The sequence below is a fragment of the Natrix helvetica genome (genome assembly GCF_964273705.1).
Source record: "Natrix helvetica genome assembly, chromosome: 2".
NCBI lineage: Eukaryota > Metazoa > Chordata > Lepidosauria > Squamata > Natricidae > Natrix > Natrix helvetica.
The window spans coordinates 114,427,696-114,716,053 of NC_138552.1; the positions used below are offsets into that span (position 1 = coordinate 114,427,696).

Genomic DNA, 288,358 nt, shown 5'->3' on the forward strand with positions numbered 1-288,358 from the left:
TCCAATCACTGCCCCTATTATTCAGTTGGCCCCTGGTCAAGGACTGAAACATAGAATGATAGCATTTGTAGTACAGACTGAATTTTCTTAAAAAATGAAGCCTGCTAAAATAAATTATGAACAATTATATATAAGGCTTTTTATGACTAGTGTGCCAAAAACAATTGCCTGGCAAATGAAAGTGTCAAATATACACAGTGTAAATAAACATGGGTAAAATAATCTTCATTTTATTTACTTTAAGATGATGAGGCTCAAATGTCTCAACTGCTCAATTATCGTATCTAGGAAAAAAAGATCAAACGGTGTATACCTACTTCGCTTTTTAATGGGGCTATTTGGAGAAGTAGGAATTAAGGCCAATCCCCACACCACTGTCACACAATTTCTACATGCCATAAAAACTCACAATGGCAACATAATGAATGATCACTTAATTAATCATTCCCAAATATTTTACAATTACAATATCAATTACAATATTGCTAAACTTCTGGAATTTGCCTACAAAGTTCATATCTATAAGAAACAATAAGGCAGCGTCCAAGAGGAAGCTGAGTGCTGGGGTGAAGCCTCTGTCAAAGCTCACCTGGGAGCAGATCCCACTGGATGGATAGATGTGAACCTGGAAGACTCATTGAAACCCAGGTGGTCCATCGGCATAGGAAAGAAGGACGACTGGGAGGGGAGGACCAGAGGAGCTGCCCTCATCCAAGGGAGTCACTGATTTGGATGGCAGGAAGAATTGGAAGCAAAGATGATGAGGAAGAAGGGGACGAGTCCATCTCTGCCGACTTTCTCATAAAGCAAGCCATGCCTTCCATGATGGAGGCATCCCTGAATCCCTGGGAGACCCTGGCCAGAATGTCTGGTGATGATGGCCACCAAACCCAACTTGAAGATGAAGGGAAAGTGTTATCACTTGACACCACGGTGGCAGCATCTTCTACCTCATCAGGAAGTAGAAAAAAGTGAAGAAAAGCAAACAACATCTGGGCCAATGGACTATTTTAAATAGAATTCTATACAAGCGGAAAGAGAAAGAATAGGGATGACATCTATTGGCAGACAAGAAAAAAAAAGGCAGCCATAAGATTTGCTTCCTGACTGTTTGGAAGTAAACGGTGAGCCTTTTGAAGAGTTTCAAAGTAGTGTGGATTGTAAACAATACGGTCCTTTTTGGAACTGCCTTGAATTGTCCTTGAGACTGAACGACTGACGCTGGTTGATTAACAAGATATGAGGGAACTTGATGGACCATCCTGGACTATAAATATTATTTGATAGAATATTTTACGACGCGATAGAAGAAAAGTTAAACAAGAATTACAAACTTGAACAATTTTGAGGAAGTAAATTGGTAAATTCTGAGGACTATAAATCTAGTTGATTTTGAGGAACGGTTCCAGGATTGGGAAAATTCTTTTCTTATTGTCTCTTTGGTGTTTTGGACAACTGGGACATTGGGGTTTTGGTGAATTATTGAGCAATTTCCAGCTCATTAAATCAAATTAAGATGTCACAACAGGGAAAAACAAATATATTTTAAAAAGAAATACAATTGATGTATCAATATATCCAGGAAGCTATGATAAAGAATCATAGAGAGATGAAGAAACAGATGCATGGCATAGATGTGAGATTAGGAAACCCTCAGCAAATGACAACAAAAAATGAACAAAAAATCCAGAAAATAGAGAAGGAATTAAAAGGAGTGGAGGAAAGAATAGAGGAGATAAATCAACAATTGATACAAGTGGATAAAGATTTGGAAAAGAAAGGAATAACTCTTGAAAAGTAAAGGGCAGTTTAATTTTTAAAATGTCAAAACATAGATAAGGACAAAGAGGAAGATCTGCCAGAAGAGATGAAAGACTTATTGGTGGGTGCCCTTGAGACAGTAAAGCGAGAGGTAGACGTGGAGGCAATGAAATACCATATTTTTCGGAGTAAAGAAAAGAGGCTGAAAATCTGGGTGCGTCATATACACTGAATACAGCATTTTTTGCCTCCTGAAGCCCCGCCCTTTCACAAAATGGAGGCTTTTAGAGAGCTTCTGGGGGCTGGGGAGGGCAGAAATGAGCAAAAAACAACCCATTTTTGCCCCCCCAGCCCCCAGCAGCACTTTATAAGTCTGTCTACTTACCTACTGTATTGCTCTCTTTCCCTCTATCTACTTATGTACCTACCTACTCACTCTCCGTATCTTCTGTATTTCTCTCTATCACTCTCCCTACCTACCCGCTCTCTCTCTATACCTACCTACTGTATTTCTCTCTCTCTCCTTTTATTTACCTAACTACTTACTCTCCCTACCTACCTACAGTATTTACCTCTCTCTCTTTATCCCTCTACCTACCTACCTACTTTTTTTAAAAAAATTGCTTTTTCAAAACCTTAGTGTGTCTTATACTTCGAAAAATACGGTACTTAGATTAAATATGAGTGATGTAAGGAGACATAAGGTCCCAGGGAGGGAACATGTAAGGTTAATTAAAAAGTCAAAATACTAAAAAGGGCAAGAAATGATGGATAGATAACAGAATACTTCTTAATATGGGATTTGTTTTATTAATAGTTAGAAAATAGAAGTAGAAATTAGAAATTGGGAAACTACTACTATGTATACTGCTACATGGGACCTAGTTACCTGCGGGATCGCATCTCACCTCATACATCTCTACAACCTATCAGAGACCTATCTCACAGAGAGGGACTCCTCCAGGTGCCATCCGCCAAGCAGTGCCAGCGGGTGACGCCTAGGAGTAGAGCCTTCTCTGTGATGGGCCCAACTCTCTGGAATGACCTCCCTACCGATATTAGAACTACTAATGACCTCCGCTCCTTCCGACAGAAGCTCAAGACTCACCTGTTCCGACTAGCTGGCTTAGCCGATTGATAGTTCCATCTTCCACCTCCTGGCAAACATTTTATTGGGGAATTTTTTAAGGGAATTTTAATTGTATTTGTATTTTAACTAAGAATTGTACAGTATATTTTTTACCTCCTCCGTCTACGTCTATGTCTACGTCTACGTTCATGTCTATGTATTTGTATATGGTTTTAACATGACTGTACACCGCCCCGAGTCCTGCCTAGGAAAGGGTGCGGTCTAGAAATAAAAGTTTTTTTTTATTATTATTATTATTATTATTATTATTATTATTATTATTATTATTATTATTATTATTATTACATAGGTGGCTCAGTGGCTAAGACGCTGAGCTTGTCCATCAGAAAGGTCGGCAGTTTGAATCCCTAGCGCCACTTAACGGAGTGAGCTCCTGTTACTTGTCCCAGCTTCTGCCAACCTAGCAGTTCAAAAGCATGTAAACATGCAAGTAGAAAAATAGGAACCATCTTTGTTGGAAAGGTAAGTGTTCTGTGCACCTTTGGCGTTTAGTCATGCCAGCCACATGACCGCGGAGACGGCTGACTCTTCGGCTTTAAAACAGAGTACTGGCCCCTAGAGTCGGGAATGACTAGCACGCATGTGCGAAGGGAACCTTTACCTTTACACTCCTACTTAATAAAAAAACATTATTATTACTATGTATATGGAAATATTAGAAGTTGAAAGATTATTATTATCATCATCATCATTATTATTAGGCCAGGCCAGCTAAGTGGAACAGGTGGGTCTTAAGTTTCTTGCGGAAGGAGCGGAGATCAGTGGTTGTTCTGATGTCAGGGGGGAGGTCATTCCAGAGGGTCGGGCCCATCACAGAGAAGGCCCTACTCCTGGGCGTCGCCCGCTGGCATTGCCTAGTGGACGGCACCCGGAGGAGTCCCTCCCTGTGAGAGCGGATTGGTCGCAGGGATGTGTGGGGTAGGATGCGATCCTGCAGATATCCCGCAGTATCACTAGTATTATTATTATGTACAAAGTAAATTGACCGGGGCAATACACTCTTCACCAAGCACCTATGGGTGTTAAAGAAAAAAGGATATTTTTTTTTTTAAAAGATGTATTTTCCAAGGTAAAATAAAAAAAATAAACTCATACTTTCTAAATAGATATCTGGATTCATGTGGAATAATTAAATCTTCCCTATCAGTGCTTTCTTCAGTGAATAGATGTTATAGCTACTGCCATACGGCACTATAGCTACTGCCTGGTAATTTTGGATGCAAACAAATTTGATGCATCATTTATTGTTCTTTTGCTGTTGGGTCAAAAAGTCCACACAACTGGCACCATTTAACTGGTAGGTGCTTACAAATATTGAAATAACTGTGAGTCCACAAGATTTTAATTAGCCTTCCGGAAGAATAATGGTTGTAAACTACAACACTGTTCTTCCTAATACACTTGTAATCTATGAGTATGTATATTATTTATTTAAAGTATTTTAAAGTATTTTAATTATATACTCTCCATTTCAAATGAGCTAGAGTTTTAAAAATCCCACACTTGAATAGTAAAACTTAAAACTCCAGTAAATCATCTAAATTCTACATTGGTTTCAGATAATTCTTTTATTGTGCAATCACTCACTTTATCAAATTTCACTTAACACTTCATTTTTTCCGATCTCTGAAGTTTTGGATATTTTTTCTACAGCATAATTTCCCCATTAATATATACAGTACCCAGAACTGTAAAATACAATTCTAATTAAAGCAAAAAACAAAAACTAAATAAAAGTGAATATTTAATTCAGTTTATCCACCGAAAATGCCAATTTCCGCTTAATAGCTGAAAAACTTTAAGATTGTAATATTGCTATTGTGGATTATTTTGAAGACGATGCTTTAATTCTTGGAAAGTAGTATCTGAAGAACATAGTTAAGGAATTGCCACATTTATTATCAGCTTAACTCAATCAGTAAATTGCTCTCTTATGTCCTATGGCTATCTTATTTATTTATTTATTTGTATTTGGTGCTTCTAGACCGCCCCCTCTCCAAGAAGGGACTCATAGAGTTAATTTGAAAATAAGCTTCACTTAATGTTGACATTTTTTGTTACTGTTGCAAATATTAGAACAGATATTAAAAGATCCCCAAATCTTCACTAGAGTTTGTTCTTAGCAAAGGTTGTGGAAAGGCCTTTGATAATTCCCATGTTAAAGTAAAAAAAAAGAAAAAAGAATCAAGTGATTTTGGGAGGCAGAACTTATATGTCATCTTTTTGCATCCAAAAAAAGAAATATCTTTCTTTGCGAATGCCTCAACTATGTAATATCACATAAGGTAGCTGTTCCCAGACTAATGAATACTTCCATGTTCAATGTGTACGGTAACCATCCAGCAGTTTGAGTTTTTAAAGTACATTTTTTGTTATAAGCTCCATTATTTTGCCTCAATGTTTGCTCTCACCAAGAAAACAGGAGAAAAAAATCAAACCAGACAAGCCTTCTGTGAATACATTTGCTCATTTGTAATTAACATTTATAGGATAACTTAAAAAGCCTTTCTTTCATACTAATTAAAAGAATCTGAACACACTGTTCTTCTAGAACTGCAAGCTGAAACACAACACATTATTGCATGAAAAAATGTCTAACCTAAAAGGGGAGTGATTGCCTATATCAGGGGTCTGCAACCTTAAACCCTCAAAGAGCCATTTGGACCTGTTTCCCATAGAAAACACCAGAAGCCACAAAACCTGGGTGGGCGTGGCCAACTCAATGTCACTCACACCCAGTCACATGACCCTTCTCCCAGCCACGCCTACCGAGGTTTTGTGGCTCCCGGTGTTTTCTTTTCTGTGGGAAACGGGTCTCTCTCCCCCCTCTCTCTCATTTCTTTTTCTTTATTCTCGCCCTCTCTCTTTCATTCTCTACCTCCAGTTCTCTCATTTCTCTCCCTCTCCTTCTCTCTCTCATTTGTTTCTCTCTTTTTTCTCACTCCATCATTTTCTCATTTTTCTCCTTTTCTCTCTCATTTCTTTTTCCTCTCATTCTGTGCTTTTTCTCACCTTTTCTCTCATATTTTTCTTTTCCTCTCCCTCTTCTCTTTCTTTTTCCCTCTCATTCTCTCTTTCTTTCTCCTTTTCTCTCCCTCTCATGTTTTTTCCTCCCTTTTTTTTCTCTCCCCTTCTCTCTCTCTCTCTCTCTCTCTCTCTTTGTTTCTCTTTTTCCTCTCTCATTCTCTCCCTCCATCACTTTTTCATTTCTCTCTCTCTCTCATTTTTCTCTCTTCTTTCTTTGCCTGGAGAATGCTTTTCAAGGAACGCTGTCGGCAGCCCTGCTCAGCTGGAGGAGTAAAGCTCAGGCCGTGGGCAAAGGGGTCTGGCCCATGCCCATACCGCAGCACAGGCTTGGAGAAAGCTGGAGCGTCCTTGCTAAAAAAAAGTCAACCCAGCCACTCTGCACACCTTTGCTGTGCTTTGGTTGAGCCCGGCTGCTCGCTTGAGGGTATCCCCGCTCGTGTGCACCCTCCCAGCCCCACAACAGCTGGCCAGGGGGTCACGTGAGGAGGAGGGTGGTCTTTGGGGAAGCCACCCTGGTGGCTTATGCTTGCTCCTCAGTTGCAGGCTATCCCCCTTTCCGTAGTACCCTCCTCCCAGATCCCTTCCCATCCCGCCAGCCCTCATGTTAGCGAGGCTGATGTTGGCCATGGCAAGATTGGGCCGGTGTCTCAGGGCAGAGAGCAGGTCATGCGACCGTGTCAGCAAGGAGCCGCAGGAGACAGGTCAAACAACCACATGCAGTTCTGGAACCACAGGTTACCGACAGCTGGTCTATATCATCAAAATACCAAGTTATTCATGTCTCAACAAGTATCTCATCAGAACTCATCAGTTATATTTTTTCAATAAACATCTTTGTCTGGTTTCCTTAGCTTGTTGAATAAGTAAAAGCAATTCATTGTATTGTGATTCTTGGAAAGTCTTAATTCACTGTGAAATAAAGATAATAGTTATTTTGAGCACTATAAGATATGTAAGGATACACAAATGTGGGAATTCCTCTGGATCCCAAATATTTGCGAATGAGGCGTTCTGTTCCATACCAATTAAAGCCTTTGGTTGAATATCCAATGCGAGGAAGATGAATGCTTGCTGAGGAAAAGAATAAAGAGAGAAAATATTTAATATGCAGCACCAATAATAATAATGTATTGGTGTAGAAGGAACTATCAAGTTATAAACAAAATTATATCTTACATTATTTTCATATAAAGACAACATTTGGAAACTCATTTTGTTGCAATGTAAACTATTAACTGCTCTCACTATCAGGACATTTCTCTTTAGTTCCAGGTAGGCTCTCTCTTTAACCAGCTTCCACCTTTTGCTTCTGCCCTTAGAAGCTTTGGAGACTAAATCAACCTCCTCTTCTCTGTGACTGCCCCTCAAGTACTGGAAAACTATCAAGTCACCCTAATAATTTAGCATTAGTTGATTCATGGAGATATAAAAATGGAGATGCCAGAGAATATACCTTCTTCTCTGAAAGACATACATCTTTTTCAAGGATTGATATGATATGGATATCTAAAAATCTTGCAAATAACCAATTTCATTGTATTCATTTTGTACAATGACAATAAAGGCTATACTAAATAAAATTCTGAAAGTGGACACTGTGCCTAAATCTTTCTCAGACCATAACTCAGTGCTTTTGGTTTTAAGAGGAAAGAGCTCGAGTTTCAGATGAAAACTAAATGAAGCTATTTTGCAAAAGGAAAGGATTGTAAAAGACTAAAAAGAAATTGCAGGAATACGTTGAGAAAAATTTGGGAAAAGAGACAAGCTTAATGACAGTATGGGATACTAATAAAGCAGTCATGAGGGGCTATTTCGTACAGTACAATCGCCTAGAGAAGAAAAAATTCCAGGAAAAGATGCAAAGGATAATGGATGAAATTAGGCAAAAGACACCTACAGATACTAAAATTTTACACCATATTAAACTATTATGGCAACAATTATCTATGTTAACTGTATAGGAAATAGAAACAAAATTGAACTATGCGAAACAAAGACATGTTGAATTTGCTAACAAACCAAGCAGATGGTTAGTATATAAATTAAGAAAAGAAAAAGACAATAATTGGAAAAAATGTGAAGGCAATAATGTACTAAGGCAATGAACTAATTTAAAAAACCCTTTCATTTTTATTCAAATTAGTATAAAGTACAGGAGATTGACATATTAAAAAAAGTGAATACCTTTCAAAACAACAGTTACCTAAATTTTACAAACCCAGAGACAACTTATGAATGATCCGATAATGTTTTTTGAAATATCAGAAGCTATTAAAAAAATGAGGCCAGGAAAGGGACTTCCGGTTTGGCGTTGCTGCAGGACAGTCATAGGGAGTGGGGCTTTGCGAACCTAGGCTGAATTCTCTTTGTTGGGGGGGGCCTTAAAGGGCTAAAGTCCTCTTGAAGGGGTGACAAAGGAAGGACACCTCGCAGATTGCGGAGAGTGGCAATTCTCCTGCTTGATCCAAGGCTTATCTTCCTAGCCAACAATGAAGAAGAGAGGTAGCCATTATGTGCTGGATTGGTATATGAACAGTGGACTGGAGCTGGATGAGATGATTTTCAACATTTACCTGAGACTAAATTGTAATGGCAACAATATTGTACAAGCCTTCATGAACTAGGATTTCAAGTTCTCCCTGCTTGTTCCCCAAACTCTGAGCATTAGAGGCATCTAAGCTCATTATGGTTAACATTATTTTTTAATGTATGCTGTTTTATACCCAAGTTCTCCTTCCTTCTCACCACTGCCTTCCTCGTTATCTGATTTTTTGTGTTGCAGTTTATGTTTGGGGTTTGGTCTTAAAGATTGGTCACTCTCCACTTCCATTTTTAGTTTAAAGCCCTTTTGATGAGGTGTGGCAGTTGTTTTCCACATATCTTTTGCAATGCTTGTGAGGTTCAGCCCGTCTCTTGCCAGAAGCACTTCCTGTAAGTATTGTAAATACTTGGTCTAAAAAAAATCTAAAGTTCACTCAATGGCATCGTCCCTTGAACCAGCAGTTTACTTCTAAAATCCTCCATTGCCGCATTAGGTGTTGAAAGTTGGCAGTATGGAAGAGAAGACTATCATGTCCTGTATTATTTTGCTTTCCTGCCCAGTTGCTTATGGTCTCTAGATATTATTTTCCTGGTTGTATCGTTCATCCCAACATGAAAAAGAAGAAATGGATAATAACCAGAAGGCTTGATTATTTTGGTAAGTTCTCTGTCACATCTTTGATCTTAGCTCCAGGGAGACAACTTACCTCCCTCAACAGATTATCAGGTCTATAGATGCTGATTCTGTTCCTCTAAGAAATGAGTCACCTATCATCAACATAAGTCTTTTTTGCCCTGGGGAAGACTAAGCTACTGGGACATTTAAAAGGGACTCTTCAGTCAATGTTTGCATGTTTTCCTCTGGGGGGAGATTATGAAACGATTGTTTTGCTTCAGCAGTTGTGGGGACAGTCTTGATATTTTTTCACCTGCAAGTAACATGTTGCCAACAGTTTTGCTCTTGGGGTTCATTTTTCCTGATAGTTGTTTTTTTATGTTCACCAAATAATGCAAATGTTAACATGCCACCTCATTCCCATGAAATCAGTAATGAATTCTGTCTAAATAATAAAGTATGAATCGGGCGTAGAAGAGTCGCAATGGTGGTAGAAGAGAAGGTTAGGGGTCCAGACATCGATTTTTACTATTTCCACACTCATATTGCAGTTGCTTGTCATCAGCTGATACAGTCAGTCATTTATCTTCTTTTCCACTCCCTTTTTGTCTCGATGGTCACTGCCATTTGGCAGCATATAGGATAGCCATTCTTTTTTCGCTAGGGTAGTAGTGGTTCCGTTAGTCCAATCCTAGGTGGAGGCATATTTTGCTTCTGTGCTATAAAGCAATCTTACCCAGTTTGTTCATTTACAATATCTATCACCTGTCAAAATTCAAAATTTTGTATAGAGAACAATCAAATTTCTTCTGTCCCAAAAGCCCTGAGACAGCCATGCTTACCGTTTCTTTTCTTGGCTTCTCGATAAATTTTCTTTAATCCTTTTTCTAATGCAGGAAGCTTAATTCCAGACAAGTTGTTTGAATGGTCCCGGTGCTGTGCTACAATAAGAGCCAGCTAGAAAGATATTACATTTTGACTAGTGAGCAAATCGAGTACACAGAATGGATTGTCAAAAAAAATAATTCTCACCCCTGTTTACAAATGCTATGTCTTCTGAACTTTGAACTAATCCCGATAATTTAATTTTTATTTTCCTTTAGTGTGTTATTATGTAAAAATGGGAAGGAAGGAATTCAGAGAAAACCTAGCCAAGATTACTATAAATCAAAAACAGAGTAGTTTCCATGCATTTTGCTTAGTAAGATGTAAACTGTTTTACACTTCTTCTGCAACTTTTACTGCTATTCAACTATGCATTTTATATGGTTCCTATCTGCATAGAATGCAATTTAAAACTACTTAAAAGAAAAATATATGTTTGGGCAGGTACCAAATCTGTCCTTTTCCTCCTTGATTTCTTATTATCAATGCAGAATATCAACTATGTATTTTATTGGGTTCTTATCTGCGTAGAATGCAATTTAGAATTTTTAAAAGAAAACACATTGCTATGTAATTACCAAATCCGTTCCTTTATTCCTGGATTCTTTATCATCAATGCAGAATAAAAGAGTTCCTCCTAATGTCAGGTCTACAAAACAATTAACAGGGGTGGAAACATTTAGTCCTATTTAGATTTAAATTGAGAGAAAAGTTTTTGAATAGCTGAATAACACTAATGAGAAATAAATTGTCACATTTTTTTCCATTTAGCATTATTATGGCTTTCCTTAGATAAGGAAGTAGGCAAAGAAAAACAGCTCCCTGCAATATTATATATGGGCAGGGATTGTGTGCTTCTTTTAAACTCATTCCTGTGTAAAAGACTGGCTGGGATTAATATTTGAATGAGTGGTGGCAACTCAGCCTCTGGATATCTTGGATTTGCAAAGCTGGATATCATCCATTAAAATAATGGAAAAGTGACTTACCTTTCATCTTTCCTGCTAGTTCATATATTTTCTTTGGTTGGTCAGAACGATTCCTGAGAGCTGTGAATAAACCACCTTTTCCCCAGTGGCCAAAATCATCTGAAACAAAGAATTGTTAAGAAGTTTCACTTAAATATATATATATGCTGGTTTTGTTGTATTCGGGTCTTTTCCCGTGTAAGGTTAAGACAATCTTAACCTTACACGGGAAAAGACCCAAATACAACAAAACCAGCATACCTACACCCGTGAAAATCTACGAAAACATATATATATATATATATATATATATATATCTATATATATATATATATATATATATATATCTATATCTATATCTATATCTATATCTATATCTATATCTATATCTATATCTATATCTATATCTATCTATCTATCTATCTATCTATCTATCTATCTATCTATCTATATATATATATATATATATATATATATATATTTGTGGCTCTATACTTGCAAAAACCATTCAAGTAATCAATTGAATTAATTAACACAATGCACAAAAATATAGGCTTTTAACGTAAAGTTTACTTAACTTACCTACACAGTGAACAATTATGGCATCCTCATCCCCTACTATGGGATGGGTAACATCACCCATAATATACTTTATAAAAGTCTGCTCAGGGTCTGTATATTCTAAATCCAATAGATTTTCCCCATCTTCTTTGTCTTCTTCTTCTTCACTGCTTTCTTCTGACTCAAGGCAGCAAGACTGATAGTGATTGGCTTCCCACAAGGCTTTCCTGAATGAAATGAAAAAAAAAAAGAATCTTTTTATTTTGTATAAATAATGCAGAGTTGATTTTATTATAAACCTAAACATCAGCTGAGTTTCAATCCTGCTTCAGCATTACTGAAACAGTAGTATGAAAGCAGCCCATATTCTACAGAGATTCTAGACCAGGGTTGTCCAAACTTGGCAACTTTAAGACTTGTGGACTTCAACTCTCAGAATTCCCCAGCCAGCAGAGCTGGCTGGGGAATTCTGAGAGTTGAAGTCCACAAGTCTTAAAGTTGCCAAGTTTGGACAACCCTGGTCTAGACCAATAGAGTACAGAGAAATGAATGGCTTCTAGTAACAGCATGCTAATTTTCAAATGCTCTTTCATTGAAGCCCAGAATAGGCTCAAGAGCTGAGGGAGTAAAGCATGTAAAAAACTTACTTTTTCTGCTGTTTAATCTCTGCTGCCTTCTGCCTCTTTTCTTCTCTGAGCCTTGCCCTCTTTGCTGCTGCTTCCTGCAATTTTTTCTGCTGAACTTCCAGCTCTTCTGGGCTCAGTTTAGGCCTTTTTTTACTAGGTCCCATATCAGCCATCATAAGAACCTAGAAAAATAATCTATGGGATATAATCTTTTTTTTTTATCTCAAATTGCTTTTATATTCCTCTTCATCTAATACCATCAGAGGTTCTTCTGGTCAATTTCCCAGAGACTTTTTCAAAACACGAACACACCACTGCATTGACCGACATAAGAATTTCCAGATTATTTGGCCTGAGAATTCATCTGAATATTTATAACTTGCTACCCAGTATCTAGATTTGTTGAGCTTTTAAAATTCCAGTTACCAGAAATCGATGATAGAGTGCCCATAGAAACTGGAGATTAAATCCAGTCAAACAGGATAAAACTTAATCTAAAGGGCATTCTATGGAAGTTGACAGTAGAAATTATTTTTCCAACTTACTTCCTGTTATGTTTGTATATAAATTTCAAATAACCTTTTTCTGGTACACTAATCAAAATATCAAAATGTCGCATTATTCTTACGTTTTCTTTATTTCGGAGACTTCTTCCTTGTTGACTGAGGTCTTCAAGGAGAGCTTTCTGATGTTCTAGCAAATGATCATATGCCTTCTTGTCCCCTTGGCTAGTTTCGTTGGAATAGTCTTTGCCCTCAAATATGTACATATGGCCTTAAAAACAAAATGAAGCATCAATTGACATACATTTTAACTTTAAGATTAGCTCCAGCATTGTAATACTTCTTATAGTAACCCTCTTTTGAGAAGTCATTCCTACATGATCTTAGCGTCCTATGGAGAGAAAAAATACTGCTGGACTTATAATTTTTATAATAATAAAAATTTAATGAGACACATATGTAAGAAAGAAATGTACTCTTCAATGTCTTATATTAATTTTTTTCTAATCAGCTTTTTTATTTTTAAGGCAAAGAAATGTAATGTAAGAAATTCCTGAGTGAGAAATTCTATGGTATTAGATCGGAGGATCTATTTTCTACAATATTACTTTGCTGTTTCATGCTCAAGCCAAGTTATTATTTTAAAATGTTTTGCCATTTAAGAATTCCCCAGTTATTGATAAATGTAACATCCTTATCTATCCAATCAAATTTTGATATACTTTACTTAAATAAATCCATAAATCAGAAGAGAATGTAGATACATAAATGGTAAAAAATCAATAAAAATACAGTTAGCTTCTAGTTGTACAGTAGGAGTGATGGGGCAGCCTACATATTTTCTTTGTTCCTGTATCTGCCCTTTTTATAGGGTGGAACAGTGTTTCTCAAACTTGGCGACTTTAAGTCCTGTGGACTTCAACTCCCAGAATTCCCCAGCCAGCATAGCTGGCTGGGGAATTCTGGGAGTTGAAGTCCACAGGACTTAAAGTCGCCAAGTTTGAGAAACACTGGGGTGGAAGGAGAGAAAGAAGCTGTTGTATTATAGGGTGTTTTTTTTTAAAGACTACATTTGAACCACCAGTTCATTTCAAATACAAGCAAAAAAATTAAATTGCAAAAAACGTATTTAGGTAGGGCTCCTGAAGGGCTCCTCAATTCCAAGTATTCATTGTTTTAGCATCCCCTCTTTCATGTATGAGTTAATGGCAGTGTACACAGTGTTTCCACTTTTCTTCAGTATAATCACATGTAGTGTGATGGGCTGGGCACAAATCCATCAACCAGCCATGGCTAAGGATCAGATCAGGTCTTTTTACCCCAGTTCAACACTTTAACCACTATACTACACTTCTATATACATCAAATGTTAGAAATGTCATGGATTGAATCCACTGTGCTAAGCTATAATTGCTATATTTAATGCCATGTGCAAACCCCACTACTATATTACAAAGCAGAATTTCTTATTAACAGTTTTAAAGTCAGGAGTAGCATTTAGTCTTAAAGTGGCCTGAGAAGTGTCATACACTGAAAAGTAGACCTTGTAAAGATATTTACTAAGTTTGATTTAAATTGATTTAAACAAATGTTTCCTCTGCATGTACTTAATGATATCCTCCTTGTATTTCATTAAAAAAATACTTAGCATCCATGTCAGCAGCAGCTTTGAAAGCCTCACCCAAGGCATTCGGAGGCTATATATAATTCAGAGGTCTCAGGCTCCAAGTAGCTATCTTGGTCGAGTAGTTAAGGCATCAAGCTAGAAAGGAGACCGGGACTGTATATTCCACCTTAGCCATGAAAGCCATGGAAGGGTGACTTTGGGCCAGTCATTCTCTGTCAACCCAACCCACCTCACAGGGTTGTCATTAGGAAGAAAATAGGAGGGAGGTGTGTTGGATATGTTCACCAGCTTGAGTTATTTGTAAAAATAATAAAGGTGAGAAACAAACAAATAAATGAATAAACAATGAGAAAAGCAGACCACAGTTTATGCAGCAAAACATAATACCAACTATGGTTTTTAGCACAGTGTGCATGTTCAAAAGAAACTTTGGCAAAGAGAATAAAAAAATATGGGCAGCATATACATAAGTGATGTTAATGTTCAGAAAAAAATCTGAGTTTCAAGTGAGGAGCCTGATTTCTATTGTATTTTATGTTAGATTCATCAACTTACTTTCCAAAGTATGCTCTTCATTTATTTCTGTGATTGATTGCACTGGATCCATTGACCATATTCCTTCCTTTGTCTCCCCAAGGATACTTCTCAAGTCTATATCACAGACAGTACTCCCTTCTGATGACAACAGTTTGTCCAAACCAAACTTCAGGATTTCATTTAGCTTTAAAAAAAAAGAGAATACAGTGGCATTTAAAAGATCTTACTCTTATTTCCCTATTTCTTTTAGAAGGTTGATCTATACCAGTGTTTCTTAAAGTGTGGCCTGAGGACCCCTAAGGATCTCCTAAGACCTCCTCAGGAGTTCATGAGATTATTTGCCACCTTATGCTGACAAATAATGTATTAAGACCCTTTCAAACAATTGTGAGAAGTGGTAGTGGCAGCAGTACATCCATTTTAATTTTTAATATGGTAAATACTAATAAATAAAACCCATACAAAAGCTATTTTGCAGTCCTCTATAATTCCATAAAAGTAGAAAGGGGTCCTGAGAGAAAAAAGTTTAAGAAACACTGTTATCGAGTAAATCAAAGCATTACTCATTATATTACTATACTGTAATATACTGTGGGACATCATGCTTATTTAACAACAAACTGGAATATAAATATAAATATGCTGGAGAAAACACTTAGGAAGAAAGGACACATCAGGATGAAGATGACTTGTCCCTATAGCAAATTAAGTAAGGATTCTAACGACAGGATGAAAAATTCATTTGCTTGTGATGCAGATGAAATGACAATCAAGAATGGCAACTTTAGATTAAGAAATGGAAGGTTACAAAGACAAATTCTTCCCAAAAATCAAGTTCAGAATGTGATGAATAATTATTGTATATAGGCACATTTTTCACAGGAATTAGAGAAAAGAACCTTTACAGGAAATTAAGCAACTTTAAATCACTATTAAATTTAGAAATAAGAGAGTTTGTGATGTTTACCAATGATAACCAAATGTGGTATACTTCATGCACAGAATTTTGAAATTTTATAGAATTCAAAAAGAAAAAAAATACTGAAAGACCATTTAATCTCTAGGGTTACCCATCTATATTTTGTCTGAAATTTGTGAAGGTACTTTTTGGCATCTCTTACCTGAACATCTGATATATCCCGAGTTTTGTGTGCTCCAAGTGCAAACTGCCCCCCTTCAATAATAGTGTTAGTTAATTGAAGTTTTGATATTGCTCGTCGGTAGATAATTTCTTCTACAGTGTCTCTCCCAATCAAGCGTATGATTTTTACTGGTCTTTTAAAAAGTACAAGGTTTATATTAATATAATAATTTGTAATCATGTGTATTGCAGCAGGATATGGCAAATCTCTCTCAAGTGTCATTGCTGCAGGATTTTTAGTTTTGCTTCCACAACAATGGAGGCAACAGGTTTCCAAAGCAGAGATGGGACTCTGTAGCCCTCCATTTATTTTTGCACTCCAACTTCAGTTACACTGAAGCATTTTGGACAGTAATAGGACAAATTATGTATTTATATAAATTGTAAAATACAGGTTCCAAAGGTGCTTTTTTCAAAAGGCAACTGGACTTTATTTTACTTTGAAGACACTTCGCTTCTCATCCAATAAACTATTTCAGCTCTGACTGGATGATAGGGAATGGAAGGATTTATACTCCTTGCAGACAGCTGGTAATTTGCATTATTTTGGGAGTTGTTGAGGCCACCTACGGGTTTATCTTCAAGAGAGTGGCCTTTGTCTTTCAAATGTAGATGGGCTGCTGAATCTTGTCCTGATGTGTTTGTTGTCCTATGTTCTCCTCACAGCCACAGAATCAGCCACCAGGAACAATAAACTGGCAGAATCAGAACAATTAAGAATGAAGGTATCTGCAGCCCTTGCCAGTGCCAAAACACCCCCTTCCAACCTCACAATTCAAGGAAGGAGAGCAGTGATATCCTTGGGATGAGATCCAAATATCGCCATCCTGCCAGCTGATAAAGGAAGATGCACAGTCATCCTGAACACAGATAACTATAAGGTCAAAGTGAACAGTCTTCTGCAGGACACTGCTATATATGAGACTCTGAAGAGAGATCCCACCAGCAGTTACAAGAAAAAGGACTTCGATTTCTTGCAACACCTACTGTGTTTCCCTGAAAATACGAGAGGGTCTTATTTTCTTTTTACCTACAAAATATGGCTTGGGCTTTATTATGGGGGGGAGGGCTTATTGTTTGGGGGTTGTCGGGCGGCTGCTCTAATAATAATAATAATAAATTTATTTCTTAGCCGCACCCTCTCCCGAAGGACTTGGGGCGGCGTACAATAAAACACATAAAAAACAATATGGACAATACACACACAGAATAAACGAACACACGTACATGGAGGAGGTATGAAGATAAGAAAAGACAGTTAAAACATAGTTTAAAATCCCCTAATAAAAGTCTAAAAGTCACAAAAATTAAAAAACCCGTCAGGAGCAGTGTGAACGAAGAGCCAGGCACAGCCTCATGGGCGAATGGCTGTGTTGCACTGTTGCAGCAGCGCAACACAACAGCCATGAAGCGACCACGCTCATGAGCAGCCACCTGGCAAACCTCTTTTCCAGCCGGGCACAGCGCCACTCACTGACCTAGGGGTATCATCAAGCTGCGTGAGCGCCTGTTCACCGCCGCCTGACTCCCACGGCTTGGCACCTTCCAAATGCCAGTGAATGGTGCTCTGCACGGCTGGAGAGGGGGGTTACACAAGCGGCTGTTCTGCTCTCACTCACCTGCCTCCCAGCCTCACGATGCATGGCCCAGCTCTCATTATGGAGGCAGGGCACCTCTGCCGCCGCCACCATCCAAGCCTGGCTTTTTCCGTGGCTTTCAACCAATGTTCCCTCTAAGGTGCGCGGCTGCGCGGCCGCGCACCTGGCAAGAAAACACAGCGCATCAGTTTTCAACTGCCGCGCAGTGATTTCTATTGCCACAGGCTCCGGAAGCTGGGGAGGTCCTTTGCAGGCAGCTAGAACGGGCCGCCCGCAAAGGACTTCCCCGGACTTGCTTTGAGGAGCACGGGGCGACTGAGGGTAGTTGTGAAGCCCCAAAGCCCCCGCCACCACCGGAATAACTGCTGCCACCTCCTCCTCCTCTAACAGCACTGCCGGATTTGCTGCCCGGCGCTGCGGTTGAATTGAAGCTGCCAAAGCTCCAGCCGGCATCCCCACGCGTGGCAGCGGCGCCTCCCCTCCACTCGGAGCACCTGAGCTCAGCGCCGTGTTACCCCTGCCCCCACTCCTCCTCCGCCGTGCTTTTGAGGAGCCATGAGGCTGCGGTAGCCAGTAGGAAGGAGGGGGGGGGAGCAGGGGAAAAAAAGCCTCATGGCTCCTCAAAAGCACGGTGGAGGAGGAGGAGGGACAGGGTTAACGTGGCGCTGAGCTCAGGTGCAAATCTGGTGGTGCTGTTGGAGGAGGAGGAGGTAGCAGCAGTTATTCTGGTGGCAGCTCGTCGGCATCTTCAGCAGCAGCCCTGCCCACAATGAAGAAACTAAAGATGGAGCAGATGACGTCGCTGCAACATGACTGGAGGAGGAATTCTGGGAGTTGAAGTCCACAAGTCTTAAAGCTGTCAGGTTTGAAGACCTCTGCCTTTTTTTCTAAAGGGTTAGGGGTGGAAGGGTCTTGTAACTTGACAGCTTTAAGACTTCCATGCTTCAAATGCCAGAGTTCCTGAGCCAACATGACTGGAGGAGGAATTCTGGGAGTTGAAGTCCACAAGTCTTAAAGTTGTCAAGTTTGAAGACCCCTGGGTTTTTTCCCTAAAGGGTTAGGGGTGCAAGGGTCTTGTAACTTGACAGCTTTAAGACTTGATTGCTTCAAATGCGAGAGTTTCTGAGCCAACATTTTGTTTGCTAAGCAGGAGCGTTGTTAAGTGATACTGATATTATATAACACTTTGAATTAAGCGGGTACCTTGAAGAAACATAACTTTGAGTTTCAAATAATACTGATTTCGTTGTTGTCTTAGGTGACATCTGTGAAAAAAATTCAGGTGCTCAGGCATGAAAATGTGCCGCTCAAACACTATACTTTTCTGCTCACATTGAAAAAAAATTAGAGGGAACATTGCTTTCAACCCGAGTCTTTTGGCAGTGGCCGCTCTGGGCGCACGCTCTATGGTTGTGGGCAGCTGCCACTGCCAAAAGACTCGGGTTGGAAGCCGCGGAAAAAGCCAGGCTGGGATGGCGTCGTCGTCCTGGCTCTGTAATGAGAGCTGGGCCATGCATTGTGAGCCTGGGAGGTTGGTGAGTGAGAGCGGAATAACTGCTCGTGGAACCCCTCTCTCCAGCCGTGCAGAGCACCATTCACTGGCATTTGGAAGGTGCCAAGCCGCGGGGGGGCTGGGTGGTGTCGAACAGGCGCTCATGCGGCTTGGCGATACCCCTAGGTCAGTGAATGGCACTGTGCCCGGCTGCAAAGGAGGTTTGCCGGGTGGCTGCTCGTGAGCGTGGTCGCTTCATGGCTGTTGTGTTGCGCTGCTGCGACAGCGTAACACAGCCATTCGCCCATGAGGCTGTGCCCGGCTCTTTGGGAGCCCGCTCGCAAGAGAGCAGCTGCCCGGCAACTCCCCTCTTCAGCTGGGCACAGCACTACTCACCAACCTAGCGGTATCCCGAAGGCACCAAGCAACGCTATCACCTTTGCCTCCCCCCAGGTTCCCGCAGCTTGGCACCTTTGGGATAGGTTGGTGAGCGGCGCTCTGCCTGGCCGGAGGTGGGGGGTTGTCCAGGGGGCTTATATGCTTAGGTGGGGGTGGGAGGCTTATATTTTTGCCCACCAGAAAAATGAGGACATGTCGTAATTTTGGGGAAACACGGTACTAAAGGACAATGCCATCGACAATATTACATCTGTATTTCAAAGACAAAGGCCACTCTTTTGAAAACAGTAAAGTCAACATTTTGGACAGAGATGACCGCTGGTTTGAAAGAGGGATCAAAGAGGCCATCTATGTCAAAATTGAACAGCCTTCTCTCAACAGAGGGGGAGGGATAGATCATCTATCTTCAGTCTACAACACAGTCCTTTCAACAGTTCCAAGAAGGCTCCACACTCATTTGCACCACTCAGGTGACCCTGATGACACAGATAAACCTTCAAGTGGCCTCAACAACTCTAAAAGAATGCAAATGACCAGCTGTCTGCAAGGAGTAGAAATCCTTCCATTCCCCACCATCCAGCCAGAGCTGAAGAAGCTTCTTAGATGAGAAGCAAAATACCTTCAAAGAAAAACCAAAAAGTCCAGTTGCCTCCTGAAAAAAGCATCTTTGGGACAACCATGACCTGGATGACTGAGAATCTCCATAGACACTCTAACACAGGATTACCAAGTTGATACTTTTTTGAATGTTTTCGAATTTAACTCATTCCATCCAAAATACCATTGTGAGATAGGACTACAAAAACTGTAGCTCAAATATGGCTGTTGCCTGCATTCTTTTCTTCAGACATTAGTACTACTGCATTTTCTAATTATTTCCTCCATGAGTTTAAGGCCAACTGAGATGATTTATAAAAACATTCAAAATTGATAATTTACAAAGATAAAATGACTGAAAACTGTAATCTTGTTGGACACATACCCTTGCAAACATTTAAAACTTTGAAGCTAATTATAATAATTTTGTCTGTCATAAATTTCTCCCCAGTTTTCTTGATAAGTCCATTTTTGGAGCAAAGATTTTTATAAAGAAAATTAGTGAAGTCTCCTAAACAGTTTGCGGCACATGGTCAGATTGCTGATAACCAGAGAGCACTGTATGGAATACTTAAATGAAACACTAATGTTACACTGTTTCTTAATGTGCTTCCATAAGTGCTACTAGATGGAGTGTTCATAATAGCTCCTGGATATCACTTTCAAGCCTACTGTACTTGGAACAATTTATTTAGTTTCCATATACATTACAGGTAGTCCTCGAGTTACAATCATTCAGTGTCTGTTCCAAATAATAATGGCACTGAGCTTATGTGACTGGCGTCCTCAGTCATATAAACAAAATTCAGATGCTTGGAAACCAGATGATACTAATGACTGGTTGTAGCAATGTGATCATCGCTGCTGACCTTCTCTGCCATCTGCCTAAAGTAAATGGGGAAGCCTGGAGGAAAGGTCACAAGTTGCTCAGATACGTCTCCCTAATCTTCCTTCACACCCACACGCCCAGCCAGTGTGGTGCCCCCTTTGCAGTACCCCCATGCTTCTTACTTGGGACTACCTTCACTTCCTGCTTAACGATGACCCACATGTCTTGGAGTTAATGACAACAGGGACTGCCTTGATTGCCATTGCTAAGCAATGTGGCCATGTGATGTTGCACTTTTATGACTCCATTGCTTAGCAACAGCAATCCCAGTCCCAATTGCCAATGTAACGCGAGGACTACCTGTACATTAAGTGGTGCTATACTCTGAATCAAAGACATACCTTAGCTGCAAATGTGTTTTTAGTGGTCTGGGGAGGGACTGCAACAATGTAGCAAGACTTATAAAATATGCCCTTATGGGAAACACCCCCCCCCACATTTACATGTGGAAGCCACCCATTTTTCCTTACTTCTTCTGGCCAATCCTATGGGTTCTGGCTGCTGCTTGCACATCATTTTGTGGATTAAAATCACTGTCAACAAAAATAACTGTATCTGCTGCTGTAAGATTGATACCAACTCCACCTCGGAAAATAAAGGAAAATATTTATAAATTATAATAAAAAGAAATCAGCCATTCTATAGCCTTAATTCAAGTGAAAATGATAAAGATAAACATTTCATTTGATAAGCCCAATTTTATGACCTTTCTTGCCACAGTTCTTAAGTGAATCATTGCAGATGTTAAGTTAGTAACAGGGTTGCAAAAGGTGACCATGTGATGCCGGGACACTACAACTGTCATAAGTATGAACCAATTGCCAAACATCTGGATTTTGGTCACATGACCATGGGGATGCTGCAATGATCTAAGTGTGAAAAATGGTTGTTAAGTCACTTTTTTCAGTGCACCTTTAACTTCAAACAGTCACTAAACAAACTTCTGTAAGTCAAGGACAACCTATAACCACTTTCTTTTGGTTTCAAAATATAATTTGAACTTTGAAATATTGACTTTTAAAACCTCCTTTGCTTCTTTTATATCTCCAAAAAGTATCTTCTTCAAACAGCCTTGATTTATCTGACACAGATGTCCATTAAAAATGCTAGTGGTCTTATTTTCATAATTTTAAAAAGATGCTTACAGGGACTGCTTATCTGTTGCTGCACCCGCTCGGTGCAATAGCACCCTTTTTGCAATATGATCAGACCTCTAATGTAATAGCATTCTAAATTGCTCATAATGGAGCTATTTAGAAAAGTATTTGAGGCAATTGTTGCCTATTTATTTTATTAATAAAATTTGAAATGTTTTGGGTATTATATATAAAATATAGCTCTAAGTCTAGATGTAAGGTCTTTTGACTGCAGAAGATAACCAATTTTGTTCAATCCATTCAATCAATAAACTATTCATTCAACATTTATGCAGCATTTCATCTTTCTAGTTTTGTTTAGCCATTTCAAGCCCTTACAGGATCGCTTAAAAATTCATATGGAAAGTATGTAATCACAAAGAAAATAAAGTATTATTTTAAAAGACAGATGTTTTTAATCCCATAATTTAATATATATTTTTACTTTGTTTTTCTTTCTTCTTCTAAATATGGAGGATCAAAAAGTGTTAAAATATTCAGTGCAATTTCGTTTGCTTTGCAGCTTGGTATAGCATTCTTATTTTCAGCTTATACTTGAGCCAACTTTCCCAAATTCCCAGGACAGTTTATTAATTGCTTCTTTTACACTGGGAATGAATTTTGCCAACCAACCGCTTTTCATTGAGCTGAAATAAATTTTCTTCCTTGTGGCATAAAAATAATTAGTTTAAATGGAAATACCCACTGATAACAAATCTTGTTCTGCATAAGGTTTTCTGTAATTGATTTAAATTATTTTCTTTTGTTACAGCAGAGCATGCCAATATCTTGGAAAACTATTCCCACCATCCTATTTGATCTTCACAACCTTACATTTTTCTATCATTTATCTTTTTTGTTAAAATAGCTGGCTTTTGACTAAAAAAAGGGATTTAACAAATATAATTACCCCCACCCCAGGCTTCTACGTGAATAAATCTGATTATACTGATCTTTTTATATTATTATAAAGTTTCAATATTATACAATATTGATCTTTTCATAATAATTTTGGATCAGAGCAGGATAAACAGTAATTTCTGTAGTCTCTGGAACTTCTTTAACCCTTAAATTATCTCTATTATGATTTTTTATAACTGCTAACTCAGTCTAAATTTTAGAAATATTCTTTTGAGCTTTGCTTATCTAAAGAGCATTTTTACAGCTGTATCATAAGCTTTGCTGGACAACTGAACTCTTATCTGCTATTTGACACAGGATTTTTAAAAAATGTTCATTCATTTGCTCTGACATACACTTTTTAATGTTTTTTATCAAATGTCTAGTTAAGTCCATATCAGGCATCTGCGGGCAGCCCTTCCATTTTCTATTGTGTCTTAATTACAGGATATGCCTATCTATTCAATCAACTATGTTTTTTCCCCAGTAAGCTTTAATCCCTTTTCATGAAAGACTCCTTTCTAAACGTCTTGCTTTAATAATTTTAATACCTAATCAAAAAGCTACCAGAATCATATATACATTCTACTTTTCCTTAAGTTTTGAGAGCAGAAAAATTCAGAAGTTAAATTATGTCATGCCTCAGTATACTGAGTTTTACATGACTTCCAAGTTTCATTATTTTTATTACACATATCTTGTGTGGAATTTTTAATGACATTGACTACCAGGGGACAAGATGAGACCAATTTTATTGGGGCTCCTTGGTGCACATAGAAATTATCTTTTCTCTCTAGAAATCACTCCAATAGAGGGAGGATATATGTTGATCTGATGTCCCTGTAGAACTTGCAGCACAATAGGGCATGTGAGATATTATAAACTTCCCCATTGCCGCATGCATACATTTGCTCAGCTATTGGGGTTTTATCATACTTGCCCTGAAGGAGTGCTGAGGTGAGTATATTAGGTCTGGCTCTAAAAAATGCTATTCTGCTTTTAGGAAAAGTTGGGTCTTTCAGATACCTTGCTGGTTTCCATACACCCCATTTAATCCGATCTCTGCTCTGGAGAGATATCCTGTTAAGCTCTAGCTGGAATTGCATGTCTATTACTCTACTGGTAACCACTTGTTTGGCTTGATCCTAGGGATATTAAAAACAGTGGCGAGGGGGAAAGTTGTCTATCAGGACTAAAGGGGTCAAACCCTCTGGGAAGAATTGAATTTTCAACCAGTAAATTATCATCATCTTCTAGGCCCTTACTTTAATTTGAGGCATTCCTAAATTGTTTCTTAATTTCTTCCTGGCCCTGTATGAGTTGCTGAAGCATTTGTTGCAAGTCCATCTCTGTACTCTTAGGTTGCATCAGTTCTGTAATCTTTGACTGTGTAGCAGGACTGGATGTTGCAGATGTCGGTGCAGAGGTAGCAAAGCCAGGCTTTCCAGGTGGTGGTCTTTTTGGAGACATAGTTTATAAAACAGAGAGATCAGTCAGTGTAGAGACTGGACAGCTGGAGAAGCAGAGCAGGCAGATGAGTCCAGGAGGCAGAAGATCCAAACAGATGGGAGTTTCTTTAGTCAGTCTAGCAATAGAGAAAAATTTTCTCTCCAGAGGGTTCAGGAAATAGCAATCCACAAGAGATTCTTCTGGGTGACACGGAGACAAAGACCGGAAGCCTGAATTTTAAAGGTGGAGTCAGGTTTCACAGTTCATGAAGACAACGGAAGTGTGCCATCTTGCCCTGCCAGCTTTGGGCTCAGAGGCATAACAAAATTTTAAAAGTTCAGAAAATTCTCAGTTCACCCATAAATTCTGGAACTAGATCCAATGAAAGTCACTTTTACAGGGGTGAGGCATCATTAGTTGGCTCCCCCCCCTCCTCCTTCCCCTGGGGGCAGAAGCAAAATCTTCTCAAGCCGCTTGTCCAAGGGGGGGGGAATCCCCCTCCCTCTAACCGCACCTCCAGCAAGAATCCGAAAGTTTAACTTTTAAAAACGCTGAAAAGTCCATCAGTTCAAAAGAAAGGGAATGAAGAAAGGAAGCCTCTCACCATACCGCCGCTGCTTCCTTCAATAGTGTATTGTCCGATCGGCATGGAGCGAGACGCAGGCGCGCCCTCCGAGACTGCTCCCTGGTGCCTAGAGCGAAGCGGAGAAGCCCCCACCAGCCGCCGCCGATGCCAGGGCCCTCCGCGAGCCGCTCCCTCGGCAGGACGCCTCTCCGGGGCGTCCTGTGCCCCCCCAGAGCGGGGGAAGCCCACCGGGAGAGCGGGAGCGGGCAAAGGACTTGAATTTGAGGCATTCCTGTTTCAATTGTCAATTGGGCATTTGATATCCCACTAGGTGCAGCTAAAATGGATCTGAGGAATTTTGTTTGTATGGTTTCTAAAGACTCTTTCTTAAAAACAATAACAACCCTGTTTGTGCCCCATAGAGAATCTGTGTCAGTGTTTTGGTCTCAAAGAGTTTTAAGGCTGTGGGGCCTAACTGTCCTCCACCTGTGTGGAAAAAGCCTTTAATTGCATTTGGGGATCTAAGGGCTGATTGCATTGTGTGGTTCAGGTTTGCCTTCCAAATACCCAAGGTTTTGGCCTGTTCTAGATTGTGTCCTTCTACTCTCTAAGAATAATGTACAGCTCTTTTAGCAAAAACTAGGATGTTCAATTTATCAAAATTGAAGATCAGATTATTTTGTCTACAGTATTTTAATGTTGCTGAAATAGCTCTCGAGTCCAATAGGAGTTTGTGAAATAATAGTAGCAGTATAAAGAAGTATTTTGTGCTGTACTAAGTTGGGAGGATGGAAGTCTGGGTTATGCAGAAGATCAATCAGGGAATTAATATAAAGATTGAAAAGGGAAGGGGCCAAGATACATCCCTGGAGTACTCCTCTTTGTACACTTATTGTGCCACATAAAGTCCCTTATGGATTACACCTTACTTTTAAGGTGGAGTTAGAATGGGGCGTTGGTTCTTAGCTGATACCCCCTTCTCTGGGCAGGTGGAGACAGCAGCCATGCATGGTTTAACTTAGCACTAACCAATGGACTGAGTCTACCAAAGTGATGTCATAGCCTCTGGGGAGTGTCCTTCCGCTTTCTTGACAAAGGAGAATAAGTAGACTGCTGTGCTGCATTGGATTGCTCTCTGTCGATCCTTGCTCAAGACTCTTGTCACTGATCCTCTCAGACCTAGCCCCGCGCCAGAAAAGGGTGGGGATGGCTGCTGTCTCCACCTGCCCAGAGAAGGGGCGTATCAGGTAAGAACCAATGCCCCATTCTCCAAAGTTGGTGGAGACAGCAGCCATGCATGGGACGTACCAAAGCTTGGCGTGTCCCCGGGTGGGAGTGCGAGTAAGCTATGAGTCTGGTGAAGTAAGCACATGTTGTAGCACCCGCCTTCCGAATGCCGCATCCACCGAAGCGTATCTATCCACCTTGTAGTGGCAGATAAAGGGAGTCGGCGTAGTCCAGATTTTTTCCACTGAGGCTTGTGTGGTCCATGCAATCGAAGTTGCCGCACTGCGCGTCGAATGTACCGTGATTTTGGAGGAGAGGTGAGGTGGTAAGTTAGGTAAGCCCTTGAGATGGCAGATCTGATCCAGTGTCCTATCATAGACGAAGAGGCCTTAAGCCCTTTGTTGGTGGGATGAAAGGAGACAAAAAGGGTCCCAGTGAGCCTGAAGTTGGCTGTCCTAATATAGATCTTCAGTGCACGACGCAAGTCCAGCGTGTGCCACTTACGTTCGAGCCTGTGAGTAGGATTGGGGCAGAAATTTGGAAGAGTCAGGTCTTGAGAGCGGTGGAAGGCTGAATTTATCTTTGGGACAAAGGTGGGATCAAGGCGGAGGACCACTTGGTCCGGATGGAACACACATAGATCAGATCTGATGGAAAGGGCTGCCAACTCCAAGACTCGACTCGCCGAGGCTCAAATGGAGGCTCTGTGAGGAAGTCCAGGACCCTGGGCAGATATCATGAAAGGAAGCGGTGGGTGACCGGAGGGAGAGGTTAGATGTGCCTCTAATGAAGCAACGGACATGTGGATGCAAGGAAAGAGGTCCATCGAGATGTAGAGAGAGAACGGAAGAGAGAGCCACCACCTGTCACCGTAAGGTGTTGGGTGAAAGCCCTTTGTCAAGTCCCAGTTACAAGAATTCCAAGACTTGGGCTACTGAGGCCTCGAGGGCGACGATACGTCTAGTAGTGCACCAAGCTGAGAATGCCTGCCACGTTGATTCGTAAATTCTAGTGGTGGAAGGGCGGCGAGATGCCTGAATAGTCCGGATTACCTTGTCGGAAAGGTTAGCCGCTTTCAAGGCCGCCCGCTCAGCCTCCAGGCGGTTAGGCTGAGCCAGAGAAGGTCGGGATGATGAATGGATCCCTGATGTAGAAGGGATCTGATCCTGGGAAGATGCCATGCTGGACCCACCGATAGATTGACCAGGTCCGCATAGCAGGATTGGCACGGCCAATGAGGGGTGATTAGGATGACCTCTGCCTCCTCTTCCAGCATTTTGCGAATCACCCTCTGTATCAGGGGGAAGGGAGGGAAGGCGTACAGGAGACTGCGTGGCCACCTGCACTTCAGAGCGTCCGTCCCTTCCGCGCCTGGTGTTGTGTAGCGAGAAAAGTTCCTGGGCAGCTGCTTGTTGGTTTTTGTGGCGAATAGATCCAGAACTGGAGCCCCTTACCTCGTGGACAGCTGCCTGAAGATGCGAGGGTTCAGACTTCATTCTGCAGGGTCAATTGCTGTGTGGCTCAACAAGTCTGCCCTCATGTTGTCGGTGCTTGAGATGTGTTTGGCGTGGAGAGAGAGAAGATTGGCTTCCATCCAGATCCCTATCCAGGTCCTTGTCCCCCTCTTGGCAGTTTACATGCGCCTTGGCTTTGATGTTGTCTGTCCGAATCAACACATGGGAGTTGCGTACTGATGATTGGATGTGGAGGAAGGCCAGATGGATAGCCCTCATCTCCAGCCAATTCATGCTGTGAGCAAGGTCGGAGCTGGACCACAGACCTTGAGCCACCTGATCATGTAGAGCTCCCCAACCAGGCAGACTTGCGTCCGTCGTGACTACGAGATGAGGAGGCTCCCTGAAGAGAAACCCCTGAGAGATGGCTGGGGAGATCCACCAATCCAGAGATTGGAGTACCTCTGGGGTCAACTTGACTTTCACTAGGGAACAACTGCTGTTGGTCTTCCAGTACGGCAATAGAAACCACTGGAGGCAGCGGCTGTGAAGCCGTGTGTCAAGCTGGCCTCCCTCAGCAACCAAGAAAGAAACCACTTAACTCCATTTTGCAGAATTAAGAGTACTTTTACTGGTTATGAAAAGAGAGCAGCTAAGCAAAGCAAGATCTGAGGCAAAAGCGCGCGAAATCATACATATCAATATGTTACCAAGCCCCTGCCCCCGGTAACTGTCATCCCACTGTCCAATCTGCAAATCCCTTAGGTGTCATGTGAGTTTCATCTTCAAGGAGCATCATGAGGTTGGTATGCAGGACAGTTGGTCTTGACCAACACCAAGCACTAGTCTCCAGCATGCACAGTAGACGGTGAGAACAAAACTCCCTTTTTACAATCTCTCCTGTACTAAAACTTCTCCTCCCAAATACCAAGCCCCCCTCCCCATTTCGATGGAGAAGCATGAGACTATCTTTCCGAGCAACTGGGACAGTTGAAGCAGGGGAACCAGATGTTTCCTCCGTACTTCGTTGGCTAGGTCCCTGAGACTGACCTGCTGCTCCCGAGACAGAGAGACCTTCCCCTGAACTGAATCTATCAGAGCTCCCAGATGGACCAATCGGTAGGAGGGAATCAGGTGGCTCTTTTGATGATTTATGGAGAAGCTCAGTTCCTGAAGGACTCCGATGGAGGTGTAAAGGTCCTGAAGAGCCTGATTGTGCGACCTGGACAGCAAGAGGATGTCATCCAGGTAGCACAATATCCTTATGGGATGGGCTCGGAGATGGGCTGCAACTACAGACAGTAGTTTGGTGAATACCCTTGGGGCTGAGGACAGCCCGAAGGGTAGGGTCCGATATTGAAAATGGTTGCCCGCGTAAACAAATCTTAGGAACTGCCTGTGGCGTTTGAGAATGGGCACGTGGAGATAAGCCTCTGTGAGGTCCACCGAGGTGAGGAGATCGTTTCTGCGCACACTCTCCAGAATTGACATGAGAGAGTGCATTTTGAATCTCCTGTACCTTATGAATTGGTTGAGAAATTTGAGGTCAAGAATTGCCCTCCAGCCCCCCAAAGACTTTGGCACGATAAAGAGACGAGAGTAAAACCCTCGTCCCACCTGACCTGGGGGCACAGGTTGGATGGCCCGAATGTGGAGCAGGTGATGAATGGTCTGCTCTACCAGGAGCCTCTTGTGAGGGTTCCTGGAGATCGGACACTTGACAAAGTGGTTCAGAGGGCTTGAGCGCAAGTCCAAGGCTAGGCCGAATCTGATGGTGGACCTGACCCACGCGTCGTTGGTGATGTCGTCCCAACGATCCGCAAAGGCCACCAGGCGTCCCCCGATTGGGAGGGACTCCAGGCAGTCACTTCTGCCTCTTGAATAACTTAATGGAAGAGTCCCTGAAGGACTTCCGAGGGGCTAACCTCTGGTTATTTCTGTTTGATCAGTTGGAGAAGGAGGGACCCTGTCTGGGAGGGGCCTGATGTTGCGAATGGGGGTTGGAGAAACCCCCATCCTGGCCACAAAAAGGCTGTGTACGGTAGAAGGAGTGGCCTCGACCCTCCTGTTTCTTAGTGGCAACCTGGAGGACCTTCCTCTTATCCTTAGATTTCACTAAGAGGGGCTCTAGTGGGGGAACAAAGAGGATGTTGGAGGAGTAGGCTGAAGAGGCAAGCTGCCACTTAGCCCGGGCCTCTGCCTGCCATTGTCTAAGCCAGATGAGCTGGCGGGAAGAGACAGAGGAAGCAATGGATTTTGAAGCAAAACGGGCCGCGTCCAATGATGCATTCCAGGGCTGCTTTTAGCTTGTTAATGTCTCTGCGAGCCCTGGAATCTCTGGGAGGAATCCTCTCCTGAAGCTGTCTGAGCCACAGAAGGGCAGAGCGGCTAAAGAAAGAGGATGAAGTTGCAGCCCGAACAGCCCACGCTGCAGCTTGATGTGCCTTGACGAGAGTCTGTTCGATCCTCTTGTCCTCCGGGCGAAGCGCCTCCTCAGGAGCAGCTGAGGCTGCATTGGGAGAGGACAGGGTTAACACGGGCAAATCAATGGAAGGTACCTCAAGAGCCTTGGGGAGGTCGGGACCCACATTGTACAGACACTTGTCCAATTGTGGAGGGGAGAGGGCCTGTACCTGATGACACCCACTGGTTCTGGACCACGTCGATAAAGAGTCTGGGGAAAGGGATCACCTCCTTCTCTACCCTGGGTTGAGTGAAGAGAGGGTCCATGGTGTCCGTCTTGTCCACTTCCGCCCCCTGGGGAGTCTTGGGGGCCGGAATGCCCGTGACCTTTCTCGCCTTAAATAGAAGAGAGCGAAAAACAGCTGGCTTAAAGAGACCGACAAATTAAGGGGGGTCAGGAGGAAGACCCTCATCCTCAAACAGGTCCGAATCTCTGGCTGGATGCTCTTCTTCTCCATAAGCGGAAGGTGGACTGGAGGTGCCTGGCAGCTCGTGTGATGCGGAGGCCGAAAGATCACCCTCCCTGTGTCTGGAGCTGGAGGAGGAAGACCTGCATGGAGCGGAGTGAGAAGATGAAGACCTGTGTTTAAGTCCCACAGCAATGCCCCACTCAATGGCATCAGAAATGATATTCGCCATATCAGGTGTATAAGGTGGGGGCCTGAAAGGCGTGGCACCAGAATGTTGTGATAAGACCTTGCCCTCAGGAGTGAGACTCCTATCCCCATCAGACTCATCCCCACTGTAGACCTGGGCATCTGCACTCCTGGCTTCCTCAGGTTGAATAATGGAGGCTGCAGGAGACAATTCCTCCTCAGAATCCGAAGAAAGGTCTGCAGGAGGGCTAACCTCAACCAGCCTTTGGGCCTGGAAGGGGTGGGGCTCCGTATGTTTGGTTTTGCTCTTGGCCTTCCGGGGGGGGGGAGGCTGTTGAACTCTGCCCCCTTCCTCGGTAGGGTTACCTGAGGTAGGCCTGCGGCCAGGCCTGGGAGTCTTGGGCAATGGTTGATCAGAGGAGACCCCATCAGTGGCCTTGTGCTTGGGAGCCGTGGGTGGGAGAGAATCTGCTGGAGGAATAGAGGACTGGGTGTCCAGAGGAGCCTGTGGGCCTTGATCTGGTGTGGCAGACATGGCCAGTACTCACTGCATTACCAAAATGGCCACCGGAGGTTTCCTGCCAATTCAAAATGGCAGCTGAGGGAGGTAGCCTATGGGCCACAGGGCAGCATGGCCAAGGAAGCCGCAGAAGAGGCCGCAGAGCCGGAGAGGCTCTGTGGCGGCTTTGTCAGGGCCCCCGATGCTGCGGTGATGGCAGTGAGCGTGGTGGCGACAGTGGCGGCAATGGCGTTATCGGTGGCGGCTGAGGCTGCAGCGGTGGCAGCGGAAGCTGTAGCGGCGGCGGTGAACGCTCAGAAGGCCGGTCCCGAAGCCAGAGAGGCTAGAAAGGGCTGCCTGAAGGGCAGTAGCCTCCAATGGCCAGTGCCCGGCAGAGAAGCCGCGAGAGGAGTCCAGAGCGCTGGGGAAGAACGAGGCGCCTTGTGGCTCTGCCTTCCCTCAGTCGTGAGAGTCTGCGAAGCCCTGAGCCCCAGAAGGGCGCTGGAAAGTCAGAACTTAGATCCCCTGCCTCGTGGATATTAATTATAGGCAGGGGAAGCGAAAAAAGATAATTTAATTTGAAAATAGCCAATGTAACAATTTTTCTGTAATTTTTAGATGCAGAGAGCGCAATCAGCACAGCCAGTTCCAATCGACTGAGTCTAAAAAAGGGGGAGGACACTCCCCAGAGGCTATGACATCACTTTGGTAGACTCAGTCCATTGGTTACTGGCTCAGTTAACCCATGCATGGCTGCTGTCTCCACCAACTTTGGAGAATATTGTTTTTGTATGAGATAGGGGAGGCGTTCAATAGTAGTACTTTTTAGTTTATTCCAGAGGGTACTTCTAGATATCAAATCAAAGGCTTGTTTAAAATCAAGGAAGGCCACAAAAAGAGATGATTTCTTTTTATATGTATATTTTTGTACAAGGTGGTGAAGTACCAAAATATGATCAACTGTTGATCTCCCTTCCTTGAATTCATCCCCTTCCCTAAATTCATCTCTAATTATGCTCTCTGAGATTATCCAATCTTGCAGTTTGTGGTTTAAGTGCTTAGTTAGCATACAATTTGTTAACAATGCTCAGTAGACTCATGGGCCTATAGTTACCTGGATCATTTTTATTGCCCTTTTTATAGATTGGTACTATAACTGCTATTCTCCAATCTCTTGGCATACACTAAGTTTGATCTATAAGTGTAAAGAGAGATGCTAAAAGGGATGTTTACCAGCTAAGGTTCTTTTTAATTATTTCTGGGAGAACACAATCAGCACCGGGAGCCTTATTAAACTTAAGGGATCCTATTTATTTCAAAATAGAGAACTTTACTTACTTACTTACTTACTTTATTCACATTTATAGACCGCCCCCTCTCCCAAAAGGGACTCGGGGCGGCGTACAGTCAATACATAAAAGATACATAATCGGTACTCAAATATTTAAATACATAAATAGTTAAATAACTAAATACTTGGATAATTAAATACTTGGATGGAGGAGGTTAAAAGAACTGTACATTAAAGTAAAGTGTTTAAAATACAATCTTTAAAAACCCCTAAAATACCCCAGAAAGTTAAATTTAAAATGGTCCCCCAAAAATACCAATTAAAATATATCTGCCAGGAGGTAAAAGCTATGAATGTGCCAGGCCAGCTAATCGAAACAGGTGAGTCTTTAGTTTTTGACGAAAGGAGCGGAAGTCGGTGGTGGTTCTAATATCGGGGGGGAGGTCATTCCAGAGGGTTGGGCCCATCACAGAGAAGGCCCTACTCCTAGGCGTCGCCTGTTGGCATTGCCTGGTGGACAGCACCAGGAGAAGTCCCTCCCTGTGAGAGTGGATTGGTCGCAGGGATGTGTGCGGCTGGATGCGATCCCGCAGATAACTAGGTCCTGTGCCATGGAGCGCTTTGAAGATGGTAATCAACACCTTGAAACGCACCCGAAAAACCACAGGTAGCCAGTGCAGCTCGCGCAGGAGAGGTGTTACGTGGGAGTACCTAGTACTCCCTATGATGGCCCACGCGGCTGCGTTCTGGACTAGCTGTAGTCTTTGGGCGCGTCCCAAGGGAAGCCCCATGTAGAGAGCATTGCAGTAGTCCAGACGAGACGTCACCAGAGCATGAGTGACCGTGCGTAGGGCAACCCGGTCCAGTAGGGGACGCAATTGGCGCACCAGGCGAACCTGGTGGAACGCCCCCCTTGCCACGGCTGCCACATGGTCGTCCATCGACAGCCGGGCATCTAGGAGGACGCCCAAATTGCGTGCCCGTTCCACAGGAGGCAATTGCTCGCCCCCTATGGCCAGTGATGGAGTCAACTGGCTGAACCGAGGTGCCGGTAACCACAGCCACTCAGTCTTGGAGGGGTTGAGCTTGAGTCTGTTGTCCCCCATCCAGACCCCGACGGCTTCCAAACACCGGGACATCACTTCGACAGCCTCGTTGGGGTGGTTTGGGGTTGAAATGTACAGCTGAGTATCATCAGCGTACAGATGATACTCAACCCCAAAACCACGGATGATCTCCCCCAGTGGCTTCACATATGCGTTGAACAGAAGGGGCGAGAGGACCGACCCCTGTGGCAGGAAGATATTTAAAGTGGAAATATACTGTAAGTAGCAGGCCAAGAGAATTACCTGGATAAAGAATTTGTAATGGATGCACAAAAGAAGTTGGTTGAAATTTTAAAAATCAAAATAATGTATTTTAAAAAAATGTTCAGACTCATTTCTGATTAGATAAGCTACATACATTTGATATATGAATAAAAATTAAAGAGAAATGCAAATGATAAATCAAGAGAATTAACTGAATATCTATATGCAAAAAGACTTGTTAAGGCCTTGAAAAAAATCTAAATGATGGGACAAAGAATAATTAAAAAGAGATCAAATCCTACAACAATATTTGAATGAACTAAAGATTAAGATTTTCAGAACTAAAAGAAAGGAATATAAAGTTGATTTTATTTGATCAAGGTTAAAATAAGACATATGGCTTGAAAAACTGAAATTTTATGGATTGTTTATAAATAAGGGAAGGGTTATAGGAAGAAAAGATATTGTTTATAACCTTAAGGAGAATAAAAAGCTACCAAACATGTTTATACTTGTGATGAAGATTGGAACACCCACCCACACACCACTCTTTCCCTTTTCTTCTCTTTCTTCTTTTCTAACTTTCTTTCTTTATACTTTTACTCATGTCAGAATACTACTAGTAGCCCACTATTAGCTTTCAAATTAACAAAATATCAAGCACAGTACATAGAAAAGCCTTGGTTGCTCACCTGCCTTGGTACTCAGAAGGAAAACAAAAATAGGCTGCTGAGCAAAGTTATTAATGGCAAGATGTCTCTCTTCACCGCGGACAGATCCGTCCAGGCGCTCATAGCTGTAACCTTTTCAGTTTTTAAAAGAAACATTAAACATTCATGAGAGATACATTATTCCTATGTTTGAAAAAAGTATATAGCGACCATTAGGAAAATATGTGCTTAGACAGGGAAAACAGGAAAAGGGAGAGAAGGAGAAACAGATTTCAATATTCTATTATTTATAGCTTATATCAACAAAGTTCTAATATTTCTTGTAGTATCCACTTTCCGATTTGAAATCAAGGGATCTGGTAGCATTTTTGCTGACTATCAAACTTGATTAAAGGGCATAAAGCATTAGTGAGCTGCAATTCATTTCATCAGATGCACAGAGTGCTCTTTCACTGAGAAAGAGGTTGTTGCTGAATTCACATACATTAAAAGACATACCAAACAAAATCAAAACAAGGCCTCAACAATGCATTTTAACATGTTACAATAGGGTAATTTAACCTACATCTGCACAATCAACCTATCTTCCCTACCTTTCTCCTTGCCCTACCCCAATTTAAAATCTATATCAGTATACATATTCTATGCATCTGATGAACATGCTTTTTAATAACATTTGTTACTTGATATTCAAGACTTCTCCAGACTTTTGGCCTGATTTAGAAAAGCTGATGGACTACAGGTCTTATAAAACATTCTTCCTCTTTTTTACATTAAAATTTTTGCCAAAAAATGTTCCAAAATTATTTTCTGCCTTTTACTTGAATTATGACATAATACTGCCTGCCTCAATTATATTCAAAAGTTGACATCATTGGTTAAAAGGCTGTTGATTTTGCGCCTAGACCAGAAGATACTATTACATTAGAAACCTTGTTTATTTTTGGCTTTCAGAGCCTATCTTGAGCACTTTCTGATTAATTACAACCACCAAGTTTTATTTCAAGTTGGCCAAACGTTGGGCCTTCTCCTAATTTGTTCACATTCCACAGTAGCAATGCTGGAAATCTTTCTCCATTGCATTCCCTTCTCGAGCTATGCTGGACAACTATATAGGTTCCGATTTTTACTTTCATGACAGTATTATAAAGATGATTTTGTTTCCCAAGGGATGCAATCTTTAGAAGGCCTGCCTCAAAGGGGCTTTTTTAAAAGGCAATTGGACTGTTTTTTCCCTTTAGGAAGAAGACGACGTTTTGCTTCTCATGCAAGAAGATTCACTGGTTCTGACAGGATGGTGGGAAGGATGGAAGGATAATCCCCACCATCCTGCCAGAACCAATGAAACTTCTTGAATGAGAAGAAAAATGCTTGAGGGGCTATTACAGAGCCCTTTTGCTTCAAGGGAAGAAAACAGTCCATTTGCCTCTTGAAAAAGCCACTTTGAGACAACTATGACCTGGATGACTAAGAATCTCCATAGACGTCAGAAGGGCTATCATCTCACAACAGCAAAGAAGTATCAACCATGTATCTAAATTAGAGAGACCTATAAATACAGTTTTAAGTATATGTGAACTCACACAGCCCACCTACTTCATCTCAGATAATTTCTCTGTCATTCAAACCCATTGTGGTGACTTTAGAAACTGAAGGGTTCAGCAATAGCCATCTCTAAAGTAAAGGTAAAAGTTCCCCTCGCACATATGTGCTAGTTGTTCCTGACTCTAGGGGGTGGTGCTCATCTCCGTTTCAAAGCTGAAGAACCAGCGCTGTCCGAAGACGTCTCCATGGCCATGTGGCCACCATGACTGAATGGCGAAGGTGTGCAAAACACTGCTCCCTTCCCACCAAAGGTGGTCCCTATTTTTCTACTTGCATTTTTACATACTTTTGAACTGCTAGGTTGACAGAAGCTGGGACAAGTAACGGGAGCTCACTCTGTTACATGGTGCTAGGGATTTGAACTGCTGAACTGCAGGCCTTTTGATCGACAAGCTCAGCATCTTAGCCACTGAGCCACTGCGTCCCTACTCTAGTTATATCCTATATGTGGGATCAAGGTTCCCACCAAATGATAGTCTATGTTTTAGAAATTTCCAAGTGGGCTGTCCTATCGATGCATAATTTATGTACGGGAATTCAAAGATGAACATACAAAGAACCCACAATCATAGGTTAGAAACCAGGTTTTTATTTTTAGGATTTTCCAATACAAAGCATTGAATAGGAACTTTGAAAATAAATGTAGCTACATCAAAAAACATTTACCTCTATAATCCATGTAATCTTGCAGAATATCTAACATCAGGGTCATTTGTGAAAACAACAGAACACGATGCTTACTGCAATTAAAGAGAGAATATTTTGACCTTGGCTCCACCTTCCTACGAAGCACGTTCAAAATAGACAACATCTCTATACATATCATCCTCTGAATTCAATAGATATAGGATATTCGATACTATTATCTCCATGCTACACAGAGATGGTTGAGTTGAATCATTTGAGGATAGAGAGATAGCCCATTTTATTACAGGCACTTTTGTTGCGATATTCTTTGAAGAGGACAAGTGCCTAAGCCATAAACCTGTTTTCACAGTTTATAGTAGCAGCAGCTGCAGCAGCCAGAGACCAGGTAATGTCCCAGCAGAATTAGAGCTGAAGGGGACTTTGGAGGTCTTGTAGTCCAAAGTTCTGTTCAAGCAGGGGACCCTATAACCTGTTACCATGTTACCCCTCATCCTTCTTTTTGTTAGACTAGACAGACATTCCCACTTCCCACAATCATTAATCGTACAGTTTAGCAATTCTGCCTTTTGGATTTAGGATTGAAGGTGTGGGGCCAGAAGGGCCAATGCTAAATTGCCCATTTTTCTTCCTCTGCAGCAGACTGTTCAACTCTTCTCTCCACAATTTCTCTTTGGTGTTACTATCAAGATCTGTTCATTTTTATTTCTTCCTTCCCTGCACTTAGAGGCATCTGCCTACAATTATAGTCTGCTGAGATTACTGCAAGGCTGTAATTCTCTTGAGCCATACTGTTGCCCTCCCTTTCAAACCCCTTTTGCATTCACAACCTGGTGCACAGGCAATCTGGCCAAGCTACTCAAGCTTGCTTGAAGCTATCTGGTGTAGCTTCTATTCATATTACATGTCTCATACTCAATTTTAAACATTTCCTTGTTCCTAATGTTTTGAGTTTTAGGGACCCAGTTTAATTTAGTAATTAATATGTGGAGAAAAGCAAAGCTTTACATTTAGGCAGGAAAAATCAAAAGTATAAGTAAAGATTCGGCAAGACCTGGCTCAAAGACAGTAACTGTGACAGTGACTGACCATTGGCTTACCTGAAGGGTCTTTCTCTGTGCCCTGCAAGGGTTAAAGCATGGGTTAAATTAGTCTGGTTGCCCAAGGACTGAGTTTCAGATTCTTTGGCCACGCCTCCTGCTCCTCCTTAAGGCCAGATTTTTAACGATGCCTGAAACTGGAAGATTTGATGAGATGGAGAGGAGATTGTCTGGTGTTCCCAAACCGTGGGCCCACACGAGATCTGGGTGGTGTTAGACTTTCCCGCAGCGCACAGAAAAAGAGCCTTCAGGTAAGCCAATGGTCATTTTCCTGTGCGCTGCTTGGAGAGTCCAAGCATGGGACATACCCAAGTTAACTGTCCCCAGGGTGGATAGAAGATGAGGCCAAGGGTTCGGCCGCAGAATGAACTTGCTGCAGCACCTGTCTGCCAAACGAAGCCTTGGCCGAGACAAACGTGTCCAAATTACAGTTCTGGACAAACGGAGATGGTGACAAGCAGGTCGCCACCCTGCAAATATCCTCTATTGTCGCCTGAGTCTCCCAAGCCGCCGTTGTGGAAGCACTCCTCGTGGAGTGGGCAGTGAGGTTGCGTGGAACTGCCCTGGACTGGTGCTCATATGCCTGGGTGATGCAGGCCCTCAGTCACCTGCCGATGATGGATGGTATCACCTTCCGCCCCATTGACCCCAGCTGAAATGAGACGAACAATACCTCAGACCTGCGGAACTCCGCAGTCCTCTTCAGATATCTGCACAGAGCCCATCGCATGTCTAGTGTATGCCAGGTACGTTCTCTGGAATGCCTGGGTCGCGGGCAAAAGTCCGGTAAAATAACCTCCTGCGATCTGTGAAACCAAGTGCTAATTTTGGGAATAAACGAGGGGTCCAAGCGGAGAATGACCCTGTCAGGATAAATAATGCATAAATCGTCCCGAACGAAGAGGGCCGCCAACTCCGATATCCTCCTTGCCGAAGTGATGGCAATGAGGAAAACTGTCTTAAGAGTCAGATGTCTGAGGCTAACAGAACTGAGCGGTTCGAAAGGAGAAGAAGTCAGGGCCTGTAGAACCACGGAGAGCTGCCACATAAGGTAATGATGAACTCCCCGGAGGTCGTAAGTTTGAGGTGCTCTTGAGGAAGGTACGTACCCTTGGCAGCTTGCTGAGGGTCTGGGATGGATGCCCTGCCCATAGGATAGACAGTGCTGCCACCTGACACCAGAGGGTGTTAGGGGCGACCCTTGTCCAGGCCCTCCTGCAGGAAGTCCAAGAAGCATGGAACCAAGGCAGTGACCGGGTCAAGGGCACGGGGCGGAGTACCAGGTGGTAAAGGTGGCCCAAGTCGAATCATAGAGTCTGATGGTTGAGGGCCTCCTGGCTGCCTGGATAGTTTGGATCACCTTGGCCGAAAAGTTGTCCCGCATCAGGAGGTCCCCTTCAAATGCCAGACGGCCAACTGCAGCCACCAGGGGTCTGGATGGACAATGGCCCCCTGGCTGAGGGAGACCTGATCCTGAGGGATGTGCCAGGGATTCACCACCGAAAGACTGATGAGATCGGCGTACCAGGATCTTCTGGGCCAATGAGGGGCCACCAGGAGAATTTCCGCCCCTTCGGTGATGATCTTGCGAACACTTGTGGAAGCAGAGGCAGATGCAGGAAGGCGTACAGTAATCCGGGCGGCCACCTGCAGTGGAAGGCATCCGTCCCTTCTGCAAGGGGAAAATGAAAGCGAGAGAAGAAGCGGGGAAGCTGTGTGTTCTCCTGACTGGCAAACAGATCGACTGTTGGAATCCCAAACCTCCGGGTCAGATGAAATAGGTCCGGATGCAGGCGCCACTCCAAATTGTCTGTGGTGGTCCTGCTCAGCCAGTCCACTTGAGTGTTATCCACTCCCAAGATGTGGTCTGCCCGAATTGACTGAAGATGTTGCTCCGCCCACCTGCCCAGGGCCTCCGCCTCTGCCATGAGGGAACGTGAGCGCGTCCCCCCTTGGTGGTTGATGTGGGCCTTGATGGCCACATTGTCTGTCATCAACAGGACATGGTTGTGTTGAATGTCCCGTCTGAAATGGCGAAGGGCGAGTCTCGCTGCTCTCAGCTCCAACCAGTTGATGTTGCGGGCTGATTCCTCTCGAGACCACCTGCTCTACGTCACCTGATTGTTGAAGTGAGCGCCCCAGCCAGACTGGCTTGCGTCTGTAGTCACCACCAGTCGCTCCAGTTCCTTGAACAGGAGGCTTCTTTTGACGGCCGGGGATAGCCACCACCACAGGGAGTGCCTCACCTTCGGGGGGAGCCGAACTAATGCTGGGGAGCTGCTCCTGTTGGCTCTTTGGTGTGGTAACAAGAGCCACTGGAGTGCCCTTGCATGGAGCCTTGCCCAGGGAACCACGGATATGCAGGATATCATCTTGCCAATAACTGGGACAGACGAATGACCGGCACCTGCCGTGCTCCCTGAACCTTGAGAACAAGGGTCCTTAGGCTGTCTAACCTTTCCTGCGATAGATGAACCTTGCAGGCTAGGGTGTCTATCTCTGCCCCTAGGTGTAGGAGCCTGGTGGTCGGCTCCAAGTGGCCCTTCTCCAGGTTTACAAAGAACCCGTGCACCTGGAGGCTTCTCATGGTGGCGGGGAGGTCATGGACCACCTGTTCCCTGGATGACGATTGAACTAAGATGTCGTCCAGGAAACAGACTAGTCGAACAGGCCTCCTTCTGAGGTCTGCTGGCACAACCAAGAGAATTTTGGTGAAGGCCCTGGGTGCTGAAGACAGGCTGAAGGGCATGGCCCTGTATTTGTAATGTCGGCCCGCGTAGAAGAACCTCAGGAAACTTCGATGATGAGGCCGAATTGGTATATGTAGGTATGCCTCCTTTAGGTCTACCGATGTGAGTAGATCCCCGTGCCTTATCCCTGCAAGGATGGTTTTCATTCTGCATTTTGAACCTCCTGTACGTGACGTGGTAATTAAGGTTCTTCAGGTCTAATATTGCCTGCCACCCCCTCAAGCTCTTTGGCACCAGGAATAGGATGGAGTAAAATCCCCTCCGCTCCTGATCCTCTGGTGCCGGCTCTATGGTATTGATGTCCAGGAGATGCTGAATCTCCGTTTGCATGAGCACCCTCTTGGTTGGACAGGTGGGAGTGGGGCAGCGAACAAAGTGGCTCGGGGGAAGGGAAATGAACTTGAGGGTGAGGCCCTGCCTCACCATCTGTAGGACCCAAATGTCCAAAGTGGTGAGGTTCCATTGGTCGGCGAACTGCTGGAGTCGCCCCCCGATGGGAGACAGACAGTACTGGTCGCTTAAGTCTTCCGGAAAGGTCTCTGGGAGGCTCCTCCACCATTAGACCTACAGTAGGGGTACTGTTGTCTGCCTCTATCTTGAAAGGACTGCCTGTCCCGAGACCTATCAGAAGGCTGGGAATATGGCCTGTGGAATGTTGGGGTGTCGAAAGAGGAATCAGACGCCCGAAAGGACTGCCTCGAATCCAAGGTCTCCCCAAATAGCTTGTCACCTTTAAAGGGGACAGCGGCCAACTTCCATTTTGATTTCATATCCACCTGCCAGTGGTGGAGCCAGAGAAGGCATCTAGATGTTACGCTAGACGCCAGCGCCCTGGAAGCAAATTTTGCCGCATTTAATGAGGCGTCAGCTGAATACTGGGATGCTGCAATAATCTTATTTACATCTTGACAGAGACGTATTTACATCTCTGCAGGTAATTTAGCCTGTAGATCTTTCAACCAAAGGATGGAAGCCCTATTTAAGAAGGAGGCAAAAGTAAAGGCCTTAATGGCCCAGGCTGCCGCTTGGTGAGTTTTGTGGCAAGCCTTTTCTGCCTTTCTATCCTCTGACTTAAGGCCCTCCATAAGGTCAGCCGGAAGAACTGAATTAGATGTCAAGGAGGCCACAGGAGAATCTACAGGGAGTAATTTGAGAACATTTTCCAAAGTCTCCTCCACTGAATAGTGTTTCTTGTCCCCTGTGCCGGGAGCAGCCAAGGAGCCCGGCTGGGTTCATTGGCATAGTAGCACCACGTCCAAAAACAGTTCAGGCACAGGATCCTGGGCCAGAGCCTGCTTCTTGAACATGCTGTCCCTGGAATTAGGAGCATCTGCTCCGGGGGGCTGAGGCTGTGCAGTAGATGCCAGTGGAGGGGTGGAGGATCTGGAGAATGACCACATGGTGGCCAAAACAATGAGGCCGCCCGAATCAGCCTTAGGGGCTTTAGGTGGTAGCAGCACTGCCGATGATCCGGACAATGGCCACACACCACCTGGCGGTGATCCTCCTGGAGCCGAGCTGTTCAGACTGGCGGCGCCAAAACCACACGAAGTGGAGGCTTGCAAGGTTGCTGCGAGCTGAAACAGAGGGGCGGGTGATCCAAGATGGCGGCCGCCACCACATTCGTCGCAAAAAAAACCTTTCCCGAGCAGACAATTTTAAAATCAAGCCCAGGGAAGTGGTCCGTGGCATTTCCTCCCAAAGCAGCTTATTCAAGCGCCAAGCCTCTGATCCTGGTGACACGGAAGGCAATCACCTCCCACCAGCTTGCTCCCCACACTCTCACCTTGGTACACAATACAGGGAAAAACAAAGGATTCATTTCAACAAAATCTCAAAACAAAAAAAGTACACTTTTTTGAGAAAAAACAATAAACCAAAATAAGAAACCTGTGCACAAAATTGGAGAGTCCAAGCCGAATTAATTAAAAAACAGCTGGGGCTTATTAAAATTCATCCTGAATGGGCCAACTGAGTTAAAAATCTGGCCTTAAGGAGGAGCAGGAGGCGTGGCCAAAGAATTTGAACTCAGTCCTTGGGCAACCAGACTAATTTAACCCATGCTTGGACTCTCCAAGCAGCGCACAGGCAAACTTGGAGTCTAGCGGATGATCACTTGAATATGAGCCAGCAGTGTGCAGCAGCTGCCAAAAAAGCTAGTAGAATCCTGGATTGTATAAACACAGGCATAGAATCAAGGTCACATGAAGTATTAATACTGCTTTACAAAACTCTAGTAAGATCACACCTGGAATATCGCAAGCAATTTTGGTCACTATCCTACAAAAAAAATGTTGAGACTTTGGAAAATGTTCAGAGAAGAGAAACTACCGTAAGATGATCAAAGGCCTGGAGACTAAAACATATGAAGAATGGCTTCAGATTTTGGGTCTGGCTAGTCTAAAGAAAAGTAGAATTAGGGGTGACATGATAGCAGTATTTCAGTATTTGAGGGTTTGCCACGAAGAAGAGGAAGTTAAATTATTCTGCAAAGCACCAGAGGGCAGGACATGAAACTGTCAAGGAATATAATTAATAACCTTTGTAATTAATGATGATGGATCGTGGCTTTTCCTGGCAGTATACTTCTGAATAAGCAAAAATAAACCCGAAGCATGATCTAATGAAAACATTTTAATATAAAAGAAAATAAAAATACAAACTTGCTAACTGAATTAATTACATCTTGGCAAGAGCTATGTGCCTGCCTCCTCGGCAGGCGAACAGAAGATCAGAAGAGAAAGTTAAGAAGGAAAGTGAAAGCATGCGCAGTAAATCATTTGCAGATAAGAACTGTGACCTGAGCAATAAATCTCAACACAACTAGCAAACCAAAATAAGCGCAGTGACAGAAACAATGGTTGGAAACTAATAAAGAGAGAATCAACCTGGAATTAAGGAAAAACTTCCTAACAAGGGCAATTAACCAGTGGAATAACATGCCTACAGAAATCATGGACGCTCCATCACTGGAGGTTTTTAAGAAGAGTCTAGACGAGGGCTTTCGAACTCCCAGCCTGCAAGCCAGATGCATCATGTCCTGGCCACACCCGGTTTAGTGAAGGGGGGAAAAGTCCAGATACGTCATGTGACGTTGCCATGATGACGTGAGTTTGACACTCCTGGTCTAGACAGTCACGTATCTGAAATGGTCTAAGTTCTCCTGCTTGAACAGGGAGCTGGACTAGAAGACCTCCAAGGTCCCTTCCAGTTCTGTTCTGTTCTATTCCACTCCCCACTCCACTCTAATATATAGGACCAGAAATATGTCGTATTTCTGGTCCTGTATACATTGCCCTTCCTACCTAGCCCCCACTCCAACCCCAGTATGGCCTGACATGTAATGGAAAGGTCAGCCCACCCCACCCATTTTCAACACTTTAGAAGAGGAAATACAATCCCATTCCTTCTTTGAATAAACAGAAAGTGCTAGGAAATATTACTGGAATATTTTGGTCATCGGCAAAATTGAGCAAAACCCAAAAGAATTCCAAAGCCCTGATTCCAATAGCATGAATTAATAATGCATGTACATTTTTCATTAAGGTAAGAAATCATTTCCAATATATGTTTTCTTCAAATCATGTTTTGAAAGTCTCTACCTTTCTCTAAAATTGTTCTTGTGCTAAATCATTCCCTCACATTAATTAGTTTTTTCTTCCTCAAATGCTATTGCTTAAGTTTTAAAAAGTCCCACTTCATAGAAACTATAAAACATACCCATCATACAGAAAAGCAAGAAGTTTATCCAACAAGTTCAGTTTACCACTGGCTTCAATGAGATGATCTCCAATGACAAAGGGCTCTGGTTCAACACCTAGAAAGAAAATTAATTATAATGAAATACCTCTATTAAAAATTGTTTCTAAATATGCATTGTAACAGAAAGTACTCCAACAGTGGTTCCAAACAAACAGAAGGGACCTGGGTATATTGTCCTGATTAATCCCTTTCACATATTAGAATAGGCTTACATATGGGGACCTCGACCTGAGAGTACCAGCAGAGAGCTGAAAGTACATTTGTTTTTGTTCTAGAGCTAACTTGAGGGCAGATTTTGAACTGAATCATAGCATTGTAAGTATAGCTTTTACTCAAATGTAAATGTTATTCCAAGAAATAAGTAATAAAAAAGTAATAAAACACAAAATTTCTACAAAATACACAACCTCTAGATATAATTAGAAATAATACGGCATCCACTATAACACTCATTTCTCTCAGGTTTAGACATTCTAAGCCATTTGTTAAAACACTAGGAAATAATATGCCTAGAGAAAGAGAAGAGAGCACAATCAAAGTCACTCAAGGCCACATCATGTATAGTTTATTCCCATGAAGAAAAAAAACCCAGAATTACAAGGTTGAGGCCACCAAAAAGAACAAGAGATAATTACTTCAAACAATTTGAGCAGATTTAAAACCATAATGCCATTGCTTTGCAGCAAGTTAAGAAGAAAATTAATAACTACTGCTTATCCTTAAAATCTAATGCTATATATTTGTCTGGACCTTTAAAGATGCATTCAGGATATTTACTTAAATGTTTACTTAAATGGTACTTTAATTTTTTAAAAAAAACAGATTTGCAAGACATACTTAAAATTGCTTATATTAAGCTCACTGTAAGGACCAGTAACAGGAAATCCTTTTTTAATCTGCAGAAGAAACTACATATTGTAATTAACTTTTTCATGGTTTAGAAAATGCATCTGATCCTAAACAATTGAAAATGCTTTCTAGAACTACTCAAAATGATCTTAACAGATTTTGTATCATTCTGGCTATTATTAAACAAAAACAAAAAACAAAAAAAAGGAAAAGCGTCAATTTCACCCCTTCTAATCACAAAGGAAATTTTTTTCTTCTACAAAATAATATAGGAATTATACCGAATATAGTAGTATTGGCAAGATTACTCTTCTCACAAATATGGAAAAATAATGAAATGCCCCATAGTAGATTGGATTATAAAATTGATGGAGTTTGTGGAAATGGCAAAGCTGACGAGTTTGGTCAGTGAAAAAACAATAAAGATTTTTTTTTAAAAAAACCTGGAAGTTGTAAGAAAAAAAGTTTGAATTGATGATTTATGGATCTGGGGATTAAAAAGGGTCAAAGAGGAAGGGAAAGATGGCAATTGCTCTAAGAAAGAAGTTATAATTCTGTTTTCTTTTTTCCTTTCTTTTCTTTGTCTTATTTTGTATGTTTTTCCTTCTTTCAGTTTTGTACACTTTTATTGTGCAGAAAAATTCTAATTAAAAAAAGAAATGGCTAAACGTTTGCATCTGTTAGAGAGAACTATTTCATCTTTGATGAGTTCAGTTGCAAAACACAATTTAGTTGTTGTTGTTAGTTGCAAAGTCGTGTCCGACCCATCGCAACCACATTAACAACCCTTTCCATGGGGTTTTCATGGCAAAGATACTGAAGTGGGTTGCCATTTCCTTCTCCAGTGGATCACGTTTTGTTAGAGCTCTCTGTTATGACCTGTCTGTCTTGGGTGGCCCTGCACAGCATAGCTCATAGCTTCATTGAGCTATACAAGCTCCTTCGCCACAACAAGACAGTAATCCATTCATGAAAGCTGAACTTGACTCCACCTCTTAGCTTCAGGCTTCCGGTCTTTGTCTCCGTGTTATTTGGATAATTCTCTTGTGGATTGTTTGTTTTTGAACTTTCTGGAGTGAAAAACGTCTGTTCCCTGCCAGGGTGATTAAAGAGTTCCCTGGTGCCTGGTCTCTCTACCCCCCGGACTCTCTTGGCTGCTCTACCACTCTGATTGATTCCTCTCTATACTGACTGGACCCTCTATTACCAACAATGACATCTAAAAGACCACCTCCTGGAAAGTCTGGCTTTTCTGCCTCTGCCCCGACATCTGCAACCTCAAGTCCGAGTACTCAAACAATGTTGACAGCCCTTAAACAAGTTAAAACTACGGACTTGGAGTTTCATCAAATGTTCCAGCAACTTCTACAGGGACAAGAGGAAATTAAGAAACAACTGAAGGAGATGAAAGAAGAAATTAGAGGGAACTACGAAAATATTAATAAGAACTCACAGAGACTGGATCTTTTGGAGCAGGGGGCGGCTGAGATGAGGGGGGGGGTGGAGGGCGTGCAAAAGGGAAACAAAGAGCTTGACACCCAACAAATGAAAATAGAGTTTGAGAGAATGTCTTTTTATCTTAGGTTTCAAAATGTGATGGAGACAGATGATGAAAACATAAGGGACATCATGACAAATATTTTGGCTGAGTATATCCAGAAAGAAAAACAACAGATGGGGTGGGAAATAGACCTGGCTTATAGAGTGAACTCTGCATATGCCAGAACACACAATGTCCCCAGGGAGGTGCATATTAAATTTCTTAGGAAAAGCACAAGAGATGAAATTCTGAATACACAAAGGGGACAAGCCCTGATATACAAAGATAAGGAGATAACCATACTGAAACAGATCCCCAAGAAAGTGAGGGAGAAAAGAAAACTCTATTCGCAATTGGCGAATAAATTATACCAGAAGGGGGTGTGGTTTCGTTGGTTGTTGCCTGAAGGTATGTTAATATTCTGGGAGGAGACAAGAGTTAGAATTAATACACCCATAGAGGCGCAGGCCTTTATGGAAAAAAATAAACTACTCCTAGAAAAACCAGAAGATATCCCAGTAGATGCACAAGACACAGGAGGGGCCGGAGCACTGCCAACGGGGGGAGACGGGGCGACATCAAGAAAGCTCAGATCACACAAATAAGTAAGAAAATCCACATGATATAAATTGATTGAAATTATTAATGAATTTATCACACTGACTATATGTTATAATGTAATATTTGAATGCTATGCAAATGTATAACATGAGTCTGGAGGGGGGGTATACACACCGCAGTTTGCGGCTGCCACAATTTGTAACTTTCCCCATACCTTTTCCTTTTGTAAAACACCAAAAAAACAATAAAACTTTGTTTAAAAAAAAAAAAAGACAGTAATCCATGAAGGATTACAACAACTAAAAAAGCAAGAAACTGAATCTTGCATATTCAAGTATGTGTATCCTAAAAAAACCAATAAACCATGAAACAATGATCTTTAAAATCTTGATAGAACTGTTAGATCCATTTTCTGGTGACCAGAGTGGCATCTTGTGGAAAGTGCTGTTCTCTCACAGAAAAGAGGCAATAGGAAAACAATATACCAAAGTTAATATCCTGGGTGGGCCACTGTAATAACCTCTGAACGACCAACTGCACTCAATGTGTAGTCCTCAATGGAACTGCATCTACATGGAGGGAGATATACAGTGGAGTACCCCAAGGCTCTGTTTTAGGGCCAGTACTCTTCAACATCTTCATCAATGATTTGGATGAGGGAATAAATGGGGAACTCATCAAATTTGCAGATGACACCAAGCTGGCAGGAATAATCAATACTCCAGAAGACAGGCTTAGGATACAGAAGGATCTTGACAAACTTGAACATTGGGCACTATCTAATAAAATGAAGTTCAATGGTGAAAAGAGTAAGGTTCTACATTTAGGCAACAAAAACAAAATGCACAGGTACAGAATAGGTGGTACCTTGCTCAACAGTAGTAACTGTGAAAGAGATCTTGGAGTCCTAGTGGACAACCATTTAAATATGAGCCAGCAGTGTGCAGCAGCTGCCAAAAAAGCCAACACAGTTCTAGGCTGCATCAACAGAGGGATAGAATCAAGATCACATGAAGTGTTAATACCACTTTATAATGCCTTGGTAAGGCCACACTTGGAATACTGCGTTCAGTTTTGGTCACCACGATGTAGAAAAGATGTGGAGACTCTAGAAAGAGTGCAGAGAAGAGCAACAAAGATGATTAGGGGACTGGAGACTAAAACATATGAATAACGGTTGCAGGAACTGGGTATGTTTAGTTTAAGAGAAAGAAGGACTAGGGGAGACATGATAGCAGTGTTCCAATATCTCAGGGGCTGCCACAAAGAAGAGGGAGTCAAACTATTCTCCAAGGCACCTGAAGGTAGAACAAGAAGTAATTGGTGGAAACTAATCAAGGAGAGAAGCAACTTAGAACTGAGGAGAAATTTCCTGACAGTTAGAACAATTAATCAGTGGAACAGCTTGCCTCCAGAAGTTGTGAATGCCCCAACACTGGAAGTCTTTAAGAAGATGTTGGATAGCCATTTGTCTGAAATGGTATAGGGTTTCTTGCCTAGGCAGGGGGTTTGACTAGAAGACCTCCAAGATCCCTTCCAACTCTGCTATTGTATTGTATTGTAACTGTGTAAATTACCTGTTCTGTGATTTCCCCCACAATGAGATGAAAAACAGTGCCTCCTAAAGGCAGACCTACTGGAGAGGGTAGCACCCAAGTGCCCAAGCCCTTATGCCAACAGTCAATTACCATGATAAGCTAGGCATGAAGAGAACCCAAAGTGTTTCCTTATTCCAAATGTGCTCCTTGGGATGGCTAGGATTTGAACAGAAATTAAGTAATACTATTGTTTGTTCCCCTTCCTTAGAGGATGGCTCTAAAATTGGACTCACTTGCATCTCTCAAGTACAGAACCAGGGTAACTGATTGCTGGAAAAATAATAGTAACAATTGTGGGCACATAAATGCTAAAATGGCCTCAGTTATCCTCTGCAGTAGTCCACTTTCAAGAGGCACCCTGTGTTGTGGCCTGTCGGTCGCTGGCCCCTCCAGCAGCCGAATCAGATGAGGTGTGGAAGTCAGGGTCAGCATCAAGGCAACCTGAGAGCTCCGAGAGGGAAGAGGGAATGGAGCTGTCAGAGAGAGAGAGAGAGACAGAGGCAGAGCCTGGGCTGTCCGTCAGCCCTCAGATGGAGAGTCAACAGCCCCCAGGGCCCCCATTCTGTAAATGTTTAGAATACGACAAACCTTTAAACAATGCACATGCCCAAATCATAGTGCTAGAGGCTAGCATTGAGACTCAATTGTTCAAGGCTTCTATCTCACAGGACCAATTGTCCTATGCTCAGTTGAGTCCACTAGAATCTTACCTTTTTCCTCTCTTGACCACTGCTTTGATAACAAGAGGTACAATAGGTTCATTGCTTGGAAGTCAGTTTGATGTGGGTGACTTTCAGTGAGTTGCACTTTGCTTTCAGCTCAACTTCCTTCATAGGATCTTTGTGTGAAATCTAAAAGCAACACAGGCCATCCCAAGCTATTCTGTACATGCCCAGGGAAGAGATTCAATGTCTAGACACTGACAAAGAGGGAAGGGTCTTATAGTTAGTTAGATCAGCCCATTTCTTCTTAGTAATTTCTGTGAAAACAACTGGAAATGGAATCTTCAGATTAGTCCTAAATATAGAAATGAAACCCAGTGCCAACAAAGGGATCCTTGAATTTCACTGTCCTAAGAACAAATGCAATCAACATCCTGTTTGGCCCAAATGGAGCAAAGAGGAAAAACCCCTTAGTCCTTTTTTTGGAGGGGGGGGATGTAAATTGTTTCTGACTTGGAGGGCTGGAATTAATCCTTTCTTGTTAGGTCGGTCCTCAGTGAAAGAGTTTTTTGTGAGGGCAATAGCACTTATATCCCACTTCATAGTGCTTTTACTTAGTGCTTAGTGCTGTAAGAGGTTTACAGAGTCAGCATATTGCCCCCAATAATCAGGGTTCTCATTTTACCCACCTTGGAAGGATGGAAGGCTGAGTCAACCTTGAGCCAGTGAGATTTGAACTGCCAAACTGCAGCTAGCAGTCAGCTGAAGTAGCCTGATCCTTAGATAACATAATTATATCCTTATTGATAAGAGTACCAGTTTAAGGTAGTGGTTAAGGCATCAGGCTAGAAACTGGGGCACCATGAGTTCTAGTTCTAGTTCTACCTTAAGGGTGAGATCATCCGTGGTTTTGGGGTTGAGTGTCACTTCTACGCTGATGATACTCAGCTGTATATTTCAACCCCAAACCACCCCAACGAGGCTGTCGAAGTGATGTCCCGGTGTTTGGAAGCCGTCGGGGTCTGGATGGGGGACAACAGACTTAAACTCAACCCCTCCAAGACTGAGTGGCTGTGGCTACCGGCACCTCGGTTCAGCCAGCTGATTCCATCGCTGGCCATAGGGGGCGAACAATTGCCCCCTGTGGAACGGGCGCGCAATTTGGGCGTCCTCCTTGATGCCCGGCTGTCAATGGATGACCATGTGGCAGCCGTGGCAAGGGGGGCGTTCCACCAGGTTCGCCTGGTGCGCCAATTGCGCCCCCTACTGGACCGGGATGCCCTACGCACGGTCACTCATGCGCTGGTGACGTCCCGCCTGGATTACTGCAACGCTCTCTACATGGGGCTGCCCTTGGGACGCGCCCGGAGACTGCAGTTAGTTCAGAACGCAGCCGCGCGGGCTGTGATGGGGAGTACGAGGTACTCCCACGTAACACCTCTCCTGCGCGAGCTGCACTGGCTACCTGTGGTTTTTCGGGTGCGTTTCAAGGTGCTGATTACCATCTTTAAAGCGCTCCATGGCACGGGACCTAGTTACTTGCGGGATCGCATCCTCCCACATACATCCCTGCGGCCAATTCGCTCACACAGAGAGGGACTTCTCCTGGTGCCGTCCACTAGGCAATGCCAACGGGCGACACCAAGGGGTAGGGCCTTCTCTGTGATGGGCCCAACCCTCTGGAATGACCTCCCCCCTGACATTAGAACCACTACTGACCTCCGCTCCTTCCGGCAAAAATTGAAGACTCACCTGTTCCGATTAGCAGGCCTGGCATAATTACAACTGTCCCTCCTGGCAAATGTACTATTAACTGGTTATTTTAGGGGTATTGTTTTTAATTTATTGTGTGTGTTTTAGGGGTTTAAAAACCTATATTTATATATACTGCTTTGTACAGTTCTTTTAATTCCATTTTTAACCTCCTCCATTCCAACTGTACATATTCAATTTTTTATTGTATTTTGATATATTTTGCATGGACTGTACACCGCCCCGAGTCCCTTTTGGGAGAGGGGGCGGTCTAGAAGCATGAATAAATAAATAAATAAATAAATAAATTAAGCATAAAGTCAGCTGGGTGATTTTGGCCCAATCACTCTCTTTCAATCCTAAGAACAGCAAATCACTTCTGAAAAATCTTTCCAAGAAAACCGCAGGGAGTAGTGCAGGCAGTTAATGGTGACATGAAGGCATCCCTCATATAACTCAGCCGAAGAATAATAATAAAAAAGATAGACAATCAGAACCACTGTTAAGATTGAAGTCTTCCTTCTTCTATTTGACTGAGATATAGGATCTGCTTAGCCTACTAATAGAATTGTTATGTCTACCTCACTTAAATGGTCACGTTCATAATTCTTACCAATGAATAGATAAGGGTGAGCTACACATTTCCGTAGTTGAATCAACACATTTTGGAGGTTAGCTTTCTTTCCCGACTCATTTTCAAATGCATCTGAAAAAAAAAGAGAGACATCTGCTGCTTTGTTGATACATTTCGATATCAAGACTTAATCACACAGCAGGTAAAGAATATTTTAATTAAAATTCAACATTATAGTATCTTCAATATCTATGCTTTAGTAGAAACAGCAAAAAACATCATTGCTAACAATTGTTAAAGGTCCTTAAAGTTTTAAAATATATTATTTTGTTATGACCAATTACATTAAATGCCAGACAGTGCACTGTGATACCAAAATCCTGAAGTTGAAAGTTCTAACAGTTCTAATCTCATACCAATGCTTTGGTCATTTACTGCAGAGATGAGCAATCTTTGACAGACACCATCATACAATCTGACAAGATGATCTAAATATAAAAACTAACTACCATATTTTTTGGACTATAAGATGCACCAAGATTTTGAAGAGGTAAATTTTAAAAAAGGTTTTTGTCCCCAGGAGCACTCTGCAGGCCTCCCAAGCCCTCTGCATGCCCCATTCTTTGTGAAAAAGGGCACACAGAGTTTGAGAGGCCTGCAAAGTGCTCCTGGGAGCCAGGGAGGGCAAAAATGCGACACTTGGGAGGCAAAGAACAGGCCTGTTTTTTTGCAAAAAACAGGGTGTGCAGAGAATTTGGAAGGCCTACAGAGTGCTCCTGGGGACTTGGAAGGGCAAAAACAGACCCGTTTTTGTGAAAAATGGGGCCAGTTTTTTGCTAGTTTTTGCCCTCCCCAGCCCCCAGGAGCACTTAGCAGGCCTCCCAAATCCACTGTGTGTCTATTTTTGCAAAACAATGGATACGCAGGGTGGGATTTTGGGAGGCCAAAAAAGCTGTATTCAGTGTATAAGATACACCCAGATTTTCACCCTCTTTTTGGGGGGGAGAAAAGGTGCATCTTTTACTCCCAAAAATATGGTAATGTGTAGACAAGATGTTCATAAGAACTATGTTAATTGATAATGGTTTCTAGTAGCTTTCAGCAAATACTGTTTTAATACTCCTGATCTCCCTAAGAAATGCACCTTCTTACAACATTTCTGGCCCATCCTTTCTTGCAATTTCAAGGAATGTTCAAATAAATAAACAAACAATGTCAAGAGTGTTAGGATTCTGGGATTCATTTAACTATTATCCAAATTATACTAGCCCATATTAGCATGTGTTTGCTTTTCAGTAACTTCTCTTCACAAACTAGCAGAATCAAAGTCCTCTACACAGATGAGCTGCAGGGCCAGGAGATACGTACTCTTGACAGATGATTTGACAATTTGTGACAACTATGCTGAATATAACTTGTCTGCAAGTATCAAAGCTTGCAGTTCTAATGAAGAAGGAAACAGCAGTTGTAACACATGATTACCTAGAAATGAGTAATTAAGACTGGAATTCTTATTTGCATTTTCAGGAATGTTAATCGTTCCAACCATAGGACTAGCTCCATATTTATACCTGAATGGTCCAATGCATGGATAAGACAGTGTTGACAAAAAAGACACCAACTGTTAAATACCTCAGAGTAATTTAGAAAAAGGATGAGTCTGCATAAAAGGAATCAATATTACTGAAATACAATGGATAAAATATTGGAGAACCATTTTAAACAATAGATTTCTGGGGCAAGGCTAAGAGAGAGGAATTGTCATAAAGCAGAGGACTAGGAATAGCTTCATAGCCATGTTATAGAAAATGAAACAACTTTTCTATAAGGCTGAATCAGGATTAATTCTTGCTGAATCAGGGTTAATTCATTCACTGTATACATGTATCTACACACAATGGCCAGTGACGTGATTCAAGTAATTTAAAAACCAGTTCTCCCTAATGACTGGCTAGGTAGGCGTGGCTGGGGTGTGTGCTATGTGACTGAATGGGCGTGGCCAACCTGACATCACTCACGGCAAGGTGGGGCGATGCAGGCAGTCTGAAGTGACGGTGGCAATGGCTGGAGCCTTAGTGCGGCAGGGAAATACATCTGTACTTGACTTTGTACAGCAACAGCATTTTGCCTTTGTCGTGATACATTTGCACTCAAGGCAGCCCTCGCCTTAAAAAGATTTTTAAAAATGGCTTGCCTGCTGACCTGGCCCACCACTCCTGCTTTTGCCAGGGGTGAATGGGGCAGGGTTGCATTGTGGCTCTGCATCGTAATGAGCTCCAGGAGGGGACCTTGTCTCCCCATTGTGAAGCACGCTAAATTTCACTGTGCTGTGCAAGGTGCTTCGAGAGCAGCAAGCAGGCCACCTCGGCCATGAGGCAGCAACAGCAGTGGTGATGGATTGGGTTGGGTCAGCAAGTAGGCCATGAGGCAGTGGCGGTGAACGTGGCAGGCCAGTGTCTCGGGGCGGAAAGCAGGTCGCACATCTCCCCAAGTGACTGAGCATGCCTAGCTGCACCAAAAAAGAGCGGAAGTAGCCACCTGCCATTTCCTGCTGCAAAAATCTTTTTAAAAACCCTGACTGTCGGGCAACAAGAGCCAGCAAGAAATGAGGTGCCGGAGAATCAGCTGTAAGCCACTTCTCACTGCTGGATGTGGCTTACAGCTCCAAGCCCAAAGTGGCAGGAGTCAAGGGCTGCCTTGAGCGCAAATGTACCACAACGAAGGTGGAATGCTGTTGCTGCCCAAAGGCAAGTACAGGGGTGCTTTGGTCCCGCACTAAGGTTCCGACCATCGCCGCCGCTGCTTCAACAACATGCACCACCCCACCTTGCCACAACAGCGCCATTACCTCACTCTGGCCGGCGAGGGCTGTTCTACTCCTTGCACCACCCTCTACGGTGGAGATTTCCAGCCTCACTCAGAATGAGTCTCCCTCCCCCGCCGTCGGCCTTACCTTCTCAGACTAGGTGAGGTGTGACTGGGAAGGGAGGGCTCAGCCAGTGGTGGGATCAGCCGGAATTGCCAAACTGTGCAAAATGTTAACAACCCGTTTGGCTAAACCAGTGCGAACAGGCTGAATCCTACCATTGACAATGACTATATTTTACATACTAATATTAGAAACTGCCCAAGTCAAAATGAAGTGCAAATCATATTAATTCTAAAATGAGAAAGCATATCTAGCTGAAAAATTCAAAACTTCATGAACAGAAAAAATGGGATACAATTCTTACTAGGTAAAATTCCCTGGAAGGGAGAAAGAAGAAAAAACTACTGCCTTTTATAAGGAGTACTGCCTTTTATATCAATGATAGAAAGTTCAAGTATCAATTCAATCAACTAGTAAAATTCTCAGAATTGCTAGGGATAGAAGTGTAAGAAATGTAAGAAAAACCAAATAACGTTTGGGGTTTACTTTTTCCTTCATAGCATAACCAAGCATAGCCTTAATATGGAGTAAAATCACAAATATGTCCCACTAGGGCGAAAATGTAATTAAAAAATTGAATAGCATATACACTGAAATAAATGGGATTTGATAACTGTTTTCATTATTTGAATGAAAATAATGAATAATAATATTCTATTCAAAATATGATTCAGCCTTAAAATTTCCTGTCTCAATTTACCAATCAAATTATTATCTGACTTGATGGCCAGTGCCAAAATTTATTAGTTTTCTTTTTACCTCGGTCTTTCACAAGAAGAGCCTTATAAAGTTTTTTCTGCAGTGCTGACATTCCATGGTAGAGAACCACTTCTACCTTCTTTGGAATTTCTTCTGAAACTTCTGCCTTCACTCTCCTGAGCAACAAAGGCTGCAACAGACTGTGAAGTTCTTTGACTAAAACAGAGACAGAAATATCCAGTTAAATGTAAGCAAGATGTGGACAAGTTATGATTCTTAAAACTGAAGGAAATCTAACGGGATCTAAGGGATATACCCATTAATTTACAATCACTTCATCGTTTAGATGGTTAATGCTTTGGGTGTATGTTTGTAGGAAAAAGACCGTTGCACTTACGTGAACGGTCGTTCTCGGTGCGCTGCGTGAGAATCCAAAGGAATGGGTTAATATCGGTCTCCTTGCCTAGAGACTGATTTGAATAACCGTGGCCACGCCTCCCTTTTCACTCAGCTCTTCAGTTTTTTCAATGGAAGGCATGGCTGTTTCGAGAGATGAAAGCACGAGATGCCCTCCTAACCTTGAAACCCCCCTGCTCTGTACGACCCTGGACCAAATTGCAAAAGGGCGGGGTTGGATTCTCACGCAACGCACCGAGAACGACTGTTCAGGTAAGTACAACGGTCTTTCTATGACTGACTAAAATAAAGGAAATAACAATACCTGCTAGCAAGGAAAATCCAAAGGAACGACTCACAAGGTATAGGAGAAAATGTGATCACGTCTCTTCAGGAAGACTGAATTGAAAAAACCGAGGAGCCAAGTGAAAAGGGAGGCGTGGCCACGTTTATTCAATTCAATCTCTAGGCAAGCAGACTGATATTAACCCATTCCTTTGGATTTTCTAAGCAGCACACTGGAGAACTTGTAAATCTTCCTACAGCTTCAAGTAACAGAAACTAGCTAAAAGTGGATCTATGTAACATACATATCTTAATGAATTCGAGTAGAGATATTTAAGAAACATTGCGAGAAACACTTCCCAATTTGAAGTAGAAGGCGAAAGGCCTGACCATTTCAAATAAGCCATCAATCATCCACAATCAGTCTATTCAATTGACTCAAAAAGACAAGCGAGAGATGTACAGTAAATGAAAGAGATGTACAGCATATAAGACTGCCATAACACATAATTAACAAATCAGGGCACCAGTATTTCAATAATGCGTTCTATGTATTTATCTTTTATATTTTCTACATTTCATATTTCAGAATACAATGCCAGTATCATTAGGCTAAGGCAAGTTTTAGCTAGTTTGACTACATCTCCTGAGTAATGTTGTGTTTGATTACATGAGTATTACAGGTAATTGACTATTTTGGATTTTAGTTTATTTATTTAATGGTTACTGACCTTAACAAATGAGATTATGTAATTTGATACTTTAAAAAAGAGCTTCAAATAGCAAATATATAACTAATTGCTGTTATTGGTGCAATTGAAAACTACAGTAGTCTCATTTAAGGATAAACCCACTAAAATTAATATGGCTAGAGTTACCAAAATTAACAAGTATAAATCTCTCTAATTTCAACTGGTCAATTTAAGAATTCCATGATTCAGCAGCATGACATAAGACTGAGGAAAGCTGTTGTATGGGGAACAATGCCTGTTGCTACGGCAAATACATGTGTCATATTAAAACATATTCAATGTATCATTTAAATTCCAGGCACTAATTATGCATGCAATAATGACCTATAACTTTACTGGAGACTGAACTCTTTCCCTCACATATGCACCAAATTCAGTACCTTTTAGAAAAATCTTAAAATTATAAGTGGATCTGGGGACCATACTAAGTTATGACTACTGAACAATGAAGCTTACAGCCAGTCCTCAAAATTGCAGTGGTCACTATATCCCCACAATCGCGATTGAAATTACAACAGTTGCAATGTGTAATGGTTGCGTGATTACCATTTGGGACCTTCACTGCTGGCTTCCAGTAAGCAAAGTCAATGCGGGAGTCTGCAGGAAGTCACAAGTTGTGGTCACATGGTATTGTCTTTAATGACTCTGCATAATTTGCTAAATAATTGCAACCAGAATTGCAGTTAAGTCAGCATAGTTACACAATTTTTTTTCTTTATGACCATATTGCTTAGCAACAAAGTATTTAGTGCCAACTTCTGTCATTAAATGAGGATTATCTGTACTTAAAAATAAATTTACCTAAGAGACTTTGCATTTCCCCAGGGCAGCAATTGTATATAGTTGTATATAGCTGCATAAGTTAAAAAGTGAAAAAACATGCTAAGAATATACACGTACATCTCTTATAACATTAATGAAAAAAAGAAACAGCAAAAAGATGAGGTCCATGATATCATAAGAGACTGAATTCTTAATTAAAAATAGGAGTGTTTTTGGTTCAAGAGCAGGCTATGCACATTCCTTTAATAACAGTAGCATCATCAAAAAAGAAGCCTGAATCCTAACTGTTCACATTCTGCAATGAATCTCAACTTTCTACTTGCCTGTTTCAGTGTCTTTTTCAATTTCATGGTAATAGCAAACAAATTCATCTGCCAGTTCCTTGGGAAATATAACTGGTTCAATAAAAGCAAGCATGGAATATAACTCTTGAAGATTGTTCTGAATTGGAGTACCAGTCAGCAGAAGACGGAAATCTGTTGAATACTAAAATATGTCCTGTAGTTTAGCATTTATTTTTTGCATTCTTTGTTCAACAGTCAGGGATAAATCTATTTAAAAATAGCAAAATTCTATTATATTACCGTGTTTCCCCGAAAATATGACCTGTCCCGAAACTAAAGCCTTGCCACATTTTTCGCGTGGCAAAAATATAAACCCCCCCCTCCGGCCAGGCAGAGCACTGCTCACTGACCTAGCGTTATCCTGAAACCGCCAAGTCGCAGGAGCCGGGTGGGGGGAGCACTCAAGTTGCTTGCCACCTTCGGGATACCACTAGGTTGGGGAGTGGCGTTCTGCCTGGCCAGAGGGGAGAGGGGCTGCTCCCTTGTGAACTGGCTCCCGAAGAGCCGGGCACAGCCTCAGGGGCGAAGCAGCCATGAGGTAACCAGGCTCACGAGCAGCTGCCTGGCAAATCTCCTCTCCAGCCGGGCAGAGTGCCATTCACTGACCTAGGGGATATCTCTAAGGTGCCAAGCCATGTGGCGCTCTGCCCGCCCCCCAGCTCCCGCGGCTTGGCACATTCGGGATATCCGCTAAGTCAGTGCATGGAGCTCTGCCCGCTGGAGAGGGGATTTGTCAGGCGGCTGCTCGTGAGCATGGTTACCTCATGGCTGCTTCACCCCCGAGGCTGTGCCCGGCTCTTCAGGAGATAGTTCACAAGGGAGCAGCCGCCCGGCAGCCCCAAAACAATAAGCCCTCCCTGATAATAAGACCAAGGCTATATTTTGTGGGGCAAAAGAAAATAAGTCCCTGTCGTATTTTCAGGGAAACACGGTATGTGCCTACAAATTTACCTACAAATGGTCACAAATTGACATTACGGTTAATTTTCCTTTGTATTTATCAAATATATTTTTATTGCTTAATGATCAAAATAAAATTTCTCTCTGGGTATAGTTTAGACACTGCTGAAGAATTTGATTCATTATACATAACTATTAGACCCACACATGCAAGTTAATTGATATAGAGTGATGGAAAGTGATGCGGAGACATGATTCGGAACTTTGCGATATTATTTTGCAATTAGAGGTTAGGATCCATTCTCATTTTAGTAAAGTTGGAAAATTTGTGTCTTCTGAAAAAAATGTGTTTTTATTCCAGAGTTAAATTGAATATTTTAAAGTTAATATTAATGTTGCTTCTTTTCTTACTGAAGAATAAAAGTGCCAATAATTTATCTTAAACTCAAATTAGATATCTCCTCACATCAAACTAGAAATTGTCTATTACTTAGTTGAACCCTTAAAGATAACCAAGAAACTGAAATCTCCTCAAATGACCAAGAAGGCACTTAGGAAATATTCATCTTCTAACATTTGAACAAAAGAAAATGTACTATTCTTTTACCTCAGATAGTGTTTTATGAAGCAATGAATCCTGATTCTTCAGTCTCTGAGCTTCATCCACAACAAGACACGTCCAGTTAAAACTAAACACAAAGACCAGAAATATGATGCATTCAGATCTATTATTTGCTTAATGTATTCACATACAGGAACTGAGATTTATTAAGGTTTAAGTTATTAAAGTTTTATATAGTAGCTCAGAATTAGAGACCTTGAGAAATACTGTATACAGTTTCTTTCCCCTTGGTCATATCTCTTTAAATTTCTTATGTGTTACATTAATGCGCACCTACTAATGCAAATAATTACCACTGTCTTCTCTTCTGCCCACTAACTGATTCAAATAGGTAAAAGCACAAAAAGGAGACAAGCTTTGTAAGAACAGGCTTCATTCTAAAAACTAAAACAACTATTAATATTTAACTGCCTCCAAGGTCCAAAAAGCTTTTGTGTTGAAAACATGATATTTGTACTCGACGTCCTCACCGTTTTAGAAAGGCTGCATCTTTGAGGCACATCTGTAAGCAAGTGAAAGAAAAGTTTTGTTTATACTGTAATTTTATATGTTTGTTTTAAAGAAAAGGATGATTGCATATCTAAACCACTGCTGGCTAGATTAGAAATCAGATAGTTTTAGTTTAAAGCATAGCCAACTGAAAAATTCTTGAAGAATTTTTTTGAAAAGATTTAAGTTGAGCAAACTAAAATTAATAACCTATAGATATTCTATAATCTGGTTTCAACAAGCTCATAATCTACCTTTCTAAATATTTGGATATTTTTCACATCCATCTATTTCTGTTATACTAGAAAAAGGATATACAGCGCTTTTCCTTCCCATCAATCTACTTGTACATCTGGCCTTAATTAGATGAATATAAAAATAAAACAATTTATCAGACCTTAATGAGTGAGTGCAGGAAAAAGACTCTACAGAATAATTTCAACTGAGGACAAGTTTAATTTTCAGAGAAACTACCGTATTTTTCGGAGTACAAGATGCACTGGAGTATAAGACACAACAAGGTTTTGAAGAGGCAAATTTTAAAAAAAGTACATAGGTAGATAGAAGGGTAGAGAGGGAGAGAAAGAGAGAGAAATACAGTAGGTAGGTAGGTAGAGAGAGTAGTTAGGTAGGTAGATAAAGGGAGAGAGAGAGAAATAGAGAGAGAGAGAAATACAGTAGGTAGATAGGAAGAGAGAGTGAGTGTAGATAGGTAGGGAGAGGGATAGAGAAATAGAAAGAGATAGAGAGAGAGAGAAATACAGTACATAGGTAGGGAGAGAGAGAGAATAGGTAGGTAGGTAAGTAGATAGAGGGATAGAGAGAGAAATACAGTAGGTAGGTAGGGATAGAGAGATAAAGTGTAGGTAGGTAGGAAGGTAGGTAGAGGGATAGAGAGAGAGAAACAGAAAGAGAGAAATACAGTAGATAGGTAGGGAGAGAGAGAGAAGGTAGGTAGGTAGGTAAGACAGAGGGATAGAGAGAGAGAGAAATACAGTAGGTAGATAGATGTTTCCAGGTGTATTTATCCATGTGCTAGAGAAGGAAATAGCTGACAATCTGAAGCACCTAACTTTGTTTCTGCTGGCACAGCACTTGATCAATCTAATTCGCATCAATCAGTTAAAGAGCTTTCCAAAAGGAAAAAAAAAAGCACTCTGCAAACCTCTCAAAAACGTTTTTTTTTTAAAAAGGCATGAATAGCCTTGGAGGGGCTTGCAGAGTGCTCCTGGGGGGGGGGGGGGACATGAGAAAAAAACAGCCCATTTTCCGTGAAAACGGGCCCGTTTTTCATCAAAAAAATTGCACGCATAGCCTTATGGAGGCTTATAGAGTGCTGCTTCGGGGGCAAAAAACGGGGCGTTTTTTGCTCATTTCTGCCCTCCCCAGCCCCCAGGAGCTCTCAGAAAGCCTCCATAAGAGCATGCACTGCCATTTTGGTGAAGCGGCACGGCTACGGGAGGCAAAAAATGCTGTATTCAGTGTATAAGACACACCCAGATTTTCAGTCTCTTTTTTGAGGAAAAAAGGTGGGTCTTATACTCCAAAAAATACGGTATTGCAAAAATAAATTTATCTATGGAAGCAGAATTGCCATTGGGAAGACAGAATGGGCCAATCATTTGCTCCCTTCCTCCTACAGGATCTTCATATTTTACAACTTATCTCCTCCAAAGTTGTCCTTTTGCATTTTAATTTAAACTTGCATAATTCAAATCATAAGTAATTGTATGGAAGAGAAAAAACTTTCCAGCACAAAAACTTCCAACAGGTCAAAGAAGCCTACCTATTCACAGGCCTTGAGATAGAGAATCAATCAATCATTTTTACACACACACACACATACATATATACACATACCTATATATATATACATACACATTGTACCCTATTCCCCCGAAAATAAGCCCTCCCCGAAAATATTGTAATACAGCAGCAGCTATGAGGTGACCACACTCGCTGTCTCCTGCTCCTCAAAAATAATAAAACCAAGCGCTTATTTAGGGGGTCAAAAGAAAATAAGACCCTGTACATATACATACATACATTGCGAATTGTCTTAAAAATGCAAGTGCCAGGTGTAGTTATGAAAGAAACAATTGTGATCTCCAGAACTTTAAAAATATATTTATCACTTAGCTTTCGTTAGCAACTGCTAACTGTCAGAGTGTAAAAGTCATTAAAGAGATACCTGCCTTATACAATACTGTATACACTCTAACGATATTAGCAGTTGCTAACGAAAACTAAGTGATAAATATATTTTTAAAGTTCCGGCGATCACAATGTCTGTTTCTTTCATACACACACACACACAAAATATTAATTAAAACAAATGATATACCTCATAGGTAGTCAGCAAAATGTGGAAACCATGATTTGATTTCAAATCCTGTTGTAGTTCAGCTCTTTCTTCTTTGCTTCCGGAATATATCACAGTGGAAAGGCTCGGAGAAAACCTTTTTTAAATGTTTAAAAGAGCTCTTGATCAATATCTTTCTTCTAATTAGAATTATAAATGTACACACTGTATTGGTTCACTTATTCCAACACTTATCTATTCTGTGATGCCAGAGACAAAACTTGACAATTTATGTGCAAACTACCTCTTTTCCTAACGTAGCAAATTTCTGAAAATAATTATCTCATAGAGACAGACATAGGTAATAGAATGCTATGGCTAAATTTGTAGATAACTGCATTTAAAATAAATGGATTGCACTTCATTTTGCATAATTTTTCTCAATCCAAATTTTACTATATTCCTTCTTATAAGCAAAAAAAAAAAAATCAGAGGAAGTATGGGCAGCACCTTTTCAACTAACAAATGTTAAAAAGCTTAGCTCACTTCAGCATATATTCACTTCATCATAGACTCACACACTTCATTTATACATCTGATAAATTAGTTACACCTCACAAAAGATTTTAATAAAATGTATTAGTTGGAAATACACTACTAGATTTCTGATTATCAACAGGCATAACATATAGTTTGTAATAATGCTGCCAATTCTGTATCTAGGCACTGCTCAACTACAAACTGACTGGGCAGCACACAAATTATATTTGAAACTTGCCAGAATATGCTTCAAGAAATGTAAAAACTTTTAAAATGTTTACCTTTTCAATTCATCTCTCCAGTTGTTTAACACAGAGAGAGGGCAAATGATCACAAAAGGTCTCCTATGAAGCTTCCCACTCAAAAAAACAAGCAGACAAATAGTCTGAAATAGATTTTAAACATATTTTGGATTTATTTATCACATACAATAACATTCATTTTTCTTTTGACAATTAGGAAATCATACATTTCATATAGAAAGACAAAATAATACCTGGCAAGTCTTCCCCAGTCCCATTTCATCACCCAGAATACAGCCATGCCCAGTTTCATAGCAGTTTATCATCCAGTTTACACCTTCTATCTGATAGGGATACAGATGAATAGCTAAAAAATAAGAAAGGGAAACTATTGCATAGGAACTCTTAATTTACATAAATGGCTCTTTGAAATACAATTAATCTAAAGAATTAGACATTAAACTTTGATTATGCAAAAGCAGTTATCGTCATTTTCTTAGAACTTATTTCAACCTAGCTATTTTCACTGCCATTCTAGAAGGGGAGCAAAATACAGTGCAGTAGTTTTCTCGAACCCGGTGCCTTATTTTAATTAGCATTTCAAGATATGTCTAAACATAAAATTATCTTTTTGAAGATATTACATTTTAATGCATATTTAATACATTTGACAATTACCCAAAGAGTAAGAATTTATACCAAGCATTAAGAAGTTACCACTACTATTCTCACAATTCTCAGCCAATATATCCAATGGGAGTTAATTCTAGCAAGTCTAAAGCTGGTAAATTAAATGGTTTTACTGCATCACATATAACCTGTTACATTGGTTCTTGTATTCATAGGATTGCTAAGAGAGCAGCTACAATTTACAAGAAGGCAGGACAGACAAGGTAATTTATGGAATAGCATAACTATTCAAGAGAACTTACTTTTTAAATCCATAGGAATGCCAGTCTAACAATATATTTGTTATTTTTTAAGATAGGGGATTTTAAAGAAGATATCTTCTTTCCTCTGAACAAGCAATATGTAAATTCTTGATTTGGAAAACTACAGAAGTATCTGAACCACTTACCGGTAATATTGAATTAACTTATTCGTTTTAGGTTATTTTAGCATCACCTGGCTTTTTGAACAGGCCAACAAACCAAAGTATTTTGTACGTTAATCCCATCAAGTGATGGGATGGCTGAAGCTAGTTTTTAATATACAGTACTTAATTACCATTGCTTATTTTTTATATCTTTTTCATTTTCATAGTTTTAAATAAAACATGCTCCAGTTGAATTAATTCAATTCCCTGGCTGCCCCCAATACAAACTAGCTTATCAATAGAGCCTAAGTAAGTTGATCTATGCATTTCATCTTTAGGAAAAATGGCTTGAAACTTACCCGTTAACCCCCATTGGCATAATTGTTCCTCTATAATACTTTTGCTTCTTTATCTGGATGTGGATTTGTTAGAAAGAGTTTGAAAAAAGCAAGACATCACACAGGCTTCAAAGCAGGAAGCTCCGATCCCTCTTCCTTTGGCCAATTTTCAGTTTCCAAAACAGTTACCGGAAAGAAAGCAATGGGCGGGCTTAACTGGATTGGTTGGTTAGAAAGAACATTGCGTCGCAATTGGCTTTTGCAGGAACCTGGGCGTGTTCTACAAACAGCATCATTCTATAGAACAGTGACGCTGCTCACACAGGCCTTTCAATGTTTTGTCGGCGTTGCTGTTTTTACTCTGCATTGCGTTTTCTTGTTGGACTCAGTCGACAGACTGTATGCCTATTTGTATACAGTATAATGTTATTGAATAATAATCTTAAAATTAACCCTATATAGAGCAATATAATGATTACGATTATGAGTTTTTTCCCCAAGAGCAACGACGCATCCTCTAGCAGATTTCCTACCCAAGGGTCGATTCCCGCCTAAAGTTGCTGTAAATTTTTAGTAAAACTAATCGGCTCTCCAACCACATTTTAGCCTCTTATGTCGATAGAATCCAGGCAGTATGGATTTATCTTGTGAGAACCCCCCCCCCCGCCGCCTCACCCCAAATTTGAGTGAAGTGTTTGGCATTTATCGATCATCGATAAATGAACAAGTGAAACTAGGTGGGGACTTACCTGAAGAGCTTGAAGAGAGCAATGTAACAAGACAGAATAAATGCCCCGTGTTAAAGTAAGATCCACTTGTCGTGTCTCTAATTACGCTAGGCTGTAGCTTCTTTGCTCTGGCCGTTCCGCCCCGCCCAGTTAGAGATGGTCCCTTTTGCCACTCACGGTCTTCTATAACAGCAACGTCCCGCTGCAGGAACAGCGGAATTGTGCGGGACTCGATTAATATCGCCTATCACTTAAGTTTTGTCCCCTCAGACAAAAATGTGCCTGCAGAAAACAATTACCTAGCAAATCAAGCTGTTCTGCTACCACTAAACCATAAAAAAGGAAATTTATGACAATCCAATTCTTGCCGCTATTCTGCTGTATGTCGGCGAACCAGGAATAAAGAGTTAATTGGAGAATCCATGGATATGTTAACAAATCATTGTCTAAATGAAATTTAAAAGACCGCAAAAAGAATCGAAAATTGTGTATATTATTTAAAATCTTTCAGGATCTCCTAACACAAATCTCTTCTAATTTGTAGCTTCAGAGTGGTGTCGGTGGACATCTCCCCCACTGGCGCAAACATGCGATTAACCAAAAGCGAGGCGCTGGGCAGACAGCTGTTCCAGCTTTGCCCGATGGAATTACGGAAAAATACCAAGCTGAAGCGTCACATTCCGATTCTCTAAACAAACGGCAAAAAAATAGCTGCTTTCATCAAGCTCCGCCTCCAACCCAGTAAAAATCTGGGAGACCGAGAGAAGCATTTTGTACTCTTCTGCTTTCTGCTGATCTTCTTCTCCTTTTCCGTGGGCCACCTGACCTGAGCCATGAAGGACGAAGGCTGGCAACTATGGACGGTCGCCTGGGGGGCCGCGCTTTTCCTTTTGTTTTATTTAGGTTTCTTGCGGCGTGTTAGTGGTGCGGCTGGCACAGCTTTTCACCGCCGGCGGTCGGGCCGTTTCGAAAAATCTTTGAGTCCTCCCGTGGACGCGGTGAGTAGGGTCGTAAAGACAATTGCACGCTTTAGGACGATATTCGCATCATCCAGGCTATTTCTGGTAGCATGGATTATCTGCATGTGAGGGGCATGGAGAGTGCTAAGCCGTATAGTGACTGAGGTTGGACACGACTGAATGGCTGACGACGACGACGACAACGGAGTCTACGTACGCAAGCTGTTTCTTTTCGCTGTAGACATTATAGGAGAGTTGGGGTGGCAGAAAATCAGAAGGAGTGTAGTTAACTTCCAATTAACCCATTTTATGAAAACACTTAAGTTTTCCTGAGTATCTGATGAATCTCAGGAAAGCTTGTGCATTTTTACAAATTTTGTCTTCAGGAGAAAAAGAGCAGATATAAATAGGCATATTTTTTCTGGAGGTCATTTTGAACATGAGCAATAAAACATGTGAGGAGGGCCCCTTTGCTGTCCCAGAAACTCTGGAAGCCAAAATCACAATGGCACTTTACTTATTTCAGCCATGTTATTATGCAAGAAAACTCAATGGAAAAGGCAGTTATATTTGGAAGGGTCAGCCCTCCAAAAACATGATGGGTATACTATATACCAGTGATGGCGAATCTTTTTCGCCTTGGGTGCCGAAAGCACATGCGTGCGCGCTATCACACAAACTCGAGTGCCCACCCACATAACTTAATGCCCCCCTCACCTGTGTGGACCCCACATTTTTGCACAAGGCTTCCTCGCCATTCCCTGCTCTGGCTGCTTCCCCTTGGCTAACACCCAGTGAGGGGAGCAGTTGCTCTGCCACAAACGGGCAGAGATTGGGGTGGGGTGGGGGGATGCTCAAGTGTGCTCCTGTGTCAAAAAACCTTCTCTTATCATTCTCCTGTGTAAAGATTGGACCCTTTTTACTAAGGCAGGTGTGAGTCCAGTTGCTAAATTCCCCCCTTCTATTAAAGAGGATCCTGGGCACTACAGTCAATAGACAAATGAGGGAGGGAGCTGCTGGCACAGGGGAAAGACAAGCGGCAAGGAAAGAAGAAAAAGCAGCTTTTTTCCCTCAAGGTGGCTGCTCTGTTCCCCCCCCCCCCCCAAAAGGGGAATGAGGAAGAGAGCTATCTGCATGAGGGAAAGACAAGCAGCAAGGAAATAAGAAAAAGCAGCTTTTTTCCCCTCAAGGTGGCTGCTCTGTTGCCCTTTTCTCCATTTCAGCACCACTCCATGGGGCCTGCCCCATCCACCATCGTCCAGGTCCTCGCTTCTCCCAAGCATTTCTTTGCCTATTTAATTTCCCCTCCGTAGCATTTTTCCATTGTGTTTCTTGCTGTTTTGGACAGGAAAACAAAGTTTGTGGGACTAAAAAAAACCCCGTTCAATCAATCAATTCCAACTTTGCGAGATCTCTCCCCCTCCCCAAAGTTGTAATTGATTGATTGAGGTTTTTTTTTTGTCCCACAAACTTTCTCTCCTCATTTCCGTTTGGATTCCAGCGATCGGGCAGGATCCTTTTTAGTAGCAGCGGGGGGAAGGGGGGAACAGAGCAGCCAGCACGAGTGAAAGAAGCCTCTTTCCTTGCCGCTTGTCTTTCCCCCATTCCGGCAGCTCTCTCCTCATTTCTGGTTTGCATTGGGCTGTTTTTCGCCCTTTGGAGGCTTCAGGGAATCCTCCAGAGATTAAAAAAAAAATATCAAAAATCAGCTGGCCAGCGGGCGCATGCGCATTGGAGCTGACAGGGCAATGCCTCGGGTGCCCTCAGAAATGGCTCCGCGTGCCACCTGTGGCATGCGTGCCACAGGTTCGCCATCACAGCTATATACCATCAAAGCTGACATAGCATAACACAACTGAAAGAAGCTGTACAAAATTGGAAAATGTGGAGAGAGCTGGTCCATAGAAATGCCTATAGTTGGACATGATTGAATGGATAGTATCACTAATAAAGCTTGTGGTATACTTCATGGATGATAATGGAGTGTTTGAGTCCTTTTCTATAAGAAATAGCAAAGATTAAAAAGATTAAAAAGCTAGTAAGTCTGTATAAATTAACTTAATGTCTACTTAGATCAAAATTGTCAGCTAATATTTAATACATAATGTGTGTCTTCAAAATACGCACATTAAAATGACATTCTAAATCTGTTGGAAAGTAAAGATCTTGGTAAAAAGAAATTTTGGCCTGTAACAAAAAGTAGTGGGGGGGGGGGGAAATGGAGTAATAATATATGTGAGGAGTTTACCATAGACTCCAGAAAAAACAAAGCAGAGGGGAAGAAGATTCATAATAGTAAGCTTTCAGACCGATTCTGGAAAAATAACAATTACCACAATTTGTGTTAACAAAATTATATAAAAGACATTAAAGAAGATTACTTTATTCCTGAAGAAATGAATGACTTTTCCCCTACATGTAGATATAATTATTTCATTTAAAAGAATTTCCAGCAAATTCCCCTGTACACTCCTAACTCCCTCTTAGCCTGTCATTATCATCTTTTTTAGATATATGGAAATATCTTACATCTTACAGAGAGGGAATATATTATTTTATATATAAGGCAGGTTAAATTCTTAGGAATGTATTTGACAAACATGAATATATAAGGATTTATTTAAAAATATACACAGAGCTGAAAAAAATGTAATGTCTAGTTTATCAATGCCAAATTATTTTCAACCCCCCTCTGACTTGTTTTTTCTGGAGTCTATGCTAAACTCCTCACATATATTATTACTCCATCCCCCCCCTTTTTGTTAGAGGCCACAATTTCTTTTTACCAAGATCTTTACTTTCCAACAGATTTAGAATGTCATTTTAATGTGTGTATTTTGAAGACATACATTATGTATTAAATATTAGCTGACAAGTTTGATCTAAGTAGACATTAAGTTAATTTATACAGACTTAATCTACTTTTTATATTTGCTATTTCTTATAGAAAAGGACTTTAGATATCTTTGAAATTGCAATCATATGTTGTGATAATTATTTTGGAGGGGCAGCAGTATTAATTTGATTTAAAAAAAACAACAGCTAATGGATTTATCGTGACAATAGTTCTGTAAACCAGTATATGTTTTCTCTATTTATTTCTAGTGGTCCCCCAGACTATCTGGCTTTCCTCTACAGCTTTGCGTGCACTTGGTCAATACAGTAAGTATCCAGCCTTTCCTCCTTCTTCTTCTTTACTTCCTCTTTTACTGCTTCAGATGCTGAGGGAGATGCAAAGTTCTAGTGGCCTCAACCATTGTTGCACTTCTAGTGGCCTCAACCATTGTTATTTGATGCTGTTGTGTATCTTTGATGTCTCTCCATCTTTTTCTGGGTCTGCCTTGTGCTCTTTGGCCTTCTCTTTTTGTATATGACTTTTATAGCATAGAATCCCAAGATCAATATGGTTAAAAGTTGTACTCTTCAAACTACTTCTATATCTATAGCATATCTCTTGATTTTCAGTGAGGATTATCAAAGGTAAGACTAGGCAACGTTTCCAGGTGGTTTGGACATAAATTTCCAGTTTGTCCACTTGATCCAAAAAGTAAAGTAATACCAGTTAGTAAAAAGTTAACAGGAACAATTTAAGCTTATTTTCCAATCCGATTGTAGTGTGTAATCTCTAAATTGTATCCAAAATACCTGTTTCAAAAAGTTGCTGATTGTTTGAGCTGAGAGAATGAAATAGCTGCAGAATAAGCAGGTTTTAAATGAAGCTTTTCAAGAGTGGACCAATGTATCCATATCTATGAAATAACCTCAGATAATCTCTGATCCTTCTCTATTAGTAACATTGAAAATGAAGGCATTATTTGATGCAATTCTCTGTGACAGGCTATGGCATTCTCTCTGATTAATTATGATGCTTCATGAGAATACAACAGCACAAGTTACGTGAACAAATGGCAGATAATTAATGACAATTTTCCAACTTTCAAAAGAGTTAAGCAGAGTGAAGAGTCAAGTGTATCCTTATCCTCCTATTATTTAATGTTTATCGTAATGACATTCTGTAGGTCTTTGTCAAACCAACATCTTTCACCTCTGCCTGCATCCCTCTTTGCAACCTAAGTGAGTCTATAACCAAATCATTGCACAGTAATGATACTGTGTCATATCATGTTGGTTGATGACTAGTGAACAATTTTCTTTCTTCTTTTGAAATGATATTTTTGATCTGTTAGGTCATAAAAGTTGAGTTATGAAAACAGTCTCTCTAACCAAAAAGATTACTTGATAAATTTATTTTTATCTAAACATTTCAAGGTTTATAACTGAGTTTTAAAGGAAAGGAAGCTTCTGTTTCATTTTTGCCCTCAAACTCTTCTGGGATCTTGGGTAGTGACACACAACCAAGAAGTCTTAGTTATCCATTTTGTTGAATCAAATACTTACCAAGTTCCATCAAGAAACATGAGGGGAGAGAAGAAGATGGGCTGTGACCCATGGGTACATGGAATGTCTTCCAACCAAGTCCTTGTCTGGCCCTTTCTTTTTACAATGTTTCAGTACTCTCTACTGTACTCTACAGTACTTCAGCTGTATCCTCATTCATTGTTGTTGGGCTAGGTACTGTTTGATGGGATGGGATGTTCAGCTACTGGCCAACTTTCTGCCTATTCTGGAATCTGTTATTTTTATATAGCCAAAGCTGCACTTTTTGGATGCTTTTTGTTTTTGTTTTATTCATTTTGTTTTGCTTGGGTTATTGCTTTTATGTCGCACTACTGAGTTCAAATGGATTTCATCATTTTTATAACATCCTCTATGCAACAACACATTACACTCCAGTTAGGAATGCCAGATTTCTCTTCACTGGCTAAGGAAGAAACTGGCATGATTTAAACTCTATGAAAGAATTCCCCAAGATGTTATGTATCTAGTACAAGCCCTGTTTTTAGTAAAATAAAAGTTTATTTTATTTATTGATCAAATTTATGTGGCTGCCTCATCGAAAATGTCTCCGTGCAGCTTACAACAATTACTGTGCCTGTTTCCTATCTGTGTGTGTTGTAACTGGTTTGAAGCCACATTCTTTTGAGAATGGGGGAAATGATTTTTGCTGTAACTGATTCACTGTACCAGATCAATACTGGCTTTGGTGAAAGCAGAATGGTTAAGCCTTAAATTCAGTCTAGCGAAAGATGCTATCTGTATGTGTTTTGTATTTGGTCTTTTACTACCCAATTGTGTTCAGTCTTTGTTGAAAGAAGACTCAATATAGATCAAAGAAATAAAAAATCTTTTTTTTTCATTGTAGGCTTTTGGACAACTTTTTTTAGTGCCATTTTTAATGCAGTAAGTACTATTTTACTAACTGAATTACATAATAGAGATTCTGCAAGCAGAGTAAAATGGAGAACATGAAAAACAAATTCAAATTGAGTGAGTTATGCACTGCATGGGAGACAGATCTTTTTCACTGTAGCACTAGATTTTCTAAGCTAACAATCTGTTCTCCGAAACAATACGTGTGAGAATATTTCTATGTTACATACACACCAAGCAGTACAGTTTCTACAATAGCTTCTTGACGTGGTTCTGTATTGTGTTTGGGATGTAGAGTTAAAGAACTATGAAATATTAAAAAGTTCAAAATTTGCATAACATTTAGTAGTTGAACACAATGTTCATTCAGCTAGGCGTACTGACATCAACAATTTGCCATTAATTTGAAACTTCTGAACATATGAAAGATGCTTAATATACTGCAGATACTCTTTGACCTATGACTGTTCGATCAGTGACACTTCCAACATGATGGTGTTGCACAAATGGTGGTTATGACTGTATGTTGAACTCTGGTTGTTCCACTATCTCCACAGTGATCACAGTCTGGGTGTTTGACAACCTTTTAGCACTTACCAAGTGCCAAGCATCCTGCTATCACATGATCTCTATTTGCTCAGAAAGTCAATGGGGAAGCTGGCAGGGAAGATTACAAGTCACTGAGATAAATCTGCCCCATCCGTTCACCCTCCACCAGCCCTCTGCACTTATGCAAGCCATTAATGCACCTTTCCCCATCTGTGCTGCATCTCTGATCACCCTCCCAACCCTTGGGGCAACTCTTGCACAGCTCACTGCAACCTTTCTGATCTGTGACATTGTTAGGGTGTAACCAACAAGTTGGGTAGACAATATATTGCACAAGGCATGTTATGTATCTTTAAGAGAGGAGATCTGCTAATTAGTAGATTACAGCATTTAAATTGCAGCTGATGTCTCTCTCTCTCTCTCTCTCTTGATTGATTGATGTATGATAACTGCTGTCTAACTGTTACTACTGTTGCTACTACTTACTGTGTGTAAGTTATTTGCTACTTGTATCCAAGTTATCTTGGTAGTATTGGACTGTTTTTTCTGTGTATGACTTTTTGGCTGTGTTTATGGATTTTGCTATATTCTTCAAAAAGTAAAGTTTATTTTGTTACTTTACTATCCATTATTCAGTGTGGTTGCTTTATCTATCGCACGCTGCGTATACTTTACAGGGTTGCTCTGTTATAACCTCGACCTGGGGTTCATTGCTAGTGCTTAACCGCACTAGTACCACTAACAGACATGCCATTGCTTAGAAACATAAATTCCCGTCCCAATTGCTACTACAGGGATGGCAAGAACTACCTGCCAAGGACAACCTGTACTTAAGCTTAGCATATGGTTTGGACATGAAAGGTAGATTACGTCCCTCTTTTCATCCTTTGAAGAAATGAAAAGCTTCATATTGCAGTTACACCTTTGACAGGGCTACTCTTTAAACCAATCAGAATCTTCTCACCTTTTACATATGAAGGAAAAGAGAAGAAAAAAAGAAAGAGACCCCCAGAATTGTTTCCTTCTCATTACTTACTACTAATCCATAGTCTGAAACTGGTTTGTAGGTAGCCTGGGTGCTGAAGGCAAATGGTCAGCTTGCTCCTTTCAGTCTGCCTGATCAAAGGACTCTCTTAAATTCTAATACTAGATTTGCCACTATTCATTCAGTGACTGTTTGATGTTACAATGCCACTATATGAAGGGACTTAAAATCAGTCTCTTCTGGCAGCTTCAGAGACAAGGTGAGATGGCTGGCATTTTGAGAGATAAAGTCAACAGAAGCCAGCAAGTCACTTAAGAAAATCTTGCCACCACATTTCTTCACTAATATGCAGAGGTGGGTTTCTGCCGGTTCACCCTGGATCAGGTGAACTGGTAGTGGCATGGCGGGAGGCTCTGCCCACCCACCCAGATGCTTCAGTGCATGCGCAGAAGTGTCACATGCACGAATGTGCATGAGCAAACTGATAGTAAAATAAATTGAAATCCACCACTGCTCATATGCGCCACATTTTATTCTCTCCTTTGTTCGCTTACACTCACCAGAGCACTTTTCCCCCAGTCTCCCTACAGTCGCACACAGACAAGTGGCATCCTCCTTCTTCAGCCCCTTTTCTCCCTATGCTTACACACCCCAATGTATGTAGTGCCTTCTTTCTCCATCCTCCTACATGTGTATGCCCCAGACCCTGTTTTCCTGGCCTCCCCAAGTTAATGCTGTATTCCTATACCCCAAATATGCATGTGGCTTACACCGGGTCTCCTGGGGCCTTTCTCCCCCACACCACACCCCTGTGCTCCTTACCTGTGCCTCTCTTTGTTTCCTGCTTAAGAATCCACATATCCTGGAGTTGTGATGACAACCAGAGCCATCTGAATTACCACTAAGCAATGTAGTCATGCAATAATAGCAATTAATGAGCACATTGCTTAGCAATGGCAATCCCACTCCCTATTGCCAATGTAGCTCAAGGACTACCTGTATATTTTCTGGCTGTCTTTTTTCCTGCATTTCTTGACAGAAGAAAACATAGAAACTAAGTATATAAATTGATCTTCTGGCTTTCACAGCTGGTATCTGTTGAGCAGCAAGGTTTAGTAACTGCTCTAGACAACAGATTTCCTGACATTTTACTGGCAACTATGGCTGTCTCCTTCAGATTCAAGGTGGTCTCCCTGAGTGTACTGTACAGTTGCCTTTTGTCTGCATAGCAGACCACTTTCTTCTGAGGCCATAGTTGCTGACACAATATTAGGAAATCTATTGTCTAGACCACAGTGTGCATATCTGATCAATTCCAGTAATGCAACATTTAGGATACATTTAGAATAATGTTATTAATGGAAAACTTTGAGGGAAATAGGCAGTACAGAAAAGTGTGTGTGTGTGTGTGTATGTGTGTGTAGCTATCATTAAAATACAATTTTAAACTGGTGCTTTACTGAATTTTTAAAAACTTTCTTAAGTTAATGTAATGATAATGCACTTTTTCCAGGATGAACAATTTTACTGCTCTACGCTACCTTGATATTCCTGAAGATCCTACTTTCGTGCCATTGGTGGCTTCAGAAAGAAAAGAGCACAAGTCAGAATCAAAAAATGTCTCAGCAATTCTCCAGAGTTTGATGGAATCAAGGCATGTGTGTAATTTAAGGGGTAGGAAAGATATAGTTGCAAACACTTGAAAGCAATAGCTCTGTAAACTTTAGTTGTGGGAGTTCAGTGTATCCACGAATTATAGCAAGTATTGAACATTCATAAAGGGAGATACGTAGTTTTCTGTTTCCACTGCATTATTGTTTTAAAATTAAATGGAACTCTGGAATTTCTGATTGGAGTCTTAAATGTTGAACAAATTGTATATTTTGAATTCATAATTGGAACTGAAAACATTTTTTTCCATTGTACTTCCTAGTGATTATTATTTTTTTGTTAGGAAAAATAAATGACCAAGGTAATGATAGGAAAAATTAATTTGAACAGTATGGGCTTCTGCCACTCTTCACAGCAGGTCTCACTAGTAGGATGTTGCAGTTGAGAAAGAAATAGAGCCATATCCAGCCAAACTCGATGAGTAATAATGAAAAACTACCAATCTCAGACGATTGCTGCTAAAAGGAAGATTAGAAAAGGGCGTTTATGCTTCTCAATTAACATCTTACTCTTTTCAAATTATGAATCTTTATTGTTCTTTTTTTATGTCACAGTTCATGTTCTGCAAGTTCTGCTTTCAGATTTAAAGGGATTCAGGATTACTTGAAATGCTATAGGTAAGGAATTCAATACTTTAAAAAAAAGAATATGTTTGTTCGTGGGTTTCTTTTTCTTGATTGACAAAACAGTAGCTTAGGGACCAATTTTGTTCCTACTTTTCACTCCATTCCAGAAGAGGTGGAGAAATATAAGCATTGTTTGCATTTCCCAAAAAGATACCTTTAGTATGAGCAGGTGTGAATGTTTCTGTTGTGGAGTTAACTCTTTCTTTATCTTTGTTCATGTGCATAATTGAATAATCATTCCCAGTTTCTCCATGCTTCATATGTTTCTGGCAAACTATGGTTCTTGACTTTAAATTTACGTTGGGATACCATTCTAGGGCTGAGGAATGACTTTGTGGTTCATATAGGGGCCAATCGGTTATTATTATGCATAATCACATTAGATGGAACTAGAAGATCATGTTTTTCCTCAGTCTGATTCAAGAACATATATCTGACCAAATTTAATTTAATTCTCACATTTCTCAGCCACTCAGTTCCCAAATACTGAGCAGCTAACTGACATGGTTCACTCATTCTAAGAATCATAAGTAAACAATTAGCCATCATGTGAATTGTTTGGCTTAGCATATTGCATGAATGAAAACATATCTGTTTTGTTTGGTGTAAATGGTTACATGGAGTAACTATTATGGTTCATTACAGCACAAATGATGCACTAGTATAGGACTCAGAAAGTCTTGATTCACTAAGCATTCCCTTTAAAGAACCTGGGGTTGTGCATTTGAAATCTTACTGTTCAGGGCTACTAGTGACTTCAGCATGAATCTGACAATAGAGTGGAAATGTAACAACTTCCATTTTGACTGTTCACTAGATCTGGAGAGATAACACCCCGAGAAGTTGCCAAGAACATTATTGCTGCTCTGAAAGAAGTTGGGAAAGCAGATCCTAACCTTCAGGCAATTGCTCAGTGGAATGAGGAAGAGATAATCAAGGTATGTTCAGTGAAAGGAGTATTACTTTTTTTTTGAAAAAGGTATTCTCTGAATTGTGTTATTACAGGGTTTGGAGAAAGAGTCTCCTCTCTTATGCTGAAGTTCTCTGATTTGGATTTCAGGATGAGATATTTTGTAGTTTACTTGTTTAAAGTACTATTTCCATAGAATAATTATAATATAATTATTATAATTATTTTATAAATCTCTTATAAAAGAGTTTTATTCACAAATCTCTCTTTGCTCAGATGGCTGAGGAATCCACAGCTCGTTACCGAAGCAAACAGCCTCTCTCACTCTTGGATGGAATTCCAGTATGCTTAAAAGAAGAAATTAAAGTGGTATACACATTTCACTTTTTTTGTGCTCAGTGTTGTTAAAAAGGAAAACAAATATCACATTGAGGGTATAGGAAAGAAATATTAAGAAAGTATAACAGCACCTTAATACGATCAGTTGTTTTGTACCTTGCATTAATATCAATACTATAATACCTGTATACTAAAATACAATGCAAGAAATTTGAAATATCATGTATTGTTCTTACTATATCTCAAGATGTTGAAGAACTAGAAAGGGAGCAGAAAAAGAAATCCAAAATGATAAAGAGAATAAAGTAAGTCCCTTATGAAGAAATGTTTCGAAGTTCATTTTAAAGCAATAAAGAATATAATGTATGAAAGAATGCTGTTTTATAACAGTGGAAATCAATATCATTCAATGAAGCTGAACAGAGGGAGACTGATAATAAGTTTCTCATACAGCAGTACATATTTAAATCACTGGTTCACAATCATTTTGGCTTAATGGCTGTATTTCAAAAAGAGGATAGAGATGAGAAGGGCTAGGAGAAAACCCTAAAGTTTATTTAATTATATGCGGTTAATAGACATTTGTTTCATCTATATAATGTTCATTTCTGCCATATTAAAAATTAATGACAAGAGATTTGTAGAAGCTCTATGCCTTGCATAGGCTCTGAGGCATATAGTGAAATTTGCTATCACAGATATAACTACAATCACCAACTTGAAGAGATTTTTAAAAAGATAGGAAGAATTCATGGAGGATAAACTATCAATGATTGCTAGTTATCATGGTTATACAAAGTATACATAAGAGACTGACACAGTAATTGCTGCTCATTACAATGAGTTTGCTATGTTGTGGAATTTGGCAAAGTAGGGAGCACAACACAAGGAGAAGAACCATGTTTGTTGTAATGATCATTGCATGTCTGCTTTACAAGATAGATTTTGAACAATGAAAAAGCAAATATATTTTTTACAGAAATTGTTGGTTGCAAGGCTAGAAATCTTATTAGCTGACAAATTTGGGGAAGTTATGCACATCCTCTTTTGTGTATCTGGGGTGAGGTCCATTAGGCAAATTGGGCCTTTCATGAGAGCAGAAGAGCTGGGAAATTAACAAAGTGAAATGGTGAGATCACCAGTTGATAAGAAGACGGAAGGTTTGAGTTTCACTAAATTGCAATTTCCTTATAAGGGTGGCCCTTGGACTAAGCTGTGAGTGATAAGGAGGCTTCTGTTTTTTAGTCTAGATGGGATTGCAGGGGGGCTTTGAGATGGAGGGGGGTCAATTTGGCCTGAGAGGAACTTCTTCCCCAAATAGAAGAACTAGGTTTGATTATAAAAGGATGCATTTTCTTATGAAATTGTTTTCTGTGTGGTTTATTGCCATTGGATCCCTTGAGGCAGGAATAAATGATCTATAGTACTGGATTGTATTTATAAAGAATCCTATCACATAATACTTTTTGGTATATCTATAAGGTACCCTATCACCACCGAAGTGGAACTGTATACTTGGGCACAAAGCCAGAGACTGAAGATGCTACTGTGACAAAGAAACTACGGGAGGCTGGTGCCATTATCATTGGTGTCTCGAACATGCATGAATTGGGTATAGGGACCACTGGATGTAATCCCAATAGGTAAAATAGTATGTATTCACTAAATCGATTTTCATTCAAACTGTTTCATGTGAGGGCTAGAAACAACCGTTAGAAAAACAAGTAAGCTTTTTGACATCTTGAATGCTAAAACAGTGTAATGAAATCTTATTGGGGTGGGAAGCATGGAAGGTGAGAGAAAAAAGATTTAAATGTACCACTGGATAGTTACATTGTTTCCAGAAAAAAGAAAAAGCATGGCAATTCTTTGAATTTTTGTGCTGAATAAGCTTCCCTTAAGGATAATTTCCTTCTTTCTTGGTAGCAGTGATGCCTTTCTAAGTTGAGCTGTCTTAGCTTGCAGGTATGAAACTAGTGGGGCTGGAGAAGCTTTTCTATGTACCTATAGGCCGGGGGTGGGTTCCAGCAGTCACTACTGCCGGTTCACTCATGACTGCGCCGCACGCATGCTTGATGCACAATGCGTGCGCATGCACAATGAAGTAAACATTGCTCTGCACATTGCTTTGCGCATGCTCAGAAGCAAAAAACAAGATGGCAGTGCATATGACGCCGCCCGGAGAACCAGTTCGGGGGCATGGCAGGCGTGGGTCACTGCTGGTTCCAGCGACCCAGGCCACCAAACCATACTGGTTCGGCCAAACGGTTGAACTGGTAGGAACCCACCACTGCTATAGGCAAACAAAAGGGAGAAAAGCGGCTTTATAATAATAAAAGAATGAAATTAGAGCAATCAGTAACTATACAAACTAGACTTGACCGCTTCCTCCTACTGTGATAGTTTGCCAGTATTCTGCTTTCAGTTCTGTACTCAGGATCTTTTTCTCCAACTCTCCTGTCTCCATTATTTCTACCCCTCCTCCCCTCGCTGAGACCTGGTAGCAAATGCAATTTTAGTTTTGCTTGTGGCAGACTGCAATCTAATTTCTTTAGCATATAAATATACTTTCTTTCCTCCTCACCAGCCTTCATTATGATGGTCTTCAAAATACCTATTTATTTTATTTCTAGATATCACGGCACAACTAGAAATCCATACAATCCTCGGCATTTTACTGGTGGTAGTTCTAGTGGATCAGCAGCAGCAGTGGCTGCAGGTAAGGCTAGTATTACAGATGAAAACCTCAAGAGTGGAGTTGAAAAACCAAGCCAAATTACAGCAACGTTTCAAGCTTTTGTTCAGATTAAGGCGGTGGAGAGAATGATGGAGGAAATAATTTTATTCAATGGAATTTTTTCTTAATTCCATTTCTCTCTAGGCCTCTGTCCACTGGCTGTTGGTACAGATGGAGGTGGTTCTGTGAGGATCCCAGCTTCTTTCTGTGGTATTGTGGGACTGAAAGGTAAATTCTGATAGAAATGTAACAACTAATTCTGAGGGTCATATTCTTGAAAATAAAAAATAATATCAATTGAATAGAATCATTTATACAAAATTGAGGACATACAAATGGGAAATAATAAAACAGGCAAGACGGCAGTTGCAGTGTTGTGATCAAAGTACCAGCCCCTTTGTATATGCATTGACACATGTACAAAATGAGCAGAACTTTGTGATGCTGTGGCCTTTGTGTTGTCTGTTTCGACTGCCACGTGGATGCTATTGAATGTATTACTGAAATACAGCCACCTGAAATCTTCCTAACCCAGTCCTATATTTAAGTTTAAGTTGAATTCATTTACTTGCCTGATGATTGAGCTAAGAAAAGGAAGCACTAAAATGGATTGGTCGTTTTAATCTCTTAGGCTTTATCACCCAGCACTCTGCCTGAAGTATTTTCTGACATTTGCTTTGTAATTTTAATCATTCTGCTCTATGTCATCTGCAGGTACCTTTGGACGGATCAGTGGATTTGGATGTCATCCTCTCTCATATTCTACTGTTAGTCTTGGTAAGATGTCTCTGGCTTTAAATATATACTGGGTGTCCTTGGGAGAAAAAGGAAAAGCTATTTTCTATGCCATTAATTTAAGTAACAAATTCTTGGGTCTTGTAGATATTTCGTCTGTTTAAAAATTGATGTCAAGGTTCCGACTGACAAACCCAACCAAGCAAGTACAGTGATGACAAACTGATCTCTTCTGGCAAAACTTTGTTGAGTACATAATTTTGGCACAGATTAAGGAAAAACCAGCTCTAGCTAATTCCCGCTCAATCTTGTATAATTAAAGTATAGACTACTCCCTCCCCCTATTAGTGCAGGACACATTGTCCAAGTAAATGTTGTTGAATTGTTATGAGAAAGTGTTTCTAAGGATTTTAACTACCTGGTGAAGTGTCCTTGGCTGTCACAGTTTACAGTTTGTCTTCTTGATGCCTGGAGCCTAAATTCCATCCCCCTCCTCCTGTTCATTGGCAAGCTGAGAAGTGATAATAGTTGCAACTATTGCAACTATTGCAACAGACTACAGTGGAACACTAGGTGTACCTTCCCCAATATCCTGGACAGTTTCAGTTTTACAATAACTGGGTTGATGATTTTTACAATAAGGAAGGGACTTATGTATTTTGGACCCAATTTTCTGGATGGCAGCCTCAGCTTTTTGTATTTTGTGGACAGATAACACTTTGTTCCCTAGGTGGAATTTCTCCTGGGGAGGCCTTTTCTTATCTGGCTGCCGTTTTTGGCTCTCTGTGGCTTTAGCTAGTGCATTATTTATATTACACCATGCGCTTTGAGAAGAGTCTACACATTCTGTCAAGGTTACTGATGAGGGGGGCTCCTGTGGGTATTCTGGCATGGGCACAAGCTCCACTCTGGTAGCTATCTTAAAAAGAGTGAGACCAGTGCTCCTATGCATGGCATTGTTGTATACCAATTCAGCAAATGGCAGAAGCTCCGCCCAATTAGATTGCTGATAGTGGACATAGCAACATAGGTATTGCTCTACCATGGTATTGGCTTGTTCCACAGCTCCGTTCATGCTCGGATGAAATGCTGAACTGAACCCTGGGAGAATCCTATCAGTCTTATGAATTCGCACCAAAATTTAGCCATGAATTGGACACCCCTCCCCCTTGAGTCTGAAATTATGCATTTTGGCACTCCGTGCAATCAATATATGTGCTGCAGGAACTTCTTGGCAGGCTTCTGAGAGAAAGAGAGAGAGAAAGTATTTCTAAGGATTTTAGCCACCTGATGAAGTGTCCTTGGCTCTCAAGATTTGTCTTCTTGATGTCTGGAGACTACATTCCAGTTCCCCCTTTCCTCCCCAGTAGTTTATTGGCAAGCTGAGAAGCAATAATAGTTGCAACAGCATAAGTGCGCTTTGACAATTGATATGTGAGTTGTATATGAGAAAACATTAGGAATGAATGCATGCATGATAGGCAACATTACAGTAGGTCCTCGTGTTGTGGCCCAGCAGGATCCAGTTGAGCTGCTGATGGATTCAGATAGCGAGGGATCATTTGAGTCTGCCCTGGATGATGTGGAGGACGCTGTGCAGGGTTGAGATTCAGAGCAGGGACCAGAGAGGCTGGTTGGCCACCAGGAGGTGCCTGAGGCATGGAGCAGTGGAGAGGATCAAAGGCAGTTTGTCCCTGATGTTAGAGTGAGAAGGGCTGAGAAACGTAAGCAGCAATTACATAGGCAGGCTTATAGAAGGTAATTCAGCTCAGGTGGTTGTGGGTTGGCCCCTCCCAAGAGAGCTTATAGGTAGGTGTTGGGAAGTGTAGGTGTTTGAATATCTGGTTTGCTTTTCTTGTATTTTGAGTTATCTTGGCCCTCAGCCAAAGAGTTTGTTATCTTGCAATTAAACAGTAGCAAACAGCCAAGCCTGTGTTCTGGCTTGTTCACAGGCGTGGAGAGAGGACGGTCAGAACACCTGGTATGTCTTTCCCAAGCATTTTTGCAAAATCACAATATCTACATTTGCCATTGGTGTTGATCCTGTATCGTCACCTCTTGATCAAGCTCTTCCTTGGGCAGTTGAGCTGATTTACTTCTTGTTTGTCTGATAATAGCAGAAATCAGACATATCCCCATAACTCCATTGGTTGCTCCCTCTGCTATGTAAACGAAGTGTTGCCCTCGTAACTAGCCTTTTCCAAAGCATCAGTGAAGATGTTGTGTATGATTGCACAAAATCATTCCTTCCTAGGAAAAAAAATGCTAGTGGTTTCCTACTTTCCAATCACATACTTTATCTCTTTATCTTTCATAACAACAATATGTTTTTATCATTATCTGATGGGACACATGAGGAGGAATGCATGTAATCTTTGGAAACTGCCTGAGTGTTTGATAGGTGATACTGAAAAGAAGATTGAGACGTAGGGTATGCTTAGAACCCTTTCAAAAGAGCAGTTTGTGCATTATTGGAATAGTAAACTTTGAAGATGGTAAATAATGAAGTGCCACTATAATTATTTGAAAAGAAAGCCTGTTTGATTTTTATTACTGTTCTTGGGAAAAAGGAAGAGTTATTCTTGGATGTTGCCATTGCACCACATCAGAAATACCCTCCACAGTAAGTTGCCTGGTAGAGTACTCCCTTAATTCACATTCCAAAACACGTGGCAATGTTTTAACACTTATTTTGCTTTCTCCCACAATCTAAGGGGCTATAAAGTTCTCTTAAATTCAGAAATGATTGGAAAGTATAGGACCGCTAGAAAAGTGAATAACCTGTTTTTTAAAATTTTGCCAGGCCCTCTCTGCACTTCAGTTGCAGATGCTGCTATTGCTTATGCAACCTTGGCTGGGTCAGATTTACAGTATCCATATGGTGCGTATTGCTCACTTGAAATGCAGGGAAGGAGGTTTTTTTTAAAATTATATGAAATGTCTGTGTCTGTTCTTACTTCTTTAAACTCATTACAGGATTGCACCAACCTGAACCATCCTTCTCAGAAAACATCAACGCTGATCTGAATGGTTTAAAATTGGGAATTGATTGGAATTTCTTTAAGGTACCTGTTTGTCTATCTATTTCTTCTGCATTAGCATTTTACATATGGTCAACCAATAATATTTTAGAGGCAAACTTTGATCCTTATATCAGTTTTGAGACATGTTTGCAATAGAACAGAGAGTTGTGTCATGATTATGGAATGGTGAAAAACATGGGAGGTAATGAGTGTCTTGCAATGATTCTGGAAAAATGATTTTGTTTTGTTTTATCTGCTAGGCATGTGACACTGAAATCCTAGCTGTCTGCCGTAAAGGTAACATGCAAATGATCATTATTTTTTGCTGATCGGTGTTGTATCCTGGCCTGCTTAGTATCTCTTGCTTATACATCTTGAAGATCAAAACTGCCTTGCAATTTCCAAAGCACTACATGAGTGTTTGAGGAGTGAAAGTGTTTCAGAAGCTATACTGTTTTCCTGAGAAAATGTAATGTAAAGAGAAATATGTGCATATTTTGATCTTTCACTATTAATTATCACGATAAAAAAGATCATTAAACAGGTGAGTGAAAAGGAGGCTGGGACGATAGCACACTGAAAGTAGCCCAGTGCAGAAAATACACTCTGCATCAAAGGTGAGATGATTGGAATTCCCTATTCTTTTTTGAAGTGAAATGCAGCCAAGACAGCTATATTTTGGTACGTTAATAAGCCTCCATTCTCAATGTAATTTTTGATCCTCCAGATCAAATGTGAATTTGGAATTTTTTCCTTGTAGCAACTTTGATTTGAAGGTACCGTATTTTTCGTAGTATAACACACACTTTCCCACCCTAAAGGAGAGTGAAAATTTGGGTGCGTCTTATACACTGAATGTAGTCCCGCCCACCCATCGGCCCCTACCTTTTGGCCTCTGCCTACCATCAATTTGCCTCCTTGCAGCAAACAGCGAACAGTCTATTTCAGCTTCAGCACAGGCTGATTAGCACAAACAGCTAATTGTCAGTTGGATCGGCTACCCGACCATCAGCTGTTTCAGGCTGCAGGCATTGCTATTGCCTATTGCAGTCTCCGCTTATCCCATTTTCAGCCTCCACATCCCATTTTTGGGTTCTGTGTCCCCCATTTTTGGCCTCCGTGCACCCTATTTTCCACCCATTCTGATCCCCGTTGCTCGGAATGGGCGGAAAATGGGGTGCACGGAGGCGGCAATAGGCTATGGCCATACCTGAAGCCTGAAACAGTTGATGGTCAGGAAGCCCGACAATCAGCTGCTTGTGCTAATCAGGCTTCGCTGAAACTGAAACAGACTGTTTGTTGTTTGCTACAAGGAAGCAAATTGCTGGGAGGCAGATTTTTTTTTCCTTGTGCTAAGCAGGCTGTACTAAAATTGAAACTGAAACAGGCTGTTTGCTGCAAGGAGGCAAATTGCTGGGAGGCAGAGGCAGATTATTTTTTTTCTTGTTTTTATCTCCAAAAGCTAGGTGCGTCTCAAACTTCAGAGCGTCTTATATTTCAAAAAATACAGTCATTTTATTGAAGCAAATATGTGAAGGGAATGAATAAGCAGTTTCTCCTTGCAGTGCCATTGATTAATTTAAATACTGCAAGAGGATGGTGGTCATGGATTTTTCATAAGCAAAGATTGGAGACATCTAATTTATAGGCTTACTTCTAGCCAGCACCATGGACCAGACATCCATGAGCTACAACAAACACAGACCTCTTCCTAGCAAACAGTAATTCATTGAGTATATAGTGTATAAACTGATGCCATGAATTGCTAGCATCATCCAGTAGGGTATCATGTATATATGTTACTGTGAAAGTCCGAAATCTGGTGAATGTTGACATTCACCGGTGAATGAAAGTCCGAAATCTGGTGAATGTCGACATTCACCGGTGAATGTCGACATTCACATAGTCGCTTGGTGTATGTCCTTATCCTCTCGACACCCTTACCCTAATACCCTTACCCTAATACCTCGGCTCCTCGCTTCCTTTTAAGCGTCTTCTATTCGCGGACTTTTTTAAAAAAAAACCTGCGATCCTGCGCGGTTAGAACGAGTAGTTTCCAGGACCGCGAATTGAAAAGGAAAAGTAAAGCGTTACGCTGACTCGTTATATATGTCACCGTGAAAGACCGAAATTGGTATGTGTCGACATTCACCGGTGAATGTCGACATTCACCAACATTCACCGGTGAATGTCGACATTCACCAATTTCAGTCTTTCACGGCGACATATATTTTATACTCATGGAAGAAAGTTAATCAAGTTACAAAGGATGGATTAAGGTAATCAGAAGCATGATTTTGCAGTTGTGCATTTTGCTTGGATGTGTTCTGTTTGGACACATTTAGCATGGTCAATGAGGAGTTGTATGGAATTTTCTATATTACTTTTTACATTTTTGCATTGTTGTTAGCAAAGTACAATATAATGGCTTCATAAAAGTGGATCTAGATTGGATTATAGCTCAAATATTGTTTTTAAATGTTAATTTAGAATCCTGGCCTCTCAAGATTTATTTAATAGTGAAGTTTATTTTTCTTCTTCTTCCTGCTATCGTTGTATGTTCAGCAGTGGAGTTTCTAGTGGACTTGGGAGCCTCAGTAGTTGAAGTATCTTTGCCAGAGATAGAAGAAGTTCGTGTGGCTCATGTAATCTGCATTCTCAGTGAAATGAGAGATTTCCTGCAGCCTGACTTCAACAATCAGTTTGAAGAAATGGTAAATGGTGGTTGGGGTCACTGCATCAATTGGTATTTTTAACAAATCATGTCAAGGGTCTGCATTTTCTGCCCTTTGTATTCACAAGACTCTGTGATTGAGTTGCTGATTCCTGTTTGTATATGAAATGCCTACATCAGTACTGCAATGTATCCTCATATTAGCTTGGGGCACGATGGCTCAGTGGTTAAAAAAAATTGAACTTGTCAGCTGGAGAGCTGACAGCCTGAGTTCGAGACCCGAGTGCCATGCAATAAGGTTGCAGTTCTAAACCATGCAAAAATGTGAGGAGATAAATAGGTACCACTTTGATGGGAAGAAAACAGCGTTCTGTGCCACTGTGGCATATAGTTATGCTGGCCACATGACCACAGAAATGGTCTTCAGACAACACTGGCTCCCTTGGCCAAGAAGGAGATGAGCACCATCGGACATGACTGACAGGGAAACCTTTACCTCACATTAGATACCATTCCAGTTGCTGTTCAGATTGATTTTAAGATGTAGTTAGCAATATGATTGGGAAATTGGGAAACTTCCAAACCTATGCATGAAGTTCTCTTTGGCCTCGGGTGATTTTATTCAAGAAATGTATACTTTTTGGAATCCACAGTATAGTGTCTAGAGTCTTGGACCTCCCCCTATATCAAGGCTCCAGACCCAGTAGACCTTACTAATCTGTTGCCTTCCTTTGTTATGTGTAACATTGATTTGAAACATCAGCAGGGACTTTTGTTCTACAAAAAGGTGGGGTGTTTGCTTGTTCACTTGCTTATTCTTAGGGCTTCCTAAGTGACCAGTGTAAATAGAAGATAATTTATTTTTCAGAAAATCTTTTCCAAAAATGCATGCTATTTTAAACAGTTTTGTCATGGTAGTCTTTAGACATTTATTTATTAAACCTCTATGCCACCCATCTTGCTGAGACGACACTTGGCAGCTTACAGTTATTCAGTATAAAACATTAAACAATAAAGATAATAAATTTTAAATTCAGTTAAAATCCAGTTGACCAAGATGGGGGGAAGGGAGAAAAATGTGCATGGGGAAGAGGTGGGGTCTGTCAGGCAGGATTTATAGTAGGGAAATAAGAGCAAGATGAAAGATAACGCATATTTATTTATATTATTTTGTCTTCTGCTTCAGTTGAAAAATGTTTTCTAAGAAACTGACACATTTCTATTTATTTAAACTTATTTCTTTCAACTATTTCTATTTTTGACTGTTTCTCCAATATTTGTCTAAATATGGGTGTATTTTTAGAATTGTTCATTACACTGCTTTACAGCTTTCCTTGTCTATTCAACAATAATTCTACTTTGCTTTTGATTTTTCATTCTATATGGAATAGTTACTGTAAAGTTTTTGTTTTCCAGAATTTGGAGACTCGTTTGAACCTTGCAATTGCTTCTCAAATCACAGCCCTGGATTATATTAAGGTGAAAAATAAGCTGCAGGAATGGGAGAGCTGGGGTAAAAAGCCATTGTAGGTCAGTAATATTCTCCTTGTACACAAGGGGAAAAAGTAGGGAGAATAGTAAAATGTTGGCTAAATTACAGTCCCTTCAAAAAAGCAGTTAAATCATTTGGCATTCTACTAAAAAAAACTTTTGAAGTGAGCATTGAATATGAGTGGACTTCATTAACCCAATTTTTTTCAATCATATCTTTTATTTAAAGGCTAGAGAGATGGGGCAAATGTATGTTATTACTTTTATATTGATGTTCAGCATCTTTGCTAATAGAAAACAAACTAGGCATTATATTTTAATTTTACAGTTGTTCCTGCCATTAATCCTTTTCTTGATTAGAGAGCTTTGTAATGTTCACAATTAATCCGAGAGATAATTTTATGACAGTGTAGTTTTTATATTGGACAATTGCGAGTTTAATGTTTCCATGTATTTCCTCTGTTTTACTTTTCCTCTGAAAAAACAAGAAGGAAAGATTCGAAGTATCTGTTTTCAATTTCAACCCCCTACATTTCTTACGGCATTGTTATAGTTAGTTTCATGAAGTTCAATAATTTTGGACGGGCTTGGAATGTTTAACGTTACATTCAACACATCTGGAGAATGCTAGTTGGAGAAGGATGGTTCAAATGTTAGTTTGTAGAAGCTAATTAGAATCAAACATAAATTTATGGAGTTTACTACCATAATTTGACCAATGTAGCTTGTTCAACTCAGACTTAACAGCTGCTCATTCAAATTAAAATCTTTGTTCTCCCTCTCCCACTCTTGATATTAGGTTTTAAAACTAATACTTTGTTGTATTGCATGTCCAATTATGCTCATAGCTTTCTGGCATAACTTTTTAGAAATTGTTTATATTTCACTGTATTCTGATAGCTAAACTGGCCATGCATAGTTTCCTCCTTTGTGGCCAATCAGTTGTTTCATTTAATCAAATATTGTTGCCTCTTATATATCCAGAGAATTTTTATTAGGCATTATAAAAATAGTCAGGGTTCCAAATAACACTCCTAACGAAAGAAGACTCTGAGGCTAGAAGTTCCTCAAAGTTCCATTTTATTAGAGATGTCATATTGGCACATCTGGGAAAACCTGAATCTGCAAGTTTCCAGGTTTTCCCCACCCAAGTGAAAGTTCAAGTCCCTGCCCAGCACCCACATGTCCATCACATGGCCCAATCAGGCACCGTCCAAAACTGGAGATGCCTCCCAGTCATCTTATCGCAGCTGCCATGCAAGGTGTCCTTGACTCTCTGAGAAAAGAATGTTATTTTGACTATTTATCTTTCATTTTCCCCATCCCATTTTCCCACAGTAGAAAATGTGGCAGGCCTCAAGGCCCAATATAAAACATGGCTTCCAGGTCTGACAGTCAGTCAGTAATTTTATGCTTTGCTCTGGGAGTGACTGTAATATTTAGATTGTAAACATTTAGCTGTATTGACTTATGCTAACTATAATATTTATAGATCTCCATTGAGTTTGTTTTTACTAGCTTGAGTTTTGTCTCTGCAGGCAAATCGTCAGCGGAGTCGAAGCATGGATTCTCTCAAATATATATTTTCAAAGGTGAATTGTCTCCTTACACCAGGTACTTGAAAGTTCAGAGCAAACATATACATTGTATAATGCTTAATCTGATGCTAATCACGTGGCAAACTACAATCAGCAAAAGATTGGTAATCCACAACTTTGTGCTATCTTGCTAATATTCATAATGGTTCATTTTGTGTGGGTGGCTTTTTTAGCTTTACAAATATGAAACACCTGATGGTTGGAAGAACTTTAGAATCTTGGCAGATAAAATGGGAAAGAATGAGACTCACACTCCTTTGGGGAAGCACAGAGACCCTATAGCCGTGATGGCGAACCTATGGCACGCGTGCCACAGGTGGTACGTGGAGCCCTCTCTGCAGCCACGCGAGCTGTTGCCACAGCTCACGTCCAACGTTCATGTGCATGTGCCTCCTGCCAGCCAGCTGATTTTTGGGTCTCTGCCGCACATGTGGGAGAAACACACATGTGTGGGCGGGTCACATGTGTGGAAGTGCGGGGAACACAGGGAGGGATGCGCCCCCCATGCCCCTTTTTGGTCCAAGGAGGCTTCAACAAGGCCTGGTAGGCCCAAAATGGGTGGCATGGGGTGTGCCCCCCCCCATGGCCCATTTTTGGTCTCAGGAGGCTTCAGGGAGGCCTGCTAGGCCCAAAACGGGCCACAGGGTGGTGGTGATGTCGTGTGCACATGTTCAGGCGTCGCATGGAGGCGTCGTACGCACATTGCATTATGGGTGTGGGTGTACATGTGCTTTCGGCACGCAAGGACAAAAAGCTTAGCCATCACTGCCCTATAGTTAGAATTATTTTATGTCCTATTGTTTCATCTCCTTATTTTTCTATCGAAAAATGGAAGTGGGGGGAAGCTAATGGTACTATGAGGTTGTCCTTGACTTACAACCAATTAATTAATAACCATTTTGAAGTTAAGACGCTCATAAAGGGTGCTTTATGATCCACAAAGCATTTTCGGCCATCATAAAATATCATGTGCCGCTGATCCCCCAGTCACACGATAGTGATCTGAGTGCTTGTGTCAGCTAGCTGGATGCTTGTTGCCATAAAATAGAAGAGGAGAGAACTGTGGAGAAGTTTACATTGCAGCTTTGCAACTGCGATTACTTTCAAGGTCATATCAGTTTGCTCTGATATGCAGTGGCTTCCGATTGCCAAGCTAAAAGGGGGCTGGGTTGTATACTGTATCTGTATCAGTGCTGATCTCACTCTGTGCCTCAGAGCTTGCTTGAAACCATTTTCATTCAGTTTGCTCCTGGTAAAAGTACTTTTCTCTAAATCTATGGAGCCAATGATTTTTCTTTCCTAGTAATTGAACAGAGAGAGACCTGATATTAAGCAAGCTCTGCTTTAATGGTCAACCAGGAGACAGCAGTCTACCATGTGGACCAAGCATCCAATGTCTAACAATGGGAGTGAGTTGGAGGAAACTGGAGCTATGGCCAGCTCTCCCACTAAACCACATTGGACTCGAAGTGAGGCAGAATGGCAAGAGGAGCTGGACTTCAGCGAGAAGCTTATCAGGCTCAGGTGGGCGAGGGGAATAGGGCAAATGAAAGATACCCTCCCCCCCAGAGAGAAGCTCAGAGGAAGCCATGCTGAACCAGGCCCTGTTCCTGATTCATCAGGTTAGGGGGAGTCAAAGAGCCCAAGAGCCTCTTGCACAGGCAGCGTCTCAAGGTCCCTGGGTCACTCCAGACCAAGCTGTGCAAGTCACTCCACCTGCAGGTGACCCTTTCTCGAAGGCACCGGGGCCAAAGGTCCCAGCCTTGGGTGATAAGTATGGGGGAGACCCTGAGCAATTGGGGTTCTTCCTGGTGCAAGTCTAGAACTACATGCAGGAGTATGGGGCCAAATTAGAGATGGCAGAAGCCTGGATGAGTAACCATGGCCCTGGAAGGGGTGGCGGCTGAGTGGATGGTCTCCCTCCCCAATGATAATGCCCCCCAACTGCAGAACTATGACCACTTTATTGCAGCCCTTTGCCAATGGTTTGAGGACCCACTGGCTGAACGCAAGGCTAGAATAAAGGCTAGGATAAAGACCATCGCCCAAGGGTGATGGTTGATGCTCACGTACACCCAGGAGTTTCGAGAGTTGGCTTGCCAGTTGGCCGCATGGTCTGAAAACATCATTGATTGCTTCAAAGATGGCCTCAATGATGACATCTACCACACCTGTGTCTCGCGTGGGGCCCCATGAACCCTACAATGCTGGTATGTGATGGCAGCAGAAGTGGAGATAGACCTTGCCCAGTACCGACACTGGAGGGCTGGCAGACAGGGTGAGTCCTTCCCTCCCACGTGTAAGAAACACCCCAGGAGCACAATGTGTCTCAGACGTGGGAGGGAGGGGCACTGAGCTGCGGCATACCAATCCAGCAGACCCAACCTCAGTGCCACGGCAACTCTGAGGGAGGAGGCAATAAAACCAGCTCCAAGGACCCGAGAGACAGCGCTGAAACGTCTGGCGGTTGTAGAGTACACCCCTCCTGGCTCTGAGGGGTTGGGAACTCCAACCAACTTAGGTGAAGCTAACAGCAATGGTGATGATGATCCTTGGATAAGTCAGCAGGTGACCAGTTACCTCCCTATAGAGTTAGTGGTGTCCTCTTTGGGGGCCCAAGGGAGGATGGTGGCTTTATTGGACTTGGGCTGCACTAGGTGCATAGTCAGTCCTGAAGTCGTTTAAAAATTGGGACTGAGAGTTCAAGCGGCTGAGAGTTCCCATAGTGTTTTGCCAGCTAGATGGGACTGTAGCTGGAGGGGACCGGGCTTACTTTATAACTGAATCAGTACAGACGAGAATGGGAAAGCATAAAGTGAGTTTTATAGTGGCGCCAGAGATGGAGAGGCCCCTCCTATGTGGACTGTCTTGGATGCAGGAAATGATCCCTGAAGTGAATTGAGGGAGGGGGCTTTTAAAGATTCAGCAGAAAGTGGCCAAGGAAGAGGAAAAGATCCCAAAACCCAGCAATGAGAGAAATAAAGGGCAAAGGGAGCTGCAGGCAGCAGCTCGGGATCACTCAAGAAGTGAAGCCAAAATCCCAAAAGAGTACTGGGACTTGAGAGATGTATTTAGTGACAAAGGCGCTGATGCGCTCCGGCCCTATCAACCAACGGACTGCAGTATTGAAATTTTTCCTGGAGCTAAACTCCCAAAGCTTAAACTTCATTCGATGACTCCACGTGAGCTAGGAGAGCTTTGAACCTTCATAGAGAAGAACTTAAAACATGAATTTATCCAATCAGCAAGGTCATGAGTGGCAGCCCCAGTTTTGATCCGGGAGATCTTCGTCTATGCGTTGATTATAGGGGGCTAAATGCAGTGTGCATAGAAAATGTCTATCCTCTGCCACTGATGAAGGACATGTTGGCCATCTAGCCAAAGGAAAAATCTTCACTAAGTTAGACTTGTGGGAAGCTTACTACCATATTTTTCGGAGTATAAGATGCACTGGAGTATAGGACACACCAAAATTTTGAAGTGGTAAATTTTAAAAAAAGTTTTTGCCCTTCCCAAAATCTTGGTGCTTCTAGGGGCTGGGGAAGGCAAAAACACGACGTGTGGGGGCTCGATCTTCCTAAAGGGTAGGGCTTTTATTGATCTCAAATCCACTTTTCTCTACTCCTCCCACAGCAGGGCAGGACTAAACAAATCTCTCTGTGCTTTATTTTTTTACCCTCTGACCGGCAACGACACAGAGCCGCTTGGTCCAAGGAGTGGCAGTCGGCATGCTGAACAGCTGCCGCTGCACTTGACCAGGAATGACCAATTGGGTGAGGAGGGATGAGGATCCCTTCCATCTGGATTGACAGTTACTCGCGGCAGCGCCTGAGCAGCAAAAAGGAAGCCCAAAGAAAAGAACCTGGCAAGGCTGCCTCCTTGAACAACCGGGCTTGTTAACAGCCCTCTTTGCAACCCCGCTTCCTTAGTCTCAGGGCAAAAGCAGGTGCCAGGCTCCAGGGAGACTCACACAACCTGGCCCTCCCGCAGTCAAGTTTTCTTTCCACCCCATGCTTCTTCCACCAGCCAAGATCCCGACAACGCCAATATCCAGAGAGAAAGTAGAGATCTTGTGTCCTGAGAAATGCTTTCGTGGAGAGGAGATTGTTCCTCTTCCCTTCCTCCACCTCCCACTCCCCCAATCCCCTCAGGTCTGTCATGCAGTGCTTATTGCTATTGCTGCTATTGCATCCAGCTACCATATCTCTTTGCTGCATGACAGATCCCGGCGGACTGGGGTGGGTGGGTGGAGGAAGGGAAGAGCAATGATCTCCTCTCCACGAAGGCTTTTCTCATGACAGTCCCCCACTTTGAATGATGTTTCTTGTCAGCCTGAACTACAAAAGCTGCTCTAGCTTCTTTTAGAGCCAGTCTGACCACTAGCCAAGTGGATTGTAGATTGTTAAGGGAGGGGATGTCAGGTTCCTTAGCTGGTAGCTCTGGCCTAGGGTTGAATTCTTTTCCTGTGGCAACCTGAAATGGGGTGAAGCCAGTGCTGCTGTGTAGAGTTGTTGTAAGCTACTTCAGCAAAAGGTAACAGATCAGTCCAGTTGGCCTGTTGGTTAATAAAACATCTTAAATATTGTTCCAATATGCCATTGGTCCTTTCAATCTCACCATTTGTCATAGGATGATGTGAAGAGAATAGCCCCTGGGCGGAGCCTAACAGGTTTAAGAAAGCCTGACAAAATTTGGAGGTGAATTGGACACCTCTGTCTGAGATAATCCATTGGGGAGCTCCATGGAGGCATTACATGTGGACTAGAAATTTTTTTGCTAGTAACTTGGCTGTTGGGATCTTCTGGCAGAGTATGAAATGGACCTGAACCGGCCTGTCTGAGGAACAGATAAGCAGAGATTCTCAAGGATCATGTTCCAGAGTTTCAAACCACATGGCTCCCCCCACCCCCCTTTGCATCCTCCAAGTGGTAAGGATTTTCTGGACCTCTGAGGCTCCAGGTAACTGTTATAAATTGGGCGAAAGGTTATATAAACATGCAAGGCAAGACATAGAAAGGAGAAAGTACAAAATGCATCAAATCCACTCCCCCCCCCCCTTTGTCCACCGAAGAATGGCAGATACACGGATCTGACACAGGGATTAAGTTCCTCCCATCACCCCCAAACTAATGGGGCAAGAGAATTAACACAATCCTGGAATATACCCTAGGTGGTATATTAATTATCAACAGGACAATTGGGCTGGCCTTTTGCAGAGGTAGCATATAACAATTCTGTGCGTAGTAGCATGGGCTTCACCTCATTTAAGGTGGCCTCTAGGCAGGACTTTGTAGCTATGCCAGAGTTGCCTCAAGAGAAATTGCAATTGTATCCTCCTCAGAGGAGTGGACAGCCCAAGTGCAGAACACTTGGCCAGTTGCCTGTAAGGCACTGGAGGAGGCAAGTCAGGCACATAAGAAATAAGCTGACAAAAAGTGTGTGAAGCCAAAATATTTTCAAATTGGTGACAGATTTTACCTCCATGAAGTACATGCAGCCCTCCCAACCATTTAAGAAACTTGGTCCTAAATACGTGGGCCTATTCCCAAACATTAAAGTAATTAACCCAGTCACTGTGCAACTAGAATTGCCCAAGAACTTAAAGCATATCACCCTGTATTTCATTGCAGTTTGTTGAAACCTGAAACTCTATCATCCCTTCACCCTGCACCTGACAATCCTCCCATACCCTTTCTGATTGAAGGGGAGCAGCATTTTGAAGTTAAAGAAATTCTAGATTCAAGAAAACATAGAGGAAGGATCCAATACCTCATTTCTTGGAAACATTTCCCCCTGCACAGTCTGAATGGGTAGATGCTAAACATGTCTTTAGGCAAATCCTAAAGGGATCGCCAGTTTTAGTGTGATGTATTTGTATGTTGTATCTTTATAAATTTGTATGGCTAATGCCTCTGTTATGGGAGGTGGGGGTGCAATGTCAGCTAGCTGGATGCTTGCTGCCATAAAATAGGGGGGAGAGAACTGTGGAGAAGTTTACATTGCAGCTTTGCAACTGCAGTTACTTTCAAGGCTATGTCAGTTTACTCTGGTATGCAGTGACCTCCGGTTGCATTGCTATAAGGGGGCTGGGCTGTATATCTGTATCTGTGCTGATCCCACCCTGTGCCTCAGAGCTTGCTTGAAACCATTTTCATACAGTTTGTTCCTGGTAAAAGTACTTTTCTCTAAATTTATGGAGCCAATAATTTTTCTTTCCTAGGAATTGAACAGAGGCAGCCCTGACAGCTTGCCAATCTGTTTGCACTTAAAACTGGTACGAAGCACAACATGATCATGTGACGGCTATTTGCTATTTACTCTGCTGGCTTCCCCAGAAAATCAGTGGAAAAGCTGGCAGGAAAGAATTGCAAGCTGTTGCCTTCTGCCAAAGGATTTCCCCTCCCTTCCATGCATGGCTTAGGTACATCCTTTGTCAGGCTGCAGAAACCTGGTTGTTTGGGAGAAAAGAGAGTATTTAAAACTGTTTTACATAAGTAAAGACCAGAGTCACTCTGTAGATATTTGGAAGTTTTGTTGCCAACCATATGCTGCTTTGAGGGAAGATGAGTGTTCTTTCTTTTAAGAGAAAAGAGGGAGATTATGAGGGGAAAAGGCAACAACAGGTTTTCCCTTTGGTTCACCATATAAAGCCTTGCAATACACAACCAAGAATTGAAAATAATTGAAAAGTTCTTTAGTAGCAAACAAAATTGGAGTCAATATTGTAAACTAGAAAGAATTTAAAGTACAGGTAGTGCTCAACTTACAATAGTTCATCTAGTGACCGTTCAAAGTTACAACACACTGAAAAAAGTGACTTACGACCATTTTTCACATTTACAACTTTTGCAGTATCCCCATAGTCACGTGATCAAAATTCAGATACTTGGCAACTGACTCATATTTGTGACAGTTGCAGTGTCCTGGAGTCACACACATTTTGTGACTTTCTGATAAGCAAAGTCAATGGGGAAGCCAGATTTACTTAAAAATGTATTAGTAATTAGATTATTGAATCTATTGATTCCCATTTTTTGATACTTGGAAGATCTCATTAAGACAAATATTAGAAATTCATTACAAGAACATTTGTGTTTGTGTCATATAATAACGAGGACATGCTGCTCCACTCCTTGGCACCGCTGTATGTCGACCGGAGCACTTATGTCCCTAGGTTGTATGGTTTTGACCCAGAGACAGGTGCCATTTTCACAATGGCCACAATTCATTACAGCTGCTCCAAAAATGGGCCCTGCTTCCAGGACAGAGCTACACAGCCTAGGGATGCGGAGAAGTGGAATGGCCTGCTCTTTTCCCAACGTGAGCAACAGAGCCCTTCCAGAGGTAGATTTGTGATGGGTGATGGGGGGGGGGGGGATCCAGCAGGGTGAGAAGTAGGTTGAAAGCCTGTGGGGACCCATCATGAGGGGAAGTAGGCATAATTACAACTGTCCCTCCTGGCAAATGTATTATTATCTGGTTATCTTAGGGTTTTTTAATCTGTTGTGTCTGTTTTAGGGATTTTAAAAAAATTATATTTATTTAGCTTTGTACAGTTCTTTTAATTGCATTTTAACCTCCTCCAAACTGTACATATTTAATTTTTTTTATTGTATTTTTGTGATATTCTCTATGGACTGTACACCGCCCCGAGTCCCTTCTGGGAGAGGGGGCGGTCTAGAAGCACAAATAAATTGAAATTGAATTGAATAAGGTGTGTGGGGACCTAGCAGGGTAGGATGGAGAGATATAGGCTGGAGAACTGCAGCATCCCTGCAGTCAGTATCCCTGCAATTGGTTGTAAGGATGAGTGACCACAGGGGCACTGCAGTAGCTATAACTTTGAACTATAACCAGGCGATAAGTAGTTTCGGGTCTGTCATAGGTTTGAACTGTCACTAAGCAACCAGCTGTTAAGTTAGACTACCTGTACTGAAAAATTCCTAAAAGCTGAAGCGTTGTGATTGAAGTATGGTGAGTTTGCTTAGCAAGTGTTTAGATTGATGCTTGCAGAGAGTTTGCAATGAAAGTATGGTTCTCAGCTAAGGACTTCTGTGTTGTAGAAAGTAGGAGAGTTCCATAATTGGTCTTACTAAATGACTCAATGAAAAACAAGGAAAATTGGTTTATGAAGTTAATGTCCATCATTATGTACATATTAATGCTCAGATTAAGAAAAATACTTTAGAGGGGATTTTGCTGTCAAGGAGGACAACAAATGAGATAAACTTATATAGAGAAACTTGGGATGAATCCCTTGAATGGAATACAATGGATGTAATCTGTTTAAAAGGAAAAGAAATGAGAAAGGGACAAATACATTGTATATATAACATATTCATTCCTATTCAGAAATCCAAGTGAGTGGACATGGTAATGTCTATCGAATGTTCTTAAAAATAAAGCAAATTGACAGGAATCATTTATATAAATAAGTGATGGTCTCCTGTTAATTGGCTGTGTCCAAGCAAAAGTGATATCATTACCAGTTCAGGATACTTAGATTTGATTTTATGAAAGTATGTTGTACTTTAAAGGCAGAAAACTCACATCATTGGGAGTCAGATGGAATATAAATATCTAATTTTATGGAATATAAAGTTATTTGCTAAAGCCATGCAGTTATTTATAAAACAATTATAAATTTATAAAGATGTGTATATTTTAAACAGTACATTTGAATTTCCAAAGCAACAGTCAAAATGTTTTTGTTAAAGAACTATTTCAAAAGATTAGTATGATTTTTCATTCTTAATTGAAAAGTTCTATATTTGATGATGCATAACAGCTGTAGAAATAAAGGCTATAACTTGGTAATTTTTGTTTTGTGTAAGGTACTGCATGTTGTGCCCCAGCGATCCATGAATCAGACCTCCTGACTGGATGTAGTGATATTCAGACAACTCTACGGACTATGAGGTGAGAACAAGATCGTGTGCAATAAAAAACCAAAATAATAAACAAGAGTGGAATGAAATCAAGCTTCTAGGCCAGGGGTGTTAAACTGGCGGCAGGTGGACCGGATGCCTCACGTGCAGGCCACGCCCATCCTAGCTCTGTGAATGGGAAAAACGTTGCAAAATGTCACGTGACGGCAACGTGATGCAGCAAGTTTGACACCCGAGTTCTAGGCCATCTCTTTGGTTGTTTTACCCAATCAGATGTGGATGATACCTCCAAAGCCAGATTCCATATCTTCAAAGACATGAAATCATTAACACTTCAGTTCTCCTTTCTATGTCTTGCCTTGCATGTTTATATAACCTTTCGCCCAAATAGTTTTATTAGATTATAATTGCAACAATAAAAACTGAAAGAATAGAAAGAATAACAAATGCAAAGGAAGGAAGGAAAAAGAAAGGGTAAGGTAAGTAAAGAAGGAAAGGGAGTACTAGTACATGACAGCATTATTGAAATTTGGTGTGATGAAATGATTGGAATGTAATGATGGAAGAATACAAAGTGTTCAAAAGAAAGAGACCTAACAAAAGAGGAGGCGGAGTTGCATTATATGTACGAGATCACTACATCTCTACAGAAATGCATAAAAACAAGGATGAAGTTCTCCTAAAATGCATATGGGCTCATGGAAGAGGAAAAAAGAATGACATAGCCATAGGTATCTCCTCTGGTGGATGTATAGAAAATATGACATAATTTTGACATGTTTATCTTTTAACATTCTTTCCATTTAAATGTATTTGTTGGCTGCTTAACTCTTGGATTGATCCTGCTTGGCTGTACAGCAGCTATTAAAACCATCTCTGTTGGTTAGAATTGTAAGAAGAAAAATGTTCTTTGTGCCTTGGCAAATACATTCAAAGAGGCTTGGATTTACAATCTGTAGAGAGAATGGTACTTCTTTTCCAGAATCTTTCCCATTATTAATACTGTTTCCATTGATCTTTCCAGATACATGCAGTTGGCCAACTTGACAGGCATTCCAGCCCTTGTGGTACCAGTTGGATATACAATTTCAGGGCTTCCCATCAGCCTTCAAGTAAGTTATTACCTTCTGTAGTTGAGTTCAGTGAACTCAATTAACAATAATTTTCTTTCTGATTAATTCATCCACCTACATTCATCCAGTTTATTTTTTTTTTCAATTTCTGAATCTTCCTCAGATGGGGCCATATTCCTTCCCAGCCCTTGTTAGGCCAATAATCATAGAATCCTGCTGAAATTCACATAGATCTTCTATTGTTTGCAAATTCAGGGGAGCAAATAAAAATGCATTATTTAGTCAAATATTAAATACCGATGCCTTTTATTTAGAATGAGACTCAACTATTCTATTTTTTTGCTTAACAACTTTTAAAAAATAGAAAGGTATCTGCTTTCTTTTACAGAAGCTTACAGAAACGATATTGAGGTAGTTTGTGTCTTACGTGGCAGGTTGCTCTAAGTGTATCCTATTGTGTAATAAGAAATCTTTTTAATACAGTATGGGTTTTCAAAAAGGGAAATTGGGAAGTTGTCCATCATCTAGAAAGAGAGTTAACATACCATAGCATTCCTAATGTGTTGACAAAAGTACCCAAACACTTGTGAATAAGCTATGACTAGTTTGTTTCAAATATATACTAACAAAACGTTTATAAGTAGTCCTTATAGCTGGTCGCTTAGCATTAATTTGAAGTTACAACTGATTTCTCCAAGGCTATCTATCCAAGACTATTTGGATTCAAAATTCTGAGTTAGCTGCCCACCACTCCCTACAGTCAAGTAATTGCACATTGGGTATTTGGCAACTGGCCCACATTTACAACCATTTGCAGCAGTCTGTGATTGTGGTTTATATTTTTTGCCAGAAACTGGTATTTCCAGTTACAGCAAAAAACAGCCATTGTAGACAAAGGATTCAGTTAATGATTGTGTATTTCACTCAATAACGACTGAAAAATATTGAACATTGTAAAATTGGTCATGGTCATGTTGCGACCCACTTAATTACTAGCATGACTTACCACCATAATTGTGTAGTCATTACATACATCATGTAGATGTATGCGTAACAAACCCCCATCTTGGCCTGAGCTATTGGTAATTTCCAGTATCCGATAATCTAGGATCTGATGGCTTTGCATTGTAATGAGAGTCAGTTTGGTCTAGTGCAGGAATATCAAACTCGTGGTTTCATGTTGTCGTCACATGATGTATCATGGCTTTTTCCCCCCTTGGTAAAACGGGGGTGGGGTGGCCAGCGCGTGATGCATCTGGCCCATGGGCCGTGAGTTTGATACCCCTGGTCTAGTGGTTAAGGTGTCAGGCTAAAATGTGGGAGGTCAGAGTTCTAGTCTTATCTTAGCCATGAAAGCCAAATGGGTGATCTTGGGTCAGTCAGTCTCTCTCACATCTACTCACTTCACAGGTTTGTTGGGAAAGTAGGAGGAGCAACGTGTATTGGCTATGTTCAGTACCTGGAGTTATTTGTAAAAATACTAAAGATGGGATATAAATAAATGAAAATTATATCAGGGCTTCCACCTTTTGATAGCATTCCAGCCACCTTTGCAGTAGGTACCTAGTTGTCATCTCTTTATTTTTTTAAGTGTGTGAATTGATCAGATCAGAGCTGTCAGATTGGAAGGGGATGGGAGGCTTAGACATCCTTTTCCTTTTCTGTTTTTTTAAATCCCTGGTTTACTCTTTGGGAAGTAAGAATTTTTTAAAAGGAAAACAAACAGGCTACATAGAGCACCTAGAGTAGTCCCATTTTATAAGATGATTGATACTTTTCTCTCAAAATAAATCTCTGTTCAGAGAGCATGATACATACCAGCTGGACTAAACAAATTAACATACAATTGACCTTCTTGAGTGTGGACTTTTACAAGATTGATCCTGACATGGAAATCACTTTGCTTCTATTATGTAAGGAAAGGTATTCTGTACTTGATTATTATAATGCCTTTAAAGAAGACGGAAAAGTTAGTTTTCCAAAATATAGCTGTGGCAATTCTAATTGAAATAAGATATTCTAATTATATTTTGGTGACTTGGTTTAGTTTGAGCCCAGTGAAAAATGTTGATGTTAATCTATATATTTTTGGAAAACCTGAGCCACTGGTTCCTAATGCAAAGCGTCATTTTCCTTTACCCATAAAACATTTCTTCTAATGCCCTATTCTGGAGCCTGGAAGATGACTTTTAAAAAAAGGATCCCTATCCCTGCCTCCAGAATTCTGCTTATTAATGGGATAGCTTGCATGAGACTCTTATTTCAACAAAAGACCTATTTTCCAGTTATTTTTGCATTTCCATTTTTGAAAAAAAAATTGGTTTCCACTGAGAAACTTATCCCTGTACATACTGATGTAATTAATATACTCTATATCCTGTGAATTTTAAATTGTGTACTTTTGTTATTGGTTAAAATATATAATATGGGTAGTCCTCAACTTGACACACAATTGAGCCCAAACTTTATGTTGCTAAATGAGAAATTTATTAAGTGAGTTTTGCCCCATTTTACGACTTTTCTTGTCGCCTTTGTTAAATGTATCACTGCAGTTATTAAATTAGTAACATGGCCGTTAAGTGAATCTGGTTTCCCCATTGACTTTGCTTGTCAGCAGTTGCAAATGGGGATCACATGACCCCGGGCACTGCATCCACCATAAATGAGAAGTCAGTTGTCAAACATCTAAATGTAAATCAAGTGACTATGGGGATGCTGTAATGGTCATAAATGTGAAAAGTGGTCATAAGTCACTTTTTTCAGAGCCTTTGTAACTTTGAATGGTCACTAAGCAAATTGTTGTTAATCAAAGATTTCCTGTACTTGGAGAAAACACTTTTGTAATTGTTCCAGTGAACAATTGTAGTAATGATTTACTCCCAATATCTCAAAGCTCTTTTTACAGCCAGAGATCAAATGAGCTTATAGCAACTATCTCTGCCCCTTCCCAAGTATATTCTGAGAAGGTACAGTATCTTAGCAGTTTTTCATAGATATCTTGCTGCTTCTTTCACAGATGATGACAAAGTGGTGGAATGAAGCGTTGCTGTTCCAAATAGGCCTGAAACTGGAGCAATTTCGTGGTACACCAGCAAAACCAATAATTTACTATGATATTCTGAGATAATATGGCTAGCTTCAAATTTCCTTAACACTTCCAGTTCCAATACAGTTGTCTGTTTAAAGTATGAATGCCTTAAGGGAAGAGAGTTAGATAGGTTTTCAGGACAGATTCACCAGCTCCCATTAAAAAATGCAAAGAAAATTAAATTGGAATGAAACGGTAACTTACTAAAGGATGTACAGTGCTGTATGTCTGCAGTGTTTAGAGTTTATACCGACACCAATTGTTTATAAACATCCAGATGCTGCAGATTTTTGCGATTGAGCAAATTCTGTTCAGATACAATTTGTTTCAATGCATTTTAAATACTGTATATGACATTTGCATTCAGCTTGTATATATAATGGCACAGTATTGATATGTTTCTTGCATAGAAAATATTTTCTTAGAAAGGGTGATGGGCATTTACGGATTTTTTTAAAAAACCCAATTTTGACAAAAAACTAACAATATATACCCTCTAGTGATATTGCACAATTGTATTTCTTTATAGTTCAGCAGAACCTTAATTTCTTGTGTCAAAATGAAAGCAAATTATTTTACTACAGGCTGGTGCAGCCATGCTCCTTTTCAAAGTGATAGAAATCAATTGATTCAGAAAATATGATGGAAAATATTGAGATGTCTCTTAATTGGCATCGACATCATTAATACAATATTTAATGCAATGGATTTGTTCACTTATCCGAGTCTGAGATAAAATTAATACATTATTCAGAAAACTCTGGAAAATGCAATTTCTTTTCCTGATCATGTGAATGTGGCCATTCTCAGGATTGGTATGGCAATTTCCCAAAGATTAATATTTTAAACTTGAAGTTTGGGCATACCTCAAAATAGTATTTAAGAAGCCATGGAAATAATATACACATTATCCTTCTGAACCTAGCTAGCCTTAGGGCAAACAATACTGAAGACATGAGAAATTTTTCAGAAATAATCTTAGGATACTTGTAAGCATTGTCATAATAATCACCAGATTAGACTGATTTTTGGTTTTGAAATTATCGGTGGATAAAACCCTGGATTTGGATGTGGAACCCCATTCTCAGTAGACATTTCACTGAATAATAAAAATAATAGAAAGAAAGTAGTGGTTTTTTTTTCCAGCCTTACCTTACACAACAGGCTGTATTCAATGAACGGGTGGAGGGAGTACACAGATTGTGCAGGTTTTCTTGAGTTTAGAAGCGGTGGTCTCAAATTAATGTTAAATTGAACAATATGAGGGAATAAACCTCTGTAAAAGCAAGTAACTATTTTCCTTTATCAATTCCTTTGTAAATATTCACAAAATTTGTGACTATCAGATTGAAAGTTACAATTCTGTCCTCCTTGATAATGGTATATTGTTAAAATGTTAAGAGTAAGACTCGTTTCCTAGAAAAGTCTTTCTCTTCTTCAACCTAACTAAAGTATCCTGGTGTAAGGTAAATATAAAGCCCTTAATATACAGGTAGTCCTCGACTTACAACAGTTCATTTACTAACAGTTCAAAGTTTATAATGGCACTGAGAAAAGTGATTTATGACCATTTTTCACTCTTATGACTGTTGCAGTACCCCAATAGTCACATGATCAAAATGTGGATGCTTGGCAACTGACTCATATTTATGACTGTTGCAGTGTCCCAGGATCACGTGATCACCTTTTGTGATCTTACAAGCAAAGTCAATGGAGAAGTCAGATTCACTTAACAACCATGTTACTAACTTAACAACTGCAGATTCACTTAACAACTGTGACAAGAAAAGTCATAAAATGAGGCAAAATTCACTTAACAAATGTTTCACTTAGCAACAAAATTTTTGGGCTCAATTGCAGTTATAAGTCGAGCACTACTGTATTCGAAAACTTAAAAGAGTTTTTTATTATTGTAAAAGTTTGCAAAAGTACTGAGGTAGGGGTAGCCAAAAAGGAATCTCAATCTCTTACATTGTTTTTCCTGCTCTTTTATGTATTTCAGGTGGTATTTCTGTAGGGGTTTTTTTGTTTCTCTGTGTGGATTTTATTTTGTACTAAACATTTTGCCACAATGTAGTATGGACAAGAATATACCCCAGAAAAACAAGCAACAGAGCATCTATAAATAGGCAGTAAAAGCGATTATGCTTTGTGATGGTTATTGTCACACTTGTTATTCCATTAAAGAAAATAAATAAGATTAAGATTTTGATAGTTGAAATACTACAGAGGAGGACTTAATCCTCATTCCCAATTTGTCTATATTTTTTCCAAAAAATGATAAGGTGCTTAACAGAAGAAAATGCTGTAGTTTAGTTCTCATGTTGCTCTGCAATTCTATAGGGCTCATGTGTGCTGCTGTGCATTGTGCCATCTTTCCAAAGTCTAATCACTTTGTACAGCATCTTGACCGGAGACATGTAAAAAATTCATTAAAGCAAGGGAGAGGCGACTATTATGTGGCAGAAGGTTTAGCTGGCATTCTAAGACAGGTTATCTGATCCGGGCTGTAAAATCTGAAAGGCCGAGGTAAGAGCGCAATCCAATTTTGTGTTGCCATCTACATGTTCACTGTTCATATTTGGTAATCCTTAATTCACAGAACTGACTGGATGTTTTCACAAAAAAGCTGTTATGGTCAGTCACAAAACATTCAGATCATAGAACGAGTTCTTGCTTTTATCCCTATTTCTGGGCCTGTGGATACACCTTCAAAAAGAGGGACTAAGTTTTCTTTCTAAGATGCCTTAAGGGTGCTGAACATTCCTAGAAGTTACTCAAAGCTAGTAGTTTGCAGAGGCCAGTCTCATTTAATTCTTTTTAATTAAAAATACTACCAAAGATGATGACCATGGGCCCCACTTGGATTACTCTGTTGCAGAACAAAGTATTAAAAACTTGTGTTTATCTGGGATTATAATAAAAAAAGGAAAAGACCAGTGTTTTAAAATTCCAATTCTATATAAAATGCAAAAAAAAAGCCTTTACAACATTGAAATTCTGGGTACTGCAACTTTGGAGGATTTAAGAGACTGGATAATCATTTACCTGAACTGGTATAGCGTCTCCTACTTGAACAGGGATTGGAGTAGAAGACTTCCAAAATCCTTTCCAACTTTGTTATTTGGTTAAATACCAATATAAAAGGTGTGCTCAATTACTTTATCTTCCTTCCTTGCCTACTAAGGAATCCCATGCAAGCTGGACATCACATGCCGTTTGAGAATATAGGTAATCCTCAAGTTATTACAGTTCACTTAGTGACCATTTGAAGTTACACCATAAAACCTCCAAGTGTTTACAACAAAGTCCCGAAATTATGAATGTTGCAGCACCATGGCAGATGACCGCAGAGGCACTGCAACTTTCATCCTAAACCACCCCTCTCATCCTGCCAGACCTGGCAAAGATCTGTCTCCCCTCTGCTGTGGTTTCTTTATCTTTGAAAGAGAGGAGAGTAAGACGATTTTGTTCCCAGTGTCCGATTGGCTTGCAAATACTTTTCGTGCCGAGAGTGGAATGTTCTGGGGGCCATAATCTCGTGCAACGTCAGGCACCCAACCACATTTGCAGAGAATGGGTGCCTGAAGTCATGTGAGATCACAGCCCCCAGAACATTTCACCCTCAGCATGAAAAGCAAGGTGATCGGATGCTGGGAGATAAATTGTGTTGCTTTCAGCATCTGGTAGCCTTGCAAGTGCTTTTCATGCTGGGAGTGAAATGTTCTGGGGGAGTGTGATTGCCTGTGACTTCGGGCACCCATCTGCTTTTTCAGAGAATGGGTGCCTGAAGTTGCATGCGATCACCCCCATCCCCGAACATTTCACGCTCACTGCAAAAAACATTTGCAAGCTGACCGGATACTGTGACGGAAATCATCCTGCTCTCCTCTCCCTCAAAGGCAAAGAAAATGCAGCAGAGAGGAGACAGATCTTTGCAAGGTATGTAAGTCCGGCATGGCAGGATGGGACAGGGGAAGCCTCCCCATGGCCTTCCCTACGCTGAGATACTTTGTGCACTTAATGACCCACATATTCAATTAGTGAACGAGTGGGGCAAAAGCAGGGAATGATCATGTTCAGGTTACGTGATTCATTCTTACGAATCCTTGAGTTACAAATGTAATTGACAGGCTCCATAAATTCCTAACATGAGGTTTACCTGTATAGCTCAATAATGCGCAAAACATGATTTTAGCTATTCCACCATGTGATGATGAATAATATTTTATTTTATTGCTCTATGCGCTTGATGGTGTTATTAAAATTATTCTTTAAATATGAGGGGGATGGAGCTTTGTCATGTAAAAAAATTTAAAACAAATTGAAGTGTTCCACTACCATTTCAATGCTTTAAACATGAAAAATTTGGCAAGGTTTTTTTTTTGATGGCATGATCTTTAAAAAACAACAACAGTGACCATAAAAAGGGATCCAGGAAGTTGCCCATGTTTTGTCCGCAACTGTAAGCAGTGGCCACCTTTGGCTGGATGTATAGCCAAATAGGTAAGTCCTATATATAAAACTGATAGTTTTATGATGGCTAACCTGCATGCACAGTAGATAAAGGGACCACACATACAATGCTCTTGCTTCACATAGATATATATTGATATACAGTATATACACAATGATGTCTTTATATAAAATAACCTTGTTTATAAGGTGACATTTAACTGCCACTTGGCCCTTCCCTACCCCACAAAAAACAGTAGTATACAAAATATAAAATATTTTTTAAATATTTATAAACAGTTGCAAGGAAAAAATATAACTGTATGAAAATATCCTTCCCTTCCTCAGATGACTAATGGGCTTTTAACCCATAGCTGTTGAGTGGATAAGAATAGGCCTTGCCCAATACTATTCGGTCTCTCAGGAGTTTAAATAAAACATAGTAGTTACAGAAGAGTATCAGGGCCATGGAGAGTGTGTGGTTCCACTTCTCTGAACGAAGCAGGGAGTAGAGTTGATAACAGACCACACTGCCTTCTATGAGAATCAGCAGATTGAGAAGCCGTAAGGGATGGTGGAAGAGGAACTAGAAAAGGAAACAAAGTGTGTGTTTATATAACTTATTAGTAGCATTATCTCTGAATAGCAAGGAAGAACCACATTTTATTTACAAGACATTAAGTTCCTCTACCCTAACCTTGTTTTTAATGATTTATTGTTGTAAAAGAACAGAAATCTTTTTATCTCATGATAGGAAGTATTTTATTCCCAGACCCTCAATAATCCACTATATACTTACATAAAAGCGAGCATGAGAGACATCTGAAGGCACAGCTACGTTATAAGGTCCCACTGCTTTATATAAGCATCGACTATGCCGTACCAGCACACCTTGTGGCCATATTGTGTTCTCAGACCAACTATGGACAAAGAAAAATATTTCATCATTATGAGAAAGGAAAACCAGGTGAATAATTTCATTACATAAATGTGGATGCCTTTGTATACGCCTTATAGTTAAAACTTCTCTAGTTTTAGAACTTTTATCTTTATTCAAGAAACATAACAGATTTCAGTAGAAATGGAAATACTAAATTAGGTAGGTCAGTAGACAAATGACATCTAGCATTCTAACTCAAATTAAATTAAACTAGAAGTAACCTCTCCTGCCTGTTCACTGTTAAGAAATCACTGAATGTTCCTTCTTTTGAGGGTTCAAATTTATTTCTCTCATTCAAATTTGATAAAAACTCTCTATTATCAGTTGGACTATGTAAAAATTCTTGGTAACCTATTAACGTTTTATAATGATACTATTTATTTTGCATTAGCTTTTCAAATATTTTAAACAACGGACGATCAGCAAATCCAACTGCTTTCTATTAAAGCTTTTACTATATGCTCAAATTATGGTTTCCATCCCAAGAATCCATTCAAACCGGAGGAGTTTCATTTAGGGGTGCATTGAATTTGAACGTTTCCCCCCCTGTAATATGTACCTCGGCCCCTTCCCTCCAATTTTTCTTTTAACTTACAATATTTTTCTTTCTTTTTCAACAATTGTTAAATATTTATAAGACAATGTCCTTTCATGAGCAAATGTCCTGCCTGCCTTCAGTTTGCAGTCAGGAAGATGACTGAGACATTCCATTCAGTTGCATGGAATGTTGGAAGGCTTTTATAGCTATTGCAAGGATAGAGTTGCTGATCACTCCAGGTTTGAAGATAAGTAAAGTTGAAATTGGATCTGAATGATCAAAACACAAGAGCTGTGGAGTATTCTTGGAATTGGCACTGGGGTTCTAAAGTCTTTACTGGGAAGAGTGTCTTTAGCAGTTTTTGTTTGGCATGTGGACCTAGAAATTTCACTATTTCTGCATTTGAACTTTAGTAAGCTAGCTAACTTTGGGAAGACTATGACACAAAAACCTATCAAAACCCTATTCTGCTAACAGTCAATCTTATATATGAAAATGCAATACTTATAATAAGAAAACATAAGCCTCGGAAATGTCAATTAACTTACAAAGATAAGCCTTTCCGAAATTCCTACAGCCCTAGAAAGAAGTGTTCTGACAACAAACTCACATGTGTTGAGGGGCATTACTATATGAACCATGTTCCAGCTTCTGCCACTTGCCCAAGTGAGCAGCTGATCTGTGTAGCAAGTCACAATATTTGGGAGGAAGCAGTTGTGTGGTGAGCATGACAAAAGCATTGATCCAAACCATGATTAGGTGCTCACATGACCAGCGCATGTCGTAATACTGAGTGCTCTGTAAGAAACCAGAGAATAAATTAATGAGCATCCCAACTATCTCAGAAGCAATGGTGTTCTGCAATAATAGACATACACATAAAAAATTCCCTTCTCTCTCCTATGGGGGCAGTGTTTCTCTTCCTTATCTTGGGTCCTCTTCCAGAGATTTTGGAAGGTGAGGGCTCTTCACAGCATCTTAAGTTTTCCTAGCACTACACTCCTGGGGAGAGAGCTCTGATGTTGTTCCTGGGATCTGTCGGAACCATTCTCCCAGCTTAGGATATACAGATCCAAGTGCTCTCTCCTACCACCACTGGGATCAATTTGGCCTTTCCTTTCCACATACTCTCCAATTCCTTTTTCAGGCCCTGGTATTTCTACAATTCCTTATAAACTGCAAGGCTAATAAGCTAGGGGAACTTGGGCATTTCCTTCTGACATATTTTAATGCATTATATACATTGGCTGCACACTTTCTTGTCTTACAACTCCTATGTAATTCTCTAAGCTTTTTAAAAAATGCTCACACAAATATGTGCTTATGGATTTCATAGTAAAATGATAGATTCAGCATACATTGTTATTCAAAAACAGAGATCTAAGTTAACTGTAAGTCCTGTATTTCTGCTTTTAGAATGATATTATTCTGAATAGTTTCTGAAATCTGTGAATTGATCCCATTAGTTTGCCCAATTCTAATTGGATTGATTTAAAGTCTTAGTGCTGATAATCTGGATATCGTTGAATTAGGATCACAATTTGGCACCAAGTGTATATTATGGCACAAAATAGAATCATGTTATAATTGTCTTGAAAAAGAGGACAGGGTTAGTAAATGGGATGGAAAAAGGACTGGGAAAACCACAGGGGCACTACATGTATGGCAATACCTATCCTCCAACGGGGAGCAATACTAGGGCACTCCAGATGCAGCTACACTCCGCCATCCAGGCTGCCAAAGGGGAGACAGAGAAAAGGGGAATTAACCAGAAGTCCATTGCCCCAACAATCCACAGGCAAGATTCAGGAGGTGGAGTGGCACTAATAATAATAGTAAAGTAATCCAAGAACAGCTACCTTCACAAAGCACAGTGGCAAAAATGCCACATAGTAGGCACTGAAGAGGGAATTGAACAGAACTTCCTTGATTCGGCGGTTAAAATCTGCTTTGAGGCCCTCCACTTCATTGCGAATGAGATCTGGGGACAAGGGACAGCTGTGTGTCGGAGTGGTCACAGAGGGGTTGAACTGTTCTTTGACAGATTCTCTCAGGAGAGAAAATAAATCTTTGGGCTTCACAAGACTGCCAACCCCTGAGGCACTGTCATCCACTAGTTGATCCTGCACTAAAAAGCTGCAGTCTGTTGAAAGAGGCTGGTTTCTATTATCTTGATGGAAGCAGCACAATGGAACATAGACACCAAACCTGAAAAAGGAAAAAAGACAGGGTGAGATTATAAACTATGACACATCCCATCTATGAATATCAGTCAGAATTTTCTATCAAGGAGAACAATAGCTTCTATACCCAGACTTCATTGGTCAAAAGAGTTTCTTGTTGCCCTCTCCAATACAATTGGAATTGTTCATTCAGGACAAAAGGTAAGGATACTTACGGGTAGCCAAGAAAGAGGAGATTGAGGACAGAATGGCTGCGGAAAAGGTTGACCAGAGTCCAGCAGAGCACCCATACACAAAGGGTGAGTAGAACTAGACGTGCAAGAATCAATGCCATATCGTGAATCACTGATGAAGTACCAACCTGCGAGGCCTGCAGAGTTAAACCCAGAATTTCATTAGCTCCGCAATCTTCCCTCACATATCCCACAAATGTTTCAAATGTGTTCTAATTCAGAACAACAACGAAAAGTTGCACATGGGAATGTATTCCTTCAGCTGCCAGCAACCATTTCCTTGCTTTGCCCTTGTCTTACTACTGAATCTAAATCAGGTTTGCCTCTACTGTACCAAAGCAGAACAGTCCTGCTTCATTCTATCTACAGACCAAAACATTCAAAACATACATGCTTTGAGGTTGGGCGTGGACCACCTGAAACCAGTGTACCTGGAACAATTTCATGTTTTAAAGTTGAGGAGGATGGGGGAATTTAAGTAATAGAATAAGCACCGTAAAAAGGAGAAGGTTCCCCTCACACAAACAGTGGGGCAAAAAAAGTATTTAGTCAGCCACCAATTGTGCAAGTTCTCCCATTTAAAAAGATGAGAGGCCTGTAATTGGCATCATAGGTAGACCTCAACTATGAGAAGCAAAATGAGAAAACAAATCCAGACAATCATATTGGCTGATTTGGAAAGAATTTATTTGCATATTATGGTGGAAAATAAGTATTTGGTCACCTACAAACAAGTAAGATTTCTGGCTCTCACAGACCAGTACCTTCTTCTTTAAGAGGCTCCTCTGTCCTGCACTTATTACCTGTATCAATGGCACCTGTTTGAACTTATCAGTATAAAAGACACCTGTCCACAACCTCAAACAGTCACACTCCAAACTCCACTATGATGAAGACCAAAGAGCTGTCGAAGGACACCAGAAACAAAATTGTAGACCTGCACCAGGCTGGGAAGACTGAATCTGCAATAGGGAAGCAGCTTGGTGTGAACAAATCAACTGTGGGAGCAATAATTAGAAAATGAAAGACATACAAGACAACTGATAATCTCCCTCAATCTGGGCTCCACACAAGATCTCACCCCGTGGGGTCAAAATGATCACAAGAACAGTGAGCAAAAATCCCAGGACCACACGGTGGTGGTGGTGGTGGTAGTGAATGACCTGCAGAGAGCTGGAACCAACATAACAGGCTACTATCAGTAACACACTACGCCGCCAGGGACTCAGATCCTGCAGTGCCAGACGTGTCCCCTTGCTTAAGCCAGTACATGTCCGGGCCCGTCTGAAGTTTGCTAGAGAGCATTTGGATGATCCAGAAGAGGATTGGGAGAATGTCATATGGTCAGATGAAACCAAAATAGAACTGTTTGGTAGAAACACAACTTGTCGGAGGAGGGAGAATGCTGAGTTGCATCCAAAGAACACTGTACCTACTGTGAAGCATGGGGGTGGCAACATCATGCTTTGGGGCTGTTTCTCTGCAAAGGGACCAGGACGACTGATCCGTGTACAGGACAGAATGAATGGGGCCAAGTATTGTGAGATTTTGAGTGCAAACCTCCTTCCATCAGCAAGGGCATTGAAGATGAAACGTGGCTGGGTCTTTCAACATGACAATGCTCCTAAACGTACCGCCCGGGCAACGAAGGAGTGGCTTCATAAGAAGCATTTCAAGGTCCTGGAGTGGCCTAGCCAGTCTGCAGATCTCAACCCCATAGAAAACCTTTGGAGGGAGTTGAAAGTCCGTGTTGCCCAGCGACAGCTCCAAAACATCACTGCTCTAGAGGAGATCTGCATGGAGGAATGGGCCAACATACCAGCAACAGTGTGTGCCAATCTTGTGAAGACTTACAGGAAATGTTTGACCTCTGTCATTGCCATCAAAGGATATATAACGAAGTATTGAGATGAACTTTTGATATTGACCAAATACTTATTTTCCACCATAATTTGCAAATAAATTCGTTCCAAATCAGCCAATGTGATTGTCTGGATTTGTTTTCTCATTTTGTCTCTCATAGTTGAGGTCTACCTATGATGCCAATTACAGGCCTCACTCATCTTTTAAGTGGGAGAACTTGCACAATTGGTGGCTGACTAAATATTTTTTTGCCCCACTGTATGTACTAGTCATTCCTGACTCTAGGGAGTGGTGCTCATCTCCGTTTCACAGCCGAAGAGCCAGCGCTGCCCGAAGACTTCTCCATGGTCATGTGGCTGGCATGACTAAACACCAAAGGTGCATGGAATGCTGTTACTTTCCCACCAAAGGTGGTTCCTATTTTTCTACTTGCATTTTTACATGCTTTTGAACTGCTAGGTTGGCAGAAGCTGGGACAAGTAACGGGAGCTCACTCTCTTACATGGTGCTAGGGATTCGAATCACCAAACTGCTGACCTTTCTGATCGACAAGCTCAGTGTCTCAGCCACCGTGTCTATTTACGTACCGTAAGAACCCCTTAAAAAAGAACACAGGCCAATTTCTTCCATTGGAAAGCAGAAACCCCCCAAAGAGTTCCAAATATTTCAGTCCTGGTGAAGTCAACGCTTTAGAGCAGGGGTGTCAAACACAATTTCATTGAGGGCCACATCAGGATTAGGTTTGACCCTGGAGGGCGGGGGCGGGTGTGCGTGGCCATGGTGGGTGTGGCCATGGTGGGTGTGACACAGAACCGCACCTCCACTGACATGGTTTTATAAACTTATAAAAATAGGGAGGCGTACATTTCTGTGATTTTGTTTTTTTAATACTTACTTGATCTACTTGATCACTTTATGAGAGAGAGACCACATCAAGAAACTGACTCCATAGGAAGACTAGAACTATAAATTATTGGCATAGGCTAGTATCAGAATCCTGCAAGCCTGAAAGGTAAAATATTTTATTTTCCTCCCTTTTATAACATTCCAAGGACAGCCTCTTGGATGACTCCGGAGGCCCTATTTTGGCCCTGGAAGGCCTCTTGGACAACTCTGGAGGCCAAAAGCAGTTGGTGGGGGGCGCACGTGACACATCCACACCCCAGTTTTGCTAACAGAGGCACTGTGTTCCAGACCGTTGCTATTTCCAGACCAGCCCTGTTGGCCAGATCTAAGCATCCTGCGGGCTGGATTTGGCCTAGTAGCCTTGAGTTTGATACCCCTGCTTTATAGTGGAATGCCCTGCAGATTCAAGGCAGGACAATGTATCCCACCCTATCCCATAAGTATCATCTTCAAGCAAAGACTACTTCTGCCATAAAATGAAATGAGATTCAAATACTGTAATTGTGATAGACAATGAATTCAATCTTATCTGTATTACTAAGTGGCTTGGATTTTTGAGTATGAAGCCCATCTCAAAATGCTTGCACATACAACTAACTTTTCATACAGACCTCTAGGACACACTTTCATCCTTAACAGAAGAGCATTTTATTTCTAGTCTAAAAAAATTATCTTTCTGTAAACATGATGCGACTTAAACATTTTCTCCTAAGATCAATTTAATATTGTGTACAATCAATATAAACTGAGAACAAACCCCTCTTTACTAGCACTGATGATGTTACCTTTGGGTAATAAAACATTAAGAACCAAGTTCAAAGAGCACCAAGGACCCCTGTGATCAATCTTGCCTGAAATAACTTTGCTCAATATGCTGCTGTAATAACATGGAAGCTGAGGACAATGTCTTCTGTATGTTACAATCAGCAGTAATTTTGGGATACTTTACAAACATTTATCCTAAGCAAAGCAGCTTCATACATAATCTGGTAATTTTAATTTTAATATAGGTAGTCCTTGGCATAAGCCAAGGGCATAAGTCCATTTGTCCACTGACTGTTCAGAGTTACAGTGTTGCTGAAAAAAAAAATGGAAATACACCAGTCCTTGAAGTTCTGCCTCAAGACTAGCCTTGCAGTGTTGCAATCACAATCCAAGCGCTAGAACACAATTACTACATTACAGGGAGCCGCAGTCATGTCTGCCATTTGTGACCTTCTCTGCTGGTTTTCCTAAAGGAAATCAATGGGGAAGCTGGCAAGAAAGATCACAAGTTGTTCTGGTAAGTCACTCCCACTTTTCTTTTGCCCAGAGCAACCCCTCTCCCCCTGTGCAGACTCTGCTGACCCTCCCATGACTCCTGCAGTCACTCTTCCAGGACTCCCATACCCATTGCATGCGTACTTACCTGAGATTCCTGCCTCTTCCCTCTTTAACAACTCGTGTCTTGGGGTTATGACAGCAATCGTGAATGTCTAGAAATGCTGTCACTAAGTGATGCGGTCACATGATGATGTGCTTTATGACTGAACTGCTCAGCGATGGCAATCCTAGTTCCAATTGCTGTCGTAACCCGAGGACGGCCTGTAACATTAACACTGAGAGATGCTTTATTGCAGGTGGATAGATGAAAAGAGAACTACCAAAAAAAGAGGATATACTAGTTCATTTCGAGTATCTTAAAACTGGAAATGTTCATCATCATTACCTCTGAGATGAGGGCCCATACAAGCCTCCGTGCCAACATCACGGTGATGAATGCGGCCAGGTGATAATCAATGAGGTGAAAGTTCTAAAGGAGAAAAGAAGAGGGTATTCACCAGGGTGAAGGAGAGGCCAGAAAGGCAGGAGGTGCTGAGCTGATATAGTAGAAGCATGGAAGTTCCTATAGGGAAGAATCAGGAAACACTGTGAATAACTGCCAGCCAGCCAGAGAAACAGGGAAGAAAAAGGGTCATGTTAAGCATATTTAGATGCAAAGGAAGCATTAGACTTACAAATACCACACAGAAAGGAAAATACAGAAATAGGCATTCTATATGCACATGTATATTTCTAGTCTTTAAGAAAAAGCAAAATAGCACAGACAAAATGCCCATCAGTTTGCCATGTAACTGGGTGAGGAGAAGGGGCTCATCCTCCCATACCCCCATCCCAAGAGGCTACAGTGAACTTGCCCAAGATAAAAAGAAAAATGGCAAAGTAATTTTTAAATTATTTAAAAATTTAAATTATTAAATTGCTATAATCGTATGCATTCATTCCTACTGCAGGAAAACATGGGGCAGGCAGATGAGGAAAGACGTTTGTTGAAGGCAGACTGAGCTGCCTTTACTTCTTTTAATAAACATAGAAGTTAGCAGGTCTAGAAGAAAAAAGACCAATTGAAAAATTACATGGCTGCATGGCAGAAAGGCTTCAGGGTTGCTCCAAAGCTGTGCTACACATCATCTTTGCTTGTTTATTGTTCCTGCTTTTAGAAAGTGTTTCAAAAACATTTCACATTTCATCTTTTTATTATCATAAACATTGTTTATTATATTATTGTATTAAATGTTATGGTGTATTTTTTAATTGTTTAAAAAGTATACACTATCGTGTTTTAATTAATGTGATATAAATAAATAAATACATATCATTCTGTGGACATTTAAGGATAGAGATTCAAGAGTAGATTTACCTTTAGCAAAAAAAGGTAAAAAAGGAGCTTAATAAATGATTATTCCAGAATTATCCACCCCATACCTGTTATCATCCAAAGACTGTTTGAGGAAGAAAAAGGTTTTTTAAACAATATCTCCTAAAAGTAATACATAACAAATCAACATATCTCCTCTTGTAAAGCCTCTCTTAGAAATTAACACAATCCGTCCCCTGATGAATGAATCAGGATGCCTCTGGAACTGACAAAGAGCTTGAAGTTTTACATGCATTATTTCATTAGTACAGTTTTGGTTACCCACTTCTCAAAACCAGATTCTTGAAAAAAGAAAACACTTTTTCTGGAAGAAACTTTGGAATATATTCAACTTCATATACCTGGAAACCATTCAGTATCTGCCATCTCATTCAAAAGCAGAAAGAAAAATAAAAGCATTTCTTTTGGAATGCAAACTAGGACATAAATATTTTTTTCTCTCTGAGTCGATAAAGTTCCTTTTCCAGAGGGACATAAAATTATGATGTATTTCTGCATTAGTAATGAGGACTCAAATACTGTATTTAAAAATGAAGACTCATAAAACTTAAGAGCAGTGGGTCTCAACCTTCCTAATGCCGCGACCCTTTAATACAGTTCCTCATGTTGAGGTGACCCCCAACCATAAGATTATTTTATGTTTTCCGTATTTTTTCAAAAATATATGTTTTTCAATGGTCTTAAGCAACCCCTGTGAAAGGGTCATTCGACCCCAAAAGGGGCCCCGACCCACAGGTTGAGAACCACTGACTTAGAGGTATATTAGATTTCTATGCAGCATTTCAATGCACCGTTGGTAAAGAAAAAGATAAAAACTTTGGAAAGAATTTGCAGATAGAAAAGTCAATGTCTAATGAACTGAAATTTGAAATGTTATAACATATGCAAAAATTCAGACAGTCCATAGTCAAATTGTATGTGTAAAGTACCCTAACAATGCCTGCTTCATAATAAGCGACCCGATATTGTAATACAAAAAGCAGTGATTTATTAACAGCTTCATTAGGCATTTCTTATTCGCAGCCATCTTTTTTGCTTTCTTTATCTGCTTTGAACTTTGCCCGTGTTTCTTCCCTCCCTTCAGTCTTTGCCAATAAAGCACGTTATCCAATAGCTTCATTCATCTCAACCCAGCTACTGTAATTTGAGATCCGGCTCTGCCGACACACTGCATGGAATGTCAACATAGAGAGTTGACATCTGGCTCCCCTCACTTTTCAAAGGCAATCTGTGCAAGCAAAAACAATTTGAGTACCAGTATGGGATTCAAGGCTACGTCCTTCCCCCAGGCTTGTTTGGATTTTTTTCATGGAATCTCACTATACGGCGATCAGATGGATATTTCTACTCCTTACCCAATATGCCTCTGACAAGGGATAGCCCTTCCACTTAATTAAGTAATAGAGTTGCCTCCTGTGCCACCTCGAATCAAGGATGTGTTGCACTTCATAATGGGTTTGGCCCCCTATGACCATAGGGTCCAGGGGCTCCCAGGGTAGTGGTCTCAGAATGGATCCGATCACAGGTTTTAAGAGACTACTATGAAACGCCAGGTGTATCTTCTCCAGCAATCGAGGCAGTTTCAATTGCACTGTGACTGGGTTCATGATCTTTACTATGGAGAATGGTCTCACAAACTTTGGTCCCAGTTTCTTGCTAGGAAGTCTTAACCTCAAATATTTTGTGGAGAAGTAAACCTTCTCTCCCACCAAGAATGGTCGCTGTGGAGCTCGGTGTTTATCTGCCTGTTTCTTATAGGTTTGTGCTGCTTTAATTAGCGCTTTTTTGACATTCTCCCAGGTTGCTTTTAGCATTGACATCCAGTCAGTCAAACTGACTGAGGAAGGGGGATCCCTTGGATACTCAGGCACTGGGACAAGTCTACTTTGAATGGGGTTAGTCTTGTGCTGCTGTGAACAGCATTATTGTACGCAACCTCAGCAAAGGTCAGAAGCTCTACCCAATTGGACTGCTGATAGTTCACGTAGCACTTCAGGTATTGCTCTACCATAGCATTCAGTCTCTCTGCCCCCCTCATTGGTGCTCGGGTGAAAAGCCGAGCTAAGGCCCTGGGATGACCCAATGGACCGCAGGAACTTTCTCCAGAACTTAGTCGTGAACTGGATCCCTCTGTGTGAGATAATTCTTTGAGGTACTCCAAGCAGGTGATAGATGTGCTTCAGGAAGTTTGGCCAGCTTGTGAGCTGAGGATAGTCCGCTGCAGGGTATGAAATGCGCCTGTTTGGAGAACAGGTCCATTACAGTCCAAATCACCGTGTTTCCCCCACTTTTTGGCAACTCTACTATAAAGTCCATTGCAATCTCCTCCCATGGCCTCATTGGCTCTGCTACTGGCTGCAGCAATCCGGGGGGATTCCTGGTTGCCTCTTCATTGTGGGGCAGATGGTGCAACTTTTCACATAACTGTCCACATCTTTCTTTATTTTGGGCCACCAGAACTGCCTCTGGGCCAAGTGTAACATCTTTAGGCGTCCAAAGTGGCCTGCTGGTTTGGTGTCGTGGTTCCTCTGCAGAATTAGGGTGCGTAGGGATTCCGGGACATAGAGTTCCGTCCCCTTCCATCAAGGTCATCTCTTTTTGTCAAGATGTGTTGGTTGTTTTGGAACCAAGGGTCTGCTAGCAGTTCAGTTTTGAGTCTCGTGGTTAGGCCACCTGCTGGTTGGTCGTGCTGGTCACGGCATTGTTGTCTGGTGGTTACTTGGGCAGCTATTTGGGTAGAGGGAATGATGGCGTCTGCTCCCTGCTCCCATTCTAGCTGACGCCCTGCTCCCATTCACATTTGTACTGGGGCATGCGGGAGAGGGCGTCAACTAGAAAGTTCCTCTGCCCTGAAATGTGTTTTAGTACGAAGTTGAAGCGGTTGAAATATTGAGCCCATCGGACTAATTTGGGTGAGAGTTTCTGTGGGGTCCCAAGAGCCTCCAGATTCTTATGGTCAGTCCAGACTTCGAACGGTTTCTGGCCCCATTCCAACAGGTGTCTCCAGGTAGCAGTGCCCATCTCACTGCGAAAGCCTCGCTTTCCCATGCGCCCATTGTCTTTCTGTGTCTGTGAGCTTGCGGGAGGTGTAGGCGCAGGGTTGTAGGTTTCGTTGGTTATTTCTTTGAAGTAGCACTGCTCCCATTGCCATGTCACTGGCATCTGCTTGGATCACGAAGGGTTGCTCGGGGTCAGGATGTTTCAGCACCAGTTCCTTTGCAAACATTTCTTTTAGTGTCTCAAATGCCTTTTGGCAGGTTAGGTCCCACTGTAGAGCTGTCCCGAGCAAGGTGTTTTTCCTGGCCTCCCTGTCTTCAGGAGGTCTGTCAGGGGTTTGGAGATTTTCGCAAAGGAAGGGATGAATTGCCTATAGAAGTTCATGAACCCTAGGAAGCTTTGTAGTTGTCTGCGGGTGCGAGGGGGTTGCCAGCTTAGGACGGCTTGCACTTTGGCTTGGTCCATCTCTATTTCCTCATTTGATACTCGGTAGCCTAGGTAGTCTAGTCGCTCAGGGTGGAATTCACATTTTGATAGCTTGACATACAGGTTGGCTGCCAGACGTTTTTCCAGTACTTGGCGGACCAGGGGTATGTGGTCATCCATGGTCTCAGTGTAGATGAGGTAGTCATCCAGGTAGACGAGGATTCCCTTGTAAAGGTGCTCATGCAGCACCTCGTTTATTAACTGCATGAACACTGCTGAGGCTCCCTATAGTCCAAAAGGCATCACTTTGAATTGGAAGCTCTCTAGGGGGCAGTTGAACGCTGTTTTCCACTCATCTCTTTCCCTGATCCGTATTCAGTAGTATGCCTCTCTGAGATCTAATTTGGTGAAGACTTTTCCCTCGGTCAAGTGAGATAGCATATCTTTCATGAGGGGGAGAGGGTATAGGTTGTGTACGCACACGGCATTTATCCCTAGAAAGTCCACACACAGTCTCATAACTCCATCTTTTTTCTATTTGAAGAGGACTGGCGCTGCAACCCGTGGCTTGGCTGACTCGATGAACTCTTGTGCTAGGTTTTTGTCTATGTATTTGCGCATTTCTTGCATTTCCCGGGGCGTCATGGCGTACAGCTTGGGTTTGGGTAAAAAGATGGCTGTCTGTAAAGTACCCTAACGATGCTTGCTTCATAATAAGCGACCCGATATTGTAATACAAAAAGCAGTGATTTATTAACAGCTTCATTAGGCATTCTTCATTAGGCATTTCTTATTCGCAGCCATCTTTTTTGCTTTCTTTATCTGCTTTTGAAACACTTTGTTTCCTCCCTCCCTTCAGTCTTTGTCAATAAATCACATTATCCAATAGCTTCATTCATCTCAACCCAGTTACTGTAATTTGAGATCTGGCTCTGCCGACGCTCTGCATGGAATGTCAACAGAGAGAGTTGACAGTATTTTTCAATAAACCCTTAGCTAAACAAAACAGCAAAACCATTATGTACTTATGTTTATCTGCAAATTTGAATGCACATTATTTTTTGTGTACACAATTTGAATAACATGTACATATGTTCACAACTCTGTTCACAAACTCTGAATATGAATATGATAGTTTTAAAAAAATCTACACAATACTTTGTGATACCTCCTTTGATAGAAATATACTTTTCAAAGGTTTCCTGTAGTCAGTTAAGAGCAGATTCATTACACTCTTCACTATAGAGCTCTTCTTTCTCAGAAAAACTCTTAATTAATGTTCTTAATGACTTTTTCCAAGAATTTATGTTATTATTTAAATTAATAAAATGGTTTATGTCTATTTTTATACTATACTTAGTCCTCAAGTTACAACCACTATTGACCCCAAAATTTCTGTTGCTAAGTGAGACATTTGTTAAGTGAGTTTTCCCCCATTTGCCATAGTTGTTAAGTAAATCACTGCACTTTCTAAGTTAGTAACATGATTGTTAAGTAAATCTGGTTTCCCCATTGACTTTGCTTGTCAGGTCACAAAAGGTGATCACATGACCTGAGACACTGCAACATCATAAATATGAATCAGTTACCAAGCATCCGAATTTTGATCACATGACCATGGAGATGCTGCAATGGTTGTAACAGTTGTAAGCCATAAATCAATGTTATTGTAACTTCAAACAGTCACTAAATAAACTGTTCTAAGTGGAGGATGACCTGTACTCTAAAATCCATTATTTTATGTCTTAAATGGGACAGAAAAGATTTGGAATTAACTGAGAGGGCTATCATGACTTTTCTCCATTCATTGTCTTTTCTTCTCAAGATCAGAAATGCCCAAATGCTTAATCTCATCAAATGAGATTAAATACTTAATTTTCAGTCTTTTTGCTCTGAACCCTATTTGAGTCTTTTGAAGAAGTGTGATGCTAACACTTGTACGTAGTTCTTGATACGGGGCAGGACTAAATCAGATAGAGACAGAAATTGTGTTTAAAAGAATTCAGGCTAAGAAAGAAAAGGAATGATTTCAAACATCACTAACCAAGACCAAGAGCAGATAGATATCTCAGTACTAGCCTTACCTGAGAAAAAGATACCAAGCCCTTCAGTTTCAAATTCTGGGAACAAGATTCAAAATAATGGATTCACTGGAGGAGCCAACGTTGCGATGATATGGATGTGCGGTCTCGATGCTCCGAGACCGCAGCCAATACTTTTGCCGCTGGGTGGTCCAATTGGACCTAAACCATCCTGCAGTGATGGTGAACAGGAAGAATACGTCTTGCTGATCTCAGGGCCATTGCAAAGTCCCTGATCGATCCAAGAGAAGTTATTCAAGTTCTTGAAGCGGGGCGGCTCCAAAACGGAAGGATACGGAAAGAGAAAGTGTTTCCAACTGGTGAGGAATTTTTATAGTTTTAAAAGAGACTGCCTATAAAAAACTTAAAATTAATTTAAATTGGAGAACAGAAGAAATAAGTGGCGGAATTAAGTTTGGAATGGTTTTGGACAGTGGGTTATCTTACTTTTTAAATGCTATGTTCATAGATGGAATTTATGCAAATCTTTTAAAACGAATGGATTAAGTTTTCTTCTTCTATTTTTTTTTCTTTTATTATTCTTTGTAATCTATGGACAAAAATTCTCCTCTTTCATTACTGTGGGTGTTCTTCTAACTCATTCAAGAATTGGACTTTTTAAAACTTGAAATACAAAAAAGATACAAAAAGAAACCAAGAAAATTGCAACAATAACACTGCTACTCGGAGGCTGGAGGTTTCTGTATTGGAAACGAAACACTCTTAGTTTTCTCACTGATTATCCTGGCTTGGCACTCCAAGGTCTCACTGCTTGTTTATAGAGAGTGATAAGAAGAAAAGCATACAGATGTCCCTTTGAAGTATATCTTTAACCAGAGAAAAGTGAAAATAAAACTTTATTGTGAATCTATGCTTAATCTTGTTAAAACCTTCCAGGCTAGAGCAGCAGTGTTTGCTAGCTAGAGATAATGGCACAATTTCAACAGCAGAAAGAAACTTTAAGTCTGCAAAAGGTATTCTTAGAAATACAGAAATTATCAAACACATTTGAGAGGATAGAGAAGAAGTTGGAAGACTTAGAGCATCTAAGAGTAAAATATGATGAAGAAGTTGGAGATGTTTATGAAGTGGAAAAAATGGTGGTTAGAATCCTAAAAACCAAAAAGGAAAATGACTATAAAGAAATTAAATTTGCTAATATTTATGGTTTCTTTCTGAAAAAGGAAAGAGTGGAATGCTGAAAACCCTGAATATCAAGACATTTTTTCCTATGTTGTCAGGGAGGTATTTTTCAGATCAAAATGTATCAAATACATTTTGGGATAAATAGTCTATAGATTATAACCATTCTTTTTACATCATATTTTAATATCCTAATATTAAATGCCACATTTACTGTAACTCTCCCAGAGTGGAATGTAAGAAAAAGGTTGTGTCTCTCAAGAGAAAATTTGAAAGAGGAGGAACCAACAACCCATAAATGCTGTCCACAAATCTGAGATAAAGGTTCTTGCAATTCCTTCATTTTTCTACCATATGGTTATTGGAAGTATTGATTAGTGCTTGATGATTTACATATATTTATTAACTAATTACAGAGACTCATTAATCCTGGGATGGGTAAGCAAAGATGAACTTACCAGTGATGTACAGGAGGCAGGGTGGTTATATGGATACCACCAAACGGTCTTGTAAATATTAATATATTGAATGAAAAGAGACACCAGCAAGTAGATGAAAAAGAGGAATTCAAATAGAAGATTTCCATCCACAGGGAGCTCTGGGATTCGGCAGTGCCTCACAGGCTCAGGAGTAATCAGGGCAGTGATAGGAGGAGCAGAAAGACTGAGAGTACTACCATTCCTGAAACCAAAAATAATTGTTACCCACTGCTTGTACAACGGTATTTAGCATTTAGATGTTAAATTGTTTATATTAATTTGATTACAATAGATCTATAAATTTGCAACAGATTCTTAAAAATGCAGTAACAGTCATATTGTGATGTAAATATTAATAACATTATGGCATAAAATTTATGGACGATATACTGCATCATCTTAAGTTTTTCATTACACAATGTATTAACTGGAAATTTAGGATTTCTATTTTTTCCTAGTAACAATAGTTTAGGTTTCAGATGTTTCTACTGCATCAGGCCCAAACTGTTAAGTCGGAAGATGTTTTAGCTGAATATATAGGCATTTGGCAATTGCAGGCAGCCCAATTTTCTTTTTTTGCAAAACTTCAAATGTTTTAAAAGACTGATTACAAACTACCTATGAAAGTTATATAAATTTTCCTCCCTCCCCAAAACAGAAACTAAATTGTCCACTTACATTACTGCCTGTCTATTAGAGCCTTCAATCCCTTCAAAAATATGCAAGTTAAACCCCAGACATCAAGGCTGTCCTGCTCTGGTCATACTGATATGATTAAAGTATCATAACAATACTCTGAACACAAGGCAAAAGCCTCCCTTAAAAATCAAGATATTGGACAAATTATCAATGGCTGGTACTCTTTTGGACATAACAATATCCAATGATAACAGGGAATAAATAGATTTGGAAACACAATGCTAGACTTAAGACTTACCTATTTCTCAGACCTGTTCCATTGCCACAGTTCCCACCAACTAATGTTTGAAGAGAAGGCAAAGCTGAACGGCTTAGTTGCTGCCGGCTGGGTCCCCTCCTTCCACCTGGCATGACCAGGAAGCAATCCACCTCTTCCACCTCTGGCACTTTTTGCCCAGATTCTTATGTAACAATTTCCCAATTCTACAAATGAGAAGGAAGCAATTATGCCACAGAACCTTCTAAAACAAAGGAAAGTGCAGCAGTTGTTCATCATATACACTTTGCACAGACAAAAGCAATAATTAAAAGTAAATAGGGAAGATCATAAAGGAACAATTTTAAAAAGATGCTGCATGAGTTTTTAAAATATTATGCTTTAATATTAATTTGTTAAAACAGAATATATTAAAATTTCACTGATATACAACAAAATCAGAAGCAAAAGAACTATTAGGACAGTGATTTCGGAATATAAAATTTATAATTTGGAATACAGGTTTAAACTATTTCAAGTTGCAAGTTGGTGAATCTAAAGTTATTTTATTATTATTTAATACAATAAAAATATTTCTACATTGTAAGAGATATTTTACAGAGTTTAAATCGGAGATTTAGAGTTGAAAGCAAGTTGAAAGCAATTTTACCATATTATAATCAAAGCAAATTTTGGAACTGCACATTGGTCTTAAGATTTGCATTCACACAGTGAATCTGCAAATGTGTGTAGAGCTTTCTTGGAACTGGGGAAAGGACTGTGCTGTAGACTGGAGATAGAGGATGTCCTATTCCTGTTCAACAGCCTCTCTCAACAGAGTGGGAGGGTTACAACATCATCTATTGCCAGTCTACAACACAGCCCATTCAGCAATTCCAAGAAGGCTCCACACTCATTTGCATTACTCAGGTGACCCTGAGGACACAGATTAACCTCCAAGTGGTCTGAACAACTCTCTAAAAGAATGCAAATGACCAGCTGTCTGCAAGGAGTACAAATCCTTCCATTCCCCACCATCCAGTCAGAGCTGAAGAAGTTTCTTGGATGAGAAGCAAACAGTCTTCAACCTCCTCCTCCCCTCAAAAAAAAAAGTCCAGTTACCTCTTGAAAAAGCATTTTTGGGACAGTTTGTACAAATGATACAATATGCACATTAGTAAAAAACTGCATTAAACAAAAAAAACCCAATTACAAGCTATACTTAAATAACAAATTAGAACAAATATATGACTTTGGGTACCATGGTAGATAGAAAATGAGGATGTTTAAGATAAAATGGTAAAATGGCAGAGTGCTCTTTTCCAAGCAATGAACATTTCTCAACAGAAATAAAAAAGACTCTAAATAAGAATGTGCTTCTATTCAGTTCTATCTGTGGAAAAGAGATAGTATATCGAGAGAAATATTCAAAAACTGAATAAAGTAGGATGTACTGTGACCAATACAAAAAAAAGTTCATTGAGTTAATTGGTCATACAGAAAGAATGAATGAGGAATGAGCAAATATTTATGAATTTATTTATTTTACAGTATTTATAACCTCTCTAAATGAGTCTGGCTGTATACAATATCACCAAAACGAAAACTGAACATAATGTTAATCAAAACAATATCAATGAAAAACAAACAAAAACTAATCATAAAAACTCAAATAGAACCTAAGATAAGTACTCACAGCCAGGAAACATGTTTCCAGAATTGCAGCAAGGAGGGGACTGCATATATTCTGGGAGAAAACATTTCACAAGGTGGGAGTTATGACAAAGGCCTGTTTTGTCAGCCACAACCTGCAGGCGTCATGAAGGCAGGGAACTTTTACCAGGCCCTCTCTTGATGAGCAGATTAGACAGGCAGATACAGTTCTGGAAAGGATCTTCATATATCCTGGTACAATGCCATTTTACAGCTTGAAAGCTAATGGCCAGTACTTTTTATTTATATTATTTATACAAATAACTCGAGGCGATGAACATATCCAACATATCTTCCTCCTATTGACCCCATAACAACAATCCTGTGAGGTAAGTTGGGCTGAAAAAGAATGACTGGCCCAAAGTCACCCAACTGGCTTTCATGGCTAAAGTGCGACTAGAACTCATGGTCTTCCACTTTATAAGCTGCTGCCTAAACCACTAGAACTGGTGCTGAAATATTTTTTTCCTAAGGAAAAATATAGACTCAGCAAGCTATAGACCAATCAGTCTGATATCAATACCTAGAAAGATCCTGGAAAAGATAATCAAGCAACGAATCTGCAAATACCTATAAACAAGCAAAGCTATTACTAAACGCCAACATAAGTTTGTCAAAAACAGATGATGACAGACAAAACATATTGCATTCTTTGACCAAGTGATAAAATTAGTGGATCAGCCAAATTCTTTGGATGTAATACACTTGGACTTCAGGCATTTGACAAAGTAGACCACAGCCTACTTTGGTAAGATTGAAAAAATATGGTATAGTTTGCATCATTACCAGATAGATTTGTAATTGGTTAACCAACTGCACTCAACATGTAGTTCTTAATGGAACTACATCAATATGGTGGGAAGCATGCAGCGGAGTACCACAAGGCTTGGTATACCCTTCAACAATTTACATAAAGGGTTAGAAGGAAACTCATCAAATCTGCAGAAGATATCAAGCTGGGGGAGGAATAGCCAGCACTTTAGAAGATAGAATCAAGAACCAGAAGGATATTGACACACTTGAAAACTGAGTCCTATCCAATAAAATGCAAATCAGTGCTGTGAAAAGGAAGGTTTACACTTAAGCAAGAAAAACCAAATGCACCAATAGGTGGTGCCTGGCTCAAAGCATTACTGTGAAAGGGAATTAGGCATCCTAGTGGATGATCACTTACCATATTTTTCACAGTATAAGATGCACCGGAGTATAAGACACAGCAAGCTTTTGAAGAGGAAAATTTAAAAATAAAAGGTTTTGCACTCTGCAAATCTCCCAAAAATGGTCTGTTTTTTGCAAAAATGCTTTCCCCCCCCCCAGGGCATGAATAGCCCTTAGGAGGCTTGTAGAGTCCTCCTGGGGGTGGGGTCAAAAATGAGCAAAAAACGGCCCCGTTTTTCCCCCCAAAAAAGGGGCATGAATAGCTCTTAGGAGGCTTGTAGAGCGCTGCTGGGGGATGGGGGGGGGGGGCAAAAATGGGCTGTTTTCTGCTCATTTCTGCGCTCCCCAGCCCCCAGGAGCTCTCTGAAAACTTTCTAAAAGCTATGCACGGCCATTTTGGTGAAGGGGCGGAGTTTCAGGAGGCAAAAAATGCTGTATTCAGACGCACCCAGATTTTCAGCCTCTTTTTTGTGGGAAAAAGGAGCGTCTTATAATCCAAAAAATATGGTAAGTATGAGCCAGAAGTGTTCCACAATGGCCAAAAAGGCCAATGCAGTCCTAGTCTGCAGCAACAGAGGGACAGTATTAAGAGAACATGAAGGGTTAGTATTGCTTTCTACTGCACTAGTAAGACCACATGTGGAATACTGCATCCAGGTTTGGTCACCATGATACAAAAAAGATTTGAGACTCTAGAAAGAGTGCAGAGAACACCAACAAATATGATTAAGGGACAGGAGCTAAACCATATGATGAACAATTGCAGGAACCAGGTATAAAGAGAACTAAGGGTGATAGGACAACTGTCTTCCAGTACTTGAGAAGGTGCCACAGTGAAGAGAAGGTCGAGTTATTCTCTAAAGCACCTGAGGCAGGACAAATGCAATGGGTAGATCATTAAAGAGAGATCCAACCTAGAATTAAGGAGAAATTTCCTATCAGTGAGAACAATCAGTAGAACGGTTTCCCTCTAGAAGTTGAGGTGGAGGTTTTTAAGTAGAGATTGGACAGCTATTTGTCTGGAATGGTATAGATCTCCTGCTTCACAATGAGTTGGACTAGAAGACCTCCAGAGTCCCTTCCAACTCTATATCTTTTAACCTTTAAGCCTAAAAGCCTATCAGCAATTCATATTTAAAACTAATACAGCTGTAATTTTATATAATCTTGCCACTACTTTTTGTATCAGCTACTGCTTCTGTATCATCTTTATAGCAATCTCATATAAATTAGCCCAATCAAGTGATTTAAGGAATGAATTACTGAAAATATGAAGTGGAAATGAATAAGACGAAAATGAACATCAAGAAAGTGTGATAGAAGGTGCATCTAGAGAAGCAGTGGAGGGGGTCTTGGCAACACTGAACTTTCACAGGGAGGACACAATATATTCCAGAAAGAAGCCCTAATTTAGAGACTGCCCAGTCCTGACCTAGATAGGGGTTCAGGGTAGCTACATGTTCAGGTATGCATTTTTCACATCCATTGCAATCTCAGTTTTAAAGATTCTATATTGTAATATTCTGAATCCCATAATTCTTCCCTGACATGGATTTGTTTATGTAAAATTATGTAATACTGTATCTATATACCATCTCCAACTGCTTGTCAGTTCTATACTTTTAAATATAATACATATTCAAGTGGCCCAGCCATAATGAAAGCAACTATGCTAAGCCAACAGTAGTACAAATTGCTTACAAGTACTTTTGTATTTGAAAAGGAAAGAAGCACAGTACAAACAGAATTTACTTCAGAAAATAAAAATATTTATAGCTCTTTTGTTAATTTGATTATCATTTACAATAAAGTAAATGTTATTTTAAAAAGCACTCATGAACATTTCTCCACAGAAAATAAATAGCTCCTTGTTAACTTCGAATGGCCAATAAATGAGCTATTGTAACTGGAGGACTACCTGTATTCAAAACTAAATCTCATACTCTCAAGGAGATGTATTCTGCCCAAATGTCTACAGGTCACATAACTTTTATACAAACAATTAAATGCATGTGGCACTAATCAGTGGAGCCATATCTTGTAAGTTTGGATTTCTAAGAAGTTTAAGCAGACTCCAACAAAAGAACAGCAGTATTTTTCATTATCAACAATAAACGGAAGTAAATCTCCTTCAAAAGGAACCCAAATTCTGTTACCTCTAAGACCCAATTAATATCACAGAAGCAGCTTGCCACGGTCTTCTGTTGGGATGTTTTTTCCACTTTCCAAATTTAACCCGTAGCCCTCGACTTCCCATTAAGTCCTACATTCAAGTATTGACCAGGTCCGATCTTAGCTGCCTGGGATTATAAACACAGATGTTTCTAGGTAAGACAGCCTACTTCCTACACAAGTATTTCATTCTTCTCAACAAAAATGTTGCTTGAATGAGAGCTAACGAAACACAAGAGGAGAAGAGCAAGGAACAGCCTAAAATGTTTGCGAAACGGAAAAGCCCTGAAGAAGAAAGTGGGAAGGCCAATAACTGAATAGAGCAACTGTTCGCTAACCCAACGCGACGGATAAAGGGGCAACGGGATAAAGCACAACTCTCTCTCAGACGACTAACGCCGACAGAAGCAAAGCACGAAGGCGGCCTTCACTACGCCAAGCCACAGGGCCGTGCTTGGCTACAACGGGGTGTCTCGGTTACACACCAGACACCACGGGGATAGAGAAGAAGAAAGCGGCCATTCAAATACGACTCACCGCCTCTCCAACAGCAGCATGAGCGGAGCGCCTTCACCACCAGCCCGCCAGGCCGGGAGCCCGCCAGGCCGGGGAGGGGGCGTAGCGCAGCCCTCTCAATTCCCTCCGCGTCGCCCTTTCCCGGCTGTGGCCGCGGCGGCGGCGGCGGCTACTGCTGCTGTAAATGCTGCTGCCCTGAAGAGACGTGGCAATGAGGATTGATGCGTTCATCAGTGCGCGACGGCAGGGAGAAGGCGGTGTCTGCAAACGCGCTGACCAACCGGGGAAAGGGAAAGGGGGAAGAGTTGCGGCAGCCATCTCGTGAGTGGCAAAAACTCCGAAACGCGAGGAACCGTGAGATTCGGTTCCCATGATGCAAAATTACAACCAGCCCACCGTAATTTAACCTAGTCCGCCTCGAGTACTTAGTCCGTGGGATTCCCAGTTCGTGGTTCATAGGAAGCCAAACGTATCCTTGCCTATTAGTACTTCGGAAACTTTTCTATCTGCTTCACGCTCACGCAAAACATTTAAAATATAGTAAGTCATAAATGCATAGCGGACCAGATAACTTTCCCGATTCATAGAGGTGTTTATACCGCGGTTCTGAATGAAGGCGACAACAACAACGAATGAGTTTGTTACATATAATCCTGTACTCGCCTCTGCGCGGCCGAGAATTCTCTCAAAAGAACGATTTTTTAGTGTGAGCGCCCACCCACCACCCGTGGGTCAAGGGACGAACGTGAGCCCCGTTTCCCCACCTCCAGGCAGCAAAATCACGATTCAGGCTTCCCTTTTCAGGGAGGCGTTCGGACATAAAGCAAGCGGATTGTAATAGTTGAGCGAATGGCTAGGCTTTCTTCCCCCAACATGGGGCGAACAGCTTTAGAAACGCCGTTACAAAAGTGGTGTTAGCTTATTGAAGACTCAAGTTGGCTTCTGCCTACCGAGCTGCGGGGATGCCTGTAAAGCAGCGGTGAAATGACAAACGAACCCACGCTTCCTTCCGGGGGGGCGGGGGCACTGTGTTTTTTCATTCGGTTTTTGTTTCATTTTGGAATTGTTTACTTCAGGCACTGTAAGGTGCCAGTATGATCCATGGGTGTTACCCAGTGGCGTAGCGTGGGTTATCAGCACCCGGGGCAAGGCAAGTAATTTGCGCCCCCTAACCCGTGGATTTTAGCACTCGAGTCTCTTCCACTAGATTAGTTAAAGAAACCCTTACCCCTAAGCACATGTATTGTTTGTTATGAAAATACTGATGTAATTAAAGTAAAATGCATCTAAATACAAGTTTATTTTCAAACACTTTATTGAGTTTAGTGATCCTGCCTATGCCCTGCTAAGTGTCCAGCGTGCCCCCTTTCAATGCGGAATGACCAGCGTGCCCCCTTTCAATGCGGAATGACCAGCATGCCCCCTTTCAATGCAGAGAGAGACCAGCGTGCCCCCTTTCAATGCAGAGAGACCAGCGTGCCCCCTTTCAATGCAGAATGACCAGCGTGCCTCCTTTCAATGCGGCCGGGGCCCCCTGCACCCCCCACGCTACACCACTGCCACAGAAGCATCTTTGGACAATGATGGCTCGCTCGGCTAAGAAAGGGAGATGAGCACTGGCCCCTAGAATCAGACATAACCTTTACCTTTTATAAGTATTACAGATAGTCCTTGACTTACAACCACAATTGAGCCCAAAATTTATGTTGCTAAGTGAGACATTTGTTAAGTGAGTTTTGTCCTATGTTAAGAAATTGCGGCCAGTTTCTTGCCACAATTGTTAAGTGAATCACTGTAGCAGCACGGTTGTTAAGTGAATCTGGATTCCACATTGACTTTGCTTGTCAGAAGGTCGTAAAAGGGGATCACATGATCCCACAATACTGCAAGTCATAAACACGAGTCAGTTGCCAAGCATCTGAATTTTGATCATGTGACCGTGAGGATATTGCAACAGTCATAAGTGTGAAAAATGGTCATAAGTCACTTTTTAAAGTGATGTTGTAACGTCAAACAGTCACTAAATGAACTGTTGTAAGTCAAGGACTTCAGTCTGTCTCACTAGGTATAGATATTTGTTAATATTTTCATAATGACCTTTGAGGGAGTTCTGTATACAGTCACAATTAACAGAGAGTGCTTAATTTGAATCTCTTTAGTCATTTCCTACATTCTACCTTGCACTTGGCTAGGAAGAATTTATTATTTAAGAGTATTGCATCTAATTAAGATGTCAGCCTCTGCTTTTTAGTCATCAAAGTTAGGTATTTTCTATTGCAATTATCTAGTATTTTGTATAATTACATAATTATATTCCTTGCTTGAATACTTTCTTCCTGAAAATAACGTAATGATATTTAACAGAATCAAATGCACATTTCTTCCCTTAGAAATCATAAATCAAATCTACAGGTATAGGATGGAGGACATGGTGATGTCTTGGTAATAGAACTTATGCAAGTATTTTGAAAAGATAAAATAATTGCATACAATATATGAGTGAATGTTGCAATGTGGCTGCAAAAAAGGCAAGCACAATTTGTATACTTTTCAAATCACAGGAAGGAAGTGTTCCCTTTCATTCTGTGTTGGCCAAATCGCATGCTGAATTATTGTGTACAATTTAGAGCATCAGACTAAGAAGGATTTAGACAGATTCAGAAAATAACAGCAGAAATAAATGCAAGGGAATTTAATATGCTCCAGTTATTGTGTCTGCAACTTTAGGATTATATTACTCAATGGCAGCTGTGTTTTATGTACTCCCAAACACAGAGACTTTCACAAGACCATCCTAATGTCCAAACACTTTATTTTGCTTACTATTGATTTAAATTCCCAAGAACAGAAACTGGATTGCCAAGATTGGTCAAACATGCCTGCTTGCAGAAGAATCATATTATGAGGGGTCTTTGGTGCTCTTTGAGCTTGCTTGTTTTCTTGCAGAGGTTTCATTACCCAAACTAGGTAACATCATCAGTGCTAGTAAGGAGTGTGGCGTCACTAGCACTGATGTTACCTAGCTTGGGTAATGAAACGCAAGCAACTTCAGGGAGCACCAAGGACCCCTCATATCAACCCTGAGGTACAAATATTTCTCTTTTATTAGAATCATACTGCTTTACTCCTGAATCCACAGATTGCACACGTCTTATTCTTTAATTAGGCATGAATTTGTATGAATGCAATTTAGTCAACAAACCACAGCTAAGCCAACTATGGCTTTTCATGGAAACAGATTTCAACACACCCCCCCCCCCCCCCGGTAAATCCATAGTTTGCTTACTCCTAATTATTTCGCTAAGCCCGACCTGTCTCCGCTCACACATAATGTGTGACTTAAATGCACATCTTGATTTACAAGCCACAAGTAAGCAAACCACCACCTGTTTTACACAGCTGCATAAATATGTTCGCCCGCTTTGGTTTCTTCCAGATTACTTGAGGGATGCAAGAGACTTTTGATGTCCCACACAAACATTTAGCGGAACCCAAATTATGTTAGTATCAGAGAAAAAGGTCAGCCGGGACAGACATGTTTCACCCTGGCACGACTTCTATTCTTCGAAGAGCTGCGTGAACGGGAGGGCAAAGCTCTACCGAGCGGATTTCAGCCCCCCCCCAGCAGATCTAAGTTGGCCCCAAAAGTAGCAGCTCTGCAATCGCCTTAAAGGCGCAGGAGGTCCGTTGGGGGGGGAGAGGGGGAAAGGCCAAGAGCGGCCACGAAGGACCGACAAGGGGCAAATGTCTGGCGTAGGGAGGCGCTGGCGGTGTCTTTAAGGCGCTGTCCCCGCCCCGTTTTCAGACTGCTGGACACCCCGCCTTCCTCCTGCCGAACCGGCGGCGGAGGAGCGGGCAGTACCGTGAGAGCTACGAGCCGCAGGTGTAGGCAGGCGAGTGCGAGCGCGCCCCTCTCAGATGTTGCGCCCGGTGCGGCCGGCCCCCCCTGCACCCCCCACGCTAAGCCACTGGTGTTACCTGCTCTTGGATATTCAATCTCACTGCTCTACAATTTATGCAGGATATAATAATGAAGTTGTCTAGTCAAACACACTAGAATGTTGCAATTCAATGAATACTTTTTTCGTTGTATTCAAGAGTAGGCAATAAAAAGTCATCCCTTTCCCTGGTTAACTTAGTAATCATTTTTAAAGATTAATGTATTAATTCTCAATCAAATGGGTTATTACACAGAGAAATACTGTTGTATAAATATCCCCAAGGAACAAAAAATAGTTTATGTAAGATTTTCAGTCTTTATGCTTTATATCTCTAATAGTTATACCCTACCTTTCCTCTAGGAATTCAAAGTAATATACATCACATTCCCCTTTCCAATTTTCCCCAATAATGCTGGGAAATAGATTGTGGTGAGAAATGACTCGCCCAAATGAACGAATGAAGTTTCCCTGCTGAAAATGGACTTTGAACATGAAACTTTCTGGCCCCAAAGCAAGATCTTAAATCATTATCCCATACTGATTCTCATTCTATCAGCAATATAAGAATGTTTTAAACACCAGCTCATCAACACATAGGCCACGCCCACTGCCGTTCCTTGAAGGGAAAAGTGTCACGATACATCATGTGACGGCCACATGACACCTGCTTTAAATGAAGTTATCACAGTTGAGAAAATTGTCCACAATAAACACAAAAATATCTTGAATATCTCATAGAATTAGTTGCAACCCATTGTCAGATCCCTAAAAGTGATACTGCCATTCAATTGGGATGATGGGGGCCTTGGAGTCGATTTATTAGCAGTGCCTGTGACAACTGATATTTTACAACTGGTTTCCTGGTGCTGAAGTGCCTTGAGATCCCCTCACCTTTTGGGGGAATGTTTATGATGGCCATGTGGGGCGTTTCACTTTAATATCTAACAGAAGATAGCCATGGGAATGTATGTTTATTAGGCTCTCAGGGCAGTTGATAAAGGAAACATCTTCACACTTGTGTATTGGCTAAAATTTGCATTCTAACTAATGGGAGGGGTCTCTTGCTTTAATTCTACTTGCATTGCCTAAGTGGATTCAAATGTTGCTTTGAATTTAATGGTTTCCATTCTTCTTAATAAAAGTTTCCTTTTGAAATACTCCGTTTCAAAAGTCTTTACTTTCTTAAGTTAGGAGAGGAACTCTTACATAAAGCAACATCTCTGCAAAAAGGTCAGCCTGGAGAAGCAAATTTTGTTCTACCGAGGGAACCCTACAAACCATGGCCGAGCACAACAGTGAGCAAAGGGAAGCTGAATGCTGGAGGGAGAAGTCAACCCCGGTTTGGGGAAGGCCTGCTCCATGTACCCTATCAGAGAGGATGTGGTGATCCTGGAGGACCCCAAAAAGCCCTGCTGGTCGATTGGCATTGGGACAAAAGACGGCTGGGATGGGAGGACCAGAGGAGTCACCCTTACCTGTGGTAACAGAAAACCGGGGTGGAAATTGGAGTTAGAATAGGAGGAGCTAAACGAAGCCTCGCTGAGATAGGATCGTCTGAAGAGACATGTAACCCTGTTGGTGATGGAGATTTTGGAAAATCTCAACATCTGGGGGGAGCCAGAATGGCAGCAAAGCAGCACGGGAAGGGCAGCAGCCACGGATGATGCCAGTGGTGCTACCCCCCCTCTGGCCCCTGCTGATCAAGTAGCAGCAGGGGACCCAGCAAACCCTCCCCCCAATTAGCACGTGGATTGGGGCCCACTCCCAACCAACCCCAAAATCTGAAACTAGGAAGAAAAACTCCTTCTCTTGGGTTGAAGTTTGATGGGAACCCGCAAAAATTGGGATTCTTTGTGGCACATGTGCTCACCTATATGTAAGAATATGGGCGTGATTTTCAAAGCCAAAGATTCCGAGTGTGAGTGGTTACCCTAGCCCTGGAAGGAGCCACCACCAGATGGATGGTGACCCTACATGATGCCAATGTGCCAGAACTGCTGGACTTCAACCATTCATGATGGCCCTGCGATGTTTCGAGGACCCCCTCACAGACCGCAAAGCACACGACCGCATTAAAGTTGTGAAGCAGGGACGGCGGCCAGTGGCAGAGTATACCAAAGAATTCCAAGACCTGGCGTGTCATGTGAACTGGCCAGAAGATATACTGGTAAGCTGGTTCAAGGATGGGCTGAGTGATGAACTCTACAATACCTGCGTGGTGTGAAGTTCCAAAGAGATGACCTAATTAATTTATGAACCTCGAGACAAAGTTTAAAAAAACCCCATTCATTTATTAGGATCAACATCTTGGCATGATCTTCTGTGGAGCCAAAACTGGCCTCCGCTTAATTGTGTTTGAACTTTACCCCTCTATCTCCTCCCTTCTGTCATGTGTCATAAATCATATTTACGAAGTAGGTTGTAGAAATATGAGATCCGACCCTGGCCGAAGGTATGCATGGAATCCTCCCTCGAATGCCAACCTGATAATAGTCATGGCAACGCTTTACAAGTTGACACGTGGCCTGAGGCACATCGAACCACCTACATGAGTGATATCTCACTGAGGAAGAGATCGACATGGCCAGAAACCAGGACCGAGTGGGACGAATGTGGAAGAAATCCCCAACCCAATGGAAGCAAGAACCTTTCAACCCGCAAACGGCATCTTCTCCGAAACTCTCAGCCTGTTTCAAGTGTGGAAAGGAGGGGCACTGAGCTGCAGAATGCCATTCTCAAACACTGGCTAGGAGACCAGGGCGCCCATTGGGAGAGAAACCTATGAAATTTGGCCAGCGCAGGAAGGAGACGACCCTGAGGATCAGGGAGATCATAGAATCTGCACCCCCTCCCCTCTTTGAGGAGGAAGCCCTGGCTTCTCAGCAGGAGGAACCATACTCATTCGGAAGCGACCCAGAGGATGAATCACTGGTAAGCAAACCAATTAAACCGCTTACCCTCCCCCTAAGACTATTTATCCCCAACTGGGAGAGGGGGATAAAAATCTCTGCTTTAGTGGACTCAGGCTGCACCTGCTGTTTGATCAGCCCAATCTTGGTAAGAAAGTTGAGGATAAATGTAAGAAAGCTGAAAAGCCCCATAGCGTTTTGCCAACTAGATGGGTCAATAGCAGGGGGGAACCAGCTTCCTTTGCCACTTAGCCTCTACAGATAAGCATTGGGAGCCATGAAGAAATACTTACATTTATAGTGGTGCCTGGCATGGAATGGCCGCTAGTTTTGTGCCTTACATGTCTGAAAAAATGGAACTCCAAAATTAATTGAAAGCAAGGCACCATAAAAGTTCAGATGCACATGACTTTTGTTGAGAATCTACACAAAGAAACTGAGAGGGGCAGAGAACCAAGAAACAGCAATGCCCGCTTACACTATGCCAACCCAGGGCATACCCAAAGAATACAAAGACTTGGCTGAGGTTTTTAGCGAAAAAGCTTCTGACGAGCTCCCTCACACCGCTCCACTGACTGTGCGATAGAAATCCTACCTGGTGCCAAACTCCCTAAACCCAAGATGTATGGCATGTTCCCGAGGGAGCTGAAAGAACAGAGCATTCATTGAGAAAAACCTAGTAAGGGGTTTCATCGAGTCAGCCCGCCCCAAAATCACAGCCCCAGTGTTATTTAGAGAAAAAAAAGATGGTCTAAACGTCTCTGTGTGGATTTTAGAAACTTAAATATGATCAGTGTGGAGAACATGTACTCTCTCCCCCTCATGAAAGACATGCTAGCACACCTCGCTAAAGAGAAAAAGTTTCAAAGCTGGATTTAAGGGAAGCTTACTACCATATCAGAATTAAAGCGGGAGACGAATGGAAAACAGCATTTAACACCCCTCTTGGATGCTACCAATTCAAAGTACTCCCATTTGGGCTACAAGGGGCCCCTGCAGTGTTTATGCAATTAATAAACGAAGTGCTACATGAGCATTTGTATAAGAGAGTTTTAGTCTATTTAGATGACATTTTACTATATACCGAGACCAAAGTAGAACATGTAAAACTAGTCCAGGCTTTTTTGAACAAACTCCGCTCTGCCAAACTTTATACTAAACTTTCTAAATGTGAATTACACCAAGAAAAAATTGATTATTTAGGGTACCGCATTTCACACCAGGGCATAGAAATGGATCCTTCAAAAGTGCAGGCGGTACTTGATTGGGAATCACCCAGAACAGGTAAAAAAGTTACAAAGCTTCCTGGGATTCGCCAACTTTTACTGCCGCTTTTGCCCAGATTGTTCTCCCCATCACCAAGCTTTTAAAAACAAAGGAGGAGGGTAACTCAAAACTGAAGCAGCCTTTGAACTGGACAATGGAATGCCAAGTTCATTTGAAAAACTTAAAACGACTGTTTTCAGCAGAGCCAATTCTAAAGCATCCGGACACAGAGAAACTATTCATCATACAAGTAGATGCCAGCAATGTGACAATTGGAGGGCATTTTTAACTTTACTTGGCACCGCCCAAGGGTTGAGCTCATCGCACTACACCCAAACTAACGGTCAAACTGAAAAACTTAACTCAGTCCTAGAACAATATCTAAGATGTTTTATTAATTTTCAACAGGATAACTGGACTGAACTTTTATCTTTTGTGGAAGTGGCATTCAATAACGCTGTACACTCAAGCATTGGTTTTACCCCTTTTAGAGTAGCAACAGGTCTGGATTTCAGCCCAATGCCTGAACTACCCACAGAAGAACCCACTATCCCCTCACTTAAGGAATGGATAGAAACATTACAAAACACATGGCCAGTAGTTAGATTAGCTTTAGAGGAAGCTAGAGCCACTTTTAAAATTCAAGCTGACAAGAAAAGAGTGGAACCCAAACTTTTCCACGTTTGAGATAGAGTATACTTATCTACAAAATTCCTGACGTCATTGCAGCCATCAAAGAAATTAGGGCCAAATTTCATTGGACCTTTCCCTATCACTAGAGTCATCAATCCAGTAACTGTAGAATTACTCTTTCCAAAGCCACTCAGGCAGGTCCACCCAGTATTTCACATTAGTTTACTCAAACGAGAAGTAATCTCACCAGTCAGACTACCTGCACCTACACTACCTGTTCCTATCATGATAGAAAGTGAAAAACACTTTGAAATTAAGGAAATCCTTGGCTCTAGGATCTACAGGGAAAAAAACCCAATACAATTGCTTGAAAGCATCTACCTTCATCCCAAAATGAATGGGTAGCTAAACTCCATGTTAGGGTCCCTACCTTATTGAAAAAAAATCACTCCCAATACCCTGACAAACCTTGTTAAAATACTATGATGGAATTTTTGTTTCTATCTTTTCACAGGTGGATCTCTCCTTTTTCTAAGGAAGGCAGCATGTCAGATCCCTAAAAGTGATACTGCCATTCAATTGGGAGGAGGGAGGCCTTGGAGTGGATTTATTAGCCGTGCCTGTGACAACTGATATTTTACAACTGATTTGCTAGCGCTGAAGTTCCTTGAGATCCCCTCACCTTTTGGAGGAATGTTTATGATGGCCATGTGGGACATTTCACTTTAATGTCTAATGGAAGATAGCCATGAGAATGTATATTTATTCGGCTCTCAGGGCAGTTGATAAAGAAAACATCTCCACACTGGTTCATTGGTAGAATCTGCATTCTAACTAATGGGAGGGGTCTCTACTGCTTTAATTCTACTTGCATTGCCTAAGGGGATTCAGATGTTGCTTTGAATTTAATGGTTTCCATTCTTCTTAATAAAAGTTTCCTTTTGAAATACTCCGTTTCAAGAGTCTTCACTTTCTTAAGTTAGGAGAGGAACCCTTACACCCATGATGACAATTAATGGGCCACAATATTGAAAACTACCAGTATATTATGTTTTATAAACACTTTCTTGTGCTCAGAATTCCAACAGATTAGGAATTTGTCCACCAGATGTATCTTTAATCTAAAACATGGTGAATAAGTTCAGCAATTTTATATTGAATTTAATGTAAAAGTCCAATTTCTGAATACTCTCACAAAAATCAAGAAACTGCAATATAACTGACTGATTGCAATAACTACTGTACATTATTACAGTACTCTCAGGAAATTGATGCTATAATTTATGCAAAGAAATGTGATATATGCAAAACCCCACACACATTGCTATGGCAATATTTGCTTTTTTGTAGAAAATATTTTATAGATTTTGTAGAAAATAGCAATCCAGAGTGAAATGCCATTTTCTAAAATTCAATTTCCAACAGTATTTGGAACAAATGGAAAACAAAAGTTAAAAAAAATACTGATTTTTATATTTGAAATGAAAAAGGCTGAAAAAAGCTGTATTTTTGGCCATTGAAGAAAACTCAGAAAAAAATTGTAATGCATGATCCATTTCTCTCCTTAATTAGTACTGTTGAAAAAAGTCTTATTTTTTAATCAAAACAATCCTTTGGCGATGAATAAATTAATTCATTTTTCTGGCGTCAAGTTTCCAAGCACCTGTCAGGTATCGTAGTCGTATAAACAGCAGGTCCTTTCCCATCTGCAACCAACTCCAGAAGGGAACCAACTTAGAACCTATGATTATTAAAAATAATAAAATTTATGTTAAACATATTTATAAATGGCAATTATTTCAAAATCACTAATTTTAAATTTTAATTTGCTCTGAAATATATTAAATTTATAGTTCTAACATGAAATGTATCAAAGAGTCACAAAATTATAATCTCGTGAAAATAGGCAATATTCAGCTGTATCATTTTGCTAGATTATTATTCTCTTAGTTTTCTCACTCCCTAGCACAATAGCCAGCACAAGTGTAGATGGCCTGGAGAGGGTGCATGGGTGGAGAAGACTACCCTAGGGACTTGCAATCTGCTCTGTCAGCTTTTCCACTATCTTTATGGGGAAACAGGCTGGGAAGGGTGTAAGTCATAATCATGTGATCAGGAGTGCTTGGCAACTGGTCTAAGTGTGAATGGATTGCCAAGTGCCCAGCTTGCAGTCATGTGGCATGCTTGTAACTTTAAAAGCCAGCTGTCCAGCACTGTCATAACTTTGAACAATTGCTGAATGAGTGGTCATATGTACAGTGGGCTATCTGTGCAGAACCATTCTTGTTATAGAGAATATTTATGGATTTGTATTATCTGAGCAACACAAAAATAAAGCACTTGACCCACTCAGAAGCCATTATGAAATTGATTCTGTTAGTTATGGAGAAAAATAAGAAGTGCTACAGTTAGTTGCCGAGTTGGAAAGTATGTATCTCATCCCTTCCTTACAGCAATCTCCAGATACATATTTCCAATTTAATGTAATTGAGGTTATTAATGTAATTTGTTTTTTAAGTTTGACTATGGTATTAAAAATAATTTTATCAGGTGGCTGAAAATTTGATACGCATATCTCTGTGTATCTGTCGATTCTGTTGATAAAACTCTTAATAGTGTTTACTTTTATTTTGCTGTTATAGTATCAATAAATGTTATTTATACAATAAAGTAAAAGGCTTTTGTAGCCAGTACAGCAGTACAGAAGCAAATCACCCATAGAACTAGCAGATGGTAACTAAAGAATGTAAGAACATAACTCATTGCATTAGTGTTGTTCTCTATTTCAAAAATCAGGAGTTAGGTAACACCTTTTCAGATTTACAAACTTTAACAAGAGGCTAAACTTTTGTGAAGTACAGTTTACTTTATCATTTCAAATTATTTTGGGTTTTATTTTGTTGAAATGCAGTCAAATTGGAGTACGTAGTACAATGGAGTGTTTTGAAGTCGAAACAAAATTTGGTTTATGTTGGCAAAATTACTGGAATAGTTTAGGAATTGGTTTCTCTCAGAATTATCACCCAATAGGAATAATGTTATCACCCATCACACCATAATCTTTATTAACTACTAGGGAAAATATGATAGAAATCTACTGAAAAATAAATAGTTCATAATATATTGACAGGGATAAAGCATATTGGGAGACTAAGGAGCAGCATGCAAAAGACACAGTGTGGAGGAAACAGCTTAATTTTCTTAAAAACTATACAGGTTGTCCTTGATTTACAAGTTCATTTAGTGACCGTTCAAAGTTACAACGGCACTGGAAAAAGAAACCTTACAACTGTGTTTCACACTTATCACCATTCCAACATCCCAATGGTTACGTGATCAAAATTTGGACACTTAGCAACTGACTCATATTTATGACAGTTGCAGTATCCCACAATTATGTGATCACCTTTTGCAACCTTCTGACAAGCTAAGTCAATGGGAAAGCCAATGTCAACGCCTAAGGCGTTTCCATGACTACTATCACCTTGAGAAGGGGAGGGAAATGCCATGTATACTTTTGGCCAAAGTAAAAGTCTCATATTTCTGTACTGGGATGTGAATGCGCATGTCCAGAACCCTGCCATAACATCCTGTTGGAGAATGTGATTGATGACCTCAGCCAGAGGGGAGGGGGCGCAGGGGTAAAGGTCAGATGCCATTAAGTGTGATTTAGTTTCAGCTACATAGAAGTCCGTGCCAAGATGTTAGTCCTAATAAACGAATGGTTTTACTTTGAATTTCGTCTCGGGGGTCATAAATTAATTAGGGCAACTCTTGGAACCTTCACAGATAGCTGACTGTAATAGACCTGTTCTCCAAACAGGCACACTTCATACCCTGTAGTGGACTACCTTCAGCTCACAAGCTGGCTAAACTGTTTGTGAAGCATATCTACCGACTGCATGGAGTACCTCGAAGAATTATGTCAGACAGAGGGGTCCGGTTCACGGCTAAGTTTTGGAGGGAGTTCCTGCGGTCCATTGGATCATCTCAGGGTGTTAGTGCAGCTTTTCATCCGAGCACCAATGGGGCAGCAGAGAGACTGAACGCCATGGTAGAACAGTACCTGAGGTGTTACATGAACTATCAGCAGTCCAACTGGGCAGACCTTTTATCTTTTGCTAAGGTCGCGTACAATAATGCTGTCCACAGTAGCACAGGACTCACGCTATTCAAAATAATGAGCGGTATTCACTTTGTCCCAATGCCTGAGTATCCAAGGGATCCTCCCTCCTCAGTCAGCTTGGCTGACTGGATGTCGATGCTGAAAGTGACTTGGGAAAATGTCAAAAAGGCACTGGCTAAAGCAGCACAGACCTATAAGAAACAGGCAGAGAAACACCGGGCTCCGCAATGGCCATTCCGGGTGGGAGAGAAGGTTTACCTCTCCACAAAATATTTGAGATTAAAACTGCCTAGCAAGAAACTGGGGCCAAAGTTTATGGGACCATTCCCCATAGTAAAGATCATCAACCCAGTCACAGTGCAATTGAAACTGCCTTGATTGTTGGGGAAGATACACCCAGCATTCCATAGCAGCCTCTTTAAACCCGTGATTGGATCTACTCTGAGACCACTACCCCGGGAGCCCCCGGGCCCTATGGTCATAGGGGGCCAAACCCATTATGAAGTTCAGCATATCCTTGATTCAAGGTGGCACAGGAGACAACTCCAATACTTAAATCAAATGGAAGGGCTACCCCTTATCAGAGGCATCTTGGGTGAAAAGTAGAAATATCCAGACTGATCGCCTTATAGCAAAATTCCATGAAGAAAATCCAAGCAAGCCTGGGAGAGGGACACATCCTTAAGTTATACACCTGTACTCAAATTGCTTTGTTTTATACAGGTCGCTTTCAGGAAGTGAGGGGAGCCGGATGTCAATGCCTAAGGGGTTTCCATGACTACTATCACCTTGAGAAGGGGAGGGAAATGCCATGCATACTTTTGGCCAGAGTAAAAGTCTCATATTTCTGTACTGGGATGTGAATGCGCATGTCCAGAACCCTGCCATAACGTCCTGTTGGAGAATGTGATTGATGACCTCAGCCAGAGGGGAGGGGGCACAGGGGTAAAGGTCAGACACCATTAAGTGTGATTTAGTCTCAGCTACACAGAAGTCCATGCCAAGATGTTAGTCCTAATAAACGAATGGTTTTACTTTGAATTTTGTCTCGGGGCTCATAAATTAATTAGGGCAACTCTTGGAACCTTCACAGCCAGATTCACTTGACAACCATATTACTAATTTAACAATTCCAATGATTCACTTAACAACTGTGGCAAGAAAGGTTGTAAAATGGGACAAAACTCACTTAATAAATGTCTCACTCAGGAACAGAAAGTTTGGGCTCAATTCTGGTCGTAAGTTGAGGATTACCTGTATTAGAAAGTCTAGTGGAACAATAATTTAACCTTTCTATATTATCATGGGGAATATATTAAGACCACTGAACTCGTGGAACTCACCTGATCTCTAGAACTGATCTAAAATGATACAAAATGTAAAATTTTCAACTGACCTTCAATTTCTGTCCAATTGACAGCAATCTCTGATATTGGGATTTTAAAGCTTTGAGCTATGTAAAGAAGTTCCACATCAAAAGCCCTAAAAGAAGAACAGAATAAATATTTTCAAGATTCTTCTAATGAATTTCCATCAGCATATGGCAATATTGTTGCCAATTTTAATTTTTCTATCATAAAAGAAAAATAATTGTGATATATGTTTCTCATGTTTCTCAGGACTGGGCAGTCTCTTAATCTTTTCTTTATCTAAAAACTTTAAGGTCCCCTAGTGTCCAGTTTTTGAAATCATGAAATTGCTTGTTTTGCCTTGTAAAAATAAAGATATTTTCCCCCCAAGAAAAGCTGTTTTTATATATTAAATCCAAAATTTTATTGTAAACGTTTCACTATACCAAATTTATCTGGATCCTTATTGTGTTTAAAATTTTCTAAGACCAAAATTTTATTTTTGCTGATTATTTATGACTCTTAAATACTTAAAACTTATGATTAAAATTTTCTTTCATTCAGGATTGAAGGCAGACTCACCCAGTGTTTTTAGACTTGTTGGTCCAAAGCTAATAGTTTAGAAGTAGTTAATAAACAATTTCAAAAAGTGAGTAGAAAGTCACATTTGCAAACTTAATGTCTTTTATAAATCTCCACTGCTGTTGCAAGCAAGATTGCTAATCTCATCATCTCCCAGCACTCAAACTCGCAGAAAACTGCTATTCTATGGTCTCCTCACAAAAAGCAGTTGTCTGGAGCACATGCAGATGATCTCTGGTCATTTCCTTATCCAGAGAGTTCTACTCATCGATTCCTTGTTCTTTGTTGTACTCACTGGCTCTGTTTTTGCAGAGTCATCTTTCACAGAGTTTACCACACCTTCCCAGAAGCCAGGCTTTTAAAACTACATTTGAAGGATGTTCCTGGGAAATGGCCAAATCCTGCTCATTAAAACAACTAAGTCATTCTGAAGTTTCAAGATAGAGGTGAACATGTAAACAACTACAGAGTACACTGGGTCCCCGCAAACCACTGGCAGTTTGCTGAGCAGCCCTGAGAAAAGCAGAACCAGAACTGATATATTTTTGGTCTACTACTTTTCAAAGAGATGACAAAAGAAAAGGCATTTTAATTATTGTATAATGCTGGGATATTTTAGATAAACTTCTAATTGTCCCTTCCTAGTCGGTTACCATGCTAGTTATGCTACCTTTGGTCAGTGAATACAAACAATTCGTTTTCTTGGGCCACTTGTTTGTGCCTAAAAACTCCATTATCACCACTTAGGATCAATTCAGCTTACTGTGAATATTTTATTATGAAGGCATTATAAGTAGCTCACATGCAGGAAGGGCATCTCCTTGGTAGTGAAGGAGCTTAAATATGCAATCTTCAGTAGAGCCTACACTAAACAAAAAAAGATGGAAAACATGGAGGGACTGCTTCTCCTTTGAACACAGAGGAGGCTACTACTCTGGTAAAGGCAAGTGTCCATCCTAAGCCTGTAGAAAAAGAAGACAACAGCCAGAAAAAGGGATAGTGTCCATCCTAAGCCTGTAGAGATACTCAGGTCAATATCATAACTGAAAAGCGGAGGCAACAGCAAGAAGAAAGGTTTAATAAAAAAGAGGAAGAACAACAGATCTGGAGGGAGACAGAGAAGAAGATATCAACAGCCTAAATTAACCATGGAAGAAAATATAAAAGCTTATTTTGCTACATTTGAAAGGGCATCCAGTTTAACAAGATAGATTTTAAGGGCTTATTATAGCAGATTTCCAGCTAGGGAAGTAACTGGTTACTATGTTAAAGAAAAATGTAATCATATACCAATACTATGTACCTCCCTTATACTGAGGCAGTTTAGGAGCTACATTTATGTCTACAGTGAACATATTTTGCTGAGAATAAAGAAAAAAAAGGAACACACACGAAAAAGATCCATAAGCATAAAAAATGTAATTTTTAAAAATAACTTTGCTTTACAAAAGAAAATTTAAGAGCAAAACCAAGGAAAACTTTACAAATTGCCTATTTTTATTTTTAAAAAAACCTAAACTCAAACAATGTATATAAATTTATTTTAAAAAGACAATTCAATTTTGATATGAATGTATAAGAATGTGTTAAGTGAAACCATTTGTATGATGAAAGTTAAATAACCAAAATAAAAGACAAAAGTGAATTTTTGAAAAATAAATACCGTATTTTTCAGAATATAAGACGCATGTTTCTCCCACCCCCTCAAAAGAGGATGAAAATCTGGGTGCGTCTTATACACTGAATACAACATTTCTGGGCTACCAAAACCCAGCCCCCTTCGCAAAAATGAACGTGCAGAGGATTTGGGTGGCTTGCAAAGTGATCTGGGGGACTGTGGAGCCCCCCCCCCCGCCCCCAGGAATACTCCAAAAGGTACTGCATGCTTTTTTTTTGCAAAATACGACCCGTTTTTGTGAAAAACTGCCCTTTTTTGCCCCCCAGCCCCCAGCACTCTACAAGCCTCCCAAAACTCTGAACATCCCCCTTTTTTGTGTGCAAAAAAATGAGGTGTGCAGAGGGTTTTGAAGGCCTGCAGAGTACAAAACCTTTAAAAAAAAATTTACCTCTTCAAAATGATGTCTTATACTCCAGTGCGTCTTATAGTCCAAAATATAGTAAATAGTAAAGGATGGCTTTCTGAAATAAAGGTTTGTCCTAATAAAAAAATAACAACCTGTGGCTACTAGGAATAGAAAGACTTTTGTATATCCTCGTTTAGTAAAAAAGGCAGTACATGTAGCCCTCAACTTACGACTACAATTGAGTCCAAAATTTCTGTTGCTAAGTGAAATATTTATTAAATGAGTTTTGCCTCATTTACAATTTTTCTTGCCACAGCTGTTAAGTGAATCACTGCAGTTGGTAAATTAGTGACTTGGCTGTTAAGCAAATCTGGCTTTGCTTTGTCAGAAGGTTACAAAATGTAATCGGGACACTGCAACCATCATAAATGAATCAGCAGCCAAGCATCTGAATTCTGATAATGTGACCATGGGGATACTGCAATGGTCGTGTGAAAAACAGTCATGTCACTTTTTTCAGTGATGTAACTGAACGGTCACTAAATGAATTGTTGTAAGTCGAGGACTACATGTATATATGGGGAAAAACTCACAAGTATATTTGTACAGACTTCAGTTGGTCCCATTTGTTACAGTCAAAATATAGAGAAATGAACACATAATGGTGACAGGTGCAATCCCTAAATTATTTTGTAATCTAATGATTGGAATAGATTTTCAATTGATGAAGGTTTGATTCCAACAAAGGGCTTCAGGGAGGAGGCTAAAGTAGTAGGAGTAACCATAAGAGCCCAGTCTATGGCAGAAGCAAAGAAAGAGAATAAATAGGAGGGGAAGGAACCTAGGATCCTTCCCAGCCATGCCACTTTAATAGTGGAATTGGGATGTCTTAGTCTTAGCAAAGGCTGATAAAGCGAGAGGCACAGACACTCCTAAATAAGAGTGACTTAGGGCTTATAAAAGAAGGATTCCCATCTTAACACCCTCTTGGTAGGGGGTAGCACAGCAGAAAAATAGAAAACACACCCAGATTACAAGAAAAATAAGTGTTGCTGTTTCAAATCAGGCCCCGTCAATGTACAAAGTTACAAGTAGTAGTTCTCCAAGATTATTGCAAAATTATATTACAACTAGCCCATGAAAATTTAGAGTCTGGACATACAAGTAGAGATTGTATAACATTCAGAATGCAAGTAATCCTACTTTAACAGTTGCTTAACAACCATTCAAAGTTACAATGGTCTCAGAAAGGATGCTTTATGTATTCCGAACCTGCACAAAACATTGTGTCATTATTGTCGGCGCCCCCGTCACATGACAAGCATTTCAGGTATTTGGCAACCATTGCAGCATCCTGCAGTCATGTGACCGTGATTTGCAGCATTTTTTTTGGATATGCTGGATTTGCTTAACAAGATTCATGATTCACTTATCACAGTGATTCATTTTCCAATTATCATAAAAATGATTGTAAAATTGAGCCAGGTCACATGACCTACTCAAGGATTACCCCAACCTACAATCAAAATTCCGGGCTCAATTGTGGTTATAAATTGAGGACAACCTATATTAGATATTTAACTGGCCAAATAAAGATGTGGTTCATTACTCCAGACCCTGCCCTGTTTGTCAATTAATGAAATCAAAAGGAAAACAAGATAAATTTTCCATTAGAGAGTGCGTCCTTAATTCCCATTTCTTTTTTTTTAAAATAGACACGGATATTGTGGGCCCTCTGTTCCAATCCAGTAAAGGAATACTGTATATCCTAACTGTTTGTGACTATGCAACTTATTATTTAAAAATAGTTCCATTAATAAATATAAACAACAAAGAAACAGGTCAAAATCTGCATGACAGGCATACTAAAGGAGATCCTCATGAATCAAGCATTTAATTTTCACCCAGCCCTACTTAAATATCTTTACCCTGATTTAGGGATAACAGGAGTGTGTATCAGTCCTTATTTTTCCTAGGCAGATGGCATAACTAAAACGATCCACCAGTCCCTGAATGCTATGGTTTGAAAATATGCAGGTCAACAAAACCAAAAAGTGAGGATACCTACTTGCCATTTTTAGTATAGCATTTGGCCCATAGGCAAATCCTAATCCACTGGATTTAGAAATTGGGAGGCAACTTCAAGGTGGGTTGGGCGTTAAATTAATCCTTAAGGAACGATTGTATGAACATTTAGAAAGCCCCAACAGTTTAATAGAATGCATATTAATCCGGAGAAACAAATCAAGGGCAGTAGGACACATTGCCCAAGAACATTTAGGAAGAGCCAGGGAAGAACAGAAGAGGCAAGATGATAAGGGTACAGCAGTTCAATGAAGAAGACCAAGTGTTATTATTATCACCTAGTACAGAAAGCAAACTATTGGCTAAATGGCAGGGCTCCTACATAATAATGAGAAAAACTGGACTACCTATCAATGTCATGAAGAATTCAAAAGCATCTAGCTCAATTTACTAGTCAGATATCTGGAAGTTGAAAGAACTTCATGGCACAGCAACTGAATAGTTGACAAGCTTCTTCAATGTCTTTATGTATTCTAGTCATGCACCTACTATTTGGGCCATAGGTGTTACAGTTTCTCTCTTCAAGAACAAAGGCAACCAATCAGACTTCTCCAACTACCGACCAAGCCCCTTCCTGTCACACACAATGAATTTTTTTGAATGAATCTTCAACCACCATCTCTGTGACATGGCTGAAATCAGTATCAATCTATAGAGTTTTGACAAAGGCTTGACTACCACCAGTGTCATTTTTGCAGCTTGCATGCTCATAAGAGCATAGAGAAAAAAAGTAGTATCACACATTTCCTTAACCTAGAAAAAGTATTTGTCCATTTTTTGCATCACCTAATATGGTGCATATTGTAGTATTACATGTATAAAAATGGAAAGAATTCCAAAAGATCTCAAATGAAAGTGACCATTCTCTCCCCAAAGGGCAATCAGGGTCAAAGTCAAACCATGCATCAGAGCCACAGGAATAATTCTTGGTGACCTCTGAAATCCAACTAGACCCATTAGTCTAATATATGACCATTGATAGGAGTCATGTTTTTAACAACTTGAGTCAAGTCCATGGTTGTTATGAAGTCCCAACTGTCTGTACCCATGACAGACAGATTAAAGTCTCTCTATCATTTGTTTGGGTGACTGCATTGTCAATTCAGCTAGAGCTTCAAGCAGATCAAATGGGAAGGCAAGGAGATTGGTATAGTCGCAGCAATCCTATTTGGCCCCCAGGATCCAATTTCACCACCAAAGTCTCACAAACAGCTATATGAAAACCACTAGCGTCTCTTATGGCCATTCCATTCATACATGAATTTACATCCTATAGAATCATAGTGCTGGAAAGGACCTTAGAGATTTTCTAATCCAACCCCTGCCCAAGGCAAGAGATCTTATACTATCCTGGAAACATGGATGTCTAATCTTTTCTTGGAAACCTCTAGTGATGGACCTACAAGTCCAGGAGGAGAGCTGTTCCATTGATTGTTCTCATTGCCAGGAAATTTCTCCTTAGTTCTAGTTTGGATCTTTCTTTAACAAGCTTCCCCCCCCCCCCCCCCTGTTTCTTGTCCTTCCTCAAGTGCTTTAGAGCACTCTCTTAACCATCTGATCCATATTAGTTAGGATTATGTCCAGTATAGCTGATCCTCTTGTTCCTACCTCCAGTTTTTGGGTGACAAAGATGTCAGCTAGGCACTAAGAAACTTGTTTGATCTCCCACTCACTGCAGTTTATTTCCCAGCTGATGTCAAGGTAGTTAAAGTCTCCCATTACGACAGTGTTGTTGTTTCCTTCATACCTTGGCTAACAGATTAGCAAAAAGTTCATCTATTTCCTCCAGTGTAAATGTATATGTAATTTTTTTTTGAAAAGGGGCACTCTTTTTCTATTGTTTTTTTCTGCTGATTAAATAAGTAGTATTTTTTTTAAAAAAGTAGATTTGAACCACTGGGACAGGTGTGCATCGTTTTGCTTATCTAAATGATATCTAGAGCAGGCCTGTATAACATAAGATCTGGGGCACTTTTGGAAAAGTCTACAAATCTACTGCTGCTCAGCATCACTGCCACAAGAAAAGAGCTGTTGATGCCTAGCTCTTTGCAGTCATCTCCCCTCTCAAAGACATGCTGCTTAGCACCTCCAAACCTCACGGACTGCTACCATAGAAAGACCTAGCAGCTACCCACTGCAGCCCAGTATTATTTTTAATTTATCAGTGTGGTCCTTAAATGCATTATATTGGTCTATCCTAGAGACTAAAGGTAATTCTTCTAATTTTGATGAAAGCATGAAGAGCTATCTTCATAAATTGAAAACAAGACCCAGTGAATATATAAAAGTCTTTGCAATGCCTGAAAGCTCTTACATTCTAGCCATAAAATTATTTAGCATATATATGTACATACTGGATAATGCATCATAATCTTGCACACATTACCAGTTTCCAATTAACTGAAAGAAATATACCAACCAACGTTCTATATGAAGAGCTGAAAATGTCCGAGAAGCAGCCTCCCGGGTCAAGAGTTTAAAACCACACTGCGTGTCTCTGATATCCTTAACACAAAGGAACCTGACTAGAAAGTGGAATCCATGCATTAGAAAGGTTCGGAAGTATGAACGCTGCAAACAAAATACACAAAATATTAGGTTTGAAGTAAAGAAAACAAATGCATTCCAGAACTTTTCTGTTTCCATAATCACCTTACTATAATGACCTTACCATGATAATCTCACCAGAATTATATATAAACTATATTCTCTGTGACAAGTATAAGAAGAAAAAATAAGAATTTTCTACACAACAAATGTACCAAAGTTCAAGAATAGCTGGAGCAGCACTGATATTTATATGCTAGCTGCTAGCATATGAATGTACCAACACAAACTCTGAAGCACCTTTCTTTCTTTGAATTTATAGTACCACCCAGTCCTACTTTATGTTCAACATATTTCTAGAATTATACTTGAACAAGAGATCGGCATTTCAAATAAAATATAGAATTTATAATCCTGCTTTTGCAATGTCGTCCATCTTGAACTAAATGATCTGAGATACTTATCCAGTAATGTAGAAAATATACCATCAATATTATGTTTAAACCACAGTAAGAATTTAAATTGTTTACTAAGCTACTAGGCCTCCCACACCCCTGAGGCATACTTTGCTCTTTTCAGGGTGGGGCAATCACATAGGTGTCTTGTTTACTGACCATCGCAACCAAATGCACAGGTATAGAATAGGTGGCACCTGGCTCAAGTTGAGCATGAGCTAGCAGTGTGCTGCAGCTGTCAAAAAGTCACTGAATTCTTAGGCTGCATCAAGCTCATGTGAAGTGTTAGTATTGTTATATACTGCCTTGATAAGACCACACTTGAAATACTGCATCCAGTTTTGGTCACCATAATACCAAAAAGATGTTGAGACTCTAGAAAATGTGCAGAGAAGGGTAACAAAGATGTTTAGCGAACTGGAGGCCAAATCATACAATAAATATGGTTGCGGGAATTAAGTATATCTAATCTAGTGAAGAGAAGTACTAGAGGTAACATGATAGCAATTTTCCAATATCTGAGGGATTCTCACAGAGGAGATCAAGCTATTCTCCAAAGCACATGAGGGCAGGACAAGATGTAATGAATGGAAGCTTAATAAAGAGAGATTCAACCAAGAATTTCCTTTCAGTGCGAACAATTAATCAGTAGAGGTTTTAAGAAGAGATTAGACAGCCATTTGTCCAGAATGATATAGATTGTCCTGCTGGAGCAGGAGGTTGGACCAGAAAACCTCCAAGGTCCCTTCCAACTGTGTTTTTCTGTAATTCTGTAATTTTTCTTGAGACCATGATGACCAGGCCCCATTACAGTCACAACTTAACAACTATTTATAATCAGTTAAGTGGTGGGTTTCAAATTTTTTTAGAACCTATTCTGTAGGTATGGCCTGTTTTGTGTGAGTGGCTCTGCAGTCATGTGACTGGGTGGGCGTGGCCAACTTGGAAAATGTGATGAAACTCACTTAATAACGCTCTTGCTTAGCAACCAAAATTTGGGCTCAATTCTTTCTTTCTTTCCTTCCTTTTGTCTCTCTCTCCCTTTTCTTTTCTTTCTTTCTTTCTTTCTTTCTTTCTTTCTTTCTTTCTTTCTTTCTTTCTTTATCTCTCTCTCCCACTTTCTTTTTCTTTATATTTTCTTTTTTCTTTCTTTCTACCTTTCTCTTTCCTTCTTTCTCTCTTTCTCTCTCCCTCCATTCCTTCCTTCTTTCCTTTCTTCCTTTCTTGTGTGTATCTCTCCCACTTCTTTCCTTTCTCTCTTCCTTTGTCTCTTTCTCTCTCCCCCCCACCTCTCTCACACACACATCTCTTCCAATTATATTCGTAGATATATTCTATGAACTAAAACCTGTGCCCAATAAATCCTATGATCATGGAATTCTGTGTCCTACAAGCAAATTCACAGAGCTCCCAATTCAGCCTTTTACCGCTCTGGGGGTTAACCGAATATGGTTAGTTGTCCTTTTATCTCTTGGCCTTGGTTCCCGCCTTTTTAACAGAGCGGCAGAGAGAGCTAATTTCAAACAACTTTTTTTCCTTTTGCTGAAGCCCGATTTCTCTGCTGCTCGGCGGGTGACCTGGTGGGTGTCCGAAGGTGTTGGGCACACTACGGAAGGCACGCACGTACACACACCACGCTTGTCACAATGCAAGGCGCACAGGAAGGAGGCGGGGAAGCTGGCCGGCGCTCTCTTCATTTACCGTTCGCCCCTGAGGTCCACCGGCTGCAAACCCTGCCTGGCTGGGAAAGTGGTGAGGGGGCAAGCTCCAACCATCATCCCCGCCTGTTTTCTATGTGAGCCGTGGCAGCGGAAAAACAGGCTTCTTTTTGCCAGCTTCTCAGCTGATCCAGTCCCCCTTACACATGTGTGGTGTGAGTGTGACAGCCGCCTCGTTTCCAATGAAAGGGGGGGGGGAATCCATGCAGAGGGAGGAAAAACACATGGATCCCCCCTCCAAGGTTGTGAGAAGCCCACGTGGCTCGCGCTCCCTTCTCTTTGACAGCTGCCTGGTTAAAAAGCCATCCCTGCTTAAAAGTACCTGGCAGCGGCGTTTTTCCCTGGGGGGCTCCGCGGAACATCCCAAGACCGATGCTACCACATCTGCCCTCTTCGGGGACAGGCCCTCTTTGGCAGGTCCTCTTCAGAAGGACGAGCCGCCCCTTGATCCCCCTCATGTTCCTCGTCTTCCCACCCATACAGATGGGCTCCGGAGTCATCGCCGGCCGCGCAAAGCCTTGCCAGCTCCCTGCCATCGGTCCTTCAGTTTGGGCCAGCGGCTTTGTTCCCATTCTCTCCCCGCCCGGTTCCTCTTTTTATGCGCTTCCTGAAAGGTAGCAGGTAGTGGCCCAAAAGACGGCTGCGGCCCCACGCCATGGAAAACATAGGTGCGCGCACACCCCGCAAAATTACAGCCCCAGAGACTCTCAGAGGAACGCCTCTGCACAAGCCCGGGCGAGTGAGAACAGGTTCCTGCCGTTACGAAGGCTCCGGGATGAGGGATGGAATCTTCGCTGCGGGACAGTAAAGCCCCGTCCGCCAGAGGTCCCTCGCCCTCGGGTGACCCAGATGGTGCCTTCCCAATAGGAAATTGTTTACATTGTTGGTCTAGGACTGGGAAGAAAATGAAAATGATGGTTTATGCCACCTTGAGCTCCAGGAAGAAAGCTGGGATTAAAAAAGAAAGAAAAAGTAGCATCGTGACCAGCTCTGCCAACTGTGGATCATGGGACCTGTTGCCTGGCCATGCCTTGGATTGGACAAGGCGTCGCTTAGTTCTAGTGTGGCGAGAGCGTAGGAGCAAAGGCCCTCTCCCAACTGGCCCTTCCTCCCTTCGAGGGTGAGGGACATGGCTGCCCTGCTGCCTCTGGTGGACGTCAAAGAAAGGGGAGCGCGCACCATGTGGGCTTCTCCCAATCCTCCGCTCCGGCAAAAGAAGTGGGTGGGCAGGGCAAGCCTGGTGCTAACAGGCAGGGCAAGCAAGTGAGCGAGCAGTGACTGGGTCCGCAGGGGGAGCGAGTGGGGAGCGGCAGGCCAGGGGAGGGAGCATTCCGGTATGGGGCCTCCAGAACAATGGGTACTGGAAGACATGCTAAATTTCACCATCTGTACCAGTCCATACTGGTTGAAACCCTGAATCAGCTGTTGGAGAAACAACTCAGGATTGGAACATTAACTAATAGTTGTCTGAACCTATCCTATTGCTCCATTTTGCAATAATATCAACACTGCATTCAATATTCCTGAACTGATATTCTTTGCTATATCTCTTGCAATCTTCTAAGATACCAGAAATTGAAAAATTTCCATATATGCGAATCAACTAAAACAATTACCATGAAAAACTGGAAAGATAAACCTGCACCTCACATGCAGTAATGATCAATTGATATGTTTTGTTTGTTAACATTTGATTTTTTTTCAACAAAGGGCAAGGAAAAGATGTAGAGGGAGTGGGTTTGACATTCTATTTAAAAGAAACCTCTTATTTTTTTTATCATTATCATTTCAAATTAGTGCTTACAGAATACTGTTAATACTGTTGTATGTATACTTTTTATTCTCTTAATTAGTTTGATCTAAGAAAAATACTTTAAAATCTCAATTTAGAGACTACAGAATAGAGACTTTGATAATTGTGCTAGAAATACTTAGTAGTAATGAGCGTTTGCATTAGTTATTTATGCTGGCTGTATATTGCTGAATAAGGGCCCACATTCCTTGGCCAATAAAGAATTCTATTCTATTCTGCATTCCAACCAGAGATTGTGCAAACTAAAGGAGGATAAGATTTGATCCTAAAAAAAGAAGGCATTTATATTTGTCTATAAAGAATAGTCTGTCTGACAGTAGGTGCAGAAGAAAAAAACAGAGGCAAGAAAAATATACCTGTGCTATGGAATCTTTCTCTAAGTGAGCACGAGATCCACAGGCAATAGCCATCATTTCCTACAGGGAAAAACATTAACAGCCTTAAGGGAAGCAGAGTAAGGAACAGGTAGTTTCCAAATTATATTCATATAAGCCAGTGATGGATTCAATTTTTTTTGCTACCGGTTCGGTGGGCATGGCTAGGAGGATGTGACTGAGTGGGCTTGGCCAACTTGACATCACTCACGGCTACACCTACTCAGTCATATGACCCTCCCCCTCCCCAAGCCACACCCACAGGAAAAGGTAGGATTTTTAAAAGGATTTCTCCCTATTTACCCCCGGCCTCCCTTTGCCAGTTGCTCCCATTTCCCCTCTTAAACCCTGGCCCTAGCCCCACTTCCTCCCTCCCCACTGTTGTTCTACAGTGGCTGGTCCAGGCCGGAAGGTAAGCTGATCAGAGTTTTGGCAGCCCCCAGCCAGCAGCCACTGCTGGGAAGCGGCTGGCTGGCAAAAAAGCCTCCCAGTCTCTGCCTTTTTGCATACCGGCTCTCAAAGAGGCCGGCGGCTGGCTGCTGAAAAGTCTTCCTGTTGGCAAAAAAGTGGCTGCTGCCACCGCCATCTTCACACATACACATCCCATTGCCTTGCACATCCAAGCGGACTTGCAAGGCAATGGGATGCGCATGCACAAAGAAGATGGCGGCGACAGCAGCCGCTTTTTAGCTGATTGGAGGACTTTCCAGTGGCCAGTTGCTGGCCTTTTTGAGAGCCAATATGCAAATAGACGGCGCAAGAGAGCAGCGACCGGGCGGGGTGAGCAACCAGCAACAGGGGGACCGGTTCAGGGATGTGGCCAGCTGGCCATCACTAACAGTTCACTGAACTGGGCAAAATTTCTACCACCGGTTTGGGCGAACCGGTGCAAACTGGCTGAATACCACCTCTGATATAAGCACTCTTTTCAACTCATAAAAGCATTGTATCTTCTTCCAGGTGCATGTGATGAATTTATAATCTGCTCCTGCTGTTTCTTTGAGACACAATGGTTGCCACGCACATGTATATAGAGAGATGGGAGCAGCTTTTAAAGCAGCTGGCTAAGCCTAGAAAATGATTCAGCTCCTTTTATTATTCAAAGAAAATGCTTTGTACTCCCATAAGATGCAAAGCATGTTGTTTGAAGAAGACTGGTGCTCATATTACTTTTCCATCAGCTCCAAAATGTACTTTTTGAGCCTAAACTCCCTTGCATGTCGAAAAAGGGGATATTTTGCAGTAATCCAAAACTGTAAATATCAAACTAGGACACAGCATTCAAAAATGTATGCAAACCTGATAAAAGATGTTTGCGCCAATCCTACACAATTTAAGAAATTAAATATCTTCAATTTTGTCTGGATGGTGTCTTAAGACTTAAAAAAAGAAACATATTTATCATTTTACTAATCCAACAAAAAGGAGAAAAAGTAGCCAAATAGAACCTCACAGGCCAGGGTTGGAGACTCTCAAGACCTTTTTCTACTTTTTCAATATCTTTAAATTTTGTAGCTCCATCAGCATCTGCCATCAATATTCTTTTTCCTCGTGAATAAAATACACCCTGCGGTTAAGAAATATGCAAGAACATAAATTAGTTCAGCAGATTATTATGAGAAAAAAAAAGTAATACTTTGTTTTGATAGAATCTTCCCCCCAAAATTATAATTTAGGTATTAAACTTTATGACCACAGAACATATTTGACAGCATGAACCCAATCATGTTGCTGGTATGAGGTAGGCTGCCTGTTCACAAAATGGATGCCACAATGGACATGGCCAGTCACTAATTGCAATTTTCCAGAAAGCAAAATGATGAGACTGCTTAACAGAATACCGATTAAGAATTTTGGCAAACAACTTCAGTGAGCCACCATTTTAATTCTGTAAGACTGTCTTCACAACCTATGTGAAATCATATCTCTGGAGACTAATGCTTTGCTTTGCATCATGCCAGTTTCCCTTTTAATTATATTTAAAATTAGAATAATCTGTTCAAAAAACTAAAAACTAACATGATGCAATAAGCTTTCCATGTACCAATAGTCACATTCAAGACTAAGACTGACTTCACAAAGCTCTGTTTGAATTATGGCCACAAACCCTGGCAATCTGTAGTCAAGAAGAATAACAATAGTTCTAGACAAGGGTGCTACTTGGCAACTCAATCAGAAACTAAAATGAGGATGTTTACCAAATCAGCAGGTCTATATTTTATGTAGTCATTATTATGATTATATTTTTATAGCTCAACTGGGTAAATATATCTAATTCCTCTCATTTTCTCTTAACAACAACTTGGGTGTAGAGAGAGAATGACTGGCCCAAAGTCCTACAGCTACCAAAGGGAGGCCAAGAACTCACAATCTCCGGGATTCTAGGCCAGCATTTTAACCATTATATAAAACTGGTTCTCTGGTTAATTTTAATGTTAAGTAACGTTAAGTTTTTGAAAAGACAAAATACCAAAACTCCATGTCTCTTGGAGAAGATTACAGGAAGCATGTATTATTCTCTTTTGAATCCCTGTCAAAGAGATGGGCTCACCACATGGGATGGGGGGAAAGCAGTATTTTTCCAAGATGGCCATAAAATGAAATTATTGTTAAATACATCCATTTTAATATTAATTTTATCACTTGTCTTTCAAACTTGAAGATAATAGCAATTTATGGACACATATAATAAATATTAAAAGTACAAATTATTTTAATTGTAAATTTAATTTACAACTTAAATTAAAGTAGTCCTAAAGAACAAATATTTTAAATTAACTTTGCAAATTTACAATGGTAATCCAGTAAATGTCTATGGGACATAGATGGTTTTATTCAAAGGATCTTGGATAAGTAGACACTGGGTTTAATATACTAAAAAATTGAGATCCAAGTTCTATTAAATTTCAAACATAAAGAGACTTCATTTCAAATTTAGAATACAGTCAGTTTGGTAAAGTAGTCTGGATAATGGCCACTGCATCCTCTCAAAAGTTTTATCTATTGTAACCTGAAAAATATATTTTCTCATCATGTGTTTTGAGGCTCAAACATTATTTTATCATTTAAGAGTCATTTGGTTCAATAGAGATTCCTTCCCCTACTAGTCCATTAAATCAAGCAGCCAATCTATGTTCCAGCTTAGCAAAATAAGCACTATAGGTTGTCCCAAAGTGCATTTTCAAGAGGCAATTGGACTTTCTGGTTTTTCTTTGAAGCGGTTTCATTTCTTATCCATGAAGCTTCTTCAGCTCTTACTGGATGGTGGGAAATGGAAGGATTTATACTACTTGCAGACAACTGGTCATTTGTATTCTTTTAGTGAGTTGTTAAGGCCACATCAGGGTCACCTGAGTAGTACAAATTGGTCTGGAGCCTTCTTGGAACTATTGAAAGGACTGTGTTGTAGACAGGAGATAGATGGTGTCGTAGTCCTCCCCCTTTGTTGAGTGGGCCGTACAATTTTGACATAGATGGCCTCTTTGATCCCTCTTTCAAACCAGCAGTCCTTTCTGTCCAAAATGTGGACTTTGCTGTCTTCGAAAGAGTAGCCTTTGTCTTTGAAATGCAGTTGAACTGCTCAATTTGTCCTGATGGGTTTTTTTCCTATGTTGTGCTATTCATTTATGAAGTGGTTGTTTTGTTTCCCCAAAGGAAACAGATTTGCACATGGCTCATTGTATTACACTGCCTATACCATATTGCTGTTTGTGTCTGGGTGTTTTATGCTTGCGATAGACAAACTTCTGCCTTGATGCATTCTTGGGTTTAAAGTGTACATGTATGTTATGTTGCCATTTAAAAAGTCAAAGGCTACTCTTTTGAAGGCAGCAAAGTTCACATTTTGGACAGAGAGAACCGCTGGTTCGAAAGAAGGGTCAAAGAGTCCATCTATGTCAAATTGGAACAGCCCTCTCTCAACAGAGGGGGAGGGGTACAACATCATCTATCTCCAGTCTACAACAGAGTTTCCAGTCTTTCAACAGTTCCAAGAAGGCTCCACATCTATTTGCACTACTCAAGTGACCCTGATGACACAGATAAACCTTCGAGTGGCCTCGCCGCCCCGAGTCCCTTCGTGGAGAGGGAGCGACTTATAAATTGAATAAAATAAATAAATAAATAAACAACTCTTAACGACTCGCTAAAAGAACACAAATGACCACCTGTCGGCAAGGAATATAAATCCTTCCATTCCCCACCATCCAGTCAGAGCTGAAGAAGCTTCTTGGATAAGAAGCAAAATGTCTTCAAAGAAAAGCAAGAAAGTTCAGTTACTTCTTGAAAAATCACCTTTGGGATAACTATGATCTAGGTGACTGAAAATCTCCAGAGACATCAAGAACTATAAATTCTAAATAAGAAAACAGTATGTTTGCAGTACCCTCAGTAATATCTTTGAATTTAATTTAAATGTTCATACTAAAAGGCAAAGATTGAATCACTTGCTTCCTCAGAGAAAGAAAATATGCAACTTAAAGGAAAAGCAGGTGAGTTTACCATTCTAACTGCTGTCCCCTTTCCATGATTCCTCGCCAGAGTGAGTACTCTCACTTTGTCACTACCATACTTCTTATCGTACCTCAGTGCAACCTACAGAAAATAATACATCAGAATAAAACAACAGTGATCACAATTTGGAATGCTATACTTGCTAATAATTGAAGGTCAAGAGTTAAAAATATACATACATCATGCAAAAATATTTTTTGTTTAGAAAATGCCATTTGAATTTCTAATCCTTTTCCTGCTAATTTATTCACCTATTAAATCCTTCCCAGACGAGGAATGTAACAAAACTTAAAAATAATAGTTATGGGTAAAATAAGAAAGTTAAGAATGGTGAAACCCAAATAAAACATAATTGAATGGGAAAAATAAAATAAAATAAAAACTTAGTTAATTCTTGGTGATTAATAAGTAGAACATTGTAGCTGCTGATAGAATGTTTTTGTTTTTAAAATGTTTATTCGTTAACAGATAACCCATCATGACAATAATAATGAAATAATAACTCTAACTGGTAAAAACAATTTGGATATAAACTATAATATGGGACCTGGGGAAAAGATTTACTAATTTTATTAATATTTTTTTTGTTTAGATTTTGTTATAAAGATGTAATCTCTCCTGGGTACTTATAAATTCTAGCAATAAATTTTTGTCCAGATTTATTATAATATAAATGTAAATGATTCTAGACAAAAGCACGTTTAAACAAATATAGTTAAATGAGAATGATGGTATATTGATGGTATAATGATTTTTGATTTAAAATGTACAATTCAATATGAATGAAATATAAAGAATGATTGTAGTAACGCACGAAATTTATTTGTAACCAATTGACATGCTTTCTGGAAGATGTAATGAAGAATGTTTTTGTGTGTTTTTTTTGTTTAATTAAAACAATAAAATAAAAAATAATAATATAAAAAAATAAATTCTTCCCAGATGGATGTTTTTTTTTTAAAAGAAATTTATTGATTTTTAAACATTTATGGGAAAGGGTAAGTGGATATATAAAATTTTTGGCAGCTCCATCGTGCTAGAGGTAGAAATCTCTCCAAATCTCACAACTTTTACAGAAAAGAAAAAACAAAAGATAAAAGATAAGCAGAAACAGCGTCGTTATACATTGTATCAACCATGTGTTCAATCGTCTCTTTTGCCACTTTCTAATATATCAACAATTACAATGATATTTCAAATACATTTATTTTTGTGACCTGAGTCTTTTCGATATTGCTCCCTCCCCCGTCTTTAGGCGGAGCCGCATTCCCTCCCTCCTTCATATCTTGTGTATTGTCACCTTTTTCACTACCTCTTATATTTTCGTCTTCTAGGAGGGCACTAAGTTTTTTAATGAAGGCCTCTGCCTCCACAACTGTGTTAATTCTAATTCTGTTTCCCTCCCAGAAGATCAACATTCCTTCTGGCAATAACCATCTAAACCAAACTCCTTTATTGTATAATTTATTTGATAAGGAGGAATACTTCCTCCTCTTATCTCTTATTTTTTCCGGAATTTGCTTAAGAATGGCAATTTCTTTGTCTTTATATTTTAGTGGTCCCCCCCCTTTGGGCCCCTAGCACCTCATCCCTCATGGTCTTCCTAAGAAATTTAACATGTACTTCCCTTGGAACATTATGTGTTCTGGAATATGCTGAGTTGATCCTGTAAACCAGATCCATATCCCACCACAACTGTTCTTTATCTGTCTTAATATATTCTGCTAAGATTGTACTCATAATATCCTTAAGATCTTCATCTTCTGTCTCCGGTAGGTTCTGGAATCTGAGAAAAAAGGACATTCTTTCAAGTTCTATCTTTTCCATAAAATTTTCCAATTCTCTATTCCCCTTCTGAACTGCCTTAACCTCCTCCCCCAGTCCGACCGCACCCTCCTCCAGCACACCGATTCTTTGTTTATTTTCTGTTGTTTGCTGCTGTACACCTCTGAGCTCTTCTTTAAAATCTGCCACCTCTTTTTTCAACTCATTTTGTCCCTTCATAAAAGCCTGGAACATTTGGATAACAGATAAATCTTTTGAACTCTCTCCAGTCCCTTCTTGTTCTAAAAATGATGGAATTTTTGTCTGTTGAGTTTTGGGCTGGATGTAGAGGAGGTAGGTGCCGAGGCTGCCTTGCCTGAAGGTGGTTTTCTGGGCCCCATTTGTTTGAGTTCAGAGATGACTGTCTTTTGCAAAAGAAATGGCATCTGTGGAGCCTGCAGCTGGATGAGTCCGAGAAGACAAGCAAGTCCAAAAGTGAAAGTTAATCCTCAATTACAGTTCCAAGCCAAAAAAAAAGAGAAAAGAAAATCAAATAATCCAAATCCAGAAAGACCACATAACAGGAGGAGCTCCAGGAGTCCTACAGGGGATAGTAATAATATAAAGCCAGAAATTTCTTCAAAGGTAGTTTCAAAAGGCAAATTTCATTTATAAGTGCGAAGAAGAAGACGGAAGCAGGCCATCTTGGCTCCCCCTTTCACAGGGAACCATGGAGCAGAACATCAAAAATTTCCATAAAGTTTTTAAAACAACTCAGCAATCACCTCTTGCAGTTGTGGTATAAATCTTTCTCACATAGTTAGTGCAAGTGACTAATTCAACTTTTGCTCTCTCTCTCCATTCCGAGATTGAGAGACAGTCCAAATGCCGCTTTACTCGAGGGGGGGTGAAAGAACCCCCCTCCAATCTTTCAACTTCAAATAGATTGAATCCACAACTTACAAAAGGCTGCTGCTCATCGATTAAAGAGGGTTAGAGAGATTGGAGCGAACTTCTCACCTCCAGCACTTCAGCCGCTACTTCTGATTAATTGCTTCCTTCCAGAGTCTATTCAGCAAAGGTGCAGGCAGCCGACTGTTGTGCTATGCACCCCCCTCGCTCCCTGGCTCCTGAGGCAAGGCTGGAAACCCCCCATGGCTGCCGCCGATTCCGAGGGTTCCAGCAAGCCGCCCTACGGCAGGTGGTCCCTCCGAGAACGCCTGTGCTCCAAAAAGGAGCCCACCAGGGAAGCGAACAGCAGATGCCCAGTGCCTGTCGCCTTCGGAAACCAGAAGCGATCCTCCCCAGACGGATGTGTTTCATAGTGTTAAAGATACTGTCATAGGATATAAGCTGTTCCAAGTAAAGCTGCCCTTTGCAATTGACTGGTGGTGATTTTGTCAATGCCAATGGTGTCCAACTAGTGCCCCACATGTTTTAGGATTGCAACCAAGATGCCTATTACTATTGGTACTATCTTGGTTTCTTTTGCCACAGTGGTTATAGTTCTATTTACAGGTCTTTATATTTTGTGGGTTTCTCCAGTTTCTTCTCTGTCATTCTGCTGTCTCCAGGTACTGCAAAGTCCACTGTTGAGACTTTTTTGTCTTTTCTTATCAACAATGGCTAAATCTGAGGTGTTATGTGGCAGATACTTTTGTTTTAATTCTGAAGTCCAAGTGTACTTTGGTTTCTTCATTTTCAATTACTTTGTCAATTTTATGGTCCCACCAGTTGTTGTTGGCAGGCAAATAGTAATTTTTGCAGATATCCTAATGCACCATTTTTGCAACTTTGTCATGCTGTTGTTTGTAATCCATCCATGCAATCACCTTGTAGCAGCTAACTAGGTGGTCCATTATTTATTCAGCATCTTTGCAGAGGTGATATTTGCTGTCTGTTGCTCCCTTCTCCATTCTGGTTTTGTATGCATGTGTTTTTTGGTCTTGTACAATCAGAATTAACCCATCTGTCTTTTCCTTGGGGTGGGGGTCTTTCCTCACCATTTCAAGGAAGGTCTTTCCACCTGTCCTCCTCTTGATTGTAGTGAGCAGAACTAGGATGGTGTTCCGAGAATCCAGTCAGGCCTCAATTCCTTAATGGTGCCCTAGGCAAATTTGACATTACAAAATACCATGTTAGAGATACCGTTCTTCAGCCCGTTGTTGCATCTTTTCAAAGTATTATTGAATCCTAGAGTAGGAAGGGATGTTATGGGTCATAGAGTCCAAATCCCAGTCCAGGTAGCAAACTCTTTTCTTGAAAAGCTGCAGGGTAGAGCCACCACAATTCCAGGCTATCCCTGTGCTGTATAGTTTTTTCTTAAAACTTAAATATATGTTCCTTTATGGCTAGTTGGATAATCTATACTGTGTGCACAATTATTTGGTATGATGTATTTTGGAGGATTCATTTTATTATTGAACAACTACAGTACTCTCGGTCAATCCAAATTGTTAATAAATCTCAAACCTGAATATTTAAGAAAGTAAAAGCGAGGTTTTAGATTTCTTATGAGAATACATGTGCAGAATTATTGGGCAATTACTAATGTACAGAATTATTATGCAACTAAATGAAAAATGAAAATTTCCCCATCTCACTTGTTTATTTGTTTCTGTTAAAGTGAGAATAATAAACAACCTAAAATATACAAATAAACATTTCTGATATTTCAAAAAAATAAAAAAAAATCAGTGACAATGTAGCCACCTTTCTTTTCAAGAACAATCATAAGCCTTCCATTCATGGAGTCTGTCAGTTTCTTGATCTGTTGACAATCAACTTTTTGTGCAGCAGCAACCACAGCCTCCCAGACACTGTTCAGAGAGGTGTAGTGTTTTGCTTCACTGTAAATCTTCTATTTAAGAACAGTCCACAAGTTCTCAATAGAGTTTAGGTCAGGTGAGGAAGGAGGCCATGTCATTATTCTTTCATCTTTAAGGCCTTTACTGGCTAGCCATGCGATGGAACAGCATAACAATCATGGTCTTCTTGAAAAATGTAGACTTTTTCCTGTACCACTGCTTGAAAAAGGGGTCTTCTAAAAACTGACAGTAGGTTAGGAGTTGATTTTGAGTCCATCTTCAACTTGAAAAGGTCCAACTAGCTCATCTTTCATAGTACCAGCCCATACCAATACCCCACCTCCACCTTCTTAGCGTCTGATTTGAAATGGAGCTCTGTGCCTGTTACTGATCCAGCCATGGGTCCATCCATCCGGTCGGCCAAGAGTCATCTCTCATCTCATTAGTCCATTAAAACCTATCTTCAGATATTTCTTGGTCCAGTCTTGCCATTTCAGCTTATGTGTCTTGTTCAGTGGTGGTTGGATTTCATCCTTCCTTACCTTGGCCAAGTCTCTGAGCACTGAACACCTTGTACTTCTGGGCACTCCAGGTAGGTTGCAGTTCTGGAATATGACAGCACTGGAGGATAATGGTTCCTGGTAGCTTCACATTTGATTCTTCTCAAATTTTAGGCAATTAATGTGTGCCTTTTTTCTCAAAATGTTTCTTGCAACCTTGTTGACTATTTGCAACACAACATTTGATGGTTGTGTGATGACGCCCCAATATTTTAGCAATTTCAAGAGTGCTGCATCCCTCTGAAAAACTTTTACAATTTTTGACTTTTCAGAGTCAGTTAAATCTCTTTCTTGGCCCATTTTGCCTGAGGAAAAGAAGCTGCCTAAGAATTATGCACATCTTGATATAGGGTGTTGATCTCCTTAGGCCACCCCCTCCCTAATTACACAAATACACATCACCTGATATGCTTATATCAACTAAGCATTCAAGTTTTTATAGCTTGGAAGTGGAAAACATGCATAAAAATGATATGGTCAAAATATTCACTTCCCTAATAATTGTGCACACAAATAAATAGGACTAATGTGATGGAATGGAGCCTGTTCCATTTTGAATTCCATGAATGTTTTGTATCTTGGCTGCTCATTGTAGTGGTTTTAATATAGTTAGATTCTTTGTCTTTGTAATTTTTAAATTGTGTTGCCCAGAATTATAAATATGAGATAGGTGGCTATACAAAGTGAATGAACGAATGAATATTCAGCATGTAATGGCCAAATAGTTTACAAATAATTAGTAAGTTTATTTCCCTTTCAATTTATTTTTGCTTAATTCTTGCTTGTGTTTAATTTCTCTTACTAAACAAATAATGAATAACCAAGTCCTTAAAACAAGTATATCTGTTGCCTAGCTAAAAACTATTTTTCTACCCAAAAACTTTCTACTTCGAAATTGTTGACAAACAATTCATGCATCATTTTCTTTACTCATTTCCTCAAATTATTTCCAGTAAGACCATAATAGATTGTCAGTTATTTAAAATATTTCCTGTCCTCTGTGAATTAATGCTAATGCTTCATTAAAATCTATGTAATACTTGAACACAAATACACATAATGAAGGAGATAATTATTTTAGCCAAATATATATTATCATTTTGACATATATTATGTTTATTCTGGCAGAATCAATTCTAGCTGTGAATTATTTTACTGAATTGCTCTTTGGGCTTTGCTACCACAGTGTAACATATAAGCAAGGGAAAAGTCAAGAAACAAAAATAATGCATAGGTGCAGTTTATACAGAAAGGCTACTTTGACATGCATAGGCAACCATGTTCTCAGTTAATTGTACATGGAAGGGAAAGGTTTTCAGTTCTCTATCACTAAATAAAAATGGCAGCTTGCAAGGTTGAGCAATACTGGTAAATAATAAACATTGTAGTTATTTTGGAATCAGACCTTCAAAATAATAACACCAGCAATAATAACACCAGCAATAATAACGAGATATGAAATAGACAAAATTACTTTTTACAGCTTTCTGATATTTTTTCTTATGTATTGTTTCTGATATTATGATTTTAAATTTTAACAACAGAAAGTCTTTTCCAAAACACAAACAAACAAAACAGGTAGACTTCAGCTTATAACAGTGACTGGAACCAGAATTGGTGTCGCTAAGCAATACAATCATAAAACACAATGTCATGTGAGTTTATTGCTTAGTAACAACAATGCTGGTAATCTCAGTTGCAGTCATTAAGTGTGGGCCGTGCAGGTCATTTAATGCTGCAACAGTCAAAACTCCAAAGATTAACTGTAACCCACCCATGTTCAGGACCATCATAAATTTGAACACTCATTGAATGAGCACTCATAAGCATGAAGAGTACCTCTACTGTTGACAAGTATCTGAAGTTTGTGGAAGAGTCCTTTATTTCCTACCTTTGTGGTTTGATCTGTGCTGCCATCATCAACTACTATGACCTCATATGTGAATGAAGGATCTTGCTTCTATAAAAATAAAGAGAACCATTTTTTCATTTGACAGGGTTTTATGTTCTTTTACTATCGGAAGATTCTACTTTAAAAAGTGTTACTGAATTATTGCAAATACGTACCTGTCTCATCTCTAGGTAATCCAGAGCTTCATTCATCATTGATGGTACTGTAAGATGTGGAAAAAAGCAAAACTGCAGATCTTGTTTCATTAAAATTACACTGAGGATAAAATAATTTATAAAGCAAATATTTTATATATAAATATTTATCCTTACATCGTTCTTCTTCATTATATGAAGGTACTACTACAGAAAGTTCACGTGTTGCAGGGTCATGAAGGCTAGGCACTGGTTTCTTAGCATTCAGAAATAAGTTCTCATCCTCATATTCATAAATACTTAGCGGCTGTCTTGCAGTTATATATGCAATGGCAGCAACCTGGGAGGGAAGTAAAAGAGGAGTGGTAGCTTATAGTACTGTAATAATAATGCAATACCATTCTTGCAAGATTAAAACATTCATGTTAAAGTTTTTAAAGTGAATAGAGAATAGATAAATAAAATTAAGAAAAAGAAATAAATTTGATCTCAATGTCCAAGATTGTGTGCATTGGGGGAGAATCTGCACTAACCAAAATGTAAACACAGAATAAATTATAGTATTCAACATTCATATGTAACAGAGGAAATTAAGACAGAGGAATATATTGTATGTTGAGAAAAAAGATGTGACTCCTTTTTGAATGAAAGTAATATATATGAGAAATTAGAAATTGGTGTTATTTAAACTGTTATGAGAGCATATGAAAGTAGGAATTCACAGGTTGATGATAGTTACATGTTATGGTTTGGTAAATAGTTATGACAAAAAATAGTGACCAGGACTAAAAGTGATACCCTGAACAGAGAAAGTAAATGAGGACTGAAGCACAAAACAAACATATGAAGAGAGGATGTGGATTGAGAGGAAGCTGAATTATGCTGCTGATAAGCTCCTAAAAAAGAGAGAAGAGTTTAAAGAACAAAAGGCCATATATAAATTGCATAAAATATGACAGAATCATTTGCCAGATAAATGAACACAAAAGAATACTGAACTGTGTTGATATGAATTAGATTAAGCCATGTTTGTTTTTCTTTTGTCCCATGCTTTTAATTTTTTTGGCTTCTATCTTTTAGTTTTTTCCGCACTTTGCATGATTGGTATTGCTGTATAAAGAAATTAGCATTTAAATGAAAGGTACTCCCACCACTAAAATGGCTCTTACTTTCTAATTTAGGAAAGGCTGAGTTCTATTTCTTTAAAAATGTACATCAAATTTCTGAGTAAAAAACTACAGGTAGTCCTTGACTTACAACAGTTCATTTAGTGACTGTTCAAAGTTACAACAGCACTGAAAAATGTGACTGATGACCATTTTTCAGTTACAACCTTTGCAGCATCCCCATGATCATGTGATGAAAATTCAGATGGTTGGCAAATGGTTCATATTCATTGCTGTGTCCCAGGGTTGTGTGATCCCCTTTTGTGAACTTCTGACAAGCAAGTCAGTGAGGAAATCAGATTCACTTAACAACTGTGTTACTAATTTAACAACTGTAGTGATTCACTTAACAAAGGATGGCAAGGAAAGTTTTTAAATGGGGCAAAAGTCACGTAACAAATTTCTCACTTAACAACATAATTTGTGGCTCAATTGTGGCCGTACGTTGAGGACTACCTATATCCAAGTCAGCAGCCCAACTTTCTCTGACAAGGTAGTAATACCACCTCCTCAAAGGGCATTATGCACCAGAAAGACATAGTTCTAAAAAATCAGAAGTTATCAAAGTAATTTTAAGTAAAGCTATAATGTAAACAAAGATGAACTCATATGACTTGAACTGTAAAATTTCAGAAAAATAAGTGCACAACTAAACGCGGAAACCCGCACTCACACCCACTGATGTCTCAGCCTGAATGTCTCAATGTAAGCGTAGTCAGAAGCATATACATTTATACATTTTTCTTATCATCTCATAGTACTGAAGTTTTACAATGCAATTTTATTTTTGTATTTATAAACCGCCTAAAGTCTGTGAAGAATGAGATGGTGAACTGCTTATTCCATACTCTAGGAAGGACGTATTGCATGCATTCCGAGGCATTTTTGTTAAATTTGGGGATCTAAAGTTGAACCTCGGATATAATGAATCTCCTAGGCCAAATTTTCCTGAAATGTCAGGAAAATGACAGAAAATAAGCCTGGAGGCCAAGTGTCTAAGGAAGGAGCCCACTACGAGGAACAGTTTGCCGTTCTGCCTTCATTCTCTTCGTCCCGAAATGCTTTAAGGCCAGTCCTGATCCCTTCTCACCAGAGCCAGCCCTGCAGTTGCTAATACGACGATCCCTTCGATCAGCCAGCACAGTTCCATCGTCAGTTATTTCGGCACTTCGCTTCTCCGCTCAGGCGTCTTCAACCAGCCAGCACTCAAGAGCGAATCATCGAAAGAGACACGAAAGCGGAAGGAAAGAATGACGAGGACGCGAAAGCCTGAGCTTCCGGTGTGTAGAGCAGCCTATTGGTTCAGATGATTAGACATTTAGGAAGACAAAACTAAAACAATGCTTTTTTAAATTCACGGAGGTAAACACATTCACGTCGTGTGAAAAACAGACGGGGGTTACCTTAAATATATTGCCTACAGAAGTTATGGGTCCGTAACGGGAGGCTTTTAAGAAGAGACTGGACAGCCACACAGGTCTCCTGCTTGAGCAGGGACTAGAAAACTCCCAAGGTCCCTCCCAAGTCTGTTATTCTGTTCTATGCATTGAAATTAGCCTGAGCGAGGAGCACTGATTCCGCAATGAAGATCTTTGGCAGCAATCTTTGAACAGTTTTGTATTGGAGAAGCTGTTTTGTATTTTAGTCTACCGTAAGTCTGGTCTTTAAAATGCCAATAACGTCAATAAGCAGCGGTTTTATTTGTACTGGCAGAGCATTTTAAAACTATTTAAGAACTAGAAAAGTGCTGTGTGAAAGAAGACAGGTTTATGCGGCCGATCTTCCTGTAGACCAGTGTTTCTCAACCTTGGCAACTTGAAGATGTCCGGACTTCAACTCCCAGAATTCCCCAGCCAGCGCTGGCTGGGGAATTCTGGGAGTTGAAGTCCGGACATCTTCAAGTTGCCAAGGTTGAGAAACACTGCTGTAGGCAAACCAACTTTCCTTCGAATCGATTCGTGATTTGACACTAAGGCGCTTCTGCATAATAATCTTAGCAACAATCACGGAAGTGGTTTGCAACTTTCTATTTTTTTAAAAAAAAGTAGCGTAGTTTTTCATCCAAGAGATCATCCTCCATCCAAGTAATCAAATTACTCAAACTATGCAGATTTTCTGTATTTCTTTACTTATATGTCTAAGGAAAACTGTAAGATTCTCGTAATATCGAATTCAGAAAATTAGGTGAAGTATATTTTTTTAACCTCTAGTTACCATTACCATCCGGGAGACACTTTCGTTTTTGCCGAAACTGCCGACAACGTGCCAATCTCTCCTTTTCCTAATGCTAATTTACATCGCAGACTCGATTTAGTAGCGCCTTCCGCAGCTGGATTGTTTTTAGTCTATATCAGTTGCTAAACGAAGAAGCCAGTGAAGTGAGGATGGCGGCGACCGTAACGGACGCATTCAGGTAAATGTTGGTTTCCTGCCGATCGGGGAGCGCAGAGTGTTTCCCCTCGTGGCCAAACCGTTCCTCGTTCCGGAGGGTCTTGGGCGCGAGCGCTCGCACCTTGGTATTCTCGCCGCTCGCGATCAGGCATTTTCGGTTTCTGGAAGTTCTCCCTCCCTTCTTACTGTTAAAAAGGGAGAGAGGTGTACTTTTCTTCACCAGGAAACGATCTGCGGAAACCCTTTCTCCTATGTACTGAATCGTTATTGCCTTCCACTGAGAGTTTCAGCTTTGTGCGAATGCGTATTTTTGAATTACACCTTCAACCTGCTGTATTCAAGTTTAGGACACATTCAGATTGGCAGGATTTATGCATTCCTGCAGTAGTGAAAGAGTACCAATGGAAAAGAATAAGAAATTGGCTTAATTTAATTGTCCTTTTTGAGAGGGGGCTGTTTAAGAATGTCCCCTGTTCCTTCACCAAATACCTTTGCGTGTTCCTGTTCCACCGAGTCTAACCCTTCTTTATGGGGCAATAAAAATAGTTTTTTTGTTTTCATTTTTAAGTTATTTCAGTACTCATATTTCCTCCAGGATCAAAATACATTACAAAAATTAAAGAAATATAAAATAAAGCAATATAACAGTATCTTAAAAACTGTTTGGTATTGAAATACTTCTTACTTCAGAGATGTCTGGGTGTTTAACTTTTCTGAAAGAAAACATCTTGGAAAGCTAGATGAATTTCCCTTTGCAAGAGAGGTTCAGGGGCTTTAGGAGGCCTTATTTTTAGTTACTTGAATCTATCTGATTTGGTGATCATGTAATAATAATTGTCAGAAAGTTCATGATTCGGTGTTTCCAATCTTTGGATTATTTCTCCCAGTTCAAACACGAAATAGCTGGGGAGGAAAAAAATGGAACTCTGTAGTACCCTGCCCTGCTCAGAGAATCAAAGTCATTGCCTTATTACCTACTATCACCTTGTGGAATTAGTTATCAGACAGAAATGGAACCACAAAGAAAAGAAAAATAGTCCAACTGATCAAAAACAGCACAATAGGATACATAGACAGAATAGGAATGCAAGTCAAAATGGGCAACAGAATGATAAGAGAACACCTATCCACTCTAAATGAATTCAGATCATCAGATGGATTACATTCCAGGATTCTGAAGGTACTGACAGATGTGGTCTCAAAACCAAATCTTTTAAGCTCCTGTAGCATGGGAGAACTGCCAGAGGATTGGAAAAGAACTGATGTAGTTCCAATCTACAAAAAAAGGGAAAAAACTGATTATACAAAACTATAAACCAATCAGCTTGACATCAATCCCTGGGAAAATCCTGGAAAAGATAATCAAGCAGTGCATTTGTGAGCATCTACAAACAATTACTAGAAGCCATCATGGGTTTGTCAAAAACAGATCATGCCAGACCTTAATGTCTTTTTTGACAAAGTGACTAAATTACTGGATAAGGGAAATGTGTGGACAGTTTATTTAGACTTCATTAAGCCATTTGTCAAATTGTAAGGATAGTGACAATATGGGATAGACAGTACCACCATCAGATGGATTTGCAGTTGGCTGACCAACCACACCCAGCAGGTAGTTCTCAATGGAATTACATCTACATAGAAGGAAGCACACAGTCGTGTGTCCAGAATTCTGTCTTAGGCCTAGTACTCAGCTTATTGATAAATTATCCAGATGACAGGAAAGAAGGGGATCTTATAAAATTTTGAGACAGAATCAAATTGGAGTGAATAGCTAACACTTTAGAAGATAGACTTAAGGTTCAAAAGAATCTTGACAGACTAGACTGGGTCCTATCCAACAATATGCAGTTTCATGGTAAGAAAAGTAAAATCCTATGCTAGGCAAAAAAAGAGAGAGAGAGAGATGTAGAAAAGGCAGTACCTGGCTCAATAGAATAACTGCGAGAGGGATCTAGGTGTCCTAGTGGACAACTACTTAAGTATGAGCCAGCAGTGTGCTACAGCTGCCAAACAAGCCAGTGCATGATTGGGCTGCAAGAATAGCATCAAGATCATGAGAAGTGATAGTACCATTCTGTATTGCACTATTGAGGCCACACTTGATTGCCACATTTCAAAAAAGATGATGAGATCCTGGAAAAAGTGCAGAGAAGAGCAATGAAGATAATAAGTGGTCTGGAGGCTAAAGTCTATGATGAATAGCTAAGAGAACTAAGTATGTCTAGCCTAATGACAAGAATGACTAGGGGTGACATGACAGTTGTCTTCCAGTACTTGAGGGTCTGTCACAGAGAAGAGGGGCTTGCTCTATTCTCCGAAGCGCCTGAGGGCAGCAAGAAGCAATAGGTGCAAGCTTATTAAAGAGAGAACTAAGGTGAAATTTCCGGACTGAGAACAATTAATCAATGGAATGCTTATCTTCAGAAGTAGTGGGTGCTCCATTACTGGAAGTTTTCCAGTAGAGATTGGACAGCCATTTGTCTATAATTTGCTCATATAGAGATTTTGACTGCTCTCTGACCCAGCAAGTTGTACTAGATTTTAATGGCCACAGCAGGCAAAAGTTGAGAGAATAGATTGTTAGCCTAATAGGCACAAAAATCTTATTTGCTTCTTTTGGATGCAATAATTGCTATTAATCCCACAAATCCTAGTCAGAGGGCAGTCCTGCAATTTCTGATGCTTTGGAAATCCAGTTGGGAATATTATTTTTATCCTAAAATGTTCAACTTGATTTGTCTGTTTCTAAAATGCTTTACGTAAATTTCTATTTGTTTTAGAACTGTAGAACCTTTGGAATATTACAGAAGATTCTTAGTGAGTACAAAGTGTATATATCTGTATATATTAAACGTGTTTTTCAAACCTACTCCTTGTATGAAGATAGACATACAGTATCTGGAGGCTCTCATCACTTGCTCCATAGAAGCAGATTGAATTAAAAAGGATCTGATATGACCAGAATAAAGCAAGCTGTATTCAGGATTTTCCCAGTCCCCAGTCTTTTAATGGCTATTTTCATATTGTCAGAACTTCAATAAACAAAAAAAAAAAAATCCTGTCAAAAGTTTTAGCATCGAAGATTCAACTTTTGGTTATCAGAGACTGACTTTTACTTAGCAGGTCTATTTAAATTTGAATATATTTGCATTTGAATCCAATTATACCTTTGTTTTTAGATGAATCCTATCATAACAATTTGCTTGTCAAATCCTGATTTTTAAAACTCAAATGAATATACTCTAAAAAGATTAATTATTTATGCCTGATTTGGTGATCCTAATAGAAAGAAAATTGTCGGCCTGATGGAAGGGACCTTGGTGAATTTAGGACCACAACTATCAACATAGGTAAATGCTTTACTATTAAATAACTATTCTTGCTCATAGTATTCCAAATTAATTGTGGAATATTAGTCTTCATTATGTAGTTGAGTTTGCTTTGAGAAATAATGGGAAGAATAGCATTGAGAGCATATTCTGATTAAGCAAGAATATGAAAAAGAGTCAAGACTATGGTTATAGGTTGAAATGATTCATACTAATCAACATCTGGTTTAACTATAGAAATTGGCTCTTCTCAATAAGGGTGGAGATAGTATCCATGAATGGGTTAACACGGTCCTTGCTCTGATTGGACTGAGTCTGATTATTAATTAATTATTGGCCTATATAACTCGACTTGTGAGTGTCCCCACCCAGCTTTCCGACACTATCAGAAGACAGGTTGCAGCTCTTAGCACGATACTTACTTGGGAGGAGGGACAGCCTCTTTCATACCACCCAATGGTAAGGAGGTTCCTGAAAGGGGCCTCCAATCTGCGGCCCCTGGCAGTACATTGCTACCCTTCCTGGGACCTCACAAAGGTGTTGGAGGCACTTACCGGGCCTCCCTTTGAACCTCTACGGGAGGTTCCCATGTGGATACTTATCTGGAAGGTCGCATTCCTGGTAGCAATAACGTCCACTAGGAGAATATCGGAATTACAGGCGCTTTCGGTGCGAGAGGACTTGTGCAGGTTTTATCCTGACTGGGTGGTGTTGAGGCTAGACCCCTTGTTTATGCCAAAGGTGGGGTCCTGGTTCCATAGGGCTCAGGAGGTCATTCTTCTCAATTTCTGCCCCTCCCCGGTTCACCACTTAGAACAACAGTGGCGCACATTAGATGTGCGCCGGGCGCTCGAGATTTACATCCAACACACGGCGAGCCTACGCCGCTCAGAGGCACTGTTTGTCTCCTTCTTAGAATCCTCATTGGGCTAAAAGGTATTGGTGGCTACCATAGGACGATGGGTACGTAAATGCATCGCAGCAGCCTATGAAGCACGCCAGGAGTCGGTGCCGGAAGGTGTTACTGCCCACTCTACTAAAAGTGCAGCTACCACCATGGCGTGGGCCACTCAGGCGTCTCTGGATGAAATATGTAAGGCCGCGGCTTGAGCTTCACCTTCGCAGTTTATTAGAAATTAGACAAATTCACATCGGCAGATGCCGCGTTTGAGCGCAGGGTTTTACAGGCTGTTGGTTCTCAAGTCTTCAGTTTGGAACAGTCTACAGCCCACCCTTGAATTAGCCAGGCTTGGGTATGTCCCATTCATGGATGCTATCTCCACCCTTATTGAGAAAGGGCGTTGGTACTTACCTGATATGCCGCTTCTAATAAGGTGGAGATAGCATCCGGCACGCCCGTGTAGGAGAACTGTTCCTTCTGGTTATTGTGGTCAAAACTTTTTTTCCTAACGATGGTTGGGAGAGTTTGATTTTTTCTCGTTAGTGTGTTGAATTTGAGTACAAGTAAATTATGGTTGGATAACACGTTGAGTCTCTGATTATTTACTTCGCCGGAAAGCTGGGTGGGGACACTCACAAAGTGGGTTATATAGGCAGATAATTAATAATCAGACTCAGTCCAATCAGAGCACGGACCGTGTTAACCCATTCATGGATGCTATCTCCACCTTATTAGAAAAGGCGTATCAGGTAAGTACCAATGCCCTTTCCCACATGGTCTTCTCCTTGCCAGTCCCCCAAAAGACTCCCAGAATAACAAAGATCTTGCTGAATTGAGTGATCAATGATGGAAAGAACTGTTCATAGAAAGTTAGTTAGAGACACTTTTTGTTCCACTCATAAAATATGTCTGACTGATATTCCATGAACATACTATTCCTCCCCTGTCTTCTGCAGTGGTGAGAGAAATTTTGTGAATCTTATAGAACTATCTGTAATCCTATTATATTGTGCACTCTGATTAGAGCTTCATATAAATCCTATTAATCAATAAAAAGATTCTCACTAAACAAGTAACTTTTACAATAGTGTTTTATATCATGTCAATATACTAAGCCATCATTCATTGCTTTGTTGGAAAATGTATGTGAAGTTTTAGTAATTTCTGGCACCTCATTTATGAGCATTGAAATTTCTGTTGACAGAACAATGGATTCAGGATTGTACCAGCAAATTCTATAGAATGTCCATAAGCATTCATTGCTACTAAAGCTTCTTTTAGTACTTTAGTACTTAAAACTGTACTTTTTCCAACAAATTCTGGCATGATGTGTATGAAAATGTGTACGGCTGCTGAGGGGGAGGGGGAAAGAGGAGATAGTTGCATGCACTTGCAGCTCCATTTGTGCAAATGCCGTGTGCGCACACTTGTGCAAGTGTGGATGCACGTGTACAGCCCAGTTCTCAATGGCGCATAATGTTTTGACCGAGGTAGCTTGGCTCTTCTACTGAAAGAAAGAGTGTGTCTAAGGCAGGGGTTCCTAATCTTTTGCATCATACCTCTCTTAATGTGCACACTTTCCCTAAAAATTCTAACACTGAAATGAACACAAATAAACAATGAAAACAATGTGATGAAACTTTGGGAAGTGTAGATTTATTGCAACAATATACAACTAAAAGTGACTTTATAGTAGCATGCAACGTTAAATTCAGAAAGGAAGAAAATGATGCCTGCATTTGGATTATAAACCTCACAGCCTATATTTTATGATATCTTGGGTTTAGAAAGACAAGATTTTAAGAAACTTTCCAGGAAAAAATACAAAATTCAATCAATGAAATTAAAAAATGGTGGATAAAAATCGATAATAAAAAAAATACACCAAAAAATCTGATTTTTTAAAAACTATAAATTGGATTTATTTTTATCAAATTTATTTTAATAAAATGCGTTGGGAGTAAAAGTATGTGAAATAGTTTTCCATTTAAAATATATTAATAATTTAGTTTATTCAGCATGAAATGGAGCTTAGTTATTTAGCATGAGGCTGTATATTCCGCAATATTTACATTTTTGGTAAACTCATTCAATGAATTCAAGTTCTACAAGCTGACAACATGCACTGTACTGATGCATTCACACAATTTCACAGTAACCATGAGATAAATCATAAAACAAAGTTCAGGAATATTCTTTTAGCCCATTGTTTTGCAAATCTATATACACTACAAACGCTATGATTGTTTGAAGAGAAATGCATCTGTACCACCAGGCTCTAAGTGTGAGGAGGAAGGGCAAGCAGTAAAAATGACAGTGAAACCTTAGCATCTTATAAATATAATATTAAAGAGCACCTGTCATTTCAGATCCATCATGGCAGCGCCTGTTAGCAGGCATCCACTCACCTATTGTCTGCGACGTCCCTCACCGTGTGTCACTGCCGCATCACCAGCTGTCCCATTAAAGTGAATGAGACTGTCAGTGAGTCAACAGTGGGTCAGAGGAGAAGCCGCTGCGGGACAGAGATGGCAGTTGCTCTTTAAAAATTATGATTTAAATCGAGTTGATTTAAATCAAGCCTTTTTACTAGTGATTTAAACCAACTTGATTTAAATCAAATCCACTCTGAACCACTGGCTCTTATTTTGAATGCATCAATGTAACATTTACATATTTTCTTAAGTAGATTTTATGAAGTTTTTTCTTTCTTTCTTTAGGTTCAATTACAACTGCAGATGGCTCTGCACTTTTGAAGTTAGGGAATACTACAGTGATATGCGGCATAAAAGCAGTAAGTTCATGGATATATATCTTTAAAGCTAATACAGATAGTCCTCTATTAATGATCACTTGTTCAGCCCCCATTCAAAGTTGCAAAGGTGCTAAATCAGTGATGCTTATAACCAGCCCTCAAAATTTCAACCACCGCATCACCCCCAGAGACATATGATTATAATCCAGGTGCAACCATCTCACAATTAAACATTTGCAACATCCTGCAGTCACATAAATCACCATTTGTTACCTTCTTGTCAGCTTCCCATAAACAAGTCAATGGAGAAGCCAGCAGGAAAGGTTGCAAGTTGCTCTCAGCACTTTTTCTCCCGAGGAGCCCCAGTACAAATTATGAGATACCAGGCTCTTGTCCTCCATAATATGTTTGTACTTCAACAGCCCCTCATCAGCCCACACGCATTGCTTGCAGTAACCCTGCGACCTCACTTTGTAGTCCTCGCAAACCATTTGGGATTTGCAACTTCCAGCTGGCTTCCCCATTGACTTTCCTTCTGGAAAGTGAGCAGGAAGACACAAGTCAGATGTGAGGCTCTTGCTTAATGACTTGAAATTTTCACTTAATGATAGCAAAATAAACTTCTGGGATTGCCATCTCTAAGCAGGATAGTCAACTTTTTTTACTGTATTGGAAATTCAGATCCCAATTACTGTTGCTAAGAGAGAACTACCTATACTATGAGTATCTTTTTGGAGAGATTCTTTTCTTTAGCTCTAATAGGAAATCTTAATCTTTAAAGTACTTTAAAAAATCTTTTGGCACTTAATCCTCTGTCTATTGCAAGAACTAGTAAGGAAAATATACTAAGGGAAAAGTAATACAGAGAAAAATAAAGGAAAATAAAGGAAAAATTATAATAGAAAGAAAGTAACTTTTCTTCTAAAATAAGGATGCACTAACCAGTATGGCAACTCTAGAAATTTTTAGTGAGATATTCCAAACTCTGATATTGTTAAATATGATATGAAATATTCTTCAAACTGAATATATGAAGTAGTAGATTTACCAGTTTACTCATGTCCCTTTGCAGTGTTGCTGGAGGATATACTATCTCTATTTCAAGAATTGACTTTTCAGCTATGTTTTATTGTGATATAGACTTATGTTTCAATAGTCACTGTAGTATATGAGAAAGGAAAGCATTTGAGAGAAATCAAGAATGAGCATGCACAAAAGAATTAGTAGGAATTCAGACTTTGTCACCACTAATTTTGGCTTGGACAATACCACCAACTTCCTGCCACATTCAGCCTTAGAAACTGAGTTGTGTAACTAATGTATTCAGTTAATATTTTGTTTTAATGAATAATAAAACACATCAAAATTCGGGAAAAATGTATGTGTTGACTTTACAAGTTACAGATATATTATTTCTAAACTAACTTCTAATTCTTATATTTTGCCCTTCCCCAACTATACATTGTGTACAGGAATTTGCAGCACCCACCGCTGAGTCCAGTAACAAGGGATATATCAGTAAGCTTTCTTTATTCATTTTTTTCTTCAAATATGACATTATTACCATGCAGATAATATTTATGATTATTTCTCTATTCATATAGTTCCCAATGTAGATCTTCCTCCACTTTGTTCATCAAGATTTCGACCTGGACCTCCATGTGAAGAGGCTCAGGCTGCTAGTCAGTTTATTGCTGATATCATTGAAAAGTAAGAAATTTAGACTTCAATATCAGAGTCTTTTGGAGTGGGGCAGCTATAATAAATAGGCAGACAGGCAAGCAGCTAGACAGCTCTAAGGGAGAAGCTGGGGAAGCTGCCAGATGTAGTCTGTAGAGAACCTGGGTTGAAAAAGCGGAGATACAGCACACTGGTTTTCAAGATGATATTATTATTATTACTATTATTACTATTATATTAATTAAACAGTCAGTCAGGAGTTTAGACTCGATTTGGCATATTTGTCCACTTACCAAGTCTTTTCCAAAGATGTTGTTTGATGCTGTTAAACATATATTACGATGATGATGACGATGATTGGGTGCCATGCAAAAAGCCTTGGATGACACTTTAAAAAAATCTGTGCATTGATAACATTTCCACTCATCAATTACAACAGGCCACACTGCAGATGCACACATATACTGTCCTGATACATTATAACATTCTAGGTTCTTGGGATGAATTCAACACGAATGAAAGCCAACACCAGCTAAAAAACTGCAAACTGTATTTTCACGTTGTATATGTAGTAATAGTTGTAGTAGTACTAGTAGTAGTAGAATATGAGGATGATAAAAGCTGTGTGTCTCGGCCCGTAGTGAGTTAAGTGATGCCGTGTCCTCCCTCTCACAGTGCCTACAGGCTGTTAGGGGCTGGATGGGGAGCAATGGGTTGAAACTAAACCCTTGCAAGACCGGGTGGCTGTGGGTTTGGGGTTCATTGGCTCAGGGAGAATTTCCACCTTTGGTCTTGGATGGGTGGCACTAGCTCAAACAGACCCTGTGCGTAATGTAGGGGTTTTCTTGGACTCACGACTCCTGCTCAAAGAGCAGGTGGTGGTCGTGGCCAGGAGGGTCTTTGTGCAACTGCGGGTTGTGCGCCAGTTACACCCTTTCCTGGACCAACAGTCCCTATTCATAGTCACTCATGCTCTAGTCCCGTGATGGTGAACCTATCACGTGTGTGCCACAGGTGGCACGCAGAGCCATTTGTTAGAGCACGCAAGCGAGCTCCAGTGAGCATGCCCGTGCTGGCCGGCTGACTTCGGCCTTCTTTTAAGGCCGTTTGTTGCCCTCTGGAGGCTTCCTTGAAGCAAACCGGAATTTCAGGAACAGACTTCCAGTTTGCTTGTGGGGTCGTTTTTTGCCCTCTGGAGCCTTCAGGGAAGCCTCCTCTCTGATACTCTTAGGGAAGGTGCTGAAGATGCTGGTTCTGCCAGAGGGCCCGGGGAACCCAGAGCGGGATGGAGCCCATTAAATGGCTTGTAGGATCTGCTGTTGCCGGGGAAGGGAGGCGGGGTGATTTTGTCATATTGCACTATATTTATTTGATTCTTTTTGTTTGTTTGAAATGTGGTTTTATATTCTGTAAGCTGCCTTGAGTCACCATGGGCGAAGAGGCAGCAATATAAATTCAATAAATAACTAAATAAAATTAATTAATTAATTAATTAATGAAGAAGCAGAATTGGGGATAAATGGAATGTCCTCTTCATTTTGCCATTATTTCAGTTCACAGATGATAATGAAAGAAGATCTATGCATTTTAGATGGAAAGGTGAGTAAACGTTTTATTTTAAGAATTGTAAGAAGCTGAGATGCTCCTAAACTAAAAATTCCAACGAGCTATGAAATATGACTTTATTTTATCCTGCATGCTATGAAGCCTCCTTTGCTTCTAAACAAGGTTGAAGCTGGACTGCAGTTAACACTTTGCTTGCACCGAATATGTTTTGTTGAGCACATTTCAAATGTGGTAAATAGAATCATACACATTAATACAGATGTAAGTGTGCAATAGCTGGATAAGGGCATTGCGGTGGTGGTTTGGCATTGTGTAGCTCCTTAAAATATCCTAGAATAACTTCTCATTATTTCACTGCTGCTGCTCTGCTCTGCTTCCTGATATAGTCAGTATCTTTCCTGCATTGAGGGCAACAATTTGTTTTTTTACTTCTTGAGCATCCATCTTGGTCCATTGGTCCAATTGCTTCTTTGGCTAATTTCCTGTTTTGAACATTGGCAACAGCTTTGATAAACTGGCTAAACCCAATGAGGGGAGCTAATGTGTCTTAAGCCCTTGGTGAGACAGATAGCTGCCTATTCCAGCATGTGAAGACAAACTCCAGACTGAACTGATGAGAACACTGGAAGGACTAGTCATGGTCTCTGAAAGTATTGTGGAACATGAAGAACAGGACAAGGCACAGAATATATTCTGGTCACCCGCTACATCTAGTCCTATTTCCAGTTGTTTTGACTGTATCTTGCCACTGGACATAGATGGGAATTGGGAAGAGAGAATAAAGCAGACACTGCACACCTCTCCCTCATTTTAATCCATATTATGTGCTAGTCTGAACACCATTATCGTCGTCACTCTTTATAAAATACATGGGTGAATGACAGAGCAGTAGATGTGGATACACTTGGAGCTGTGATCATAGATTTGCACACAGGCGACTCAAGTTTAATGGCCGGTTTTTGAACACAGCATCTATCCAGGGGACTGAGCAGCCCTCTCTAGGAATGTATTCCTCATCTCTGCAGTATGAGGAAGGGGCTAGAAAAGGTACCCTAAAACATTCACTACATCCTGGCCAGTTTACCATGGCTGCAGGATCCCACTTTGGCAGTCAAACGCACAAAAAATGCAAGTGATGCTGCTCATCATTGGCACTTGGAGCATGTACACACTTCTGAACAACTTGATGGCAGACACACCAGAGAGAAGAACAGCTTTAATTGCCAAAGAATTTGTAAGATACAACATTGACATTGGAGGCCTGAGTGAGATTTGTTTTGCCAATAAAGATCAACTGACTGAAATTGGTGGTAGATACACTTTTTTTCTGAGACAGTTGTGACTGTGATTATAGTTGCAATGCTGGAATTGGACTTACCTTAAAGAGTCATTTTGCTTGGAAACTTATTAGTCTCTCCAAGGGTGTGAACAACTGGCTCATGACACTGCAGCTTCTGCTACAGAATAAAAGTCAAGTCACCCTGATCAGTGCCTATGCCCCCACAATGACCAATCCTGATGAGATGAAAGATGGATACTATGAAGAATTAGATATCCTGCTATCAGCAGTGAGCAGAATCAACAAGCTGATATTGCTCAGCAACTTTAACACAAGAATAGGATGTGATTCTGCAGCCCGGCACAGAGTCATTGGGAGATATAGAGTAGGCAACTTTAACACTAATGTTCTACTCTTACTGAAATCCATTGCAGCACATGATCTCCTCAACAGCAATATAGTTTTCTGTCTGACTACCTGTAACCAGACCTCCTAGGTGCACTCCCACTCTAAGCATTGGCATTTTAACTGACTACATCGTCAGAAAAAAAGACAGGATACCAGAGTGACCAAACCCATGTGTGTTGCTGACTATTGGCTAAATCTCAGGCTCATTATCTCCAAAATGATGCTCCATATCAGACCCAAGAGAGAACCAGAAGGCCATGAAAAGAATTAATGTAGCCAGGCTGAAGAACCCCAGGACGGTTTCAGCATTGGCTTAGAGACTAAGCTTGCTATCGTACATATTGCTGGCAGTCCTGAGGACAACTGGAAATGTTTTCAGGGATCCTATTCATTTATCTGCACTGAAAATTCTAGGATTCTCTACTCAGCAAGCAGCATGATAATTCAAGGAAAATGATGAGGAGATAAGAGGGTTGTTAAAAAAACATCACCTTCATAATGTCCACCAGAATTGTTACCAAGAAAATGGCTTTAACCGTGCACGTAGGATAGTCCAAAATAAGCTGTGTAAAATGCACAAATTAGAATGCCAAAGCAGAGGAAATATAAGGAAAAGTAACGATAAACAAACATCTAACAGTATGAATATATATCCCCACTTCTATTTAAAACCTAATCGTGAATTCTCCTCTGTAATAATCAAAATCTAATTTCAATTAACAATTAAACCTTGCAAAAATTACAATTAAGCATTACCAGAAATAATAAACCCTTATTTATATGTCAGAAGTAGTAAAATAGATATGCCCATTAAAACCAATTAAATATTTACAAAGCAAAGTATTTTCTTCTTTCTCCCAGCAATCTTTAAATTCCATACATCAAGTTCTAACATCTACTTTCTTCTATCTGTCTTCTCTCAGAGTTCTTGTTACCCTGCAAAGCTCGCAAGTTCTGAAGGCTTTTCAGTCTTGAAGGGGTAATAAAAAGAAAATTAAATTTCAAGATGATCCAAAAAGTAAGGCTAGGTTGAATTTTGAGTCCTTAAAAAAGGCTACATTAGTGGCTCAAAACATGATAGGCTCTGCAATTCTGAGCTGATTGCGAGCAGCTGCAAAATCCTGTTTCTGCTTTCAATTCATGAAAAAATCCACAGCTGTTTAGAATACATGAGAGCAATCTCAAGATCTGTCTTTTTAGAGAGAATTACCAGCAGTCTGGATCCCACATCCAGCTGCCTTTCAGCCACTATGTCTTCAGAGCTGAAGAGGCATCTTGGATGAGAAGCAAAACTTCTTCAAAGAAAAACCAGGAAGTCCAGTTGCCTCTTGAAAAAATACCTTTGGGACTATGTCCTATGCAAAACACAGAATCTCCATTTGCCCACTAGGAGCATCTCCATGCTGAACATTTTGAAGGCATCCTCAACTTGACCCATCTATTAATGATGTGGAAATAGACAAGATTCCCCAGTGACATACTAATAGTAGTTGAAGTCACAGAAACTGACTGAAGATGCTAGGGCTCTCTACTCAGCAAGCAGCATGACAAAGGCTCAGGGGCAGACACCATGTCTGCAGTGATATACAAAGTTGGTGATCCTCTACTTTTAGAAAAAAATCACTGAGTTGTTCCAGTTTTTATGGAAGCAAGGATCCACTTCTCAGGAATGATGAGAAGCCTTAATTACAGAATGGATGGGAAGACACTCAATCTGAGGTCACGTTAAATACTATCTAATTTTAAAATCATTTTAACGTTTATCTGTTTTTAATGTTTGTAAGCTGCCCAGAGTTGTCTCTAGACAGAATGGGTGGCACACAAATCTAATACAGATAGTCTTCAACTTACAACCATTCATTGTAGGAAATGACCAGGCTGTGCCCAAGAGAAGGGTAAAATTTGTCTTAAGTCACAAAGCCCACCTTGAATGCCTGTCTTATCTCCTGCTCATTTCCCTTGACTGCTAGTTGGTGAGATTCTTGTAGAGAGCTTAAGCTTGCAATAAATCTTTATACTAATTTGAATTGCCTGATTTCCCCTGCATTTGACATTCATTTAGTGTCCATTCAAAATTACAACAGCACTGAAAAAAGTGACTTATGACAATTGTTCACTCTTACAACTGAAGTAGCATCCCCATGGTTATGTGATCAAAATTCGACCCTATGACAGGCAAAGTCAGTGGGGAAGCCAGGTTCACTTTACAACCATGTTATTAACTTAATTGCAGTGATTCATTTAACAACTGTGGCAAGAAAGATTGTAAAATAGGACAAAACTCACTTATCTTTCTTGTTTAGCAAAAAAAATATTCATGTCATGTACCATACACAGAGCCCAATCACAAAGAAAGGAACTCTCCCATTTCAATTACCTTGACAGTACCCTCTCTCACATAGTGACCATTTAGAAATCAACTGCAACATAACAAAGGTAGGTTTTGCTTTTGTAGATAGTGTTCCACTGTATGGGAACATCAAGGAATTAAAATTGAATGTCTACAGAGCTGTTGTGCTCATTGCCCTTTGGCATGCCTGTGAAATGTGAACTCTGTATTAAAGGCAAGTGAAATAGCTTAACCATTTTTACATGTCTAGTCTTTGCAGAATATTAGGCATCAGAGGCTAGATGAAATACCAAATACTGAGTTCTCTCTAGAGCAGCGGTGTCAAACACAAGGCCGACGGGCCGGATCTGGCCCACAGAGTGCTTAGAACTGGCCCATGGGGCTGCCCTGGAAACAGCAAAGGACTGGCTTGCAGTGCCTCTGCCAGCAAAAATGGAGCTCAGGAGGCCTGCTCCATTTTCACTGGCAGCAGGTTGCAGGAGGCTGTTGCAGCTGAAAATAGAGATTGGGAGCCCATTTTTGCCAGCGGAGCGCTCGGGCCACTACAGGCGCCCCATCACTAGTAACATCAAGCTGGCAACACCCCCTGGCCACACAAACACCCCACAGTCAAACATAACCCTGATGTGGCCCTCAATGAAATCGAGTTTGACATCCCTGCTCTAGAGCAAATCTGCTATTGATCTATATACTGCTGGAATGCAAGTTCAAACTGAGCACAGACCTGGTGACAGATTATGTTATCCTTAAGCTAGACGAGTGCATATCCAAGCAGTTTTTGGGAAACTGCTGGTAAACACATGGAGGGCAGAAGAAATAATACAAAAACAAAATTGGTATATCTAGCATGGCCTCATTCATAGGCAGTTGTCCAGCATGTAAAGTAAGGCACACGATGGAAGCACAACGTATGTATAAAATCCACAAGTCTAGAACAATTGCAAATTACACATTTGTTCAACATGTGCCAGGATATTCTGTGCCCAAATTGGCCCGAACAGTCATTTTTGGGCACACCAAAATAACTGTTTAGTTTTAATCGGATGATAGTTGTTGAGGTCTTAATGAACAATATTTTTAAAACTTCCTTCCTTCCTGTATGATTTGGTAATATTGAGCTGTTCTAGTGGTTATGCTCCAGAATGTACATGCATAAATTGGCATTATTAAATTGACCTTAAATTGTTTTTCCCTTTCTGTTATTCTGCTAGAATGAGTGAATCATTTCTGTCTTATTGATAACAGATTTCAAACAATGTGATATGAAATAACATGCTGACTTAGACAAATATTCCAAAGTGTTTTTTTTATGCATGTGAAAGCTTTTCCAGTATTTACATCAGCAGGTCTTATTTCTTTAGATTGTATGGGTTCTATATTGTGACATTATATGCTTGGACTATGATGGAAATATTCTCGACGCCTGCATGTGTGCTTTCTTAGCAGCTCTGAAAAATGGTAAGTTATGTTCATATACTTTGAGATTCACTTTAAAATTTAAATACAGTGCAGATTTAGCACTAAATTGGATTGAAGGAAAACAGCAATTGTAATGGAAACCAGGGTTTGACAAAAGTACCGGCTTATCTACAGAAGTTACAGTAGATGAGGTACGAATCGGTCTGGGTTAAAAAGATATCCTTATTGGGCCCACCACTGCTACAGTCATTGCTATTTCCTTTATCAATTTTTTGAACAATTTGTCCAAATGGCCAAATACTTTTTTCTAAATGTTGTTGTTAGAAAGGATTTCCTTGTTCTGAATATTTTTAAATCAAAAGTTACTTATTACATTTCTACCACTATATTGTGTTTATTTGAGGATGCCTCTATTTTTCTTTATAAAAATGTGCTGTATCAAACAATTTTCCAGTCTTGCTTTTTTCATATCTATTCTTTGTTATTTCAGTGCTTTTGCCTGTTGTTGCAATAAATGCAGAAACTGGTTTGGTGGAAGTTAATTTGAACGAGAAGAATCCTTTGACTATTAAAAAGCAACCAGTGGCAACGTCATTTGTGTTGTTTGAGTAAGTGGAGTATATGTGTAGATTATAATAAACAACCAGCAATTCAGTCAAGTGATGCGGTCTCCAAGTGAAAAATCATGCAAATGCTACTGCTTGCAATGTTACTTTAGCTTTTCTTCCCCCCCCCCCTTCCCCGCTCTTTGGAGCATGCACCCTGGTGCTAGGATAATTAGCAAGAAGGGGATTAATCTTTGTATTTACATTCTTTGAAGAGGAAGGGATTACAAGAGAGTAAGCAGACACTAAACAAGGAATACATATTGAAAGGAATGCCCTAGCATCAGCTGTATGCCTAGTGTGGCCTCCTGAAGGCCTCTGAAGGTTCCCAAGTGCAAAAAACGGATCTATGGACAAACTGGAAGTTACAATTCCCGAACTTCTGGTTTGTCCATAGGTCCATTTCTTGCCATCCGGAGCCTTCAGGAGGCTTCACTGAAGGTTCCAGAAGGCAAAAAACAGCCCTATGAGCAAACCGGAAGTGACTTCCGGTTTGTAGGTGCATATTTGGCCTTCTGGAGCCTTCATGGAAGCTCCTGAGGCCTCCGGAGGGCATGGGGGGGAGGCTGTTTTTGCCATCCCCAGGCTCCTAGAAAGCCTCTGAAGCCTGGGGAGGGCGAAAAAAACGCTCCAAAAGTGGGAGGGGTTGCTGGTCGGGTGTGCATACGTGCGTGGGGGGAGGGTCGCGCGCATAGTATTATGTGTATGGCACGCCTGCGCACGACACCCCCCTGCGCTCCCCCCGCTTTTGGCGTGGGAGCCAAAAAAGGTTCGCCATCACTGCCCTATACCATTTTAAGCAAGTGGCTGCCCAGTCTCTTCTTAATGACTTTCAGTGATGAAGTACCCACAAATTTTGAAAGCAAGTTGTTCCACTGGTTAATTGTTCTCATTGTTGGAAAGTTTCTCCTTAATTCCAGGTTGCTTCTGTCCTTTATTAGTTTTCATCCATTGTTTCTTGTCTTGCCCTTCAAATACTGGAATACTGCTATCATGTCATCCCTAGTCCTTCTTTTCTCTAGACTAGCAATACTCAATTCCTGCAACCGTTCTTCATATGTTGTTTCCAGGCCCTTAATCATCTTAGTTGCTCTTCTCTGCACTTCCCCCAAAGTCTCAACATTTTTTTTGGTATGTAGTGACCAAAACTGGATGCAGTTTTCCAGTTGTAGCCCTTACTAAGGTTTTCTAAAATGGTATTAATACTTAATGTAATTTTATTTCTATGCCTCTGTTTATGCAATCAAGGATTGTATTAGCTGTTTTGGCTGCCTCTGCACACTAGTGGCTTATATTTAAGTGATTGTCCACTAGGATTCCAAGGTCACTCTCACAGTTACTGCTTTGAGCCAGATTTGGCCTAATCTGTACTTGTACCCTTGTTTTCTCCTGCCTAAGTGTAAAACCTTGCTTTTCACCACATTACATTTCATTTTGTTGGATAGAGGCCATTGTTGAAGTCTGTCAAGATCCATTTGGATCATGAGCTTGTCTTCTGGTCTTCTTATCTTGTATTCAATTCAGTAAAGTTCTCTGAATGTCATCATAGCATTTATAAATGATGGAAATTGAGAGGAAGAAATAAAAAAACACTATATGCATGCACTTAAAATGAAATCTCTCTGAACAGAAGAAATTTATATAGATGAAAATGGGTCTATGTCAAATAGTGAGTATAGATAAGATAGTAGTTGCTCTGATAAACTTCCAATTGTTTTTCTGAGAGGATCAATTTAGTTATTTTTCACTCAGTCAGGAACAGATTGAAGAAATCCTTATAGCCTACATTTCTTTAGAAGTCTTTGAATTAAATTGAAAATGGCTTCAGCATTGATGCTTATGCTAGCAATAATCCAGGTGGTCTGAATAGTACATAGTTGAACAAAGGAATGTGATGATGCTTTTTAATGTTGCTTCTTACATGCACTATATTGTCTAATTGAACAGTAAATATATATAATTGTTATGGATTAAAAAAATCTCAGAAAGGTTAAATTTTGGCACATGTATATATCTTCAACAGCACACTAGTGGTAGTTGACCCAACTGCAGAAGAAGAAGACTTGGCATCTGGGACTTTAACTATTGTGACTATCGAAGACAACAAACTGTGTTCTGTTCATAAACCAGGTATTAATACTAAGTTATTAAGAATTAATATTTCCCAATGTTCTAATTTAGTTTTAATTTTGTAGATGCCATCCAGGAGTATCTAGTCTCTACACCTAATTAAGGGATTACAGGGTCATAAAAGGAATTTTTCAATCATCAGAATGTCTTGTTGAAGTTAATTCTACTAAAAACATTTGGTTAATCACAAACATATGGATGTAATTTAATGGGCAATTCAAAAGCTCAGACAGTATTAAATACATTGTACCCTTGTTTTCTGGGTTTTTTTTAGGCGGAAGCACAATAACAGAAGCAAAGCTTCAAGACTGTATCAGTCGGGCAAAAGCACGACATAAAGAAGTACAGAAACTAATGGATAAAATAATCAAAAATGTATAATTAGTAAGAGGTGTATTTACTATTTGCTCATGAAACCATTACCTTAATAAACATACGACATTTATGAAGTTCCATTATTTCACAATATCATTTAATCTTGAAATTTGTGTAACATTTCCAGATGAATAATTTCATCTTAAAACAGTATAGTTTTCTTACAAATTTCAGTTGATTGCTATGCCTCAGTGTAGCTACAAATTCAGTTTCTTTTTTAAAAAACATTTAAAAAAAAGATTATTATTGAATACATACATCTCTCTCAAATGCAAGTTTCAGGATTCTGATACCAGTGAAGTTTTTTTTTTCCTTTTTACTTTTTGACTGGGTACCTAGATGATGTAGTAGTAGAGCTGCTTATGCTGCTACCGCCATAACCATTTGATGGAGAAAGAACTGTAGTTGTTGCCGAGAAAAAAAGAAAAAATGTTTTATTTTTTAAAGTTTCATTTTTATCTTTAAAACAATGAAATAAATAATGCAATATTAAAAACTAATACAAGATTAAAAACTATAATACAGGATTTAATCATTCAGTTAATGATTAACTGAAATAATTTACTTAAGATATTAAATGATATGGATATCAAGGTATATTAAAATACTCTTAAATGCCATATCTAGTGCACTAGCCATAGGAATATATGGAATTCAACCAGACTATTTTGTCTCTGTTATAGCAATCCTACTGTTTAAGCACCTGGCTCATCTGTGTTTGATTTCTTTTTATAAGAAGAATAACATAGTAATGGAAACAGAGACTATGTGGCAAACTATGGCCACGTAATGTATTCATGCCCATAGAGGATCCAAACTATACCTACACAAAATGTAAACTAATTGGATTACTGTCTATGGAGATTCTCATTCATCTAGGTCATGGTTGTCCCAAAGGTGCTTTTTCAACTAGAGTGCAACTAGACTTTCTTGATTTTCTTTGAAGGAGTTTCGCTTCTCATCCAAGAAGCTTCTTCAGATCTGGCTGGATGGTGGGGAATGGAAGGATTTATACTCCTTGTAGACAGCTGGTCATTTACATCCTTTTAGAGAGTTGTTGAAGCCACTTGGAGGTTTATCTGTCTCCTCATTTTTGCACGGGAACACTCCATAAAGCTGGTTCTTCAACACACGTACCTGCTGCTTGAGGTTGGATAACGTTCCCTACTCCAGTCAAGTTAACAACAGAAGTTTGCTGAACAGATAAAGATTGATCCTGGTTTGGGGACGCTTCCTCAGAACCCTAGCAAAAAAGTTGATGTATCAAAATGTATTTATGATCTGTACAGTTTATTTATTTTCCTTTAGGAAGAAATGCATTTCAGAGCATTTCTTAGTTTGATACATAAATAGTGAATTTCACTGAAAACAAAACTTTGTAAATGAGACAGTTTCAGTAATACTTCTTAGTGATTTTACTTTATAGCAGAAACTTTATTTTATTAACTCTGATAGAAACCCTACTTAAGTATATACATCATGAATTCTTAGTTTATAAACGTACCTCAAACAGAAATTTTTACTTAGCTGTAGTTCAGTTTGTCATCTGTGAATTAATGAGAACTAATGAAGCTGCAACAATGCAGAACATAGTTCTAGAAGGTACTAAAGCTAACACTTAGTCAGAAATAACTCCCCTCCAATATATGCCTAAAGCTGAACTGAAACAGATCCAGATAATTCATTTGCTCCAGGATAATTTAGAACCATTGTTTGCACCAACTTCCCCAGAAAATGGAGGGTGAAGTCTGAATGGATCCAGGATCCTTGGGTAGAGTAAACCTGACGAGGCTCAAGGGTTGATTCAGCCTTCCATCCTTCTGAGGTCAGTAAAATCAGGAGCAAAATTGTGGGAGTAATATGCAAATAATGCTTCTATATTGTAAATTACCCAGAGAGTGCTGTGAAGTACTATGTGGTGTTATGTAAGCATAAATGCTGCTGTTAGATGCTACTGCATGTGCAACTGAACATATGAGCTGTCAACTTCTAAAGCGTTGCCATGACTATTATCAGGCTGGCATGGAGGGGGAAAATCCATGCATGCCTTCGGCCGGAGTTGGATCTCATGTCTACAGCCTAGTTGGAGAATATGAGTTATGATGCAGGACAGAAGGGAGGGGATACAGGGGTAAAGTTCAAACGCAATTAAGCGAAAGCAGTTTTGGCTCCACAGGAGTCCACGCCAGAATGTCGATCCTAATAAATGATTGGATTTCTTTTGAACTTTGTCTCGAGGCTCGTAAATTAATTAGGTCGTCTTCTGGGAACCTCACAGAAGCAATGTTAAACAGCCCTTCCCTTTATGGAATGTTGTGATATTGGTATGTCAGAAAACATCTGGCTGTCTAAGGATACCATATAACTGCAGGTATGGGAATGCTTCCTGTGGCAACCAACATTCCATGTGATTTGAAATTGCATTATCAGGATTCCAGCCATTATAGAAACTTTCACACATACACAATAGCTTTTCTTTGAAGACAGATCCACTGTATTGTAGAGATTAACTCCCCAGTGATATCATAAACAGAAATTGTCACATTTTTCGGAGTATAAGACGCACCCTTTTCCCTCAAAAAAGAGGCTAAAAATCTGGATGTGTCTTATACACTGCATACAGCATTTTTTTGCCTCCTGAAACCCCGCCCCTTCACCAAAATGGCTGCACATAGCTTGTAGGAGGCGTTCAGAGAGCTCCTGGGGGCTGGGGATGGCAGAAATGAGCACAAAATGGCCCCCCCCAGCCCCCAGGAGCACCCTAAAAGCTTCCTAATGCCCTTTTTTTGGATACAAAACGGGCCCGTTTTTGCAAAAAATGGACCGTTTTTTGCTCATCCCCCCCCCTTCTCCGAACACTCTACAAGCCTCCTAAGTGGTATTTATGCCCTTTTTATAAAAAAACAGGCCATTTTTGGGAAGTTTGCAGAGTGCAAAAACTTTTTTTGAAAAAATTTGCCTCTTGAAAACCTTGGTGCATCTTATATTCCGGTGTGTTTTATACCCCGAAAAATACGGTACAGGAGTCATGTTGATATCGTGTTTCCCCGAAAATAAGACCATGTCTTATTTTCTTTTGACCCATTCAAAAACACGATAGGACTTCTTTTTGGGGTGGGTCTTATTTTAGGGGAAAGATGGTACATGCAAACATGAGACAGCATGGATTATTGTTTATTATATTATTCTTAATGGGAATGCCTACCTGATCTCCCTGTAGCTGAGGACTAGAAGTTGTAGGCAGCTGAGATGAAAACTGGGAGAGTTGCTGCTGCTGCTGCTGCTGCTGCTGCTGGAGAGGATTGAATATCAGTGAGCCACCTGCAAGCTGTTAAAGTTTAGAGAGAAATTAGGTGTTGGGAGGGTTGCATATGTTATTTGTGATGCACACAAATATATAGAATTTAGAATTCATAACTGACCACCCTGACCATCCTTAGTCCCTTTCTATTTCAAGAAAATTGGGACTAAAAGATTTTACACAAAGTAAAATCACAGCAAGAAGGAAGCCTAAATCAAAGTAACCAAAGTAGTTTTCCACAGCAAGTATCATTTTATGCAAAAATAGATGTACATGTGCACAGAATTCATATTGCCTACATCAACTAATTCTATTCTCCATTAGGTAAACCATATGTGTTTACTTCCAACTAGATCAAAGCCTGGAATCTCTGTTACAGCTGGAAAGAGGAGTAAGAGGTGCAAATGCACAAGTGCTGAGCAGAGCTTTTAAGCTAGTTTGTTGGATGTCCCATAGAACTAGCTCATCAACTTTTCTTTGTGAAATAGCAGTACTTTGTTTATGGTCCATCTTTTTGCTTACAGGGCACTAAAAGTAACAAATACAACTCTATAAAAACAGTTAAAAGCAATTATTTAACCCAACCTGAAAATACACATCAAAAGAGGAATGTGTTTCAGTATTTTCTGAAAGCAGAGTTAAGTCTGAGTGTGGTTCTGAAGGAAGCATATGTGAGAGCAACACAGGTGATAGCATTCTCTGTGTGTCCAAAGTTGTATCTCAGAAAGTAAGGAAATTTTAAGAGCCCAATCCTCATGTCCAAATAAAATACTATAATTTAGACAGTCCATCTAATAATGAAGCTCTAAAGCCATTATAAATATTAAAAGCATTGCCAACATTGTGTACAAATCAGCAACTATATATTTAAGCTTGCTTCTGGAAATATTTCAAGGGTAAGCCCATACAGAAAGCAAGGTAGTTACCAAGTCAGGATATAAGAAAAGCATGGATAATTCAATGAGAATCCCAACATTGAAGTCATTGGCAGTGGGCAGTCAATACATTTGAACTAATTAATTAAAATAACAAGGGCAGTGAGATAGGCAGGAGGATGGACCCCAGTTGCAAAATCTCCATATTTTTGCAGATTTGAAATAGAGAATTGGCTTTCCAGATTCACAATTTCCTTGCCTCAATGTTTTACGATGAAAAAAATTGTTTTTTCACATTTTTTCCAACCTCATATCAAGAGAAATATATATCCTTCTGTATTTTCGACAGGATGATATGTTTTACTAATTAGTCAATGGACATAAGGGTGTTTGTATTTACATCTACTGGTAATTTCCCCACTCAATGTCTTGAGAAATCATACAGAAAAACAGGCCCAAGTGTATTATCATACCTGTAGAAGATTCAATGGGTGAAGGCCTGGAGCATTTTTTAAACCAAAAGGGACACCTGCTGAGATTAATTTAGGTAAGAAAATGTTGTGGTTTTTTCCTTCCTTTTAATTACATCTAAAGTGGAAGTGAACAGTGTAGCTAACCATTAATATTGACAAAAGCTATTTTGGCTATTTCAACAGAAGCAACTATTTTTTTCCAAAATACCTCCTCTAATGAGAAAGAAAAAAATGATGAGTTTTAAATACTAAAATATTCCAACTTCAAAGCTCAGCTTTAAAATTTGCAATATTGAGTATTTAAAACTCATGAAAAGTTATATGAGCTTTAAAATTTAAGTAGAGTTACTTTGCACTGAAACTGTACAATGTATCTTGTTTCAGTAAACTGAACTAAAACACCTTAATACTTAAATCCTAACAACGATTCAAGCTTTCAGAGTACTGTAGTTTTTCTCTACTTCAATGTCAGGGTAGAAGAAGGCATATACATGAAACAGAACAGAATTAGGTTATTATATTTATATTACTTCACAAGAACTGCTTACAAATCCTAAATATAATGCTCATATAATAACTGATTAAAAATAGACCACAAACTGAAAGCATGATAGCAGATAAAATATTCCAGAAAATGCTAAAATTATGAAACCAATGTAACAAGTTAAAATGCTTACATAAATAATATTTAATTTTAAATCAAAAACTTGATTAACAGCAGGTTATTTGGAAGATCAGTGGCACCATATAAATATCAACAGATGATTGAGAAGAAAGTAGAATTACCAGAAGCTATACCATGCTATAGAATGAATCCTAGAATTTGTCTGTGTCTGTGTCACTGATTAGAAAATTCAGTTGCATATGCTTACAAAACTTAAAACTCCAGAGGATTGCCACCTAGGGCAATAGTTAAGATGGTGTTAATTGTAAATCAAGTCCAAAATGACCATCACTATATACTATGCAATTTACTAGTTAGTAACCTTCTAGATTCTTTTTCCAAGTTGCACTTTCAATAGGCTTCATCATCATCATATCATCCCATTTCAGCATGTCTGATTTTCATACTGACCTGGCTGAGAGGTAGGGAGTGCATTTGGCATCAGATTTCCTGAAGGTAAAATATTACTCAGGTTTATACCTGCAGGGGGGAGGGCACCAGTACTACCCCCCAACATGGGATTTGAACCACTCATTAATGTTTGTGTTCCACTGTACAAAAGGAATAGGTAAGAATTAGACTAACATGGCATGAAATAATAATGCAGTTTTACTAATCAATTTACAACAAAATCTTTCCTCATATTTCATCTATCTAGAGCATTTCTAAACAACATAACATGTGAACAGTACTCAAGGAAAGAACAGAATGCCAGGCGCTCTCTTTATTCTTTATTCTAACTCCAATGACGGTAAAAATGGAGGACAGATTACCCATACAGAGAAATAATACAATAATAAAAATACTAGTCTCAGCCAGTTTTCTAAAATTTATTCTAAAAGTTAACTTTTTGTATGTTCTCATAATTATGATCAACTAATGTTTAAGAACATGTAATGAAATAAGTGCACTAAAATATGTTACATTTCATTAATGGTTGGTTAACCCATCTCAAGTTCATCACTTGGCTCACAGCAACATGGAACATGGTGAAAAGTAACTCTAAACTATAAAATAACCAACTTACCACACAGAGCCCACTACATTGATGAAGTTAAGTCCTGCAGTGTTTGTCATGACCTGGTTGGAAGATGTTCCTGTAGTAACGGAAGTTACCATGGTGGAAAGAGGAATGGTCATTACAGGCAATGCCTGGCCCAAAGACATTTGCTGTTGAGCAAACGGGGTAAGCAAAGTGGGCTGAGGGGTGAAGCCTGAATCTTGGGGAGTAAGGGTAGCAGAATGGGTAATCAGAGTTGAGCTCTGAGCATCAGCAGGGTGTGGGGTCGATGAAAGGGTGTTGGTTGGAGTAGGAGTAGTTGGCTTAGGAGTTCCAGACCCTGCTCATTGAGAAAAATAAAAAGCACTCGTTTGTTATAAAAGGCCAGTCCTTTTTTAAAACTAAGGTTAGTGGACTCTTACTTAGCTTGATATCTTACTCCACTTTAAAACACCACCACCAGCCCAGCCAATTCTGTTAATAATTGCTGTTTCTGATGCATGAAGCCAATGGACAAAAATATCACTATGCTTAATCTCCAACTTCAGTTCTATTTATTCCATTAAATCATTCTAACATTGTTGACACATTTACATCACTCCTCTGCTATTAATTATCTCATGTCAATTTCAGTATTTAAAGTATTAAAATGCTATAAACAATAAATGAGTCATCTAACATTGTAACATGTAAATCTTCTAACATCTGCACAATCATGTAACATTAGAAAAGCAGCTTGAATAAAAATCTGGACATTGAAAAAGAAAATACAAATAATTATCCATCACTGGTTTCCTTAACTTGCAGACAGAAAGAAAGCAACGATCAATGATTGCATTTAAAATGTAAAATTGGCATGAAGCAATAATATCAATGGAATTAAAACAATCTAAAAGTTCTAAAGCTATTTTTTTTAAGCATTCATGTTTTGCAGAAAGAAAAGAAAAAAATGTGAATGTCTAAAAGCTGGGGACCAAGTATACTACAACACTTACACATCTAGAAAAAAGAACCCTCCTACAAGTTGAGTTTGGTTCCTCATGAATATGTGGACATGCCAATGTAATTTTCTTGACATTGCCTTCTTCCAGGAAACTATTTTGACTTCCAATCTAGTCCCTGGGATTTAGCAGCAACATATAAGGAGTGGAATGAAAATTAGGTGAATTAAATAGTTGGGAATACTGATCAAAGCTCCTTTTATGTTTCTTTGTGCAAAACTGGAAGGCATAAAAATGACATTTGTTAAGCCCCCTTCTGACAAATTTAGATTATGCAACATGCAAATCACAGGACTACATTATGTGGCAGACAAAGAACTGAATAGACAAATGTCTAAAAGATACTCTAAGGCAGGGGTGTCAAACTCGTGACATCACGTGACTTCCCCCCCTTTGCTAAACTGGGCATGGGCGTGGCCAGCACGTGACACATCCAGCCCGCGGGCCACGAGTTTGACAGCCCTGTTCTAAGGGATCCCTCCACACCTCCCATATATTTCAAAGGGTGGTTAAAAACCCACAGTTGTTATTTTTATTGTGTGATTTATCGAATTGATGCTGCTGAAAAATCCAAACCAGCTAACAGTTCTGAAGATATTTAAGAGATTGCACTAATATCCTGAAACTATTCTTATATTTTTGATTTGTAATGATTTTGATATCAGCAATGATTTGTAAAACAGTATAGGAGTGTTTTTAAAAAATCAACTTATAAACTTTATTTTATTACCATATTGGGACTTGATCATGTTATATACACATATAGATACAATTACACCATAATTGATAACATTCAAATAGTTTTACTTTCTTAAAATATGCAAATTAAAATTGGTCTTAATGAGCTACTGTTGACATATTAGTGAAAAAAGATATGTATTTTGGAAACTTCTATGATTACATTAATTATCAGGCTGTATGAAAGACAGACCTAAGTTAGTTGCATAAAATGAGTCAAAACGTATACACAGAGGGTGCATACATATATAATTATACAGAAGAACCAAATACAGTTACAGCAAACAAAGTACATACAGTGAACAAGAGGCCTGCTTTGTGCTGCACAATTAATACACAATTTAGGACAGGTGATATTTAGTTTCTCCAGATCAGCTGGTTAGGAAGTTTATCATAAGATGCCTATGAAGATTTAATGGAGAATTTAGGACGGGACTCACTTTGTGAAGCACTTGCAGGAGACACAGAAGCCGAAGAAAGCATGCTCAATTGGTTCAGATCCAGAGACTGCTTCCGAGATACACAGGGAGGCTTAGGAGGAGGAAGAGCAGAAGGAGGAGGAGGAGGAGGAGGAGTTGGGGATTTGAGATGACTGCTTGACTGCTGTGGACTAAAAATATTACCTGAAAAGCATAATTAATAGATGGATTTGTTCTGTGAACCAACATCAGAAAGAGTATTTCATTTTCTAAAGTTGTTTCCCCCGTTTTTCTACAGTACATATTAGTTATGCAGTCCAATATTTGCTTATAAAAAGGATGCAGACCGCCTCACTTTTTTGCACTTGTTTGGAACATAAGTAACTTCTTTAGATTGCAGTTTCACTATCCCTACTGGAAGGAAACTGAATGTCTTTCCCCCCTCCTTCTAAGCAATGTTACTGCTGTGAGAAATTGTCTGCCACAGCTCTCTGGAAGGCTGTTATGAAGTCCTACTTTCCTAGTTTCCAGACTGCTCATCTATCAGGTGAGTGACAGGATATTATTATTATGCAAGGGGAGTGTGTTCTGAGTAACTTCCTTGCAATTGCCCATACTTTTCTTATCAATAAGATTACAAATATATGTTCACATTCCCTAAAAGATTCACTAACAAATCTAAACAAGTAAAGCAAAATTTATTCCACACATATCTTCTCAACGCAAAGGAAAGTGCTTTGAAATGATATTTACCTGAAGAACTGCTTGCTGAACTTGACGGTAGCTTGATGGGAGGTGGTCTGTGTTTCACACCTTTTCCCAACACTGAAGACTGAATATAACCTGCCATACCCTCAGTCTGCTAAAAGCAAGCATACATCCTTGGAGTCAGAATAAATTTACAGAGGTAATACTAACAAACAATATGGAAACTGATAATGCAAGTCAAAATTAGCGTATTTGTATTTTCTCAGGAATGGGAATAAACATTATTAGTAGAGTTTTCCTGAGCTCTTTATTATATTCCTAAAAAGAGCTCACTTTTTTATAATTATTTTTAATACTACAAAACACTTTCATCTCACATTTTATCATCATTTAAATTTTGAGCCCTGAGCCTAGAGTTCAGATCCATACTGAGTGATCTCCCAGAATATTTTTAAAAAGCTTAATTCTATGCAATTAATTCAATTCTGAATCATTTAATAATGGATCTGATAATATTAAATGAGTTAAGATGCAGATTGTCATATTTGTATTTTTATCAAAAATTGAATATGAACTTGTTTTCTGAAGTCGTTAAAAGACTGAGCCATGATGGAGAGAGGATGGTGCATAGGTTGCAGCGGAAACCACCCGAGAACTACATGTCGCCATAAAAATACCATTTGCAGATGGTGTGGGATGAAGGGTTATCTAGCGCAAGTTTGCCATGCTGCATTGCCTGCCACCTCAATAGAACAGACGCCAAGTTGTAACGTTGAGGGGAAGCCAGGCCCGCTGAGACTGAGAACCCCAGAGGACGAGTGTTTTACTATTAATACGGATACCTGTCATTTAGAGAGGGTGAGCAATCAAACCGGGATTCCAGGAAGTAGTAAAATTTACATTACCATCCGTATTGCGGGATCACCCTGCCAGATGGAAGTGGATACAGGGTCATCAAGAACAATTGTATCCTGGCAGACCCTACAAAGATCAGTGCCACACAGAGCCAAGCGGAAGCTTACATGAAGCTGTATCCGTTTGAGAGATTATCAGGGAAATAACATCCCCATCAAAGGAAGTGGAACGTTCCACATAGAATATAAAGATTTCTGCGGGCCACGTAAATTGGTTGTTCAAAAGGTTCACTGCCTAACGTCCTGGAACTAGATTGATTTGTGGCTTTGGGGTTAGGGATTACTGGGGTTCACAAAATCCTGGGGGAGACCATCAGAGAGTTGAGTAAAGAGTTCACTGACATGTTCGACAGGAGGTTGGGAGAATATAGAGGTACCCTGATACCCTTCAGTTTGGACTCTAAAGTGGCACCAATATAAGAATGAAACCAAGAAGGGTGCCATTTGCATTAAAGCCCAAGGCTGACGAACAACTGGATAGATTGATTCAACAAGGCATACGGGAACTGATAGACCACACCAAATGGGAAACCCCTATCGTGATGCCAGTGAAACCAGATGGGTCGGTCTGGATTTGTGCGGATTATAAATGTATTCTAAATAGGGGTCTTCAACAGAATGCATATCCATTACTGGTGGTGCAGCACTTGTTACATTCGCTGGGGTGGGGGTGGGGAGTTAAGATCTTCGCAAAGTTAGATCTGGCCTAAGCTTACCAACAGTTGGGCTTCAACAGTGACGAGGCCACTGCTGAAGCCCAAACTATTATAATGCATTGGGGGCATTCCGTTGTCGTCACTTACAGTTTGGGGTAAGCATGGCTCTGGGTTTGTTCCAAAGTCTGATGGAACAGTTGTTACAGGGCATCCCTGGGATTGTCCCCTACTTCGATGATGTGCTCATATCCGCTGCCAGTAAACCTGAACTATTTGAATGACTATGACTAGTGTTACAAAGATTCCAAGTGGCTGGGCTAAAGGTAAAGGAAGAAAAGTATAAAGTAGCAGTAAATCTAGTTGAGTTTCTGGGTTATTTGGTTGATGCATCTGGATTGCACCCTACCAAAGAGAAAGTACAAGCAATACATGCTGCACCAACACCAAAGAATAAGATGGAACTCCAGACCTTCTTGGGACTCCTCAATTTCTATAGTATGTTTTTGAGACAGAAGACATCTGTGGCCGAACCACCACATCAGCTGTTAGGAAAAAAGGCGCCGTGGGTTTGGGGGCACAGAGAAGTGGCCGCATTTGTGGGGGTGAAGAAATTAATTTCCTCGGACAGTGTCCTAGTCCAATATAATGAACGCCTGCCATTAGTCTTGACGTGTGATGCATCCCCATTTGGAATTAGGGGAGTTTTAAGTCATCACTTTCCAGACAATCATGAAGCTCCAACAGCATTCTTTTCCAGGACGTTATCATCAACTGAGAGGAACTACAGCCAATTTGATAAAGAGGCGTTGATTACGGTAGCCGGTACTAAGAGATTCCATGAATATGTTTATGGAAAGAAATTTCATTTAGTAACAGATCATAAGCCACTGCTGGGATTAATTGCAGGGGACCGGCAAACACTGCAGATCCTGTCCCCAAGGATGATGCGCTGGACGGAGTTTTTAGCAGCATATAACTATCGACTTATACATTAACCTGCCATGGAACTGGGCCATGCTGACGGCCTAAGCCGTTGTCCACTACCAAATCTAGTGGAGGATCCAGCTCCAGCAGTATCGGTATTGCTGAGAGACTATGCCATCCAATCTGGTTACAGCTGCGGAAGTGGCAAACCAGTCAAGAAAAGATCAAATGATCATGCAAATATTAAACTGGATGTGAGGGGTGGCCTAAAGAGACAGGAAGTGTAGAGTTTAACCCATTCCAGGCAAGGAAGTAAGAACCATCTGTGCAAAAGCATTTCCTGTTGTGGGGGAACCGAGTAGTGATACCCTCAAGGCTAAAGAAATCACTGCTAGAGACTGTACCTGAAGGCCATCCCGGGATTGTAAGGATGAAGGCATTGGCTTGTAGCTATCTGTGGTGGCCAAATATAGATATAGGTATCGCGGAGTGGGTAGTGTTGTGCCAAGCATGCCAGGAATGGAGACCGGCACCTCCTTCAGCGCCAACATGGGACTGGGAAACACTGAAAGGCCCGTGGCCTAGAATTCACATCAATTTTGCAGGGCCAATAAATGGAATGTCTTTTCTAATTCTTGGCGATGCATATTCCAAATGGCTGGAGGTGGCCATGATGAGGTCAACTACGACGGACGCTGTTACCAGGGTACTAAACAAAATGTTTGTAACACATGGGTTGCTGGACGCGTTGGTATTGGACAATGGGCCTCAATTTAGGACAACTACATTCGAGGTATTCCTAGCAAATCAAGGAATGTGTCACTCCCTTGTCATGCCATTTCACCCCACAAATAATGGGCAGGTGAAATGAATGGTGCGAACGAAAAAAGAGGCATTGACTCGGATAGGCCATGGGGACTATCATGAGAAACTTATTGAGTATTTGTTCAACTAACACGTCACTCCTTGTGTAGCCACTGGTAGAAGCCCAGCCGAATTACTTATGGGTCGCCGCTTGAGAACCAATTTAGATATAATACACCCAGATTATTCGATTGAAACTCTTTCAGACTGGGAAAATACGGTCAGAACATTTGAGCAAGATGACCAAGTATATGCCCGAAATTATACCGGTCAACCTCTATGGGTGCCCGCACATATCACAGAAGTCATGGGTCCCCGTTCATATCAGGTGGAGCTCGAGGATGGATGACAGTGGCACCGACATATTGACCAGCTTCGGAGCCGTGCGGTGGGGACAGGTGCTAGGGAGCTGGAAAAAGCAAACCAGGGTGGGGATCCAGAAGAGCGAGAGGGATGACAATACAGTGAAATGGTATCAGAAGGGCCGAGTCCAGTGCAGAATGAAACACCTGTTATTGAAAGCCCACTGCCACAGAGTCCCTCTCACTCTTCTTCATCTGAGCAAAGTGATATGTCCAGTTGGAGGCATTAGCAATCCATGTGATGTAGTTGAAGAAACGTCAAGGATGCAGTTAACAGGTGGGAGCCCAATAGAAATACAGGAGAGCTGCAAGTCAACACGAAGCTGTCGAAGACCAATCTATCTGGATGATTATCTTTGTGTAGTACAAAATTAATGGAACATCCTGCGGGTGGGAAGGGGTGTTATGTCCACGCAGACGCAAGCAGAGGCATTTCTTACTGCCGGGCAAGTGCAGGATGTATGTTAAAGTTATTGGTTAATTGGCTGAGAGCTACCCTTAAAAGGAGCTGTTGGCTGGAAACTGAAGTTGGTTTATAGTCTGCTCTTATCTTGAATAAACAGCATTGTTGGAATGTGGCTCCTTGTCTGTTCTCCACGGACTTAGATTTATATACACTTCATAGTGTTTTATAGCACTCTCTAAGCAGTTTACAGTCAGCATATTTCCCCTAACAATCTGGGTCCTCATTTTATCGATCTTGGAAGGATGGAAGTCAGCCTTCAGCTGGTGAGTATCAAACTGTTAGCAGTTGTCAAAGTCAGCCTGCATTTCTAGCCACTGTGCCACCATAGCTCAGTCCTTCCGAGGTGAGTAAAACGAGGACCCACATTGTTGGTGGCAATATGCTGACACTGTAAACTGCTCCAAAGAGTGCTGTAAAGCATTATAGAGCCTTATTCAAGTGGTATTATGATTTAGTTGATAACAAGTTCTTAATTTGTTACATTCTAGCACCAGATGATAATAATGCAATTTATCTATAAAGAATGAATAGGTGAAAGTCATGTAATTAAGTCACTAATAAAAAATGAATTTGCGTGTTTTTTAGACAGGGCTTAAATGAAACTGTGATATTTTTGAGAGTACAAAGTTATCCTCTAATAGTTAAAAATGACTTACTTCTAGTTCTTTCCCAGGAGAAAGTTGACTGACATGGATTGATCCACTTGAGTTATGAAAAATCTTCACAGGACATTTAGCTTCATTTTGAACCAGCTCCTGGTATTGGTTGACTACTCTATAACATGAAATGAACATGTCTTTCATGAAATTGCAGAATTTCTATCTAGATAATGAACAATAGCAGAGACCTGCTTATTTTTATATTTCTACTGACTATTAATTTATATACATTCATAAGGTACTGAATGAAAACAGTGTATTTAAGCTTACTAAAAGTATTCCCTATGGAAGATATTCTACTCTTCTACACAATCATATTTTAGAAACAAATTTTAATTCAGCACTTTTCTTTATTCTGAGTTTAAAGTTTGAGTAGATTCCAAGAACAGTTCCCGAGTTTCTGTTGTAATTATAGTATATAATGACAAGAGAAGCATGGATAACAAAAGAAAGTAATTAAGGAAGAAATTAGATACTTTGAAATACAGAATGTGCAATTTAAACAATAAATACAAAGGATTATACCTATCTTTTAGAACTACACTGCAGTTCTTTTCTTAAATTTTCTGCAAAACATTCCATGCCACACAAGTGGACAACATCCTAACTTTACACCCCAATACTTGGTGTTAACACTATCCTATTCTGACAATATATGCATTTGATGGGTGAAAAAGGTATATTCTAGGCAAAGATCATAGGGTTTAAGACAAACTTCATTTCCAAGAAAAAGAACAAAGAAAACATAAGGCCAATCTGAGGAGTTTTTGCAAGAGCAAACCCAGCTACCTGTAGAATCATGCAAATAGTAATCAGGTACTTACCTTTCTGCTTCCGACTTTGAGCCAATAAGAAAACTGTAAACAATATAATACACTAATTAAAATTAAATAAATATACAATATAGATTATATATGTCACATCAACTGAGCTGAACATACCTGAAGTTTGCTTAACACGAAAACCCAACTTCAAGCAGTATTTAATCTCTGATAGCTCACTGGCTAATTCTTTCTCTTTCCCTCAAACTAAATATATGAACTATTACAAAGCATGGAAAAGGATGCTGGACTAAATGTGGTTTGATTCAACAGGATTCTTTTTACACTTTTATGCCCAAAAACCTGGACGATAGTCACCCCATTCCTTAAATTATTTTTGCCAAACAAATATTTTCCAAATATTTCCATTGATACTTCTACTATTCCCTTCACCATGAACTTGTTTCTGCTATGCACCATCCATCCTGACTTTATTTATTAAGGTCTGCCTTTTCAATTGAACATACATAGCAATGATGTGTGGAAAGTTCCTGTTCTGCCAAAGGGTGGAAATACAGGAGGGCTAAAAAAGACTTTACCAGATAATAGTGTCTTATAAAAATATAGCTGCAATTTTCAGAAATGTATACGGTGGATACTTTCAGAAATCATAGTATAGGTAGTCTTTGACTTTGACCTCCCATTACTGTCATAAGTGATGAAGGCTGTTAAGTGCAATGGCTTTAATGATGCCTACTCCCTGCTCTCCCTGATGAGGTTGTTAAGCACCAGGTGTTAAGCGGAGCATGGGGTGCCTTGGGACTCACCCAGCTGAGTCCAAAAAAGAGCCAATCAAGCAGTAAAAAAGCTTTGCAAAGCCAAAAACAGCCCAGCTGATAAAGGAAGCAAAGAAAATCCTTCTGATGGTCCTTTGCCTGGAAGTTTGTTTCCAAAGTTAAGGATGACTCAGCACAAGCAGCAAACAGTCACAGAATAAGCTGGTTTGTAAAGGGAGTCAGGCAAGCAGCAAAAGGCTTGGAAATGTTCCTTGGAAAGCTTTTTGCTGTTGTCTGACTCGCTTTAGGACTCAGCTTCTGCTGAGACAGTTTGCTTCATGTGTTGAGTTCTTAGTAGCCTTGCAAAGTATTTTTCTCCACTTCTCCACACAAACAACCCCCCAGAAGGGTTTCTTTGGTTCCTTTATACTCCTCCCCTCCTTTAAAAAAAATTAAAACCTTTTCCTCTATTCTTTAGCCTGCCAATCACTTATCACGGTAAGTAACTTGCAGATTTTGTCACTTCCTTTCCAGGCACGCGGTAAAGTGGTTAAAGGAGATCAAGATTAGAGGACAGAGGTGGAGAGTTTCGTTTCAAGATCTAATTGGGAGGGTAAGAAAAATCCACAAGCTTTCCCCGCTCAGCTTTTTTTCTATTTTCTTTATTGGGGAAAAAAAGTGAGTTTGAGGAAGAAAAGCAAGGAGATGATTTTGGGAAACTGGTTGTAGAGCTGCCATCTTTGCATGCAGTGGGCTTGTTTCCCCAAAGTCTAGCAAGAGCTAGGAAAAATCTGCAGTCTCAACTGTCAGCTGATTGGGGCAGAGGCCTAGCCCATAAACAGGACTTCTTCATATTTTACAAAATGCCACCAATGGATAGATCACTAAGTTTCAAACATCAGGATTTCACTACAGCCAAGCATATAGGAATGACCTCCCTCCGGATATTAGGAATACCTCTGACCTCCGCTCCTTCCGTATTAAGCTTAAGACCCACCTATTCCAAGCAGCTGGCCTGGCTCAACTTTGATCTAACCATATCGCTCCTGACGGGTTTTTAACTGGGTATTTTAATTATATTTAATTTCTAGGGGTTTTATATACTGTATTTTAATTGTTTTTATCAATCGACCTCCTCCTTGTGTATGTTTCAGTGTATGTCTTTGCTATATGTTTGTTTTGTTTACATATTTATTTCGTATGTTTCGTTGTACGCCGCCCCGAGTCCTTCGGGAGAGGGTGCGGCTAAGAAATAAATATATTATTATTTATTATTATTATAGACTTGTTTGGAAGCCTTTGTGGCACTGGAATGCAGTGCTCCGACCCTCATCTAGTTGGGCTCTTCTCCTGCTGCTGGGTTGTTTTTTCTTACTTCATTTTGCTTTGTTCTGCTTTCCGCTAGTAAGCAAGCTTCTCTCTTTTGTTCCTTGGATGTTTGCTTGACTCCTTTTAGGACTCAACATTTCCTGCCTTTTTTGCAAAGTTTTTGTGGCTAAAGCTTTGGCTTTACTTGCTGCTCAACAAGGCAGGGCAAATACGCAAGTGGGTGGTGCATTGCAGCCCCTCCCTATGGTCAAAAGTGTGGGCAGGCTGCCAAGCCCTCAAATTTTGATCATGCAATCATAGGGGGACTCCAATGGCTGTAACTTTGGGCATGAATTGTAAATACCTTGTTTTATTTTGAATGGTTGCAGAATGGTCATAAATTGAGGATAACCTATATATTTTATTTATTTATTTCTATCCTGCCTTTATTATTTTAGAAATAACTCAAGGTGGCAAACATATTCAACCCACCTTCCTATTTTCCCAACAACAATCCTTAGAGGTGTGCTGTCTGAGATAGTGACAGGCCCAAGTCACCCAGCTGGCTTTCATGGTTAAGGTGGGGCTTGAACATACAGTCTCCTGCTTTCTAACTTAGATTATAGCTTTATTGATTAGCCTATAGGCCATATCTAAGCACAACTTCTAACTTCATGTCTTAACTAGTACACCAAAACTGGCTCATATAGCCATTATGGTTAGATAAAAGTCTGATCTGACAACATTAAAACTATTAAATCTATTTTATTCCTATCAGCCTACATGAAATTGCAGCTAAAATATTACTGAAGATTTGAAAACGCACCAGGCACACAAACTGAAAATGAAAAGAAGCCTGATCACAAAGTAAGAGTCAGGACAGGTAACCCAGAACCCACATGATGTCAGGAAAGTGAAAATTAAGAATGAGTTAAGGTAAGAACAGTAAATACCAAAAAAAGAATTGTTGTAGGTATGTATATTCAAATTAAAAGAATTAGTACTATCACCTGCTCAATGAAGACAGCAAAATGCTAACAAATAGTGAAGAAAAGGCAGAGTTTACTCAGCTGCTATTTTGATTTGTTGGTTCCACCCAACAAAAAGCACCTTCAAGGGTATGTGAATAATGGCAGGATGAAGAGGCAGAGCTGAAATCTGAGACTGATAGAAACGTGGTTGGGAATTTATATTGACTGAATTTAAATCTTCAGATTCTAGAAGAATTAATGTTCTGTCATTATTTCTAAGAAATCCTGAAGAAGGGGTAAATATGAAATCACTGGAAGAATGCAAACATTGTCTCTCTCTTAAAAGAGGGGGCAAACTACAGTCAATCTGACGTAAATATATTATGGCAAGATTCTAGAGGAAACCATAAGGACATTGTTTTGTAAGCCTGTTAAAAACATGCTGTGATTACTAGAAATCAGCCTGGATATATCAAGAATTAATGAGGTAATATTACATCATTAAAAAAATAACTTCCTTTATAAATTATGATGATGCTGTTGACATAATAGATGTTGACTTCAACAAAGCATTTAGCAGTGCTATTTTGCAAACTAGATAAGGGTGGCCAACTGAGTGTATTCTGAGTAAGATTTCTCAGGCTTCATCAATGGCCCATCAAAGTGGAAAGAGACATCAAATGAAATAAATTCAAATTAAATCTGGATCCTTTACGCTCATTTTTGGGTGAAGAAGTGGAGGAAATGCTCATAAAATGTGTTGAGGACTTATTGGATGGAGTATCCAATATCACAGAAGGCAAAGTAAAATTCAAAACTATTTTGATAGGATGAAAGGAACAGAATAATATATAACAGAAGCAGCTGCAAAGTTCTCAATTTGAGACATAAAAACCAAATGGTTTGGTAACTTCACTTGTGAAAAAGTATTGAACAATAATTGACTTCAAACCTGATATAATAAGATTAACTACACAAAGGGCACATACAATTTTAAAATTGATTAAGGTCTGGTCAGTTTCAGGCAGCAGTGCCAGGGAGTTGGACGGTACTAAACAACTAATTAAGGTAACAGAGCTAAGCTTGGTAAGGGTTAGCATTTTTGAAGCTTGAAGCACTGAGCTGTGGAAAAAGGAGCATAGGAAAAAATAGCTTATTTAAGCAACCTGTTCTTCAGGGGAGCAAAAGGGGAAAGAAAGTGTTAGGCAAAGGACATGTACATTAATGTATCTGAATGTGATTGCAACAACTAGTGATCTTTACAGTGTTTTTCACTCTGTATCAAATGTTTATTTACTGCGGCTACCCATTTTGCTTAATGACCAAGTTCCAGAACCAATTAATCTCTAAATGAGAGCCACTAGTATTCTATCAGCTGAAACCCAACCTCAAGTGCTGCGTTCAGTTCTAGACACCATATTTAAAAACATTCCAAACAAACAGAAAAAGTTTGGCAACAAAAGTTATCAGGGAACTGGAAAAAAAGGTCTATAAAGCAAGACTGAAGAAGTTGGATATTTTTAGGCTTGAATCAAAATGACGGAGATGGAAGTATGTGAGCATTCTTCAAATTATCCAGAAGAAGGTGGTTAAGACCTGCTGTTTCTTGTTCCAGAGTCCTACATAAGGAACAATGGATTTTAGTTACTGGAAAGCAGATTCCAATTCAACACTGGAAAGAGGGCCATAATAGTAAGTGCTGTTCAATCATGGAATGAATTAATCAGGAAGATGGTGAAATCCAAATGTATGCATATGTTCAAGGCAGACATCGGTCTGTGCAACTTTGAATTGGATTTCAGTACTGATGTGATAGTTGAGCTTGGCGACTTAAATGATTCCTTCCAACTCTGTAATTCCACTATTCTCTGATACTATATAAATGCAAATGCTGGCATGTATATAGACATGCATGTACACAACATCTCATCTGTTATGATCCACAAGGTGAAAAAGATACCCACCCCTGCTTTACTGCAGGGGTGATTTAATGAAATGGAAGCAATCTTCATTCTGGAAGGCAGTATGTGAGACCAAAGTTCATTCAGCTAATCACATATTTTATTGGTATTCATACACAAACTATATTATTATGTTCAAACACTAGATTTATAAAGACTTTTTTCAATAATTTGCATAGCAATAAAGGACACACTACATTTTAGAAGCCCTTTCTTTACCCTGCTAGACATGTAAAGTTCTTTTGGCTCATATTAGCAAAAATGGTGTAAAATTAACATCAATGCTTTTTTCTAAAACTGAAAGATTTACTCACTGTGATGGACTTTCATTATCCTCATCATTTTTAAGAGTTTGTATTTTACCATAGTACAATGGATTTCCAAGGGACTGAAAAATTGTCAATTTTGTCTTCTGAAAATGATTGCCACTTTCACATTCAAAGACATAATCATCTTTTATTTCCTATGAAATAGAAAAAACACTTATAACTATTAAACAACATATTTATGATGTGCTTAGCTTGTTATACAGTTGTACAGAGAACAGCAACCTTTGGAAGTCTTGAGAATACAAGAGTCTTCATAAATTCTTTTGTTTGGATCAGTGGTGGGTTGCTGCTGGTTCGGACCGGTACGGCCGTACCAGTAGTGGCCTGGAGAGCATACCAGTACGGTGGCTTGTTTGGCCCATCGGCGGGCTATACCTGTATTTATGCCAAAAGGCACATTGCGCATGCGCGCACAATGTGCAGTGCCTGCATGAGCCCCAACAAGCAGCTGGTTGTCGCAGGGGCAGTGGATTGCAGGCATGTGTACAAATAGACCGCGATCAGCGTACCGGTAGCGACGGTAACAGCAACCCACCACTGTTTTGGATATCTTTCATTTGGTAATCAATAAGATTACTGGGCTATGTAAAAAACTAAATCCAACATCCTATTATGTGTGTAACCTCTTATGCCCTCCTCCAAGATAACCTTACCCCACACTACGTAGCACTTTAAAGGTGACAACCAGGATCTTTTTTATGTATAAATGAAGTTTTTTTATTTTTTTGTTCTCTATATGTACATTCACATAATTATTCTTTTTTTTTACATTCATAATTCTAATACATTTGTCATTCCATTTATAGAATTGTAATATTCCATTCGAGTTGTTTTGTTTACCATCCCTCACCTATTTTGACACCCACTTCTTCTCCTTTCCTTTTCTCCCTCCCTCCCTTCTCTACTTCCGTCCTTCCTCTTTTCCCTTCCTTCTTCCCTTACCTCTCCCCTCCTCCTCTCTTCCTCTTCCCCTTCCTAAACTCTCCTCACTATCTTCCTTCCCTCCTCTTCTTCTCATCTCCTCTTCCTATCTCTCCCTCTCTCCCTTCTCTACTTTCTTCTTTCCTCCTCTCCTTTCCCTTCCTTCTTCCCTTACGTCTCCCCTACTTCTCTCTACCTTTTCCCCTTCTTACCCTCTCTCCTTCTCTGCTTACCCCTTCCATCTTCCTCTCCTCCTCTCTTCTCTTCCTTCCCTCCTTTTCCTGTCTTGCTTTCTTTTTCTATTGCTGCAGATGTCTCTTCCAGCTCTTAATTTCTATTTTCTTGGGGTGGTATTTTCGCAAACGCAAAAATCTTTGTATATCATTTCTTTTTTTTTTTTTTAAAAAAAGAATATTTTTCTTTTTTGGACAGACAAAAACAGACAACAAATAGCACACAGAACCTTCTTCAATCACATACAGCATGTCATTTGGTTGTAAAGTTTTTGTGCATCACTTCCATAGTCCTCACTTTCAAATGTATGTAAGATCACAAATTATCAACTCATTTCAAACAAATTATCATATCCTCAATCCAGTATATTATATAATAAATTATTATAATTATTAAACATTCATTTGACTATAAATTGCTTTTACATCCTTTTGTATGAAATATCCTAAATTTGAGGTAAAACTATATAATAGCATTCCATTCAATAACATTTCATCTTTCTAACATATTATAAATAAAAATTGATTATATTTAATAACAAATACTTTTAAGTCTCCTCTCGTAGTCCTCATTTGCAGTTTGCATAAAATTTCATATCCTCAACCTAGTACCAATATATGTATTATTACTAATATTACTCATTTATATGACTATATATAATACTCTAAATTTAACTAAGTTTGACTTAATTTTTATTATAAACTTTCACTACATCAACCTGTTTATTTCCAGTAGTAGTGCAGTTTTATATCTCGTGTCATTTGTGGAATTAATATTCTGGTTGTTTTCTTAGTGGGTCTTTTATGGACTTCTTTTCGCAGCTTGTTGCTCATTGTATATCTTATGAGCACTCGAAACCTCCATCTGTTCCTTTCATCAACTTATCTTTGGTTATCACCGATGTTTCAGTCAAGATTTTTCTCCTTACTTCCATCAAATTTTCTCTTTCTTCTTCTTCTGTACTTTGAGGTCTGAGGTAGAATTCCAGTCCACCTATCTCCCCTTTCCATAGTCCACTCTTACTATTTCCAACCACACTCAGTATGCTGTCAGTATCCACACTTTTCTTATCTCTTTGTTCCTTTTTTCCTTCAATTTTTGGAACTCTGTCCTCAACTTTCTTCTTTTGATAAATATTCTCAATTTTTCCATCTCTTTTTGTTGTTCTTTGTTCTGTGTCATCCATTCTCATCTCAATTTTCTCTGTTATTATTAATATCTTTTGAATTTTAAACATAATCATTTGCAATATTAATGTTTCTTTTTCATGTTGCACCATCCTTCCAACTTATAAACACTACCACTATAGCATTTGAGGCTTTTATTGTATTCCAAACAAGTTCATTATAATCTTTCAAGTCAAAACTTTGCCTTTACTGCAAAAACTCCGAAACAGCAGCTGTATAAACAAACCATGCTCTTTCCACTATCACTCTCAATAAACAAACTGAAAAGAGCTCCGAAGATCAAAGAGCAGAAAGAAAATACAATGATTCAGCCTCGAGCCTTAAAGTGGCAGTGTTACTTTTCTCTCTCTCTGCTATTGCAGCCCTTTTAAATAGCAGACTTACGGAGAAAAATTCTTAATAAAAAAAAAACAATCCACTCAAACGTTGTAGAAAAGGAAGAAATTTTTAATCCACAAGTATATATAGAAAAAGTAAAAAATAAAAAGTAGAAGAAAAATTGAGCCTTCCAATTTAAAAAATAGGAAACATTTGCAAAACTTCCTTTCGTAAAAAGAGAATTAAAAAAAAGGATAACACACTAAGTTTAATGTAGCTTAATTTCGCCACTTGTTTTCTTTTGTTTTCAATTTTAATTTAGTTTTAATTTTCTTTGGATAGTCTCTTTTCTAATAATAAAATTTCCTCACCAATCCGACACACTATTCTCTTCCATTTTCTTTCTGTTCCAGAGCTGTCCCAACTTCAGCAGCTTCAGGGCTGGGTTTCTGTCATCAGGAAAAAGAGCTTCTCCTGGATCAATCAGAGACTTTGCGATGTCCCTGAGATCAGCAGGATGTACTCTTCTCTATAACCGTCTCTTCGGGACAGTTTAGGTCTAAAAGGACTGCCCAGTGGCAGAAATATCGACTGCGATCTTGAAGCTCCAGGAATGCACATCGTATTGTCACGACGTGAGCTCTCTCTCTTCTGGTGACAACCAGGATCTTGAATTGAACTTGGAAGCAAATCAACAATGATTGTAGTTCCCTCAAAAGAGATGACTCATGTACAAATCTAGACTTATACAAAACCATGAGGTTTAAACCAACTGAACCTTCCAAATACTTTTTAAAAATGGCTCCAGGTAGAGCACATTACAGTAGTCCAAATGGGAGATCACCAGGGCATAAGTAACCAAACAGAGAGTCTCCCTATATAGGAAAAGGCATAACTGGTGCATAACATGATGTTCAGCAAAGGGTCTCCTAGTCATAGTTGCCAACTGCTCTTTGAGCAACAGCCATGAGTCCTGGAGGACCCCCAGATTATACATGGGTTCTGTCTGGGGTAGTGCAATCCTTACATTTCGACAGAGAAGACAGTTGTTTCTTCTGCTGAAGTTCAAATGTTAAATTAGTATAGATCAGGCTGTCAAACTCCTGACCCATGGGCCAGATGTGTCACATGCTGGCCCCATCCACATCTGGTTTAGCGAAAAGGGAAAAAGTCCCCATACATCACATGACACTGCCATAACAATGTGAGTTTGTCACCCCTGATCTAGCTCTTTCTCATTTTAATTCTACCAGTAACTTGCTTAACAAACCCATCCTCACTATGCCGCTGGATTATCAAATTGAATACTTGTAAGGAGTGGCTACTTGGATGGAGTTTCATCTTATATATAAGGTAAGTTAATAATTTCAGCACACTAATTCTTTTTATAATTATAAGTGTTTCTATACTAATAATGACTAAAATTAAAAAGTTGTATCTTTGATTTGTCCATAAATGTATTGTTTTTTAAATAACGTGTGCCTTCTACTAACCTTCATAGCTCTAGGCAATATAGAATTATCAACAAACAATTAACTAGCCAAGAACACTAATATTCAAACTGACAGTTAGTCACAGCCAAATATTTCAAAATACTACCATTCAGGTGTTAACTTACTCTTTTTTTAACAGAATGAAAAAGTTGGAAACGACCTTGGAGGTCTTCTAGTCCAACCTTTTGCTCAGGCAGGAAACCCTACAGTATACATTTCAGACAAATGGTTGTCCAATCTCTTCTTTAAAACCTCCAGTGTTGGAGTATTCACAACATCTGGAGGCAAGTTGTTCTACTGATTAATTGTTCTAACTGTCAGGAAATTTCTCCTTAGTTCTAGGTTATTTCTCTCCTTGATTAGTTTCCTTCCTTTGCTTCTTGTCCTGCCTTCAGATGCTTTGGAGAATTGTTCAACTCCCTCTTCTTTGTGGCAACCCCTGAGATATTGGAACACTGCAGTCATGTTACCACTAGTCCTTCTTTTCATTAAACTAGACATAGCCAATTTCTGCAACCGTTCTTCATGGTTTAGCCTCCAGTTCCATAATCATCTTGCTCTTCTCTGCACTCTTTCTAGAGTCTCATCATGTTTTTTTTACATCGTGGCAACCAAAACTGGATGCAGTATTGCAAGGGTAGTCTTATCAAGGCATTATAAAGTGATACGTGATCTTGATTCTACCCTATAATGCAGCGCAGAACTGTGTTGGCTTTTTTGCAAGCTGTAGCACATTGTTGGCTCATATTTAAGTGATTGTCCACTAGTACTTCAAGATCCCTCTCATAGTTACTACTATTAAGCCAGGTACCATCTACACCACATGCATATTAGGCAAGTGAGCATTTTGACCATATCATCCTTTATATGCATATTTTACACATCCAAACTATATAAACTTGAATGCTTAATGAATATAAGCAGATCAGGTGATGTATATTTGTGTAATGAGTGTGTATATGGCCTAAGGAGATCAACACCCTATATCAAGGTGTGCACAATTATTAGGCAGCTTCTTTTCCTCAGGCAAAATGGGCTAAAAAAGAAATTTAACTGATTCTGAAAACTCAAAAATTGTAAAATGTCTTTCAGGGGGATGAGCACTCTTGAAATTGCTAAGATATTGGGACATGATTACAGAACCATCAAATGTTTTGTTGCAAATAGTGAACAGGGTCGCAAGAAACATGTTGAGAAAAAAGACACACATTAACTGCTAAAAATTTGAAGCTACCAGGAACCCATTATCCTCCAGTGCTGTCATATTTCAGAACTGCAACCTATCCGGAGTGCACAGAAATACAAGGTGTTCAGTGCTCAGAGACATGGCCAAGGTAAAGGAGGCTGAAATCTGACCACCACTGAACAAGACACATAAGCTGAAACGGCAAGACTGGGCCAAGAAATATCTGAAGACAGATTTTTCAAAGGTTTTATGGACTAATGAGATGAGAGTGACTCTTGACAGAGCAGATGGAAAATAAAATTTTATTTTATTAATTACAAAAGATTGGAATTATCGCTGTTCGACAACTGAACTTTGTCTGTACGATACCTATAGTTGAGACGCAATAGAATTCTGAACACAATAAACTGGTTTATTCACACACTCAACAGCAGCTTATACACAATTACATTCTATTGCTAAGAAGTGGCCCATTTGAAGAATTCACAAGTTTTCTGTTTTACTGAATAATTGAAAATGATATGTAGAATTTTTCTTTAGTCACCTAAATGCAATCATGAACAAATTATTCATTACATTGCATTTCCATTTCTTCTAAAAAAATAGTTCTTGGAAATTAAAAATTTACTACTACTCACATGAATTGGCCAGACACTTGGTTGTGAGTCATCAGGTTTCATAGATTTTTCCACTTTAGCATATTTTTCCACCTTGAGAAATAAGAAAACCAAATTAAAGTGCAAGTGAATAAAAGCAACACTTGAATAAGGTATACATTTTATTAAATAATATAGTTATTTTTTTAAAAAATAGTATCATTTTGGTTATTTTAAGAAATCTAATCAACATAGTTCAATCTCCTCTGGAGCCAGACAGACATGTAGTCCTATTCTAGCTGGGCCTTTCAGCCCAAAAGACTATCTATGCTGGATTAACCAGTTTATTACATATAACTCTAATGAGAATTTTTAAAAATTACTTGTAATGACATTCATCTTTAGAAATAGGGAGGATAAAACATTCCCAGAAAAACTCTCACAACAAATTTACTGACATCATCAAAAGAATCCTTCATTTCTAAAAATAAAAAAATATTCAACATTTTAAATAATTACATAATTAGGCAATGGGTTAATTAGAATAAATTAAATTGTCACAAAATAGCAAGCAGGTTTAGGATTTCACCGAAACACCTCCACCAGCTTAGATGATAGAAGGAAAGCTTGGTAAATCTGTAAACTTACATCTATTTCAGATGGTGCAGTCAAATAGCAAGGGTTCTGTTTCCACATATCAACACACTAAAAGAAGGGCAAACATATATAAATGGTCATCAGGATCAATGCATTTAACAACTGTATTATTTTAAAAGCTTCTTAAAATAAGCATACATTTCCAGCTTTGGAAATTTTGAGATCATACTGTTGGCTTCCTCTCCTCTCCTTTCTTTTTTGTAAATAATCAAATAGCTTGAACTGTGGTGGAATGGTACTTTGAGACACCTCTTGCTGGTAATTCAGAGACGGCCTGGAATATTTCTTGAAACATCTGTAAGATATTGCAAGGATCATGTAAAGAAAATTTATATTTTGGAACACATTTATACAAGCATTTATAAGCATTATATACAAATCATGATTTAATAATGTAGTTGCAAAGCTGCTGTGCAATTCCTTTTAAATCAAGGAAATTAAGTCAATTGTAAGCTTATATCTTCAATTTGTAAAATATTTGTATTTAATTTTGTAAATATATATTAAATTTGTAGATATATTATATTTACAATTCCTTTTCTGTAGTGGTTAAGACACTACTAGAAACCAGGAGACTATGAGTTCTAGTCTTGCTTTAGACAAGGGGTGTCAAACTCGCGGCCCACATCATGTGCTGACCACACCCACATTTAGTGAAGGGGCAGAAGTTGCAATATTCCATGTGATAACAATGTGTCGTTATGAGTTTGACACAAAGATAGCTGGATGAGCTATCACTTTCTTTTGGCCAGTCACTTTCTCTCTCAGCCTAGAGAGAGGGGCAATGGCAAGTGACTACTGAAAAACCTTGACAAGAAAACTGCAGGGACTAATCCAGAGAATTCGATACGACTAAACCGAAAGTTGCAAATCCAAAGGTTTTTTTCCCTAAAATGTATTTGCATTCAGTATTCTAGGTTATTGTATAGGTTTTAAAAGTTATCTAACTTGAATGTAATCAACTTTTTTCCCAGTATAACATAAAGCAATTTTTTGCAAAGATTCTCTAAAGATGAATATTTTCCAGTACCGTTTCATTGGGTGAGTATTCATTTTTTGCTTATTATACAAAAGTTGGTTTGCTGTGCAGGTAACAGCAATTGATGGATCTAGACACAGAGGTTCTGCTGTTGCCAGTATCAGTTGACTTTCTAATAGAAGTTTGTCTTCCTAAAACACAAATGCAGAAGATTCTAAAAGAGCAATAATTCTTTAATGCTAAATTTATATGCACATTTTTACAAGTAAGTCCACTGAGGTCAATATATTTCATTTTCAATATTTATGTAGACAATAATTAGTTTCATTTTTATCAATATGCTAGATTAAGTTGATTCCTAAACACACTGTATGTGTAAATATGTGTATGTGTAATAGACAAGTTTTCCTTTTGAATCTATTGGACTTGACTTTTTAGTTCCAATAATTTTCAAGACTGAATAGTACTGCCATTTTAGAAGTAAATACATTTATATTTAACATTATTTTTAGTAACATATTTAATAATACTCATATTCTAGTTACACAAAATAAAAAAGTACATCAAGTCAGAAATTGCTCAATTTCTAGAATTTAAGAGCTACAGTTGCTGTCAAATATTAACTATTTGTTTATTAACTATTTACTATCATGTCTTAACCAGAGAAAAGGAAAACAAACTAGAAATTGGTCATATAAGTAATGATTATGTATTCATTTAAAACACTAATTTGATGGGTTGTTCAACTAAGAATTATTAAATAAAATATTGCTTAACACAATGTGTGTCATGTAGAAGAATGGCAGCACATACACAACCACTGTTTGCCATCCATCATATTAGTTCAGATAACAAGTGGGACTCTATGGGAGTATACTTATTGATTGCTTATTGATTGCTTTCCTACTTCTTTCTCCTTGCAGCCTGTTTTGCTGTTGTCTCCCCGTATGTTATTCTGAAAGATCAAAAGGTCTCCCAGAAGACAATAAAATATGACATGTGAAAGATGAAAGTAGAAGGACAGGGAAATAGGCATATTTTCAATTCACATGAGAAAATGTCTCAATTTTGCCCAATGTTATAATTAGCAAATCAAATATGGGTGTTTCTATCACCTGCCATATCATGAGAGGATGTGTATATATGGTGCCCCAGCCATCAAGAATATTGCTCTTATTTTATTTGAATGTCAACCATGTACCCTTTTAGGCTAAGATACTTAATATCCTTACTTGAAGGAACAGCTCACTGGGATTTGTATCAGATTGTCCTATTTCCTCCAGGATTCTAATCTACAGATTGGGGAGCAGAACTGCTAAATTTATAGTTAAAGCAGTTAAGAATCCATTATTGTGAACAGATTGCAACATGCTGTAAAGGTGACACATTTATCTGAATGTTGATTATTTGTGTTTACCACACATGTATTTTATTGCTGTAATTTTAAAATCTATTTTGCCCTGGAATTAGATTCTGTACTCTATTTTTGTTTTTTTATGGTTGTAAGACTAATCATCTATCTATCATCTATCTATCTATCATCTATCTATCTATCTATCTATCTATCTATCTATCTATCTATCTATCTATCATCTATCTATCTATCTATCTATCTATCTACAAAAATAATCAAAATAGGCATGCTACAGTTACAGTATGTCCTGAATTTCCCCATTGGTTGCTACAGGTTTTTTGAGTTTGGGAGATTTTGTTTCACATTATTTAACAATTATTCTCAAAATAAAGATAAGAACTAACAAGGTGGAAAATTTAGAGAAATAAATTATCTAAATAAGAAGGAATTTAGCAGTGGACAGCCTTCCTTCTGAAACTATGATGCTTCATCAGTGGAGGTTTGTAAGCAAACATTGGACAACTATATTTAGAATGGTACAAAAATTCCTGCCCTGGGCAGGGGATGGACTAGATGACTTCTAAGTTCTCTTCCAATCCTTCAATCAATCAATCAGAATAGAGCTGGAAGGGATCTTGGCGGTCATCTAGTCCAAACAGGAAATCCCATAGAATTTCAGATAAGTAGCTGTCCAGTCTATTCTTAAAAACTTCCAGTGTTGAAGCAGCCACAACTTCTAATTCTATAACTCAAATGTTCTGCCATAAGAAACAATTGCAACTAGGAACCAAGTTCACACTTTTTATTTCTGGTTTCTGAATAAGATGCTAAACTTGCACCTAAGTTGTATAGGTAGTCGACAACTTATGGCCACAATTGGGATGGAATTTGGGTGGTAAGTTGTGGTCGTAAGTCAAGGCATCCACATGATTTTATGACCATTTTCACAACAGTCATTAAAAAAATCACATGGCCATAAATCTGAATCCATTCTTGTGAATGGGCATATTTTTGCTGGAAACTGACAAATAATACTAGAAACTGGTAAAAACATTGCAAATCATGGTGATATAACCATGAGATGCTACAGCCATGTGTGCAACCGAAAGTGTTTTATGGGCCGCAAAGCACTCTTTGCGGAGGACTACCTGTATTCTTTACTTGAATGAATTTCCTTTGAATAAAGTATTTTTTCAACATAGATATTTGAAAAGTGGCAATTTTTTCTGATATGTTAGTTTTCATTATGGAAGAACATTCCATCATAGTCCAAATATAGGCTTGCTATTTGAAAATGATTTGACCAATGACCAATCTTACACCAGAAATACAGCTTACACCAAAAATGTATCTTAGTTTAGAAATTTCTGGACTACCAACCTATAATATCACAAGGCTTATATAACTTTGTTTCTACCTGTGTCCACTTGTGGTTGTCACTTGTAATAGAATGCACATCACAAATCAAGGTCTAGGGAAAAAGGAGGGTAACCATTTGTTATGAAATATAAATGAAAGTTAATTGAAGCTTTAGCAATTGCAGTTCTTGAAAGCATGAAGAGTTTACCTGCATTGTTGGGCGCAAAAGAATGTGTTTGCTTTGATATGTTGGAGATTTCAGATTACCAGACTGTCTATAGTCACGTATTTCTGTTATGACACTCCCACAATGGAAAATATTAATCTGTTTAGAAAATAAACATAGAATTACACAGTCATTATTAATGTTTTTTTAATACAGATTTTTAACACTTTGATTATACTTAAGTAGAACCAAAATAATAATTACATCTTAGGATCACTTGTTAAATGAATCTTCTATCAATATATCAGGAATGGGTAAAATGGATTGATTACATACAGAATAAATACCAGACTAGGAGGTATTATGTAGCCTTTGCTAAGAATGTTTAGACTGATAGATGATCAGAGTAAATAATACATGGGATGCTTGGAATTGTTACAGTGGTGTATAGCGGAAGTCAGGGGGGGGTTGAGTGGGAGGTGGGGGTGGGCTAGGGTGGAGGGTGGGGTAATATATATGTATAAATAAACTAGAAGATGGGATTAATGAAATATTGTTATTTTAAGAGAAATTTATATTATGATTTATATATGTTAAATTAACTTAGAAGATGGGATTAATGGGCTATTGTTACTTTAAGAGAAACTTATATTGTGATTGTTGGGAGGAGAGGGGGTACAATATGTGAATGAGTAATCTACTTTAAGACGGGGGAGGAGAGGGGGTAAAGTATTTGGTATAATATTTGAATGAGAAATTTTGGGGGGGGTTGGGGGGAGGGGAGGGGGCATAGTATCTGTATGTGATTTATACTGTATGGTGGGGGGGTAAAAGGGGAAATTTGTTTGTATAAAACTTTTTCAATTAAAAAAAAAAGAAGAATTAGGATGGCACCAGGTCATGTAAAAAATGATACTTGCTTTCAAATTTTTTAGACAAACTCAAAGTTCTAAATCATATACTAACTAAGGAACAATTCTGGTCAAATTATGACATGAACTTTGAAACATACGACAATCATTAGTTCAAAATTAATTCCTTTCTAACGTTTAATTTAGAAATGCCCTAGAACAGTGATGTCGAACCTATGGCACACGTGCCACAGGTGCAACGTGGAGCCATTTGTCCGGGCACGCGAGGCGCTGCCCTGTCAGCTGGCCAGCGCTCATGCGTGCGCTGGCCAGCTGAGTTCACCCTTTTTAAAAGCCATTTTTCGCCCTCCCCAGGCTCCAGAGGCTTTGTAGGAGCCTGGGGAAGGCGAAAACAGCCTCCCCCGCCCCCCTGGACGCCCTCCGGAGGGTCCCTGAAGCCTTCGGAGCGCTCAAAACAACCCTCTGAGCAAACCGGAAGTGACTTGCGGTTTGCTCAGAGGGTCGTTTTGAGCGCTCCGAAGGTGTCAGGGAAGCCTCCGGATGGTCCCTGAAGCCTTCGGAGCACTCAAAACGATCTTCCGAGCAAACTGGAAGTGACTTCCGGTTTGCTCGGAGGGTCGTTTTAAGTGTTCCGAAGGCGTCAGGGAAGCCTCCGGACAGTCCCTGAAGCCTTCGGAGTGCTTAAAACGACCCTCCGAGCAAACCGGAAGTCAACTAAGTCTTAATACACTGCCGATCTAGTTTTATTTTGCCTTGTTTTATCCTTGAACTTATATAATCATAATCATACTCACCGAGGCATTAAACAAAGCATTATTCAAATCATGGTTTCTCACTGACTCAGAAATCATAGCTTGTCAAATAAAATTGTTAATTATGTTTGTCTTAGCTGTGTTTTGATGTGAACTCTAAAATGAGTCTATGAAAATAAGTAGGTTAGTGTAATGCTGCTAGTAATATTACCAGCAATTTAAATAATATTTAAGGCTAAAGCAACTATAGAAATCTAAGTAACCTTTTTTTGCCTTAGGGTCATATGGAGCATAAATGGTGAATTACAGCCTTGATTTTACAAAGAAACATACATCTATAAATGGACACATTTTGTCAGGGATGTTTATCTTTTTATTGCCAATCCAGACTAGGATTTTTATTTTGCTACAACTAATAGCAATCATCTTCCCCTGTTTAACTGTTAATTGGCTTGCCACAGGAGACAATTGTTAAGGTTGCAATTTTTCTAGATTAACTCTGTTCAGTTTTGTCTGTTAACAGCTATCACTCTTGTTCTACAAACTGCCTACTTAGTGGTATCTGTGTGTATCCCAACTGACTGTCATACATGCATAAGTAGGGTTGCTATTATATTACACCAAAAATGCATTAAAAATCCATAAATAATCATGCAAATTCTTTTCAAACCTGAGATTTTTCAAGAAGGTCAACTAAAATAGGGGGTAGTTCCTCAGCATCCAAATATTCAAGTAATTCTCCTTCTTCATAAGGAAGTCGAATGGTTTCTGAATCTGTTTTAAAACAGAATAAAACTCAGCAAGCATCTATTACTCACAACAAAAGCAACTCTGATATGCTTTGAACAAGGCTTCCACCTACTGGAATAATATTTCAAAATATTACACTGGTGCACAATTATTAGGCAAGTGAGTATTTTAACCATATATCATTTTTATGCATATTTTCCAACTCCAAGCTGCATAAACTCAAAAGCTTAGTGGATATAAGCATATCAGGTGAGGTGTATTTGTGTAATGAGGGAGGGGTGGCCTAAAGAGTTCAACACCCTATAACAAGGGGTGCATAATTATTAAACAGCTTCTTTTCCTCAGGCAAAATGAGCCAAAAGAGAGATTTGACTGACTCTGAAAAGTCAAAAATGGTATAAAGTCTTTCAGACAGATGCAGCACTCTCGAAATTGCTAAGATATTGGGACGTGATCACAGAACCATCAAACACTTTGTTGAAAATAATGAACAGGGTTGCAAGAAACATGTTGAGAAAAAAGAGGCACATTAACTGCTAAAACTTTGAAGCTACCAGGAACCCATTATACTCCAGTGCTGTCATATTTCAGAACTGCAACCTATCCAGAGTGCACAGAAGTACAAGGTGTTCAGTGCTCAGAGACTTGGCCAAGGTAAAGAAGGCTGAAATCCGACCACCACTGAACAAGACACATAAGTTGAAATGGCAAGACTGGGGCAAAAAATATCTGAAGACAGATTTTTCAAAGGTTTTAATTAAGTCACTCATGAGAGTGACTCTTGACAAACCAGATGGACGGGCCCATGGCCGGATCAGCAATTGACACAGAGCTCCACTTCAACTCAGACACCAGGAAGGTGGAGGTGGGATACTGGTATGAGCTGGTATTATGAAAGATGAGCCAGTTGGATCTTTTCAAGTTGAAGATAGACTCAAAATCAACTCCAAAACCTATTGCCAGTTTTTAGAAGACACTTTCTTCAAGCAGTGGTACAGGAAAAAGTCTGCACAGGCCTGTCTGCAAGAAGACATAATTTTATGCTCCATTGAATGCATGCTCCACTGCATGCATTGAAGTACTTCACTGCCTGGCTAGCCAGTGAAGGCCTTAAAGATGACAGAATAATGACATGGCCCCCTTTCCTTACCTGACCTAAACCCTATTGATAATTTGTGGGCCCTTCTTAAACAGGAGATTTATGATGAAGGAAAATGAACGTTGGTACTTCACTGAACGTCACTTCTCAAGCCTTCGTGGGAGGGGTAACAGATGGGCTATTATCACACCCTGATTGGTCGAGACTGTGTGTCAATCTTGAAGCCACACCTCTTCCTCTGTAGCTCCAGTTTGTTGCGAGGTCATGGTAGTAAGTCCACCTTGGAATGAAGAAAAATGGGAAACATACCCAGGCCACTAACTCGCTAGCCTGTAATTAGGGTGGGATGTGACCCCTCCCATGAAGCTCTGAGAAGGTAAGTACTAATGTTCATTCTCCAGGACATCAAGGGAGGGGTCACAGCTGGGACGTACCCAAGCTACTTTCCTAATGGGGGGGGGGAAACCTCCTGCATCTCATGATGCCAGGGTGGCCACTACTTGTTGGAGTACTCTGCGGCCGAATGACGCCTCCACGGATGTGAAGGCATCCAGGCAATAATGGCGAATGAAGGGTGAAGGTGTCACCCAAGTGGCCACCCTGCAGATGTCCTCGAAAGGGAGCTGTAGTCGCCCAAGCCACCATGGTGGCAGCGCTGTGTGTGGAGTGGGCCGTGATCCCTTGAGGCGGTGACTGGCCCCTAGCCTCGTATGCCTTAATGATCGCAGCCCTCAGCCAGTGACTGATGGTGGAAGGGGTGTCCCCCAAGGTTGCTGACTGAAAGGAAACTAGTAGAGCTTCAGACTTAAGCACAGGCGCTGTGCGTCACAGATAAATGTGCAGTGCCCGATGGACGTCGAGCCTGTGCCAAAGACGTTCCCTGTCTGGGGAGGGAGCCAGACAAAAATCCAGCAATATGAACTCCTGTGCCCTGTGGAACGTGGTATTAACCTTCCGAATGAAGGTAGGATCTAACTGAGGACCACTCTGTCAGGATAGAATACGCACAGGTCCTCTCTGGAGGACAAGGCCTCCAACTCAGAGATGTGCCTGGCCGATGTTATGGCGATCAGAAATGCAACTTTGAGCATTAGAAATTGGAGACTGACTGTGCGCAAGGGTTCGAAAGGCAGTTCCTGCAAATCCCATGTGGGGAAACAGTGGATGGCAGGTGGACGCAGGTTTGCTGCCCCCTTGAGAAATCTTCTAATGACTGGTAGACTAGAGAGGTAGGGAACCCTCACCCACTAGAACGGTGGAAAACGCCGCTACTTATGAGAGAGACCCTTGTCCAGGCCGTCCTGCAAGAAGTCTAGGATCTGCAGGGGAGAAGCTGTAGTGGCCACTATATTGGCTGATTGGCATCATCTGACAAACATTGACCACGTGGAGTTGTAAATCCACGTGGTCGATGAGACACCTCTATGGTTGCAAAAACCCTGAGGAATAGTTGGCAGTCCTTAGGAGGCTCTGTTCAATGTCAGGCAGTCAAGCAGAGCCACAGGGGTTCCGGGTGGATTAGGACCCCCTGGCACAGACGAATCTCCTCCTGTGGAATCCTCCATGGGGGGGGGAGGCGGACAGAAGGACTAAGTCCATGTACCATGGCCTCCGGGGCCAATGTGGCACTATGAGGATGATCTCTGCCCTCTCTGATTCTACTTTCCTTAGGGTCCCCGGAATGAGGGGAGGGGGAGGGAAGGCATAAAGAAGACTGCTCAGCCAGTTGCTGCGAAGAGCGTCTGTTCCCTCTGTGCCTCGGCTCGGAAAGCAGGAGATAAACCGGGGAAGCTGGGCGTTCAGCGGGGTGGCGAAGAGGTCCACTGTTGGGAGTGCCGAAATGACAGCAGATGCGCTGAAACAAGTCTGGGTGTAAGTGCCATTCTCTGTGATCCACGGTGGCTTGGCTGAGCCAATCAGCCTGGTGGTTGGCCATCCCAGAGATGTGATCTGCCACTAGGGAGGCGAGGTGTCTCTCTGCCCAATATCCAAGTCTCTGCGTCTTGCTCCATAGGGCCCTGGAGTGAGTGCCCCCTGATGGTTGACATGCGCCTTTGTGGTGATGTTGTCCATCAGGAGGAGAACGTGGTGGCCCTTGACAGATCTCTGGAAATCAAGTAATGCCAGCTGTGCCGCCTTCAGTTCAAGCCAGTATATACTGTGGCGCAGGTCTGTCACTGTCCATTGACTCTGCGCCATCTCCGACTTCAGCAGAGCTCCCCAGCTGAACAGGCTCGCATCTGTCATGATGGTAATCCTTGCTGGTTCCCTGAACTCGGACCCTTTGGACAATGCAGGGGAGATCCACGATTGGAGAGACAGGTGCACCAGAGCTGATACTGGAAGGAGGCTGGTGGAATTGCTCATCATGTTCCTCTGGCAAAATATGAGTGGCCATTGAAGGGTCCTCGCATGCAGGCACACCCAGGGAACAATCCCGATGCATGATATCATTTGTCTGAGCAAATGGGAGAGTTGTACTACTGGAACGGTTCTCTTGGAGCACACCTGCCAAACTGAAGTCTTCAACTTGTTCTGGCAATCCTGAGAGAGGAACACCATTCCTATCACGGAGTCGATCTCCGCTCTCATAAGTCTTGTGGACGGCATAAGATGACTCTTCACAAAGTTTACTGAGAATCCCAGCTGTTGGAGCATCTGGATCGTTAGTTGAACATCTCGGGACACCTGTGCTGACAACCAGGCCTGGACCAGGATGTTGTCCAGGTAGCATTGAAGCCTCACCGAGATGGAACAAAGGTAGGCTGCCAATGCTGCTCAGACCTTTGTGAACTACCTGGGGGCAGATGTTAAGCTGAAAGGAAGGGCCCAATACTGGTAATGGGACCCTGCCTGAGAACATCGGGGAAACCTGCAATGAATTGGGAGAATGGAGATGTGCAGGTACACCTCTGTGAAGTCTATGGAGGCCGGGTGGTTCCCCCGCCTGCTCCACTGCAGGGACCACCTGGCCTCCATAAGCCTGCTCCCCTGAATAGACCTCAGGAAGGTCATCTTAAACCTCCTATAAACAATGAATGTATTGAGAAGCTTCAACTCTAGAATTGGCCTCCAACTCCCAAAAATTCTTTGGCACGACAAACAGGTTGGAGTAAACCCGTAGTCCCTGTTCCTCTGGTGGTACCGGCTCGATTGTCTGAATATCCAAAACTTGGAGAACTACCAGAGCCATAGGTTTGCCCCTCCCTGACCGTGCTGAGGACCCAGGCATGGGTCGTAATGCGGTCTCACTGATCCGTGAAGTGGGCTAGGCAGCCGCTTATGGGAAGGCTCAGATTCGAGTCACTTCCCCTCACAGTAAGGATGGCTGCCTGCCCTGCGAAAGGGCTGCTTGGACTGGGACAGGAACCTCTGTCTGTCTGGGTAAAAGGGTCTAGGGTGCTGCCTATCGGACCTGGGTTGAAAATAACGTTGTTGGTGATAGTCAGACTCTGGGGCCTGGAAGGTAGGCTGTTGGGAGTATGGAGCAGGCCGAGATTCTGGGTATTTGATAGTAGTTGGCAGCACTTTCTTCTTATCCTTGTTCTCTACAAGGATAGGATCCAAGGACTCTCCGAACAATGGGCCACCTGCGTAAGGGACAGTGGGCAGGTGCCACTTTGATTTATTGTCTGCCTGCCAATTTCGGAGTCACAGGAGGCATCTCGAGGTTACTGAGGACACCAGGGCTCTGGACATGTACTTGACCGAATCTAGTGTTGCATCTGCGGAGAACTGGGTGGCTGCAATAATTTTATTAATGTCCTGCATAAGGCGGGCATAGTCAGGGGAATGTGGTCCTGCAGCTGACGTAGCCACAATAAGGTGGTACGGTTAAAAAAGGATGCTGCACCCGGAGCCTTAATAGCTCATGCCAATGCTTGCAAAGTCTTGTGTAGGGTGAGTTTGGCTGTCTTATTATCTGTTTTAAGCTTGTCCGCAACATCCCCCGAAACTAGCTCCGAGAAGGTGGCCAGAATCGCGACCAGAGCATCTACTGTTGGAACCTGTAGGGTATCTGAAAATTCCTTGACGGTGTTATAAAACTGGCAATCATTGTTCCCGGGATCGGGGGTGACCCAGGATGGTTCTTGACAACTTCCAGAAAAAGGGGCGGAGCAGGCACTCTCCTCCTTTTCTGTAGATGTCTTAGAAAACATGATCTTGCCAGGCTCATCCTGACTTGGGACAGTAGCCGGAGCAGCATTCCAGGGCCCAATTTTGTAGTGGAACGAGCGTTGCTGAGAAGTGACTTGAGGAGGGCGGGGGGAAAAGCTCTGAAAGGCTGGGGTATCCCCTTGTTCTCTGATAGTTCAAGGTCCTTGTGAACTTCCTCCCTCACCAGTGATATCTCGCTAGTGAGGGATGGAGAGGCTGGCCTCTGGACCTCCCGAGGGACCGATGATTGGTCCAAAGACTGGGCCCTGGTGCCCTCCTTTGCTTTTCTGGAAACCTGGGTTGACCACTTCTGTTGCCTCATGCCTGAGGCAATGCCCAGGGAAATGGCTGAAGTCACTGTCTTCTGTAGGCTCTCTGGCAGATTATCCAGATCAGCCAGATCCTCATAAGGGTCTGCATCTTCCTCCTCTGCCTCTCTCTGGGGAGCTAGGCTGAGCCTAGGCATCAGATAATCCATAGAAGTGCCCTCCAGGGGATCTCCTATCACATCCCTGATGGCACTGAGTGAAACAGAAGGTGAAGGAGAAACCTCCAGTCTACTATGCCTTCTAGGCCCGACAGGAGATAGTGGAGGTGAAGGAGAAGGACTGGAGAGCCTAATTGGTGATCTGGACCTGGGAGAAGGGCTAGACCTATATGCCTGCACCACTGTTTGTCGCTCTGCTTGAGCAACCCTCTTCTCCAGCACATATTGCCGGCGCTGTTTCTAAGAGTAGCCCATGAAGGGTGCTGGGAGGCCAAAGTCTTGGCTGTAGTGGCCCTGGTATGGGGCCCAGGTGAAGAATCAACTACCCAAGAGGAACCCTCCTGCTCTGGGACCTCAATGCCTGCTTCGGGCCTGGCGTCCACCATTTTTTTCTCCCTCGGGAGATACTCACGCCAGCACCTTCTCATGGAGGCAATGGAAGGGCCCTCTAGCCAGAGTGGCTACTGCTCTCTCAGGCACCGCAGTGCAGCTGCACGTGGCTGTCTTGCAGCACTGTCTGGCATTCACGGCTTCCTCGCACTGCCGTCCAACACGCGCAGCCACTTCAAGTTTCCGTCCTGCATGATCGACCTCACCAAAATGGCCAATTTCTCTCTCTTTCCTCTGCCTTCGTTTCCCTCCCCCCATTCTCTCCTTTGTTTGGAGTCTCACAAATACTCATTTCTAGCAACTTTTACCGATGTAGAGGGTGGCAGGTTGAGGGGGAGAACGTGAGGCGCGTGTCCTAGCGCTACCATAGACTGACAGCTCCGTTGCATTCCTTGCCGTTTCATCCAGGGAAGCCCCTTGTAAAGAAAACCTTGCAAGTTGAACTCATTCGTTGTTGTTTTTTTACAAGGGGCTTCCCTGGATGAAATGGCAAGGAAAGTAGCGGAGCTGTCAGTCTCCGGTAACGCTAGCACGCACGCCTCGCATCCCCCCCCCCAACCTGCAACCTCTCGCTAAAGGGACGGTGGGGAAGGGAACCAGGCAGGCTGCCTTTACCATGGGGGGGGGAGGTGGCAGGCCAGCAATGCGCCTTGCACCCCATTACCCCCCCATTGGGTAATGGCTGCCTGCCTGCTTCCCTTCTCTGACGTCCCTTTAGCGAGGGGTGGCAGGTTGGAAGGGGGAGAGAAAAGCAAGATGTGTGACCTAGCGCAACCAGAGACTGACAGCTCCGCTGCGTTCCTTGCCCTTTCGTCCAGGAAAGCCCCTTGTAAAAAAACCCTCATGAGTTCAACTTGCGAGTATTTTTTTACAAGGGGCTTCCCTGGATGAAATGGCAAGGAAAGCAGCGGAGCTGTCAGTCTCTGGTAACGCTAGGACACACGCCTTGCATTCTCCCACCAACCTGCCACCCTCGCTAAAGGGACGGTGGGAAAGGGAACCAGGCAGGCTGCTTTTACCATAGGGGCGGGGTGGGAGGTGTTGGACTGCGAGGCGCGCCTCTTACCTTTCCAGTTCCGTCACGTTCCTCGCTATTGTGTCCAGGGAAGCCCCTGGCAAAAAAAAAAAACCTTTCTCACGAGTTCAAGAAGTTTGATTGAACTCGCGAGGTTTTTTTTTTACCAGCGGCTTCCCTGGACACAATGGCGAGGAACGCAACGGAGCTGGAAAGGTAAGAGGTGCGCCTTGCTTTTCACCCGCCTCAGAAAATAATAAGCGCCCCTCCCCCCGATAATAAGGCCAGGGTCATATTTTGAGGGTCAAAAGAAAATAAGACCCTGTCTTATTTTAGGGGAAACACGGTAATAATTCTGCACACTAATTGTGCACATATATTCTCCTAAGAAAGCCAAAACCTCACTTTTGCTTCCCTAAATATTCAGCACTGTAGTTGTTCAATAATAAAATTAATCCTCCAAAATACAACTTGCCTAATAATTGTACACACAGTGTATTTAAAAAGACATTATTTAGATCAAAGAAAGATTTAAAAGCCAACAATGCTTGATTTACCCGAGCCATTCTTTCCTCTCAGCATCAAGGAATATCCTTCATTTCCTGGATAAAGATTCACTACTAGGCATGACAACGTCTCTTGCATGACTAGCTTCTCCAACAAGTTCACATTTCGTCTCAGCTTCTGCTTTAAAATGTGGGCAACAATTCATGAAAAACAGGGATATAAAAGTAGATTAGCACAATCTATGTATTTATATTTAAAATGTTCCAAGTCAATGACAAGATCAACACAAACCCTGCCCCCAATAAAAGCTATTTATTATATTCTACCTTTCATGCCAATGCAAGTAGTCCACTTAATGACTGATCAAGGACCACTTGTATCGGGGTTACAATTTATTTGATTGGAAAACTTATTCTCACTGGCCAAGTTCACAAGATACAGTAAAGGCAGCTTTATTGTGAAAACAGTTGCTAGTGTTTCTTCCAAAATAATGTTTCTTACAAAATAATATACCCATGTTTATTTTCATGTAAATTTACATTTACAATATAGTTAACTATATGGTTCAAACTTAAGATACTTGATATTTTCAGCAGGAATTAGTCAGGAAATGTAATCAAATAAGATACGGCTATTCCTGGGGTTAATATAATTTGTCCTGAAAATTACATTGCTAGCCAGCAGCCAAAGAAGCATCTTGTCTGTTTCCCATATATGTTACTGTCAAGGGCCCCTGTGGAGCTCAGAGCAATCTGAAACACTAAGGGAGAAAATTGGTTTACGGTTCCCTGTACAGAAAAACTGATAATCACCAACTGAACAAGACATGATCACTGGCACTTTGGTAGAAAAATAGGAAGTTCTAATCCTCTGTAAGAGGTGTCTGAGAACAGTATGATACATCCTCTCCCATATTTTATATTCAGAAAGTGGTTGCTCTTTCTCCTCCACAAACTGAATGGACATTCAAGGGTAGAAATTCTTCATGAGACAAACCAACCATGCTGACACCTCTCTGAATGTTTTTAATGCTACTACAATCTATGAACAGAATAGTTATGTGCAACTGGCCTTTCCTGGTCCATTATGAAAAACATAAAATGGACATCTGACAATGAGATTTCACTTACCTTTATTTCAGGCTCCTTGTCACATTCTTCTAGATACAATTCATATAACTTCTGAAATACTGATTTTCTGGAATTAGAAAAAGTAAGCTCGTGAGTAAACATTTTCATCCGTTAAAGTAAGAAAAATGCACTAAATATTTCTTACCTCCCACTAGATAAATACTTTCGTTTTGGAGGCCGCTGGCGAGCACTTTCAATGATATACTGAAAAAAAGTGTATGAATGTTAATATGTTAAAAACATATTAGCAATGCACAAATGCACACGAAATTTCAAGTATTTATATAATTGCGGAACACAATTCACTTATTACTGATATGTCAAATAAACTGAGGAGGAAAGTGGAATAGAATACAGGTAGTTCTTGACATGAGCACAATTAAGCTCAGAATGTTTGTTGCTAAATGAGGCAGTTGTTATGTAAGTTGTGCCTCATTTTATTACCTTTTTTATTGTAGTTAAGCAACTTCTGAAGTTATTAGGAGAATCATGCAGTTATTAAATGAATAACACAGCATTAAGCGACTCTGACTCTCCCATTGACTTTGCTTATTGGAAGCCTGCTGGGAAGGTTACAAATTGTGATTACATGATCCCAGGATAGTGCAACTGTTATAAATACATGCAAGTTGTCAAGCAACCAAATTTTGATCATGTGATCATGAGGATGTTGCAATGATTGTACATGTGGAAACTAGTCATAAGTCACTTGTTTCCAGTGTTGTTGTAACTTTGAACAGTCACTAAATGGCTGTAAGTCAAGGACTACCTGTATGAACTTAGAATTTTGCCTAATGTTATCCTCATCTCAACTATAATTCAAATACACTTCCCATAGACCATGTAATGTTTCATTTCTTGAGTTTTGCAATATATTATTTCTCTATAAAAACTCCATAAAAAATCAGAGAAATCTAAAATAATTCAAGCTATAGTAATCAGTAACAAAATTACACCTCTTGAATCTTTCCAGAGTATAGTGGGCATTATCAAACAGGAATACAGATAGTCCTCGACTTACAACAGTTCATTTAATGACCATTCAAAGTTACAATGGCACTGAAAAAAATGACTTATGACCATTTTTCACACTTAAGACATTTGTAGCATCCCCATGATCATGTGCTGAAAATTCAGATGCTTGGAACTGGTTCATACTTATGACCGCTGCTATGTCCAAATCATGTGATCCCCTTTTGTAACCAATGGGGAAGCCAGATTCACTTAACAATCGTTTTACTAACTTATCAACTGCAATGATTCACTTAACAACTGTGCCAAGAAAGGTAATAAAATGGGGCAAAACTCAGTTAACAAATGTCTCACTTAACAACATAAATTTTGGGGTCATAGGTTGAGGTCTACCTGTAGATGTAATTACAAATGTTTATAATAAAGCAGTTTAATTGTTTAGGAATTATATGTTTTTCATATACTTCTAAATAAAGCTATCATGAATAGAACAATGGTCTTTTCTACTGCTAGTACTATAATCAGAAAAGCCTGTATAATTTAGATAATCTATTATTTACCTCCGCACGATCCAGTGCGACTTCTAAAGTCTGCTGCTGCAAAAATGAAAATAATATTCTTATTCTTATAAGTATTATAATTGAGCAAATAAAATGTAATTAATCAACAAAAGCTAACATATTATTTAATAATCTAAGGCTTAAAAAATCCTTCATATAACAAGGTAGAAGACAAGTCCTACTGGAATTTAGCATGTTTTCAGGGTAAAAAGTTAGGAATAGACTGAAAGCAATCCATTAACACAATATTGGTTTAAATGTGGAAGTTTATCTACATTTGGTTGTAATACAACAAAAGCAGGGAAGTAGGATATATAAGTATCACTGCCAAAGGCAGATAATCTGAGGCCACTGGTCAAATGTCCAAGCACAACTGCTAGTGGCACTGTTTCTATCCTTTTGAAGCAAGAGATACATGAAAACTGCAAAGCATCTTTGAAATAGCTTAACATACTGTTTTTTAAAAAACAAAAACAAAACAGTCATAGAAAAAAAAAATCCTGATCCTGCCCATATATGTTAAACACATTCACTTTGCTTCATCATCCTTTGGATTTTGATCAGTTCTGGTATTAATCATGGCGAATGTAATTAAGTAAGGTCCTAGACTTAGGCAGGAAAAAAGTACCAGACTAACAGTACTAACTGTGAGAGAGTGTCCTAGTAGAACACCACTTGAGTATGAGCCAGCAATGTGCTGCAGCTGTCAAAAAACTGAAATAATTGGAAAACTAAAAATATGGCTGATATTTGTGCATACAAGTAAACCAAGGTTATGGTCATTATTTTCTGAACCAGTTTTTGAAGCTCCATACATGAAATCAAATTGGAAAGAACAAAAGTAACAAATACTTTATATTTCCCTCTTTAGCCATGCATTATTTAAAATACAAAAAAAGTGCCAATATCACACCCACAAAATCTTACCATCATGCTGAAGTTAATTGATAAAATCAATGACTTTTAAAAGATCGTTTTAACAGGATCTGGATTGTTAAGGTCCATGATTAATATTTCTACAACTGAAAGAAATAAGGAAATAAAAATGTATTGTATAATATAAGAAATAAGGAAATAATATTTAAGATACAAAAAGAAAAAAGAAATAAGAATACCAGCACAATATTTTTCAATTATTTGGAATATACATTTTCTAAAAATGAAATACAAACATACTACACGGACTAGATTCAGTAGTGTTCTGCTAGAAGAATGCATTCTTAATATTCCATCACCTTTTGCATTCTCACCTGAAGAGATATGTGACCAAATGAGGGAACAGAGTAATAAAGAAACTATTCATTTAACATTGGCAAAATAAATGAGGATATAATCAAACATTTTTATCAGACTAAATTACAAAATGTGTAATGATGCCCTGGAGAACAAACATTGGTACTTACCTGAACAAAATTACAATTTTGATATATCAAATATATTAACATATTCAGATTTAGACAAAATCCAAAGAAGTACAGGATTAGAGGTACACACTGAATATATCTAAAATCATTAAGTACATTCACACAGTCTCTGTTCTATAATGACTTGGTATAGTGCTTGAACAAAAGCTTGAAACTATTCACTTTTTGTTCTTCCTACAGCATTATCAATTCTTACAGGTTGTTATAATGCACTTAAAGGCTAACATTCAAGAAGAAGGAGGTTAGCTTTTAGAAACTTACTAACCAGCTAATTCAAGAGGGTTCTATCTTAAAAGAAAAAGAACCTGGGCTAGGAATGCAAATTATGTATTGAACTTATTTCTCAACAGCTTCACTTGAATTCTGAAAATGCAAATAGATTGCAAATTTGGATGTACTGAGAGGAAAGAAGAAATTAGGGTCCCTGCATCATCCAGGAGCCACAATCTGGTCTTTGCCTAATCAGATACATTAGATAGCAATTTATACTAAGATATTAGCTTTATTGCTGCCCTTGCTACTAAGTTACATCTTTGGTAAAATTGAAAATGGAACTAGCATCTCTACAGAATGACATACTTGAAAATTTTGACTGTATTTGATTCTCAAATAGTCTCCAACATCTGACTGATCAACTGATTTCAGTTAACAAAATTGGAAAGAAAATAGTTTCAACAGAGTAATTAATATATTAACTATTGGTCTTATGTATTTTTGAGCTTGTTAAGCACTTTGAGCAATTGTCTAGTAAACCAGACAATTATTTTCATCTTTTCTTGACAACTTTTCCCATAATAAATCTTAGGCTGTGTTATTGTACATGTGCATCTATGTGTATTTCTCTTTAGATGCAGCATGATCAATTCCTATAGAAAAGCACACAGAACTGTGTTATCTTTCTTGACACCCTAACATAACTGTTGTGTCTACCTTTTCTGATAAAGTTTGATGGGCTTTTTTCCCTACAGAATTTATTTTATCAGTCAGCCCAATACAGCAATTGAAGTGTTAAATTGGGAAATCTTGGGTTGAAATCTGTATGCAGAAACAACAAAAATATTTACTGGATGGCCGTGGACTAAATCAAAAGGTGGTTATCGGACCCTCGCAGTGCATATTTTTTGCGGAAATAAATTAATAAACATCAAATAGCAAAACGGTCGCCTACGTAGTATTATCGTCCTGCTTCACAATCCCGCAGCCGTAAGTACCTTTCCATTTCTGAACAGTTAAGCAGTTTTTAGAAAACAAAAAGCAGAAGCCAGCCTCAAGCCCGCCCGCCCACCCACCACCAACACATACATAAAGAGATACCCCATCGGCAGCAGCAGACAAGATTAAAACCTACCTTCCCCCCTTCTTTCCACCCTCTTGCAACTTCCGCTATAAGCACTTCCGGAACCTTTTTGGTGGGAATTAACGTAGCCGGATGGAACGCCGCGACGGTCGTCATAGGAACTGAGGAAGGTTTAATTTTAGTGTTTTTTATGGAGACCAAATTAATTCGAGCGACGTCGGCCTGGCAGGCTCTCAAAGTCCGTGTTATCATTATTAACTCAATTATCATAGTTGGCAATAGTAATAAATAACACATACAAAATAAATCACATTATTATGATTGCTGTCAGTCAACCGGCACCATTTCCGTGGAGCTGAAATCGTGTAAAGTAAAGTTGACTGTAAAATATTCATCCAAAAGCAAAAGATACACAGATGAAAGGAATTGAGTGCTATTCCTATATGATGTGGTTCTCTTATTGGGTGAAAAATGTGAATTTTTAAATCAAATGACAGGAATATTATAGGAAATAATGAAATGGAAGTTTTCTGAAACTATAGAAAATGAGGCTGGCGATACTGGCTATAGATGTCACTAGGCTTTATCAAGTGATGTGTGTGAATATATATCTTATAGTTTTGCTCCAGGTTTAGCATGAAGGACCAAAGTGACTATACATTCAAACAAAACATTTCCGGTACTTTTCAGATTCACACCACCTCATACCTATCTGTCTTTCAAAAAACATAGAAACAAGCAACTTCAGAAAAAGAAATTAATTATTGATCAACACTATTTCCTATTGTAAAATAAATTAACTGCCCCTTAGTATTCATTGAATGTGGGGAAAGTATGTTAATGGCAAGAAATCAGAAGTCTCTTTTTGACTAACAAATTTTATTAAAAGACACAAGTTTTTGTGAGTTGCAGCTGATTTCATCAGATGCACGCAATGACTAGGAAATAAACTGGATAAAGGTGGAAAGATACATAACAAACCTGTTTGTCCTGGATTTGTCTTAAGAGTTTGTGTTTATTAATTATTTTTCACAAAGTTTGAAGGATTTGAGTAAAAAATCTAGATATTTGTTTTGTCTTTACATCCATACCACCATCACAGGCCTCAGGAAATACAGATTACAATCCTTTACAAGCTCTTCTACCAATGTGATTGATGCCATTATCTCCCAGCAATTTCCCTCTGGATTTTATATAGGACAAATGTCACATACACAACTGTTGGAAGATCAAAGGTTTCCTGGTTCGTTCCCAGTGTAAATTTTACTGAGAATAAAAGTTCCTTTATTCTGGATGATCGTTCTGATATTGATTCTCTTGTCTTTTGGGTTTCGTTTGTCTGGTATCTTCCCAACAGGTTGGTAAATGGCTGCTGCTGGGTGAGGGAAGGAGAGAGAGATTGGGAGACTGGCTGAAAAATTGTCACAGAATGTTGAAAATAAAGATCATATAACCATAACAACAATGTAGCAGGGCAGCAACAATCAGCAGCATTGAAGCAGCCACAACATCCCCAAATTTCATTCCTTCAGGAGTCAGGGATCATTGATTTTGAACACATGTGTAAGCTAGGGTGGCGCTGTAAGGACTTGCCTCTCCTCTCTGCTCAAGAAAACAGAACTGTTGAAACCCGCATCATTTCAAAAGGAACTTTTATTGGGAGATAGTAATAGCAAGAAAAGCAAGGCATGATCTAAAATTCCCACTCAAAACCATTAATTCTGGTGGGGAGGGCTAGGATGCTGCTTTATAACCTTTTCCTGTTTCTGGTCTTTCTGTCACTTTGTTGTACCTTCTTGGGAAAGAGAGGGGGAGGGATGGGGGAGGGATAGGCCTGTCTCAGCTCTGAAGGTATGGACAAAGTGGCTCTTGAGAACAAATTGTCAGTCTCTGTTTTGGTTACTTGCTTATGGTTGCTTTGCTACGCTTGCTTACTATCGGCTGCCCTGGGAACGGGGGCGGGCATGGTATTGGGGAAGGGAATAATATTGTACTGGAGGAGTCTTGTTCTCACCATCTTCTGCGCATGCTGGTGGCTGATGTTTGGACTTGGTCAAGGCCAACCGTCTCACATACCAACTTGATGAGGCTGTTTGAAGATGCACCCCACATGACACCCTAGGGCAGTGGTGGGCAACCTTTTTTTTCAACTGAGCCAAATCTCGCCAAAACCACGATTGAAATTTATTTTGAGAGCCACATTTTTAAAACCGAAAATACATTCACCCCCTCGTGTCACATTTCTCCCCCTCATGTCACATTTCTCCCCCCTCATGTCACATTTCTCCCCCTTCATGTCACATTTCCCCCCCCCTCCATGATGGCCATCACGCCTTTCTTTTTACCCTGCACATTTCTCATTTCCATAGTTAGGCACACTTAATTCATAATCACCCCCCCCCCTCCCATGATGGCCATCAGTCACCCCTTTCTTTTTGCCCTGTTCACAGTTCACATCTCTCATATGAGTACATAATTCATAATCATCCCCCCCCTCCATGATGGCCATCAGTCACCCCTTTCATTTGTCTCTCCCTGGCCCTGCCCACATCTCTCATTTCCAAGTTCAGAGGCATATAGTTCATATTCATCCCCTCCCCCCCTCCATTCCCCCCCAACCCTTCCTTTTTCTGTCACAGAAATTGAGTTCCCAGAGGCAGGCAGGCCAGGCCATTGCTACACCTACCGGATGACACGCTGCTGATTTGGGAGGCACAGTCTTCTTCTGAGGGCGGCAGACAGAGAGAGGATGCTGCCTCGCCGCCGCCGCGCTACACAGAAAGTCATGCCCCCCCATACCACATGACCCGACTGGAGCTGTGTGGAGCCGGCCGCCGGGGCTGCACACAGGGCGCGCACTGACAGAGGCTAGCTGCAGAGTCCTGACTTTTGGGGCGGCTGCCCGAGAGGAGGGAGGGGAGTGGGCGCCCGGCACACAGAAGAGCCGCATTAAAGTGTGTAAAGAGCCGCATGTGGCTCGCGAGCCACGGCTTGCCGACCACTGCCCTAGGGAGTTGCAGATTGGACACTGGGCTGGGGAATTGGGGGAGGGTGCTGGGTAAACATTTGATATGTATATGTTCCCACCTTTCTGGCTCAGATCTTGCTTTCCTTTTAGCTGCTTTCACTTCATATCTAGTAAAAGTACTTTATCTCTATTAACATGGAGTTGAGGTTTTTCTTTCTTGGATATTGAAGGAGGCATGCCTGACACAACTTCTTATCACTTTCTCAGCTCTACTTCTGACAACAACTTCGCACTAGTGGATTGGCTTGCCTCGGACTGGACATAGGGGAAGGATTTCTCAATGTTTAATCTAAGAGCTCTGAGTGAGAATTTCAGATCTTGCCTTACTCTTCTTGCTATCACTATATCCCAATAAAAGTGTCCTTTTGAAATGCTATTTGTTTCAAGAGTTCTGTTTTCTTGAGGAGAGAGGAGTCCTTACAGGCACTTCATGCCTTAAGATCCTGGAAAGCCTGCAGCATGAAGTGCATAACATGATTCTTGAGGTTATCCTCTTGTTCCGACAGAGCTTCCAGCTCATGCCTCCAGCCCTCCTGCCAACTGCCTCGGGTGAGGGTGACTCCTTTGATCCTTCTTTCCCAGTGGTCTTTCTTCCCCATGCCAATGGACTATCTCGGCTTTACGGGGTCTTCCAGTGCAGCCAGTTCCTCTGCTGAGCATCTGGAGGCTGCATCAGCTTGTGTCGTGGTGGAGGTTTCCTCCCAACACTCTGTTTTTCCGTGCTCACTGCCTTGGTCAGACATAGTTTGCAGGGTCTCCTTGGTAGAGCAGAGCTTCTCCGGATTGACCACTATTGCAGATCCAGCCTAATGTAAGGACTTACCTCTCCTCTCTGCTCAAGAAAGCAGAACTCTTGAAACCAGCATAATTTCAAAATTATTGGGAGATAGCGATAGCAAAAAAACCAAAGCAGGATCTGAAATTCCTGCTCCAAACCATTAGGTTAAAAGTTGTAGAAACCCGTTCCCTCAGACCAGTCCAAAGGCAAGCCAATCCATAGATAGAGATTGTTGTGAGAACCTCGAGCTGAGAAGGTGATAAGAAACTGTTCTGAGGCACCATTTGTTTGTTCCCTTGGACCTGAGACAGAACAGATGGCCCCAGGCTATTCCCTCCCCCCTCCCATTCCTAGGAACGTATATCAAAGTAAAAGAAAGACCATAGACAAGGAAAGAATGGCAGCATCCTGATAGGGATCTATGAGGACCTGACAGGTGCAGTGGTTAGAATGCAGTATTGCAGGCCAGTGGTGGGTTTCAATTTTGTTTACTACCAGTATGCGGAGAAGCGTCTGGGTGGGTGGGCAGAGCCTTCCACCACCACCACTACCAGTTTGCCCAATCCAGGCTGAACTGGGAGCAACCCACCACTGTTGCAGGCTAATTCTACCAGCTGCCAGAAATTCAATTCTCACCAGCCAAGGTTGATCCAATCTTTTCTGAGGTCAATAAAATGAGGACCTAGATTGTTGGGGGCAATATGCTGACTCTGTAAATCACTTAGAGAGGGCTGTAAAGCACTATGAAGTGGTATACAAATCTTATTGCTATAGCTATTATCCATTTGAATCTTGTTGTCCTATAATCAGTGGTGGGATTCAAATAATTTAACAACTGGTTCTCTGGCCTAATGATTTCTTCCAACAACCAGTTCACCAAACTGCTCAGAAAGTTAACAACCGGTTCTTCCGAAGTGGTGTGAACTGGCTGAATTCCACCACTGCCTATGATGTACTGTGTGAAGTTTCCTAACGATGCCGTACCAAACACATAATAAGACCTAATGTTTCTTATACAGAAACTAGTGATTAATTAACAGCTTCATTAGACAAGATTTATTAGCAGACATTTCTTTTGCGTTGTCTAGCTGCTTCTGAACTTTGCCCCTGTTCCTTTCCTCCTCTCACTCTGTGTCATAAAGCACATTGCCCAATAAAAACACTCAAACCAGCTACTGTAATCTGAGATCCAGCTCCGCCGATGGTATGCATGGAATGTCAACACAGGAAGTTGACATCCTGCTCTCCTCACTTTTCAAAAGCAATGTGTGCGAGCAAAAACAATTTGAGTACAAGTATAGGATTCAAGGCTACATCCTTTCCCCAGGCTTGTTTGGATTTTTTTCATGGAATCTTTCTATAAGTCGATCAGTCTGGATATTTCTACTCTTTACCCAAGAAAGGGGTAACCCTTCCACTTCATTAAGTACTGGAGTTGTCTCCTGTGCCACCTCGAATCAAGGATTTGTTGCACCTCATAATGGGTTTGGCCCCCTATGACTACAGGGCCTGGTAGCTTCCAGGGCAGTGGTCTCAGAGTGGATCTGACCACGGGTTTTAAGAGGCTACTATGGAATATTGGGTGTATCCTCCCTAGCAGTCGGGGCAGTTTCAGTTGCACTGAGACTGGGTTGATGATCTTTACTATGGTGAATGGTTCCACAAACCTTGGTCCCAGTTTCTTGCTAAGGAGTTTTAACCTCAAATATTTTGTGGAGAGGTAAACCTTCTCTCCCACTAAGAATGGTCGTTGCAGAGCTCGGTGCTTATCTGCCTATTTCTTATAGGTTTGTGCTGCTTTAACTAGCGCTTTTTTGACATTCTCCCAGGTTGCTTTTAGCATTGACATCCAGTCTGTCACGCTGACTGAGGAAGGGGGATTCCTTGGATATTCAGGCATTGGAAAGAAGTCCATGCCGCTCACTACTTTGAACGGTGTTAGTCCCGTACTGCTGTGAACAGCATTATTGTACGCAACCTCTGTGAAAGACAGAAGGTCTGCCCAATTGGACTGCTGATAGTTCACGTAGCACCTCAGGTACTGCTCCACCATAGCGTTCAGTCTCTCTGCCCTCCCCCCAATTAGTGCTCGGGTGAAAAGCCGAGCTAAGGCCCTGGGATGACCCAATGGACTGCAGGAACTCCCTCCAGAACTTAGCCGTGAACTGGACCCCTCTGTCTGAGATAATAGTTCGAGGTACTCCATGCAGGTGGTAGATGTGCTTCAGGAACAGTTTGGCCAGCTAGTGAGCTGAGGGTAGTCCTCTGCAGAGTATGCCTGTTTGGAGAACAGGTCTATTACAGTCCAAATTACCGTGTTTCCCCCACTTTTTGGCAACTCTACTATAAAGTCCATTGCGATCTCCTCCCACAGCCTTGTTGGCTCTGCTACTGGTTGCAACAGTCCGGGGGGGTTTCCCCAGTCGCCTCTTCATTGTGGCACAGATGGTACAACTTTTCACGTAACTGTCCACATCTTTCCTTATTTCGGGCCACCAGAACTGCCTCTGGGCTAAGTATAAAGTCTTTAGGAACCCAAAGTGGCCTGCCAGTTTGGCGTCATGATTCCTCTGGAGAATTAGGGTGTGTAGAGATTCCAGGATGTAGAGTTTCATCCCCTTCCATGCATGGTCATCTCTTTTTGTCAAGATGTGTTGGTTGTTTCAAAACGGGGTCTGCTAGCAGTTCCGTTTTGAGTCTCGTGGTTAGATCACCTGCTGGTTGGTCATGCCAGTCATGGCGTTGTCGTCTGGTGATCACTTGGGCAGCTATTTGGGTAGAGGGAATGATGGCGTCCGCCAATTGCTCCCATTCGCATTTGTACTGGGGCATGCAGGAGAGGGCGTCAGCTAGAAAGTTCCTCTGCCTTGGAATGTGCTTTAGTACGAAGTCAAATCGGTTGAAATATTGAGCCCATCGGATTTGTTTGGGTGATGGTTTCCATGGGGTCCTGAGAGCCTCCAGATTTTTATGGTCAGCTCAGACTTCAAATGGTTTCTGGCCCCCTTCCAACAGGTGTCTCCAGGTTAGCAATGCCCATCTCACTGTGAAAGCCTCCTTTTTCCATGCGGTCCATCATCTCTCTGTGTCTGTGAGCTTGCAGGAGGTGTAGGAGCAGGGTTGTAAGTTTGCTTGGTTGTTTCTTTGGAGTAGCACCACTCCCACTGCCATGTCGTTGGCATCTGCTTGGATCACAAAGGGTTGCTTGGGGTCAGGATGCTTCAACACCAGTTCCTTTGCAAACATTTCTTTTAGTGTCCCAAACGCCTCTTGGCAGGTTAGATCCCACTGTAGAGGTTGTCCCGGGTGACGTTTTGTTCCTGTCTTTAAGAGGTCTGTCATAGGTTTGGCAATCTTCGCAAAGGAAGGGATGAATTGTCTATAGAGGTTCACGAACCCTAGAAAGCTTTGTAGCTGTCTGCAGGTGCAAGGGAGTTGCCAGCCTAGGACGGCTTGTACTTTGACTGGGTCCATCTCTATTCCCTCATTTGACACTCGGTAGCCCAGATAGTCTAGTTATGCACGGTGGAATTCACATTTTGATAGCTTGACGTACAAGTTGGGTTCCAGATGTTTTTCCAGTACGTGTCGGACCAGGGGCATGTGGTCATTCATAGTCTCTGTGTAGATGAGGATGTCATTCAGGTAGATGAGGACCCCTTTGTAGAGCTGCTTGTTCAGCACCTCATTTATTAACTGCATGAACACTGCTGGGGCTCCCTGCAGTCTGAAAGGCATCACTTTGAATTGGAAGCTCCCTAGGGGGCAGTTGAATGCTGTTTCCCACTCATCTCCTTCCCTGATCCATATTCGGTAGTATGCCACTCTGAGGTCTAGTTTAGTGAAGACTTTTCCCTTGGCCAAGTGAGATAGCATGTCCTTCATGAGGGGAGAGAGTATAGGTTGTGTACGCACACCGCATTGATTCCTCTAAAGTCCACACACAGCCTCATAGTTCCATCTTTTTTCTATTTGAAGAGGACTGGTGCTGTAACCCATGGCTTGGCTGGCTCGATGAACCCCTGTGCTAGGTTTTTTTTCTATGTATTTGTGCATTTCTTGCATTTCCTGGGGCGTCATGGCGTACAGTTTGGGTTTGGATAGTTTTCCCCCGGGGATGATTTCGGTGGCACAAACTGCCTCACGGGGGGGGGGGGGGGGCAGAATGTTGTGCTCGGTCTTGCTAAATACGTCTGCAAGGTCCTGATATTCCACTGATCTCTGTGGTGTTGTTGGATGTGGCTCCCAGATGTTCTAGTGTGCTCTTTTGGGGGGTTCCCTGTTTGGGTGGTATTTCTGCTTGCTGGTGGAAAAGGGGTTGGGCCCCATGTCTATCCTAGGTCTGCAGAAACCCCCTTGCCACCAGATGGTTGATCCCCATTTGTCTAGCCAGGAGAGTCCCAGTATGACTGCATCTGTCATTTTGGGGGCTATTATGAATCAAATTACTTCCCAGTGATCCACTAGCTCTAGTCTCACTGGTTCGGTCAGGTGGGTGGCATAGGCTCTCCCCCCCCCCCCCATTAGGGACCCATCAACCTGTTTAAACCGGATTGGGTGAGCCAGTCTTTTTGCTCTGATCCCTAGTTTCAGGACTCTGGACAGGTTGTGCAACCTGAGTCCATTAGCGCTTGGAAATCCCCCTGATTTCCTGTCTTTGGGGCTGTGAGGCGTATTGGAAAAAGGAAAGGGCAAATTGGTCCTCTCACCATTGGGTTGCTTTTGCCTTCGTCGTCACTGTCGTAGGATTCTGGTGATTGGTCGTCGTTGCCTTGGGTTTCCCCCCCTTCATCTGGTTGGGGAGGGACCGCTGCAGCCTGGAAAGCCTTCTGGGATGCATGGGTAGCCCGTTTGTGGCCCCGTTCCAGTCATGCCCTGGGTAGTGACTCTGGCCTCAACATCGGGGTTGGGGTTGTGCACGTGGATGCCATATGGCCCACTCCCCGCATCTGTAGCATTTCAGCAGACTTTGAGGGGGGGCTGATTTCAGGGCCCGCTGTGTTGCTGTGGGTCGCTGTTGGCCGGGCGCTTTCAGGTCGAGTTGACCTCTCTCTTTCTTGTCTGGTGGTTTTCTCATGTCGTTAGTGTGCAATCAATCCTCGGCCTTTATTGCTACTTGGAACCACTCAGAGAGTCGGTTTGGGATGTTGTGATAGGCAGTTACTTGGGCAATCTGCTGGTCCAGACTTGTTCTGAAAAAATACACTAACAGATGCTCTGGTAAAGGGGGTAGCTTCCAATGACTCTCCTAAATTGTGCTCTTTGATGGGGCGGCCCCTCTGCTTTAGGTTGCTGAGCTCATCTTCTGCATACGGGTCCTCCTCCACCTCCTCAAATCTGGCCTCTAGCAGTCATAGGAAGTCATCTATGCCTTGCAGTTGGGGCCTTCTCCTGTTATGGAGGGATGCTAGCCATTCCCTTGCTTCTCCCTCTAGTCCCTCTGCGATAGTATTCACTATGGCTCTGGGGGATGAGTAGAGGTGTCCATAGCATTCCAGGTGATCTCAGCTGAGTCAAGGAATAGGGGTAACTGGTCTGGGTCCCCATCAAACTTTCCTCTGAACCGGGGCGGTTCAATCAGCAGTACCCTTTCCTCCTCCTGTCAGTCTCTGTATGCTTGCATTTGATATGTCTGAAGCAGTGACGTGCAGTCAGGGGAGGCAGGGGAGGCACAGCCTCACCACTGTCATCATGAAAAGAAAAAAAATGTAAAAGGAAAAAGGTGAGAGCTGAGGTCAGCCTGAGCTAGTTGCTGCCTCACCGTGGATGACTCTGCTTAACTGTTTAAAAAAGCCTCTAAAAAAGCACCCTCTACTATGAGGCAGGAGAACTGCATGCCTCATCTAGTCTGACTTTAGGCGTTTTATGATCACTCGAGCAGAGTTAAGCAAAGGTTAAAAGCCTAAAAATTCCTGACATAGGTGAGGCATGCAGTTCTCCTGCCTCATAGTAGAGGGCGCTCATTTGGGTGGGGCTTCTTCAGAGGACCCGAGGCAAGAGCAGAGTTGAAATCCTCTCTAAAACAGCTGGAAAAGGTACGTGTGGGTCAGAGGGAGGGGGAGGAATTCAAGCTTCATCCTCCTGGTGCGGGGCTTTGGGCAAAGGCTGGAGGAAAGGGTTAGGGTTTGATTGCAGGCAGAGCCACGTTGCCTTTTCAAACCTATAATCAGTGAAGCTGGGCTGGATCCTTCCGGGGCTGAGGGAAAGTGTGTGTAGTCCAATCCAACGTGTGTGTGTGTGTGTGTGTGTGTGTGTTTGAGAGGGGGGAGGGAGGGAGAGAGGGAGGAAGGAGAGGGAGGGAGAAGAAAAAGAAAAAGAAAGAAGGAAACTTCTTTCGCAAAGGAGAAAAACAAATGCTGTCACTTTAAATCGGAACTGAGCCTGCCTGCTACGTGGGAGAGGCACTGGCTTCATCTTCCTTCTAATTGGTGGAGAAGGGGGGCTGCATTCCCACGTGCTTCTCGTCACCTCAAGAGGATCCACTGCTCATCCCCTCTCTTTTGGCATGCATAATGGCCTTACTTCACAGAGGGTGACCCAGTGAAACTCCTCCCTCCGTTGCTCTATGGAACTTCCCAGTGGCTCCATTTGGGGCTTTGGGGGCCTGGCTTGATCCCCTTGATCCCCTGGCTTGATCCAGCATCCCCTCCACTCTTCCCAGCTCGCTTAGGGCCTTTCTCTTTTTTTTGGCATAGGGGTGGGGTGGGGGTTCCCTTTTTTTTGGCATAGGGGTGGGGTGGGGGCTCAGCTTTAGCTGTTTTAGGGGTTGCATACTCATCTCCTCTTGCTTCGCCCATCTTGGCTTTGATGTCTGAGATCAGGCTGCACACCGGCGACAATTAGGCTCTGTTCGGGGAGCTGGCCTTTTGCCATGGTCTTGTGAATTCCCTCTCGGCACCCCCGGTATTTAAAAGTGAGAAATGTCTGTCTGTGAAGTTTCCCAATGATGCCGTAACAAACACATAATAAGAGCTAATGTTTCTTATACAGAAACTAGTGGTTTATTAACAGCTTTATTAGGCAAGATTTATTAGCAGACATTTCTTTCGCTTTGTCTATCTGCTTCTGAACTTTGCTCCAGTTCCTTTCTTCCTCTCACTCTGTGTCATAAATCATGTTGCCCAATAAAACACTCATCTCAAACCAGCTCCTGTAATCTGAGATCCAGCTCTGCCGACGGTATGCGTGGAATGTCAACACAGGAAGGTGACACACTGTTTCACTAAGTTAAAGGTTACAATAATAAGAGTTTTAGTAATATTTAGATTATATTATGGAATTTTTAGGCTCCATTATTAGCATTTTAATAAAATTGATATTAGCATTCATGTTTTCTTTTGATGGTCAGGAAAGTCAGGTTTGGCTTTTAGCCAAAACTATTTCTTTTTTTTCCCATTCAAAACCTAGACTATTCATAAACAACATATTTTCATAAACATCATTTTTTTATTGTTGTTTTCTGTCACATCACATATACCAATGTATGTATTATTTTTTCTGTACCCTGTATAAAGATTTGAAATAATCTTTATTTGACTGTACAGTACACATAAGGAAGACAGAAACCTAAACAGTGAAGTAAACAGAAACACACACACACCCCAGATTAGTATTTACTTTTTGATTCTTACCTCCCACTGGAGCACAAATGGGAGCGATCAGAACCCTACACTGATGTTTGCCTAACAGCAAAGAGAGAAAAGGGAAAAATCTAAAAAACATCAAGGAAACCCTCAGTACTTGTGGCTATCCTTACTGGGCCTTCGTCATACCCAGAAAAAGATCCAGCAGCAGTTCCTCCATAACAGACAAAGAAGAGAACAACAAATAAAGCAACCTTGTCTTTCCATATGTTGCAGGAATATCTGAAAAGTTCAGGAGGATTTTCAACCAATACATGTGCACACTTTAAATCCAAGAATACATTAAGGCAGAAGTTTGTCCACCTCAAAGATAAAACACCCAGACACAACTGAGCAATGTGGTATATGCAATACAATGCAGTGAGACATATGTGGATCTGTACATTGGAATGAGCTGCCCCCGGAGCTTTGCATAATCCCTGACCTCTGGTCCTTCTGACATGCCCTAAAAAGTTGGCTTTTCCAGCAAGCCGGTCTGGCCTGTTAATTTTAACTCATTTTTAAATGTATTGTCTTATAAATTCGGTTTGTTTTTTTTGGATATGTATTTAATTTCTTTTTAACTTTTGGGATGTGTGTTTTTTAATGTTGTACGCCGCCCTCAGTCCTTTGGGAGAAGGGCGGCATATAAATCCAATAAAAACAAACAAACAAACAAAACAAATGTAGCAAATCCTTTGCACTGCTTATTTCTTTCCCTTTTAATAATAAACTGATTACAGGCCACACAGTTTATAGGTTGTGATTTTAGTATAGTTAGACCATGTATAATTGACAGACTGGATTTTATCATAGATTTTATCTGTTATTTATTATTTTATTCTAGAATTTTTAATTCTATATTTATTGAATGTTTTTATTTGTTCTGGTCTCTGGCCTATGTAATAAAATTCTAAAACAACAACAGCAACAAAAAAGACTCTCAGAGAGCTAACAGCCAATCTTCAGTGTGCTAATGGCCAGATGACTGCAAAGAATATAAATCCTTTTATTCCCACCATTCCATCAGAATTGAAGAGACTTCTTGAACAATAAGAGAAACATTTTCAAATAAAAATCCAAGAAAGTGAAGTTGCCTTTTGAAAAGCATTTTTGGGACAACCATAACCTGGATGATTGAGAATGAATGTAGACATTCATTTCCCAGAGTTCCTCAGAAAATCAAGGAAATCTTCAGAAAAGGCCTGGGGTGAGTAGCTTACAATCCTAATGACCTGCTGCCTCTTATATTCCAGAGGCCAACTGAATATTCAATAGAATTGCCTTTCAATTTACATCTAAATACTAGTAAGACAAAGGAGATGGTGCTAGATTTCCGGAAGCACAGAGAGGAACCTGCCCTACTGTATATCGAGGGGGGCTGTGGAGAGGGTTTCCTCTTTTGAATTCTTGGGAGTGCTTATTAGTCAAGATCTCACCTGGAAAAACAACACGTCCTTGGTGATTGGAAAGGCCCAACAGAGACTTCATTTCCTTAGAGTCCTGCGAAAAAAATCAGGTGGAACAACGGCTGATGACCTCTTTCTATTGGTCCACCATAGAAAGTGTCCTCACATATTGTATTACAGTATTTAATTTAATTTAATTAGCACTTCTAGACCGCCCCCTCTCCCAAAAGGGACTCGGGGCGGTGTACAGTCCATATCAAAAACATCATACATAATAACAAATTAAAAATTATTAAATGGATAAATACATAAGTATGGTATGCTGGTTTAACAGCTGAGGACAGGAAGGCACTACAGAGAGTGATCAATTCGGCACAAGAAACCATTGGTTGCCCTCTGACACCACTGGATGACATCGCCAGTTCGCCCTGCTTTAGCAGAGTAAGGAAGATACTCAGAGATGATTCTAACCCTGGTCAGTGTTTTTTTGCACTTCTACCATCAGGCAGAAGACATCAAAGTATAGCGAGCCGAACAAACATGTTTAAAGATAGTTTCTATCCTTGGGCTGTGAGACTTTTGAATACAACCACAATCACTCCATGCACACACTGATTTTTTTCCTTTTTTTTCCTTTTTTTGTTTCTGTTATAATTTTGCACCAGTGAGGTTAAACCCAATTTTGTTGTATTTAAGTACAATAACAATAAAGATTATACTTAATTCAATCACTAAAGCAGAGGATGTTACATTATGAGGAAAGTCCTTTAATGGGCATCCTCTCTGTTCATGTCAGGTGGAGAATCTAGTTGCTAATTTCTATAGGTCTTTTTTTTCCAGGAATCCCATCCCATTCTTCCAGCAATGTCACAGGAAATAGTCAGAGTGCTGTACCATCATTTTGCTATTGACAAATCTCAGTGACCAATTGACAGGACTGGAGGGGAATTTTACCCACAACCTGGAATTGGATTCAGAAATGTAGGATTTTTGCCTTTCCCACAGCAATGTTCTATCCCAATTTTGCTTTTATATATTGATTTTTTTCAACAAATATTGAAATAATATTTTTTAGTCTCTCAATTATTTCTTTTTCTAATGAGACACTCCAAGAAAGGGAAAATGCAAATTTGAAAACAGAACAGTTAAGGACAAATGTAGGCAGTTTCCAATGTCACTGTGAACTGAATTATAACAGTATCACAAGGATATCTCTTCCAAAAACATTTAGCAAGACATTTATGTGCTGTAGATAGTGTGTTATAGGCAGGACTCCCTTCCCTTTTTTCTTGAATTGCTTTCACTTAGTTCCTATTTTTTATGCTTTGCATAATATTGCTCATCTTAAAAAGTAATAATCAGTGGTGGGATTCAAATGTTTTCACTACTGGTTCTGTGGGCCTGGCTTGGTGGGCGTAGCATGGCATGGTGGGCATGGCTTAGCGGGCATGGCAGGGGAAGGTTACTGCAAAATCCCCTTTTTGTCCTGGTCAGCTGGGACTTGGGAGGCAGAGAATAGATGGGGCCGGGGCCAGTCAGAGGTGGTATTTACCAGTCCCCCGAACTACTCAGAATTACCGCTACCAATTCTCCAGAACTGGTCAGAACCTGCTGAATAGCACCTCTGGTAATAATATAGTCAGTATGTACGGCTTAGGTTTCTAGCTCTTTTTTGGTGACTGATATGAGGTAGTTCAATGTAATTTCCCACTAGAGGTCAGGATTGTATTGCAAATGTAACAGTAGTAGTTCTATTTATGGTAGTTTTTAAGTGACTCAGGTGACTTGGACAATGTTAACCCCCTCATCTCTGTGACTGACCCTCAAGTGCTGGAAGACAGCTAATATAACACCCCTAATCCTTCTCTTCATTAGTCTAGAATCATTCTGGCTCAGGAATTCTGGATGTTGAAGTCCACAAGTCATAAAGGAGCCATAGTTCCCCATCTCTGGTCTAGACATACCTAGTTCCCCTAACCATTCATCATATGGTTTAGTCTCCAGACCTCCTGTCATCTTTGCTGTTCTTCTTAATAAAGCCTCAGAATATTTTTTGTATCATGGTGACCAGAACTGGATGTGTATTCCAAGTGTGGTTTCACCAGTCCAGTATAGAGCAGTATTATCACTTCTCTTGATCTTGATACTATCCTTCTGTTGATGCAGCCTAAGACTGCATTACATTTTTGGCAGCAGTAGCACACCACTATATATCCCTCTCACATTTACTACTGATAAGCCAGGTATCAGGTATCCTATAATTGTGTATTTAGTTTTGCTGCTTAAGTTCAGGACCTTATTTTTCTCACCACTGAACTGCATCTTGTTTGATAGGACCCAGGTTCAAGTCTGTCAAGATCCTTTTGAATCTTGAGTCTATCATCCAAAATGTTAGCAATCCCCCGCAAAGTCTGTAAATTTGAGGAGTCCGTTGTCTATCGCTTCATCTAGATAATTTAGGATGATGTTGAAGAGCAGTGGGCCCAAGACCAGAGAGGGGATTCAGCTGATTTTGGACCGGTTTGGGTGAACTGGCTAATCCCACCACTGGCTGGCCCCGCCCCTGTGGGGCTTTTTTGGCTGTTTTTCAGCCATTTCAAGGCCATTTTCTGAATGAAAAACAGCCCCCAAAGACTTGAAAAACAGCCCCAAAAGGCTTGAAAATGGGCCATAATTTTCCAGGCTGTTTTCTGGACTGTTTTTCAGACCATTTTTCATCTGAAAAACAGCCCCAAATGGCCCAGAAAACAGCTTGGAAAATGGCCTTGAAACTGCTGAAAACCAGCCTGAAAAGTGACCCTAAAATGGCTCCAAAAACAGCTCAAAAAGGAAGGAAGGAAGAAAAGAGATGGGAATGAGGAGAAGGAAGGGGTGAAAGAAGGAAGGAGAGAAGAAAGGAAGGAAGGAAAGAGATGGGAATGAGAAGGGAGGAGGGAAGGGAGGGAGGGAGGGAAGGAAGAAAGGGCTTAATCCAGCTTTAGCTTAGTCTCTTTCAGAATTGCCTGCACAGAAGTATTGTCAATCATTTTTCTTCTGCTATTTATTTATTATTTTGGGGGTACAAATGGTCTTTAATTGTAAATTGCTTCTGAGGAGTCAATGAAATTTATTGCCTCTGCCACCTCAGATGTGAAATGTTGGCTGTTATGATACAATATATTGCTTTTTAATAAGCTCAAATGTCTTACTTTCCTTGGTGATGGGAACAGAATGCTTTGCCGGTCTCTCCCAATCCTTTCATTGGGATTTGCACCAGGAAACGGAGGGTTGGTTAACCCTTTCATTTCTAGAGATGTTGCATACAGGCCCAAGGCCCTGGGAAAGGGAGAATGGCTGGGAGGCGGGGCTGGTTTGCTTGCCTCCATGTAGATGTGTAGTTCCATTGAGGGCTACACGCTGTGACTTATTGTGAATCCATTTGGTGGTGGTACTGTCTATCCCACATTGTTCTATCTTATCAAGAAGTAGGCTGTGATCTACTTTGTCAAATGGATTACTGAAATCTATGTATACTATATACCAGCGATGGCAAACCTTTTTTGGCTCGCGTGCCACAAGTGGGGGGAGCGCAGGGGGGTCGTGTGCGGGCGTGCCACACCCATAATGCAACGCGCGACCCCCCCAGTGCGCATGCGTGCACAACACGCGACCCCCCATTTTTGCATGCTTTTTTCGCCCTCCACAAGCTCCAGATGCCCTCCGGAGGCTTCAGGGACTGTCCGGAGGCTTCCCTGAAGCCTTCGGAACGCTTAAAACCACCCTCCAAGCAAACCGGACTTCCGGTTTGCTCGGAGGGTGGTTTTAAGCGTTCCGAAGGCTTCAGGGAAGCCTCCGGACAGTCCCAGAAGCCTCCGGGGGGGGGGGGGGGAGGCTCTTTTCGCCCTCCCCAGGCTCCTATAAAGCCTCTGGAGCCTGGGGAAGGCGAAAAATAGCTTTTTAAAAAGTGAACTCAGCTGGACAGCGGGCGCATGCGTGCTGGCCAGCTGACAGGGCAGCGCCTCGCGTGCCCTGACAAATGGCTCAGCGTGCCACTTGTGGCACACGTGCCATCCTTGATCCACTAATTTAGTTGCTTTATCAAAGAAGACAACAAGGTTTGTCTCACATAAACTGTTCTTAACAAACCCATGGTGGCTTCTATTAATCTCCTTGCTCATTTCTTAGGTGCTTAAAAGTCCATTACTTGATTGTCTTTTCTAGGACTTGATATATAAGCTAATTCATCTATAGTTTTATGAATCCATTTCCCCCCTTTTTTGTAGATTGGAATTACATAAGCTCTTTTCCAGTTCTCTGGCACTTTCCTGGTTCTCTAGGAGCTCTGAAATATCTTGTTCAGTAGTTCTGAGATCATATCTGAGATCACACGGCCCTGGTGATTTGATCTCCTCTAAAGTGGAAAGGCGTTCTCTTGCTATCCCCCCCCCCCATTTTGATCTGCTTTCTTGTGCTGTCTCCTATGGTGCTGTTTTTGATTGGATAGACTATTTTTTCTTTTGCATGAAGACAGATGCAAATAAGGAATTAAGCAGTTCTGCTTTCTTCCTGTTTCCTATCACTATCTTGCCATCTTCTCCCATTAATGGACCTATCATTTTCTTGGCTTCCTTCCTATGCCTTAAATATTGAAATATTTTTTAATTATTATTTTTGACATTTGTTGCAATCATAGCTCATCCTGAGCCTTAGCTTTCCTGACTCCATCCTTGCAGATCCAGGTTATTTGCTGGTATCCCATTTTTGCTTTTTGGCAACTTCCAATGTAACTGTGAGTTGAATTATAGCAGTATCAAAAGGAGATTTGGGATCACTGTTTCCATGCATAATATAATGCAAAGGGAGGGTGAGAATGATTGCTGCCTTCTTATTCCAAGGTATGGGTGCCAGGAATGAGATCTAGTTTATGTTTCACTCACTTTTCTTCTACTTGTGTTGACTTAGCATTTTGTTTGGCTTATGTTTAGAGCAAATTCTCCTTTTTTGTTGCATTTCTTCATCATTCAAATGGTTGGGTTTTTCCCCGCTTGCAATGGTTTTCTCTCTAGGGTGTTTTTGGAATGTTAGCTTGAGAGGTGATAGGGGAAGGAAGAAGGGACAAGGTGTTAGATAGGAATATATAAAGAGTTAGGGTGGGATGGGATGTGGCAGCACCTGAAGTGTTTGATAGAGGTGTTATAAGTTTTTGTTTGAATTGAGGTTGGTGAGTTGCTACCTGCCTGGTCAATGGCCAACAAACTGGTAATGTCATGAAAATTTGCTAGTATTTTACTTTTGCAAACGATATTAGGTTTTTCTTGGAAGAGATAGGCAGGGACTTTGGATTCCCTGAATTGTGATTTTTGACTCTGGTATATGATTATGTACTGCCAAAATCACTGGTAAATAAAGCTGACTGGGACAGTTGTTAACTGGATCATGTTATCATAGGTACAGGGCCAGATAATTTCTCATCTAGGGAAATGTACCAATTTTCTTGGAACTCAGGCAGAAATTGCTGTAAAAGCAGTTTTACATTTTCACCAGAAATTAATTATCTCTGTTTTTTGCTTTTTAACTATCTTTTCAACATTAAAAATGACTTTTCCCAAGCATTTTTGTTATGTGGTACTTAAGTATCCACTCTACACTGGAATTGCAACTTTAATGTTTGCACCTTTCCTGAAGTATTTATTCATGGAATCTCATTTGTGTTTTCTTTAATTTTTAATTTGTTTAAACAACTCTGCTCAGATTATAGTTCTGATCTAATCAATTTAATTTTGGGTATATTATAATTATAATTAATTAATAAATCTACTAAGTTATAGCCCAATAATATGAAATACCCTGAAAACAAGCTCTAGCCCGATTTTCATGCCTGCGCCTAATATAAGCCCTTCCCCAAAATAAGCCGTAGTTTAGCCCCACCCACTGTCTGATTGTAGAAGGTGGGGTGGGGGTTGGTTTAGATGACCTATAAGGTCCCTTCCAACTCTGTTAATTTGTATATATCTATCTGAGGTGCAGGCATACAAATCTAACTAGAGGGGGTTTGGGGTGGAGCTGCATCCCATCTGCTTACCTTAGGACTGTCGCAACCAGGCCTCCCATGCCCCGACACCTGTTGCGCTAACTTCTTCTGCAGCCGCTTGCTGCCGCTCATGGCCAGACACCATGTGGCTTGTCGTGCTGGTGCTGCCACTTGCAGCAGGATGCAAGTCTTGGCATGCGCGTGCTTGGTGGTTTCTATCCTTCCTTGTCCCCACTACATGTTAAAACCCTTTCCCCTAACCCTTTGCAAAACATTTTGTAAGGAGAGACATAATAGTGTGTGATCGCCAAAAATCAGAAATGTTGCACCTTTTCAGACCAGCAAATTTCATAAAAGGACATACACTTTCCTGAACTATTGCTCTCTCTTTTGCAAAATAATTTTTCATCAGTCATATGAAGCTGTACCTTGCAAGAGACATAAATCTCTATATTTAATATGTTACATACATAGTTGTCTTGTTTTGTAAACTCTTTTATAGATATTCCAGAAGAATATGACACCAAAATATGGTGGTATGATTCCCGTGACTGAATACAGTAGATAAAAAAAATACAGTTTTTAAAAGGCACAGAGCAATAGAAAAGGAGAAGAATTGCATTACAGTTAAAAAATATATACAAGCAGAATTCCCAATGAATGAACTAAGCCCTACTGTTGACTTAAAATAAGTAGAGGAACAAATAGAAGTAATGTTCTCCACCTGTCTAGAAGAAAATTTAAACAATATCTTTCACAAACAAATAATATATTTTTCAGATCCATTATATCATTGTGGCAGATTTTAAATTGCCTGATATCTGTTGGGAGACAAACACTGATTATTTTCCCAGAAGCAATGCATAGTTGCAAGAATCTTGTGGAAAATAATAATAGTGAGAATAGACTTCACATCATTTTAGTGAGACTGAGTGAAGCTATGAAAGAAATAACAGAATCATACGAATTGGAAGAGATGTGTCTATGGAGATTCTCAATCATCCAGGTCATGGCTGTCCCAAAGATGCTTTTTCAAGAGGCAACTGGACTTTCTAGTTTTTCTTTGGAAATGTTTCACTTCTCATCCAAGAAGCTTTTTCACCACTGAGCTTTTGAGAAAGCACCTTTGGGACAAGTTGGAAGAGACTTTGAAGGAATTCAAGTCCAATCCTCAGCTCAAGTTGGATATCCTATACCATTTCAGATACATGGTCATCCAGTCTCCTTTTTAAAAGTTCCACTGATAGACCACTACAATTTCTGAAGGCTGGCCATTCCACTAGTTTATTTTTCTCACTGTCAGGAAATTTCTCCTTAGTTCTAGGTTGCGTCTCTCCTTGATTAGTTAGCTTCTTGTCCTGCATTTTGGTGACTAGATCTAGACTTAGGACTAGACTAGACTAGACTAGACTAGACTAGAATAGAATAGAATAGAATAGAATAGAATAGAATAGAACTGGAAAGGACTGTGAGGTCTTCTAGTCCAGTCCCTTGCTCGAGCAGGAGACCCCGTACCATTTCAGATAAATGACTGTCTAGTCTCTTCTTAAAAACCTCCAGTGATAGAACATTCACAATTTCTGAAGACAAGCTGTCCTACTGGCTAATTGTCCCCACTGTTAGGAACGTTCTCCTTAATTCCAAGTTGTTTATCTTTTTGATTAGTTTCTAGCCGTTATTTCTCGTCCTACCCTTTGGTGTTTTGGAGAATAATTTGACTCCCCCTTCTTTGTGGCAGCCCCTCAAATACTGGAATACTGTCACCCCTAATTCTTCTTTTCTTTAGACTAGCCAAACTGCAGGCGTTCTTCATATGTTTTAGTCTCCAGGCCTTTGATTGCCTTAGTTGCTTTTTGAACTTTTTCCAAAGTATCAACATATTTTTGTAGTATGATGACCAGTATTCAGTATTCAGAATACCAGTTACAGTATTCCAGGTGTGGTCTTACTAGGGTTTTATAAAGTGGTACTAATACTTCACATGATCTTGATTCTATGCCACCCAGGATTGTATAAACTGTGCTGCACAGTTCTGTCTCATATTCAAGTGATCATAAGAGCTGTAGTGGTGCAGTGGTTAGAATGCAGTACTGCAGGCTTCTTCTGCTGTCTGCTGATTGCAGGTTGTCTGCAATTTGGCAGTTCAAATCTCACCAGGCTCAAATTTGACTCAGCCTTCCATCCTTCTGAGGTTGGTAAAATGAGGACCTGTATTTGCTGACTCTGTAAACTGCTTAGAGAGGGCTGTAAAACATTGTGAAGCAGTATATAAGTCTAAATGCTATTGTTATAACTATCATCCACTGGGACTCCAAGGTCCCTTTTACAGTTATTGTTTTTGATTCAGGTCTCACCTAATCTGTACTTACACCTTTGATTTTTCCTACATAAATGTAAAACATTGCTTTTCTCCATATTAAAATTCATTTTGTTGGATAAGGCCCATTGTTCAAAATTGTAAAGATCTTTTTGGATCTCGAGGTTGTATTCAGGGGTTTTGGTTATTCCTACCAGTTTAGTGTCATCTGCAGATTGATGAGTTTCCCTTTTATTCCCTCATTTAAGTCATTTATGAAGATATTAAAGAGTACTGGGCCTGACTTCCGGTTCCGGCGGCTACGGCGACGGGCAAGTCTTTGCCCGCTCCTGCTCTCCCGGTGGGCTTCCCCCGCTTCTGGGGGGGCACAGGACGCCCCGAAGAGGCGTCCTGCCGAGGGAGCAGCTCGTGGAGGGCCCTGGCATCGGCGGCGGCTGGTGGGGGCTTCTCCGCTTTGCTCTAGGCACTGGGGAGCAGTTTTGGAAGGCACGCCTGCGTCTCGCCCCATGCCGATCGGGCAGCGTAAAATTGAAGGAAGCAGCGGCGGTATGGTGAGATGCTTCCTTTCTCCATTCCTTTTTTGTTGAATTGATGGACTTTTCAGCAAGATTATAAGTTAAACTCTCGGAGCTTCGCTGGAGGTGCGGTTAGAGGGGGGGGATTTTACCCCCCCCCTTGGACAAGCGGCTTGAAAAAAATCTGCTTTTGCCCCTAGGAGGATGGAGGAGGGGGGGAGAGCCAACTACTGATGCCTCACCCCTATAAAAGTGATTTTCACTGGACTTAATTTTATAACTTGTTGATGACCTGAGAACTTCGTGAACTTTTGAAATTTTACTATGCCTCTGAGCCCAAAGCTGGCAGGGCAAGATGGCACACTTCCGTTGTCTTCATGAACTGTGAAACCTGACTCCACCTTTAAAACTCAGGCTTCCGGTCTTTGTCTCCGTACTACCCAGAGGAATCTCTTGTGGATTGCTATTTCCTGAACCTTCTGGAGAGGAAACCTTTTCTTAATGCTAGATTGACCAAAGAAACTCTCACTTGTTTGGATTTTCTGCCTCCTGGACTCATCTGCCTGCTCTACTTCTCCAGCTGTCCAGTCTCTACACTGACTGATTTCTCTGTTTTATAAACTATGTCTCCAAAAAGACCACCACCTGGAAAACCTGGCTTTGCTACTTCTGCACCGACATCTGCAACATCCAGCCCTGCCACACAGTCAAAGATTACAGAAATGATGCAACCTAAGAGCACAGAGGTGGATTTGCTGCAAATGCTTCAACAACTCATACAGGGCCAGGAAGAAATTAAGAAACAACTAAAGGAAATGAAGGAAGAAATTAAAGAGAATCAAGTCCAAATTTATAAGAACTCGCAGAGACTGGACCTTGTGGAGGGTGGGGTGGCGGAGGCGAGGGGGGGGGGTGGAAGTTTTACAGAAGAGTAAAAAAGAACTTGATATTCAACAAATGAAAACAGAGTTTGAGAGAATGTCCTTTTATCTTAGATTTCAAAATGTTATAGAAACAGATGGGGAAAATATAAGGGACATTATGACCAACATCTTAGCTGAATACATACACAAAGACAAACAACAGATGGAGTGGGAGATAGACTTGGCCTATAGAGTGAATTCAGCATATGCTAGGACACACAATGTACCCAGGGAGGTTCATATTAAATTCCTTAGGAAAAGCACAAGAGACGCAATTCTGGGTGTACAAAGGGGGCAAACATTGACATACCACGATAGGGAGATAACCATCTTGAAGCAGATCCCCCAAAAAAAATTAGGGAGAAAAGGAAAAGTTATTCGCAATTGGCGAATAAATTATACCAGAAAGGGGTGTGGTTTAGATGGTTGATGCCTGAAGGGATGTTGATATTCTGGGAGGAGACAAGAATTAGAATTAATACACCCATAGAGGCTCAGGCCTTTATGGAAAAAAATAAAGCAAACCTAGAAAAAGCAGAAGATTCTACAACGGTTATACAGGACACGGGAGGGGCCGGAGCTCTGCCAGCGGGGGGGGGGGGGAAGGGGCAATACCAAGAAAGCTCAGATCACAAAAATGAATAAGAAAACCACATTGCTATAAACATACCGAAAGTAATAGTGAAATTATATTTAGAAAATATGTTATAATATATAAGTTGACTGAAAACTTTTATTCCTATATGCTGATTTTACATGATTATGTATTAATGTTTTATACCTAGATGTATACTATGAGTTTGGAGGGAGGGGGAGTCTGCCATACTTGCAACTGCCAAAATTTGTATACTATTCCACATACCCTTTTCCTAGTAAATGTTTTAAAAAAACCAATAAAATTTTTTGAAAAAAAAAAAGAGTACTGGGCCTAAGACAGAGCCTTGTGGCACCCCATTGCTTACTTCTCTCCTTGGGTGGATGTAGTACCATTAAGGACTACTCATTGAATATGGTTTGTCAACCAGCTACAAATACATCTGATGGTGATTTTGTCTATTCCAAATTTTTCTAGCTTATCAAGATTGTGGTCTACTTTGTCAAATGCCTTACTGAAATCTAAGTATACTATGTCCACAGCATTTTGCTGGTCTGCTAATTTAGCCATTTTATCAAAGAATAAAATAAGATTGGTTTGGCATGATCTAGTTTTAACAAATCCATGCTGCCTACTAATTTTATTTGCTTCTAGTGGTTCTCGGATCTGTTTTTTGATTATCTTTTCCAGGATCTTCTTAGGTATTGATGTTAGACTGATTCTCTGTAGTTTCCTGGATCTGTTCCCCCTCCATTTCTTGAAGATGGGAACCACATCAGCCCTTTTCCAGTCATCATGTTCTTCCCCGATGCTCCAGGATTTTTGAAAGATATAGTACAATGATTCTAGATTAGCACCTGCCAGCTCCCTAAGAACTCTGGGATGTAATCTGTCAGGTCCCAGTGCTTTATATTTGTCAAGGTCAGATAGGTGTTCCCTCTCCATTTTCTTGCTTATTTTAATTTTTATTTCTAATTTGTCTTTTACAGTAGTTTTTTTGGTACATTGGGCTAGAATTTCTTTTTGCGTGAAGACTCATGCAAATAATAAGTTAAGCAGCTCTGCTTTCTCCCTACTGTCTCTTACTTCCTTGCCATCTTCTCTCTTTAGTGGACCTACTGTTTCCTTGATTTTTTCTTGTTATTAATATGTTGAAAAAAACTTTTTAAAAATTATCTTTGACTCTTGTTGCAAGTCTTTGTTCATTCTGAGCCTTTGCTTTACTGACTTCATCTTTGCATGTGTTCTGACCCAGGCTTAACAGAATTATGAAACAGACTCCTTGTCCTGAAAACTCCCCTTTATATTTGGTTAATGTGAATTCCTGGCATTCACATCCAGAAAAGTCTGTGCAATAAATCTTTCAAGGTTAAATTGCTAAAACAGACCTTATCAATTCTTGGATAGTTGCCAGGCTGAGAGCTTCTAGTTGCAACACTGTAAAATGAAATACCTGGCCAGGAGTCTCTGTGAGGCATGAACTCAGATAAGCAAATCTTCACAATAATAAGCAAACTAATTGTCTCCTGCAAACACCACTCCCCTTTTGCTCCTATTTATTCCCTATGGGAGGGGCCATTCAGCGTCCACTTGTGCCCTTACTTCCGAATTGACCCCTGTTTCTTAGTTGTTCCTTTCTTCTGACAGCTCTGCACAAACGCGCATCTGGAACAGGCTCCAGCTATTCTTCTGTCCCACTTATCTCTGACTCCAAAGGCAGCTAATAAATATCGGATGGCCCCAGCCCCATCTCTGCCTCTGACACAGAACACTCATCAGAGCCTTCTCCAGATTCCAGGACTGACCCAAGTTCTTCCCAAACCTCCTTGCTGTCTGAGTCTGCCGCTAGCTCCACTGGCAGCTGAAGGGCCACAACAGCATGCTCTGGCTATCTGCCAATAATCAGCCTTAGTTATGTGTCCCTCTTTCCGTTTTTTGTACTTGCCCTTTTTGTCTTTCAGTTTGTCAGAGAGATCTTTGTGCAGCCATGCTGGTTTCTTCTTGAATTTCTTGTTTTTCTTTTTCTGTGGTATTGTGCTGGACTGGGCTTTTATGATTGCATTTTTCAGAGTTTTCCACACTTCTTGAGTTGTTTCCCCTTTAGGATTTTCATTCATGGAATCTTTCCTAGGCTCTCTCTGAGTTTGTTAAAATTAGCTCTTTTAAATTTTAAGACACTGTTTGGATTATTTTCTATTGCTTGTGTTTGCATTATATTGAATTCCAGTATGACGTGGTCACTTTCACCCAAGGTTCCGGCAACTTCAACTCCCTCTATCATATCTTTCCTATTAGTAAGAATTAGGTCCAGTATAGCTTTACTTCTAGTTCCCTCCTCTAGCTTTTAGACAAGAAAGTTCTTGGTTAAATTGGTTAGGAATCTGTTTGATCTCCCTCTTGCTGCAGAGTTTGTTTCCCAGTTGATATCTGTATAGTTAAAATCTCCCATTACTACTGTGGTATGCTTCCTACATACATTTTAACTGGCAAAGAGTTCATCTATTTCTTCTGATTGGTTGGGTGGCCTATAATGTACCCCTATGGCAATGTCACTCCCCTCTCCCTTTATATTGACTCAGATACATACTTCAGGAGTTTTATCTTTGATTATGTGCATTTCTGTAACTATGTAATGAACTCCTACATATAGTGCAACTCCACCTCCTCTTTTGTAGATGTGTTTCTTTTGAACAATTTGTATCTATTCATCAGTACATTCCAATCATGGGTTTTGTCCCACCAGGTTTCTATAATGGCAACTATATCATACCTACCCTCATGTACTATTGCTTTTAGTTCACCCTGTTTATTCCCCATGCTTTGAGCAATTGTTTATAAACATTTAAAACTTTATGCCTGTCCATGAGTATGTTTCCTGCATCTCCTAATTGTTATTTGCTACCTCTTTGCTTGATTTATTTTCTTGGGGTTTATGATTGGTTTTGTGTTCTACAGATTCTAAAGATTGGCCACTCTCCCCCTTCAATTGTAGTTTAAAGTCCTTCTGATGAGGTGGGCCATTTTTTTCTGAGTATATTTTCTCCTGTTTTTGTGAGGTGCAGCCCATCCCTTGCCAATAATCCTTTGTGTAGGTCCATAATGAAGTCCATGGTCCAGGAAACCAAACTTTTCTTGTTAACTCCAACCCTTTAGCCAGTAGTTTATTTCTAGAGTTATTTTCCCCCCTCAGTGGGTGTTGACCTTTCATTGGGAGTACTGATGAGAACACTACTTGTGCTCCTAGTTCCTTAACTTAATTGCCTAGTTGCTTATAATCTCTCAATATTGTACTCAAGTTCTTTGTTGTGTTATTCGTCTGATTGTGAAGGAGGAGGAAAGGGTAGTAAACAGTGGGTGTAATTATTTTGGTTAAGTTCTCAGCCACGTCTGATTTTTGCTCCAGAGAGATAACATATATCCCTAGATTGTATGTCCGATCTGCAGATAGTTAGTTCTGTTCCTTTGAAAATAGAATCTCCTATCACCAACACTCACCTTCTTTTTTTGGGGGGGGGGGTGAGGTCTGGGGTACTTTTCTGTTTATCTTAGGTGTGTTTGTTGATTTTTAAAGGGATATTTGGTGATGTTTCTTCTCTAGAGGTCTGCATGTTTTCTTTGAAGGGGAAGTTGTGGGTCTGCCCATTTTCATCTAGGGGGAGAAATGGATTGCTCATTTTTAATAGGGCTGCTTCTGGTTGAGTTAGATTGGGCAGTAGGGGTTTATTAGATGTATGCTGCTTCTTTCTTTGATTATTGTGCTTCTTCTATGTGTGACATACCTCCATTTGTCTTCCTCCAAAGGTTTATCAGCAGGGTCAAATCCTCTGGGAGTTATTTTTACATTATTTGGATTGACTCCCTCTTCTTTGTGGCAGCGCCTCAAATATTAGAACACTGCCATCATCTCATCCCCACATCTTCTTTTCGCTAATCTAGCCGTACCCAATTCCTGCAACCATTCTTCATATGTTTTAGCCTCCAGTCCCCTAATCATCTTTGTTGCTCTTCTCTGCACACTTTCTCTGTTAATGTATCCTAGGATTGCATTGGCTTTTTTTTGGCAGCTGTTGCACACTGCTAACTCATATTTAAATGATTGTCCACTAGGATTCCAAGATCCCTTTTACAATTACTGCTATGGAATAAGTCAAGTTTCACATTCACATTCAAGTTTCATCTAATCTGTATCTATACATTGGTTTTTCTTCCTTAAGTGTAAAATCTTATTTTTATCCACATTGAATTTTATTTTCTTAGATAGGGCCCAGTGGTCAGGTCTGTAGAGATACATTTGGATCTTGAGCCTGGTGTTGGCTATTCCCACCAGCTTGATATGGTATGCAATTTTTTTATTTTTATAAAAAGTTGTTTATTTTTTCATTTTCATAACAAATAACCACATGTATACTGTTACCAGTGACGTGCGGTGAGGTTTATGGCTGGTGAGGCACTGATGTCATCACAATCAGATTTACGGGGGGGGGGGCATCTTCCAACAAAACGCAGCAACCGGAGAAAAGCAGCGAGGGGTGAGGAAGCTCGTCGGGGAGAGCCACGTGCTGTTTTCGCCTTAGATTCCTCTCCTCTCCTCTGCGCGCACATTTCCTCCTGGGCTCTCTCCCGGCAACCTCACCAGCTGCTTCTTTTGCCATGATGTTTCCCGGCATGGCAAAATACTTTTTTTCCCTTTGCCTTCCAGCCCACCAAGAAGCTCCCTATCTGAGCCGCAGCCGCCAATTGATCATTTGCAGCTTGGCCCGGACCACGGGGGAAAGCTCACTAGGGGAAAGCACTTTCTTTCGCCCGTGGCAGAGCTCAGGCATTCTCTCCTCTCCCCCGACACCCCACTGACTAAAGCAATTTCTTTCGCCCACTTTGAGAGAGAGAGAGAGAGAGAGAGAGAGAGAGAGAGAGAGAGAGAGAGAGAGAGAGAATCCCTCCTTCCTTCAGCAGAACACTCTCACTGGCGCCAGCAAGAGTGTTGGGCTGAAGGAAGGAGGGATACACACCTCTCCCTCTCTCTCCTCTCTCTCTCTCTCTCTCTCTCTCTCTCTCTCTTTCTCTCTCTCTCGCAAATGGCAAATCCGAGCAGCCGCTGCTGGGAGCCCGTCACATATGTTCAGGCAATGGGGGGGGCTTTCTTGCACACCTTCAGAAAGGGGCTTTCTGAAGGCGTGCAAGAGAACCCCCCCCCCCATTGCCCAAACGTGTGTGACGGGCTCCCAGCAGCAGCTGCTCAGATTTGCCATTTGACAGAGAGAGAGAGAGAGAGAGAAGGTAGAAGGCGCTTTTTTGAGGCTTTTTAAAATAATTAAGCAGAGTCATCAGCAGCTAGCTCAGCCTCGCCTCAGCTGTCGCCTGAGAGGCTGAGCTTGCTAAAGCCTCACAGCAAGCTTTCGTATGTTTTTTTTTCTTTTCATGATGAGAGATGAGGCTCTGCCTCACTTGCCTCACCTGACTGCACGTCACTGACTGTTACATAACCAGCATTGTTTTATATTATTAAATATTTACATCAATTTGTCTTATTATCAATCCCCCAAAATGATTATTGGCTCTTCTGCTCTCCATACACCATATACCCTATCCATCACTTTCTTCTCCCTCTCTCCTCCTCCTCCCTGCCTCCTTTCTTCCCTCTGTCATCCTTCTCTTTTCTACTTCTCCTTCCTTTCTTCTTCTCTTCTCTCTCCTTTCCACTCCTTCTTTCTCTCCTCCTCTGCCCGCTCTCCTAACCCTCTCTTCTTCCCTTACCTCTCTCCTCTCTTCCACACTCTTCATCTCATTTACTTAGTGTATTTCAGCCTCTGAGAAGCTGCATTTTATGTTGATAGTATTTATAATTTCATTTCAATAAACATCTTTAATTTTAACATACACTATATTCCCAAAAGTATTCGCTCACAACTGAATCTGATTATGTGAATGGGTGAGCGAATACTTTTGGCAATATAGTGTATATCCTCCTCAGGTTTTTTTTTTGAAAGAAAAAGAAGTATACATATATAGCAATTATATTTTTAACACCCCCCCCAACTTATTTTTGGCTTTAAATCACAATCTTTGCTGTTCAATGTTCATTACAATTCCGTTGATCTGCTATGTAAAATAAAAAGCAATACACATCTCACTTTGTTCATCTTCTTAAGAATTCTATATATATCCATATTTTAAAATTTTAACATTTATTTAATTATCTTTCCATTATCATATTCAATCAATTAGCAACTCAGCTTAATTATCATATAAAAGAGTAAATCACATATCTCTACTTTATATTCTCTACATAACAATTTCTAAATATATTTCTTCCTAGGAAGTCTTTTATCCCAAATTCTAAACTGCTTTTAAAATAACAATCCTTGCAGTTCAATGCTCATTACAATTCCATTGATCTGCTATGCACAATAACAAGCACTACACACCACACCTTTGTTCATCTTGAGATTTCTATATGTTTCCATATTTCATATATTTTAACATTTATTTAATTATCTTACCATTATCATATTCAAACAGTTAGCAGTTTCCCTCATTTCCTGCCTCTCCTCAGATTCTAACTTCAAAATTCTATTTAAACTTAATTTTAATGATTTATGCATATTTAAAATAATTTCACATAATTCTTCAATTTCCCAACTTTTCATAATGTCCAGGTCCAAGATTACAGTTAGTTATATAGTTAATTATAATTTAAGTTCCAAGTTTTCCAAGGTTTCTTCTTATTTTGCAATTCTGATCTAACTTATATTCTGATTCAGCTAAAATGGAGGGGAAGAGAAGGGGATCTTAATCACTTTGCTTTCTTTGTTCTTCCCACCAGCAAATGGCTCCATATTCTTTCAACTTAATGATTTCCAGCAATACAGCTTGATTGTAAAGTACTCTAACGATGCCTGCTTCATAATAAGCAACCCGATATTGTAATACAAAAAGCAGTGATTTATTAACAGCTTCATTAGGCATTCTTCATTAGGTATTTCTTATTTGCAGCCATCTTTTTTGCTTTCTTCATCTGCTTTTGAACTTTGCCCATGTTTCTGTCCTCCCTTCAGTCTTTCATAAATCACATTATCCAATAGCTTTATTCATCTCAACCCAGCTACTGTAATCTGAGATCAGGCTCAGGGTCAGGATGCTTCAGCACCAGTTCCTTTGCAAACATTTCTTTTAGTGTCTCGAATGCCTTTTGGCAGGTTAGGTCCCACTGTAGAGGTTGTCCCAGGTGAGGTTTTGTTCCTGGGCTCCCTGTCTTCAGGAGGTCTGTCAGGGGTTTGGTGATTTTCGCAAAGGAGGGGATGAATTGTCACACGGATTCCATACGGTCCATCCCCTTGCTTCTGTAGCATTTCAGTGGACTTCGAGGGAGGGCTGGTCTCAGGGCCCGCTATGGTGCTGTGGTTCCCCGTTGGCTGGGTGGTTTCAGGTCAGGTTGACCTCTCTTTTTTGTGTCCAGTTGCTTTCTTATGTCGTTGGCATGCAGCCTGCTGTTGACTTTTATTGCTACTTGGAACTACTCAGAGAGTTGGTTTGGGATGTCGTGGTAGGCAGTTACTTGGGCAATCTGCTGGTCCAGACTTGTTCTGAAAAAATACACTAACAGACGTTTTGGAAAAGGGGGTAGCCTTCCAATGACTCTCCTAAATTCGTGGATGTGCTCTTTGATGGGGTGGCCCCTTTGCTTTAGGTCGCTGAGCTCATCTTCTGCATATAAGTCCTCCTCCACCTCCTCAAATCTGGCCTCTAGCAGTCCTAGGAAGTCATCTACGCCTTGCAGTTGGGGGGCTCTCCTCTTGTGGAAGGATGCTAGCCATTCCCTTGCTTCTCCCTCTAGTCCCTCTGCGATAGTATTAACTATGGCTCTGGGGATGAGTAGAGGTGTCCATAGCATTCCAGGCGGACCTCAGCTGAGTCAAGGAATAGGGCTAACTGGTCTGAGTTTCCATCAAACTTTCCTCTGAACCTGGGTGGTTCAATTAGCAGTGCCCTTCCCTTCTCCTGTTGGCCTCTGTATGCTTGCATTTGATATGTCTGAAGATACTTCTCAGTTGTAGTTCGGAGGGAGGGTAGAGATTGTCTGCCCTGGGCAGCCTGCCTGCTACGTGGGAGAGGCACTGGCTTCATCTTCCTTCTAATGGATGAAGAAGTGGGGCTGCATTCCCATGTGCGTCTCGTCACCTCAAGAGGATCCCTGCTCCTCCTCTCTCTTTTGGCATGCATAATGGCCTTTCTTCACAGAGGATGACCCAGTCAAATTCCTCCCTCCGTTGCTCTATGGAACTTCCCAGGGGCTTCATTTGGGGCTTTGGGGGCCTGGCTTGATTCCAGTCCAGCATTCCCTCCACTCTTCCCGGCTCGCTCAGGGTCTTTCCTTTCTTTATATAGGGGTTGGATGGGGGCTCAGCTTTAGCTGTTTTTAGGGGTTATTTACTTATCTCTTCTTTCTTCGCTCATCTCGGCTTTGATGTCTGGCTGCCCTCCAGCTCGGTTCGGATAGCTGGCCTTTTGCCATGGTCTTCTGAGTCCCCCCTCGGCACCCTGATATTTAAAGCAAAAGATGGCTGTCTATAAAGTACCCTAACGATGCCTGCTTCATAATAAGCTACCCAATATTGTAATACAAAAAACAGTGATTTGTTAACAGCTTCATTAGGCATTCTTCATTAGGCATTTCTTATTTGCAGCCATCTTTTTTGCTTTCTTTATCTGCTTTTGAACTTTGCCCGTGTTTCTGTCCTCCATTCAGTCTGTCATAAATCACATTATCCAATAGCTTTATTCATCTCAACCCAGCTACTGTAATCTGAGATCTGGCTCCGCTGATGGTCTGCATGGAATGTCAACTTAGAGAGTTGACATTGATATTTTTAAATCCAGTTTTAAATGCAGACAAAATAGGATTATGAGGGGAGAAAATAGTACTTTTTCTTGATTTTTTTTCCTTGTTACTTTTCACCTCTCATTGATTAGAGTTGCGTAAGGTATGTAAATTAGAACAAACTCGAACAAAGCAAGTCTCCCTGGTATGTTTTTAAGTTTCATTTCTCCCCTCCTTCTTCTTTCCCTTTATAGAATTCCCAATTGTCAATTGTCAACCTATTTTAAAGACACAATCTTTTTGAATCCAAATTCAAAGTTTGTATTCCAATCAGTTAGCCAATTCTCTCTTTCCTCATTTCTGTCAAGTTGTTTAAAACAAACAGTTCTCTTTGGGCTTAATGATTTAAACCACAATTTCCACCTTCTTTCTTTTCTTTCTGTCAAAAATCCCAATCTATCTGTCAATATTATATATTTCTACTCACAAGGTTCTTTGCCTTTTCCAGATTCTGATTTATGTCAGTTGGTTAATTAGATCTTCTTACCAGGTTTCACATTCCATTCCTACACTGCTGCTGCTCAGAATGCTTAGTCTAGAAGCCAACAACTTGATAGCAGCCATGCTGCCTCCCCTGACGCCGATTCAGAGAGCTAATCTCCGACCTATGAGGAACATGTTATATTCCTCTGGGTCTAATGAGACACAGCTCCTTCTTCACTTTCCATACAGGAAAGTTCTGATCTGAAGATCACTCAGCATCAGTTTGTCAGACAGAATTTACGTGAGCCAGTGCGGAGCCCACGGTTTTTTCTGTCTGTCTCACTGAGGTTCTTCTGGTCTCTGGTATGGTATACAAATTTGAGTTCCCCTTCTATCCCCTCATCTAAATCATTAATGATGATATTGAGGAAGACTAGGCCTAAAACAAAATGTTGGGATACCCCACTTCTTATTCCTCCCATGTAAATGTAGTTCCATTAAAGACTACATGTTGAGTGTGGTTTGTCAGCCAGTTACAAATCCATACGGTGTCAATGCTGTCTATCCTACATTTTTATAACTTATAAGGTCATAAAATTGGGCCTTAGATTAACACAGTTGGAAGGGACCTTGTAAGCCATCTAGTCCAACCCCCCACCCAAGCAGGAGACTCTAAACCAGTGTTTCCCAAACTTTTTTAGTCCACCGCCCCCTTGGTGCTACAAACTGATCCTCAGTGCCCCTCACTCAGTGGTGGAATTCAATTTTTTTTACTACCCGTTCTGTGGGCGTGGCTTGGTGGGTGTGGCTAGGGGGGTGTCATGTGACTGGGCGGTTTGCACGACGGAAGGAAGATAGTAAGAGTAAAATTCAAAACTGTAACAATTAATTGCACATTTATTCAAAATCCAATTTAAAAACCTTTTTAGTTAATATTAATTCAATAAAATTGTTGAACATGATCCAGTGATACCAGGTTTTCAAAATCTGATAGTGATTTATCAAGAACCTTAGTGACTAGTAATTTAGTAAACTCAGTAATATTTAGTAACTACTTCACTATTCAGTACATTCTTAATGTGATGGATGGGCTTGAGGAAGTGATACCAGTTTCCCAATGTCTGGTTTTAAGTCACTTAGCAGGAGTCTTAAATCATCACATTCAGTAATCTGGAGTCAATTACTTTGCTTGGAGAGAAGTTGGATGACCACACTAAAGCCACATTCCACCAAATATGATGTTGGAAATGCAACAAGGAGCTTCTTAACCACTGTCCATAGTGCAGGATAGCAATCAGAATTTTCTTTCTGTAACTTGGCACGATTTCTTAAACTTTGGCTTCAGCTCAATGTCATTTTGCAGCTCTATGAGTTGTTCCTCCACTACCCCATCTTCCTCAGTATCTGAAAATGGATTTATCACCCAATCTGGAATTTCCATCAAAAGAAGATCCTGATATCGCTCAGACATGTACAAATGGTCACAAAAAACTTGAAGATCATCATCTTGTATCCCACCTTTCTTTTCTGGCTCAGACAAGCTTGGAAATTGGTATAGCTCACGATGGCCTATATTGCGCTTGAATAGAGTTAACTTTGAAATAAACGTAGAGATGACAGATTTGGACTTAATAATAGTTCTCATTTCCTTGCAACTGCAAATTCACTTCATTGAACTTTGCAAATAGTTCTGATAAATAAACAATGTCATGCCTGATTTCTTTAAGTTTACCACTGAGCAAAGCATTCTTGTCTTTAAAAAACTCCACAAGAGTGTCAAAAAGATTGTAAAAGCGTCTCACACAGTTGCCTTTTGATAGCCAACGAACGTCTGTATGAAGCAGCAAATGATCAAAATCTTCATCATTCTCAACACAGAGCTCTCTGAAGAGTCGATCATTGACAGCATGTACTTTAATTTTGTTAACTGCAGTAATGACAGTGTCTAATGACTTGTGCAAGAGATCACTGAGATTTTTTGCAACCAGATGTTGGCAATGAATGAAACCGTGAATGGTAAAGACATTTGGCACTGCTTTTTTCAAGTGAGCAACGCACCCATGGTAACGACCAGTCATTGATGGTGCTCCATCAGTTGCATAAGCTAGTATGTTGGTAAGTGGAATTTTCTTGTCTTTGAAAAACTGCTCAACAACATGAAATATTGACTCCCCTTTAGTATCTGTTTTTAGTTGCCTCGCAAATAACAACTCTTGAGTCAAACTTTCGTCTTTAATAAAGCGCACATAAGCAAGAAGCAAAGATTCATTGCCTGGCAAAGTTGATTCATCCAGCTGTAATGCAAAGTCTGTTGTCCGTAGTATGCTGCACAATACATTTTCCACATTCTCAGCCATTTCATCTATGCATCTTTGCACTGAATTGTTTGTGAGAGGAATTGTCTTAATTATATCAAGTGGAGACTTGTGCAAAATAGTACTCAGAACCTCACTAATGGCTGGTAGGATGAGTTCTTCACCAATAGTATGTGGCTTTCCAGACTTAGCAATCAGCAATGAAATGTTGTATGATGCACGCAAACCATCAGTGTTTTGTTGGGAAGCATTGTAAAACATGTGTGACAGTGTTGGGTGCTTTTGCAAGTTGTCACGAACTGATTGAAAAAAAGTTAGGTTCTTGTCTGCCTTGTCAGGATGTGCCTTCTTGTTGTTATTTTTCACAGCATACTTTTTTATTTTTATAAAGATGGCATAATCAGGTACAGTTGATATGTACCCAAATATAAACACCCATTTTATTATTGGCACTATATCTTGTATCCTTTGCTATGATAAAATAGTGCTTATAATTAAGCAAATGGGTTTAGATCCAGGGGAGCAGAACCAATTCAATGAAAGTAATACATAGAATTTAATCTATGTAAATACTTCTTTAGGCAGAGTATTACTGTAAGATAAATGAATCACAAGCTCTGAATCTCATAATGTGGTTAAGGTGATAGACAAGAAAGCAGGAAAGAGATCACTAGTTCTATCTCATCATGAACACCAGCTGAGAAACTTTTGGCTGCTCACTCTCCTTCGGCCAAATCCACCTTACAGGGTTGTTGTTGGGGAAAAGTAGGAGATGGAGCACTGGAAGGCTACCTTGAGTTGTGCAAAGGAAGATGGGATATAAATCTAATAATAAATAATAGATAAATATCTACTTTTTCAGAGACATTATCTTCTATCCTTCATAGCATGTGGTATGGATAGGAAAATCTAGAGACTTCCTCTTTGTTGCTTTGCTCATTTTTGGCTGTGCAGTACACATACACCATTCAATGGATTTCTCTATTAGTGGGCACAGGCCAAAAGAATAAAGGCAGCTGGAACAAGAAGCTTGTAGTGGATTTTATTTATTACATTTTTATTCCACCTTTATTACTTTGTAGATAACTCAAGGCAAACATACATAATACTACGGGTAGTCCTTGACTTACCATAGTTTATTTGCTGACCAGTGATGCAATGGCATTGAAAACGTATGATTGCTTTTCAGTTACAACCTTTCCAGCATCCCCATGAGCATGTGATCAAAATTCAGATGCTTGGCAACTGACTCATACTTATGACCATTGCTGTGTTCCAAGGTCATGCGATCCCCTTTTGCAACCTTCTGACAAGCAAAGTCAACAGGGAAGCCAGATTCACTTAATAACCAGGCTACTAACTAATCAACTGCAGTGATTCACTTAACAACTGTGGCAAGCAAGGTGGTAAAATGGGGCAAAACTCACTTATGGTAACCAATGTCTCATTTAACAACAGAAATTTTGGGCTCAATTGTGGTTCTATGTCAAGGGCTGCCTGTACTACAAAACAGTGCAACAGGCAATGGGCTGCTGGAGTCTGCTAGAAATATAATTTCTTTCTACCACGAACAGAAAAAAACCTCACCTCTTTCTGAAAAGACAGCAGTTGACCCGCTGATCTAGGCAGCCTCATCTTACATCAGAAAAGCCCCGCTCTCCCTCTGCGGCTCGCTTAGTAGAGCTCCCGATTTGATGCCCTCCAGCATCCACCGGGACGGGGCTGACCAGAGCTGAGCTCCATTACCTCCGCCGAGAGTGGCGGGACTCGGTCCGTTGCCCCTTCAATCCTGCCCTTTTCTTCTCACTTGCTCGCTCCCCCGGTAATACAGGTTGATCAAAAGCAGCTGCCGCCCTTGCTGGACTCTTTTGCTGGGATGCTGCTATTTTAATGTGGATTTTCTGCCTCCCCCAGCGCCCCTGTGCTTTTTTCAATCAATCTATGGAGAACCGATCTTGAACACGCAGAACATTTATCTGGGCATCCCGAGTTTGCTAAGGAAATCTGTTCAAGTGCGGTATGTGTGCGTGTGCCTCTGTGTGTTTCTTTTAGCGGGATCTTTGAGTGCAAACAACTCCTGTGAGCTTCCAATTCTTTAAAGCGATGAACTGATTTGTTATTGTTGTTTGTTTCCAACCGGAGTCGGTGAGACGCATCTCCTTCGTTTGGCTCCCAGCCTAGGAGAAGAAAGGAAGGGGGGGAGACAGGGGATAGGGACCTAGGAGAAGAGATGCCAGGGGTGGCTAAACACCCTAATTTCGCCCCCTCCCTGGAACAGTGGGCCTCGTGGGGCAGTTCGTGAGGGATGGCGGTGCCATGGAGTGGGAATTCAACTTGCTCCTCTACCTCACACTTTTCTTCCTTCTGCTTTTCCTGCTCGCCCTGCCCCTCTTCGGGGTCATTAAGCAGCTGAAAAATTCCGGCGCCAGCACCAGCGCCCTCCAACCTTGCGGCCCCCCCTTGCCTCTTAGCGCCCTCCTGCCACCTCCCTTGCCTCTTAGCACCCCCCTAAGTCATTGCACCACCCCCCAGGGGGCGGTACCACCCACTTTGGGAGCTACTGCTCTAAACCAACTTGCCAAGAAGTAGGTTGTGGTCTACTTTGTCAAATGCTTATTGAAATCCAAGTATAGTATGTCCACAGCATTTCGCTGGTCCACTAACTTAGACACTTTCCACTAATTTTTGAATGAAAATCATTAGTGCAGAAATAGCCACTGCCAAACATAATCCTTTATAAAATTATTAACTTGCTTTGCTAACAGTGTTCTTCAGATGATGGGAGAAGCAAAAGAATCAGTTATGGATACTAATTAATAGGGAAGATTTATTTGAGGAATTAGAAATGTCAGGAATATTGGATGAAGGCTCATTACTTCCAACTCCCCAAAATAGAAAAATGTGGGTTAGACAACATCATCACCCGATGGATTTGTAACTGGCTGACCAACTCAACAAATAGTTCTCAATGAAACTACATATACATGGAGGGCAATATGCAGTGGGGTATCCCAAGCCTCTGTTTTAGGCCCAGTACTTTTCTTCTTCAATGATTTGGATGAGGGGGTAGATGGGAACTCATTAAATTTGCAGATGACACCAACATCAGGAATAGCTAACACTCCAGAAGATAGGCTTAAGATTCAGAAGGATTTTGACAGAGTTGAAAATCTAACAAAATGAAATTCAATGGTGAATAAAGTAAGGTTCTACATTTAGGCAAGAAAAACAAAATGCACAGGTACAGTAAAGATGTTACCTGGCTCAATAGTAGTAACTGTGAGAGGGATCTTGGAGTCCTAGTGGAGTCCTAGTCCTAGTTGACAATCATTTAAATATGAGCCAGCAGTGTGTAGCAGCTGCCAAAAAAGCCAACACAGTTCTAGGCTACATAAACAGAGGGATAGAATCAAGATCACATGAAGTGTTAATATCACTTTATAATGCCTTGGTAAGACCACACTTGGAATACTGCATCCAGTTTTGGTCACCATGATGTAAAAAAGATGTTGAGACTCTAGAAAGAGTGCCGAGAAGATTAACAATGATGATTAGGGGAATGGAGGCTAAAACATATAAAGAACAGTTGCTGGAATTGAGTATGTCTAGTTTAATGAAAAGAAGGACTAGGGGTGAAATGATAGCAGTGTTCTGATATCTTGGGGTTTGCCACAAAGAAAAGGGAGTCAAGCTATTCTCCAAAGCCTCTGAGGGCAGAACAAGAAGCAATGGATGGAAGCTAATCAAGGAGAGAAGCAACCTAGAAGAAATTTCCTGACAGTTAGAACAATTAACCAGTGGAACAACTTGCCCCCAGAGGTTGTGAATTCTCCAACACTACAAGTTTTTAAGAAGAGATTGGACAACCATTTGTTTGAAATGGTATAGTGTAGATGTTGGCAACCCATGGCTCTGGAGCCACATGTGGCTCTTTCAGCCCTCTGCTGTGGCTCCTACCTCCATGGCCTGCCTGCTGCTCTCACAGTGCCTTGAGCAGCACAGTGAAAGTTAGCACACTCCACAATGTGGGAGACAGGGTCCCCTCCTCCTCCTGGAGCCCATTACAACATGGAGCCACAATGTGACCCTGCCCCACTCGTTCCTTGCAAAGCAGTGGCATTGGCTGCTGTGTGGGGTGGGCCAGTGTCTTAGGACAGAGAGCAGGTCACACATCCAGCACCAACAAAGGCTGGAAATAGCTACCTGCAGTTAGCTCAATTTGGCTCTGTCTGCTCCCCTCTCTCCACCTTTGTGCAGTTTTGCAAGGATTCAGCGGATGCTGCCTTGGTGATGGGTGGGGGGGTCATCCCATACTTTGCCTGATAAGCATCTTCGGGGGTGCTCAGGGACTATATTTTTGGGCACTTTGGACCAAATTGCAAGATGCATATGCATGCCTGTGTGTGTGTGCTGCTGCTTGGGATGATGCTTCTCTGAAGTGCCTGTGGCAATCTAAGATGGCAACTTTGTGGTGCTGTGATATAATAGCCTGGCAGTCATGCCTTTTGCAACACAAAATTTATTTTTGTATTTTTTCCAGAGACATAGAAAACACAACTGAATTTCCTTACAGCTATTACCTGGATGTGTGGGTTGGGAAGTGGGGAGTGGGGGAGAGGGAGGAGGGGAGAGAGAGAAAGAAATAAAGAAATAAAGGAAGAGAGAGAGAGAAAGAAATAGGGGGGGGAGAAAGAGAGAGAGAGACACATGGAGAGAGACATAGAGGTAGAGAGAGAGAGAGAGAGAGAAAGAGAAAGAGAAAGAAAGACAGAGAGAGAAAGAGAAAGACACACACACACAGAGTGACACAGAGAGACACACAGAGAGAAAGATAAAGATAAAGAAAGAAAAAGAGAGAAAGAAGATAGAGAAAGAGACAAAGAAAGAGACAGAGAAAGAGAAAGAAAGACAGAGAGACAAAGAAAGAGACAGAGAGAAAGAGAAAGAAAGAGACAGAGAGATAGATAGAGATACAGTAACACAGAGGGACTGAGAGAGAGAAAGAGAAAAAGAGAGAGAGGGAGGGAGGGAGGGAGGGAGAGAGGGGGGAGTGAATAACACCCTCCTGGCAGGGTGTGACTAGGAGGCGAGGGGCAAATAATTTAACAACTGGTTATCTACCCTACTGACCCGCTGGATAGGCATGGCTGGGTGGGAGTGAGTGACATTGAGTTGGCCATCCCTACTCAGTTACACGTTGTTAAATTATTGGCTCCTGGTGTTTTCTTGTCTGTGGGAAATGGATCCAAATGGCTCTTTGAGTGTTGAAGGTTGCACACCCCTGTAACAGGGCTGAACTGGATTAGAAGACCCCCAAGGTCACTTCCTTTCTATTCTATTCTATTCTATTCTATTCTATTCTATTCTATTCTATTCTATTCTCTTTCTTTTTTATAAAAAGTTTTTTATTTTTCCATTTTCATAACAAATAACCACATGTATACTGTTACATAACCAGCATTGTTTTATATTATTAAATATTTACATCAATTCGTCTTACCATCAATCCCCCAAAATGATTATTGGCTCTTCTGCTCTCCATACACTATATTTGTACCCTATCCATCACTTTCTTCTCTCTCTCCTCCTCCTCCTCCTCCTACCTCCTTTCTTCCTTCTGTCATCCTTCTCTTCTCTTCTCTACTTCCCCTTCCTCTCTTCTTCTCCTCTCTCCCCTTTCCACTCCGTCTTTCTCTCCTCCTCTTCCTCCACCCTGCCCTCTCACCTGACCCTCTCTTCTTCCCTTACCTCTCTCCTCTACTCCACACTCTTCATCTCATTTACTTGGTGTATTTCAGCCTTTGAGCAAGCTCCCTTTTAGGTTGATGATGTTTATAATTTCATTTCAGTAAACATCTTTAATTTTACCAAATATCCTCCTTTTTTTTTGAAAGAAAAAAAGTATACTGTTAGAATGGGTAATGGATAGGAACACACAGGCTTAACGGTAACAACAGCTCTTTATTAAGTACAACAAATGAGAACAATCTAGCGAAGGTTGAGTCTGACAGCAGCCCTTTTATAGGGAGCTGTCAGACTCTTCGACCAATAGGATTAAAACTCTGTTCCCACCGGAACAGAAGACCTTGGTGGAAGCCACTGTAGTTAGAGCAAGTATCTAACATATACATATATAGCAATTATATTTTAACCCCTCCCCTCAAACCTATTTTTGGCCAGAATATGGACCTGATTACAATTCCCAGCTATACCCACCATAATATTGTATAGTTACACATCATTACATGCCCCAAATTTTTAGTTCTGTCTTTGTAGTCTCAATAATTTTCCATTGTAAGTATGTTTCATGCCCCTCCTCCATTTTTCCATATCTTAACTTAGCTTACCTTTAATTGTCTTTAAATAACAGTCCTTACTATTCAATGTTCATTACAATTCCATTGATCTGCTATGTTGAATAACAAGCAATACACATCTCACTTTGTTTCTATTCTTAAGAATTCTATATGCATCCATATTTCATAAATTTAACCTATATTTAATTATCTTTCCATTATCATATTCAATCAATTAGCAACTCAGTTTAATTATCATGTAAAAGGGTAAATCACATACCTTTGCTTTATATTCTCCACACAACAATTTCTAAATATTGTTATTTTATTATTTTGGATGCTGAAGAACAGATTGGTTGGCTCTCCTCCCTGGACACAACCTCTAGATCTCCACGTTTGGGAAGGAGACCCAGGAGCCACTTGTTGCTCAGCCTCTCTATACTGTGGAGGTTGCATGGCCCTGTCCTGAAAGCAGGCACCATTTCAGAACAGCCACAATTTTTTTTTTCTCAGACATATTCATCCTATGCGCACTAGGAAATTACATTCATCCTTCAAGATGGCATTGCAACTTACGGAGTGCACTGTTACTATTTTTCACTTTTTTATTGTATTTTTTTTGAATCAGTTTTGGCGCCCCTGCCCCAGTGCCAACCCAGACGTAGCCTACAGATGACTCTGCCCACATTCAAAACTCAGCAGAAATTTGCAAACTACTGAGCAGCTGTTTGGCCTAAGCTAAGGAAGTTGCATGGTAAATTATTTAGCACTTGTTTGAAAACTCCACACATTTATTTCAAAACAGTGCCAAACACATTCTTAAAACCCTACCATACCTTGGATGCCACAGATGCCACAGATGAAGAGAGAAAATGAGCTGAGTGTTGGATAGAATTTCCTTTAAGGACCACCTTCCCCGTTTTTACATTTTTTTTTACAGTAATTCTTGTAGTAACTACTTTGGGGGATGACAACATTTTCTTCGTGGCTCCAGGCTTAGAGTTGCATTTTCTCACTTTTTGTCACAGATTGGGTCTGCTTCACTCCTACCTATGTTTTCCCCCCCACCTGAGTATTACTTAGTTTTTTCCCCTCCTGGGAACAACCTCATCAACACCATGTGAAGTTTCTAGTCTCTATCTGTCTTCTAGATATTCCTTCTCTTTGGTCCCTTCCCAGGCAATCTGGTTTGAGATCCTAAAGGGTAAGGTCAACATGTTTCCTCCATGTTTCTTCCACTCACCAGCTCTTAAACTTGGATTTTGCAATCAGTATAAATCAGGCATATGTGGCAAATGGATGAAGTAAATGTGGGTTTTGCCTACCTTGCAGTACAGACTTGGGTGAATAGCTAAGTGAATGTGATGGAGGGAAGGGCTTGCTATTCCTTTGCCCATTCACCACACATTCAAGCATACTTTTTTAAAGAATAGGAATTATTATTAGTCCTGCCATCTTCTCCTAATAGCAAATGTACCCCTTCCTTTTATTATTAACTTTTAACTATTAATTAAAGACCATCCAGAGTCACCTTATTGGTGAGATGGATGGGATATAAATTTAATAGGCAAACAATACATACATACATACATACATACATACATACATACATACATACATACATACATACATAGCCAAAAAGCTCCTTTTGTTAGTTTCCCTTACAAATTCATTTTATGCTTTAGATTTTCTAACCTCATTTTTGCATATACTGCTGCTGGCTGGTTACTTTTTTTGTTGGTGATTACACCCATCTTCATTTCCTATAGATGTGTGTCCCTTAATCAAAAGCTCCTGGTACATCCACAGCAGTTTTCTAAACTGTCCCCCCATTTTTTCTGGCCACATTTGATTGCATTTCTAGTATGATACTTTTGAGATTGTATATTTCCAGTAACTTATTTTCTTACTATGTGTAGTTGCAATTCCAGATTCTTACTTTTGCTGTTTGTCTGAGGATTTCTGTCTATAGGATTCAGTCCAGCACTTTGGGAAGTTTATTGAAATTGGCTCCTGAAACTTACTATTCATAACTTTGGACCATTATTTTTCTTTCAATAATAAAACATATATAATAAAAGATATAGAAAGCAACTCTTTATGGGTGCAAAATATATTGGGAACAGTTTTTGAGTTGGAAAATCTGGACAAGGTCTCAGTCCGTGTGTGTGTGTGTGTGTGTGTGTGTGTCTTACGGTTTACTGGAGTCATACATGGTTTAGGGTTTGACTATTTGGAAACAGCCTTTCCTGTTATAAACCTATTCAAAAATTATAACAAGTAATATAAAGATCTGTGAGAAGGGTCCTTTTGAAGATATCCCTATGGTATTAGGATAGTGGAAAGCAGCCTTCTTTTGTGTTTGCACATACATCAAAATCAATACTAAATAATTATTAAACAGGTGACAATCTTTACATAATTTATTTATAATTCGCAATTCTTTTATTATTTTGTTTTGATGGGTTAGTGTTATGGAATGAGAAAACTATGCCAAGAATTGAATTGAATTTGAATTTATTGAATTTATAGACCACCCCCTCTCCCCGAGGGGACTCTGCAAGTATTTGCAGATTACAAGAAATATTTCTCTTACTGCATAAAATGAGTTTTTAATTATATGGTTGATTGACATTTGGCAAGAAAACATGTAGTTCTAAATAACATACACACATACAATTGGATCTGCTATAAAATTCTGATTCTGATTCCTTCAGGACAGGGTGTACTTCATGAATTCCTCATAAACATTTCAGCAGTGATGTGTTTTCCAGGTGGTGACCAGAAAGGGAAAGCTGGAGGAAACAACAGTTCTTGTAGCACCCCTAAATTCAATTAGTACAAATTCATTTTGAATATATTTGTTAGCTCAGCAGAAATCCCAGTGAACAGGTCTCTTACATCAATAGCTTTGATGCAGTTTCTCCCCTGTATCATGTCAGCACTGGTGGGCTTCAAAAAAAATTTCGAACCTCTTCTGTAGGTGTGGCTGCTTTGTGGGTGTGGCTTGCTGGCCATGTGACTGGGTGGATGTGGTCAACTTGTAAAATGTGATGAAACTAACTTAACGCTCTTGCTTAGCAACCAAAATGTTGGCTCAGAAACTCTGGCATTTGAAGCATGCAAGTCTTAAAGCTGTCAAGTTACAAGACCCTTGCATCCCTAACCCTTTAGAAAAAAAAAGCCCCAGGGGTGTTCAAACTTGACAGCTTTAAGACTTGTGGACTTCAACTCCCAGAATTCCTCTTCTCGCTCTTCATCTTGATGATGTGCGGACGGGAGGGGGGAGGGAGCTGGAACCAGTTCTAAATGGCACTGTAGATTTGTGGAACCTCTTCTATAGAAAAGGTTAGAACTGGCAGGAACCCACCCCTGCATGTCAGTAACTTTGTGAACCCCTTATCAAACCAGTATTTACATTGACTTAGGTGATGGAAAGACAGAAAAGGACAGCATTCCCAAAAGTCCTTCAGCAGAATGTGATCAGAATTGAATTCTTTTGAAAGGCCACTTGATTAAATACAAATAGTTTTACATCAAGAGGTTGTTTGCTTCCATATGAAAGCTTGGAGCCTCTGGAGCCAGAAGGCATGGAGATAAGTCTCTTGGATGTCTTAATAATTAAAAAGGGATATACAAATAACACAAGAGTGACCTGGATAATTTTGTATATTGGGTTTACAAAAGTAAGTTGTTAAACTCTGAAATGGTTTTGTGAAAAGGATAAAGAAAAGAAATGAAAAGAAATAAAATTCCAGGAAATTATTTGAAGGGAATGAAGATCAAGATTATTAAAAGTCAAAGGAAGAAATATGTTAGTTTATTTGATCAAGGTTAAATCCATATGTTGTTATCTCTGGTAACTCCTAATCAATTGTTGTTGATCAGGACTGAATTATGAGGCTTTGGAAATGGGATCTGGGAAAAAGAGATTGTTTATTGTATTTTAAGAGAATGGTAATTTACTAAAATCATTTATATTGTGATGAAGAGGGAAGTCTTTTCTTTATATATTTCTTTTTCTTTACTATATTATTTCTTTTTTTTCTTTTTGGCAATTTCTATTTTTTTCTGTATTAGCTTTTTATCTTTTTAAATGTTTTTTAAAATTACCATTAAAAATATTTTTTCTCGAATAGAAAAGACATGAAAGCTTTTCTCAAGTATGTCAAAATATGTTATACAGAAGATTTCTTTGGCAAGTTAAAGACAAGATAAGAAACAATTGGTTTAAATTATAAGGAAACGGCTATTGATTAGGCTTTAGAAAGAATTTTCTAATTCAATAATGGAACAGACTGGGATGTGGAGGACTTCCCAGCATGGGAAATGCTGGATAGCCATCTATTGGGGATGCTTTAATCATGGATTCCTGCACAGGGCACAGGAAAGGCTGTCCTATGTGATCTCCAAGGTTCCTTCTCTTACCACACCATGAGCTTATTAACCAAAGCATGGTTATGGAACATCTAATTACTGTTTACTTTACAGACTTATAGAAAGTATAAAACCAATTTGGTTTGGTGGTTAAGACAGCAGGCTAGAAATCAGGAGAATCTGAGTTCTAGTCCTGCTTTAGCCATGAAAGCCAGCTGGGTTATTTTTGGACCAGTCATTGTCTCTCAGTCTGTGAGAGGGATCTTGGAGTCTTAGTGGAAAACCAATTAAATATGAGTCAACAGTGTGCGGCAGTGGCCAAAAAAGCCAACACAATCTTAAATTGCAATAACAGAGGGATTCTATCAAGATCAAGTGAGGTACTAATACCACTCTACAAAGCCTTAGTAAGACCACACCTAGAATACTGCATCCGGTTTTGGTCACCATGCTATAAAAAAGATGTTGGGACTCTAGAAACAGTGCAGAGAAGAGCAACAAAGATGATTAGGGAACTGGAGGCTAAAACATATGAAGAACGGTTACGGGAACTGGCTATAGCTAGTCTAGTGAAGAGAAAGACCAGGGGAGACATGATAGCAGTATTCCAATATTTGAGAAGCTGTCAGAGAGAGGAAGAGGCAAGCCTGTTTTCCAAAGCATATGAAGGCCAGACAAGGAATAATGGATAGAAACTGACCAAGGAGAGATTCAACCTAGAAATAAGGAGGAATTTTCTGACAGAATGATCAACCAATGGAACAATTTGCCTTCGGAAGTTGTGGGAACTTTCAAGAAGAGACTGGGCTGCCATCTGTTAGAAATGGTGTAGGGATTGTTTGGGTGGGGAATAGGACTAGATGATTTACAAGGTCCCTTCTAACTCTGTTAATCTGTTAATCCGTTACTTTACAGGGTTGTTATTCTGGGAAAAATAGGAGGAGAAAGGACTATTAGGTATGTTTGCCACCTTGTGTTATTTATAAAAATAATAAAAGTAAGATTTAAAAAATCTAAAATAGGAGGGTTTTTTTTTAAAAAAAGTAGAAGGATGTTTATAAACCACCCAGAAACACTCAACAGTGAAATCAGATGCTGGGATGCTAATACTTTGAATGAATTAAAACTCCAAACTCAAAATGAATTTCATCCTAACTTAATGATAGTCAGGCCAAATGTTCAATATGTTTGCCATTTTGAGTTGTTTATTTAAAAAATAACAAAGACAAGGTAAATAAAATAAAAATTTAAATATAGCTTATGTTCATAGCATAAATGAGATGAGCACTGTCCACTACAGTTGGCAATGACTAGCGGTGTAAAATCTGCTGGGGGACACCCCCCCCCCTTTTACTTTCATAGTCTGGCTAGGTAAGCCTTAAATGTTTAAAGCATTTTTTCCCTAACTCACTGATAGGTCACATGCTTAAGTATTATTTTTGAGAATATCTTTGTAGGATAGATAGCATCACCATCAGATGGATTTGTAACTGGACTCAGCTAAACTCAACGTATAGTCTTAATGGAACTACATCTACTTGGAGTGAAGTAGGTAGTGGTGTACTTTATCACTGGAGGCTTTTAAGAAGATACTGGACAGCCACTTGGCTGAAATGGTATAAGGACTCCGGCTTGAGCAGGGGGTTGCTAGAAGACCTCCAAGGTTCCTTCCAGCTCTATTCTGATTCCGAGGTTCTGTTTTAGGCCCAGTATTCTTCAATATATTCATAAACAATTTAGATGGAGGAATAGAAGGGGACCTCATCAAATTCACAGGCAACACCAAGTGGTCAGGAATAGCCAATACCCCAGAATATATGCTCAAGATCTAAATGGATCTTGACAGACTTGTACACTGGACCCTATCTGACAAAATGAAAGTCAATGTTGAGAAAAGCAGGGTTTTACATTTAGGGAAGAAAAACCAAAGATACAAGTACAGATTAGGTGAAACCTGGCTCAATAGCAATAATTGTGAGAGGGATCTTGGAGTTTTAGTAGACAGTCACTTAAATATGAGTCAGTAGTGTGCTGCAGCTGCCAAAAAAGCCAATGCAACCCTAGGCTGCATTAATAGAAGGATAGAATCAAGATCACATGAAGTATTAGTACTGCTTTAAAAGGTCTTGGTAAGACCACACTTGGAATACTGCATCTAGTTTTGGTCACCATGATATAAAAAAGATGCTGAGATGCTGGAAAGAGTGCAGAGAAGAGCAACAAAGATGACTAGGCGTCCAGAGGCTAAAATATATGAAGAACTGTTGCAGACATTGGGAATGTGTAATCTAGTGAAAAGAAGGACTAGGGGCAACACAGTACCAGTGTTCCAGTATTTGAGGGGCTGCCACAAAGAAGAGTAGGTCAATTCAGTGGTGGGATTCAGCTGGTTCACACCAGTTCAGCTTAACCGGTAGCTAACTTTTTCTGCAGTTTGGTGAACTGACTGATCCCACCACTGTCTGGCCCCGCCCTGCCCCTCACCTTTCCCTTCCCAGCCACTCCTTGCCTGGCCTGAGAAGTAAGGCTGATGGTGTCAAATGAAGACCAACTCTGGGCCTGCTGTGCTTGGTTGAAGGGTGACTTGAAGGGAGAGGGACACAGTGAGACTCAGCCGCCTTTCAGGCCTGGTTCTCAGCTTCTGCGGGGAAACCCAAGAGAAAGCACCTGGTCTGGCCACAAAGTGCTCCAGCAGAGTGCTCTTTCCTGAGGGCCATCCACTTGCCCACCTGCCAACCAGGTTGGCCCAGAAGCAGCACGTCACCCCATCGCAGGCTGAATGCAGGACCCAAGGTGTGGGGAAGGGTGAATGGGCAGCAGCCACCCGGAGGCCCCATGGAAGCTAAGAGTGGGTCCTGAAAGGTGGCTGAGCCTTGCCATCCCCCCTCCGAGGCCTTGCTCCCAAAGGTCGCGACAACTGACTTGGAGTTGACCAGAGGGGGAACAATAAGAGCTGTGGAGACACTCTAAGGGCCATGGCGGTGAGCTGTTTCCCTTAGGGGGCTTGCTAGATTTGTGGAAGTGCCACGTCCACTGAAAGATCCACAATATGGTGGCACCTTTTGAGATTTTTTCTCTATCAGAGTGGTTGGCACTTCCGTCTTGCTACGGAGCATGCATTGACAGAAATGGAAGCATTCGTGCTTCGGCAGGATGAAGTTGTGCCTCCGAAGTATCTCTTTGGAAATGGGAGTTGGAAAGTTGGGGTGGGGGAGAGAGAGAAAGAGACAAGGTGGTGGAGTCAGTTGGCTGATGTAAGTGGCTTCAGAATCAAATGTGGCAGGTTGTGATGGTAATAGTCTCCAGTTAGCATTTTTGAAAAAGAAGGAGATGCGATGAGTTGAAAGTCCCTGCTCCCTTTTGAGAGTTTATTTTAGGCTGGCCAACACAAGGTGTCGGTCCTGTTCATTTTAGGGTGAGTTTTAAGAAAAACAAATGTAAAGTCTCTGTCAGACCCCTATTATGATACTGCCATTCCTTTAGGGAGGGGGCCTGCATACATTTATTAACTTATTGCTCTCTTCCTATTTACCATACATCCTGTATCCCCCTAGTTCATAGCCTTTATCCTGGCACCTATGTGCCCTAAGCTTGATTTACCTTTGGAGGAAATGTAATAAGGGGCGAGGGCCATGTGTTTTGTCTCAGTCCTGAAGCTTCCTGCAAGACCAAGCCTGGGAATCACGTAGCTCTTTCTGAGGTCGGCCATTCTAACAACATATTTGCATGTGTGAATTGGCTCATTCAACCTCGGACTGAGAAGATGGGTTTTTAACTACTTTATCCTAACTGTATTGCCTAAGGGGGTCTTTAGATTCTGCTTTCTTTTGTCCTACAATCACTCTCTTTCAATAAAAGATTCCTTCCTTTTGAAATGCTGAAATTCCAAGAGTCTTTACTTTCTTGAATGGAGAGGAGAGACAGACCCTTACAGTCTCCCTTCACAGAGATTTGGTCGTCTATGCTTTTGCATGCTACCTACATACTCCAGTTCATGAAATCTTACACATCTTTTATAGATCTTATAGTTTATAATGAATGAGGTCAAAGGAAAATGAAATGCAGAAAGAGCAGTCAGTGAAAAGTAGTGTATCCTATTAATGGCCATTCACAAAACAAATTGCTGTGGCAGGAACAAATATCTTTGCATTGGTACAAAAACCAACATGGAGCAGTAATTATGGAATGAGAGGAAAGACTAGTTTCTCAGTCATGAAAACTCAATGCATGACTTTGAGTCTTTCTTTCTTTCCTTCCATTCCTTCCTTCCCTCCCTCCCTCCTTCCTTCTCTCTCTCCCTCCTCCCACCCCGTCTCTCTCTCACACACACATCTTTGTGGCACTCCTTCAGAAACAAAATATTTTGTCTTAACAGTGCTATTGCCCTGCCTCCCGATCTTCCTCTGGTTGTCATGTTCTTTCTTAGATTTAGTTTTGATGCTACTAGTAGTCTTTTTTCCATTAACGATTTTTGGGAGGTCCTGTGTTTGAAATTTCTCTTATCACAGCTTAAGAGAATTCTTCTGTCAGGTACTGAGGATTTAATAGCTGCCAGCTGATGTAAGGTTGTAATCTGTAAACTGTAAGCTGATGCAATGAGGATGATTCAGCAATACAGGGATAGCCTATTTAAGACTCTGATGGGGTCCACACATTTACCCTTTTAAGAGGTGTCTATATATAGGTGGCCATTAGAGGGTGTTTCTCTGTCTCGTCATATATCTCGTTTCTGTCCTTGTGTCCATAGCTGAGTGGTAAGGGATTTATCTACCATGTGTATGTCTGTATATATGTATATATAAACCATTATTAATTGTCTAAAGGCTCTGTGTGCTGTGTGCTCTGTTTTGCTCCTGGATTTATCTCATAATAATAATTACGCTGCCAAAACTCTGACATCTTCATTTCTGTTACACAGCAAAAGATGAAATATCAAGTTGCCCAATTTCTGATAAATATTTTTAGATACTGTATGTGTATAATTGACTGCTATGGGTTATGTTGGAGGTTGTTGGGCCCAAAAGATGTTTGAGCTGCATCTCCCCCCCCCCAAAGAAAGCCCACGCCCTTTGATCCAGCGCAGCGGGCCCAGAGCAGGTCTCCCTAACCCACTGTCGGCTTTACCTTCACAGGCAGCTGTGGTGAGCTGAGCAGTGCAAGCCCCGTGGGCTGGAACACCCAGAACTTCTGGAGACAAGCTGTTTTAGTTGTTCTCACTGTCAGGAAGTTTCTCCTTAGTTTTAGGTTGCTTCGCTCTTTGTTCAGTTTCCATCCATTGCTTCTTGTTTTGCCTTCTGCTGCTTTGGAAAATACATTGTCCTCCCCTTCTTTATGGCAGTCCCTCAAAAGCCTGTTTTGTGACCTGCCTATCACACTTTCGTGCAAAGCATGTGAGCCATTTCTTCCTTTCAATGGTCCATTAAAGTACATCTATAGTATGTAGTTGCAAATAATAAAGATAAAAAAAAAGGTGATCAACATTTTTACAGAACTATAGATACGTTGAGGCCTTTGAGGTGAGTTGCTGGGAGGTGAGGTGAGACCAGATGTGACAAGGAGTGGCTGGGAGGGGAGGGGTGAGGTGGGGCATGATGAGGAGAGGCCAGGTGAGACAGACATCGAGTTGACCCAGTCACATGACCACCCAGCCGTGTCTCCCCAGCCAGTCATTAGGACAGAGAACTGGTTGTTAAATTATTTGAATCCCACCACTGGGTCAACCTATTTTCCAACGCACCAGAAGGCAGGACATGAAGCAATGGATGGAAACTAATCAAGGAGAGAAGCAACCTAGAACTAAAGAGAAACTTCCTAACAGTGAGAACAATTAACCAGTGGAACAGCTTACCTTTAGAAGTTGTGAGTGCTCCATAACTGGAGTCTTTTAAGAAGAGACTGTTATTTAATCTCCAAAAAGAAAAATGGGGAATCTACTAATCTACAAATCAGTGAGTTTGAGACTAACACATAGGAAGCATTTACAGTTGACATAAATAGATCAGCCTCTAAGCATTTGAAATCAAGTATTAAGTATTGTAATTATCAATGTTGTTAAGAACAAGTCTTTCCGAACTATGGTAATTTTATTTTTTTTATTTATTGGGCAATATCCCTTGATTTTTCAATAAAGATAGCATACCCCTTGATAAGTTGAATAGTGTGGATGAATAGCATGTGAATACATAACTAGTTCAAAAATCATACACAAGGATCAATCCTGAATCCTTTATTCTTCATTATTTCCACTATTGGATATGATGGAAACACCACATTTTATAATAATATTCAATAAAAAATTATTAGGGTGGTACTTCTGAATTGATCCTTTCTTAAAAAGGCCCTCTTTTATCTTTTGCTTGCTATCTTGCTAAAGATTATCTTATTAATATTATTAATAGATATTATTTTCCTCTGTCCAAGATCTGCTTTCTTACTCTGTACCACTCTTTATGTGACAATTCTTTCTCAGATTATACGTTTCCTAGGCTTATAATGTAACTTCTTAGTGACCGACCTTGTGGTGAGAATGATGAAAAATAGTATTGCTTTGGGGAAACCTATTTAATTTTCCATTTCTTCCAGTAGTTCATTCTCCACCTCAAAATTTAAAGGTAAATGATGGTACAAACATGTGCAATAGTAACTGCAAATCTTTACTAAAATGTTTACTACTAGCGAGAGGTTTTGGTGTTAAACCTATCTAAGGATGTCCAAGTCAGGTCTGGCGAAGCTGCAAAATGAATAAGACCCAAGCAGCACACAGAACAGAGGTGGGTTGCTCCCGGTTCGGCCCGGATCAGGCAAACTGGTAGTGGTGGTAGCAGGAGGCTCCGCCCACCCACCTGGATGCTTCTGTGCATGTGCAGAAGTATTGCATGTATGAGCATGTGCGTGCACACGAGCAAACCAGTAGTAAAAAAAAATAGAAACCCACCACTGACACAGAAGATGTTTTTCTGAAATCCTCTTATATCAGCTCCGGCCCTCTACCAAGTTAGTAGTCCATTCCTCAGATGAAAATTGCAGCCAAGTGACTGAGAATCCTTCTTTCTGAAAAACATATACCTAAAGCTAGAGTGCCTGAACAGGTCAGGATATGGTTGGTTCAGTTACTTCTCCAGTGAAGTTTAATAAAAAGGCTTTCCTTACATTTCCCTATCTTAGGATAGTGGCTTTGCAGCTGATATTTCAAGAAATATCTCTCAGTGGATTCTTATATGCAATGAGATTTCTTGTCCTGGTCCTAAACAAGCAGACTTGGTGTTAGCATCTCTGTAGAATAGATGCTGCTTCAAATCTTCAGAAAATAATTAGCTGCTCATAGTTACAGTATTTGCATAAGTATGATAATGGCATGATGATAAAAAGGGGATAGGGTTGATTTAGTGTATCAGGGTAATGATTTAAGAGCTGACCAGCTGCTACGATGATATAATGCTAGGTATGAGTCAGCAAAGTTTTGGGGCTTATATCACTTTAAGAGCCTGTAATAAGAAGAGGCCCTGTTCGGAGCGTATCTCTCTTCTGTGCTGATCGCTATTTGTTTGAGGTCTAAGTAAAGTACATGTATGTATATATTCTTTGAAGATAGAACCACTATTTAAATACAACCTCTGTTTACTGTATTTGCTCCTGGTCTGTCTCACATAGTAACACTGTGCACACTCTAATAAAGTGTACAAAATTGTTCTTTCTTTTTTATTGTCCCAAAGGTGCTTTTTCAAGAGGCAACTTTC

The 288,358-nt window shown here is 40.5% G+C and overlaps 6 protein-coding genes across 22 annotated transcripts; 2 read left to right on the top strand and 4 right to left on the bottom strand.

Annotated features, from left to right (window-relative positions):
- Positions 1–4,460: 4,460 nt before the first annotated feature.
- CHD1L (chromodomain helicase DNA binding protein 1 like) lies at positions 4,461–64,696 on the bottom strand. The gene is made up of 23 exons (XM_081943185.1): positions 64,556–64,696; positions 63,415–63,527; positions 63,200–63,303; positions 62,421–62,535; positions 60,058–60,089; positions 59,573–59,654; positions 58,045–58,207; positions 55,566–55,721; positions 51,917–52,009; positions 44,300–44,396; positions 36,751–36,824; positions 34,501–34,611; positions 21,389–21,503; positions 15,924–16,077; positions 14,821–14,986; positions 12,764–12,909; positions 12,157–12,317; positions 11,531–11,736; positions 10,970–11,068; positions 10,559–10,629; positions 9,938–10,052; positions 6,901–7,009; positions 4,461–4,776 (listed from the first exon to the last, which is right to left on the bottom strand). The coding sequence occupies exons 2-23, from the start codon at positions 63,484–63,486 to the stop codon at positions 4,737–4,739; spliced, it is 2,481 nt and encodes an 826-aa protein (XP_081799311.1). The 5' UTR covers positions 63,487–63,527; positions 64,556–64,696; the 3' UTR covers positions 4,461–4,736.
- Positions 64,697–64,866: 170 nt separating this feature from the next.
- Positions 64,867–103,171, top strand: LOC309387060 (uncharacterized protein). Of its 3 annotated transcripts, none has more exons than XM_081943186.1 (21): positions 64,867–64,933; positions 65,807–66,260; positions 69,327–69,383; positions 71,485–71,522; positions 74,540–74,680; positions 75,252–75,314; positions 76,141–76,261; positions 76,510–76,602; positions 78,055–78,215; positions 79,206–79,291; positions 79,454–79,537; positions 80,024–80,086; positions 82,848–82,925; positions 83,021–83,109; positions 83,328–83,364; positions 85,633–85,781; positions 87,158–87,220; positions 88,771–88,846; positions 97,665–97,749; positions 98,743–98,830; positions 101,808–103,171. In XM_081943186.1, the coding sequence occupies exons 2-21, from the start codon at positions 66,096–66,098 to the stop codon at positions 101,916–101,918; spliced, it is 1,848 nt and encodes a 615-aa protein (XP_081799312.1). In that variant the 5' UTR covers positions 64,867–64,933; positions 65,807–66,095; the 3' UTR covers positions 101,919–103,171. The 3 variants fall into 3 exon arrangements, 2 of the variants coding, with proteins under 2 accessions (XP_081799312.1, XP_081799313.1); XM_081943187.1 differs by having other exon boundaries at positions 85,636–85,781; XR_014174533.1 differs by lacking the exons at positions 98,743–98,830; positions 101,808–103,171 and having other exon boundaries at positions 87,158–87,271; positions 97,665–97,727.
- Positions 103,172–106,468: 3,297 nt separating this feature from the next.
- TMEM39A (transmembrane protein 39A) lies at positions 106,469–130,196 on the bottom strand. Of its 4 annotated transcripts, none has more exons than XM_081943190.1 (9): positions 130,040–130,196; positions 123,759–123,943; positions 122,801–123,023; positions 114,706–114,789; positions 110,211–110,365; positions 109,672–110,020; positions 108,423–108,610; positions 107,134–107,254; positions 106,469–106,920 (listed from the first exon to the last, which is right to left on the bottom strand). In XM_081943190.1, the coding sequence occupies exons 2-9, from the start codon at positions 123,869–123,871 to the stop codon at positions 106,687–106,689; spliced, it is 1,467 nt and encodes a 488-aa protein (XP_081799316.1). In that variant the 5' UTR covers positions 123,872–123,943; positions 130,040–130,196; the 3' UTR covers positions 106,469–106,686. The 4 variants fall into 4 exon arrangements, with proteins under 4 accessions (XP_081799316.1, XP_081799315.1, XP_081799314.1 ...); XM_081943189.1 differs by having other exon boundaries at positions 129,939–130,196; XM_081943188.1 differs by lacking the exon at positions 130,040–130,196 and adding an exon at positions 129,297–129,512.
- Positions 130,197–139,169: 8,973 nt separating this feature from the next.
- ALG5 (ALG5 dolichyl-phosphate beta-glucosyltransferase) lies at positions 139,170–169,196 on the bottom strand. Its single transcript, XM_081942119.1, has 10 exons — positions 169,043–169,196; positions 166,964–167,126; positions 166,808–166,854; positions 166,632–166,700; positions 159,598–159,690; positions 156,551–156,664; positions 155,080–155,139; positions 150,610–150,761; positions 143,547–143,632; positions 139,170–139,765 (listed from the first exon to the last, which is right to left on the bottom strand). Exons 1-10 carry the CDS (start codon positions 169,100–169,102, stop codon positions 139,653–139,655), a joined length of 957 nt encoding a protein of 318 aa, XP_081798245.1. The 5' UTR covers positions 169,103–169,196; the 3' UTR covers positions 139,170–139,652.
- A 98-nt stretch (positions 169,197–169,294) lies between these two features.
- On the top strand, positions 169,295–189,213 carry EXOSC8 (exosome component 8). The gene is made up of 12 exons (XM_081942120.1): positions 169,295–169,603; positions 170,163–170,365; positions 173,127–173,163; positions 173,633–173,696; positions 177,297–177,370; positions 178,804–178,849; positions 178,936–179,041; positions 180,565–180,610; positions 185,976–186,072; positions 186,524–186,641; positions 188,662–188,768; positions 189,043–189,213. The coding sequence occupies exons 2-12, from the start codon at positions 170,337–170,339 to the stop codon at positions 189,147–189,149; spliced, it is 831 nt and encodes a 276-aa protein (XP_081798246.1). The 5' UTR covers positions 169,295–169,603; positions 170,163–170,336; the 3' UTR covers positions 189,150–189,213.
- Positions 179,033–235,175, bottom strand: SUPT20H (SPT20 homolog, SAGA complex component). 12 transcript variants are annotated; one of them, XR_014174446.1, is made up of 25 exons: positions 235,142–235,174; positions 233,343–233,437; positions 232,416–232,451; positions 231,029–231,087; positions 230,884–230,950; positions 229,804–229,933; positions 222,018–222,121; positions 219,766–219,882; positions 219,616–219,669; positions 216,896–217,035; positions 216,004–216,160; positions 215,857–215,913; positions 215,251–215,322; positions 209,259–209,407; positions 203,992–204,024; positions 203,165–203,282; positions 198,368–198,476; positions 197,636–197,818; positions 195,484–195,796; positions 194,868–195,007; positions 193,793–193,851; positions 192,349–192,471; positions 190,281–190,386; positions 189,402–189,542; positions 179,033–179,172 (listed from the first exon to the last, which is right to left on the bottom strand). XR_014174446.1 is itself a non-coding variant. In XM_081942116.1 (24 exons), the coding sequence occupies exons 2-24, from the start codon at positions 233,346–233,348 to the stop codon at positions 189,460–189,462; spliced, it is 2,172 nt and encodes a 723-aa protein (XP_081798242.1). In that variant the 5' UTR covers positions 233,349–233,437; positions 235,142–235,174; the 3' UTR covers positions 189,366–189,459. The 12 variants fall into 12 exon arrangements, 9 of the variants coding, with proteins under 9 accessions (XP_081798242.1, XP_081798238.1, XP_081798239.1 ...); XR_014174447.1 differs by lacking the exon at positions 179,033–179,172 and having other exon boundaries at positions 189,366–189,542; positions 189,971–190,386; XM_081942116.1 differs by lacking the exon at positions 179,033–179,172 and having other exon boundaries at positions 189,366–189,542; positions 195,484–195,553.
- Between the last annotated feature and the right edge of the window lie 53,183 nt (positions 235,176–288,358).

What these genes read in the sequence shown, in the direction of transcription:
- ALG5 (XM_081942119.1), bottom strand. Translation starts at nt 169,102, where the DNA reads ATGGAACTGTGCTGGCTGATCGAAGGGATCGTCGTATTAGCAACTGCA. An exon ending in CAACTGCAGGGCTGGCTCTG is followed by an intron (nt 167,127 to 169,042) that starts GTGAGAAGGGAT and finishes CTTCCCTCCCAG; the next exon opens with GTTGCTGCCATTGCATATAT. An exon ending in AGGGGACAGCAGTTAGAATG is followed by an intron (nt 156,665 to 159,597) that starts GTAAACTCACCT and finishes TCTTAACCGCAG; the next exon opens with GGTGTATTTTATTCACGAGG.
- LOC309387060 (XM_081943186.1), top strand. Translation starts at nt 66,096, where the DNA reads ATGAAGGACGAAGGCTGGCAACTATGGACGGTCGCCTGGGGGGCCGCG. An exon ending in AGCAGCAGCAGTGGCTGCAG is followed by an intron (nt 79,292 to 79,453) that starts GTAAGGCTAGTA and finishes ATTTCTCTCTAG; the next exon opens with GCCTCTGTCCACTGGCTGTT. An exon ending in ATATTCTACTGTTAGTCTTG is followed by an intron (nt 80,087 to 82,847) that starts GTAAGATGTCTC and finishes AAATTTTGCCAG; the next exon opens with GCCCTCTCTGCACTTCAGTT.
- EXOSC8 (XM_081942120.1), top strand. Translation starts at nt 170,337, where the DNA reads ATGGCGGCGACCGTAACGGACGCATTCAG. An exon ending in ATTGCTGATATCATTGAAAA is followed by an intron (nt 179,042 to 180,564) that starts GTAAGAAATTTA and finishes CCATTATTTCAG; the next exon opens with TTCACAGATGATAATGAAAG. An exon ending in GTGTTCTGTTCATAAACCAG is followed by an intron (nt 188,769 to 189,042) that starts GTATTAATACTA and finishes GGTTTTTTTTAG; the next exon opens with GCGGAAGCACAATAACAGAA.
- CHD1L (XM_081943185.1), bottom strand. Translation starts at nt 63,486, where the DNA reads ATGATAAACTGCTATGAAACTGGGCATGGCTGTATTCTGGGTGATGAA. An exon ending in TCACCCTTATCTATTCATTG is followed by an intron (nt 44,397 to 51,916) that starts GTAAGAATTATG and finishes TTTTCTTTCTAG; the next exon opens with GTGTTGAACCAGAGCCCTTT. An exon ending in ACTAGCAGGAAAGATGAAAG is followed by an intron (nt 10,630 to 10,969) that starts GTAAGTCACTTT and finishes ATTGTTTTGTAG; the next exon opens with ACCTGACATTAGGAGGAACT.
- SUPT20H (XM_081942108.1), bottom strand. An exon ending in GAGAGGAAAGAATGGCTCGG is followed by an intron (nt 222,122 to 229,803) that starts GTAAATCAAGCA and finishes GTTTTAAAACAG; the next exon opens with ATTCAGAAACCATTCGACTT. An exon ending in CTCCTGGGAAAGAACTAGAA is followed by an intron (nt 198,477 to 203,164) that starts GTAAGTCATTTT and finishes GCTTGCTTTTAG; the next exon opens with CAGACTGAGGGTATGGCAGG.
- TMEM39A (XM_081943190.1), bottom strand. Translation starts at nt 123,871, where the DNA reads ATGCCAGGTGGAAGGAGGGGACCCAGCCGGCAGCAACTAAGCCGTTCA. An exon ending in TATGGGCCCTCATCTCAGAG is followed by an intron (nt 110,366 to 114,705) that starts GTAATGATGATG and finishes TTAACTCTGCAG; the next exon opens with GCCTCGCAGGTTGGTACTTC. An exon ending in AGTAATGCCCCTCAACACAT is followed by an intron (nt 107,255 to 108,422) that starts GTGAGTTTGTTG and finishes CTTTGTCCATAG; the next exon opens with TTGGTCTGAGAACACAATAT.